Here is a 288,358-nt window from a genome sequence, read left to right on the forward strand (position 1 = left end):
TCTGGGCCTACCAGTGCTTCATGTGAAACAATTGTTTTTCGTAATGGAACAGTGTCCAAAACTTAACTCACATTCTTGGAAAATGCATGTTAGTGTTAAATCGGGGGGGGGGGGGGGTGTGTGTGTGTGTTTAACCTTTATTGGTGGACAAGGAATTGTTTCCAAGTACCTCTGTCCTAGACCGTGCCTAAGGATCTTTAAATTTTAAGCTGCCTGTTAAACAGAAACAGCACTGGACATAGTGAAGAATGACCTAAACCACTACACCTACCTTCTCTAATGAAACCCAAACATTTGCAATACAGATTTGTATCTTACTGCTTGTGTTATAGGTGAATGCAAGACATAGTAAAGCTAGCTGAGGTAGCAGCCCTTCCAGCTACCAGTGGGCCTTCATCCTTGCCTGACTTCATTGCTAATGGATGAATTTCTGTAAACATGTTTTTTGTGGCTCTAAACCTTCATCTTAAAAAAGGATGCAATTAATACAGTATATAGCAGCACAAACATTCAGCAAGTGGGCTGCATATAACAAACTGTGTAAAGGGATGATTTTATTGATTCCCAATACAACATAGAGTTTAAGCTCTCAGTTGTTGTTTTCAAGTCAATTAGTGGACTTGGCTAACGAAGCTTAAAATATTACTTGGTTTTAGGGGATATGAGAAGCCCTGCATCTCCGTAGTAGAAACTTATGTACACAATAATTTCTGTAAAAATAACAGACAACTGCACGTCTCACTCACAGGTAATATAGAATAATTGACTTCACTGCCTTTTCTTTTCTTTCATGATCACTGCCATGGTTTAAGAGTGGTACTTCCAAATTTAGTGCTCCCACTGAGACTCCAAACCACAGGCTGCTCATTTGGCCTCCCTTCCACTCCCCCATATCTCCTGCAGCATGGCTGGAGAGAAGAATTGGAAGCCTGAAAGGTGAAGACCATGGTTGAGATAAGAACAATTTATTTGAAACAGCACTGCACTAAGAAAATGGACAATAACAGCAATAATTTTAATAACAAAAGTGTTCAAAAGAGATAGAACAATTCACATGCAAAACTGCTCACTGAAGAGCTCGACCTGACCACAGCCACACCACCCCAACCACTCCCTCCAGCACAGAACCAGCGCCACAGCACTGCTCCCTGTGGCTTCCTTAGCTGGCCAGAAGGTACTCCTTGGCCCAGGAAAAGGCTCCCATTCCCCTGGCAAGCACATGAGGCGGCACAGGATAAATCCTGGGTCCTGGCCATGGCCCCTCCCAGCTACTGTAAGATGAACCCAGTCCCGGTCGGAACCAGGACAGCCACCTACACCACTTCTGGGAATTTGTGGAGGGGGAAAAGAGGGGTTCAGATTTCCCTCCCCAGTGGTCTGTGGTGAGCTTACAGCCACTGGTGGCTGCATGAATTTCCTTTTCTGTTTGAAACTGCATCAGACACAGAGTTTGACGTTTTAGAATGGATATGATGAGTGTATTTTCTATGTAGTGTTCAAACATCCAGTTAGGAAAACATAGATAATTTCACTTTTGGTTGATAAATATGATAAATATGTTTATGTGAATTTGAAGTGGAGCAAAAAGTTCATTACTAGTGCCACCACTGCTGATTTTGTTCCCTATCCTTTTTTTTTTTACTGTATGGAAGTTGGTAATTTTTAAATAGTAATGGAATTGTATGCCTCTTTTAAACAGTTCAGTAAAAACCCCAAGAAAGCAGAAATAACTGTAGGCTAAAGTTAAACAAGACAAAGCAGGGCTTATGTAAGGTAAACATGAGGGGAAGATACGGGAACAAAAATTCGGTATGTAACAAAATTGGGGTAACCCAAGAAAGCATGAGTTGAATGATGGACAGAAGCAGATAAGAATATACATTTTTTAAAGAGAGAAAGAAAATGCAGGATAAATTTGAAAGACTGAGAGACAGAGAAATAACATGTAATTAAGGTACCCATTTCTGTCCCAGACATGAAACTATGACTGCACTGTAGGTTTGAATCTTATTCCTAATCCAGTCTGTGCATCATCTACCTCATTCACAGAGGCTGAACACAGCCATATAAACTCTTGTTTCAGCTAGATGGAATTGAAATTACTAGCTATTATTGCAATAATACTTGTTGGGATAAGAAAAAAAACAACATTTAAAAATGTGTTGGTTTTCTATTCAGTCGATTTAATCAGACTTACATTTTTTCTACATTTTTAGTAATTAGTATTACCAAAATTCTCTTTCATATGAGAGAAAAAGACTGTTGAAAAAGGAAGGGATAATTTTTAAGCGTGTATAAAGCTACATGCACAGTTTTTCTTTCACCTTCTCACCTTCATGTTCTAGGCCTAGGATCAGGTATCCTGGGCAGATTAAATCAGAAAGATCATAGATGTAAATAGAGGGGAATGATGATAGAAAAAGTTCTGTGAGATTAACAAAGGATGTCCCAAAAATATTTCTAATTTAATAACAATGTAAGAAAAGCCAGTGTCTTCCATTTTCTCCAATTTTGAATTTTTTAAATACGGATAGCATTCTTTTTCTATTTTTAATTTCCTGAGGAATGACTTTTAATAACACTATGAAAAGAATTAAAAGAAATATGTTCTAAATATGGTATATAGAAATATTAAAATTATATTTTACATTAACAAATGTAGTTAATAAATGGTGTTCCTATTGATTAAACATGTGCTTAACATACAATTAAATAAATGTTAAATTCTAATGGCCTAGGACTTGAAATAAGAATGTTTGAAAAATAAGCTTTTTAATGATCTGATCAGATATTAATATGTACTGTGATTACCCATTTTCCACAAGATGAAATTACTTCCCATTTCCTTAATTCAATGTTTTTTTTCTACACAAAACTCCATCCTATTTTAGATTGCTACAAATTAGTCAGCATTTTTATGTGTGTTCACAAATGTTTGTCCTTTAGGAATTTTAAACACAGAAACTAATTTCAAAGGTATGACGGTTTTAGCCATGGTTGTCTGGTATGTCAAAATTATTATCAATTCCTGTATTTGATTTGCACATCAGAATGAATCCAAATCTTCTCCTGTGTAGTTGCTAAATGAGCTGTTTGGTTTTGAAGGCAAGAGATAAAATTAAGTGCATTAATTGTGCCTAGAGCTTGTCAACAATGTAATTCAAGAGACATGGTTTTAAAAGGATGATTCATTATGTAGGCTTTAAGCACTAGGTGTTGGAGATACATGAAATCTAAACACAATGTAGAAGTTAGGTTTTGTAAGATTTGCACATTGTGCGCTAAAAATAGACTCCTATTCAAGAAAAATAATTGGTACTTAAGTGGAAGGAGATAATGCTGAGATTTATAGCAGGACCTAATACAGCCAACAGACAAGTTGCAGAACTAAATGTTGTTGGCATAAGTAGAATTGTTTCAGCATATTTTTGCTGTTTGGCTATCTAAAGTATGAATAAATTCACATTCAATTCATTAACTAAGTATCACTGAAATGCAGCAGAAAATGCAGCAATATACCAAATACATTAGAACAACTTCACATTTTACATGCACAAACACGTATGTGTATGAATTATAACCATTAAGGAAATAGCTCATTGAAGGTAATTTTTTTTTTATACATGGCACACAAAATTACATAAAGGTACATTTTAATACTCTAAATTTTATATGTGTGGTTTCTGCTTTCCTTTTTCAAAACTCCTTTAGAATAAAACATTACTGTTACTATGGAATCTAGTTAGACTTACTGTAACCAGAAAATATATGCACACAATCTTGTAAAGCAAAGAATTTTCAAAGTAGAGTGTCAGTGCATTAGTAAAAGGAAAAATAAAACATTTTGACTGAGAAATAAATATTTTGATCAAAATATCTCAGACACAGGGAAGCTTTAGAAATTGAAAAACTCTTGAGTTGCTGCTCTGGCATTCCAGAAGAAGCTACAGGAGCTTTTGGTGATTAGAGAATTTTTCACAGAGTAAGTGAAAAAGTACATTTGTTTTAATGAATGTCAGTGTTGTCCCTTGCTGTGTGCATGCAGGAGTATAGTGAGAGGAAACAATGGCAAATTGTGGTACTACATACAATCCAGTCATCCTGGAACCTTTTACACAGAAAGCCTCTTTCAGCTTCTGTGGGATCAAACTGCCTCTTGTAATAGTACATGGAAAAGTACAAAATAGTACATGGAAGTACTTCAGGGGATGGTCAGTCAGTATAGGTCAGACTCATGCCTTGTTCAGATACTGACAAAATTATTCAGATATTGACTGTTGACATTTGGAATGACCTTTAACCTATAATGTAATAAAAAAAAAATCACTGATTGACAGTCAACCTTGTAAAATTAAATTATTTTCTTTTGAATTTGCAAGGATCTCTGAACAAATACATAAAACATCTGTATTTTTTTTCCCTTTTTCTCCTTTTTCCTGAGGTGACAATGAAGCAGAAGTGGTTTCAAAGAGCTCTGGGTCAGAGCTGACACATCCCCCAGGACCTGGTGCTTCCCCATTTACCTCATGCCTTCCTGTCCTTCTTACTCCATTTCCCCGCATCTAAGCGTGCTGGAGCAGTACAGTTTCTGGAGAGGCCAGGCCTTTGCACCAGGAGTGGGACCTGCTTTTTTGCAGGGTCAGAACACCCTCTTATCACTGTCCTACAACTTTTGTGCTCATACTTATGGTTTTTTTTTATTTTACAATTAATATTTGCATACCAAGTGACCCAGTTTTCTACATTTTAGAGAACATCCCTTGACTGTATCACAGTGCAAGAGAGTACTTTGGCTGAAGGGGTTGGCTGTGCACAAGAAAGGTGTGCTGTCCTCACTGATCACAGGACCCACCACTGTGATACGAAACAGACCACTATGGTGAAGTTTTGCTGGATACATTTTTACCTCTTGAGATGTCATTTTCAGTGCATTAATCTTGTAGGTGCACAGAAACTCTCCTCACCGTTTCTGTTTTGTGGTGATCTGTGTGTATATATAGGAAAATATCTGGTGTGAAAAGGTGCTTGAGGCTAGAAGCAATTAAACTGAGGATAGGGCTGTGGTTTCTTTGAAGTAACTGTGTCATCCACACTTCTGCATCCTGGTCATTTTGGTAGGATCCTGTATGGCATTATTTTTTTTTTCTGAGAAAATGGTGAATTTCCATCTCCCCAGCCATTTGCACCTTTTTTTGATTCAAGCAGGAATACTGGAATATGATCCTCCATGATCTGCCCAAGACACACATACAAACTTTAGGTAGATTTAGCTGGATCCAACAGCCTACAGAATTACAGTAATTTGCTTGGTATAACTCATTGTTGCTTTCATTCAAGAAAACATATGAAGGTCTGGATTTCCATACACTAGAAAGCCACTGTACTTGAGTGCTTTCAGTTTGGACTGGATGAGATAGTTTAACTTATTATGCTCCTAGGAGCAAAACCATTTTTCTTGACCTTTTCTTCATCCCTCCTGATCTGTGACAATCCAAGACTCTTCAGTTTCAGTTTGTGCTGGAAAGTCTCTTTCCATCTTTTCTTGTCCACCTGTTTGTCTCTTTGAGGGCCTCTTTGAGGCCAAGAGGGAAAACAGCTTTTAGACTCTTGAGACAATTCAAGTAAGCTGGTTTGACTTTTCTTTAGGATAATCAGGATGTGCATTTGAAGACTAGTGTAAGTATTTTAAAAATATTGTCTCATGGTAAAACTATGACATTAAAATTTCATATTTTCTGTCTGTGGTTCTGTTGATTCAGATGTCTCCATAAAAGGACTCATTGGCTTAAAAAGGTGTAATTAGGGTATATGTTACCCTTGATAATACAGGAGAGGAGTAAAAATGAAGAACAAGCTCACCATCACAGACAGAACTTGCACTGGGACAGGGGTGTCAGAGTGGAGGTGAGCTGAGTAAGCATTAGCTGTGACAACGTGGAGAGGGGTGAAGTTTTGTATTGACTTGTACTGTGTTAATATTACATTATTTTTAAAAAGTCACTAAAATGCACAACCAACACACCCAAAACTAACACCAGAAAATTAATAAGGTGTATGGACTTTGGTTTTGAGCAATTGTCATCATCATTCTCAAACTTATTTACACTAAAAGTAAATTGGCTTGCTCTTACATATATGTGCAATTTCCAGGTGTACCATTAAGAAATTTTGCTAGCTATGACAGTCACAACTGCATTACAAATTGTACGGTTGTGTTACCAGACACTGAAATGGCTCTTAATTCATCTGCTGAGGATGATATTTTGAACGTGAAAGTGCAAAAAATTTAACATTCCTGTCTTGTCAGAGTGTGTTTAGCTACACCCTAAATTTTCACAGAACTGACCCATTTCTGTAAAAATAGATCAAAAGTGATCATTATTATGAATGAACATAGATGAGTCCACATGATTATTATTCATGCTTCATAAAAGTTCTATTTAATTTTTTAAATCTGTTGCTATATGTTTATGATGTAATATAATCTCAGGTCAGGAAGGATAGGTAACCATTATAATGCAATAAAAACCAGCTTCACCATGTGAAGGTATTAATTTAAGGGTGTTAATTTAAACAATAGTTAATAAATAAACTAATTTTATGAATGTATTAAGAGCTAGACTAATCAAAGCTTTAAATTATGATAGATTAATAAAACAAAGCTCATTAATTTGGCATAGTAAAAACATATATAATCAAAAGAGCTGGAATAAGCACAAGCTTACATGAAGAGAAAAGCACCAAGCGTTTAATCTTATGCTTGCTGAGATAATTGTAGAAATTCAGAGTAACTTCAGCTGGAAGTCACAGGATATCAGTAGAAGGCAAATCTGCTCTCTCTCAGCATTATCAATGCCTGCTTGGATGTGCTGGGGGGATGTGGAAATGATGTACAGGATGGCATTTCATGTTTCCTACTCTCTGTTCTGGAAAGGAGGGAGAAACAAAGGAGAAGAGGTAACCTACTAACATGCGGTCACAGGAACAGGGTTTTAAAGCAAAGAGTGATGGTCAGTCAGACACATTTATGTATATTCCATAAATTCATAATCTGGTAGGAAAATGAGAAATCATCAGAATACTTAATGAAACATTTAAATTGCCAGTTTAAGGTGTTTAAGTAATTCTAGCTGAGTTATACTATGAAATAAATGGCCTCATTAATCTGAGTCTGTAATAGATTAAGCTGTCCTTGCATTTTCTTTTGCTAGGTTTCCTATAGATGAAAGCCTTGTGCATTTTGGAGCCCCCTGTGATTTCTACAAAATTTGAGAGATGGGTAGTAGTCTTAAATTTATTCAATTCCATTAAGGAAGGATGCCTGGGAAGAAAAGAAAAAAAGCCACAGAAAGATGTTTCAGCATCTCTCTGAAAATCTGTCCCTTGGGATCACCATTACAAAAAAAAAAAGCAAAGATCTGAAGTTTCACAGCATAGGAAATGCTTCAATAAACCATGAGATAAAATCCATAAAAAAACGAGACTTCATTAGTTTCAGAGCTCACAGAACTTGTTATCATTCAGCTTGTTTAGCAACTTCAAATTTTAGACAACGTTTTTTTCTTGCATATGTGACATGAAGCTTAACAGGGTATTGGATCTTCTGTATCTGTGTAAGGCTCCAATGAAAACAAAAAAACCTCCAGCCGCTGTTCCCTTAATGATTTTCTTTCTGTATTGTTATGTGTACCAGGAGAGAAGGAGTGGAGAAGGCAGGCAGGGGAAGCATAAAAGGACCGAAATAATATTTTGAGGATTTGGTGAGGCTGTATCAACGTTCTGCCTTCTGACATCTGCTGGCAAAATCTCTCCATTGCAATGCTTGCTCTGAACTTTTCGGAAATCCCTCCCCCAGAACTCTATGGACTTCTTTGACATTTGTAGGTGCTTGACGGCAGTGAAAACCAGGGCAGTTGTGGATAAGGGGTAACTTTGGTGGCTGTCAGGAGCAACAGATATGCCATGAAGCTTAAAATGGAAGGAAAACAAAGAAGATTTATATAGTGGGTTTATCACACTAGCAGCAGCATCTCTCTGCATCTTGGGCTATGCCTTCTGTATAGAGCAGAGAACTGGACTGCTTGAAAAAGCAAACGTTTCCACACCAAGCTCTAAGAACTGAACTTGCTTCCAGTTGCCAAATGCCAGCACACCTGCCTGACACTGCAGCTACTGTGTCCCCGAACCACAACTAAAAATTCCAATTTTTCCCATTATGAATACGGTATTTCAGGACCACAAAAACGACTGGTTTGAAAATATATTTTTAGAAAAAAACTATACATGACTAATCATTGGTCAGAACGAAAATGTCAAAATTATTCTCATGACCATAGAAGATATATGCCCAAGGTTCTAGAACTTCCTCACTGATTATAATCCTTACATTATATTTGGGCTGTGTTTCGGCAAATGAGAATTACACACATCCAAGATGCTTATGCTATGCTTACCATGCCCTGTGGGTGAGAAAGAAATGGAAATTTGAACTGACTTGCTATGTGAGACAATCTGTGCAGGTGGTGGAGTTCTGCAGCTTGGCCAGAAGTGAGGTACTCAGTCCCCCAGGGTAAGCGCTTTGGCAGGATGATGAATGCCAGGCAGGGCATGCATGTGCAGGAGTCGGGTGGTGTCATTTATGTCCATCCACAAGTGATTGTTTAGCGTGGGTATAATTTTACTTTGGTCAGGTGAGGGTGGACTTAATTCTAACACTGGAAAGAGGCACACATGAAGACTTCTGAGTACCACCACAGCATTATAGTGCTCTGCATTCATGCAGCCCAAGCTCTGAAAAGGCTGTCTACTACTACTTTCAAAGGAATCTGTCAATGAGAGCCATAAAAGCAGAAAAATTCAAAGGCACACATCCTTTAGCTTTTCCTGCCATGTGTGATGATGGAGGAAAGGCTTGAGATAGAAGGTAAAGCTCAGTCAATCTGATTTCCTAGCCCTGCACATCCTAAGATCTAAGGGGCCGTAATTCTCTCTAGGTATATATAATTTTCTGTCATATTTACACAAGAGAAATTACTTATATTCAGACTATTAACTGTGTAATCCATTAGCCCCACATTTGTAATCTCATAGAAAGGTATAGCAACTCTAAATAGATAATGTAATCTTTTATATATATGGACTGGGTTTTTTTGGATTCTGTATTAATCAGAGGCATTTTTTCATGCTGAATTGATAGCTGATTGTCTTCAGCCAAGCTGAAATGCTCTTTAGTTCTCTCAAAAAAATAAGAAGTTTTTCCTTTTGGTCATGTATTTGAAAATATCTTGAAATCTGCAATTCAGAACATTTAAAAATTACATTCTATTCATGTTTTGGTCCATCTTGTTTTCCACTGCCCACTTCCAACCCCTCAGATTAAGGCTGTTTTGGAATAAATATGGTAATATTCTAAATAATACTACTTCTGCTCTTGACTCTTGAAAAGCTCTACTTTGCCCATAATCAATATTCGGAATGATGATATAAAAATACATCTTTTTGCCTTACTATTAAAACACCATAAAATGCAAAGTCTTCAACAACCTTTAGGCCATCTTGTAATGTTTTTTAATGTACATACACAAGACTGAGTGCATTTTTTCCCCCCTTCCTTTATTAAAACATAGATGGTTAAAACTTAGAGGAAGAAAGATTTAAAAACAGAAAGAATTACTGAGGAACAGAACAACTTATTCCTATCTAATTATTTAATGAATTTTACCTTTCACTAAACTTATTTTCTGAAATTTGGATAATACTGTTTAAGAATTGATTTATAAGTTTTAAATAGGGGAAAAATAACCCGGGTGACCTTTTGTTTTTCAGCAAACAATGTATCTGACAATGCCTTAGTTAATCTCCAGCTGGGAAGGAATTGAGTAGTACTGGGCTAGTAAGTTTCAACACGTTTTTTACCAGAAAGTGTGATGCTTGGTTTTATAATAACACTGCACAGATTAGAAAATGCTGCATCATGAGATAATAAATGGCACCATGAATGTCTACAGTGAAGTCTAATCCTTTTTGTAGATGAATTCACAAGTCTGCCAACACAGGTTGCCCTTGGTAAAGAGGTTTCAGACAAAAATAAGTATGTTTTGTTTTGTTAAATCACATTGATCTTACTTACCTGCTTACTACTATTGGTCTGCCTAACCGTCTGTTTTTACAAGGTCTCCTTTAATATAATTTAATTATGTAAACATAACTCATGAAAATAATTCAATACATATTTTTGAAAATAATTACATTTATTTTAAAATGGAATTAAAATTTTCATTAGGTAAGAAGGTCTGCTTTGTTTCCTATTTTGTCCATAATGTAATCTTTAATGTAAAATTGCAACAAAACATACTTATAACCGAGGATAAAACATTGATTAATTTTGGAGTTCTTTGTAGCATAATTGCAAGAGTTGGTGCTTTTGGATACACAGGAAAATAGGAAATATCATATAGTAACAGATTAAGAAAGATGCATGCACTAATGACCTCTGTCATATAGTAACCCAAATTAAGGCCAGATGTATGTGAACAATTTTGGTCCTGATTTTATTCATTTGCTTGTTTGTTTTTCTTTCTCTGGATGCCTGATTTAGTGATTGTTTCTATTTCCTGTTTCAAGTCCCACAGATACAGGTAGAGGGATGTTTTAGAAGAAAACTTTTTTTTTTTTTTTTTTTTTTAATAGAAAAAAGAAGGGAAAATGGCTGATATTGCCCTCTGGAATAGTTTGAGGCTTTTCCCAAACATGTGAATAATACTTACTCTATCTCAAATAAGAAGATGGTACTACCCTTAATATTCTTGTCATTTACAGTTTTGCTATGCAATAAAGCCCCATAGGCACCCCCAAGAATTTGGCCCATGGACTCTTCCTTTTGGTGTAAAAAAGCTCAGACCTGTTACTTATGAAATATGTAATATAGCCAAGTCAATAATTGGTTAAAAAGAAAATTTGAGACTAAATGCAAAAGGTGAAGAGGCCAAATTATGTTCTACTTTTGATCTGAATTCTTCTGGTGTTTGACTTTTTTTTTCTGCTTTTCACAGGGGTTACAGTCTATATTCAAAAAGAAATGTTGAATGGCATAAATACTGCAACACCTATTATTTTTGTACATGCTTCACCCAAAGCAAGATTCAGAAGCTATGCCTGGCAACATAGGATCTCAAATGCATAGAGAAAATAAGGTGCCTTATGATGATACATAAAATATCAAAAAAGCTCAGTAGTGACTTGTCAGGAGGTAGCAAATGAGAAACGAGGCATGCAGGTTTTTAAATCTTTCCCCTTTAGGGAGCTTAGGTGCTTTACAAAGTATAAGGAAGAAGCATCTTTATATTTCAAAATAGCTACAGTTCTCACAGTCTGGGGGATTTTACTCTTTCTGATGAAATAGCATAAGACCTGATCATATGATATTCCATGGGGTAAGTCATGGAAGTCAAACAGTATTCATCTGAGGGTTTCTTTGTGAATTTGGGGGAGGAAACTATCACCCCTGATAGGAGACAGTCAATAGGGACCATCTAAGCAAAGTGGACTTGCTGTGGGACCAGATGTGTCCAAACGCCCTGAGGGAGTGGGCTGATGTCATTATGACCCCACTTGCTAACATCTGCAAACAATCATGGTGACAGAAAGCGGTCCTAAATAATTGGAAAATAGTAAATATGTCCAATTTAAATAAGTCAAGAAGGAGTATGTGGGGAACTACATGTCATTTTGGAGGAAGATTATCGAGAAAATTCTCCTGGAAGTAATTTCCACACCCTGAAGGGCAAGGAGGTGATTTGGAATAGCCAATATGGATTTGGTAGAGGCAAATTCTGCCTGACCAACATAATTGCTTTCTGCAATGAAATGGCTGTCTGTCTGGGGAGGAGCAGTGGGTGTTTGTCTTGTCTAGTTAGGCTTTTGACATGGTGTACCACAACATCCTTATAGCTAGGCAGACCAAGGCTTAATGGGTAGTTTAAAAAATGGGTGTGGATTGATTGAACTGCACGGCTTGAAGAGCAGTGGCTGGTCACTAGTGGCATTTCCCCATGTTCAGTGCTGGAGCTGAACTGCTGACAGCCCTCACCAACAACCTGGATGATAGTGGCAAACTCTCCCATCGGGTGATACCAAAATGCCAGGAACTGTCAATACACTGGAGGGTGAGGCTGCTGCACAGAAGGCTGGAAACAGGCAGGAGAATTGAGCTCACAAAAATCTCATGACATTCAAAGACAAATGCAAGTCCAGCACCTGGGACAGAAATAACCCCATACAACAGTACAAGATTGGCTAGGGAACATTCTTGCGGAAAAATGCCAGGAGATGCTGGTGAACAAGTTGAACAGGAGTACACATACAACAACAGATCCACACATAACTAGTCAGAAACAAGTTTTTACTTTTCTGATTTTTATGCTGTGCTATTCACCTTGAAATGGAAATGCTGAAGTTGTTCCAAATACTACACCTGTTGCAAATTCCAATGCCCATTTTCATGTTTTATGCTTGTCTTTTAGCAGTTGGAAGAGACCAACAAATTGATGAAAAGTAAGAAATAGTGACACTAACTCAAAAATGAAACCAGCTGAAGGAATAAAGAGAGAACATTCATGTAATAATTGTGGTTCATAACTGCATTGTGTTCTAAGGCCACAGTATTAAGCTGGTTATTAAGCAGTATTTTCAGTCAGAAAGATATAAATACAGGCTGTGTTAGACAAAGACTGCCAATCTGGTGTTTCCAGAAAATGGTAAATTTATCATGTTGTACATGTGCACCATGTACAAAGGCACCTTTGGAGATAAGTCAGACGTACCAAGTAAGCATCTGTAAAACCAGCTGCACTCTATAGGTGCAACAGATCGTTTCAGTTCTTCCCAGGGGTGTTGACCATACTGTGAAAGCAAGCAGAGAAGCTTTCTGAAAGCATGTCTTTCAGGACATGTTTCATATGCATGGTGTCACACAAGCTGTGTGTGAATACTGTAGATTTGTTCAGATTTTCAGATGTTGTACAAAGAGATTTGGAACTGCTCATGAGTAGCAGCATCATGACATAAACAAAGACTACGTTTTTCAATATTTTCACAGACAAAATTATTTGGTTTCAAAACAGGTCAGCTTACTTACTGCTTTGTCTGCTACTTTTTCTTTGGTTGTTTGCATAGGACTTTATTGTTCCTACATGGTGATAAGAGTTCTGTGTCTTCAGATGTGTTTACCAGATTTCTGCAACAGCAGATCACCAATGTGAAATTAGCAAGTGTCCTCTGGTCTTAGAACATGTAGTCAACTTGAGTGCAATGGTACATGCAGGTAAAATAGACATGTGCCCCGATAGTAACAAGGTGTTTGCTACATCTAAAGTGCAACAGCTGCTGTAGTTGCATTTTAGTTGCTCTAGTTGTGTTTTTCACTGCTTTCAGTTTGCTTTCACTGCTTTTAATGGAGTAGCATTACCTGTGGTCCTACACTGAGGCAGGGAGCTGGAAAGATTACCCTTTCCACTATGTATTCAGAACCCCTGGTTTTTTGGAATTGGTGGGGCAGGAGCATCTGACCCCCATGGATTGACTTTAGTCTGGATACATCTCTTTCCCTGAAATTGTGGTGCTGACAGCAGCACAATCTTGGCTTTTTCCAGTTCCTGCTAAATTATTTTTTTAGCTGTCTGCAAATCTAGAAACGTGGTTACCAAATAGGGAAATTCTGAAGTTATTGTATCAGCTTCCAATGAATGAGACAAGATCATATTTGTCTTTACAACTAGCAGCCTTTTAATTTGGCTGCAGTCAGCATCAGGCATGTATGCATACTGCAGTGGTTTCTGCAACAGCGCTTGTGACAGTCACATACCTGGCTACTTTTAACTTGCCCTTTCAATACCAGCCTCTTTGTATTTCATCCTACAGCTGCATCACTCCATGCAGAGCAGTCAACATTAAGCCTTTATTTTGCCTCTTTATTTTTTGACTGCATGGATCTTTTGGTCTGCTTTGAAAAAAAAAAAAAAAAAAAAAGAAAAAAAAAAGAGGAGTTTCAAACATTCTACAGATGCTTGCTTGCATGGAAGAACTCTAGCAACAACATGAAAATAATTGTTTCACTTCCCTCTTCTGTTTCTGACAGAGCTAGTTATGAACATCATGTAAGATGTGGTAACAGTTAAGGACTGAGCAAAAGGTTCTTTTCTGAAAACTGGTGATTATACTAGCTTGTAGAATTGAAAATAAAACCCAACATGCATTCATCCCCATCTAATCTAGGAGTGGGCCAGAATTACAGGACAAAACTGAGAACTTAACTCTGATATCATATCACTGCAACAAGGTTTCTTTCTCCTCTTTTTTACCTCTCTCCACTTCTCTTCATCGCCTTTGGAACGGCACAGAACACAGCAAAATAAATTACAAAACTCTGCTTTTAATTCTCCTCACTCAGCAACACATCCCCTTATTAATCAATAGTCGTGGCAGACGACCGCGACCCTTCACCCGTCTTTACGGTGTCTTGAGAGAAACAAGAGGCCGTCAGGACCCGACCCGTACTACCTTTCCTCACTACCTCTCGAGCGCAGCTGCACGGACCAAGCTCGCCACCCCACCGCCCAGCGAAGAGAAGCCCGGCCGAGCCCTCGGCTCTCCCGCCGCCGGAGCTGTGGTGCGTGACTCCCTTCTCCCTCTGGAGGGAGACACAGTCCAGTTTTTGGCTGCCGCCGGCGCCGCCGCGTCCCTCCTGCCCCTGCTCCGGCAGCCGAGGCCCCCCTGCGCTGCCCTGCCCGGCTCGGTGGCTCCCTGCCCGCCCGCCCAGCGTCCCGCCGCAGGGGCACAGGGGTCCCGGGGAGGTGCGGCGGGGCCGCCGGGGGTCCACGGGCATCTTCCCGGCCACATGCGCCCGTGCGTAAACTTCGCACCCCCGCCCCGCCGCTCGGAGCGGAGAGGAGAGACGGGAGAGCTGTGCTGCGGAGGGAGGCGGCCCAAGCCCCGGTGTGCGCGGGCGGCGGCGGTGGGCGCTGCCGGCTGAGCCCCCTCTTCGCTCAGACAGAACGGCGGCCACTGGGACCTGCTCCCTCATAAGGGCTGGGGAGGAGAGCCGCGAGTAGCCGGGTAAATACGGGGGAGGAGAAGGGCGTCTCTCCCTCTCCCCACCTCCCTCCACCTCCTCCCTCCCCCCCGCCACGGAGGGTGCGCTTGGAACTGCCTCTGTCTGTCCGGGCGCCCGGGGCGTCTCCGCGCCCTTCCGCGGTGCAGTGCGCGCAGGCTGGGCGAGGGCGGCTGCTGCTGCTGAAGCTGCTGAAGGTGAAGCTCTCGCTCTCCAATTACTTTTCCCAAGAGAGAGAAGGAGGCAGCAGGAGGGGGAAGTCGTGCTGTGTGTGGAAGGCACACCAATCAGAGATGCTCTAACGGAGGGACTGCTGCAGGACGCGCCGGCTTCTCCTCCTTCCTCTGCCGGCGGGGCTGAATCGGGACCACGCGCAGCTGGCGTAGCGGCCGGAGCCGTACTAGCCTGCAGGACTTTCCCATCTCCGCTTTTCCGATAGCTCAACCATACTTCGTCCTCTGTATTTTTTTATTTTTTAATTTTTTTTAATACTCTGAAATCGTGCACAAGAAACACTTCAAGTCTTCCCTCCATTCCCAGTTACTTCACCCTTCCTCTAGCATCTCTTAGCCGGATTCCTGGTGTATTCCCAGAGAAGCGGGGGGAGAGAGCCGGGCCCCGCGGTCGGCTGCTGCCCCAGCCCGGCCGAGCCGAGGGGAGCCGAGCGGAGCGCGGCACGGCGCCGCTCCATGCCCCCGAGCGCTGGCGGGGCGCGGGGCGTGTGCCGGCGATGCCCGGGCGGTAAGGCTGGAGCTGCCCCCGGACGGGAGGCGGCCGATCGCTAGGCGTTTCTAGCAAGAATCGGGACTGCAGGTAGGTGAGCGGAGCGCTCCAGGGTCGTGTGTCTGTCTGTGTGTCTGTCCGAGCGCTGGCGGGGCCGCCGGGAGGTGCCTTTGGCGGCTGGCGGAGACCCCGCGGGCGGCGGGCGCGGCGGGGCCAGGTGCGCGGTGTGAGGAGCGGCTGCCGCCGGCTGCGCCCTCTCGTTGCCCTAAAGTTGGACGAAGCCGGATGTGAAGAAGAGCTGCTCTGCCGTCCTTCTTCTGGGCACCTGGAGCAGCCGGCTACAGCCTTTCGCCGGGCGACCCTCAAGACTTTTGTTTTACCTTATAATTTTCTTTAATTTTACTTAAAAGAATAGATCAACAGAGCCGAGAGGGATGCGGGGGGGGGGGGGGGGGGGCAGGGGAACCCACCCGGTTTTCAACTTTTTATGAAAAGGTTGACTGCTAACTCACAGGACCTTCGGGCACTTGGGGGTTCCTCTGCCCAGACGCTTTATCGGCCGCCTTCAAGAGAGCGGCTGAAGGAGCGGGCAATCGCTTTATGCGTCCGCTATAAACAAACAAACAAAAAAAGCCATAAAGGGAAGAATCATGGCTCCGTTTCATTTTATGTGTAGTGCTCTCCAAGTTGTGGGTATATAGTATAAAACATACCTTTTCTATCCACGTTCCTTACTTTGCATCTCAGTGAGTTTATTTAGCTACTAAATTTATGTTGCAGGTTCTGTATGCCACAGAGAGAGGGCTTTTCCCTTATTCCATCCCATTTATAGTTTAGCAAGAGAAAGTTTTAAAATAACCTGCTTTATTCCTGTGGAGCTGTAGGATTGGACACCAGGTTATCAATGCAAAGAATAAAGAGCAAGAGCTTGCACTGCCCTGTTAGGAGTTGCCACACATGGCTCTTCTGTATGTTTCATTCCTTTGGGAGCTAAAATTATTGCTTAAAGCATTTTAAATTATATGTGTAGTTACAGTTCTCTCTTTCCAGCTTTTGCCTGGAGCTTATCAGTATTTTTTTTCAAGTATCTCAGTTCTACCTCCCTCCCCCTAGTAGACACTGGCTCGGTATTTAAAGAACTGTGCTTTGACTCCTGCAGAACTGTCAATTTAAATAGTAAACATACTCAACTCCTATCTCTGAAAACCCCATAAAGGATTCGGGGTCATAGGGTCTTTGCACCACAGTGGATACATATAAATTACTATTGACTAAATGATAATTGTTATCTGGTTTCTCTGTCTTACCAACTAATTTCAGACTTTAGCATTCAGCCTACTATATGTTTAACACTTTAAAGCTACTTTATGGGCTAATTTAAGTCCAATTGAGAAATTAAGATTCTTTCCTGTAGTGTTGGGTACACACTTGAAACAGTAGTTCAGTGGTACTAGGAGGATAGCTTAGCTGAAGTTGGGAAAGAGCATACTAAGGTGTTTTTATCAGAGGTGGCAAAGGATACAAGTTTCATTATACTTTTTCACAGTAATTGTGCTGTCAGCTCATATTGATGACTAAATTGTTTTGTGAGTGTATAATTAACACTAGTAACGTAATTCATATAAATTTCACTATCTATATTTTATTTCAGAGAGCTGATGCTGCTGAGACAGTATTGAAAACCATGTGGGTTTTGTTTCACATAGTCCCAATTTCCAGTAGTTATTCTTACAAATGTAAACTACCTAAGTACCATAATTTCAGTGGAAAGCTTTGCTCAGTTGATAAAACAAATCAGATTTACTGCTCATTGGTTCTACATATTTTTTGATACATAAAAGGTCCTTCAAAAATGTGATATTAATTTTAGATACGCTGATGGTAGTATAACTAAAATAGATAAAATCTTGATTCTGTCTTGCTGTTTTAATCAGGGAATGATGACTAAGCTGTCCATATCTTTAATCATACTGGACACATAGGGTAACTTTTTTACCCCTCTTATGATCTGAGGGATCTCAGCTTTTTGTGTGGATGCCTGTAGAGTGCTTGATTATTCTGGTGGGGAATACATGAAAAACTTGTTCTGAATGAAAGTAAATAGATGTGTGTACAGATGGATATTGGAGATTGTTTTACTGGCAGCTTGCAAAGTGATGATTCATTGAGCCCTATCTAGATTTAAATAAAGCAAATAATACTTTACACTGAATTGTTGTGGCAGAGAAAAATGTAGCAGCCAAGAAGTTTCATAATTTCATCACAGATGATGACAGACTTGATAAAGGGCATCTTTACAAATATAGGCAGTATGTTTTTGGTAAGCAAAATATTACCATGAAGTTTTTCAGATCTGAGTATCTTCACACCAAAATTTATTGCTGTCTGTGTTGCTACTTACCAACCAGTGTAAAGCCTAAATAATGTACTAGAAAGATGTTGCATTTATTATGTTGTGTGTTTTGCTTACTATAAATAAGTAATGCAACAGTGCTAACTACTTATCTCACTAAAGGAAATCACTGACTTGGAAGACAGAAAATCACAATACCTAATACTCATCTACACAGAAATGTGATCACCATCTTGAAAAATTATTCTGAACGATGCAACTATCAGTGAGCAAGCGGTTCTATGCCTCTGTTTTATCTTCTGTAGGATTTTATTAGAAATGCTTCATTAAGTCACATTATTCTGCAGCTGTTTGCTCACTGAAAATTAAAATAAAAATCAGGAAATTTATCCAGCAGAGCAGTAATATTTCCTTTGTTAAGTACTGAAAGTTCAAATAAAACAAAATCCTTTAGCATCAATGTGCCAGAAGCACTGAGTACATCCTATTTTTGTGATGTATGGATGGCATTTACAGATGCAATTCATCAATGTATTTATTAGTCAAGTGTCATCAAACAAAGAAGATAAATGGCAGTAAACAAAGACTGCATGGTAATACAGAGGCTAAAGCAACAGAAGACCCTACAATCTAATTAATTAGTCTTCAGTTTCATATTTCCAGTCTGTATTTAAACATCTCATTTAAATGTCTTTCATGATTTTTCTATTGCATGTCCAAGTAATTCAGGTACCAACAGCTTTTTATTAGAAAATACATTTTTCATTTACCTTTTGAAATGCTGAATTTTGAAGGCATTCAGGCGAAAGTTGTATAAGGATGAGTGTAACAGAAAGGTCCTGTGCCAGCAGAACTGAATACTGACCTGTCCCTGTTCATGATCGTTTTTGTGTTGAGGTATATCCCCAACAGATGTAGACTTTCATTGCTCCCTTGGAGTAGTTGTAGCTCTGACATTTTAAACCAGCTGGAATATTTGCTCCATTATCCTTAGATCACTGAATTTAAGAGTGTACTTAGAAGGATTTTGCTTTCTTTTTTTTTTTTTTTTTTTTAAAGCATGAGAAAACAATTACATACTATACTCAGTCAGCTTCATAGAGTCTAATGTAAGCACACATTTTCACATTTGAATTTTTTTTAAAAACACATGTTCACTCTTAGGGCTATTTCAACAGGAAATTTGGCTCAGTGATTTGATTTTATAAACTGTTAATATTAACTTTGAAACACTTTTCCTCATGACTAAGTTCACACATATAACATTCACCAGACATAAGAATGAATGTGGAAACATCAACAGTAATGTTGCTAATTTTTCCTAGTGACAGCTGCAGAGCTATCTCCTTTTGCTCCTGGTAGAACTTGGGGAGATAGTGGGGTTTATGCTTTGTTTCTTTATATACCCAAGCCAGCCACTCTTGTATGCCATATGTAGTGAGTTATTTATCAAAAGAGATAACAAAATAATAATGGCCACCTAATGTACCTCTTCATACTGCTAGTGCAGAACAGTCACATTTTTAAGATAAATAATTCACGGCATCTTCACATAGCTTCTTTCATGTTGTGAGTTTTGAAAAACACTTTGGAGATAGAAAGGAGAAAGCAAAGACCTTATGCTTTACTAGTTATGGTAGTTAGCATAACCACCTGGTCTGACATGGCACTATATAGTTAGATAAAATGGGATGAAGTCACTGAAAAAAGCTTTCTTAGCTTTTTCTTCTGTCTGAATACATCAGTAGAGTGATTTGTAGAATTGCACTACAGCTGTAGCTGTTGCTTGAAGTAGCCCTGGAAAATGCTTTGTACGGATTTGATCCTTAGTCCTTAACTAAACACTTGTAAGAGAAGCTTCTATATGTTTTGTGGCATGGAAGAATCGCTTATATAATTGCATGTGTAAAAAGTTAGAAAATGTTTTTTTTTTTCCCCTCATCTTTGAAGCTTATCAAACCTCCTGATCTACTATGTTCATAGCTTGCATTTTCTAGTTGTCTCACCTCACATCTTGCTGATCTTGTAATAGGAAACTTGAACACAGGTCTCTTGGCACCAGGACAGCGTTGTATACGGCCGCCTCAGCTGTGAGCATCCCTTTAACCATGCCAAGGGGAAAAACATGGTACAGGGTAGCTCTCAGGTGAAAGCACACATAGCTTTTTTTGACTCCTGTGTTTGGTAATCTTCTATGCCTACATGAAAAAATGAAGCTGAAGCTGCAGAAGGTGCTTTACATTGGCAAACTCCACAAGTAAACAATAAACAATCACAGCTCAACAAACCTAGCTGGTTGTATAAATAGCAAATTATTAATAAATGAGTCAGGAAATATCAAAGACTTTTAAAATAGATAAATTTTTAGTCTTGGTTGTATGCTGGCCTTTTTCTCTGTGGAATATTTCTTGCCTCCTCTGTTGCTATATTAAGGTCCAGTATTTGAAGATGAGGTACTGAACTAGACCACTGAACTGGACCACTGTCTTGATCCAATAAAGCAATTTCTTTCTTGAAATGCAAGGAGGCAGTATTGCAGTACTGCATATTTATCTTACTTACAAGAACTAAATTGCAAGAACCAAACTGCAATTACTTAGTGTACTGCTTTTGCTTTATTTTTCACTTTTAAAAGCAGGATATAAAACATTTCTGAAATAAATCTGTCAGTAACATGCAGTCTCACACCAGCTCTTTTAGAGACAGGAGCACAGACCTGACTAATCTCTCACATTTGCAGTAATACTCTCGTACTGGATTTCTTCTACTCCCTCACTGCATTTTCTGCATCACATATTGATAAGGCCGAGCTGTGGCTTCTGATCCATCTTGCCACATAGTAGTCAGTTATGGAGCGAGTGTTCTTCCTCATCTCTGTCTGACAGTCTGTGTCATGGATGGGGTAGAGGGTGTGGCTCAGTCCTTGGGTCACCCAGTGGATTTTCATGCTGAAAATGCTCATCATCTGAGCATCTTTATACAGGACCATTTTCCTGGTTACAGGTTGTTCCTTGCCTTGCCCCTCACCATGTGAAACTGTTATGAGAGAACCTCTACCAAAGCCTTTGACGTGCAGTCATGCAGTCTTAGGACAGGTGCTGCCTTCGACCTCGTGACTGTGCATTTGGGAGAGCTGTGAGCTGCACCTAAACTATCTCCCCTTTTGGTTGAGACTTTCAGTGTTTGTTCCCATTTAAGATATCTGTTTGGCCTTTCAGATTCTAGGCTCAACCATAATTTGTCACTGGCTATTTTGTTATTGCATTTCATGACACTGCAAAGTCACACAGAATGGCTCGATGGCTCTGAAGAAAGGTAATATCTTTCTGTGCTATTTGTATTTTGTAAACTGTTTGAAATGTGGATCTTTTTCAGTGAGGGATGAAAGTGAGTACCATCTGAAGCTTGTCTCGTGGTTTATCTAAGATGAATTTGTAGTCTTAGTTTGGTTTGAACTGTAGAAATGTCCAAGTCCCGAAAGTCATCACTGGGACGAATTAGGATGTGTGCTTGCTGTGTGCAGAGAGGCAAAACTTGAGGTCTGATCATGAGAGACGTTTCAGCTGGTGTGGCTTCAATGGGGTCAGTCAAATTATTTATGTGATTTAAGTCTTTTGTGAAGTGAGCCTGAATAAATATTGCTAACTGCTTAGGGTGATCTCTGCGGAAGGCATGTAGGTGGGGTGCTGTTTTGACAACTATTTTTGTGTCTGTATTCTGGATATAAATTTAACACTTGAGCTTGATTTCAGTGGTTTACCACTCCTACACCTTTTATGAAGCTTAAATCCCATTATATTCAGAAGAGAGACTATAAAACAGCAGGTAAATTTCAGAAAGATTCTACAGGTAGATGGGTACTCTTTAGTACAGAGTTAGAGGCTACCATTACAATAGTGTAAGTTTTCAAATATGACATTGTTGGTGTGGAACCAAAGTAAAATATCACTTTCTGACTAAGTATATCTGGTTCTGGTATTTGTGCAGGAAATTAGGTCATATTTAGAGCCTAATTGCAGAAAAAAGATCTGTTTTAGCATCATTTCAAGAGAAGAATACCCTCTCTAGGGTATATCCTCTCTTCAGACTGCTACCTGTGCAAATTTAGTGTAAAAAAATTCAATCTATGCATTGCAAAAAATAAGCTATTAATAAACAAGATGGAAAGTTTTATCTTAAGATCGGGTAACAGCAGCAAATACAGAGAGATAAGTTCAGTTCTATGGGCTTACTGGAATCAAGACACAAGAAGTATTGTATTTATATGCTAACATAAAATGCCATAAATTTAGATATGGTATTATCAGCCAGTACACTGACATTTCTCATTATTATGATCCTGCTTTTTTCTGTTCAGTCTAGATTCACAAGGGATAAACCTTCTATTGGAATTAAGGCAATATTTAAAATGCATTACTGCCAAGGTGTCCAAACCTTCATAAGGAAGGCATTATGTTGGTATTTGTGCAATGGATGTTCAAATAAAGAAGTGGCCATGGATCCTGGTTGAACTTCTGATTTAGGAAATATTGGAGTTTTTTTTCCCTAATGCAGATTCATTTTTCCTTTATGGCAATGGGATTTTATTATTCTGTTAGTAAACATTGTCGTTATGATTGTTCTGGTTTAACCCAGTAGGCAGCTCAGCCCTCTCAGCCACTTGCTCACTCCCTCACAGTGAGATGGGGAAGAGAATTGGAACAGTAACAGTGAGAAAACTTGTGGGTTAAAACAGTTTAATAGGTAAAGCAAAAGCTGCACACACAAGCAAAGCAAAACAAGGAATTCATTCAGCACTTCACACTGGCAGATGGGTGCAGCCATCTCCAGAAAAGTGGGGCTCCATCATGTGCAGCAGTGACTTGTGAAATCTATGCCAATTCCTGCTTCTTCCCTGTAGCTTTATATGCTGAGCATGACCTCATATGATATGAAGTATCTCTTTGGCTATTTGAGGTCAGCAGTCCTGCACCTCCAATCTTTTCACTGGTGGAGCAATGTGAGGAACAGAAAAAAGGCCCTGATTCTGTTTAAGCACTGTTCAGCAGTGTTAAATCTCTGTTATCTGTTATCAACACTGTTTTAGTCAGAAGTCTAAAACACACCAACTTAAAAGCTACTCTGAAGAATATTAACTCCATTCCAGCCAAACCCTGTACAATCTCTATCACTTATTCTTTAAATTTGCATCACGCTTAGGTCCCATATTGTCCAATATTATCTCAATTAACCACCCCTTCTCACTTCTCACTCTCTAATATATGCACATATTATTCCTTTAATCTATGGCCCACAGTGTATAATGTCCATAAAATGCCAATTGAGTTCATCTGGTTCTTGACTTTGATTCTGTTTGTTATGGTGATCACTCAGGAGACGAGAGGTGGTTGTTGTGTGGAATTACTGGGCACAAAAGCCAGCTGAGGTTGGGTCACTGCTGCACTTGCACTGGTTGTTGTAAGGCTTGTCCTCAACTGGTTTGGGTGGTTCCTGCTGTAACACACAAGTCAAATCATGGGTAGTCAAATTAAATGGCAATTAAATGTATATCTGTTACAATCTCCATGCCTGGCCCCTTTGGACCAGGCCATATGGTTTTACATTGCAGTGAACTTCTGTGCTTGCTGCTGCTCCAGCATGGGTCTGTCCATAGACCACAGCCTCTTCAGGGATATATCTGCTGCAATGTGGACTAATCCATAGATGTGGTCACTCTGAAGTGTGCTTCACTGCTCTGGTATGGCCTTATTCTGGGACCACAGCCCCTTCAGGGGTGTACCTGCTGTGTTGTGGCCTTATCCTTGGCTGCTGTCTCTTCAGGGTTACAGATCTGAAATGCAATTAACTACTATTAAGAGAGGTAACTCTATCCCAGATAAAACAGTACACTGTTAGAAGTATTTTTGGTGACTCCAGATTTTGTTTTGCCACATAGATCAGCTTGTGACCAAAGCCTAACAACATAAAAAAATGTAACTCTGGGTAACTTTATTCCCCCTTCTCTCTTCTTGCATCAGATGTGATTTTGAGCCCACAGCTTGCAGTTCTTTGTACATTGCCTTGGGACTTTAGATGACTCTGTTTGTGCAGGCTGGTGTGGAATGCACCTGTTTGTGTACATGCAAAGACAGAGCTGCCTTCTCCCATTCTGATCATGTCTGCGTCCCCCTGTGTAATTGTTGGGGTAATTGTTGTAGTAATTGTGGAAAATGTACTAGGAGAAAGTTTAAGCCTAAATCAGCTGTTCTGAGCTTCTTTCCCTCTGAGGCTGTGATATAATGTTTTAGGTTTGAGGATTTTTTGACAGCTTAATTATTATTAAGTATTTCAAGTGGTCTTTGGACTTGTTTTGTTTTGTTGCATTATTTAAAAAATATATTTGACATAGAGTAAATACACACTTACTGTGTTTTTTCATTGGAAGAGAAATTTAAAAATGACTAGTTATTCATCAAATGAACTCTTCATAAGACCCCTCTGTGAGAAAAATGTTGACCTAGCTATTGCTATAGCTGCTTGAATATTCCAAGTCTCTTTAATACGACACTTGTTCCCATTTCCACTTTAAAAATTGAACACCCAATAATGACACTCATAATCTCTCCTTCTTCATCATGCCTCGGCTGCTCATAAACTAACTTTTTCTCCTCTAGTTCTTCTTGCCCTTCCTTTTGTCTACACTGTTCACCTCATCTGCATTGGTGTCATATGATCTTTCCGAATGTCAAGTAAAGGCAGACTGCAGTCAGCATTACCAAATTGCTTTCCTGCCAAAAAGTCTCTTTTCATGTTCATGACCCATCATCTCACAGTTAGCTGCAAGTCATTCTGATTCCCAAATTTACAATGTATTTTCTATTTAATGAGCTATTAGACATTATGCACCTTTTAACTTCATTTTTTCTGACTAACTGCATTCCTCCCGATAATTATAGCTTTAGAAAGAAACAATTAATTTGAAACCAATTCTGCAACAGAAGTGGCATTATTTAGATAGCATTCCTTCATCTCCATGCACTAGGGATTATCTCATTAGGATTCATTTATATTTGGAAACTCCTAAGAACCACTAAATCAGTCCAATAGCCACCAAGGTGTCATCAATAACATAGACAAGGCTACTGCTATGCTATTTTAATAGAACAAAAAATGGAGGTAGATACATAGTTGGCTGAGTAGTTAGTTTTTGCACTGTCTAAATGAAAAAAAAATTAGTTTATATACTTTCTTCACTCAGGAGAATGCTTAGAGTAAACCTGAGTACAAACACAAATAATATTCCACATGTATTGAAAAGATATGAACATTTTTGAATTGGTATGTTATTCTCATATATTCTTTTGGTAATGATAATATTCCGTTTGTTATGATAATTTTTCAAATTAAGTGGTTGTCTAATAACAAGCTGGCAGAAATTGCAGCTGACTCAGTTACAACGAAGAAGTGAGTTCAACATTTGTGGCTCATGGGTTCCCTTACATCTGTGTATTTATTAAATTTAATAATATGTGCTAATGCAGGCTATATAATCCTGTTTTTTGTCATTGTGATTAATTATATCTAGTTAATAGATACAAACCAAATGTATATGCAACCTGCCAAAGGATCACCTTGTGGTAAATTCTAATTCCATGAATTCCATTAAATCTAATATTTTTGTTTTTTGCTACCTCGAGTTCCACTTAGGCAAAGTATGGAAATTATTAACAGAAGGAAAACTGCCATGGAAGTTAGTAGAAGTGTCCCAGCTGTTGTAAAACAGTCTGATAGACTCCTTTCATTGGTTGCATATCAGAGCTCATACATCATTCTCACAGTTACTTTGTGGGAACAATATTGAAAATACTCCTGTGAGAAAATTTCCTTTCTCTGAATCTGTAGATGTTAAATGCAGATTCAGAATGAATACAAGATACATATGATTGAAAAATATTCTGAGAAGTTTTGGTATTACATAGAATCCTTGTTGCCTTTGTAACAGAAGGGTATATTGTGTATTCCTTTCTGTCTTGGATACTGTAAGATCACAATTTACCAGTGCCTTATGCACCTTTGCACCTCTGTGAGAAAATAGCTAAGTGTAAGGTGAGTAATTAGTCAAGCAGATGGCTTTACTTCTCCCCTTATTTCTCTGCAACTTTTTGGTTCAGCACTGCTTCAGTTCAGTTGCAATCTTCTCTGGTTTCTTATCATAGTAACATGAAAGGCCTAGTTCTGTCAGCTGAAATAATAAAATATTTCTCACTAGTGAATGATTCAGGTGATTCAAAGACAGATTTTTAAAGCAAAGTATTTTTTAGTCTCCTAAATTTCCATTAAACAAAGAGATAAAATAGTCTGCATATACCAAATCTTTCCAAAGCATTACTGTTTTACTGGAAAAAGTAAGTAGCTGTGATTCCATGCTTTGTCCATGCTCAGCTATTCTATGAGCTGCACATTTCAGTCTCTGTGTCTTTTTTTGTGTCCTTAAATAATTGTTGGTAATTCATGGCCTCCTTCCTGAGGAGAAAATTTATAGCTGTCTGGTTCTTCTAATTTCTGTGTGTATTCTGGTCTTGCCCAGAAGATCTGTATAACTTTCATCTAATACCTGAAAAGAACACTTTTCCGTTTACTGACCAAGCCATTATGACTTTTAATTATTGTCCCTTCATAGATATAATTATTCTTCTTTTTATTTACAGCTGGTATTTGCCTTTGCATGTAAAATATATTTACATTTCTGTAAGTATAACAATCCTTAAAACATTATGTACTGACTGTATATGAATAGTTGTGTGACAGTCTACATTATCAACTGAGACCATAAGATAATCATACGTAGTTTTTCTGTATATATGGAATATTCCTAGATCAGCAGTGGGCTGTGGGGTTCAGACCCACAGTGATGATCATAATAGTGATGAAACTTTGGAATGATTTAAAGGTACATATTTCTGTTTTTCCACTTCTGGGGTTCTTATTTGTTGAGTAATTAACATTTTTTAAATTGGGCTTTGCCAAAGAGTGAATCAGACCTACTGTAATGTTTTTAGGTATTGGACTACAGGTAGTGTTGGAGGTAGAGGGAAATGGATGGTGGATGGTGGATCTCTATAAAATGATAAGTTGGTTCCCACAATATGATTGTTTCTGGCAGAAGTTATTGTTTGAAAATAATTTTTTTTGATGTAGTTTCTCCTTTCCCTTCATATCAGGACAGTTCTTGAACTTAATTCATTGTCATGAAATAAGTGATTGGAGCCCACTGGAAAAGAAAATAGTATAGTGGACAAACAATTTCTCTGTTTTGTTTTTATCAGCTGAGGTTCTCCAGCGAGTCTGATCTTAGTAAAGGCTTTTAGTTTTTATCCATTAGATCTCTTTTCTGAAGAAGTTTCTCTGTTAAGGTACTTCAGTAATGGCCACAGTCAGAGAACAAGTGGGACTACAATCTAACAAAAGAAGGAACTGAGGATGTAAGAAAAGTACTTTGTACTTTGATGAATGCTCTGTCATATTCTTTCTGCTGGTTAGTGGCAGACAGTGTTTCACATAACACTGTTACAGGACAAATGCAAATTTGTCCAGGCACTGAGTAGTTGTTTTCACTTTGGAGGAAAGAAACTGTACCTGGCCTCTGCCTTCTGTTCTATTTTTATTTTATTCTCTTTTCATATTTTTGGAAGACATTTCATTAGTGTTTCCCAGAAATGTCTCACCATGCATTGTAGAAAAGCATGTCTGCCTATGACTTTCTATGGAAGCCTGGTTTGTAAGGCCTTCTCATTTTTAACTATTGTAAATGCTTTCTAGCATTGAAGAAAGCAAAACTATAATTGGGGAACAGGAGAATGTCCATTTCTTTCTTTTTTTTTAAATTTAAACAATCTTTGACTTAAGCTTCTGCTCAAGAAATACTTCCTTTGAAAAATGAAGCAAAATCTATTGTTCTACTACTTTTTTTTTTTTGGTAGGGCTTTTTTTATTTTTTAAAAGAATTGTTATTGAATGAAATAATGTCTTTGTTTAGTAGCAATATACTAACAATTAGGAACTTCTATGTACCGATAAATACATTCTTCTACAGAAATTCGATCTCTAAGTTAAATGCCCCTCACTCCAATGAATGAATGCCAATTACATTAAGTAGTGGTGTAATAAAGGAGCACAACTCCTTGGTATTCTTTTTATCAGCATAATAAGTTCTAGTAGTAATTTTCTGTGAGAGTTTTAATTTTACAGTACAATATGCAGTGAACTAGGTCTAATTTTTTTCCCTTTCTTTGCCATTTGAGGGCACTTCCTCGTACTTCAGAGTGCTTTCAGACCTCTAGTCCTTTGTCTGTCTTTGAGCACAGCTAACATTTTGCATTCCACGGACTTTCAGTACCAGGCTTCCTTGGTGAGTCTAACTGATTTGTGGTCAGGGTTGAATAAAACTGACAGAAACATTTAAAATCCAAAGTTGTTTTTGATATTAAGAATCAAATATAGCAAATATAGAATGGAATTTAAAATACAGTCTGTTCTTTCTATCTTACACTTCAGCTTACATCTTCATTTGGTACCCCAAGTTGGTTTGGCTTCTGCGGTTGCTCAAAGATCTGTGTAACACAGTAGCTTTTTTGGAAAAAGCTAAAGGACTTGAGCAAGAGACACTGCAATCATTAAAACTCGTTTTTAAAATAGCATCTTATCCTTTCATGGTTAGCTTAATGTGTTCAGTTTCTCTGCTAGCCTACAATACTATAAAGCTTTCAGACTGAGTACTGCATACCTCCTTTTTAATTTCAGTCTCATAGGTGATGAAGGAGGTTTAAAACCTGCTCAGATGGCCTAGATCTGTCAGAGAAAAGAGAGTCAAGCCCTTCACATAACCACTGCAGATACTCTGAAATTCACTCTGAGAATCTCATATAATGAAAGCTCTTTGGGTGGCTGATTTTGACTGAAAAGGTGAAGGTGGAGTCAACTTTCAGCATTTTCAGCAGTAATAAAACCTGTGGCTGGAATTTACCTTTTCACTGATATTATCATATCCAGAAGCTGGATAACAGCTACAATTGTGTTTTACCACCCCCATGTGTCACTTGATTGGCCTGAATATCTTTTTCCAGCAATTAAATTTTGTGTCTTGGAATGATACAGCTAGACATAGTAGTCTCACAGGTGTCATAGTATTATGTTTCCTTGCCTGTTCAAACATATGGTAGTAATTTTATTTTTTGAAGTTATTCTTTTTAATCTTGAAGCCTCTGATGAAAAATGTATTAAACCTCCTGGTATCTGGAGAAGAGTAATAATGGTGCATCATCAAATAAAATTCCTGAGCCAGTATACAGGACCTGAAGAGAACACCTTTGTGGACATCTCCTGCTCTTTTTCAAATGCCCCCAAAAACAACAAGCTGTGCAAAAGTAAATACACCTTTAATTGTGATTTATTTTGTTGTCAGATAATAAACCTTTGCAAAGCTACATTTGAAATGATGGTAGCTTATTTTAAAGGTAAAAGAAACTCCTTCTTTAGAGACTTCAGTGTTCTGCAAAAAGTAAAACACTACGTCACCTTGTTGCTGCTTTGTGAAATTTAAAGAAGAGTCCTGTGCTGCTTTGCTTTAAGTGTTGGAAATGTGGTCATAACCTACCAAGAAGGGCATTGAAGGCAGGATTCAGCTTGAGATTGATACCTAAAATAGGTGTCCAATTGCAATTGGATGTAAGTGCTTTAGCTTCATAGTAAAGTGAGATCTAGGGTAGGATTCAGGTGTATAACATAATTTAAAACTCCCTAAAGCATCTTGTCTGGCCTCCAAGTGCTACTTCAGATGGTTTCAGAACCCCATCTGAATCAGATGCAAGGCAGTTTGCATCACATCTGCTGATGCCTTCTTTCACCCGAGGCATTTCAGGTGGCTCTCGATGGTGATGTTTGGGCACTTGAATCCTGTTGCTTATCAATAGACCTAGAAAGTGATTCTGCTTGCTTTAAAGTGCCTATCTACTTTGGATCAACTAAATTGTTCTTCAAATCACAGCAAGTTGGGTAAGTTGAATAACTTGCCTTAAAAGGTAGCATTTTAACTATTTGTAGTGAGCATTTTAAATGTGGCAAAATATTTAAGAGATTTGGATGGACTTTAAAGAGATGTACCAGATCAATAACATGTCAAATATCATGTTTCCCTCTGTACTCATCACTGGTGAAGCTGCACCTTGAGGACTGTGTTAAGTTCTGGGCCTTATTGGTGTGATGGGCAATGAAAGTGGTGAAGGTCTGGAGCAAAAGTAGTAAGGAGTAGCTGAGGGAGCTGGAGGTGTTTAACCTGGAGATGAGGAGGTTCAGGGGAGACCTTATCACTCTACAACTGTCTGACAGGAGGTTGTACCTTGGTGGGGGTCAGCCTCTTACAGGCAGTTTGGGACAGGACAAGAGGACAGAGCCTCAAGCTGTGCCAGGGGAGGTTCAGGTTGGACATGAGGAAAAACTTGTTCATGGAAAGGGTGGTGAAGCATTTGAACAGGCTGCCCAGTGAAGTGGTGAAATCACCATCTCTGGAGGTGCTCAAGAAATGACTGGACATGACACTTACTGCGGTGGTTGAGTGGACAAGGTGGTGATTGGGCAAAGGCTGGACTTGGTCTTGGAGGTCTTTTCAAACCTATGACTTAGTTAACTGAATTGAGTACTTATATTTCAGTGCCTAAATGTGGGTGCCATAATCCTGAATATACTGCTACCTATGTTACTGATAGAAAGAATAGTAGTATCATACACAACAATAACAAAACTAATTAACATTGGAGGAAATTTCTGGTAAAATTTCTATTTTCATTTATTTTTTGTCTGTTGTTTAATGATGTAGTGTAATACAAAATCCTGGTGTGTGAAAAAACCCTCTGCTACCCCTTGAAAGTCTGGATATTAGGCTGAGGTCTGAAATATCTCACAAGTTATGAGCCTGTTAATCAAAGTCTTTAAGCTAGATTTAATGTTTCAGATAATTCTAAGATAAATCAGAGATTTTTAATAATAAAATAATAACATATTATATGTTACACATATATACACAGAATAAAATATAATATAGGTATTATAATATACATATATGTATTAATAAGAAAGAAATAATCAGCTTTTAAGGTAGGTCTGGAAAACCTGATTCGAGCTTTCCTTCTAGTTTATAAGAAGCATTACATGAACCAAATTTTATTTCTCAGTTAAGTTTTTGTTGCTGAGACCATCATCCAGAAGGATAGTTAATTTCAGAGCAAGAATTATTGGGCTGTGATGTAATGGGGAAATGAGAGAAAAAGTTTCCACAAGAATGAATAACCATATACTGAATGTGTGTAGAAATGTACTTACAGAATTTCAGAGCAATAAACCAAATGCAAAGTCCTGAAAGCAACATATTCTGCATTAAGTATTTTTGTGACAGTGACACTTAGCATGACCTTTCAGGACTGAGGCACTGAAGAATGATAAAACTTTTTTCTGTCCTTTACTTTGGTTCACTTGCAATATTGATGCCTGCAAGAAATCTGTCAATCCTTAGTCCTCACTGCATCTGCCTGTCATTAAAGTCATGAGAGCTCTAAGTCACAGCTCTGTCGTAGCTGTGGCAGTGGTCCATGTGTTTTGGCCCATGAGGAGTGGGAAGTATATAATTTCTGTCATCCACTAGTGTTTTATCAGAATACTGAGAATGTTATAAGGATGGGGTTTTGATTTTCTAATGAGCAACTCAACTGTGATTCCTCTCGTTTTGGCTCTTTGTACAATATAGGTCTACTGGAATCAGTCCCCAAACTCCCACTGTGCACATTGGCACTGGATAGCATCCATCTATGGAACCGGGAAAAAATGACCAACAAAGCAAAAAAAAACAAAGCAACTCTCCTTCCTTTGCCTAATGAGAATAAGTAATATAAGAAATACACCTACTTTGCTACTTCTTAGATTCTTAAACTCTTTATTACAGAATTACAGAGAATTTTATACAGAAGAAGTACTTTTGCTTATCATTTTTGTGGTGAAGTGATTCTTAGTTTAGACAACAACATTTGTATTCACTTAGTAAATAGAATGCTTGGGCCCCAGTTCTGATATGATTAGGCAATGTACCCTCTCCCCATATTGCCCTTTTTTTTTGTTTTCCCCAGAATTACTGTTTTCTCAGTTGATGCAAAGTAATTTTTGACTGTATTTTTATTTGCTGAGGGTCTTCAAGGCTCTTATGAAGAACCTGCTTTGATTCCTCCCATAGCTGTATTTGTGAAGTATTTTTTTGCAGGACACTTCTATTAGCAGGACATCAATATCTGACTAATTAGAGATTAAATGTCCAAGCAGTATTTAGTAATACAGTTTTCTAACTTTCTAATTAATTGCAAAACAGGAGAAAATGTTAATTATGGTTGGAAAGATCCTAAATACCATTTTACCATTTTTACCATTTAATTGCAAGAAAATATGCAGATAACCAAATATATAACATTTAAAAAAAAAAGGTTTCTCTTGCTGCTTGTAGTACAGACTTAAAATGTTTTATGGTAGGTAAATTTGTAACCTGCAGGAATTTGAGGATTAGAATTCTCTCAGTGAATAAATATTTTCTTTGTTACATACTCAGCTGTCCTCCTCTATAAATGTATCCTTCAGAAAAAAAAAAAAAAAGTTTTTTTAAAATTTTCCTTTAGAATGCTTATACAAATTAAAAAATTATGGTACATTATCTGTGGTATCGTATGACAACTGCAATTGCAAGCTTCAAAACCAATGACCTATAATCTGTCTTAAAATGTTAGAGTGGATAGATATACATATATTGATGGATGCAGTTTAAAACCCTAGGGCCTGTCTATAATAGAAAGAATTAACATCAGCATTCTGTACAGCTGAACTGATGGTGAATGCTATTTAGGTAAAAATGAAGGAGGGATGAACTTTGTTCAGCTTTGGTTCAAAGCACCAGGTTTATTGGACCAGGTTTTGACTGAGCCATGAGCCTGCATATGGATAGAATTCCCATGAGCTGTGCGACAACAGCTTTAAAACAGGATATCTCATGGTTAGCCTATTTTTAGGCTATTTGCTTGGTGGCTTTTGTAGGACCCATATTAATCAAGATATTTATATATTTTGTTTGTTGTGAATATCTGCCAAGAGTCAGTAAGTTCTTTCTCCATAATAAGCAGATTGCATTATTAGGTTGGGGTCACTATTTACATTAAATTATAATCTTTACCATTATTAGCTTTGGGCAGGTTTTATTTTGATTGCCATGTAGATCTATTTATAATCAGTCTCCATTCCTATGATAAAATAGAAGGGAGATAGCAGAACTTTACAAGTTCTTCTGAATACTTTGACCTTTCATTTCCTCACAAGTCTCCCCAAATGAGTACATCAGCATCATTTCCCAGAAGAAATTTTTCTACTGTTACTTAATTCTACATACAATTTCATTTCCTTTTCACAGCAGCACAGAAGAGAGCATCAGAAGAACTCGCTAAAATCTTGATTTTTGTCCTACTTTTAAACTCTAAATGTAGACCAGGAAGTCGTCTTTCTGGGGAGCTCACTTGTGTTTTGTGGTGTCCATCTGACCTGCTGGGCTACCTCAGCAGCAGCGCTTAGAGTCCATGGGAATAAAACTTCAACATGAGGACACAGTAGATTTCACCTTGGGTGATGCAGATGTCTTTCTCAGAGCCAATAAACCAAATCATCCCCAGTCAAAGCACATTTGGACAGCAGGTGCAGCATTTTCAGCTGATGCTTGTCCATGGTGCTTTATGTTAGGGATATGAAGTTCTTAGAGCTTCCATTGACCTCCGTTATAATTTGCAGTTCTGCAACTCCGTGTGGGAACTTCCTGTGAGGACAAATTAAGATCGCATGTGCAAATTGTGAGACAGCCTGCATAACTTACTGTCATTTGCACATGTTAACAAGATTATGTGCATACAATTCAGCCCATATACTGAAAAATCAACACTGTATTTTAATCAAGTTCCCTAGTTAAATCAAACTTAAACTACTTGCTAATCTATCTGCCCAGAAGAGTCTTAGATCTGTATGAAATTCTTCTCTACACTAAACAGGTCGAAGTTTTTAAAATTTTCTGGATGTGCAGCTTGCTTAAAAAGCTGTCATGAAATCCTGGAAAGAGGCGATGGACATTACTAAGGTTTGTAATCAAGTAATCTACTCAGAGAAGCTAATCGCCTTCTTCAAACAATCCTTTGCCTAAATGATATTTTTGCATGCCTTTACTGTAATGGTACCTGCAGAGACCAAAGACTTGTTCAAAACATTCCCAAGAGAGACAAATTTGCTGTTTGCAAGTAGTGTGTCAAATTTCTTTTTTCCCATTTCATTCAATTGAAATTTTTGTCTTCTAGCCAAATGTGATTTAAAACATTTTTAGTTCTCGTCCACTAAACAAATTGTAAAAGCTGCATGCTCATTGCACAGAGGATGGGTTGGCATTTCTGGTTCAGCTTATTTAGTTCAGTGGCTGTGGCTGTTACACAGTCCAGGTGACAAGAAGGTCCTTTGCCATTGTGCATTAGTTAGAAAGCTTAGCAAGGTAGGGGATGCTGTTGTGTCAGCTACAAGGTTAGGATCACTGTGGACTTCTGATGCTTGAGAGAGCTGTTACAGCCTTGAGATAAAAAGATGTGGCTCTTAAGTGCAGGGACTGAAATTCAATGCATTTTGGGTCCTGACATTCACTGTTTCAATCCCTGGTGAAACAACCTTGAAGCAGTATTCACCTTTGCTAATCCAAACAGAGTGTGAATCATCTTTCCTGGTCATGGGAGACAAGACTATCAGGATAGCTGCATGTTACCCTGAGGACCAAATCTGTGTTTTCTGCAGGTGTTTTTATTGGTCCATAAATGTATCTGAACTTGGGCTGAAAAGAGAAGAAAAATCAGCTGATCAAATGTCTTAGTTTAGGAATGGTACTCCCCAGTTTAGTGCTCACTGGGACACTCCAAACCACATGCTGCTCATTTGCTTCTCTCTCCTGCTCTGGTGGTGGGATGGAGAGAAGAATTGGAGGCACAAAAGGTGAAGATTACAGGTAAGATAAGATAAGAACATTTACTGGAAACAGCAGTGAAGAGAACAAGCAGTGAAGGCAACAGTGTTCATGGAATGAGGAGGGGGGTGTACAAGAAATGAACACAGAAACCCCCTGAAATAAGCAATACCTGGCCACTCCCTTTGCCAGGCTGTGCCAACCTTGCAGGTAGCATTTCCCTGCCCCTTCCTGCCTCTCCCTCCCAAAAATGACATGAGGTGTCATGAAATATGTAGTTTTCGCTGGATCCTAGCCATTCCCCTATCCTGGCTATAGCAAAAATTTGCCCAGTCCTGGAACCAGGTCATCGAACTTTGGGATTTTTCTGTGGTTTAGGACTGATGGATTTTGATCCTTCATATGGGTTGGATTTTTTAAAATTCTACAGAGCAATGCTTTTGTGACCTTGCTTGTAATTATGGAAAATACTGTATTTTGGCATCATAATTTGGAGAGCAATTTTCAAAGTTGGATAGAAAGATGGAAAAGGAGAACTTGCACAGCCTTGCAGTAATCTATGGTGACCTGGACAATTTTTATTGACCTGTATTAATTTTAAAGGAAGAAGTATCTCCTTTTATGGATCTTTTCTGTACTTGAATCTGTACCTTTTACACATTCTGTTTGATCTCATGGCATTGCTGTATTGTTGATGCCTCTGTATGTTGGAAATTTACTGTACTCTTGTGAGGATATATACTGTGTTTCTTAAAGCAGGTGCACTAGGGGATTATTGAGTGCCAGTGATGACTTATGCAAATTGGAACCCCTCATCGTGTAGGCAGATGATTTACAAATTGGGCTTTGTATTTTTTTTAGGTCTGGACTGAAGGTACTGATTTTCAGCCCTTTAGTTTGGAGGACTGAAATTTCTCCAGAAACAGAGAAGTTGGGTATGAAGTTTGTTCTTTGACATGGTGCTAATTAAGGTTGAAGAAAAACATACTCCATGGGAGACAACATCTCCTGTTTGGAATCTGCTTGGGTGTAAACAGCTCTTGGAAAAAGGCTTTGAAGTCTAAGTAAATGCCTAACACTGATGAGTAGTCCAGCGCAGTGTGCAACTCCTGTGCTCTGCCTGAAGGTGAGTGCGTGCTTTCAGAATCTTTATGCAGTCAGTTGGATTACCCACTTCAGTTCTGATGTCTCCTTCAACGGTCTTAGGGAGGGACGGTGTTCATGAGATGGCACTTCTGTGGAGAAAGGTCATCCTCATATTGTCAGAAAGTGTTTTATAGTAAACACAGGGGCCAAGCAATTGAACTTGTGCATCTTCAAAGACTGCCAGATAAAGGAATGTGACAGCATTTAAAATAAAATACAAACAAACAAACATAATGAACCTGCAATGTTTTTCAATACAGAGCTCAAGATTTATTTTTAGAAAAAAACCTGCCCTCTGTGGCTAACTTGAAATACAAAACAAAATGTTAAGGATGCCTTTCTTTTTTTGACCTTTCCCACTTCTCAGCATAATGTTGTTTAGAATGTAAATACGTTTAAGTATTTTAGGGAAAAAGAAGCAAAACCTCAAGTTCTGGAAAGAGCAGAAAAATTATGTGAAAGTTTTGGCTGCCCTTCAAAAACTTTAAATCCACAAAATCTTAGATCAATGAGCTTACCTCATCTAGACTTCTGAGAGGAAGTGGTGTGTGTATGGATCTGTGGCCTAAGCATAGATGTTTTCTGAGCCATGCCTGTGCAAAATGGATCAAATACTAGATTTCATAATCTGCTTTTCTTTGACTGTCTGGAATAGAAGACTGTTCATTAAAAAAAAGTTTTATTTTCAAAATAAATGGGCTGTGATTACTTAGGACATTACTGAAATTTAGATTTTTTTTAGTAATGTCCTTGAAGAAGGAGTAAGATACAGTGGTTTTTTTGTTTGTTTGTTTTTTGGTTTTTTTTGGGGTTTGGCTATTTTGAGAACTTTTAGATGTAACTGTCAAAAGAAAAGTAGCATGCTAATATGAGTGATCAATAAGTAGCTAATATTTATAAGACTTTTCTCCTGCTTGTTACTGTGGCTCACCTGCTTTGATGTTATGGAAGGGGAAAAAAGTCAGCTTCTCATTTGAGTGTTCTTGGGATATTTATTTATAATTCAGTCTCTATCCAAAATTGTAATTTTAGGGTATGGGAAAAGTGATTTCCGAAGTGATGGATGACATTTGTGCATGAAGCCAGACAGATGACAAAGTTTTTATCATTGCCACATTGAGAACTCAGTGAGAGCTGTTGCAAGGGCAGTATGACAGAAGCAGCTCTGGCACAGTAAGGGCTGCTGGTTGTGTCCAAATTCAGCTGCTGCTACCTGGGATGCCCAGGACTAATGGTTTGTGTAGGCAGTGCCAGCAGCTGGAAGGAACACAAAAATTTTCAAAAGAGGGAACCAGAAGGCTACAGGTAGGGTCCAAAATATCAGTAGTTTTTGCTTGGAAATGTGTTTCAAAGACAATAAAATTTACTAATAAATTGGCTGGAAAGGGGTGGCAGATGACCCAGCTTTTGGTTTCAGTACTTTTGATCCCAAACACATAAATATGCAAAACTTTTACTGCTATGTAAAAAGAAAATAGTCTAAAGTCATAACTGGCTGTAGAATTTGGTTGGAATTAGATGTGTGGAGGCAGAGGTGTGTATGGCTGTTCCTTTCTCCCTCCCATAGGCGACTCACGTCAGTGTGATCTGCTTTGCTTGCTCCTCACACAGAGCTGACCTTGTTCTGGCTGGCCTTGTACTTTCTCATTTCTTTGTCTGTGTTAAAGCCAGCTGGTTCTCTCTATGGAAATTCACAGCTAGGACCCTTTCAGCAGATGTCTACATGGCTTCTGCAGCTCTTCTCCTCTGCCCTTCTGTGGCTTCATTAGACTTTTACCCTCACATTACAAAGTGAAAGCTGGGTTACTCAACTTTCTTGAAGTGTGTAGCAATTTGAAGGCTATTTATAGTTGAACTTCAGAGCATATGGAGTGAGCATAGCCAGAATATTTATGACCTCCAGATCACTGCCCTTTCTTCACTCAACCCCCAGATTTACGTAAGACATTGTAGCCTTTTATTTTTGAACCAGGGTCTGTCCTGGTGCGTTATACAAGAAGGTTTTCTCCTGGAAACTGTAGATAAGTTAGGCTGCTTTCCAGCAGCGTAACTTTATAGAAGTTTTCACACAGTTTATAACAAGATTATAACTGTGAGAAGGATAATGTTTGTTCAATATATAAGGGTAACTAAAGTCAGGCTTGGGAGATGGTATCACCCACAAGACATGCTGAGAAGTCAAATAATAGCATTGTCAAAGTGGTGCAGGAAACAATGTTTCTATCTCTACCAGCTTTGGTAAAAAGTGTTTGAGAATATACACTTGCTACACTTGTTATGGCTTGAGAATTCTTGCTGCTTTAGCAGAAGGTGGGCTCAATTTGCACCAAACCAGGTGCTGAGACCTTTTAGGACAGTGGCTTGTGTCAGTGAGTGAGCAGAAATACACATGGCTGTTCAGCCTCTGAAAAAGGCTGGGAAACACCCTGTAATGTCTCAGGGAAAACAGTCATCTCTGCAGAGAGATCTATACTTTTTACAGCTCAGATTTTAAAGCTGCTTTCTGGAAACTTGCGACATTCTAAAAGACCTCAGACCTATGTTTGAGTACTCAGGGTTCAAAGCCTCCATAAAAGTCTTTCTAAATGTGCTGCTTGCAGAAGTGACAAAATTTTGAGATCTTTGTACAAGTACAAGGCTGGGCCAATGTTGTTTATACCTGTTTTTATTTTCAAATAAAAATTTTGCTTAATATTTTTAAAGTTAGCAAGGATCTTGACAAAACCTCGTGTGGATGTCTTTCTCTGAGTTACTTGCATTGTTCTGATAACAAAAATACATTTGTAAATGGACAGTAAACCGAACTGGTTTTTTTTGGATGAGCATATGATTTTGATGGGTATTTTGAGTATCTCATTCAGTGTATGCTAGAAGATATCTGGGTGAAAGAATTACCTGTACTCAGAACTTCTAATGCAATCTTGTTTCTCCGGTGTAGAGACACATTCTTGAGAGTATTTTTCAAACAGAAAAAGACAAATTGTCCATTGTAGGTAGGAGACAGATTCCTCTGTGATATAAATTGACTGAGATTCCCAATGAAAGTTGAAAGTGGAAAAAAGAAATTAACCACTACCAGAGAGTATCAACTTTACTTCATTTTCATGCTTTTGGAAAATGCCATTATTCTGATAGTGAACTGAATAGAAACCTTTTTGTTATGATGCATTTAGAAAAATGGTATGACCTGAGAATGCACCCCCAAAAATGTAGAATGTAAACTTCTTTCCCTTACCTCTTTTTCCCCACTTCTCCTTATTGGCTGTGTGAATGTAATCCACCCTCTTCCCCCTGCCTTCAAAAAGAGGCGCGTTATCAATACTCTTCCTCTTTCCCTTCTGCTCTCCTGCTCTCCTTCTCCGTGGGATCCCAAGAACAAGAGTAAAGCTGAACTTCCATCTCAGCAAGGGAAAGAGCCTCGTTTTTAGTTCCTCTGTTCTATGCTATACTATCTCCCCTGTTTCCCTGGCTGCAGCTGGGCGGACAGTGGTAACAGAGAAACAAGGGATATAGAATTAATAGCACCTTTTCCTTTAAGTTTTTGTCCAAAGTCAGAAATCTGTTTTGAAATTCAACCCGAGGTTTTTGAGAGAACAGGTATGGTGGCAAAGGTGGACTTCTGGTTGAGGAAAGTACTTAGGTTTGGGTTCAGTGTATGCAGTTACACTGGAATGGTAGGCTGCAAGATACTGTCAAAAAGGCATTGCAGGAGAACTTCTACATTCCCTGGCTAGTTCCTTGCCATCTGTCTGCAGTGTTGTGACCATCTCTAGTTAATTATTCCTTCAGGCTCTCAACAGATCCTGTACCTTCCAAGGTGATGCCCTATGGAGGTTATGGTTTTCTTCAGGCACTTGGCAGAGCATGTTCTCTTAGCTGGGGATCTCACTCAGACTCTGATAATTGAAAATAATGTCATGACTCCTAGGTGTTTGTCTCATATGCTTAGCAATGTGGGTTGAAGGGAATATGTTACAGCATCCTTCCAGGATTCTTCCAGATTTTTTTGAGTGTAATTTATGCAGAATTTTATTTAAGCTGGTGCTATTGATCTCTGTTTATCTGAGCTTGCATCTTAACTATTTAGGAAACCAGTAAGACAACATGTACACCAGACTGTAAATATTCAACCCAAATATGTGACCTACTGTTTCCTCAAATAACAAAACTAGAGAACAAGAATATTCATTACAAAGATGGAAGTCTGTCTTGGGAAAAGCCCTGAAATTTTCTTGATCTCAAGATGGGTATGACAGGCAAGTGGCATATGTAATTCATAATGTTTGGAGGGTTCAGGCTTTATAGTAGATTGCCTGTCTTCCATGCAGGACTGATCAGCTAGGGATCAGGATATTTTGAAGTGCCCTAGGTTGGACAGAGTGATGGAAGAGTATGAAAGAAATCCCAAAGTATGTATGGGTGGAGGAGAAAGAGGAGAACAACAAGAGGTCTTGTAGAGAGGCAGAGGGTGTTCTTAGCATGGTTTGTGGTGGAGGCATAGAACTGCTTGCTACAGATTGCTGTGGGTTCTAAAAGTGTACTTGACCCCAGGAATGGTCACTTCCATGAAGAAAATTCCACAAATTTCTTATGAAGGATAAAAAATGCCATCTCTGGCTCAAGTAAGTTGTGACCGTATGGAAATGATCACTGCATATATACCCTCTTACCAGCTCTGTGTAAACTTCTTGCAAAGCTCCAGCTTTTGATGACTGTTAGAAACTATTTATGGAAGGAGATGTACTTTCAGTGTCATCCTGTACAACTGTTCAGGCAGACTGGATTTTTAGAGTGAGACACCTGTGAAGAGTCCTGGCCTGTGGTAGGGGGAAGGACTCTCTTGTGTCTTCTTTCTGTGGATCATGAAGTAAAGTCCTCAGAAAATTGAATTCTGTAGGAGCTCTTATTAAAGGAATTGTGAACTTGCTATTTGGGAAAATACTAGGATAAAAAGCATTATACCACTGTACTGGTTTTTCAGTTGATGATTTTCTTTCCTGCTAGAAGCCAATTTTGAATTATTTTAAAAGAATCATAACAAATGTTTCTATGAAATGCTGACTTTTAATCACAATTTAAGATGCTCATTTAGAGTGACAATACCTTGCTGTTTCCTAACTGTAAATGTTTACAATTTTTGCAAGACTTTGCATTGATCTATTTTTCATGGTTCTGTAACTGAGATGAAAACCAGCTGAAATTAGAAAATATCAATGACAATGGGGGGAAAATCTCACACTCTCGACAGCAGTCCCACTTGACAACACAAGGAAGAAACCAATTTTTAACAGAGTTTAGATAATTAAAGGTTATCAGTCTCAAAATAGGCCTCACAAGGTTACACTTAAGCTTCTGTTCTGTTCAGTCAAACATGGATGGCACAAATTTTTCAAAATTCTTACTCATAGTGAGGAGGATTTTAAACTTTGGATTAAGTTTCGTTCTTTTTTTTTTTTTTCATTGTGTGAAAAGCTCTTACATTCACATTGCGTATAGTTTGTCCAAGTACAGATCTAAGATTTCATTGTACCTAATGAGACACAAAAGCAAGCGGTCTTTAAATAGTTTGAATGGATGCGTGAGATTTTTATTGCTGTCTCTGGGATTTAGCCATACAGCTCCCATGGAAATCTTCCAAGGGACTTTGGAAATCAGTATCTCAAGGGTGACCAGAGCATGAAGGTGTATCTATATGCATTTTTTAGTTTTGCATACTATGACAGTCTTACTGGGGTGGAATAACTTTTTTCCCATCTCAGTTTGCCAACTGTGAGCTCCCGTCAGAGCTGCATTAGGCTGAGGGTTTTGTCCAGCCTTCTAATCTCTTCTCTCATGGTTTTGGTTTGTCAAACATAAGATTACCAGGGAGGTTCCTCTATAGATGTCATCACAAGAGTTCTATTTACATGTGAGTGTTTTGCTGATCTTTTATTAATCGTCACACTTGTTTTGACTTTTTCTCTGTATAATTATTGCGAAAGAGAAAAATATTATTGAGTGTAATGTTTACATCACTTCTTCCACAGCCCTTACACACAGTCCTTTGGAAAGGGAATGATAGAAAAGATCACTGAACAGCGGTATGAAATAATTTATCATCGACATTTGGAGATTGTAATTTACACTGGGTAACCTTTTTATTTTACATATTCTGAGATACATTTTTACTTGATTTACAGGTTCAGTGACGTGGTAAGGAGAGGCTGAAATGTGAAACAGGTTGCAGTCTGGGAAACAGATTTGGTTGGGGATAAAAAGGGATTTTTGAAAACATAAAAATGTTCTTAGGTTTTAAGGGAAACATTAATGTATTTTAGCCTACACAATGTTCTAATGTTATAGAAATTAAATTACTTGAATTTTACTTTGAAAAGACATTTTTCTTTTGAAATGACCCGAATTCTAAAATGATTGAAAAATGTGACACCAAAACCATAAAATATGCCCTTTCGAGTCAGACAAAACTTAAAAGCTTAAATAGAATTTTTGTAATTCTTATTTGCTGAAGAGAAACCCATTTTTGTTTTATTCTATTTTTTCCCCTCTTTATTGCCTCAGCTACAAACTCCAATGTTTGTACAAATCTGCTGAAGGTAAATTATGTGGGGCCTGAACTTCTTATACAAATTTAAATGAAGATAATGGGGTTCTTTTTCCATATATATGAAAATTATGAAAAATTATTTTTTTCTGTACTTGTTGGGAGTGATGCAGATGCTTGGGATCTAGTTTATATGCCCTGGTGTTCCTTTCTATTTGAGTTCTCAAAGAACTGAGGGGTGAAAAAAGAGGTTTGGGGAACTTCTCTCCTTGTTCCTTTTCATTTACTCTGCAGATGGATTTGTAATATGTAGTACCTTACAGTGCACAGTACAGCATTTCCATCAATGTCCCATTCAACAGTTTTTAAAAGTAAATATATGTCATGACACTGTACCATGCTGCACACCTATGATCGATCGGTCAATCAATCATCTTACCTTCTAAATTCTTTTAAGTTTCTCATACAGTAAGAGCAATGTGACTAGTTCAACCCTGATACACAGGGTTCTATTAAAAGTACCCCTAATTCAAGTAAGCCAGATTTACCAAATCAAGTCACTTTGTAGAATCTAGATTTTTCTTGACATCGTTTTGAATTAAGATGTGTTCTGAAAATCTTATGAAAAATAACTTTATGTAGTAATATTGTTATCTGTGATCAGTAGTAGCGGATGATTCCATTAGAAACAGCACTATTGGAGAGGAATTATTTTAAAAATAATTTAAGAGGTGCTAAACTGATTTTGTGCAAAGTATTTTCATTAGTATTTCAGACAGTGCTGTGTCTAAGGCCTCACAGATCATGTTGAGTTGGAAGGGACCCATCAGGATGGTCAAGTCCAACTCCTGGCTATGTGAAGGACACCCCAAGAGTCACACCATTGCCTGAGAGCATTGTGGAAACACTTATGGGACTCAGACAGGCTCAGTGCTGGTAGATGTTGGATGTGTAACTTGCTTATACGGTGCTACCTCATCTGAATTTGAAAATATCCAGCTTCTCAGAATATATGTCTAATCCAGAAGAAATTTAATATTAAGTTATTTAATGAGATTGAAGCTAATAAAATCTACTTGCCAACTGATGACTCAGCCAAATATCTCTAAAATGCTCCCAAGCAGGCACACTTTACCATAGAAGATTATGAGTTCTGTAGATATCATATATTTTATACAGAATAGTGGAGAGGCTACAGATCTTCTACTTTTCTATGTGCATTGCTTCAGTGCAGCTCATTCCAACTTAATATGAAATGGCATCATGTACTGAAAAACTGTTATTATTTTTGGTGAGTGGTATGCTAATTTTAAGCATGGCTGTAGGTGGGAGTATTTCATATGGTGTGCACTGGCCAACCTGTGTTGCATGTTCCTGTCATCTGCCTGTTTTAGCAAGTGTCTCACCTAAGATTGCTTTGAGTCTGGAAAAAATTATGTCAGACTCCTAATATTCTTAGTATATTGACATCCCCTGGCTTTAAGCTGAGCTGCCACTAATTATGGATTGTTCTTGTATTCCATTTACAGAGAGGATGATCAGGGAACACTTATAAATGATACCTTTTTTAAAGTAAGTATTTAAGTCACCTCAGTGCTTAGAGTTTCCTGTACAATTATTTTCAGGCATACTCATGAGTTATTTGTGAATAGATTTAGAAAAGACTTCTGCATTGATACTTATATTTACTGAATGACAGAATGAGATGCCTCTGTAGATGAGAGGAAACCAGATAGATTCCTCTACAAATTTTTCAAGCTGACAGAAGGATCACTGAAGAGACAAAACTTGTCACATCCTGTATGATTTAGACTGATATCTGTTTGACCCATCTGCACCCATATCCATATTAAATGGTTCATAATGCTTATAGGCATTCTGTTTCTAACTAATCTGTCTTCAAAGCTTTCTATTTCCTTGTTATCTAAACTTGAGAAATTCTCTGAATTTTCCTGACATAATCCCAGACATTTTGAAGAGTATAAAGCTGTTGATTACAGAAGCTGTATTCCTCTGCTCCTTTTGTCTATCTTCATATTGAGGCATTGCCGCCAAACCTTGAAGAAATATGTTTATAGTTCAGTACAATAGATGAAAACTATCCTTAGACTAATTTTTTTCAATGATAGTTATGATATTGTTGTATCAGCATTGCTATTCTAGCATGAAAGATAATCTCATCTTTCCTGAAACTTCTCACATATTAATAAAAGCAAATCAAGACAAAGGAAAATTTATTTACCCTTCAAAAGGCTCTATCTTATAAGTTCAGTTAAATTTATGAGACAATTTACAAATAAAATACAATACATATCTGTATAGACCAAAGAGTTTTCAAATAGTGTTATTTTTTAAAATAGGTCTGCATAGTCTGTGTTCCATTGTTAATGTAACTTGATTGTAGTTTTCCATGGGTGGCACAGTGATTGTTAAGAACTCTTAACATCTAAAGTTGCATTTTGTTATTTAGGGTATGTGGTTAAGGTTATTATTTTTCTTTGTCAGGTTGTTTTTTCACCTTTCTCTCTCCTTAATTTTTGTGGTTTAGAATGTGGATTTGCTGCATAATCTCATGTTTCACAAGAGTATGGAAAGCAATTAAGAATACTTTTGGACTGGTTTGGCTTAGAAAAGCCTTCCCCTGAGATAATTTCATGCTGAAAGCAAACTCTGATTCTTGGCAGCAGAAAGAATTGAACCTTTTAAAAAGCAGACTCCCAGTAAGCACAATTAAGTTATTCGACCAAGCGAAGGTTGAATTTAGCCTCTCAAATAAACAACTCTGCCAGCTGTATCAGTGCTGCACTCGTCCCAAATTCCCACTTCTTTGATCTGGCATGGCAAATTCATGAAGAGGAAAAGGCAAGATTCTGCATTTATTTGATAATCTGTCAGATGGAGTACAGGCTGAGGCTAACCTCCACAGTTCTCTGTAGTGTCGGGGGGACTCATGGAGGTCATGGGGAGAAAAAAGAATTTGTCCCTAAATTTATTTGTATGTATTGTCACTTGGACTCTCTGCATCTTGCCAGTCTTCCTGCCTTTTGCTTGCTTTCCTCTGCACTAAGACTCCCATTTTGCACACCTTTGGTGTTGTTTCTACACCCTTTTTCTGGATTAGCTTGTGAAAGTATTACAGGCTGTGCCTATGTGACACTTCAGAGGGAGTGGTGAGATAGTCCCTGTCACTGAGTCATGGTTTCATCTTGTGTGCAGACTCAGGAAGACCAAGCTGACATGATGTACATGCTTCTGCTGGTGTTTGTTTATTTTAGGTTGAGAGGAACAGGAGCCTGGGTGACAGTGTCCCTCTGTGCACCCTGAAGCACCAAAAGCAGGCAAAAAAGATGCACTGCTGCTTTGAACTATCTAATTCTGAATTTTATGGCTTCTAATAATACTGTGATCAGTCTCTGTGTGGTATTCATAGCAAAAGAATAGCTATAAATGAAATAAGCAGTTTGTACATTTAGTATTTCTCCTGATGGTATATTCTCACTAAGTAATCTTCACACATAATATTGTGTCCAAGTGCAAAAGAATTAAGCAATGCTGAGGGCTGCAAGGCTGCAGAGGAAAGACTTGGTTCTTTCTTGGTTCCTTTCCTCCTCCATGAGCAGCATTTATCTTGGACAAGAAACCCCATCTTTATTTCAGCTAAACTAGGAAAAAGAGAGATAGAGGGTAGCTAAGAAGATGAGGAAAACAAATCCTTCTTCTGAAATATAATCTTAATAACGTTTAGTTACTTTAGTGATTTTGTGATTTGGTTCTGCATCTGTTTCCCAGAAAAGCTGCTCATTTTTCTTAGGCACTGTGTAATGATAAAGCTAGGTCTGAGTGAGCTTTCTGCCGAGGAGGGTATGGCAGATCTAAGCTCCTGTGTACTGAAACACCTCTATATATGTTGTGTTTCTAAAATGCTCTGTGAGAGGAACAAAAATTCGGTGGTGTATTAGAGTTACTCAGAACCACAGTGAGAGAGTATGTCAGTGCAGCCAACAACAAGTTGTTACTGACTACTTCAGAAATCCAAAAATCATTATTTTCTTAAAAAAAATTAATGCTATTCCTTTGCCCTGGACAGTTGTCAGCATCCTCCCATGACTTTTCCTATATCAATAAGGACCATCAGACACATCCAGAGGATGTGCAGCTCCGAGCATCCACCACAGGTGCTTTGAGACATCCTGCAGATGATCTATACCTTATCCTTGTTAGTCTTCAAAAACAAATCTTTCCATTAAAGGGTTCTGCTGATAATGTCTTAAGTCTTGAAGATGATTTTTTGTGTCACCTTTGTGCTGCTCTGCCATAAAGATCACTTCTCTCTCTAAGGGTATGCTCTGTGTTTCATTTTTCTTTTGCACATATAAGAGGAAGCCTGAACTGAACAGTCAAACTTCTGCAGAACAACTCTAAACAATATAACTGTGGATTCAGAGCTTTTCTGTAATTCTATTTTAGAATCAACCTAACTTTGTATTAAATAATAAAATAAACTTTGTAATTTTTTTGAGATTTGTGGTTAAGGTTTTAAAAATACATCCAATTGAAACATCTGCCTTTGTATCCTTGTAAGATGTACCAAGTTGAAATCAGAAAAGAGGCTGTGGTGGCAACTTCATATTTCAGATCTTTCTTGTTAGAACTTGGTATTACACCAGGCCTCTGAGGCTTGTTTTGGTTTTAGTTTGCTTTGTTTTCCTTTGGTTTTGTTTTTGTTTGGTTTTTTTTTCACTTACTACCTAGATCAGAAAATGCAAAGATAAATATTTTGGATTTTTTTATTTAATTCTGTAAAAAAGGAAAGGTTTGTCATGTGTAGTTATTTGTAAACTTTAGTTCACATTTTCTGTGGATGTTTTGTGCAGGATGGAGTACAGCAAGCAATCTTCTTCTGATGGGACATGGAAATTCATATTTAGTGGCCTTAACAGAGCCACTGGTATTTCCATATGATTTCTGCAGCCCATAAAAAGAAGCTGACCTCATTCCCTGTTCATTTTCATGGCGGTGTCTTTCTTGCTCTCTGAACTGCTGAAGTGACTGTTACAGGGATGCTTCAAGGGCACAGGGTAGAACAAGGGAGGGGGATTGGATACTTTTTCACTAAGGACAAAGGATTAGGTGAGAGTTTCAGCAAAAAGAGAATTGAAGTAGATGATCTCTCAGATCCTATGATTAGGTTAATGGACTTCACTAGCAACTTAAGATGTACTAAGAGAAATATTATAAATAACTGCTTTCTCATGTGGGACGTGTTCATGGCAGCATCAAACCAGTCCTGTGTACCTGCTTTGAACAGCTCACTTAGACATATCACCTGTACAGGAATGTGAGAGGGTCTCACATTTAAACAGTGTACCATGATGAAAGAAATGGAAAAAAATATGAGGTTTGAACCGTATTCCCAGAATACATATGGTCCACATAAAAGTACTTCAAATTGGATTATGTTTGTACTTATATATTTTGTGTCCAAACATCATTTTATTCTTTGCATTTGTCATGGGGATAAATGATACACTGAAGAAAATATCTTCAGTCTATTGGCTTAGACACAAGGCTGCAAAGCTAACAGAGCAAATGTGCTGTAATGTTGAGTTGAACATTATAACTTTTACTTGGACAAATTTATATCTAGGTTGTGATTATGATGGTGATTGTGGCCTGTGTTAAAAAGAATGCTCCAGAGAGTGAGAATAAGATTTGATGTTTCCAGGATGAGTGAATTTTTTTCCCCAGGAATTAGTGAAGATTGCCATAAAGCTTACTCCAGTTTATGTAGAAGTAGTTTCTTAATTGCTCATATATAAGATGTGTAGTGGGGCATATAATGCTAACATGTGTTCCAAGAATTCTTGAAATTTTTGGTTGCTAATAAATGTCATAATAAGGAAAAGCCCAAGATGATTAATGAAGTAAAAATCTGTGGTGACTAATCTTCATGTAAATTATTACAGAGTATTTTTGGTCTGATCTTGGAGCAGAGCAGATGTGCACCTTGGTAGTGTGAATCTGCATGTGTATTCTTCCTCTTCTCGTAGCTGAGAAAATAACTAAAGTCAGCAGAAAAGGACATCAGTTTCTTTGTGGTCAATGAATCCTCAAACTCTGAAATATCCAGATGGTTTTGAGGGTTATTATTACTGTGGAGCTGAAAAGAGAGTAATCCATTAGCTGCAAGGTTGTTTTCAAAACAGCAGCAAAACTTTGTAAGGAATATTTGGCGATGCATAAAATGCCAAAATGGAAGTATTTTAACATTGACAGTCAAATCTTATTTGTATTTATTAATGCTAATTTTAACATGGGTAGACATCACCCTGCTTTTCAAACTAATGGAAGCTATTTGCTTACCAGTATATGTGCTGCATCCTATAGAAAGATAAGAAAGAGATAGGTTATCACTTAGTCTCAGGGCCATAAGATCACAGGGTAATTCAGGAGAAGGGACATCAAAGTCCGCTTCTGCTCAAAACATGGTCAGATCTGAAGTCAGACTGAATTGTACAAAGCTATATCTAGTTTTTTCTTGAAAACACCCAAGGGGAAGGGCTGCACAGCCTCTCTGAGCATCCTGCTCCCCTGCCTGACTTCTCTTAAAACTTTTATCCTTAAATCCATTCTGAACCTTTTGTTTCTGGTTACATCCATTGTCTCTTGTCTTCATCCCATGAAGATCTTGACTCCATCTTCTTGTTAAGCATCCTGTAGGCATTGGCAGGCTGCTGTGAAATACCCACAAAGTTTTTCTTAGGTTAAGCAAGCCCAGAATCTCTCAAAGTCTCATTGTAGGGCAAGTGCTTTAGCCTCAGGCATCGTGGGGGCTCTCTGCTGAACTCCCTCCAGTTTGCTCATGTCTTTGTAGTATTGGACACAGTTAGATGAAGTCTAGTGATTGCGGAAAGGGAGGATGATTTCTTCTCTTGACCTGCTGGCTTTGCCCCTACTAATACAGCCCAAGAGGCTGTCCCTCTGGCTAGGACGCAGATCTGGCCCATGCTCAGCTGCCCAGCAGGGCAGTTTCTGCAGAACTTCTTCCCAGCCTGTCCCTCCTCATCCTGGCCTGCAGCAGAGGGGCTTCCTTTTGTAGGGCAGCACTAGGCTTTTCTCCTCACTGAATTTCTCACAGTTCTTTTCAGCACATTTCTCTAGCCTGCCTTCACCTCTCTGAAAGACAGCTCTGCCTTCTAGCAACTGGTCTACTGCCAACTGTGCTCTGCCAACTAGCTTCAACTGGCCCCTCTCTGTTAGGTGTTAATCTGCAAACTAGATGTGTGTGCACTCCACTGTCTCCTCCATGCTAGTGATAAAAGCATTAAGCAGGGCAGGTCTCAGGTTAGAACTCTGCAGTACTCTGTTTCTTACTTTCCAGAGACTTGCACCCCACTATTGCGTGGTCAGTACAGCCATGGCTGTCACCCACTGTCCCATCCCAGGTAGCTCTGCCCTGTCAGTGAACAGCAGATGCTGGCAAGCATCACCCTGCCTGGCCCACCCAGTACCTCTAGCATAAAGTTCTCCCTGACACCTTCAGTGATCTTGACTGCTTGTGTCCTGCCATGATGCCCTTTCAGCAACCATCAGGGAATCTTGGAAATCATATAATGAAAATTTTCAATCATATCTCTTGAGCTACTAAAACATTTTAGGAAGTTCAGTTGTTAGTTTTTAAGACAGGAAGATATTAAGGAATTAAATGAAATTTTATTTATAATTCTGTAATAAATCTCTGCAGATATTAATATTTTCCTGTTCAATATTTGCTTTTGTATGCTGTGTTATGATCAACCCCTTGAATTTTTTGTCCTAAGAATCATGATGGTGGGAAAGATAGAAAACTACTTTCCATGACTGAATGCTACTACTAGTGCTTCTACAATATGGAAGAAGTTTTCTAATGATATAACAATTATGACATTCTGATGTTCTGAGTAAAAAAAAAAAATTCATATGGTATTAATTTACATTCAAGTAACAGCAGGGAATAGCAAATAATTTATAAACATAACTTTTCTATGAAAATGAAAAATGAAAAAGAATTTCATTCAGTGGTATACTTTAGATACGAAGCGCTGCTTTTAGATTTTTATTTCATTTATTTAATTGAATGGAATTATGTTAGTCCATAGTCATTGCTGATGGGTTGAAATTCTGCAGAGACCTGGGTATGGATTTTTGGTATGACAAGCAGAGTGCAGGTGGATTGAGCAGAGCAGGTATGCTGCTTCAGGAATCTTGTTCCAGTAAGCTTGAGATCCTAATTCACTCAATTTTTGAAATCTTGGGGAATAGAATACATAAATTCCTGCCTCAAATTAAGCAGTGAAACTAACATTTACCCTATGTAAACAGTCTTGATAAATTACAGATACCAACCAAATATTGATTCTGTAAAGAAAGAATTTCAAATTAATTTTAGTTGTCCATAAGAAGAGCTTTATGAAAGGATTCAAAACTCCAGAATGTATTAGCCCTGATAACTAACATCTAAAATAATTAATTGAAGCTTTTGATATTGTAATTGTATATTTGAGCGTGGCAGTAATATACATTGAAGAAAAATGGTATGATCCCAATGACATTTCTGTTCAGAATCTCTTAAAACATAGTATTAACCATTATTTGTTATTTGTAGGAGGTTGTCACTATATTCCCTTGTTAACATCTTAACTCTTAATAACATTCTGAATAACTGTTGGATTCACTGCTGTTGCTAATTTTAATAGGAAGTTGTTATTGCTGGCTAATAAATGTTTCATGTTTGGAAATCTGCTTTTTCTGCTGATCTTTTCATTAAGTGAAAGGATGCTTAAAGGAGGTTCTGAAGAGCATCAGTTTTTTATGGGGTGATAGTTACGTTATTAGTCTTGCTGAATTAGATAATTAAGGGGACAAGCATTTAAATTAAATAGTTTTCAAGATTCTTGGTTGAATATGTATATTGCAGGAAAACAACAGCTGCAGTTAAAGGCTGTAGAAGATCTCTAGACCATTACATTTTGTGAAAGCAATTGACTTGATTTTATAAGAACATATTTCAAACAATAAAGTGATTTTTGTAATATCTTCTGTTTCAGTATAAGCATTTGTAGCTTGCCCAAAATTAATCTCTGTGTAAGTTGGTAGGGTGCAAGTTTAATGTCTGTGTTTTCTCCTGTGTATGAGGGTGCTTCAGCTTTTGGGCTTTTGTTCTTTTATGAGGGAGAAACATTCAAGAGGCCAAGCTGATAACCAGCCAGACTTGTGCATGACGCTGCTTTATGTGCTAAATTGTTCCTACAGGTTGAATATTGACTAAATTTGCCCTTCACAAATATGCACTCTTTGTTAATATGCTGTTTACAATGTGCTAATGTTCCCACAAAGCCCACTGAAGTAGAGCAAATTGTCCCATTGCGTTATTACAGGATTCTGTCTTTGAATAATTTTATTTCATGTCAAACAGCTTTTTAGTTCTACAGCATCAATATAACTTGTATTTATTGTTTTGTAAAACAAGTTGTTGCTGTTTCCCATTAGTCATCTTTCTGCCTTGCTGACTCACTCCAGTTTTTTTTCTACTGTCTCAAAACATTCACATTCTCCTAAAGATTTTGCAGCTAAATGTAACAATTTGCCTTTATGTTCAGTTGTCACTCTTTTTTAGCTATCATGGATAAGTGGAGTCATACAGGGGAAGCTGGTTCAGGACGCCAGCTGAGTACAATTTCTGTCTTTATGTTGAAAGGTGCAAGCACTTTTTTTCCCTCTATTTTCTCTGCTCAGAACAGGAGAAATTTCCATTTCGTGTATTGTTACATGCCATAGAGGAGCTGTGGACACACATGTGTTGTTCCACACGTGTGGCCAGCGCACTTTGTAACAGGTACTGCTGTGTCTTGTGGTGATCTGGTGCTCCTTAGGTGACGGTTTATGGCGTTGATAAACTAATGTCCTTTGGATGAGTACCAGCTCATCTGCTCTACACAGAGCAATGTGCTTAAAGCTAAGAATATGTTTAGATGAAGTGAATAGTTATCAATTTGTTTTGGTGCTGGGCAGAGTTATTTGTGTACAGAGACATATCCGAGGGGGCTGTAGGAAAATACGAGATTCCCAGTGTAATGAATATATTTTACCACTAGATGGTATTGTTATATGAGATTAAGTATTTGCTTTGTGCCAGGGGATGCTGAAGGCAACAGGACTAATGGCTGTTAGTCATGTGGGAGGGTGCCAATGGTGGCTTCTGAGTGAAGGGCAGATGGCCCCAGGAATACGGCTTAGCAGTTAATTAAACTATAATTTAGAATATTTTTTTTCCACCCTGTAGCTTGTGGGCCTGTTTGAATAATGCAAGTCTTTGTAAGTGGGTAAGCTCAATGCCTATGCTGACAGAACACTGGAAACTGGGGAATGTCTTCAGTTGCTGTCACAGTTTTCCATAATATTTTACATCTAGTGTCCACTAAGGATTTGATTTTCATTAAACATATATCTGCTTGACAATTTTTTTTTCAGGAAATACTGAAAAGGAAGGGGAAGATACCTGTATGATCAGGAACATGAGAAGACATGACTTTTAGCCTGAGTGAGGCAGTGATACTCATGTGCTTACTCATTTACTTCTTAAAAATCCAGGGAGGAAGCAATGTGAGATGTATTCAACCATTTAGCCAAATTATTATGCATCCCATTTCTTAAAGAAAAAGATAACAGGAACTAGCAGCTGTTAATCGTTTGTGTTCTTAGGGTGCTTTGTTCTGTGAAGTACCAAGAAAATCTGCATGAACTGTTTTATCTTGCTGTTGTGTGAAAGGCATTATTCACTTAACCTGGGATAGGGAAGCAGATCTGAACACAACAAAGCAGGCTGCTGCTTTCATTTGAAAAACTCTACATAAAATAAAAATTGAGAAACATTTTGTATTTTATTTTATAATGAGTTTGACACTTCCTTACAGCTTTATTTTCTTAAAATTTTTGAGAGAAGGAATTTTATACTTCAGCTAATTCGGAGTTTAAATTGCTTTTTCATGGCAAGCTTTGAGAATCTGCTGATTTCCTGTTTGAATCACAGGCAGATGTATTGCAAGATCTCAGTTCTGTGACTGACATTTACACTGTTCTCGTGTTGTTGCTGTGGCAGTGCTACACTGCTGCAGTCTTAGACCAACCCCTCTTTTCTTGGGAATTGTATGAATCCAAAACAGTGCAAAACAAAATAAGGTACCTGCCCCAGAGTTCATATTAATTAATGTATTTAATTTCAGCTTTCTATACAGAAAAGTGGAACTGAACTGCATATTTTTCAGTCATGCTGAGCTTTCATAGAGTCCTCCCCAGTCACCAGCAGTTCACACTAATCTTTGGGGAGACACAAGCACAGAATGCAGTGCTGTGTGGATAAGGTGGAGCTCCTGATGCTTGTTTATTACTGATGCTTTCTGTCCTTATTAGACTTGAAGGTGTGGTGTGTTTACAGTGTATGTGAAAATAAAGCCTGGCTTTTCTGAGTGCCTCCCTGGGCGGATGGCAGCAGGCTGGGGAGCAGCCATCCGCAGCATGCAGTTGGTCTTTCTCCCTTTCTGGCATATGGTGCTGCCTTGAAGATGCTCTCTGCAACGAGCATCTGCCGTGGGGTCAGGCAGGCCAGCCCCTGGCGCTGGTCTGTGTCACGCCAGCTCTGCTGATGGGACGCTGCAGGCGTCCTCTCACAGCAGCCAGGTCAGGTCTTGAGAAGGGCCTCCAGGATGCTCAGAGAGACAAAATCACCTCATGTGTTACCAGTAAAGTAAACAATGATTTAAATGACTGAGTTCCCAGCAGGTAAGCACCACTCCAGCTCTTATCCCAATGGAAGGCCTGGCAGAAGAAATTTGATATCAAACTCAGAGTGATTACTAGGCTAAGATGGCCTGCAGATGGCAAAGTCCAAAACAGAAATTTTGCATCATGCAATGTTGCCAACCAACCTTTAACAGAGAAATGTATTTCATATTAAAAGTCATCTATATTTTAAAACAACACAAAAGCTACTGGGCTTTTAAACTGTCATCATACTAATTACCTGTATTAGTTTCTTCTTGCATTTTCTTCCTTGGACATTCTTCCATTGAATGGATGTTGCTGCTTCTTTTTCCCTGGATTTTATTTTCCTTCTTGTTTCAGTTATCTTCATGATGCTGTTTAAAAACATTTGAGAGGAAAAAAATGAAATCTATATTCTTTTCTTTTTCTTCTGTTTTGCCAACTTCTGAAATTAGCTGCTGTGTGTGTTCTGTTACAGTTTTCTTGTATGAGCCTTTGGAAAATGGTGAAGAATTTTCTTTTTCAGTGAGGGAATCCACTGTTTGAGATTTTCTTCTACTAATGGTAACAGAGGTAGATTGTATTTGGGGAGGAATGCTTGATCAAAACCTGTAGCTCTTTATGAATATATATTTGTTTAATTTTTTTAAAATTAATGCCTTTTAGATTGACTTTTTTTTTAACTTTGTATCTCTGACAAGAAACATAGATAAATTTTAATCAAAACAACAGCTAATATAGTAAGTGGTCTCAGTTATGATAAATATGTTACTGTTCAGTTCTATGAAAAGACTTTAAGGAATACAGTTATTTTCTTTGTATTGCCAAAAGACCCCAAACAAAACACAATAAAAAAAAGCCCCACTCAGACAAATCTTTCTTTCTTTACCTTTTCTAAATTAAGTTAGTGTCCTGGTTTTGGCCTAGGACAGGGTTAATTTTTTGAAGTAGCTGTGAGGGAGCCTGAAGCCGTGTGAACATGGCCAAGACCCTATTGATATTATTCAGTACCACCTCACCGGTGTCATTGCTGGGGGCAGGGGGAACTCTCCTCACTTATGAGGAGAAGGGGGGTTCTATTGTTGTTTCCAGTAAATTAGGAACAGTGTAACTCACATATCAGCAGCATTATTTTTAAGACCTATATCCCAGTCATATGCTGTCCTGGTAATAATTAATTAGACCTTCAGTGACCTGTAGGGAGTTTAACAAAGGCAATAAGAGAAAATCCAGCAATTTCAGCAATGCCCTTATTAGATAAGGCTGACAAGCACACTGTAACTGAAGAGAAGGAAAGATCTCTTCCTTATTTTTCAATACTTCTTGGCAAATGATGGATAAAAATATCAAGAAGGACAGGAATTGTTACAGAGGATACCATTTTGTTCAGGAGAAAACTCACTTGTAGTCAGCCTGTCCTACAGAAGCAGTTATACTCTCACAGAGTTCTTGGGTATTCTCAGTATCAGATTTCTGCTTTATCACTCTCTGATGGTGGTGGTAAGGTGTGCATCTCCTAAATCTAAATTTAAACTATTAGTAATGATTGAAATAATCCATCATCTAAAAAAATCAGATGGACTGATGGAAGAACCACAGATACTTCCTCTGACTACTAGCTTGATTCAAACCTTGCATTTGCTGCTAGTAATTCATAGCTCTCTTGTTCAGCCTGTCAAAAAGGAGGTTGTATTTTCCTCTAGGGCATGTACACTGAAAGTGTACTATGTATTTCCTCTGCAAATTTAGCTACTGTGTCATTATAGTGACATCAACAGCCTTGATTTACATTCCTTTAGCAATAGTACCTAACTTCTTGTTTACTTTCTTTACTATAGCTGGATACTTAGCTAAAGGCTTTAGAGGATTTTTCTGTAATAACTTCCAATCTCTTTTTATGCTGCAGAATCTCTTTTAGCTGATAGTCTGCCAGTTTGGTTCTTTGTTTCAGGGCTTGTCAGTCTGCATTCATCTACATTTGCTTTTGGCGAGACCAGGGTCCTCAATGATAGAAATCTTTTCCTCTTCAATTGCAGTTTCCATATGATGTGTTGTGGCTCCTCATCTAATAACACTTACAGACTTTGAAATCTTACCCTTTAACACTGTTGTTTGGGTCTTTTAGCAGGAGAAAAAGACAAAGAAATTAAAGGCAGGAGAGAATGAGGCATTCAAGGACACATCTCTGACTTCTGCAGCATCTTTTTACTATATTCTTAATATCCTGTTTATGTCCAAAATTTGACCAAAAACCTTAAGAGTAATAGAACCTTCTGGATTAAAATGTGCACTTTGTCCAGTAAATTATCCAAGTCATGTCTTGAGAAAAGCACATATCAGGTCTTTGGTCCTAATTCAGCATAAGGTGTAAGCCCCTTCCTAAAGGACTCAAATGCTGAAAAAATGTTTAACATTTCTTCAGTTCTGAGGAGTGAATGAACTTGGCTAAAAAACTGATCATTTTCTGGGGGGTTCTTTTGATGCATCATTGGGAGTGTGTTTAGTTTTCTGGCAGAGAGGTGCTGTGACTGCTCCAGCTGTGAGACACTGGATTCTCTGGTCCTTGCAATATCCTCACAAGGATAGTGCTGATGTCCCTGTGCTGTGCCCTGGATCTCTCCCACTTGTGGGGACACCTGGCAGAGGTCTTTGGCTCCACCAGCCTCGGCACCATTCCTCTTCTGCCAAGCAGTGAGATTTTGGGGGTATTATAGCCAAGTGGGAGGCAGAAACAGATTAGGGAGCTGAACACCTCTGATTTTCTGAGGAGGTATCAGTGCTTGCTAGGGTTCTTTAAAGCTTGCTTTGTGGATGCAGCTCTTACTGTCAGAGCCAGGCTAAACAATGCAAAAAATGCAGGTTAATTTCTCACTGTTTGGAAGTGTTATCTTTCTTAACATAAGGTTAAAATGGAATGGTATGTCCAACATTAAGGGTGAGACAATAATTAACCCTAGTTTCTGGGAAGGTATTTTAAGCACTCAAGAACAAGAATGGACAGAAACTATGAAAGGTCTACTTGCTAAAAGATATTTCCACTTGAATCTTTTACAGCTCTCCTGATTTCTGCCCTTTGGCCTCCTTCCAGTTCAATGCATCTCCTAGCCCAGTACCAAGGAAAGCTTCACACTGTTCCATCAAACTTTTGTCAAATGATTCTCCAGATAAAATGTAACTGACATTTTTTTTCTCAGTCTCTTTTTTCACCCTGTCAGAACAGTTGGAGCAGTGATCAAACCATAGACCCAGTGGTGTGGAAACACACCATGCTGGTATTTTTGGCGTGGCCTAGAACATCCTTTTCTAGGCAGACACGTGGAAGGGTGTAGTGAGTTGACCCTGGCTGGATGCCAGACCAAAGACCAAAGCCTCTCTATCACTGCCCTCTGTAGCTGGACTGGGGAGAGAAAATATAACGAAGGGTTCATGAGTTGAAATAAGGTCACAGAGAGATCATTCACCAAATATGGTCACAGGCAAAACAGGCTCGGATTGGAGACATTAATTGAATTTATTACTAACAATATCAGAGCAGGATAGCGAGAAGTAAAATAAGACCTTAAAAACACCTTCTTCCCACCCTTCCCTCCTTCTCAGCTCCAGCAGCGTAGGGAGACGGGATGGGGTTTATGGTCAGTTCATTACAAGTTGTTTCTCCTATTGCTCAGGGAGAGGAGTCAGTACCCTGCTTCACTGTGGGGTCCCTCCCATGGGAGACAGCTCTCCATGAACTGCTTCTGTGTGAGTCCATCCTGTGGCCTACAGTCCTCCACAGACTGCTCTAGCATGGGTCTCCCATGGGGTCACAAGTCCTACCTGGAAATCTGCTCCAGGGTGGGCTCTTCTCTCCATGGATCTGCAAGTCCCTGCCAGGAGCCTGCTCCAGCACAGGCCTCCCACAGGATCACTGCCTTCTCTCAGGAGTTCACCTGCTCTGGTGTGGGGCTCCTCCCCAAGCTGCAAGTGTATCTCTGCATCCCCATGGACCTCTATGGGCTGTAGTGGCACAGCTGCTTCACCATGGGCTGTACCGTGGGCTGCAGGGGAACCTCAGCTCTAGCACCTGGAGCACCTCCTGCCTCTCCTTCTCGACTGACCTCGGTGTCTGCAGAGTTGTTCTTCTCATGTATTCTCACCCCACTCTTCTCTGGCTGCAAGTGTATGTGCAATAACCTTTTTTCAAAATTCTTAAATCTGTTATCACAGAGGCATTACCACTATTTCTAAATGACCCAGCCTTGGCCAGCAGCACATCCATCTTGGAGCTGCCCAGGATTGCTAGACATGGAATAAACTTCTGGCAACTTCTCACAGAATCCACCCCTGTAGCCCCCCCACTACCAAAACCTGACCATGGAGACCTGATACAAAGGTAGAGAATCCTTCACATCCCTTCCCAGGGGGATGGCAAGGACATTGAAGAGAGCTGCCTGCAAATTAGAGCTCATGTTTCCAGCATGGTTGTTGAGTCAGCATGGAAGGAAGCCCAGTCACAGGCTGGGCCCCTTCACCATGTTAATCTTCTCCCATCATGGACTTCATCATTCACTTTAGACCATCTGCCAGATCACCTCTTGGGGAGAGCTGTTTTCATCAATCCTCAGTGGGAGTGTTGAGCAGAGTGTGGGCAGTACCCAATGCCACATTACTGTAATTCAACATTGCCAGTTTGTGCTGGGCATCAGATAGACATTGTCCATTCTGTTTATTGTTCCACTGCCCAGTTTAATCTCCTGTGTGTCATTCTCTGGTGTCAGAGGACTACATGGACAGGACCCCAGGGACTGTGGAGGTAGACATGCCAACAAATCTATGATGAATTCTGTTTTTTTGGCTCATGTCAACATTAGTTCAGCATTGGCATGTTTTCTACTGGATGACTTACCTTTGTCATAGACAGATGCCTGCTTCAACTCTCTCTTGCACTTGCAGAGCATAAACTTTATTTTTAAACTAGATTTGAAGATATATGATGAAAGGCAAGGGGAGAAGGCAGTTGGTAACATTTTAACAAATAAGAGAATCAGATAGAGAGGTTTTCTAAAGGTCTCTTGAGTCATGTTATATCCTAGTCCAATATAGGATTAACTGAACCTAAAGAATCTTGGACTGTGTTTGTTCACTTGCAGTATTTGGGTTGGGCATCTTTCTTAGAGTTTCACTAGCCTTTATTATAGAAAATGTTCCTCATGCCAACAAAACGGGGAAGGCAAACAGCAGGGTGGCCTTGGGTAGTTTAGACTGGAATCTGAAACTTTCAGGCATGAGATTGGTACTGAGTTACTGGCTTGATTGAAAAATTATCCTGTTATTATGAGTAGAAGCCCAGAGGAACGAGCCCTGGTTGTGGCTGTAGTTAAATCAGCATGAGAGTATCTGGGTTGTGGCAGTTGGAAAAATGGTGGGATTCCCCTGGTGCCTGCATGCCGTGGCCCTGCAAGGCACAGCCGGAATGAAGCACCTCAGAGTGGTCCCTGACATGTAACACGGCACTGCTACCACTCCAGACCATTCAGGTGGTGGTGTGGAGCTTGCTCTTTCCCTGTGGACCTGCCCTTCTTTCCCACCAGCCCCAGGTTTGGAAAATTAAAATGATATAGCTGTGCTATACCACCTTCTTCTTGCCCCTCTACCTGCTCTGCTTTTCCTGGTGTCTCAGGGCTGGGGGGTCCTCTTTAAGAGCAAGTGAGGGATTGCCCACCTTTCCTTGAAGTGCCAGTGGTATCTGTGTTTCCAAAGTTGTTAGCTGGATGGAGAAGTCCCAGGAAGTGTTACACAGATTTATGCAGCACTAACCTGCTGAATTTTTCAGGAAGGCAGGATTTGGAGGATGAGGGTAAACAAGCTCTTGTAGTCTGTGTTGTCAGTAAATTTTTTATGGAGTTGAGATTTATTCTGGTGTCAGCCTTGTGTGGTTCTGTATAGTGGGGGCAAGATGTAATAGCCTGTTTAAATAAAACTTTTGGCAGTGTGTAAAGCCACCCTTCTCTTTTTAATCCTTAATGAATGTTTTGTCACTTCATACTACTCTTTCATTGTTAGCCCCTTTCATGCTGCTCTTCATCAGAGCAATGCTGTGCATGTTAATTTTTTCATAGAGGGAGAGAGTGGGAGACAAATATTTAGTCAGAACTCCCTTTGTTTGGCAATGTACAGAACCAGTGTGTTAGTTAAGAGAGAGAAACATTTTAACTACCAGGTCCTTGCTGGTTTTTTTTGGTTTTTTTTTGGTTCTTTTTGTTTTTTTTTCCCCAGAAGGCAGCTGGAGAAAAGCCCACCCAGCCATTAGGGTGCTTGACATGTTCCTTGGCACACGTGGTAGCACCCTCCTCCTCCACCCGATAGCCTGGACTGGAAGCAGCATCAGGGACTGCTGGGGAGGCAGGCAGAGCGAAATGTTAATATGACATCCCCTGGCCACCAAACAGCAGTGTGTGGCTCCTTCTCACCCACAACATGACGCTGTGCAGGGAGTTTCTGCAAACTGGCAACTGCAGAAGTGATTTCTTATAGTGTTCTGCTGGTGTACAAAGACAGGCTGAGTAAAAACAAGATGCTTAAGAATTATGGCAAGCCACAGTGCAACAGAGAGCTTTCCTTAGTACTTGAAATAATACAGATGAAATGCAAAAATCAGCCAGAACTGTCTGACTGGAAAATCTTCAGACAAGGAGGGATGTTTGTACGTAATGAAGTCAATCTACAATGTCAAATGCAACCAGAGATTTTGAAATGTTTTGTAATGTACTAAGTAAAAATTGGAGGTTTTGAAATATTTTCAGTTTAAAGTAGGAGTGCATAAGAGTAGACATACTTTGTTTCTCAAGAGACTTGAAAATTATGGCATTTCTTTATGTTTATTTCAGATTCTCTGCAAAGAACTGCTGTGACAGAAGGTAATACATAGTCAACTTATAGTGGAATTTAGTAAGAAAAATAAAAAAACATTGAAAGTAGAAGGGCTTGGTATTTTAGTAAGAACATCTAAGTACTACCAGAGGCAGATATGATTTCCCTAGAAAAATTTTTTTTAAATGCAGAAGAGAAAATACCTTTAAGTTAAAATCAGTATTGTGCAAGGCAGAATTACAAACAAAAAAATGAGGGGAAATATCCTGATCTGTTGAAATCTAAAGGGAAAATCATTAGCATAACTGACATTACAGTGATCTTTTGAATTATCCATGGGCTTCCATAAACTGAATTATCAGAAGTGATGTTAGTAATGAAAAATGACAAGCGCTGATTAAACAGTGTTGGTGCTTTCTCTCAGCCCCACCTCCAGAAAATAATTTAGTAGTAGTGTTAGAAAGCATCCTCAGCAAATGTAACCAATTTGTTTCTTTGTTTGTGTGATCAGAGGATAAGGTCTCATATTATGTGTGTGTGCAGTGTTTGTGTGCATATATAAAAAATAACCTTTCCTTTGATATAACATTGATTTTTCTCACAGTTTTATAATGATAACAGTTTTTATCCCTGGCAAAAAACAGTCTGCCTTGCAGAGTCAGACAGAATAACTGTGTCAAATAAGATTTATTTCAAGGAATATAAATGCAACTGCCTTTACTTGCACTAAAGTAAAGGCATAGAAAAAAAGAAAAGAAGCTTTTGCAAACTCCTTGTGCTTGCTTTTTCGCTTGACCAGCTCCAAGCCAGTGATTGAAGCAGCTGCGGAGGCTAAATGAAGTTTTTAGGTGAACACTTTAAATTGAAGCTGGCTAGGAGGTTCATGAAGTAATTTGAACTCTCAGTGTGTGCATGTGTAGAACACAGGTAATACTATTTTCCCCATTATCAACCAGAGTCTGTCTATGAGCCAAGGTCGATACAGGGGTATACCTGTTGTGACACAGACTTATCCACAGCCACAAGCACTTTGAGGTGCATCTTGCTCCCGTGTGCCCTTGTACACGGGCTGCAATCCCTTCAGAAATAAACCTGCTCCAACACGACTGACCCACAGCTGGAGCCCTTCCAGGGGTGTGCCTGCTCTGTCATGGGCTTATCTATAGCCACACACTTTGACGTGCTCCAGCATGTTGTCATGCACAGCCAGGAGTGCTTTGAGGTGTTCTCCATCATGGACTTCCCCTTTGGAGGAGTCCCTTCAGAGGTCCACCTGCTGTGGCACAGGCACAGCCATGGGCACAGGCGCTTCAAGAGGAGCCTCATCTGGTGTGGGCTTGTCTGAGACATCCTGCTCCCACGTGGACTCAGCTGCAGGTCACAGTCCCTTCAGCTCAGGCTCTCACTGGAGTTTCAGCCTGTCCAGTGCAGCAGTACAGAAACAGCAGTGACGCCTTCATGATCTGTCAGTGTGTGGGCACTGCTGGGGTGAAAATGTTCCCAGGCATTGTACAGTGAGGTCATAAGCAGTACAGCACTACAAAAAAAGCAGCCGCTAACTAACAAGCACTAGATTCTAATTTACAGTGAAGTAAGCAAGCCCCATTGCAAGCACAGGAATCTGCCAGCTAATAGATAAACAGCAATAGCAGCCATAAATCCAATCTGGCACATTCCAATCAAATCTGTTGTTATCTTGAACTTTCTGAGCCCCATGTTGGGTGCCAAAAAGGACTGTAGTAGCGTAACCCCAGCTGGCAGCTCAGCACTACCCAGCTGCTTGCTCCATCCCACTATGGGATAGAGGAGAGAATCAGAAGGGTAGAAGTGATAAAACTTGTGGGTTGAAGTAAAGAGTTTAATAGATAGAGAAAAAGCCACAAAGGCAAGCAAAACAAAACAAGGAATTCATCTGCCATTTCCCATGGGCAGGCAGGTATTCAGCCATCACCAGGAGAGCAGGGCTTTATCAAGCATTACAGTTGGCATGACAAATGGCATCACTCCAAATGTCCTCCAATTTGCTCCTCCTTGCCCCAGCTTTTATTGCTGAACTGGACACCATACGGTATGGATATCCCTTGAGTCATTTTGGGTCATCTGTGCCAGCTGTGTCCCCTAACAACACCTTGTGCACCCCAGCCTGACAGAGCAGCAGGAGAGGCCCAAAGCTTTGATGATGTCAGGACTATACCATCCCCATGTTAGCACACTGTTTTCAGCACAAGCCCAAAACACAGACCTATACTGGCTACTGTGGAGAAAAGTAACTCTATCCCAGACAAGTCCAGCACACCTGTGTGTGTCTGGATTTTCTCAGCTGTATTCTCTAGAAATCTTGGCACATTTTGAATACTTTATAAATGTGCCTGGGATTTAGGGATAACTAATAACCATAGTCCAGATGCCCCTGCTCCAGCTGCTGCACATCAGCATTTCATAGTAGTCTCATCTAGGACTCTGGAGATAGGAATGATCTTACTTGAAGCCTCTGAACATGTGTGCTGTGTTGTAGAGCCATGCCTTATAAGTTTGACTCTTCCGAAAGGTCTTCTGCATCTGTACTATCCATGCTGTTTATGCATGTACAAGGGTTCTGATCACTCTGTGAAGCCAAAAGCATGTGTTTTACAGTGCACACACATTTCAGCCTGGTAAAATCTGTACATGGAGGTTGATTTGGTTCCCATGGAGACCTTAGACTTTGTTGTCAAGTTTGAGGGCCATATTGTACTTTTCAGGAATAAAAGTGTGATATTTTTCAGTTTTGTCTTTAATTTAACGGGGCATAGCAATCCTGCTAGCTGGGCACTCTGGTTAACAGTGGAGTTTTCAAATAAGTTGTATTCAACAGTGCTTGTGCATTTATATCTGTAACTGAATCATTCTTTCTGGTTAGCACCTTTCAGACACTTGATCCCCTTTCCTAAATAAAACTGACCTTTATTTTATGGTAACAAAAAGCATTATCTTTTCCCTTCTTAGCCTGCCCTAGGTGACCTGTGATTTTCTTGGAAAGGAAATACTGAAATAAAAATATAATGAGTTAATGTGCTGTAGATTCATTACTATTTTTGCAGAAGCTATTCTCACTTCATTAGCTTGCTCTTGCCTTACACCCATTCTTATAAGAATTACTATGAATTCAGAATTTGATTAGTCTTACCTTTTTCAATTCAAGTTATTAATGATTAGTTAATTCTCTCAAGGAATCTATTTTTACTGTGTCAGTATTCATTTAAAGCCATTGAATCTCATATTTAAACATTTTTAGTACATACTTTTCAATTATGTAGTCACAGTAGAGTAAAAAAAAAAAACACATTAAGTACTTCCTTACAGATGATTCGTGAAGCAAGAATGATTTATGTCTGATTTTCACAGTTCTAAAAATAGTGCATAATGTTACATAGTGTATATGATGCAAGTCATGAGAAAAACTATTCTTATATCCTGGTCTTAGCTTTGAATATCACTTCTGTAGAGGAATAGAAACAAGTGACTTACTTAAAAAGAATCTCATTATTTCTTCACTAGAAAGGGATGTGAAAAGCTATTAAGGTGATTTTCTTGTTGATTATCTAAGCCTTGTCAACATTTTCTCAGCTCTTCATGGTGTTTGAAGAGACCTTTTCCTTCCAAAATTTGCAGATAAGAGTACCAATTGTATGTCTAGAATGACCTGACCTGGTACATAAAAATAAATGTACTATTCTAAAAATGACTGTAAATGTAAATATAAAGCCATGGGTACATGATGTAGGACAAAGAAAATGGGACAATTGCTGGTTGGGTTGTCTTTTTCTTACATCCTTGGGGAGCTACAGTAAGTAAGAATTAACAAGTAGTGTGTGCTTTTTGGAAGTTTTAGACTGCCCTATTTGCACTTTTTGTGCTGTATGTGGATGTTGGGAAGAGAGAAAAATAGAGTTTCCTGCAGAATGTGCATGAGGATATGCATCAGGTCTCCAGAGAGCGTTTGCATGGCTGTATGAACAAACTGCGTGTTCTGCGGAAGGACTGTGACTCATGTCTGAGGGGAATATTTTCTTACCAAGCCTTTTCAGTGCAGTGCAGAAATTCCAGGAGTGTCTCATGAGGATATTGTACAGATGAGAGCAGCTGGAAGTGCCTGTGCTCGCTGCATTTTAGGGTAGCCATCTGCCAGCCCTTTGAGAGAAGGTGCAGTTGCATAGGAAGCATAATGAGGTCTGCGGAAGTCTGCAGAACACTGACTACCTCTTAAGCAGCCCGACTGAGTAAAAGATGTGGAGACAGAGCTCATGATGCCCAAAGAAGCACCATCCTCTGCCCTTTCTGTGGTGACTTTGAAATCTCACCAGAGCTGAAAGCTCCAACTAGGACTCTCTAGAGACGTTGTTTGAGAATGCACAGCTCGCGAGCTCCCTCAGTTGGCTCTGCCTCTTATTATTTTAATCACACACAGAGAAATTAAATAAGTAATTAAGTGCATATTTTTAGTTGCTGACTTGCAGAATCAGGTCATGAAAGGTTGCATGTTGTTTTAGGAGATTGTCTGCTTGCTGTAATTGTTAAAAATACTTTTTTTCCAATAGTTTTTCAGGGCTTCTCACAACCCTTCTAGAAGTTGTATGCTCACAATTCTACCTCATAATTTTTCATGAATTAGTACTCAGTGTTAAGATTATATTGCTGGGAAGAGTGGCTGGTCTGGTGAGGAGTGACTTTGTAAGTGTTCTCCAGACACAGAGAGGATCATTATTCTGTGGACTCAGAGGCTGGTAGTATTTACACTGCTTGTGGACTGTTGATGTCAGATTTTTGTAGATACTAGCTAAATTAACACAATTCCCTTCTTGCCACAGTTGTACTCCAAGTTCTTATCTAATTTTATGCACCTAGTTTTCTGCATGCTTTTTTGCTATTCACATGCAGTGTATCTAGTATGACATTTCTTTCATTTTGTCATATTTAACACTAGTTTGTTAGCCTGCTAGATTCCCAGTACAAGTAGTACTTTTGGTGGAATATTTGTCATAGGGTAGTGGTGAGATATTTTTAAATTTTTGTTTGTTTTTTTTCTTTTTTGAAAGTCCATTAACTATATCTAGGCAAACTTACATTATGCTGTCACTTTTTGACAGCATGGTGCTAAAACTACTGAAACTGGATTGACTGTTTCTGAAGAGTGATTCCACTACTTAACTGGGCTCTGGAGATTAGATATACTGAATGACAAATTCTCTTTCTTTTTCTTTCCTAATTCATTTCTGTTTCATGGTTAAATAGACTATGTGCTATTGAATGAATTCAGTTTTTCTAAGTATTCCCAATATGCTTTTTATCAATAGCTATGCTCTATGAAGTTATCACTGCTTTTTAACTGCTTCATCACTTTCTTCCTGGTTATTAGTTTGGATAAAGTTGTTCCATGTTCAGGATTTTCTTGATTCTGTCTCTTTTGTAATGGTCTTTGGTTTTTTCCCCAATCATATTAAAAAAAAAAAAAATTCTTCTTCCCCTTTCTTAAGGATTAACTAATTTATTTTAATGCTCTCTTTTCATTCCTCTTGTGGCTATTTCACAACTGTGCAAATCATTGTATATAAATCACCAGTTCCCATTTTCAGCAAGGTTTCTTTTTATCCACAAACCCCAATCAATCTCTCTGAAGCTGAACGGGCCTTCTTGTTGAGCTCTTATAGAATAAAAACCTGCCACAATTGAATTCAGTGGGAGTTTTGTCATTCATGTCAATGACTTCAATGCTTCACTCACAGTTAACATACATTAGGTTTTAATTATGCCTTTTAGGCACCTCCAGCCTTCTTCCTGCTTTATGGCTTTTAATTACTTCCCAGCAAGCACACTATTTACTCCTCCTAATTCCAGTCAGCTTGGTTATTTTTTTCCAAAGCATTTTTTTCCTCATTGCTTGTCAGTACACAGAAGGATGACACCTTAGGAAAACAGAAATATAGCCAAAAGAGAATTAAGGTAAATGTTAAGCATTAATCATTTTCTAAAGGCAAAATATCTATTAATTTTGATGGGCTTCATAGGAAACAAGGGCTTCTGCATGTCATCCAGTGAGGGAAGGAAGTCTTGCAGTACACAATTATCACATCTCAAGCACAAAGTGGTAATGTGTTCAAGAGTAAAGGAAGAAAAAAACCTAATTGTCTGTGAAACACCTTGTAGTCCTATGATTAGGAATTTGTAAGATTTTTTGCCCTAGAGATTACATAATAACAAAAAATATTATGACAGTGATTTAATATCAGAGTAAGACATACTGAACTTATGGTCATCTGCTGTTTATCAATTTTTTGAAAACACTATCACGTGTACTGAAGTACTGTGGCTTTCTAGTCTTCATTGGCTTGCTGTTTTTTTTAAAGTTTTGAATACTGGTTAGGCAATTTTGCTAACTGCATTCTTATAAGTGTCCCATGTCCAAAGAATTCATGATCACATAAACTCTATTAATGAAATAAACCAGAATCACTCTGTTGTTTGTGAATTTTCTCATTGCTGGTCTACAGATCTGAAGTTGCAGATTTATTAAGCTACCAAGATAAAGGTGATTTTCCATGTTTATCTGTGCATGTCATGATCATATATGTCTTTTTTCTTACAAGGGGCAATATCTGTTATTTGCTTCAGGTTTGTGTAACACCTTGATGAATAAGGGCTGGTGCTGCTGGTTTCTCTATGCTCTGACCTTCAAAGCTCCTCCCTCTTCACATGAGACAGTACTCTGTTGGGTCATGAAAAGGACAGGCATAATGGTGCTAAATTTCTTTGAGCAAGATGTTCTACAGAGAAACAGAACTACTGGGAAATGCAACTCAGTATCATTACTTAGAGCTTTTTGATATGTCTTGTAAAATGTAACTGGTAAGTAGTATCTGGGAAGAAACTCTATATGCATCTGCAGGCTGGTGAAGGGAAAATCATCTTATATAAGTGCATGAGTTTCTTTCATGGTGGAAGCACATCATCAATCAAATGCTGAATATGTGAGACTTAAAGTACCAGCATGTTTCTTCAGGTGTAGCATTAAATAAAACTCCTAAAAGCAGAGGAGAAAAATATGTTGGCAGTAAATGTCTAAGCAGGAATAAATGGTATTGTCTTGTAGTCAGATAATAAGTATAGTCATCCAGTGTGGTGATGTTCTTGTTAGAGAATTGATCAGTTACAGAAGGTTTTGTCAGGATCAATCCCAAAGAACTGAGGTGCTATCTAAAATCAGCATATATTTTTCAGACTTCTGAATAGAGCAAAGTAATTGTTGAAAAAATAATGTAATAGTGTGTAATAGTGAAAACAACTATCCTCTTTTAGAATTATTTTTTCTCTCAAAAGTATTGCTGATACTAGAATCCCACTGTATGCAGCCATTCCACTGTCATGCTATCCTGTCCCTGTCCTGGTTGCATAGTGGAAGTAAAGAAGAAATTACTCTGGTCATTCAGTCTAAAAATAGTTTGACAGTGAAGACGTGAAGCTAGCTAGCTCAGTAGTGGGCAGGGCAAGAGTGCATTCTCATTTGTTTCTTACCAAGGCTGGCTCTCCCATGGTAATTAATTTTTTTAAACAAAACACATCTCCCCTTTACTTACAGAATTCTGATTTTGACAGTCTTGAGCCATCCATCAATCACTTTGCCTCTTAAGTACTAAAAGATCAATATCGATATTCTGAACTTTCTGCTTTCTCTTTGATGTCTTTTCTGATTGGTAGCACTGAGTCCTCTCAGCTGAAGTCATTTAGCAGTAAAAAATAGAAATAGGCCATTGAAGAAGTTGTAGATAGTGTTACTTTTCTGACAGTTAAATAACATTATTTCTTATTTACCATAGTATTGGTAACAATAACTTAACCTCTTCATCCTTATTTTCAAAACATAGGAAAGACAATCCTAGTTTGCTTGAAACATATTTCCTGGTACTGAGACCCTTGCAAAGAAGTTTGAGCAAAATATAATAGCAAAGAGAATAATGTTAACATTGTGGGAATTGATGCTGCTCTTTGAGAGTAGTCCAGACCTTTTCTGATAACAGAACAGGCTGCTACTAGCACTGGCTCCTTCATAGTAGTTGTAGTGACACTGGAGGTGGACAGACATTCTTAGAGTAGATACTTCTTTTGGTAGTAGTAAGAACATTTTATTGAGCAGTTGCCTTATCCCTGCCTCTGACATTCTGTCTGGATTTTTTGCCATCTGCACAAGAAGAGTAGTCAACAGAAGCTTGGACTGTGCTGCTGTGTTCTTACTGGAACCTACTGCTGCTCTGTGTTCCTTTGTGGAAAGGATGCTCTTTTCCACCATGCTGCCAGAATGGAGAATGGGACTAAACCCCAAATCAGTCTTGCTTGCTTTGAATATGATATTTCTTTCTGAAGTGTTTCTCATACAGCTTCTCTGTAATGGACAAAAAGATCATGTAAAGAAAGACTCTCCCCGCACACCCACCCCCCCCCCCCTCCTTCCCCCCCCCAAAAAAAGCCACAAACTCAGCAAAACTTCATCCTGGCAGAAAATAGTAATGTACTTCCTATGTACTTATGTAGTTAGCTGTAGTTAATGTTGACTGCTTTGGGAAAACAATTCTGAGGCTTTGAAATTCCTGTGTTTGCTTCTATGATCTTTCAGTTATCTGTTGTTGCTGTGTGTGGTAAGTCAAGCTGCAGATCCACTGTCCTGAAAAGATGTGTTTGGGCTTGAGAGAAATAGGAGAAAACTTAGAGCCTCTGGATGTTGTTCTTTGCCTTAAAGAAGTCATCTGGTCCTCCATCCAGGGGAAGCAAGGGGGAGATTCTAGAGCAGTAATTTGTTATTCACAGGTGTTGTATGCACTTTTTAGAGTTTAGGCTCACTGACTTCTTTGTTTCCTTCGCAGACCTGAGGATTTCAGAATATTTTCTAACTAATGAATTGGCTAGAAATAGTTTTTAAGAGTGGAGGAAAAATATTTATCAGTTGCAAAGAAGGGATTTGTTACACAGATGTGAGATAGAGCAGGTATAAACTAACTCTGTCATTAAATCTAATCCCCATAATCACTGTGATTTATTGCAATTATTACAACAGATGTCTTGTTCAGGGGTTCACACAAGAGCTGCCTCATGGAATCTGATGTTCAGAGAACATCTGCTGCACAGATATCATCCATAAAAAAGTGATTCCTACAAATGCTAAGACAAGACAAAAGTAGTGAATGGCCAAAAAGAGACAAATGCAATGTCAAGGTAAAACAAATAAGAGAGATTGAGGGACATACACATGTCCTATATCTCTGTGATGTCAAGGATTTATCTAGCTACAACTCCTGAATAATCTCAAGAGGAAATAAAAAGTCCAGTGATCCCCACTGATTCTTCTGAAGGAGAAGTTGAAATTCATTGTGATGTGAAACTGGAGAGTCATTTGAAGTTCCAGTGAGACAGTAGCATTCAGGGTACTGGATCCTTTCTTTCTTGCTTTACCAATAGGTGTAAATTCCAAGGCTTCAGAGGAAAAAACTAGTGTAAATTAAGCTGTCTGTTAAAATGAGTCCGAAGCCTTAGTCACACAAGAGAAGGACCCAACTCCCTTGATGTGCAGGGTTTTAACTTACCACCATCTCTCTGCTAATATAGCATCCATCTTCATTAGTGTGAGCTATCTGTGGTTGAAAGCTGTCAGAATTACCTAGCAGCACAATTTCATTTGAGAAATTACTAGTATCAACTCTTCATACTGTTGTTCCAAGTCTACATCTTTGTTAATTAAATGAGAAAACTTGTTGGTAAGGTCAGCACTTCAGTTCGCTTATAACTTGTTTGCATTTTTTCCTGAAGTTTGTGAATCTATATGCACTAAATTCTGCTTGTTGAAATGTATTTTCAAAAAATGACCTAGAAGATTATTTTGAAGGAAATAGTCCCATCTACCCTCATTTCTTGGCCTGATGAAATGGGACACTACTGCCTACATATAATTCCATGTGTTGCATGTCATTTAACATAATTCTTGGTTCAGTATCCAGTTTTTCTTTTGCATGGTGTCATAGTTTAGCAATGGTACTCCCCAGTTGTGTGCTCCCACTGAGGCTCTCCAAAACATGTGCCTCCTGCTTTCCCCCCCTCTCCCTTCTCCTCTTGGGCTGGAGAGGAGAGTTGGAGGCACCAAAAGTGAAGATCAGATGTTGGGGTAAGAACAATTTACTGGAAACAGCAGTGAGGTAAAAAACCAAACAGCAACAGAAACAATACAAAGGATGAAGAACAATACAAAAGAAAGAGCAGAACAATTCACACAGAAATTCCCCCAGGAACAGACAATACCTGACTGTGACCTCCCCCTTGCTGTGTGGACACAAAAGACTCCTTCTCCATGGAAGAGACTCCCTTCCCCCTACCACTGGCAATGGCAAAGTGGTCTAGAATAACGTCTGGGTCCTAGCCATACCCCTCCTGGCTACTGCAAAAGTTTACTCATTCCTGGCCAGAACCAGGACACTTGGAGACAAAATAATATATTAAAAATTGTTGGTCGTATTTTATCCATTAAGATCCTGAAAAATTAAATACATTGAGAACAATTTCTTGCAAAGCATATACTGGGGAGCATATTTAAAATTAAAATAGGCAGCTCTGTGGCCAGAAGCAGGCCTCTGTACAATTCTGTTATCTTAATAAAAATTAATAAATCCTAAACATGTATTCAGAATCTAGGATTTATTTCTGTTTTTCAAGTTAGCAAAAGAAAGTTTCCATGTTGACAGCAAATCATAGAACCATAGAATAGAATCATTGAGGTTGGGAAAAACTCTCAGGGTTGGGTCCAGCTTTTGACCAATCAACACCTTGTCAAATAGATCATAGCAGTAAGTGCCATGTCCAGTCATTTCTTGAACACTGCCAGGGATGGTGAGTCCAGCACCTCCCAGGGCAGTCCATTCCAATGCTTAATAACCCTTTCCATGAAGAAATTCTTCCTGATTTCCACTCTGAACCTCCCCTGAGGCCATTTCCTCCTGTCCCATCGATAGTTGCCTGGGAGAAGAGGCCAAGCCCCGCTTCACTACAGCCTCCTTTCAGGCAGTTGTCAAGAGCTGTACGGTCTCCCCTGAACATCACTTTTCCCAAGATAAACAATCCCAGTCACTTCTCATAGGACTCTCTCTCTAGACCCTTCACCAGCCTTGCTGCCCTTCTTTGAACATGCTGCAGTACCTCAGTGTCTTTCTTGAAGAGAGGAGTCCAGAATGGGCTGCAGCACTTGAGGTGTGGCCTCACAAGTGCCATTGAGGTGGGACCATGCTGCAGTGAGGTGGCAACTTCTTCCTGGGCTGTACTTAGAAATGACAGCTGAGATGATTAAAAATTAAAGGCAAGTGTTTTTTCTGGTCCTCAGATGATATTCTGGTATAGGAGTTACACTGGTGTAAAATCTCTTATAAGATCTAGGAATAGCGATAATTACTAAGACTAATTAATTATCTGTTCGGTTCCTTTTTCAGTAATGGGATCTAATCAGGTGTTTTGTGTGTATTTTTTAGTGTTTGTGATCTTGTTTCTTGTCACATTAATGCCACTCTCTAGTAGGAAGCAAACATTAATTAGTGCATAATTTACAGTAGGAGAAGCAGAGGCTTGGGTTGTTAATCAATTTTAGCGGAGGATTTTATCTAGAGCTGTTTGTGGGATTTCTCAGTAGTGAATCTTTCTGTAGTGTATTTTTACTCTCATCTCAGTTGATGCTATGTTAAAAGTGTCCATGAAGAATTTTTCTGATGTATTTAGAAGTCTGACCTAAGGTGCATGGGAGTGCACAGAAGCTTTAAAGACAGTTAATGCCAGATTTACAGAGGCCTTTCTATTGTCCAGTTCCAGTCATACACCTCAGTGATTTTATGGTCCACAAAGAAATGGTGTTGCCTAGCATAATAAAAAATTACGTAGGAAAATGTTTTGTTCCAGATTTTTAGAAATAATCTGGGATTTTCCCTGTCTTTCCCTCTTAAAACATTATTCCACAACTAACCCATCAGTTGTACTGACAAGGCTGTTGCAGGAAAGATGGCCCCAGGTGCCACAGTTACATCTCTCAGCATGAGAGAGAAGTGCTCCTGGTTCCAGTTTGTGTGATGAGTCACACAACTTGGTCCTGGGGTCCTGGTGGACAGGTAGGCATGGGCCAGCCATGTGCTGTGGCAGCAGGGACAGCCAGGAGCCTCCTGGGCTGTGTCAGAACAGGTACAGTCAGCAGATTAAGGGAGGGGGTTATCTGCCTCTTCAGCACTGCATCCAGATACTGCAGCTGGCTTTGGCCACCCAGTGGGAGGAGACACTGATGAACTGCAGTGGGTTCAGTGGAGCTCCAGAAAGCTAATCAGGGCTGGAGCATTTGTCCTGTGAGAAGATGGGGGAGCTAGGGATGTTCAGCCTGGGAAAAAAATTACTTCAAGGAGACTTAACAGAAGTCTCCCTCCACCCCATACCTAGGAGGATGTCAACTGGAGACAGGCATTTTGCAGTGGTGCATGGTGGGAGGAAAAGGAAATACTTGGCATAAGTTACAACATGAAGTGTTCAGAACTGGATTTAAGGAAAGGCTGTTCCTGCAAGGACTGTCAGGCAGTGAAGAAGGTTGCCTGGACAGGCTGTGCAGTCTCCATCCTTCTTTACTGTCAGTGAAGTCACTGAAAGGCAGTCTGTGGTTTGTTTTTTCACCTGTCAAACACTGCCCATGGCTTCACTCCCTGAGAAGTCTGTAGGGCTGTTTCTTTTGCTTGGGGGGGCAGAATGTCACCATTTAACGAGAAGAAGTGCAAGGTGGAAATGGTTTCATTAGAGGGTGTTAAATTTTATAGTTCCTTCATCACATATGTCAGATTAATAGGAAGAAAGTGTTTTAAATGGTTGACTTTAATTAGAAGAATGAAGAAGTCTGCCAGCAACAGTAATCCATTTTTGGTGACCAAGTGTTTAAGTCATTTAGAAGTTATTCCATTTATTCTTAATTATGTTCTCATTTATAGAAGTGTATCTATTTGGAAAAATACCAGTGATAATGCTTCACAGAGCACAAATTATGTTGCAGAATATTTAAAATAATTTTTTTCCTCTGGTATTTCCCTTTTGCTATTACATTCTGTAATGCTTTTAGCATCATTTGATACATCTGGTCATAAAGTGTCACATTGCTTTTAGTTTTACCATTTGTAAGTATTTGCATCTGTTACAAAGGCTCATTTTTACAATCTCTATATCATTGCCAAGCTGAGACCTTGATCAGTATAAAGCTACAGAAATGCCAATTAATGCTTTTGTTATCTCAAGGGCTGATTACTGTAATTCACTCTTTTAGGGACTTTCAGCCCATACTGTTAGGAAATTGCAGCTGACTCATTATGCTGCCATGAGGACTCTCTTCAAAATGAGATTAAATGAATGTATTATTAAATTAAAAAAAATATTGTTTGTGGAAAAATTCATATTAATTATTATATTACATTGGAACAGGCTGCCCAGGGAAGAGTGTGAGTCACCATTCCTGGAGGCATTTAAAAGATGTAGGTGTGGCATTTGGGATGTAGTTTAGTGATGGAGTTGGCAATGGCTTAATGATCTTAAAGGTCTTTTCCAATATAAATGGGTCTATGATTCTATGTATTTGGGAGATCTAAGACTGTTACTATCATAAGCCTGTCATGTGACTAATAATTTTAGAGTTTCTATATATCATCCAAGTTACTGAGCTGTCTTGAGGAAGACTCTTACAAAGATTTGTACATCATCAAGACAGTAAATTATCTATGGATACTCTCCAAGCTGAATATGTGTTGTTTTTCAATCAACATGGAAATGCTTTGCATTTACTTGAACATCTGAATTGCAGGTTTTTCTACCCCTGTTTTTAATTGGCAAGTGTACAATATGGGCTTGGATGAGTCTTCTTGAAAGCTAATTAATCACAGATATTGAAATTAACCAAATGACAGTCCAGAATTCATGATAATTTTTAATATTATCACATAGAAGATGTAAAAAGTATTGTTTTTACAATTTTTCTAAGCTATTTTAAATTTTGACAGAAAAAGGAAAAAAAAATTCTCCTTCTGTTAAGCAGATCTCTTTTCCAGTGTTATATAGGTGAGAAAAAAATGTTTTTTAACTTTCCTAAGCAGAATAATCAGAGTGATTTTATCAATACGGGTAATAGTGCTAATCTGTTTATGCATGCCAGTCAGTTCTGTCTCATTAGCAACCTTATGCTAGTAAAGTCTTTTTCCCTCTAAGAGGAAGCCTGAACCTCTAAAAATAATTTTGAAAGGTTGGTTTCAAAGGAAAAGCCGCTTATGCCTTATATTACAAAGCCTAAGGAAAGCTTTCCATTTTAATAGACTCTTGGGCACCTATTTTTTGGTCTACAGCAACACACAGGCTTTGGAAAGGCTCAAAAAATTCACTCCAGTGAATCCATGGGATCAAACATATTTCGGAGAGTTCAGATTTTAGCCTGGGATATAGTGTTTCATTTCATCCTACAGAAAGCATCGTTCCAATGCATTCTTTTGCCATCTGAAACATGTGATATTCTTGAGCAAAGAGAAGAATGCCCAGGCAGACGGTCTCCAGAACATGGGAGCTGAGACTTGGCTTGTGTTGAATAACTAATATCTAGACTTTTTTTCATCAGCCCCAGACTGCATAAAATGAGGAAGCAACAGAGAATGTTAGCTGTTTATCAAGTCTGTTGTCTGCTGAAGAAAGAAGAAATAATGTAGGTGCTGGGCCTGTCAAAAAATGAGATGCAGACAAAGGGCTCAGGCTCAGATCCACACTCAGGTGAGTGTGCTGTACAGGTTTCTCTCTGGGTTAAAGCTCTGAGACAAGCTAAAGGATTTTATACATGAGGTGCCAAAGTAGCCAAGGAGGACGACTCTAGAATATTTCCTATTTGCAGTCTGATTTCTAGCCTTGTAATGAATTGCCTTGTTAAAATAAACACGTTCTATTATGCAAAGCACTGTAAGAGTCTTTGTTAGTCTGGTGAGATGGGATATATTCCCTCTCCAGGAGTAATTACTGTAAGTAAGAAGAATATATAGGCTTTTTCATCTGGATATATGCTGCAGGGAGCTTGGAGTGAGGAGGCATCCCCTGGCTGAGCACCACGGGGCTGTGGGGCTGAGGTAGCTGAGCCTGGCTGTGGGGCAGAACCAAGTCTGTTGCTGTCTGTCCTGTGAGAAACTGGCAGCAGAGACAAACCCTGAAACATCACAGTGAGAAAGTCAAAATAACTTACTTCAAACCCTCCCAACACAATAGAAGGATTTTCTTCTTCTTCCGTATGATTTATTTAAAACTCACTGCAGAAAGCGAAAAGGCTCACTGGGGGCCCTTTGCCTGGGTGGTTTGTACTTCAGTGATAGTCTGCATTTATATTTCTAGGCTGTAAATTCTTTAGGGTGGATATCATATTATTTACATTTAGTTGAGTGCTGTGTGCTTTTCCTGGAGTTTAATCATATTTGCAAGAAATCATCTCTTCACTAGGGAAACAACTTTTTTTCATCCAAGTTAATGTGGAGTTTGGCCTGTATAAGAGTGAAGGGATTTGAGCTGAGGACATGGAGTTCTGGTGAATGTCAAGATTTATTATTATGGATTTATAATATGCACTATTGCTTTCAGATCCACCTTTGTCATTACCTCTTTTGTTAGTACCTTTCAATGTGCTTGTTTTATATTTTCCAATTCAATAACATTAGAAATTGTGAGAGTTGAAATAAACAAGTTTCTGTATGCCGACATCTTGGAAATCCCCCCATTTTTTCCCATTTAAACAGCTGTTAAAAAGGACAGAATCGAAATGAAAAGAGTTTCTGCACTACAAAATTATTTTGCTTTACATTATAAGCTTGGAAAACAACAGCCTCAAGTCCTCAGTAGACCTAGCAGGTTTCAAAGTATTTATATTGCTGAAATCTGTTAATGTTCTATGAAAATTTTGGAAAAATTGAAATTATTCCAAATATCTGACATAATTTTATTTATTACTAAATATTTCCTAATTGTCTTCCTTTATTCTATAAATGTAATGTAAGAAAGGTAACTTTTTAGCTGAAGTACTGTGATAATTCTTCATGAGACAGTTTGGGGAATTTTCCCCACATGAAAAGTTTAGACACTTTAGCATAATAAATTGCTAAAGTAAATATACAAGATAATAATTGTAGATAGTTGAACCTTGTCTCCTTAAACAGAAAATTTGAAGGTCTGTTTAAATATACTCTTCTTTCAAGTCATACTTCTCTCTACTGGCTGACTTGCTAAGCTTCTTTAAGCTCTACTTCAGCTCATTAGGCAGCAGTATGTGTTTGCAGTGACAAAAGCTGTAGGCTTGGCTCCTGCTGACAGAGGTGGTGTATCAGGACATGCCATTGTCGCTGCTGAACGTGAGGCAGTCGTGCAGGATTGTGGCCATTAACCATTCTTTAGCATATCTAACTTTGTACTGTTTAGTCCTGGAACAGCTCCTGTGCTACAGTTCATAGTGATGAATGAAGGAGATGGGACTTTGCTTTGATATGCTGACTCTCACTGCTCTAAATATTGGAAAAAATACGTTGGGAATTACAGTGACAAAAAAGGTATGCTTGCAGCTGCATAACTTCAATAAAATACCTCCTTAGTTTACACAGCAACAGTGGTGCTGAGAAATCAGTCTTGTACTGATAAAGATGATGCTTCCCAGCAGGAAAAAGAGTTAGTGTAGTAGATAATGTGCAACTGCCCCTTGTTGTGGAGATCCCAGTTGATGAGGGCTGGTTCTCTAAGCTGCAAATGTTGCCTGTTTTTTTTTCCACAGTCCTCTGTGTCACTAACAGATTGCTCTTTTATCCTCTTGATACAAAATAATTTTTGTGTAGTCATTTGGTGCCTTTGTAGATCTGACAGGTGTGTGTTTCACTCAGTGTTGAGATTAATTTAGAACATATTCAGACATCTAGAAAGGTGTAGCATGCAGCACTGGGCTTCTTAAACAGAGGCACTTCCAGCATATGTTATATGAGAGTGACGATATTCAGCTATTGGCTCTCTGTGTGAGACAGCAATTTATTCTAAAATAATGGTTTTCTAATCCTCATGCAAAAGTAGGTCACCTCTTAGGGACTGGCAAAAGCAGGCAAGCTGGATCTCTCCTCATGGAACACCATTCTTCAAGGAAGAGATCTGATGTTTTCCATTTCACTTGAAGCTGTTGAATTTTGGGGTATGCAGGGTAGTATATCTGCTTTTGCAGGTACATTAGGGTAGAATAGGAGCAGTCAATGTTTCTGTGACAGCATGGCTTATTTTATTTATTTTGGCTTGTATTTGGGCTAATAGTGCTGGACTATTCTGTTTATTGCAATATTATATTTTAATTGATATAAAGCACTTTTTTATAGTAAATAAAATTATTGTTTCTCTAATGCTCTCCAAATATTCCTGTATCAAGCATATACAGCTTTGAAATATCTTCAAAGTTAAACCTAACATTTCATTGCTATTGAAGTATGAAATAAAAGCCACTAAAGTGTTTAAAAACTATGCAGTATTTTCTAATATACCAAACTATCACTTGTACATCAGTGTCCTTGAAGCAATGCATTTTGCATCCGTTTGTTATAAACTAGGATCTGCAGTTGAACCATGGCAGCCTGAGGGCTATGGGTGTTGTTGGGAACTATGCATGAGGCAATGGGGGTAGGCAGCTTGGAACTTTAACGGGGTTTAATTTTTTTTTTTTGCAGTACAAAAGCCCCCCCATTGACATGTAAGAATAGGATTGTGATGAAGAGCTAATAATGAAAATTAACATAAAATATTCCTACTGCTAAAGTCCCAGTGCTACAGGGGCATGGCTGTACCATGGCTCCTTTTTAAGGACCAGAGCTGCAGAAATTTCTCACATACCTTTTCTAAGATGATCTCATTACTATCAGATCTGTCTTTATTTATCTGTTTTGAAAGTTTATTTTAGCAGATGTAGACAGGAGTATCTCTGAGAGTGTTCTTGGAGAAAAATTATAAGCTAATAAGCTAATAAAACAATAAGCTAATTATTATCTAATAATTATAAGTTAATTATAAGCTAATATTTTGGGGTGTAGATCTGACATAATGTCAGAACCTCCTGTTAGGTTTTCTTTCTAGTAAAGACTTTGATGAATACTTGTGTCTCAGTTTGTTTATCTACAAGAAAGCATTTTGGAACACAGGTTAATTCTTCTATTGTTTTTCTTGGATTCAGTAGTTCTCTGTTTTTTAAAATAAGCACTTATACAAAGTGAGTTATACATCAACTCTTCTAACTGTTCAGTAATTAATTGATTAGTCATATGGCAGCTATCAAAGCTACAATGTGGAAAACATTGGGAGGTCAAAGAGTTTCTGAGTTATCCAGTTGTCCATTATTAGCAGCTGTACAATAATTAATGATGATGTTTCTATAAATACCTTAGAAATGAATGAAGGGAATTGAAATAAACAGATTTTAAACAGAGCAATATAGCATACTGCTGTTTGAACAGAGGACAAATCCAAGACAAAGAAGACAGATAAGCATTACCACTAGCTTAATAAGACTTTGGATCAAACCCAATGGGAGTTTTGAAGTTGTTTCTGTGGAAACGACTCTATATCATATTGCGAGTGTGAAATCACTCCCAGCTTTTCATTGACTGTCCTGGGACTGGCAGCATCCAGGGAATTTATTTTGTTTGAAATATTTTTGGGGTTGCAGCTATAACTTGTGTATATTCTTAAATCTTATGTCATTAAATATCTGATGCCTCATAAAAGTCTAGAGATCTAATGATTCTAATGATTAGAAAAGTTCTGCTAAAAAAAAAGCTGTTTAAAATATTTGTTGGGAAGAGTCCATGAAAATTATTATCTTCTAAGTACTTACTGCACTTTGGCTCTGTGAAGCAAATAACTGTAATCCAATGGATGAAATAAATTTTCCAAACATATACTAAAATATGCATGGAATGTGCACGGTATGAGAAAATTTCGGTATTGCATTATTTATTTATGATTTTATTTTCTAAGGAACTCATGTACTACTCATTTGGAAATCTGAATCCTATGTTAGAAGTCTTATCTTTGTAACCCCTGAAATCCTTCATTTGCCTTAACTTTCTGTGTGTGAGGCTCATGTGGAAGAGCTTCTGACTTAGCAAAGTTATCATCTCAGCAGAGGGTATAGGAATGGTCACAGTGTATTGGTGGTATTTGTTAAGTGGTTAACTTATATCTGGCTTTCTTGTATAGAATAATAATTGTGTTCCAAATGCAGTTCTGACTAATCTTTAGTAATTTAGAGTTCTTCACACTTGTCTTGGCACACTTAAATCTTCGGCCAAAAATATCTTTGAAATTGGGTCATCTTAAGGGGAATGCCTGATTTCCCTGTTCTTTGACTACTCAGCTGTAAAGCAGGAACATTTTCCTTCCTTATCAGAAGAAGGGATGTGAGAGTACACCATTATTAATTACAGCATAATGCTTAACACAAAAGTGATGAAATCAGACTAATCAGCATATTAATAAGGCCTTTTCATTAAAACTAAGTTCAAACATTTGAAACACATAATCCCATGTGTGACTGTCACAGCTCTGCTCTCTATGCCTTGTACTGAGCTACTGGATTTGGGTGGTCATTTAAAATGAATGCATTATAAAATACATGCTTTATAAAATAAATGTTTTGTATGAGATCAGCTGCACTGGGCCAGTTCAGCCTGGGCTTCCTTGGAGAATGGAAACCTGTGGAACTGCAGAAAACAGGATAGATTTTCAGAGGTCCTGCATACTTGCTAACACCCCTTCAGCTCTCTGCATCTGGGAACCTTTTGAATGAGAGGTTGCATCTCTGTATTGGATAGACACTGATAGTTTTCTTGCATGAGCTCATCAAACTGAACCCATAAAAACTTTAGATACTGATGTATCCTGTGACAGGGATTGATATATTATCTGTCCAAACTTTTCTATTTGTATTTGTTTTTAACTTTTTCTGATTTCATCTGATACTTCTTAAGTAGCATTCATTATTTATTATGAAAAACCAATGGATAATAATTTCCTCTTCACTTTTCCTTGCTACCGTAGGCCCGTCATTCTTATATTCTGATGGTTATTTTTCATAAAATAATGCATTTAACTCCCGCTTTCAGTTTCTCTAGGGAGAATGAAATGTTCAGGAACTATAGAATACTGTCCTGTTAAGCTGCACAACTTTTTGACAGAACAGAGGAAAATGCAATTTTAATATTTCAGTAGCTGAAAAAAGATAGTTCAAAGAGTGTAGGCAAACAATGATGAGAATGTGTTGACAGTGCATGAAATCTTTGATGTGGATTCCTTTATAAAATAAAATGACTTTTTGGGGCTGCAAAGATGGCTGTTAAAAACTCCAGTTATAAGCCCTCATGAGAAAATAAAAGAGTCTTTTTGCTTTTAGCATTGCTCCTCAGCTGAAAGAATGATTGATGATTTTTAAAGAACATCTTGTAGTGCAAAGGACTGTAACAGAGGCTATCTTGATGCTGATAATCAGTACTGTGTTTTTCTGTTCATTCATTACTCTTTGCAGGAAATTAAAAGAGATTCATGGAAGGGTATTTTTAGAAGAATTCAGGAAACAGAACTGTCAAAACTGATATTTACATGACATGGTTGTGTAATATTTGTCAAAGAAGAAGAGAGTATTACAACCTTCTCCTGTGCCCCATTAAAGAATGGTTATCTGTAGAGTGCAAACAATGGACTTCTTATTTGTTGCACATGCCTGAGGCACAAAGAAGGAATGAAAGTGTTCATTTTAATTCCATCTTATAGACACAGTTCTGCTCAGGTTCAATTGTTCTATGTGCTGCAAGAACATGAGAAAATACTCTGCCATGAAAAGGTTGAGGTTAAGTATTCTAAAATTCATGAGAGAGGAACAGAGGCACTGAAATCCACCTGCTGCTCACTGAACGAGGTCTTCCTTGCTGTGGAGATCATGGCCTGTGTAGAACCTTCCTAGTAGGCTTTGAAGGGACAGTTAGGTGGCTTCCTGTCTTCTCAGCTACTCATGCTGAGAAGACATGCTTTACTGTGGTGAGCAACTGGTTTTTTGTAAATAATATTAAAAGTCCCCTTGTCATTTGGCTGGGGGTCATGGTAAAGAGGGAATCAAGTAAATCCCCATCCCAGATTGTTTCTGGCACCTAACAATTGATGGACATTTATGCTTCCCTTTACAGACAGCAAAGTGCTCAAATAATGAGCTCTTCTTTACTAAAATAAATAGGCCAGATACTTGAAAGTTGTTTTATGAAAAGGAAATACTTTTAATTAAAATAACTGGGAGATGATTGCAGTCCTTGATTTGAGATTATATTTGTATTTATTCTCTAAATGGAGAACTATGCTGAATGACGTTCTAATCTTCTGGGGACACCTCTGTAGATACAAAAGTAAGATGTGGGGATGGACAGATCTGTTTAAAGGATCTGATATTCTGTATAGAACTTGTGAGAAGCCTCTTTGAAATACAGTCACACACAGGGCTTCACAGCATAGCAGACAACAAAATCGTGTCCTACTACTTCCAAGTCCAAACAGGAAATCACTGCCTGAGAAATAATCATGAGTGTTAAGAAAGTGCTCTTGGAAAATAGCACTTATTTTTCTTACAGGCAGGTACTTACCAGGTGTGTGTAAGAATAGTACTACAAGCAAAAGTGTGATATTTGAGTGGTGGTCTCTTTTAAATAGTAGAAGGACTTGGTCCCCCAAAATTCACTTAAAATTTCTAGAATTTAACTAAGATGCCCTTTCCATTACATAATCATTATTTTGTTGGCACCTACTTGGTTTTAGCCTCTAAATATTACTTAACATCTCTAGGATATGGCTGATGAAAATGGTGAGAAATTTTTGTACAGTGTCAAGCACAGACAAGCTCTAAGCAAGTTACTGCCCAGTATGCTTGCCTTGTTTGCTTGAGTTCTTTAGACAACACCAGCCCTTCAGCAAACATCTCAGAACAAACACAAGTACTGCAGGGAACCCAGCTTCTGATATTTCTAGTGTTAAAAACAAGCACATATACCATTTTTATGTCATGGAAATCTACTTTGCACCAGACTTAATTTCCCCCTGTAAATGCGTTTGATTTTCTTCTCTTGGTTTCTCGATAAATTTACAGTGCATCACAGCTGTATCATAAGACAAGTGGAAGATTATGTATTGATGGTAGGTACATGATCCACCTTTGTTTACATCGTATTTGAGTGTTTAAAATTTTTACTTTATACTGTAGGGTGATTCCAGTTTTATGGATGCAGTCTCCATATAAGAAGACTGACTGGGTCCCCTAAGGTCCCGTAGGAAACCCTTAGAAGTTTAGAGAACAGAGGCAGACTTCTAAATTTGGAACTGTTGGCCCAACCACTGGACTCCCATTTCTTACTGTCTGCCTTGATGCTCAATACAGAGGAACCATAGCTGCTCCTGACTACTCTGCTGTTCTGAAATTAACTTACAGGGAAGGATTCATAATAGGTCATGCAAAAGATTTCTTGTTCACAAGGATGCAGATATTTTTGCTTTTGATGAAAAATTTCAGAGACACAAATACAGAACTGTTTCTTTTCAAGCATGCAAACAAGCATCAGGTATCCAGTACTTCTGAAAATACTTAAATAGTGAATTATCTGAAGGAAAAGGACATTTCAGAAGCTGAGACTCCCAAGTGGCTGGAACTGCATCTCAGAAATCTCATGCTGAAGAGGTGCCGAGCAATCCTTGGATAGAGGGAATGGAAATTCTTTGAAAGATCTGTATTTCTGTGAAAACTAGTGATTAGAAGGAGGTAGTGCCCTTCATGTAATGCTTTCACTGCAAAGATGGAGAGGCTGGGAAAAGTGTGTGTGTAGTAATGTGTGACAGAGACAGATTGTTAGGTGCAGCAGTTTATTTAAATAAAACATCACAGATGTACTTTCAGATATGACTAAATTATATAATACCTATTTTGAAAAAATTTTATGGCTCTTAGGGTCATAGAGTCACAGATAATTCAGGCTGTAAGAGTCCTTGGGTGGTCAGCCTCCCCAGCCTGGGTGGCTGCACAGGTTCTTTCCCAGGAAGAGTGCTTTGCATTTCTCCTCATTGGATGTGAAGATCCTTGGAACTCCTGTCAGCCAATTCCTCCAGCCTATCTGGGTCTCACTGAATGGCAGGCCTACCCCTCAGCATGTCAGCTGGCCCTGCACCTTGGTGTCATCTACAGACTTGAAGAGAGTGCATCTCCTCTAAGTCCCTAATAAAGGTGTTCAGCAGGACAGGTCCAAGGAGCCTCCTGCAGCATCACTTACTGGCCTGCAGACCAAGTATGACCCATTAACCATTACTCTCAGAGGCCTATCATCTCAGTAATCTTTTACACCCCTGGCTGTCCACCCCTCCAGAGCATAATGTCCTAGTATTTATAAAGGAACACTAGTAAACAGTGTTGAAAGCCTCCCTAATGTTGAGATAAATGACAGCCACTGTTCTCCCAGTGGATATTTTTACTTTGGTCACATTTTCTTCATTCTCAATGGAATTTCAATTGGAAAACAAAACTACGATGAAGTTAGTGTGTAGAGCTGGACAGAAAGAGGCCAGAAGCAGAGATAATATGGTGAAGGGCAGCTCCTTTTGCCAACAGCCCAGTGAGTTCTGTTGCCTGGCTGCTTCAGTTCAGCTGGACAAACCATGTGTAGGTTTCCATGTGGGGGCACACAGCACTTCCATATGTACTTACCTGTTGTGCAGATGTTAAAAATATAAGCTTAAGGGTTGTGCAAATATTAACTCATTCTACTCAGTCTTGTTAGCCTGTTGAAGCCAGTATTAATATTAGGAATGGCCAAAGAATATATTTAGTGCATGTATGTGCAGAAGACCCAGTAGTAGAGTTGCAACTTTTTAAAGCAGTGAATCAGATTGTAACACTACTGAAATTGTAGTAGAATAGAGAGAACACCCACTTTGGAGACTGATTTGCTACAAGACTACAGGGATCATCATAAAATAGACATAACCTGCAGCTGAGGAATTGATTAGCTTGTCTATAGCTGGTGTGATCTGTTACTAGCATATGATATCAAATCAATTCTCATGGCATATGCTTGAGGATGCATTCTCTTGCATGCAAGAGAAACCCCAGCTTTTAAAAGAGTTATTATATTAAAACCAAGCAAAATTATATTTTTTCCTGGATTATTGCACTACTATAAAAAACATGAAAAAATTTTAACTAGAACGTGGATTTATTTTAAATAAAAAAGTAGTCATTGTGCAGTGTTCTCTCTGCCACAGTATATTGGGGTTTCAAAGATGGCTTTTGTTCTGTACCAAGAATTTTCTTACCAGAAAAAGTGAATCCTTGAACACTTTGCAAAATATTAAATCCTTCCAAAACAGGATCTATTCAAAATACATTAATCTGACTCCAAACTATATGATATTTAGCCTATGCAGACTCTTCAAAATATCATGAAAGGGAATCATCTGAAGGAAGGGATTGTGGCTGATGATTCATATGATGACCTAGGTTGTGACTGAAAGAAGTAAGGAATGATTTTTCTTTTTACCCTCCTGTTTGAGGAATGAGAATGGATGATGCTAACAAGAATTGGAACAGGATAAGAAGGGAGTAGTGACTTGTTGAAACGGGTCTGGTTTATAGCATCGTAACTTGGAGATCTCTGCTTAGTGAACAGTGCTGCCTCAGTGTCAGTCTACCTCACTTCATGCTGCTTAAGGAAAATATTTGAGGTTTCCACAAAGTTGTTTGCAGTTATTAACCACAATTTTTATTTTCCTCTGTGCTGTTTTTGTCATTCAAAATGTCAGTTTTGTTATGTATAAATGTTCTCCCAAAGTGGTGAGGTGGTTGTTAAAGAGAAGTGGCTCTGCTTGGAGAGCATGGTCTTTACCACACTTTACTAAATGCTTGATTCTTGCGTTCCTCTTCACAGATGAATGTGCGTTGTTATATCGTGTATTTTTACATTGTACCATTGTGTGATGATATCTTAATTTTATCACAGGTAATGTGGATTGGAAGTGAAAATGAAACAAAAAGTTATGCTCCTGCTTAGTTAGCCTGCTGTAAAACTCTTAAATTCGTAAAATAGCTTGCTGGGCCAGAGACATGTTAAGAGTGGGATTAAAATCTAAATCCTCTGGGTAACGTGTGATGTTGGCATTTGGAAACTCGTATGCTAGAAGGGTTAATGCTTTTGAGCTGGAAATATTCTGTATGTCCTGCTGAAAGTGAAAATGCTGAAGTAGTGAGTAGGTTTCTTTTCATTGTGACTGAAATAAAGAACATTAAGAAAAAATTAATGTGGTTTAATGTACGTGTAGAGACTGTCATTAATTGTCTTGGTGGTGTGCAGGCAGCACTTTGCAGTAATTGTGGTACAACCAGTAGAATATTAATGCGTGCTGCTTTGACCTGCTATCAGTGATTGTGATTTGAATGTAATTTGCATAATACTTTGCATATCTGTAACATACTACTCATTAGATTTTATACTGCTAGAATGGTGGATTAACAAAATGATTGTAGTAGCATTACTCCAATGAAAGGGATTGACGTCTATGTTTCTCTTATTTCTTACTATTTTCCAAAATAATTTGTAACAATATTTTTAGAATATTAATATTATTTTTATAAGGATTAGTAATAAATCCTGGATGGATCATGTTAATACTAGCTGCCAGTTTCCTGTTAACCTCTCATTTGTGTTTATTCTACTTTTTTTAAGCTTCCCATGACAATTTTATTTATGAGAATGCTGTGTACTTTCACTATGGCTTTTAAAATGTTTAGCATATTTAACAGTGACAACAGAGAGCTCAAATATAGTAGTTGAAACCTAAATCTTATTATAAAAACTAGTGATTTGATATAAATAGTTAAAAGTATTTGAAAAATATTACAGATGTATTAAAGAATGTTATGAAAACTCGTGGCTTGGTTGTTAGCCATCATTGCTAGCAGAGAGGGCATCCAGGGTAAAAAGTTTGTCCAATGTATGTCTACAGTGATTCAAAGTGTGTAGGACTTGGATCAGAGGTAAAAGCAGACAGAGAACTTGTCAAATAAGGTGGCTTATTTTTGGCCAGGAAGAAAACTTGCTGTTTGTATTCATTTCCCAGAGAACTCGTTGCAGTTCCAGTGCACTGCTGGAACATGAGTTGATTATTCAGTGTGTAGTACTTTGATTTGACCTCATGCGTTTAGATCTTTTATAGAGGTATGTTGGAGGTAGACACTGCATAAAAATCCAGAATGGCTACTAATCTCTTTCACCTTTAGTGAGGGAAAATTATCACTATCAGAGTTTCTTTCTTCCTAACTGCAAATGAATTTAATCTACAATAAATGTGAATTCCACTGGCCCATAGTAAAATTCCTGGTTGTGCCAGGAAACTGTATCAAGTTCACAGAACATATATGCTCCATGTTCTGAAATACTAGTTTCTTTTTAGTTGAAAGGTTACTTACATTTGCTTTGATATGTCATGGTTTCAGTTAATGTAAGTGCTGCTAAAATGTCAGTAGTCCTTTTTTTCTCTATTTATTTATAGATTTCAAAGGAACTTTTACAATTCTCAGTAGAAATGTCTCCTAGAGTTCTAGTGACATGCAAATTGTTTTGATATTAATCAACCTCCCTCACAGCCAAGCTGTGACATCATAAGAATTCCAAAAGAGCCTTTTTGTTTTCAGTGGAAGATGCGCAATCATTTTTTAAACATTGACTTTTTTAACCAAAGTTTTCAATGCTGTTTAAAGAAACAATTTTTCACATATCCCAAAAGACTTCTCCTTAGACAATATCTCTGTGTGCTTCTTTGGGCTCTTGGAAGAAATTTGCAATGTAGAACTTGCTTTGCACTACTTAATAACAGGCATTTTACAGTGTAGCCAGCTGTTTTTTGTGCCTGATAATAAAGGTACTGTTAGTAGGCCACATGTGTACTACTGCTGCCTTTATCTTAACTGCTCCCAGTAATTTGGGAACTTCTCAATCCCTCACCTGTTTCACACTTTCCATGATTATTATTGACATAAAAAAAATTCTGTGGGGAAAACAAGTAGATCTAATCCCAATGTATATGGATGAACTGAATTAGAATTGTATGTGGAATTATATGAATTCAAATAGCCACTGGCTAAACACAACTTGAATGAATATTGAATAGTAAAATGTTTCTTAGATGGGTTTATTTTGTAAGTTTATCCCCAATAAAATGTGTTATGCATTTGTATAAAATGGCCTGCTCTTTGAATGATGGTTCAGCTCAGAAGTGTTAGAATAATTAAGGACTTATATATGTAAATCATAGAAATTAAAGGTTGAATTTCAGTCTTAATTCTAAAATTCTGAGAATTTTAAAGGAAGACCTACATTGGACCCTGCTTAATACAACTCCCTATGTGTGAAAATTAGTTCAAAATAAGTATCTTTATTTCAAACATCTGGAAGGGATGTACTCTGTATACTACAATTTTCAGGTATATATGCAAGGGGTGGATGAAAAATACTTCTCGCCAAATGTTTGGCCCTTCAAGGTACCAGCTTACATTTCCAGCTGTTGCAGCTGTTATTGTTAGGGAGTTAGGGGCTTCTGTGATGGGACACAAGATCTGGTGCACACAGTGGATGTGACACTTGTGTATTCAGAGAACGCTAAAATAGTATTTTTTTAGTAATACATAAAAATATCGAAGTCTTACAGCATAACTGAACAAAAGTCTCCAGTCTGCTCCCAAAGGTTTCATTCCTAAACCTTAGTAATTTCTGGTCCTATTTTTTTAAATATTAGAAATTTTTGCTTTACAAATTCAGAAGGGTAAATGTAAGAAAAGAAAAATTACATGGTATGAGATTTTAGACATAAACATGCTTTTTTAAATCAAAAATTTAAAAGGAATCAGTCTATATCTGTGTAAAGGTGTATTTTTAATTCAAACACTGAAAATAGTTTAAAAATAGAATTCTGAATACTGTAGTTGTAGAGATAAGGGGAATATAAAATTACAATTTTTTATGTAAAATATCACAGAATTCATACTATGGATTTTCATAGCTCTGCTTTATTGACATAATTAGCTGTAATTCAGAGTCAGTATTAACTGAACCAAACGTTATTAACAACACTTTAGAATATAAATGCTAATTCAATAAAGAATGACGAATTCATTTAGCTCAGCACAGTCCTCCTCTTTGCTGAATTTTATCATTTGCTTTCAGTGTGTAGAGTCTCCTGGTGCAAATCAGGAATAGGTCATGCATGGTTGCTTAGTGGTTTCTTAATTAGTATTATAACCCATTTGCTTTGTTAATAGCTTTGCATTTGCAAATAACATATCCCATTTTTGCTGAGGAATCATCACTGGAACTAGTCTAGAGTAGGCCTGTCAAGGAAGTGGAAATCAAATCCTGTATAATCCTGCAAAACATGTTTGTCATGTTCTGTGATCCAAGTGACTGTTCTTTGTTGTAGCTTTCTTTTATACACTTCTGTGAAAACCTGGGCTGACACATGATCTGACTGCAGGATTGTATCTTTAAGGGTGGTGCTATCATTCACTGTGATTTTAGCTAAACGTGTTAAATGCAAAAGTTCTTGATACATATAGGCCAAATATGTAATCTCTACTGGTTTTTTTTTCCATTTCTACTAAAAAGGGAAACTGTGTTATCAGGAAAAAAACATCTGCAGAGTGGAGATATCGCTGCATTGCTTTCTCTTCAGAAGCTTTCTTAAAACCTTGCATTGCACTGCTGAGAAGTGCAGCTGTTGAGGTTGTTTGTGAATGACAGGCCAGGAGCTGTGATGCACCAAGTCACACAGCTCGTGGGCAAATGTTTGCTGTGGCTTCATCATGTGCAACGGGGCTGGGAAAGCGAGGTGACAGCTACTGCAGAGCTGAGCTTGGAGCCAAGGAAGGAAAGTTCTGAGAGTCCCTTTGGCTGCTACTCTGGGTGCTCATGGTAGCCCCAGACTGGCTGCTATGAGGAGAATCAACTCTACTGCAGGCAAACCCAGCACAATGGCAGCCAGCAATGCAGAGGACACAGTAACCAGGGGGTCTAGTGTGTTTACAATGAAATCTTATTTTTACATTAAGAAATACCAGTATTTTTAAATAGGAAAAAAAAAAATAATTTCCTCTTTTGTTGCAACAAAGAAATAGTCATGTTGTATGATTTGAACTAATGCTGGCCTTGTTTAATGATTATTCACAAGCTCATGGAAGAGGCTACAGTGTACAACAAAATGAGAATCAGCTCACTCAGCACATGGTTGGGGGTTTATTTGCAGTTCATGCTGCACAGATGGGTAATAGTTTGAAAGCGCAGATGGAATTTAAGGAACAGAGAATTCAGTGGTGAAACTGCTGTATTGAAAAGAGGGAGAGAACTGAATGAACCAACAGCTTGAGAGAAAAATATTGAGATCCAGCTGGTTATTACACAAATTATTTCAGCCTCTCCTAATGTATAAACTGTGAGGACAAACAGCAGATATTTTACAGGAATTGGCTGCTTCCTCCTTATTCTCTTATACAAGAAATACCTATCAAACATAGTTAAAATAGAAGGGTTTATTTTTCATTGAATGATGTATTGGGAGTTAGTGAAGGACAGAGGCCATGATCTATCTAAACAGCAAGACAAAGCCAGAGAAAATGAGTAGAGCAAAGTGGCTGGAAATTTTAACCCCTGGGTTTGTAAATCCAAAGAGAGGGATTAAAAAGCCAGTTTGGTAAGAAGGGGAACCTGCTAAGCTCACCAGTCTGCAGGTCCTGCTAGTGTTGAGTGCCCGCCTCTTGGCAAGACTTGTTTCTAAGTCCTTCAACAGCATTTTCCTTGTGCATTATCTTCAGAAAGGCAGGGCACAGAGAAAGCCTGGCTACTCTTTTCTGAAAAGAGTAAAGGAATAATACTCCCAACAAGGTTTCATCCACCTGGTTCTTTCCCTGAGCTGTGTCCATTTGTCACACCTTTTGCATTTACCCGCTTCCACCAATGCCACAATTAGTTTGTCTCTGCAGCCATTTAATCTAATGCGAGTTTGTTGTGGATTTCAGCTCTTGAATAATTTTATCAGCTGGGGATCTGTTTACTCTAAACTTTCCAGTTTTAGCTCAATTGAGTCTTTCATCATAATAAAGTAACTGGGCTATTATATACTTTCAGATTTTCACATCAGAGTTTTTGGAAAAGTTTCATTCAATAAATAAGATCTGATAAGAAAAAAAGAAAAATATGATGAAAACTCATTTTTGCAGAACATTTACATATTTTATATTATTCTCTCAGTTCCCCAATTTCCTAATATTTCAGTAATAAGTATGAGTCAGATATTTTTAGCTAAGTTATAAAACAAAGAAAATTATTTTTGAAGTACTAAATTACGTATATATGTAATTCCAAGAACAATGCAGAATCCATCATTCAGAACAGGAGGAGAAGCCTCAGCAATAAATTCATTCCTTTAAGCACTGATTTGAAAAGAGAAAGAGGAGGATAAAATTATATAATCAGACGAATTAAGACTATAATTTACTGCTGTGCTCTGATTTATTTCCTGCTGTGAGAGATTGTCTCATAAGTGAAGCCAGTATGGCTGAGCATTTAAATTCAAATTTTTTTAGACCTGACTGTTTTTTTTTTTTCCCTCAAAGTTGTATGTTTCTGTATATTTAAATTCTAGCTTATTAAAAATAGCAATCTAACCCTGAGAACTTGCAAGGTTATTTGCTGTGTATAACTAATTTTCTAAAAAGAGATATATAAGAATTGGAGAAGACCCAAATAAATAATCCTGCATCATGGTATGGTAATGCTCTATTTAAAATAAACCATCCTCATGACAGTGTTTCTGTGGAGTCCTTCTGTTGAAGTTGAGAGTCTTTCATCATAAGTAAGAGGAATAACTAGGAAGTTATTAATGTTTTTTGTTTTGTTTATTGGATTAAATACTCAGGAAAAAAAATGCTCTCTGGGCTGCCTCTTCCAGAAGCACATTGAGATTTACTCTTTAAGTTTGTCATTCTTCTGTCTCTTGAATTTTATAAACAGTGTTGGTTGCTTTTTTTCAATATTGAAGTCATACAATTTTTGTTGGTAACATCAGTGTCCTAATTGATCTTTGATGAAAAAAAAAATATATATAAATTTTTAACACTTTTGAAAAGGAGACTTTCTTTCTTTTTCTGTTCAGTGGAAAATTTTTATCATGGAGCTTCTACTTCCTGTCAGACAATGAAGAAAGTGAAGGTTTGTCTTGTTTTTGAAGGAAGCATTGATGCTGACCGGAATAGAGAGGTTTCTTTTTGAAGCAGTCACAGCATGGGATTGTATCTTCCAGCTAAGAGTTTATGATTGAAAACAACTGGAGAGGACCTTGCAAGGTCATCTTGAAGGATTTAATAGGGGAAGATCCAAGCATTTATATCAAGGATCTGTTGATTCATTTCTGGGCATAAGATAAATAGCGGTGTTTTCAACCCTCATGTTTGAAGACCCTTCTGAAACTATAGCAGGAGTCTGAAAACGAGAAAAAAGTGCTAGTGCTGTAGAGAGAAAGAATATTAATTCTCCAAGCTAGCAAGTTGTAAAGACGTATCTATGAAGCAGTGATCACCATGTGATCCCTGCCCAAGGGGTGCCAGCAGACATCCAGTGAGTGCATTTCACTGCCCATCCAGCCAGCTTTACTGAGAAATTTGGGATAACTACTCTTGGAGCACCACTCCAGGGGAGTTATGTCCCTTCTAGTAATTAGGATAGTTTTGTCCAGACTAATCTGAGCATCCCTGTGTGGGACTGCTCACATCTGTGCAAGCATATATTTGGTTAGTAAAGACAGCTTCCTTGGATACAGTGAGACATTAGAGCTGTCTGGAGCTAAACCTGTACAGCATTAAACCCCTCTGCCTCCTACTCCCTCTAAATGTGTCTGTGGAAAATTTCATTCCAGTAATGGTCCAGGCTGGACTCACTGTATTTTCAGTGTTCTTGTTTGCATGTCAAAAGGAAACAGATGCTGGATTGTTGTACGGGGGTTCTGATGACTCAAAGGAGAAGTGATTTTGTGTAAAACATCATTCCTTGCAGAGTATGGATGGAGGTACCACAGCATGAAGCTACATCAGCCTGGTGTTTTGAGAACAGAGACTCACAAATAGCATTCCTTAGCAGAAGTTGACTGACATATTCTCATTAGTGTCAATAGATACTATCACCACTTATCAATTACCATTTATCAATTTTGGTCATTGGATCATAAGGAAATACAAAGAAATTTCTAGCTATGAGACGGTGACTGGCTGTTCACACTTTGATAATGACTGGAGCAGCAGCTTTGTAAGTAGAGTGACTAGTCTCCATAGCCCTCTGCTGTATCCTGCAGATAAAGCCTTTGTACCTGACTGTATGAAGGAGATTGGGTTGAATGAGGTTAAAAACTAATGCATTTGTGTTGCTGTTCTTTTGACATGTCCGGCTCCATGTACAGCAGGTGAGCAGAGTTGGGCAGTTTATGAGGTGAGTGGAAAGCTCTGATGCTGGCAGCCATCAGGCTTCATCCCTCGGTGCCAAGGACCACAGAGAGCCAAGAATTGCTTTTGGTCACGAAACTCTGTTAAGGAGTACAGGAAACTGATATTGGATGGCATGGATGGAACAGCTGTTCTGTCCTGCCTGCTGTGAACACAGTAATGCCTTGTTCTGTAGGAGTATTGGTCAGCCAGCGACGGTCAGTGGTTCTTTCTGCAAACCACACAGCTTCCCTGACTTGTGCGGTTATTTATGAATATTATTTCTTTGTTATGAAGAGGAGGATAATACTGAGCAGTTTCTATCCTATTTCTGGCTTTTCACTTCAGATTTTAAATATCCTCTTATATTTTTCACAGTCTTTAGTAGTAATGGAAGACTGACAAAAGAAAAATGGATATGCGTGAAATACAGAGATACATTCTTTGACCATGTCCCCTCAGTGCTACTGTATATCCTAGTTAAATTTCTAAAGTCCTGCTTTTTCCTTGCTCTCTCAATTCACAAACAGAAAATATCTTGTGCTTTCAACACAGGTTTGATGAGCCCTCAAGTTCTATTAGTGTAAAGAAACTCAATTTAAAAAAGGCATAATTTGTATTAATTTCTTTAAGCATCCAAAGAAAAGCCCTGACTACCCAGCTAGAATGAACTAACAGTAAACAGGGCATGTGAAAAGACTAGATGTTGACTTGTCCTTGACCCTTCAGCCTAAGGAGCAGTTTCTAACTCCATCCTCTTCAGATGTGGGGCTGTGAAGGGGAGAGGCCTTCGATGGAGGGCACAGCAGGGCTCCTGGTTTTGAGGCCCCTTGCAAACAGTGTTGAAATGCTGTGACTGCAGTTTTGACTTTGTTCTTGTCCCCCCTGAGCAATGAGTCTTTTGGGAGAGGACTTCTCTGTAGGTTGTTAGATTTTTGCCCTTTCCCTGTGTGTTTTTCAAAGTGATATCAAGGAAATACTGTGTACCTTCTTCAGTCAAAACTGTTTTTGTTATTTAGACTGAATAGCTCAAAACTTTCACTGTTTTAATCATTGTTTGATTTCTCTTTCTGACAAAGAGCTAAGTGTATCCCAAGTAAATGGATTCCACTTGACCTAGGCAGTGTCAAACTTCTGTCAAGCCACAGAGGAAAAGAATAAAAATAAAAGGGCCAACTTTTGGTCCTCATCTCTCTGATGCAAGTGCCAACATTTTTCTCAGTAAGATTTTTATAATTAAGTGATTTAAAAAGAATAATATGCTTTGAAGTTTTTGGATAAATCAAGGAGGATGGGGATTCAATGGGTTTAAAGCATAGGCTTTGAGTAAGTCTTTAGGGATTTTATATGGGTAGTGTTAGCAGAGTGCAAACAGTGGATGGTGAATTTGAAAGTGGTTATATGAGGATATCTATATGCTGGATCCCTCTGGAAATAAGATTTTAAAAAAATATATTGGAGATAAAATGATAAAATGTGGAAATCAAGGCAAGGAATAAAGTATTTTAATAAGATCACCATAGATCTTATTAAAAAAAGGTAAAATGTGTTAAAAGACAGGTTACTTGTTCTTTTAAGTCTAAACTCAAATCAACACTTACTTTTAGCAATGCAAATTCATTCATCTGCCTAAATTTATGGTGTCCCTAGGGTACTGCTGTTTTCTTTGTGAAACACTTGGACTTTCTAAAATACTCTGCTCAATTTCTCTTTATGCTCAAGATTGCATAAAGAATTTTAGAAATAATTTTATTTCTGTCTGATTTCCAAAGGAGCAATAGGTAAATTGATTACTGTAGTGCATTCTGCTTTCTTTTTTTAAAAAATAAAATTAAGACATAGATATTTTTGCCACCAAAGCTACAAAAGTTCAAAGTTATTATTTCTTATTTTGTTGACCTGTGTGATATTTCTGAACCTCAAATAATTATAGTGCTTACTGACATAATATAATTTAAGTTCTCTTGTCTGCAGGGGCTTGGATGAAACAGAGTAGTTTTTCTTAGTAGTAAATCCTTAATAAATTCCTTCTTTCTATAATACTAGAGATAATTTGGAAACTAATGGGGGAGAGCTCAGCTTTTACTGCTTATGGCAGAAAGTTTTGGTCCCTTCAAAACAAACCTCACTAGTGATATGGTAGACATGTCATAGTTAGAAGTATTGCACCATCCAGCTTCCCTGCAGAAAAATATGGGCTAAGTAGTGTTTGATCAATTTATGACATTATTCTGTTATGGTTTGCTGTTCTTTGATAATCTCAGAAGTTATAAGAAATTATGAAAAATGAAATGTACAACATAATTGATAAATTTAACACTGTTATTACATTTATTTATAAGTTGGCTCTGCCAGGTTCTGATATGCCGTAGCAAAGACCAGATTAAAGGGATTGTTAAAGCTTTGCACTGCCTTCCTCTCTACAATGCAAGGCACTGTATGTCTCTGTGCTAAAACCTGGGAAAACTCTGTTAGGTGCCAAGTACTTCCCCACATACCAAATTAACCAGGCTTGTACAGCTAGTGTTTTATTTCCTAGAGGGAAAAAGAAATTAAGTCATATTGCCTTATGAACCCCCAAAAGTGAATCCTCCACTGAGGAACATGCAAAAGTTCTGCCCCCTCTGAAGTGGGGTGGCTGCTGCCTTGCTGAGCAAGCCTCTTGCTGCTGCTCTGCAGCCCTGGGCTTGGGAGAGTTCAGCTTTTGATTTTTAAAGCTAGTCTAAGCTATCACTCCCAGCCTACCTTTAGTCAGTGATGAAAAACAGGCATCTCCAGAGAATGATTAGTCATCTGGCCATTTTTTTAAAGTATTTTTTCTCCTGACTTGGCTATTTTTCTCCATTAGCTGGATTAGTCGGTTGTATCTTGATTACATTTGCTTTCCTTTTTTTTTTTACTGACCTTTTTCTCTCTCTCCAGTTTTTTGGGTTTTTTGCATGATCTAAGTCTTCTTTTCCAGGGACAAGGATTCAGCAAGTAGCCCAGCAATGAAGCCCACCTGAGTAGAGGCAAGGTACTGTCAGATCCAGTCCACTAATAAAGTTTACACATGCAACTATTGCTGAATTATATGCACTGGAAGCTGAGACTGGAACATGGAATTTGTACTTGCTGATTATTTGCTCACTAAAGGATGGGCAGGAGTTTGGATGCAGAGATTTTGTAAGTGACCCATTTTTCTAAGTTGATTAAATGGTGCCTAAGTCCTTTTGTTGACATGGCTACCAGCCTTGCTGGGAGACTGAAACAGGCATTATCCTGCAAGCTGTCTGCATTTTTAGGTGATTAATCTTCTTAAAATCTTATGTGCCTACGTTACAATTCATAAGGAATTTAGTATGTGATACAGCTTTTTCTGATCCAGTTGTGGATGTATATTCAAAAGACATTTTATAAAACAAGATTAAGCTACATATACCTATTTTTCTACAAATACCTTCTGACTGGTGCAATAAAAGTTGCAACTCCACCCTCTAATCATTGACTTGGTCTTACAACAGGAGGGCTGTGTGTCCAGACATGACATCTCAAGGTCAGCCGACCTGCATTTCTGGAAATAAATTATATGGTGCTTACAAAAATGTTCCAGTTGTCTTTCAAAGTACCCAGGGCACCTTTATACTTGTTGAGGTCAATATAGTAAAGCAAAATGTATTTATCTCACTCACAATTGAATTCTGATACTCCATCTTTTAATTGTTCATTTTTATTGAACAAATTTGAATTACTAAAATAAGATCCTTATGAACTTTTCTGGGGTCATTGTTTATAAAGTAGTATAAATAAGATTAATATTTTAAAATCACAACTGAGTAAAATGTTTTGAAAACATTTCTGGGAACATTAGTATTTTGTAAAATGAAGAAAATAAAAGTTTTGTGTAGACTCATTTATTTATAGGCAGAAACAGTTTTGCCAAATCTAAGAGCACCTTTACTTCTGACTTTTTTTTCAGTGTGTTTATGACATGCAAAATATGTTAAAGGAGATAATGAACTATCTGGTCTCCTAATCTTACGGTACAAGAAAGTGAGTCAGAAATGGAAAGGATGTAACTTAACAGTTGGATACATGAGAAATCCAGTTGTTTGTATTCAGATTCCTTTCTGCAACCAAAAGAAAATGGCCACATTTCTCATACTTTGAAATGCTACATAATCCAAATGTTTTGTAAACTCTGTGAGCTTACAGCATCTTAGCTTTTACTAATGAATATAAACCATCTCTCACATTTCTGAGTTACTTATTCATTCTATATAAAAAAAAATGATAGCAGAAGCTGTTCTTAAAAATATTTTTACTCTTGTTGTAAGACTATGTAGGACTTTTTTCAGCATCTTGAGATTACTTTGGACAGGACATTAGGCATGACTTAAGAGGAAGAGATCTAAAGCATGATTATTTGTGCTATGCAAATGTGAAAATTTATGACCAGAATCCTTTGAAGGCCCTTAGTAATGGTAGTTTTTTATGAGTAAAATAGTAATTCTTGCATGTTAATAATGCCTTCCTACACATTTTGAAGCTTTCTCAGGGGCTGTTTAGGTTGGATATTAGGAAATGATTCTTCACCCAGAGGGTGGCTGGGCACTGTAACAGGCTCCCCAGGGAAGTGGTCACAGCACCAACCCAGTCTGAGTTCAAGAAGCATTTGGAGAAGTCCTGTTCAGGGCCAGGATGTGGACTTGATGATCCTTGTGGGTACTTTCCAGCTCAGCATATTCTGTGATTCTGTGATTTTGAGCAGTTCTCAGATCACTGCATTGTTTCTCTCCTTTTGGAGGTGTAGTATTGATAGTTGACAACTTGGTATGTTGTCATCCCACTGAAGCAAACTTTAAAAAAAATGTGCTTGGTGGTAGACTGGGACTAATGCTTTGGTCTGCTGAAAAATAATTGCTCAGAAGTAGTGATTATGCAGAGTGCATAATTATGCAATGTATAATAATATATTAAGCACTGCATGTCTTGAGTTGTTTATTTCTGTTGACTTTATTTTTATTACACAGAAGGATTTTCAAGTTAGAATTCCTTCAAAATATCAAATATGTAAGAAAATAGTTTTTAATCATTGCTGAAGTATGATTAAGATACAGATATCATACATAATCCATTTGGTGAATATATAGTGTAATTCAACATTCAGTATTTCTTCTATTTAGCTCTGCACTGTGACCTCTGTGTAAATAAATGTCTGTCTTTTATCTGTGGAGGTTACTAGACATTTTTATACAGCAGCACTGTATATGCTTTTGCTCCCCAATTGTGTGAAATACCTTTTCCAGAACAAAACTGGAAAAAGAGGCATCTGATAAATCTTTCCCCTAGAAAGGTTAGAAACCTATATTTGTTCAATTTTCTTAGCATGCCTTGTCCTGACTGGATTGTGCAAATGGTTCTTACCAACTCCAGGGTGCCAGAGTGATGAAACAATATACCTAGACTTAATCTTTTTTCTTATTATGGAACAGTTATAGCTATTGTACAGTTAAGGTTGAAGCTTTACTTCCATTACAAGCCTGATCTACAATTCCCGTCAACCACTTATCCCCAAAACAACCCATTACCTGTGCAATTTCACATCATATCTCATGCAGAGTTGTATATTTCTGTGAAGGCTAAAGAAAGAATATGGAAAAGGACTTCTAAAATTACAAAGCTTGATTCCCTGCTGCCATGAGCTAGTTTTAGTCATCATAAACAATGAATGTCATACAATGTGTATGTATATATTATATTAATGGGATTACTATCCCTGCCTATTGTCAGAATCCCTAATAAGTCCTGTTAAAAGGCCCCATTTTCAGTTTATTATAGCTCTGATAGATGTTTACTGTCTTGAGATTTTATTTCAGCTTGATGTTTGTGTTTATGCATGAAGATATGTGTAAAATAACAGCCAGCTCAATGCAGTAATTGGGAAGCAAGACAATTGCAAAACAGATAATTCCTTACTTTCTGTAAACTCTATGTTGTAGCTTATGAAATAAAATGTAAAAGAGCTAAAAAAATTCAAAAATGAGGTATGAACTACTGGTTAAGCAGAGGACAAAGCAATTTCTGGATAACACCCTGCTAGTTGGCACTGGCAGATAATAAACATTGTATTCCATTTGGTGAAGCTGATGGCAGATTTCAAAAGTCCCAAATACATACCTGAGGCTAAACTAGCTTCAATAAATATCCAAGTTATTCAAAACTTTTTATTAGTTTTCTATTTAATCTCACAGTTTTGTGGTATGATAATAAGTTGCAGAAAAGTATATGTGCTACTCACTCCCTCATTTCCTATAGTATGCACCAGCATTGTTAAACTACTTTTTTCTATTATTTGATCAAATTATTCTTCCAATTTGTTAGGGGCTAGTTGTGCTAATTTAAAAATGTAGTCCAATGTAAAAAAAAATGGTACTTGAAATTTTTGCTTTTTCTTATCAAATAATTTGCTTTTGAAGAATAATCAAGAGTTAGATCTTGAATTAAAAAAATTCAATATCCATGTTAATAAGCTTTGCTTTTTTTTAATGACAGGATCTAAATATAGAAGGGGCAGAAACATTTTAATTCTTGTCAGATTTAAAAAAGAATATGTGAAAAATGTTAGGCCTGTTCACTTGATCCTAGGTGCCTTACAACATTTTTTATTTCCTTTTGTAACTCATTAGACAGACCCTACTGGCATTTGAGAGGCATTTTTTTTGTATAGGGGTTTCATCACATAACTGACAGTTTTTCCCTGGAATAACCTTCTTTTATTTCACTAAGATATATCTGTAGAACAGGCTATCAGTTGTGACAAATTGATGTTTTCTTCTGAAGCTCACCGACTTCCTTTGGATTAAGTGTATGAGAACAGTAAAGCTCATTTTCAGTCCTGCCTTAAACTCAGTGCCAAAGAGCTTTTGCACTTAACCCTCTGTGTTGCCTGCCTTCTCATGAACAACTTTTAGTTAGATAGTGACCGTCTGAATAAAACTCTCAATTTTGTCCTTTAAAGTCTGTTCCATGTTGAATTAGCAGAGATACCAACACTCATCTATTTAAGAAAGATGAAATATCTATAATCATCATACTTTTAGTAACACATGTAGCTATTTTGCACTAAAGACTAAAATAAATTGCATGTTTTCTTGTAGTACTAATGAAAACAAATAGCAGAAGCTGTGTCTTCTGTTATGCTTGGAATGTCATGAAAATTATCTAAAACAAGTCACAATACACACCAAGCAAGGTTTTTTATACAACTCAATATATGGTTATGCTGCAGAAATCTAATTACTGTGATTGATAATAGTCACCATTTATTGCATGTCTTAGGGCAGCTGTACCATGGCTAGTGCTTAAATTTTGGTTGGCCATATTATTTATTAAGTAGACTCTTCACTGATTCCTTTGCACTGTTCTATTTTAAAATTGATGGTGTGAAAGGAGATGGTCTTATCTGAACTAAGATAAAATTGAGGGTCATAACTTTTTTTAAAACCATAAGGTGTAACAGACTGTGATCTTCTTGGGATGAGACCTCTCTCAAATAAATGTCAAACTGTAGTTCCTTGCCTGGAAAATTAAGAGACTTGACTTTTTCTTCATGAACTTTACTATTCATGTACATTAGAGTGGTGTGGTATGTCTTTAATTTTTTTAAATTTTTTTATTTAAAGCCTTTACATTTATTTAACTAAGTTATATCTTAAGAAATGTTTTACCATGAAAATTTCTTATTCCACTAGTAAGCTGAACTGTGAGGATATAATAAAAGATGCGTGGGAGTATGGATCTTGATTTCTTTCAGTACATTCAGAGATCAATGTGTCTTTCTCAAGTTTTAAACATTTAAATTAATTCAGTATTTTCTTAAAAATTGTCATTTTGGATAATTTACTGTCCTGCATTTTCATTGCATTTGTAGCAGATAGTCCAAGTGAAGCTGACTGGTGTCTGACGTTGACATGCAAACATTCAACAATAGCCTTAATTTATTTGACAGCACCTTCAGATAATCTATAAGTTTCCTTTCACAATATGCATAACTTTAATGGCAGGGTCTCGAAAGCCTCTTGGGCAAAGGATTAATTTGCAACACTGTAACAAAAAAAGATGCCTCTGTGTGTGTGTCTGTGTGTGTGTGTGTCAAGACTATGCAGCTCTTTTGTTAACTGGGAAATTTTTACTGCAGTGTCTCTCTGCAGCAGTATACTTGCAAATCTGTTCTGCAGTGAAGGTGCAGTCCTCTCCTTAGAGTACAGATTTAAAGGATTTGAAGGATTTTTTTCAGACTCTTCAGGATGTGATGAGGAGGAAATTTTAAAATATCTTTCTGAAACAGAACTCAGGGTGTTTGTTTATTTTTCACTGTTTGGGGTGTCTCTCATGGTCTTTGGTAAAACATTTTATCAAAGGGAAGCTGAAGAAGAAGGGGCTGACGTAGAGCCATTGAAGAATGACATAAATTCACCTGGTTCCCTCTTTGGGCAGGGGGAACATCTAGTGGCTTTCTATTCTGGTCTTTTCTGTGAAAAATTGAACATTTCCCAGTGGCATCTGGGTCAAGATTTGTGTTTGTAATGCTTGTGGTTTTGACTTCTTTGGTGTTTAGACAAGAATATTTCAGTAGTGTTTTGGAAAGGAAAAATACAAACAAGTCTGTCATTGATTTTGGTCTAGAGAAAGCTGTAGTCACTGGTTTGAGAGTTATCCAAATGAATCATCTTGGCGGGTCTACACAGGAAAGCAGTTTAAAAGGTAAAGCATAAATTAAAGGATATTCCTTTACATTCAGGTTTTTTTTCCCCATATCTGTAAAGCTGGAAACAACATATGAACTGACCTGATTTTAACTGATTCTCAAGTTACCAAAGGCATAAAATAGAGAGAATATATATGTATAGATATATACAGGCATATATACATACATATATATATAGATGTTTGAAAATCTGTGAATATGGATTAAGGTTAATATCTCAGTTCTTATTTATGTGTATAAGAGCTTTTTCTTTGATTCTAATTTGCTGCAGCATTAAAATTTTTCATACATATCTAACAAAAAGTACTTTTAAATTAATTCATTCAGCAGAGTTCAGCTACTCAGTGCCAGAGGAGATTGGTCCCAAAATGTGATCCCAAAATAATGAGGGCTAGATTTAGTTGCCCTTTTGCTGCTTTTTTCTCTTTTCTCCCATGTACAGGAAGAAGTCAAGTTAATGCTGACTTAGCTTTTCCACACTTGAAAAACAAAAGACAACTTCTATTAGCCGTTTTCATAATGCCACGCACAAGAACGCACTAGGGATTGCTGCTTGATCCATCTCTGGAGCTGTCACGCTCATGGAACACGCAAATGCTCTGATGGAGAGTAACATAGTGCCACAAATGGGTTGAAAAGATACCCTCCAAAGATCTCTCCGTCTTTTGGTCCTCGAATATTTTTGTTTTATTTTTGTTTAAAGCTCCCCAGCTGGGAGGAGGCAACTGACATCAGTATACAGCGCCACAGTGACAAATCATGAGGACTATGAAAAACACAATTAGAATTATCATGATATACTTAGTTAATGCACTTGAAATAGCATTATGCTGGAAACGGTTTATAAAATGAGCATGTATGACTTAGAAAAGATAACATCAAGGATGAGATTATTTCAGAAGCATAGTTACCTAATAATACTTTCATGTAATTTTCCCAAGTCCACGTCTTCTGTGCTGCTTAATATGGATTTTAAATGGCTGGCTCTCAAAAAACTATTTGGAAAACAAAATCCAGGGTAGTACAACTTTTTTTTTTTTTTTTTTTTGCTGTTGTTTGAAAACATTTGGGTGGTATTAATCTGGGGAAAAAATAGTGTGGAAATTGCCTAGCTTGTGACAAAATTCTAAGTGAAGTAAGAGATTCTGAGCTTCATGTCTAAAACCAGGCATTTTTTAGTTCTCTTTTGTTACGTCTACATTCTGTTGTTAAAAGTATTTGTATCACTTAAAATTGATCAAGAAAAAGCCATTTGTTGTTAAAAATATATTTCTGTATTCACAATATAAGGGTAATGTGATAACAGTAGTATCATATTCACAAGCATACCAAGATACCACTGAAATTCACTTGTTTTCTCCAGGGCTTCTTCATCCTCCCTTTTAAAATGGTATCAATTTATGCTAATATGTATCCTATCCTGTCCTATCTATCTTAATGTCTTCCAGGACATTATCCTAATAAATATCTCCTAAATATTCAAGGGAGTTATTTATGTATAAAAGCCATTTATTTATATGTAAATTTTGATTAACTGGTTTGAGAATGCTGATACCTCTCCAAGCAGTATTAAAAGTTGTGGAGCAAAATTGAAAAGTGCAGCTCCTGCAAACCCAGTGGCACCACCACATGTGTTGAACTGGAGCTTGCTGGGGGTCCTGGGTGAGAGGGAGGTGCCCTGGCTGCTGTTTCCATCACCCTGCAGAGCAATTTGCTTTTGCCATGACCTAAGGAACCAGAGAGGAACAAACAGGAAACTGGAAAGGCCATTAGTTAATTCTGAGCTCTTGCATGACCACCCCTGCCAGCAGCACACAAGTGTCTATTGCCACGGCTGAGGTTTGAAAATGCAAATTATCTGAAGTGCAATCTGTAATTATTATTTATATTGATAAGTAAAAGTGCCTTACTGCATAGCAGAGACACATTCAATTTGATATGACGTTCTAGTTATGGAATTATTTTGCAATATTTTAATATTTATTTTAAAAAAATTAACTGGTAATAGTATTTTAAAAGGTTATACACAGATTATAAAGAGAAAGAGTAACTTGAATTTTTTTTACAAGGCATACAAATTATTCAGTGCTCCCTGCCTTTGATTGGATGGCTGTGGTTCCTTGAGCTTATCAAAGCAGAAGGTTTTTAACAAATAAATAAAGAGGTGGTGCCTATGTTTGTACTATGCAGAAAATAGGGAATGTTTGCATGAGCTGTGTTCTTGATTGTCCAGGACTGAAAATATGAAATATGTTGGTAGATGTGGGTTTTAACTAAAAATTAGAAACTATTGTGTTTTGAATCAAAAAGAAATACTTTGATTTTGAGTGTTTTAAACTTAAGAAGGATTTTGATTCAAAATAGTATTTAAAAATTACAAATTGAAGCAGATATTTGTGTCAAATATTTTGATTTATTCAAGGTGAATTAATGAATTGGTTGGGTTTTTGCTTCTGGAGTTCTCAGCAAAAGAACCCCAAACAACTTTCCTGTGAAGTTTCACAGAGCTGCAGTTCTGCTACAGCACATTTTTTATCCTGTGTACAGCATGTATAGCTGTCACATTCCAGAGCTCATGGTAAGGACAGACTCAGTCTAAATAAAGCAATGAGGTTTTTATAGCTGCCATTAACTTTTGTGAACTCTTTTTGCAGTTGAATGGCCAAATATTTATTTCTGTATTGACACGTGCAGACAATCTTAATAAGCTGACCAGCACAGGATACTAAAAGATGTGTGAAAATGTGTTCTTCAGTCTAGGCTGTGTTATTGCCTTGGTTTATACAACTCCCCAGGGTCCTTAAGGTGGGAGAATAGATTGTTTAGTAACACACTAACAGGATTTGAAGTGTTTCACCTCTAGGACATTGATTTATGTCCCAAGCTAGGTTAGCACTGTCTGAGTGTAGTTATCACCTGAGAGCTTTCGTTTGGCCTGTGTGAAATGAAAAGCTTAAATTCATAATGGACAGATCGAGATCACAAAATTACCCTCTTGTTTTGTACTAATTATGGCCTTTCACGTTTCAATAAAGAGACAAGGATTAAGCATACATGAAAACTTTCCTCATATCCCTGGTGAGTAATCTTTGTTAATGCACTTTGTTTGTCTTATCCTTGACAGTCGGATGCCGCTGTCATCATGGCAAATACCCATTTAATCAGTAATGAAAAAAACTTCAAGAACAGAAAAACTCCAACACTGCCTTAAAAAAGCCATAGAAAATGTTCAGTATGAGAATTTCTACTGTTTAGAAAACTGCTATTCCTCAAAGACTTGGGGTCTAGCAATCTCAAACTCACAGTCATCTGAAATGGTTGATTATCATGTGAGTGATTTCAGTGAAGAAACACTGAAAAGCTGCATGCATGAATCACACTTCCATTTTTATATCTGCTGCACTACAGACTGATGCAGAATAGAATGTTCACTGAATAGAAGCAATTCATGCTGATGTATGGGGAAAGTTCTGCTCCTAATTAGCCAAACATGATATTAAGTACAAGAATAGTACCTGCTCTCTGAACAAGTGTGTGAATCCTGTACCATCTAGTTCATAACTTGGTGGAAGGAATATTAAAACTTTATTCTGGATTTGCTGTGGATGAACAAGACTGGCAGAAATTTGAGGTTAGATAGGAGATTTTATTTTGTTGTATTTTTTCCCCCAGAAGTATGGTTAAACAGTGCAACAGGTGATTTCAAATGCCAGGACATTCCTGAACAAAAGGATAATGATCCTTAAAGCCCAGCTGCTACAAGTAGGAAGCACTCAGGTCCTCAGGATGTGCAGCTTGAGGATATCCAAAAGGGAATGTCTCCATGGGAGAACATAGTTCAGATCTTGTATCTGAGGGCTTAGGAATGACTAACACATCTTCCAGGGACAATAATTAATCTAGAATTAGAATTAGGAAGATCCATTGAAACACATTAAATTGGAGAGGAGACTCCTTGACTTTAGATTCCTAAAGCATCATCTAACAAACCCAGAATAGATAATTAAAGGCTAATAAATTTTTAAAAATGATTTTATTTTATTTTATTTTATTTTATTTATTTTATTTCATTTCATTTCATTTCATTTCATTTCATTTCATTTCATTTCATTTCATTTTAATCATGGCTGCTCTAGTCCTTCCTTAATACTTGCTGGTAAAATACATGCCAGACTGCAGCCATATAACTGCACAGCCTCCTTTACTGTTAGTGGAAAATTGGTAAGACTCAGTGTGAGATCCCTTGGAAGAAGAAGATGGGTTTATTCCAAACAACGATTTAATTCATAGAATCACAGAATATTTTGCATTAGAAGGGATCTTCAATATGTTATTTCCGTTCAGGGCACATCAATTTCGTCAGGCAAGAAGGCAAAATAGAGGAAAAAAATTGGAAAATGCCGAGTTTTGATAGGTCTAACTTGAAATTTTATATGAGCCTCTTGTATTCTTGTCTGTGGAGAGGAATTCTTACACAATGAAGAAGAATAGTGAGCATTTTCTGAGTGCATGTAAGGTGCAAGGTGAATTAGTTATGTATTTAGGACTTGACAGACTTTCAGTACACATTGTTGACATTTTGTCAGTAGAATGGAAGCAGAAGAGCAACAGTATTTTGCATTAAACCAGTAAGGACACCTTCTCCCTAAACTTCCAAAATCCTGGATTTTTTACAGTCATTTCTCTATTTGATTCATTCTACCAATTAAATAAAATCTTCTAGACACAGCTACACTATATCTGTGTCACCATCTCTTTTTATTATGTAAGCTACTAAATTGATGATTGGTTCTTTGAAGTATTTATTACCTCATTTGTGTACTTTTTCTTCATCTTTTTGATTTGCCAAGTCAACAAATTGCCTCATTTTTATGAAAGCCAGCTTTTAGCATGGGCTGGTTTGTTGGTATCATTAAATAAAAGGCTTTAAATGATTACTGCAGTTGTAGGGAGTTATGCAGTATAGTTTAAACCTTTAGTGAGTAAAACTCATGCAAAATTTTTCTACTGAAATCTGTTACTAGCTTTGTCAGCTGGTACAACAACATAGAGAAAGAAAAGAAACTAATTCTTTTGGAATAGTGCAGTGATAAAGTACATCACATTATCTTTTGGGGGGAAAAAAAAGCTCAAGGGTAAATGTGCGATGTTTTGTGTTGCCCTTGGTTTTCTTTTCCTTTCTGGTTTCTTCCAGGTTCAATGTGCAATGCTCAAGCAGTAGAGCATTCATTGAAAAATGTCTTTAGGATCTTTCTGGCTGTACAATTTGTACAGATCTAAATGAATTACCCCTCCCCAGATTTCCTTTCCTATAGGAGGTTTTCTCTTCCCATTCTCCCCTGCCAAGAAATCCCTTTTTAGAGGCAATGGAGGAGGTGGCAAGGCCAAGTGGGGCCAGAGAAAATGGTTGCTGCAGCAACAAAATAAATTTGGCCAGGCATGTGGAGCTGCTGTAAGCTGTGTTTCAGAGGCAGCTGGGCTGGGTGAGTTCCCCAGGGCCCTGCTGTGCAGAGGTGGGAGGCAGCTCCTTGGGCTCAGTCCTGCTGCCACCCTTGTGCAGTTGGCTCCTTACTGCCACTCACAGTCTGGGCTGCCCTGGAACGTGCTGGGAGGGAGCAGTGGAGTAAGGGGAGGTTCAGAGCTGCAGTCCTATGGCTAAATAAAGTCAGGAGGGTTCTGGTGCCTATCATCTGCTTGCTGAGCAGACATGAGCTGTTCTGTGTATGTGAAGGGTGTAACACGATCTGAATCAAAATGTTCATTTCTTCATAGGGCAAGTTAGGAGATTTATCACTAGAGCAACTCCAACCACAGCTTCTGGCTGCGTGAGCACGGCCAGCTCTTGCCTGTTTGCAAAACAGGTGTTTTCTTTACTGAGCTTATTGAAGGGAGACTTACCTATTTTTCAGGCAAAGACCTTAATCTCCTTCTGGAGTTGTTGTCAGAGCATTTTCTGATTACACAGGGGTACCTTGGAATAACTGTTAATCATGTTCAGCTCTCAGGATGGGCTCTGTGCTGCTTTTGTCAGATTAAGGGCTAACAAGATGATTGCTTTTTCCCTGAGCAGCTCATTGGACTTTGCTCATTGAGACTGTGACTGCCACTTCATTTGATATCCTTAAGCAAGCCTTTGAGTTGCTGTCTGTAGTCATCTTTGGTTTCCTGGGCCGGCAGGCATAGGGATGGCGATTGGACCTGATTCTGTGGCAGCTGCTGCTGCTGCTATGACGGCAGCAGGGCCAGTGGTACTCTGACAGGCACAGTGGCTGCTCCTGCTGCCCAGGCTGAAAATGAGTGAATTTGTTGGGCAGACACTGTAAGAGCTTCTTCTCTTGCTGGTAGTCTCAGTTATCAGTTATCTATTTATATTTATTTATCCAGTTATATCAGTTATCCATTTCAGTAAAGTGTTTGGACACTTTATTCAAGGAGAAGAAATGCCATCACTGGCCCTAGGAGGGAAGTCCTCTGCAGAAGCCTTAGCTGTGGGATTTTTCCAGCTCTCTGAGGCTCTGGTAGGCAGCTGAGCATGGGCAGCCATGTGCCCTGGCTCCAAGGACGTCCAGTGAGCTTCTGGGCTGCACAAATAGAGGCACAGTGGTAGATTGAAAGAAGGAATCATCCTCCCTTACTCAGCACTCATTAGACCTTGTCTCACTGCGCTCAGTTTTGGTCCCCCAAAAGAAAGACACAGACTGGAGTGTGTACAGCAGAGGGCTCAAGATTTGAGCATTTGCCTTGCGAAGGGAGTCTGAAGGACCTACTGCCTCCTGGGGTCCTAACTACAGTTTATTTATGCTTATGTTGAGGTTAATGAGGAGATGGAGACATGCGCTTTGGGATACTGAGAAATAACGGGTGTAAGCTGAAAGAGGAGGGGTACAGACTGAACAGAAGGAAAACCTTTTTATTTTTTTTTACCATAAGACTGTACAGGACAGTTGTGTTCTCTGTTCTTGGGGGTTTATAAGACTCAATAAGATAAAGTTCTGAGCAGCCTGGTCTGAGCTCAAGGGTGACCCTGCTAGAGCAGATGGCTGCCCTAGAGACCTCCAGACTCCTGATGTAGCTTCCAGCCTTTCCTGACTAAAATAACCTTTCCTTTGCTGGTGGAAAAAAAGTGAACAAAGGAAGATGAAGAGGGAAACTGTCCTTGTATATCCCATATTTTTGTGCAGACCACCAAGTATGGCTTTGACCTAGTATTGCTACTGCTTCTGGCTTGTCCTATTCTGCTAGTCTGCCAGACCAATGCATTCCTGAGGGATTAACACTGTGGCCAGTCTTGTGAAAGTCTATTTCTCAGAGGATTACTGACAATCCAGAGGAAACCAGACACTAATGGACTAATATAAAACATGATGTGATTTTTTTCTTGTATCCTTTATCAGTGTTGCAACACTCAGGTCAAACAGCATGTCTGGCAGAGGCTGGTTGTTCTCGTGCCTGCGGCTGAGTCTCTGTGGCTTTTAAACCACCAAAGAACGCGGCAGTTTTTCTGTGCAAGAATTTGCCTCCAACTCAGACTGTGCTTTTGTTCTGTTGTTACCTGAATGTGCTGTATTTTATTAATTATAAGAAACATTTTTGTTCTCCAATATGTTCTTTTGTTTGCCTCATTTTACCTGATCAGATACTTCTTAGCAGTTCCTTTAATGCTTATGGGTCACGGAACATTAGGTACCAAATAAGGGCTGTATCTAATAGTGCAGAGTGAATGGTCCTCCTGCTGCAAGGCCTCACTTATCACTGTCATAAAAGAAGGAAAACAATATAGCACGGTGGGCACTGGTTTTTGCTGCTTAAAGAAATCAGTAGGGCACTTGAGGAGATCCTTGCAGCTGTGTCACAGGTGTTATGGACAATGTGAACAACTGCAGCTCTTTCTGCAGGGAAATGTAAGTACAAGGCTTTGGCACCTGTATCCTTGTGAAACCTCCACTGCTATCTCTAAAGGCCAGGATAAAAACCAAGAGGCTAGGAAAGGAGGTGGCTTTATTTCTTATTACATAGAATTTGTCTGCTCAGGAGCTTTTTGGTTTGAATAAAAGTGAAGCTCATCACTTGTCGATTGCAGTTCTGAAATGCAGAAAACAAAAGTAATAGATTCAATTTATTTGGAGGGCTTTTAATTTAGTAATGTTTTTCAACAATTCTAGGAAACAGGTTATGCTGTCATGTGGATTTGCACTAGAGGATACAGGGTTTATTTGTTCGTGTTCCAGATGTCTAGCCTGTAGATAGCATTCTTTAATTTTAACACTCAACATACAGTGCAAAGGAGAAACCCAGTTAAAATGGTAAGTTTGCATCTCAGTGTTCACTGAACCTAGTGTAGAGAGTGGTGCAATTTTTTTGTGGTCAGTTGACCAGATTAACTCATAAGCAACCAGCAATATCTAGCAATGTACTGTAGCTGTATTTCCTTCAGATTGCTTTCATACTGTTTGAAATTAAGTTAATTTGAAAAAGATTTTATCAATACACATCAAGTTATGTGCAAGTAGCTCTGCATATTTATAATTTTTTACTGAACTTAAGTAAATTTAATTTATATGAAAGGTTGCATAATTTTGTAAATATCTTTGTTGGTGAATTTTTTAATCACTCCCTTCAATTAAAGATAAACTAGTTCTTAATGCGAGAAAACCTGGATTCATTATATAAATCAACAACCATATTCCCTTATCTCAGCAAAAATGCTATTTTTAATTAAATGAAATTTCAGCAATGAAAGGGTTTGTTGGCATTGCTGCTTGCTTAGTAAGAAATATTTTTGCTGTTATTTATTGTGCTTTTGTAGGCACATGTTCACATTTAGGCATATACACAATTTATATATTCTTTCCAGATTCTCTTTGAAAGATTTTACAATCTGAAGATGTGATATTGAATGGTTCTGTTTTTCTGAATTGTCTGTATTTGAAGTTGATCCCTTTGTAAGGATTTGATTTTCAGAAGAACAGAAGTTATAAAGCTACATTTTAATTTATGTCTCAGTTCTCCAAAGTACCAGTGTTAACCTGTCAAGCTTTCGCCAAACTTGGGATGTGAAATATTCATAAAAAATGAATATTTTACTGTTTCTCAGATTTTTTTTTTTTTAAAGTATAGAGTTCACAGTTTTAAGTAAGAGGTAAGGTTTGAAAATGTTTGAAATATCTGAACATCACCTAATCTTGGTGGAATTATGCAATAAGAAACCTAATATAAGATCCATATTGTGTAGTAATGCATTTTTAATGTAAAGTTTTAATAGAAAGGTTTTAGAAGCAAGCTGAAAAAATTACTTAGGAAAAACTACTTATCAATACAGTATCAATAATGTACAAGATAGAGTAGATCCAAGTAATTTTTGATTACACCGTTTTTAGTTGGAAAACATTGACAGAACTGAATTTAAACTGCTTGTGGGACATCCTTTTAGATTAGTTTCCTGGCTTAAAATAGTTTTTAAAAAGTTTTAAAGTTGTGGAAACAGCCCGCTTTGCCGTTTTCCAAGTGAAGATTTTAGTTTTTCTTAATTGAAACAATTGTTCTGAATTTGTTTTATAGTAAATTTTTTACTATTAAATTTGTTTTATAGTAAATTGTTCGGATTTGTTTTATAATAATATCAGCAATGGAATGGGAATTTTAAACTAAACATCTTCTGTTGACATTTTCAAGTTGCAGAAGTTTGGCGAATTTGGCCTTTGTTTTCCTGTCAATGGGAAAGCAAAGCAGTTGAGCTCATGATTATTTTTGTGTGCCAGGAAGTTACTCTCCTGTTGAGATCTACCTTAAGGAATCCACTGAGGACACAAGAGTAGGGCTAGAGGAATATCAGTCAGGAGAGATGGCCTTACCACACTGCTGGAGCCTTCCTGTGTTAATATTCCTAAATTATCTCTTGAGCAAGCATAAGGTGAATAAGCAACTGATGATGGGTGACCACCAAGGGAAAGAAAAAAGAAGGGTCAAGGGCTCAAAAATGGATTGAGGGAGTTCAGGAAAAAGGCATGGAACAGAGCATGTCTGAGAGAGCCCATTGCTTTCAGAAACATCTGGTGGTGATTTGCTCAGAGAGGTGAGCCAGTGAAGGATCCTTGCCATTATTTTCTTCCTTCTGCTGGTGTTGATCCCCAGCAAGCCAGAGCCAGGAGGACAAGGGGGTGCAATGAGATTTTAGGGCCTCAGAGAGGATACAAGTGGAAAAGGTGAGGAAGACTATGCATCCAGAGTATCAGCAAGAGAATTTGGAAGACCTGAAAAGGGAATGGTATGCCTTCCTTTCACTAGTGAGGGCACATGAATCAGGACTTGATGAACTGCTTCACAAATAACATCTCTCTGCCCACTGCCTTCAGAAGATTTGCCAGATGATGACCTGGCATGCTGTGGGAAGTGGTTTGCCCTTCTAGGGAATAACAAGTACTCTGATAGTAGAGAGGAAAACAAAACATGAACTTGTGATGAATAAATGTAGTTAGGGAGATAAGAAGGGACAGGAATGCAGAAAGTTAGGAATCACTAAGTGGAGTAAGCTAGAGGGTATGTCAGGAGACAAATGTATTGCTTATAAAAGTAAGTAACATAAAGAAGGGAAGGACACTGTAGCAGTGAACAGAGACAAGAAATGAGAAGTACAGGTATTGCAGGTAGGGTAGAAGTCTCTACTTACCTAAGTATAGAATAACTGAAAATAAGAACCAAAAGAGGCCTTGTAATCCAAACTCCAGCTCCAGTGAAAGGTCACTACTTAACCATGCATACTTAAATCATTTACGCTACCTTATTTCTGGTAGGTTTTCATGAGAATCATTCAGCATCATTTTAACAAGTATGCTATTGCCCCAGGGATCTTTCTCTTTGGAGAAGCATGAAATAACTACCTTCAGACACTGGCTTTTCCTTGTCTTGCAGCAGCCTCCTAAATTATCTCTCCAAGTGAAAGCGAAATTAAATCGAACAGATATCAAATTTCTTCACTGAAAATCTCGAGGAAAAAATACTTGTTCAATATAGTACCTAGAGAATTTAAGCTGTGTAAGTGATATGAGTGAATAACTGAGAGAGCAAAGAGGATTATAGCAGCACAACCTAAGTGTAAGCACCTAAACTGTTTAGAATGGTTTCTGCTTGGGCAGAATATTACTGTTTGTTGCAAGAGAAGAACTTTTTCTTCTTTCTGCTTTTTACCTTCTTTTGAGTATTTCCACTTTCTAGATTTGATCTTTGTCAAATGAATTATTATAGACTTTATAAAGAAATAGGAAGTATCAAGTTGCATTGTTATATATGCCAGAGAGATGGATCAGTGGTTATTACAATTTCCAGATTTATTTGCATTCTTCCGCTGACTTGGTCTTTGGAGGAACAGCAGATGAGCCCTTGATTACTAGGGGGGGAACAATTCACAGTGAATAATTTATTTGGCAAATGACTTATGACTTAGAATAATTTATTTCCCTAAATGAATTCATTGGATGTTGTACAGGCCTTTTAGGTGAACAGTTTTCATTCTATAGATTATTCATAATTGGTTATGCAATTTCCATAATTACATAAATTTGGGTACTGAAAACAAAATAACAGATCTCAGTCTCTTTACCCTGCCACAGATGCCCTATTATGGTAGAGGCTTAACAAAACTGGAAATCTGCAAGGATTTCTAGGAATTCTGCAATTTGGGGCTAAATGACACATTTTTCGTTGACTTCTTGCTATTCCAGGTATGTATTTTTGCTAGGAAACATTGCTTGTATCTATTCAGCATGGAAAAATGGCTGTTGCTGCTCTGAAACTATCTGTGTGATGCATTTGCTGTTCATCTGCAGGTGCTTCAAGTTCAATGTCTACTGCCAGTATTGAACAGATTTTCTAGTAGTTTTGGCAGCTGCTTGTAGAGGGTGAAGCAACAGGAGAGTGCTGGAGAGCATGGGAAGCATGAGGAAGAGGAGCACACAGAACAATATCTGAAATACTGTTTGTTATATGACATTTATTCAAGACAAAAATGTATGGAGGCAAGCCCAGACTGATGATTGACAATAACAGTCTAGATCTGGAATGATTAGCAGTATACAAAGTCTGAGATTTATGGATTTCATCATGATGTGAGATACCACTACGAGTATCCTTAAACTACTTAGCAGTATGTGCTACCACTGTCCAGAATTGCTACCATCTCTAGGTAGCAGCTAAAGTACAGGTAGATAGACTTGAAGCTCCTGGAGTGGATATATGTATACTGATAGAGAACCTAGTAATCAGCCACTGGCTCAGGAATTTGGAGATCCGAGAATGTGGGAGTGTAGAATTACAGTGGGTGCTGATAATATTTATACTTTGGCGGACTTCAAGTGAATGACATTGAATCCTTCAAACTCTCACCATTAAATCAAACCCTGGCTTTGATACCACTAATGAAGAAATAAGTTTTGACTTCACATAGAATCACACAGAATCACTAGGTTGGAAGAGACCTTCAAGGTCATCAAGTCCAGCCCAGCCCTAATACCTCAACTAAACCATGGCACTGAGTGCCACATCCAGTCTTTTTTTAAACACATCCAGAGATGGTGACTCCACCACCACTTCCCCAAGCAGATCATTCCAGTATTTTATCGCTCTTTCTGTAAAAAAGTTTTTCCTAATATCCAGCCTATATTTCCCTTGGTGCAGCTTGAGACTGTGTCCTCTGTTCTGTCAGATGCTGCCTGGAGAAAGAGACCAATCCCCACCTGACTACAGCCACCTTTCAGAGAGTTGTAGAGAGTGATAAGGTCACCCCTGAGTCTCCTTTTCTCCAGGCTAAACAGCCCCAGCTCCCTCAGCCGTTCCTCACAGGGTTTGTGTTCCAAGCCCCTCACCAGCCCCGTTGCCTCCTCTGGACACGCTCAAGTGTCTCAACGTCCTTCCTGAACTGAGGGGCCCAGAACTGGACACAACACTCCAGGTGTGGCCTCACCAGTGCCGAGTACAGGGAAAGAATGACCTCCCTGCTCCTGTTGGCCACACCAGCCCTGATCATGGGCCAGGATGCTTCTGCCCTAGACATCTGAGTTCATTAACACAAAGAAATAATTTTCCATTGAACTACAAAGTCCAGCTGACCACAGGAGAAGACTGAATGGTCTGAATTTTTTTTTTTCTTATTTCCTTTTTTTTTTTAGTAAGGAATTTTTTTAATAAGGAATTCAGTTCTATGCTTTGTGGATATTGAAGCTGTGTGATTATTGCTGCTGTCCTGTGAAACTCAGTTGATCTTTCACTCTTAATGAATGGCTTTATTGTTACACACCTGATTGAGGAAGAGTCATTTAGCTATTACCTGTGTTCGAGGCAACTATACACTTTAGAGACCGTAAGGGAAATGATGCTGTTCCTTAAAACAGAATGGATTTACTGAACAATATTTCTTGGAATTATGGCTGTCTGATGCTTGCTGAAAGCAACAGTTTGCAGAGAAAGCCTTACAGCACTTTGAAAAATTGTATTTGGAGTCTTTCCAAGATTTACAAGTGATCAGTGAGATACTGATCCAAAATTACAGTCTCCAGTGATAGCTATCAGACATGTTCTGTATTCCTCATTTAAAAAAAAATAAAATTATTAAAAAAATAAGTAAATTTTATTTAATTTATATTTCAGATTATTGAAAATTAATGAATGAGTTTATTAGTTTTATGAGTGCTTCCTGGGCTATATCATAAACTTATAATAAACATAAATAGATGCACTTGTCTTATGTAATCACTAGATGCCATTCCTTGATGTCACCCAAATATGATTGCAATGTACTACAAAGTGGAATCTTTATTTTATTTCCTTGTGTTGACTATCACTTTTATTCCAAATTTTAATACAGTGAAGACTAGGTCATAAAATAGAGTCTGCAAGACAGGGTTACAACAGTATTAACAGTGAAAATCATTACTATTTTTAAAATTACATCTTGAAATTATCTGAAGAAAATATTTTGTAATTTCATAGCTGCATTTGTGTGTGCTTTAGGGCAAAATAAACCCACAAAATTCTTAAGGAATGCTCAAAATAATTTTTTTTTCTTCATAATGGGGAAGTCAAAGTTTCTTCTGCTGTTATGCACAATGTGATGATTTAAAGCCTAAAGGAGTTTCTCCCTGAATCACCTATTCAAATTTGTATGATGGAAACATATTTAAATATAAAATTTTTAATCTTGCTTTTCATTTGAACTTCTAAATATTTTTTTCAGAAAAGCTAGTGTCTCATTAGTCCTTTTCACCATTCCACTATACTGATCTGCAAGTAGAGGAGAATCATCACATTACCTTTCTTTCTAAAAAGAAATTATTATACCTACTTAGTTTTTAAACCAAATATACATCTAGTCTCATTGAACCTTACCACTTTTAAAATGTTATACAATAATTCACTCCTCATCGTGGGTATTGGGATTTGTCCATTCTGTGGCTGGACTCTGTGATCTTAACTGTCTTTTCCAACATAAAGGACTTTTTGAAAATGTTCAATTTTCAGTGCAATATTTAAGCTACAGCACAATGACAGAATTGAAGATTGTCACCCTGAAAACTAAGCCTTCTGATCTAGTTTTCATAGTTTTAGTTACTATCCCATGAAAGTAACTATAAACATAAGGTGTTTGCACATTCCTTCTAAGAAACGTCCTTTGATGGACGTTTCGCATGACCTGTGTGATTGGGAAGGTGGTGACTTAATTATCCAATCACTGGTCATAGTCGAGAATCTATAGATACTGGAGTCAGAAAACAAAGTTACTTCTTTTCCTGTCATACCACTGAGACGTGTTTGTGTGAATCATTCCATGTCCTTTAGCGACAGGAGATGGCATAGTTGACACTTGGCCGTATTCATAAAATTCTCTTTACAGGAGTTGAGAAAGAACCAAAGATGATCATGCCATGTTGCACAGTTTGGGATATGAGATCATCTTCCTACTTGAAACTCAGCTTATTTTCAGAATGTTCTGTATAATTTTCTTACTTTACTCGTGAATATGAAATGAAAACAACCAAGGGAGATTTCACATACCTTTAAATAATTTTAAATGAAAATTATTTTATGTGGGATTTTGTTTTCCTTCCTGGGGATTTTTTGAACAGATTTTATGAAAGTTTTACTAGATTTTTATTCTTTAAATTAAAATTTAAACCAAAAGTAAAAATGAAAATGCTTTATTGCCTTAAAAACCTATATATAGGAAGAAAAAAAAAATGTGATGAGAGAGTTACAGCTTAAACAACCAAGTATCTACTAAAAAGTTTGAAATTACCAGTCAGACACACAGAGGCAGAATTGAACGTACAGGGCTGAAGACTTTCAGCTAACAGCAAGGTGCTGTCACATGCTCCATGCTTGACTGCCCCTGGAAAAACTGAATGTCCAAAATGCATTTGAGTTGTTGCTTACGTTGGGTCATGTTGCTTGGAGGGGTCTGCACAGGTTACTGACTACATTTTGGAAAGTTCCCTGCGTGTAGCAGTGCAGGACCTGAAAGCAGTACTGGCACAAAGCAGAACACTGAAATATGGCCAAACAGTTTCCTTCAATCCATGACAAAACTTTCTGAATTTTCCTTGCTGCATTACCTCCCTTGGCTTCCTCATCCCTGAGACCACATCCTTCCATGCTTGCCTCTCTGTGCTTCAGTGTAGTCTAGCCTTGTTTATCTGGATATTTGAGGTTCTCCTATTTTCATTCTTTATTTTTCTCTTTCTTTCCTAAAACTGGCCAGATACTGGGACTTCTGGTTTACTTTGCTGCAGTTCTTGTGGAAAACAAGAGAAACATAAAGGAAAGAAATTCTCCTCCCTGTTGTGTTCCATGTCACCAAAAAGATTTCCCCCTTAATTTTTTTTTGAGTGTACACCCTCAGTCTCCGCTGTCTACATAACTTTGGATATTGCTCATGTGAGTTACTACCATTTCTTTCTGAACAAAAGTACCCTGAGGCACATGTTTCATTTTATATTGAGAAAATGGAACAGTTAAGGTAATTGCTGGTTTGAAGGGTTTGGTTTATATTTTGGACAATGTGTAGCTCCTGTGGTCTGAAAGCAGCAAAGAAGGCACAACCCTAGGAAAGCAAAAGGAAGTTTGGACATTGATGTTGTTAAACAGAACAGGTCTTCCAGATTCCCTTTTTAGTTGGAAAGAGTATCTGTTCTGGATTGAGTGACAAGGTTAGTTTGCCTTTTAGTTGTTTGAGCACTCCAGAATGATTTCTATTGCTAAAACTCCTGAATTTACTGTGAAGGAACTGTCTTGTAGGAATTGCAGAAGTTAGATATTTGCCTCATCATGAAGAATGCAAGAGAGCAAGCTGACTGAGCTCAATTTGTTTATTGATTAGGATTATAAAGACTGTGACCAAGCAGTGATATAAAGTTGTACTTTTTTCTGATGCCTCAGTGACTGAAACAGAGAAGTCTCTGCATCTCATTTTACAAATCATATTGCTATCTTGTTAATGAAATATAGCACTACAGTTTCCAGCCTTCTTCAGCTGCTTATCTGAAAACTAAAAGCACAAAGAAGTATAACACTCACAGATCATCCATGTTTGGTATCTGCTTGGCAATTTTGATGTGGTAAATATAAAAGCACACGATGTAGAAATCATCTGGCTAGTACAAAATGGAAAAACTAAATTTTGGAAAACTCTAGAAGAATAATGGTCATAGAAAGTTCAGTTAAATATCTTGATACAATTCCTTTAGAGTTGTGGCATCTATGTTCATATTGTGCCAGCATACTCATATAAAATTTGCACTGAATTAAAATCAAATCAGCATACAATAGCCTGAAGATAAGTCATAGAAACTAATATTAACCTGTGCTTCTGATTGTTTTAGCTGATTACTAGAAAGATTTCTTTAAGCAGATTTCACTAAGCAGATTTCTTGCATTACAGCAACTATTTATCTATTGTTAAGGTTTACTTCAGCTCATTTCAAACAAAAGGAAAAACAAATTGAGTATCATTGCTTTGAGAAGCTGAAATGTTAAGATAGGTAGTAAATAGTCTTTTGGGTGGGTATTGAAGAAGATGATAATCTTATTATGGAGAGCTAATTTGGTAGCTGATTGGTAGCACCTTGATAACATTCTAAGTATCTAACACGAGAAGTACGTATGACATTTTGGGACAGGGAAGAGAGACCTATAAATGATATGTTTTTCCACAGCAAAGTGACCCATAAGCCAAAAAACAGTTAATGAAAGATTTCCTGTTTAGCAAAATTGCCATTTTAACAGATAATAGGTATATTTAAACTTTAGCAGGCTTGACTTAACAGCAGCATCCACCATGCGTGAAGAGCCAGGGTTATCATGGTGGGAGTCCAGAGGGGAATAACTGCTCTCTGTGTTTCTTTTCCTGAGCTGTCCTATGCATATGCCATCCTTTTACATGTCCAACATTTTCTTGGATTCTCATACAGTGAAGGTCTCTCTTTCTTAGTGATACCTCTTGATTTTTTTTTGATTCCTGTTGGTATTGGAATCTTGTGATCTTCTGCTGGCTTGGCACTTTCTCCAGTAAACTGTAGCTTACAGCAGTATCCTGGGGAAAAAAATCCTGATATGCATTCTGTTATAGAGGCCAGCACCATGAACATTGCTGATTTTAGAATTTAGCTAACTTAATTAAAGCTTGTAAGCTGTTCTGCATTCTTTCATCTTAAATTGGTAATTCTTCATGTCCTGGGATTGGACCACAACATATATTTTTCTTCAGGTGAAGTTTAAAAGGCCTTCTGAACTATGATGTAACATCTCACCAGTAAATAACTTATAAAAAAATGATATTGTATTATATCTGTGGTTATTTCAGTGTGTAGAAACTGAAAGCAGTTAGAACTTCCACCCACTGCCATATAAGCAAACCTCATGTTTTTGTTTTAATTACCTCACTACTTGTCCTGATTTATAAAGAAGTCATTCTTGTGAAGTACTTTTTAAAGCTCTTAATTGAATTGAACCTCTTATATAAAATTAAGGTCCTTGTCAAATGGAGACCATTGTGCCACAATGGACAGAATTGTAACATTCTGAGGTGGCAAACAAAAAAATAAGCAGAAATGAAAATTATTAAAAATATATTTAATAAATAACACATGCATTTTTATGGAAAATTAATTTGGTCAAAATTAATAAAATTATAAATAAATGAATCTGTTTTCATCAAAATAGCAGAAAATATTTGCTGATACTAATCTATTCAAGGAAGCAAAAATGGAGAGTAACTGATGAGATTTGCAAAAGATTTCAAAATACTGGGGGATGGTGCAAGAAACTGCCAGATGAAATTCAGTGCTGATAGTGATGCACATTATAACAAATTCCTGTAAAAAGGACTCATTTTGCCAATTACTCAATTACTAAAAGATTGCTAGATAGAAATCAATGGTTTGTTCTTTTAATGGAGTGTAGTTATAAATAAAATCCTGCAGAAGTCTGTGCTGAGCCTGGCCTGTTCAACATGTTCATAAATTTGAATATCACAGACTCATAAATTATTCAGAAAATGAGATGAGTATTATAGCAACAAAGTTTGCAGACAAAAAAAAGTAATGCCTAATATTTAAAACAGTCTGTGATGAGATTCTGATGGTACAATATTGGGTTACTGGGTAATAAAATGGCAAATTAAACTCAATGTCAATAAATACCAAGTAATGCATGCAGAGGAAATGGTCTTAACTACGCATTCAGAATAATGACCTCAAAATTTCCATTGTTATTATAATTTTACAATATTAGAATCACAGCAGATATTTCAAACAGAATGTCACCTCAATAGTAAAGACTGAAAAATGGAAGTCAGTGTTGAAAATATAAAGGTAAAGCTTTGAGAGCAAATCCTGGAGCTTCATTAAACTAATACAATTATGTGCTGCAGATTTTTTGAATACTACATGCAAGATTAGCTCATTCTATCACAGAAAGGTGTAGAGGAACTAGGAAGGGTACAGGGAATTTAACTGGTCGTGAACCAGAGGCATGGAGCACCTGAGCTATCAGAAAAGACAATGTGAACTAGGACTCTTTCCTTTGAAAAACAGACAACTGCAATGAAATTTGAAAGTATGTACAAAATCGTAAGATCATTCTTTCTTGTTACACTATAACTAAGGAGCAGCATCTTAAGCAGTTTAAGACAAATAAATGGAAGTGCTTTTTCGTACAACTGAAAGATAAATTTTAAAATGTATCAATATAGGATATTTTGAAAGGCAAACACAGAGAGAGTTTCTAAAAGTGATGAAACCAAATTGTGGAAAATAAGGCATTCATAGTTATTATTTCAGTGGTCTTTGTTCAGCATAAAAACCATGAGCCCATGCAGTGCTGACTGCTGTAAGAAGAGTCATACTATTTGAACTCTGTCCTGGCTTGGTGATTTTTAGGACAGAGGTCAGACCGAGCAGTTCTGAAGTTGACTTTTCTCAAAGTTCACAAATGAACACGGAGGATCTCATTCGAAACAGCCTTTTGCATCCTTCCCCATGTAGTCATCAGCACTTAGGCAAAGAACATCTAATATAGTGCCCCTATTCCTTGGAAATGTTTCTTTCTTTGTGCTGAAAACAGGGATATTTTTGGTACTGCTGAGCAGCACTGTCACAGCATCAGGCTTCGGGCCTCTCCTGCTACTTGGTCAGTGAGTTGGCTGGGAATGCACAGGAAGCTGGGAGGGGACACAGACAGCTGACCTCAACTGACCAAAGGGATAATGCAGACCAGTGTTGTGATCAACAATAAAAGTTGTTGGGGAAAGAAAGAACCAGGAGGGACATTCAGAGTGAAGGCATTTGTCTTCCCAAGTCACCGATATGTGATGGAGCTCCTCTTGCCTTGAGGATGGCTGAACACTTGCCTGACCAAGGGAAATACTGAATTAGTTCCTTGTTTTGATTTGCTTGAGTGCATGGCTTTTCCTTTACCTGTTAAAATTATTTTATCTCAGCCCATGAGTTTTCTCCCTTTTAGCCATCTGATTCTCTTATCCATCCTTCTGGAGGGAGAGAGTGACTTGGGTGGTGCTGATCTGCTGGCTGGGGTTAGGCCATCATGGGCAGTTTTACAGTATGGAAACACATGTAATGATGTTTCCTAACAGCATTCTTGTGTCCAGTGTCTTCTTTTATGGGACAATTCATGTATTTAGACACACTGTTTGCTGTATAGGAATCCCTGCAATAATGAATATTTCTAGCATTGTTCAAATTATTTTTAATGGTTCATTGTACTGAAGAGCAAACAAACTCATTTTAATAAAAAATATCTGACAGTATAGTATGGCTTCTGATTCAGCATGCAATTTGCAATTTTACTCCAGTGAACAGCATGTGTACAAGGCAATGCTTTCTTGCCCATTGCAGAGATGTCATGTATGTATTGTTTACTTATAGGGTAAAATTAATACTTAATTATGTGTGAAGCAGTGACAAAGCTGGGTAATTATGCTGAAAGGACAATGTTATTATCCAGGCTCAACCCTCTTCTCCCTTTGAGGAAAGGAATGGAGTAGAAAAATTAGAAAATGTATAGGCTGTACTTTATCTGCATGAATTTCCTCTGTGCTTGGATATTCTTTTAAGTTACCAAGGGACTTGGCCTTCAGTCTTCTTTGTGGAATGCTGTGGTACTTAATCTCTTGCTAAAGGAACGAACTGGAGTAACAGAAATCCAGCTGCAGTGGCATGGGACTGGCTGCTTCATTACCTACAATGTAGAGGTCTATCACAAGTACTGGGAATTTTAGTTTTGGATATATGAGTAAGGCAATAGGAAAGGTAATGATCTTTTCCTGGGTGCTCCTTCAGCAGTGTGAAAGGCATAGTGAAAGCAAGGCTTTCACTATGTTACTTTTTAATTAGTAGAATCTAGACCAAAATGCATTTTTGGAAATAAATGGCATTTAAAAGGGAAAGATTAGGTTTTAAACCAATTGTATTTAAATAAAAGGATTTACTTTTTTTTATCCTTACATGTGTACAAAACATTGACATTCTAGAGCTCTCCTGGAAGGATATCTAAACTTTCAGGGAAATGCTTCAGGTCATCACTACTATGTCGTGTTCTGTCCATTTGTAGTCAAATATGCTGTCTGTGTCTATGTGCAGTTAGTTAGAATAATTGGAGTAGAAATTTTGTAAGGAAGATAATGTGAAAAAGACTTCCCTGAGTATTACTTAAAATTACCCTTTTTGTCCTGTCACTGTGTGCACTTTTTTATAAGGGCATTTAGGAATGGCTTTGTACTGACAGAGAATAGGTTTAGATTAGATATTAGGAAGAAATTTACTCTGAAGGTGATGAGACTATGGAATAGGTTTTCCAGAGAGGTGCTTATAGTGCCCTCTAAATGTTCCAGGTCAGGTTGGATGGGGCTTGGAGAAAACTGATGTATGGAAGGTGTCCCTGCTTAGGGCAGGGGATTGGAACTAGATGATCCTGAAGGTCCTTTCCAACCCAAACCATTCTATGGTTCTGTGAATTGTTTTTTTTCCTAATAATAATTTCAGAATCAATTTTTCAACTCGTACACACTGCTGGAAAAAGATACGTAACTTCACACCTGAAATCTAACAGAAATGGAATCTCCATCTGCAGCTGTCAGTGCTATAAACTGACATAATGAAATAACTAGAAACCAGGACTGCTTTCCATGTGGGTGCTATTTTACTTTGCTTCTGTCATGGAGTGAGAAAGAAGGTGAATTAATTGAATACTCTTCTTGAAAAAACACAGAATTGTTCATAGTAACAAATAAACCTCTTCTAGATAATGCAACATGATGTATTTTTAAATTATAGTGTTATCTGGACTGAAAACTGGGAAGAGTATTGCAGTGCATTTTTCCTCTTGGATTAGGTTTCCTGGGTGGAGTGTCTTAGTCTGTAGAACTTGGTGGTGGTGGCATTTTACTCCTCATGGATTTTTGTCACAGTAGAATCAGAGGTATTTAGTATTTTAGAGGTTAAGACCAACTATGTTCTTATAGAGTAAAATACATTTTATTTCAGTATCCTGAACATATTTGCAAAAGTTAGAAAGTCATCTTTTAAGAAAAGCAATGTGTAAGTCAGCAAAGTCAGCAAAGTCTTCCTCTAGAAGTGTCTGGTTTGTGTCCCTAATTACATTTTCAGCTCCTGTACACAGATCTCCTTGAGCTGCAAGCATTTGTATTGGGATCATTATTGTGGGAAATATAGTATTATGTGCTAGCTTGCCTCCATTGATAGCTATGAGAAAAAGACAAGAGTCCTGGCTGGTCTGCATATTCTTTGAGTGTCCTTCAGATGGCAGGAGAGGAGGCTGACTAGATATAAATGCATTTCTGGATATACTGGACTGTGTTCCCAAATTTCTTTGTATGTAGTGGATTTGGCTTTCCAGGAGAGAATGGTCAAGACTAACTGAAATGTTTGGATCTACTGGCCAGACATAGGAGAGGACCACAGCCATTAAAGTTCCATTGCAGGGTTACTGAGGTACCTAAAGAACTAAACTGAGAATGCAATTTGTCTGGTAAGAGCAAAATATTGTCATATGAGTTCTCAGAATTGTGAACTGAAATCTGATGTAATGGACAAATTTCCATGTTGTGCCTCATTATGGACAGCTTTGACCTTTGACTTCTGTGTAACTGAAGTCTAGGCAGAAGTAATATTTTTGTTTACTTTTCAGGCTTCAGAGGTAAATATTTCATATTTTGAACTGGAGATGGTGTGTTTTGTAAAGTATCAACCTGTATGCATTTCTTTGCACTTAATTATTTAGGTAGTGTCTTTGATTATTTTTCTCTAATTTCAGTGTTGGCATTTCATTCAGATTTCACTTTTTGATACTTTCCTTCTTGATACTAGTTCTTACTTTTGACTGTTTCATTCCAAAGGCAGAAGCAGTGAATTAAATTATGTATTAAAACCAAGGATGTTTTCTTTTTTTGAAGTAACTGTCAAAAGTGTTTTTCTGTGAAACCTTTAATTTTTTATTTTTTTTTGTCCCTTACAATTTTTGAGCCACAAGTCCAAAGTACCATTCTAGGCATGAAGAAAGGAGCCAAGACATTCCTTTTACTAATTTGTTCTGCTTTTTTTTCATAATTGCCAAAGTTTAGACATCTGCTTATCTTTCTGCCTAATGAATACCTTCAGTGAAGCTTCTAGGAACAGGTTATTTAAATCTCTCTTATAAGTTGAAAGTTTGTTTTATGACAGTTCCCTCAAATATAGAAGAAAACAACTTCTGGTATTGCTCCACTGAAATGCTGATAGATCTGACATGTCACAAATGTTGCCAACCTCTGCTGCCCAAATGGAGCAGGTACCACTTGTGTGGCAGTTTAATAAATACCAGATGTCGATGAAGCTTGATTTTGTAAATAATGAGCTCTTACTGTTCTGTGGCTAATAGATGGATGAAAGTACATATGACTTCACTGGAAATCCATACCTGTCAGTCTTGAAAACTGCAAGTCTTTTTCAGGCAAATTATTTTGATATCCTATTCCCTCTGGATGTCCACATGTAAAGGCATGCTGTCTCTACATGCCTTGGATTGTTCTCTGGACATAGAGGTTGTGGCCATATTCTGGTATTCATCAGGTCTTTGACAGGCTTTTGCATGGCTGTTTGCACTTATAGGACCTAATGCATTCTGGACCTGTAATTGGCTGTGAGGATATTCTACATTATTTTGTATACAGCTTTCATTTGAAAGAATATTGCTATTGTAACTGCAAGGGAATCTAGGCCGTAATAGCAGATGTTGTTACCAGGCAGTTAATTTGCAAAAGGCCAAGAATTAACACTTTTGCTATTTATGTGGCAGACTAATTTTTCTGCAAAAGGAAATCCGCATTGATGAATAATTTAAATCCCAGTCTCCCTGTGAGTCTATAATCACGTGCCCTACAGAGACTGGAGTACATTCTATAGTGAGCATTGTGCAAAAGATTAGTAGCTCCATGGTGGCAGTGCTGCTATAACAGTGTGAATTGCACTTTTAATTTGTCTTCCCATCTGACAGAGCATCTCATTATACTTACAAAATCTATGTTAAATTATACTTTTTAAATTCTCAGTTGAAGGATATTTACATAAAAAAGGTGAAGATTAAATAAATTGTTTTAAGTTATATCAGCAAATCATTTTAATGAGAACATCCTTTCTTCTTGCATTTGGAAAAGAATGTGCATTTTATTCCCACCATGTTTAGTTCCAGTCAGTCAACCCCAGCAATGACTGGATACAATTTTTTACATTACAGTCTAGAATTGAAATGTGTGATAAGCCTTACTTTGTGTCATAAAATTATGCAGTTTCTCTAATAGCTAACTTGTTAGCTATCTTGAGCTGAGAAGTATTTTATACAAAATCTTATATATGATGAAACTTGGTTTTTTTTTTCCCATAAGTAGTACTGAGCTGAAAATTATTACATTTAGTTAATCAGATTAAATTGTGAGGGAGTACACACATAAGGTCCTTAGGCACACATTTTTAATAACAACATTACATTTCTTTCACTCCTTCTTTTTGCCCTATTTGCTCTTCCTTAACTACATTATTGAAATCTAGGAAGCATAATAGCTGATCTATTTAATGGCACATCATTATCTTCCCACAGCATAATGCATACTATTCATTCTCTCATATTATTCATTAATCCATTATATTTATTCTGTCCTGGTCTTTGTGTAACAATGTAAGGAATGAGACTTTCACTGTACAAATGAATAAGATTCGCAGTATTCAGAAATCCCAATTAATATCAGTGACCTGCTGATTTGATGGTTCAGTTGTTGGTAGGATTTCATGTTAGTTGGACACTGTTGTAGCTCTTGTTTATTTTTCTGGATATTTGCTGCTGGAGTTAGCACTGTGCTGAACACAGTCCAAAAGCTGTGGGCATTTATAGTGGCTTCAGTGTGACTAGGATTGTTCTTATGTGAAACAATTGTATTTAACACTTTCTCTTATAAAATATATGGGCCAAGTCCTTTGAGGTGAGGGGAGGTTTAGGAGGCTGTTGGCCAGTGCACTTTGCTTCTGGCAGCTGTTTTCCAGCAGAGCACACTTGAAGGGCTGTGGCTGCTGCTGTGGCCGTGGCCAAGGGCTGCCAGGACAGGGTGGGGGGGCAGGAGCTCCCCTTGCTGTGGGACACCTCAGGGAAGACAGGCTGTTTCAACTCATGTTCCTGGCTGTATTCCTGTCCCATGTGTGGGTTGTCAAGAGGTGGTTTTACTGCTTTTTAGTTTATTTGTTTTTTCTTATTTGCGCACAAGTTATTCTCAAATATTACAGTTATTAATGGTTTGGGTTCAGATCCAGATTTGAACTTCAAAGGTTGCTGGGAGATATTAGGACCTACATTTCTGACTTATGTTACTTACTGCTGTTTTTCATATTTTTTATTTGCCAAGAAAAGTTCATTCATCATTTCTTCAAAATCTTCATTTTTATACTGTTGTTCTAGATCACTTTTGATTTTTCAGCACCCGTATATTTAGCTTGGAAGTTAAAGTGGGATTAATTTAAAAACTAGTTTTCATTATATGCCTATCTGACTTGTACAGCTGTAAAGTGCCCACATTTAAAACTAATGAAAGAGTAGATATATAATGAAAGGGTAAATAATGTCCAAAATGGACACCAGTGTTTATTAAGATCTTGTGTCTCTCAGGAAATGAAGGCGTAGCCCCAGTTCCACAGAAACTGGAACTTGTGCTGAGTTGTAACTATAAAAAGTTTTCCCAGTGCAGAGTTCCAGGCTAGAGCGCTCAACACCTTGCATACTTGGCCTCTAACTGCGTACACGCTCGTGAGCTGATATTCCATGTGCATACCAAACAGCAATTAGACTTCATAAAGCTATGCAAGCATTTTGGAAAACAAGTCTCACTACAGTTTTAAAATCAACTTCCACCATCTGCCTGGGAAAAGCAGTGGGTTGGTTTCTTGTGAACTTGGCAATTAAATATGCTAAAATATAGTAGTGGCAGGATACAATATTTGCCATACCTATTAAGAACAAAAGCTAAAATCCAGCTAAGTAACACCAAACCTCAGACCAAGAGTTGCCATCTGGCTACCAGGTTAATCAAAACTCTTGATACTTGTCAAGCACTCTCAATTGGAACACACTTTAAGTGATGAATTTTAAAGCAACAGGAGTTAAATTCCGATTAAAAAAGCAAAGTTCTTATTTCAAGTGTTTAAAAAGCTGCAAAGCATATAAGTCTTTATATTATGGGTTCTTATATTCAGATTATTTTTATTGTTTTTGTTTCTATATTTTTTAAAGTTATTTTTAGAGGATAGCAAAAAAGGCAGAAATTTTAGCAGTTCTCTAATGTTAGAGAGATTAAGGCCAGCACAAGAACGGAGGAGGCTACTGTTCCAGTTTTTGAAATAATGAAACCACAGCTTTTTCTGGCTGAAATGTAATTTCTGCTCTTTCCAGTAATAAAGAAATCTAATAAACACAGAATACCTTTTAAGGGTATGTCAGGACTTCAGATATTCTGCAAATTTGTATTGAAGAATAGACTTGTTTTTAAATATTGTTTGGGTGTTCAATTTCCAGAACCAGTGTCCTGGAATTTTCTATGAACAATAATTTGAGTGGAGAACTCTGCATTGCAGAAGATTAGAGTGAACAAAATGCTCTCAAACAGACACAGTTGAGTATCTGGCATAAGTGTGCAATTGGTGATGCTCCTATCAGAAGGAAATAGTTGTCATAACTGTGAAAAGAGCAAATTACAGCTGTTTAATATATTCTTGCTGGATAAGTAAAGGTCTCCATTGAATGGGCTTCATCTCATCCATCTCTGCTTTTCAGATTGTTAATTCATATATGCCTACTGGCATCACTCAAAATAATAATACAATAATACAATAATGCAATAATAAAACATAGAATTTTAATTTTTAATTAGTATTTGATAAATATCATACTTTGAGGAACAGGCTACAATAGAAAAAAAATTATGGTGAGGCTCAGAGTCTAACTTTTTTTTTCTTATGCTGCTTGTAGATGAGTATTTCTGAATTACAGCCATCATGAGAAATGTCACATTTATTTTTTACCTCATGTAAAAGATTTTCATTATAACTGATCAAAGAATTGGTATTTGATAAGCTTAATTTGGTTGATTAAGCTCTGGAAATATATAGCGGTTTAGATTTATGGGAACACTACATATTGGGTGAATTTCTTTCCCACTTCATTCCATTGTTTGTTCATATAAATACTTGGCACATCTTGCAGTTATTGAGATGAAAAATAGTTTGAGATGACCGCTAAACTTTGTGGTCATGGCATATAGGTTAGGGTCATCAGCCCTATGCTATCTTAGGTGAAATACAATGGGACCATAGGATTGCAAAAGGACACAGTGTGCAGAGAAGTGTCCTCTAGATACTTTCTTTCAACTGGATTTTTTAGTCCTTTTTCTGTTGAAGAAACAGGAATTGCCACCATCAAATAAAATGTATTAGACTGGACATACAGGAGCAAGGCAGCCACTGGAAATACCTGAAGAAAATATCTTTACAGATTCATGGCTCTTCTTGTTTCCAGATTTATTTCTGAGATACAAATTCATCCTCATTCCTGCCATTCGTGGAGATCTAGCAGCATTTTGGGTTAGACAGTGAAAACCAAACACTGCTGTGATACCAGTAAAAGAGGAAGGGGCACATACTATTACATGGTAAAAGAAACACAAAAAATCCAAAACAGAAGGATCAGTCTTAATGAACAGACTTTCACTTCCATTTTTCTTAGTAGCTTTTTGTTAAATATATACATTTCTCTGGTAAGTAATTTTCATCATTTAGGCAGCATTTTTTAAAATACTAACACACCTTGACCTTGAAATTTCAGTTTTATTTTCCCCTGAAATTTCAAAGCTTACATAAGGAGATGATGGGAAAATTCCCCTTTCTAGAGTTTGTGACTTACTTTATGCAAATTTTTTGTATTCCTGGTTCAGCATTTATATTAATTAAACATGAGCAATAGCAATATAGGTGAATTTATTATACTTACTATAGAGATATCCAGAATAAATTTTCATACAGCATCTGTAGATAATTTGGAAAAAGAAGCATAAAATAAATATGTGACTCCACTGATTATTTCCAAACCAAAAATTTGGCAATATTTGCCAAATCTGATTGCCTGGAAATTTAAGTTCATCTTTTTCAAGTTCTTAAGGGTTTAATACATGAAAATGGAACTTTATATTTCATTGCCTTTAGAAATCCCATTTTCTGTGAAACTGCAAAGGATAATTACAATTTCTTGTAAGTTCTTGTCTAATAATTGGACTTTGGGAGCTTGCAGAGGAACACTAAATATCAAAGACTCCAGAGAAACGCTAGGGAAACTGTGCTTCCTTCACTGTGCAACTGAAATGGAGGCCCATTGTTAGCAGCTGCAACTGCAAATTATGCAAGCAGCAATATATAGCCAGAGAATGACCTTTCTTGTATCAGTGTTGTCAAAAGAGCTTTCACCTTTAACTGACAAGGATTTTGGGAAGCGCAAGGCAGATAGCTGTTAAAATGAAATAAAATTAACGGACACAGAAGGAAATACACTTTGGCATAGATTACATTTTGCTTCTCTTTAAATTTTGAAAGCTGTGGTGATTTTCCAAAATTAAAAGAATATATGCTAAACTGCTGATCTCAGTATCATACATATAGTCTCCTGCAAATCTGGCAAACTCATAATCATTTCCTTTAATGGTGATGGCACTGCAATAGCTATATTTGTGACTGAAATGATATGGAAATATTATTATACCATTTTTTTCTTAGTAAGTAATATATGAACGGTATTGTACCTGTGCTCTTGCAAAATATAACATTCCCATATTAAAATTCAGTCATCATTTCATTGAAACAGCATTCTAAACCTTTCTATCTCACCATTTATCTTTAGAAGTTTTGGTAATTTTCTGATGTCTTTCATTTATGGCCATTCCTGTGTCATATTATCTAATTCTATTTCTTACCTAAAGACCCTTTTCAGGTCTTTCACATTTAGAGAGTAATGCTCTCTTCTTAATGGACTCATATAAAATGCCTTTCTAAGACAGCACTAAAAGAATCCTAGTTGATTGTACTGCTCTTGTGTGTTACCAAATTTAGATTATTAGTGGCAGCAAATTAGACATTACTTGGTTGAGTTCCTATACAGTTCCAATTAATTATTATAAAATGAAGAATGAGAAGGAAAAAACAAACCCTCTCTTTAATCACCAATTCTACAAACACTGACTGTAACCTCTTGTTTAGAAACAAGATGCATGAAATTCTGAATGTCCTTGTCTCCAGTACTAGGGCTGCTAACAAAATTGTTATGAAAGTATAATATCAGAGCTCTCTTTAATAATAAAATGCAAATAAAAGTAAATAATTTTTTATTGTTCCACTAAGCATGCATAAGAATGCAAATGCAGAATTTGTTAGAAATGTTTAAACCTGTTGTAAATATGGTAACATCTGAGTATTCTCTGGGCCAAGTCTGTATTAGGAAGAAAAATCATCTTTATTCAAATTCAGTTCACTCTTTTAAACTCCTAATTCAAGGACATTTCACACTGCTAGGCTGGAATAAAAGGACAAATCTTTTTGGTTTTATTTATCTAATTATGAATAATGTTTTATTGATATAGTCAACTGAAGTGTGCTTAGGCTCAGTCCTTTAGTCAAGTCCTGTCTGCCAGGGCAGCATGCAGCCAATGCCTTCCCTCTGGGCTGGAGGATGTAGGTGGTGAGCAGGGCAGGTCCTTGCTGGCCAGTGTCTGTCCCACTGCCAGCCAATAATTTCTTAGGCTTTCCATTTTAGCCCGTCGCTTTCTGTATGTTAGTCGCCTAAAAGGGTAATTTTAAAATTTTAAAATCTTAGCAGTGTCTCTATTGGTAGCTTGGCTACCAGACTCAGGGAAAAACTGTCAATAATTTGATGGCTGAAACTGGCAGGTGTGGAGCCAGTAAAGCATCCACTTGGGCACTTTTACAATGAGTTGTGCTTTTCTTAACAGTAGAGTTGCTTGTAGGTTAGGTAATACTCCCTGTGAAAAAAAAGACAGAAAGGCTCAGTCTCTGCTCTAGTCGTTAATTGCATTAAAAGATAAGGGCTTTGCTGTTTCACAAAAGGGAACAATTCGCTGGGTAATTTGAAGTAATTTATTCTGTATTCTATGCTCTGAAGGAGGGGGATGTACTGCAGGTAACTGTTCCCTGACTTTGGTACACAAGCTGTCTTTTCCCTTTGCTATGGTGTCACAGTAGGAATAATGGCCCTAAAATGCATATCAGAACTTGTTTGAGGGCCTCCTGAGTGACAGGTCCCTTTCAACGTGCCATTGAGGTTTTCTGAGGATCTGAAAAGGCTTTTCAGATTAATCACAACCAAAAGGGCATCTCATCCAAGTATAAAATAATTATAATAATTATCTCCTTCCTCATGAGATTATAGGGCTGGATCTACATTAGCAAACAGTTTATTCCTACAGAAGTGATTTTGTAAACCCAAACTGTTGTTGCTGGGGACATGATGTCCACATTATATTAATTTAATGGAAGAGATTGTTTTTGACTAGCCCTTGTGTCCTGAATGGATAACCCCTTAACTGTAGGAATGCATTAGGTACACTCTCAGGCTAATCCTTTGCTTAATTTTTATCTAAAAGGGATTAATTTGCTGTGAATCATTCCAGAATCATTCTATGATGTGATCCAGACGACAGTAAATGGAGAAAATTTGAAAATTTGTTTGAAAATTGAAGTCCAGCTCCAAATTGAAATGCTGACATGAATGCACCTTGCATGAGACCAAGGAGCTAGAGGAACAAAACACTATTTATTGATTTGTTTTGCCACTCATTCTCCTGCTGTTCTCTACCTACAAATCTCAAACTACACATCATGCAGCAGGAGGCTGGGTATAGAACTTTTAAGAAGTACTGGTTATGACTGATTATTTCATGAGCTCCTGGCCATATTAAAATGCCATTGCAAGGCAGGCATAGTACATGCCAAAGAGAGTTTATTATTTCTTGAGGTAGACTCATTTGGATGAAAATCAGTGTTGAAGCTCCATATGACTCTTGCATAGCTGCAGTTACCCGTCAAAAGGGGGTATTTGAAAAGAGAGTGGGAAGTTGCATTGTTTTTTCAAGTAAAACTGGGTGCGATTTTGATACTTCAGCTATCAGTAACCAACAACATGGCTTGAATTCATTCCTAGCAAGCCATCAAAAAAATACCCTGAATTTTCTGTTTTCAGTATGAGCTGGTATTAATAATATCTTATTGTTTTAGAATACTGACAAGGAAGTGGAGACTGAGAGTCAAAATTGTCTAGCATATTGGGTCTAAAGATAGCATTAGTTATTATAGTCTATGCAACAGATTAGATAAAGTGCCAGGGCCAAAACCTCACAAATATTTGATAAAGCCCAATGAAGAGAGAAAAAAAGCCATTTTTCTTTTCTATGAGTAGAAAAGTCATATTTTCTTCTGTGTGGGCATACCTCTGCTGAGTACAAGGCACTGTATCTGTATTACCAGCTGGACTTTATGTTCTACTTCCCAGCTGGTAGCTGAAGGTTGTTTGTGCAGCCTGGATTGCTTTCTTTAGCATCCCTCAGAGTGAAAAAAGTCTTTTTCTATGCATATGCTCAGGAATAGAGATTTGCATTATGTATCAGATCCATATTTTGGAAGAGTCTGGTCTAACTTCAATCTCACTTTTTTTTTCTGAAAGTGTTGCCTGTGGTGGCTGTGACAAATGGGCATGTGTTAGGACTTGACATTAAAAGAGTGGAGGAACGTGTTCCAACTGTGTTTCGACTAGGTTTACTCCCAGTTGACAACTCTCCTGTCTTCTTAGTGTGTTATGTCAGCTGTTAGAGCTATTTTGGTCATTGCACAAGCAAGCTTCATAGTTTTCTGTGATTTGAGCAACCTGTCATTTTTATTTACACTTGAACCCTTACTTTCAAGTGTGACCCAAAATGTGTGGGAGTCAGGTATGAAACACATATTAGGCTCAAACCTACTATTATTTGTCAGAAGTGCTACTATGCCTATTGACAGATATAATTATCATGAAAATAACAGGGGAGAACTTAGTCTGACTCCTGCTTCCCTATTCATCTGCAAAGGTCTGTCAGTGTTATTTGCCAGAAGAATTTTTTGGAAAAACAAAATTTAACTTTCAGTTGGGTATTCATGCAATAGAATCTGATCATACAGATTTCAGGTCTATCAAGATTGTGTAATATAATGATGGCTGCCATCCATACTCATATCCATATAAGAATCCCAGAATTAGTCCTCCACTATTGATTGAAAGACATTATGTTTAAGATAGTAGTCACCTTAAATAGATCTAATAACAACAACAGAGATTTTTAAATTCCTGTATCCACACTTCCAAAATACTTCTACTGGTATAGTTTCTTCTGTTACCTGAAAATACTTGCACTTGAAAGTACATAATTTTTAGTTTCTACGTCTACATTTTCTACATATTTTCTACTTTTTCTTTGTTTCTGCTCCTGTGGGAAACAAGACTTCATCTCTCGACAGTTGTTATGCTTGCCAGCTTCACTTTTCCATGTTATCATCATTAAAAACAGGATGACAATATGAAGATTTTAAATTTAAAATATAAGTGATAGAAAAGAGAGTGAGTTCTAAATAAAGTGAGGGAAATAATCACCCATGCTCAACAGTTTGACTTTAACTGACTGAAGTTAGTCAAAAAGCAGTTTTGTTTCTGAATAATCCACCAGTATAGTACTGTGACTTTTTGGGTCACCTTGAATTTTGTGACACAGAGATGCCAATTATGCCTTGAAGACATTAAAACAACAAGAAGGAATAGTCATCTTAATCAAATATTCATCAGTATAGATAGTTTTTGGATGGAACACAATGTGGGTTCAGGTAATTAGTGAGAACACTCACAGTTGTTTTTACTGTGAAATACTGTTACTTTAGGAGTTTTTCTGAGGAGAATGAAATGATGTGGGAGAAATCACTTCAGTAATGAATTTGCAAAGAACTTGCTTATAGTTTTCCACATGAAAAAAACTAGTTCTTGTGTTCCTGTACTAGAGTACAAGAAAGGAATCATGGTATTGATATAGAGACAAGACTCTGGAATCACAGAGCTAAATGTCCTGATCCTGCCTGCTGGCAAGATATCATTTCTTATTGATATACTTTTTTGCCCAAACTGTGTTTATTTCCTTTTGATTTCTCTGTTTCCCTTCAGGCTTTGCTTTGCTTCACAAGCCAAGCTCTTTAAAACTCCTCCTGTGGTAGAGACTTTATTCCTCTGGCTGGAAGGCTGTCCTCATATTTTTTGTGGATTCAGTTTCACTTTCATATAGATGACTGGCCAGGATTGTATAGATTATACTGAATCATAGTTTAAGAAACTTCATACTTGTCCTTCTGTGTCTTTATTAGAAATATATCATTCAGTAATTTATAGGATTTGCCTTTTTCACAGCCTTCCTGTGTCATATTGATACTGATGTGCTCCTGGTGATCAGCTTAAATAAACAAATTGTTTTTACATATGTTGTTTCAGATGATAAGCTCCCAACTTGTAGCAGAAATGCTATTAATTCCTGATACTCCCTTATGACATGCTGTTACTGCATCTGGATTCACCTTTCAATTCTTGTAATCCACAGTGTCTTCAACTTAATGTAGAAGTTCTGTAGTGACACTGTAGAAAATGTTTTATTTAAACCAGACAAATTATATCTACTTCATTTCTTTGTCTAGAAAACGAGCTATCAAAAAGACCTGTCAAATTAGTCTGGCAAGAGCTACCTTTGGTAACACTGCTTCATTTTATCCTATGTTCTATTTACTTCCCTGTCTTTAATTTATCTTTTTCTTCAAAGCCTTCAAAGCCCTTGCAAACTGAAGAGGTCAGACTAATACACTTGCCCAGATAATTTTTGGCCTTGCTTTTAAATATGGGCACTTCAGTTCCCATTCTCCACTAATATTTGATGCTTTCTCTGCCTTCATAGATTTGGAAGCTTATCTCTGCCACTGCAATGGCCTTTATGAAATCACAGTACACCTAGTGATTCTGATCTTAGTGAGAGATTTTGTTCAAAGCTCATTGCACAGTTATCTTTTTTTTTTTTCACAGTTAAGCTTTTGATTGGTTAGTGAGATATGAATAAAGAAAATTTAAATAACCATCTGCAGGAGGATCACATGTAAGATATAAGCAAATACTGCTGCCTTGATGATTAAGTGAATAGCTAGTACCCCCTGCAACTTAAAGCTCCCTTAAGCATAGAAACTGGGAGAGATGTAGTTTAAAGTGGCATGATAATATCAGAGCAAATGATGAGAATTGGAGCCTAAGTACACTCTAATACTGAACACTTCATGGTCAGAGATTATTTTGCAAAGGTGTTGGACATCACTGGGCAGCTTAAAGATATTTTAATACCTTGGATGTTTAAATATTCCATAATGTTTTGTTCTAGCACTTAAAAAATGAATTGAACATGTAGGTTTAATGCTAGATTATTACTTTTAGTTTTATGTTTCCATAAATACATAGAAATATAGAACCAAACCTCCCAAAAATTCACAGCATTTTGTTTCTTCATACTGAGTAACATGTCAGCATTAATGTTCATCAGTAGAATATTCTTTTGCTGGTCCTCATGAAATGACCAAGAAAGGATTTAGCCAGCTAAATACATCTGTATTGTTTTAGTTGAAACTCGCTAGGAGGGCTGTGCATTTCTTGTTGACAATTTCTTTGCTTTCTTTATTGCTTTCAATTAGGTGTTGTATCGGAAAATTAACGAAGATGAAAATTACTATCAACTGTGTGTACAGAGATCTGGGGTTAATCTGGAAACAGGGGACATTAACATTGATAGCATTTTAGGGGGAAGACTGTTCATCACAACCATACATACGCTTTTGGAAGAAATAAATTCTTTTCATCATCTCTCAGTATTTCTTGCTGGGAGATGGAATGCAGCTAGGTGGCTAAAGCATTTTATACCTCTGGCAGTTTGAGGATTCATACTTATCAGATTTTGGAAACAATAATATATATGTAAATTTCACATCTAAGTGCTGTGAGAGTGTTGGCAAATGTAATTACCTGTATGTGCATCTGTCTACAATTTCCCTCTGCTGGGAAACTAATTGAAGTATACAAAGAAGAATTTTTTTGTTTGTTTGTTTATTGCATGTTTTCATACATTCCATAACTCTTTATTTTTCAGATATTTGAGACATTTTCTTTTCTTGAAACTGTCCCTTCTTATAAAAGCTCACTTGCTAATCTCTTTCCAAGAACTCATGTTGTGTACATACATTTCTATATGCGCTTAAATTTAAGTATGTGCTTAAGGTACACTCATTTAAATAGAAGACATATGGGCATACGTATCAATCCTATGTTAAAGGACTTTTGGCAAGATTTAATTTACCTCAGAGTCCTAAGTTTTAGCACAGTAGCCTTTCAAAACCCCTCTTTATGGCATCAAAGTCTCAAAATCTTCAGTTTTCTTCCACTGCTACACTTAACAAAGTAATAGTGACAACATTAATGTATGGGTCTTTCTGGAGTGCTTTAACTATTACTGAGTATTTCTTAGTAGTGGGGCTAAGCTCTCTATGACTACTTATTCTGGCTATTAAAATACCCACACTGCTAAAAACTTTTTTTAAAAAAACCCTAACAAACCCACCCATTTTGTTTTGTATGCAGGGATTTCCCACATCTCCAGTGTGAGACTAGCATGCTTTGCCAGGCTAAATGCCTACTCTCTTTCTTTCATTGCTCACCTAGATCAAAGAAAGTGGCTTGTGAGAACATGTCCATGTTCGTCCCCCAGCTTCCTTTTGGAATCAGAGTGCATTTTGTGTCTGATCCTGGCTGTGATGTATGAAGCAGGAAGAAGATTGATTTTCACAAGCTACCTTGTACCTGAAGTAATGAGAGTGGCAAATTACTTGTTCCCTGAGCAAACATGACAGGAATGTCATAGAGGGAATTTATATATATGCAAATGCACAGGGGTCACATCGGTGTTATTTTGACAAAGCGACCTTATTCACCAGGGGGCCATTTTTATATCTGCATTAGTCTACACTGAAAAGGCTGAATAAAACTGCAAATACCTGCATTGTGTGGGACGTAGCAACTAACACAACTAATAAATAATGTACAATTCAACACAGTAGAGAAGATAATTTAAATGACTGCATTATTTCTGTACGAGAGACTTAGGGTCTCAAGTGATTGCTACTACTCATTTCGGCTTTTTCTGAAGTAGCAAATAAAATATTTGTCATAAAAAGAAAACTAAGAGGATGTGGGATTAATTTTCTATCAGATTTTTGTCTCAAGCATTTTGTCATGACTCAGTAGAGAAATAGGCTTATGTATCTCATTGCATTCACGGGGTCTGTGTATTCGCAAAAGGCAAATGGACCTTTCTGACAGGTGAAACTTCCCACATATGTAAAGCAGGAATGAATGAATTTTGAACAGTTTCAGAGAATCTGTTGTTTGTAAAGAAGAGAAAAACAAAGAACAACAGATATAAATGCTGCTACTCCTAGGAAACAGATGAGATTTTTTGTGTAGAAGCTTTTAAAGGAGGAATAAAAGCTATTGTTTCCTTACATTTTTTACTCCTCAGCAGCGAAGATGACGTGATTTTGTACTTCACCTAAAATCAGAAAGCAAGGCACTTTAGCACTGGTCATACAATATAAGGTAATTTCCATGTGATTCTCCTTTAATTCTGAACTGTTGGCAAGGTGACTGATCTCAAGTCCAGAAACAAAGAAGGAAGAAAGTAGAAACGCTAAGGCTTATGGATACTACATTGAAAATACACATCTGTACATGGCATTTTCAGTACAGCTGAATGGTTGGACCCCATCTGCTGTTGAAAGTAGGCTGACAGTGAGGTGGGGCAGTGACAAGGAGAGCCTGTGCAAAACTGGGGTGTATTCACAGGTTGCTGTTGAGCCTCAGTGGGCAGGGAGAGGGATTTCTGCTGACGTGGCAGTTTGTGAAACTCTGCAGCATCAGATATGGTTTCTCCCTAAGAAAAAAAGTCCTGCAGTTTTTTGTCACTAATCACCAAAACAGCCTATTCTTGAGTTCATGATACCAGACTGATTTGGTCTCATGGAGTGTGCTTCAGTCAAAAGAAATTTTAGGGAGCAAAAGAAACAAATCCTATGGATGTATTCCTTGCGTTATGGTGTCAGTGAAGAGCTGGGCACAACAGAGCCATCTCACACTCTGCTACTGCCTGTTTGAATTATGTGGGTGACATCTTTTTGTTATATTTTGAATGTGTTCCCGAGCCACAAAAGGAGCTATCTTTCTTTTTTCTTGCCTCAAAGCACATTGAAAAATGAACTCAAACACGGCAGACTTTCACATCCTCTTTTGTGTGAAAGTGCAGAGAATTCCTTGGGTTTATTTCCAATATGTTGGGTTAGAAACTGAAGGAAATTTTTTGTTACACATAAAGCTCATGTGTAAAATTGATTTTCAGATGTAGGTGTTTCCTATAGCGTGGCTATTCTCTGTTTTGATCAGCTTTGGCTTATGTGGCATTATTGAAGGCTGGATGGATCACAGTGAGGGAGAGGTTCTGCAGAAAAGCAAGTAAATAAAAGAATAAATGTCTCAGAAAGAAAACTATTCAGGTTAATATCTATAGTTTGTCTGTGGAGCTCTTCATCACCCCTAGTAAAAGCAGACATCATTTCAGAGTTTATTTGTCCTACTTAACACATCCAGCTATGTTAGTGTAATAACAGTACTGAAATGGACCCAATTTTATTTCCTGGATGCATTTACTTGGCATAGATCAGGGTTGCAATAGGCTAGTAGTTGTTTCATAGCTGAGGGCACACGCTATCTAGTCCTAAGTCTTCTCAGTGCTCTATCATGGGCTGTTTTGCAAATCCATAACAAAATAACCAGCATCAGGATTTCAGAGCACAGGTGATAATACATGCAATGAGATACTGATCATATCTCATGGCCCCTCTGCCCTCTCCTTTTCTAGCTCTTGACTTTGTTGATGTGAATGCATCCCAACCTCTCAGCTTCTTGGAGTACAAACCCTTCATGTTTTGTTTCTAGGGCTGTATTGCTACAGTGTGGTCCTTGTGTGTAGCAGGGCTGCTCAGAGCAGACAGCTTCCCATCTTGCTTGTGTTTATGCAGCCTCTTGTCTCTCCTTGGACTGACCACTGTGAACGACAATGCACACAATCACAGGTCTGGGTCTAGGGTTATATGGCATAATTACTTTGAAGCTTAACATAATCTTCCAGCTTTTTTTCTATTTGAGCAGCTGTATGTTATGAATGCTTTGATCAGTTTTTTTTCCGTAGTTCTTCTGGTGGCCTCTGAACTACTAGTCCCAAACTAGAACTGCTACTTGTACTGATTTTTCTGTTAATTATGTCTATTATGGGACTACTATTAGACACAGTTCAGATTTTTTTGTCCTTCTAAAGGCAAATACCACAAATAACTAGTGCAGAATAATGTGATAGGCTTGTGGTGCAGAAAATGGTGCATAGTTTTTCTCATGTTTGGGAAATGTGGCAATGGCAATGAGGCCAGGTTTTCTGTGTCAAAGCTGAAACCCTTCCCTGACTTTGCAGGAAACAGTCTCACTCAGTGCTAGCTTACTCCTTTTTGGTGTGCTCAGCTGTAGGTAGGGGTTGGTATCTTTGCTCTGCCATGCATCCTGAGGGCTGCTGTTCTCAGGCAGAGAGGTTGGTTTTCTCTCTTTCCCCTGCCACTGCTGTTTTTCCTGATGCATTTACATTTTCTGATGTGCATTTGCTGCCAGTCTCGCAGCACAGGGAGGGAATCTGGCATCAGCAGAATACAGGAAGAAACTGTATTAGATTCAACCTTGCTTTAATGGTGCAAGTCCCACTGGGTTTTGAGCAGCGTTATGTAGGTGAGGAAGAAAGATTTGATTTTAATGAGAGATGACTTGGCACCAGCAGCATAACAGGTGTATATGAGAATCTAGAGTGAAAGAGTTAATTCACATTCTTTTCACAGAGATAGCTGTGGAAGAGCATATGCTGAATGTGCATTCCTGTCTCATTTTTTTGTTCTTATTTACAGTGACAAATAATGTATTTCCCTTTAGCTTTGAGTGGTTCATAAACCAGAGCTGATGATGAATATGCAGTTTACACTCCAAAGGCACTGGAATCAGTACAAGAAGGCAGACCTTAGAGTGGTTCACAGCACACTGTGATCTCTGCTGTGATTATTAATCAGACAGGCTTTCAGGGGCACATGCACCATCCTGGTTACAGCACTTGCTTACTCCTCTCTCCTTTTGCTTGATAAACATGATGTCTAAACCTCTGGGAAACACACAATAAATGTGTGACTTCTGTAAAAGAATGCTGAGCTTTGTTTGCTCTGAATTAATGTTTAAAATGGTTTGGTGCACTCTTCAGTGGGTTGTTAGTTTCAGTCATGTTTTCTTACACACAGCTTGCTCATCAGTCTCCTGGAGAGCTAGACTGGCAGTTCTGGGGGAAGTGGTCTGGTTTCAAGTCTGGAAGTCATAAGTGGAGTTGTGGGGTGTGTGTTGCCTTATCAGCATGTGGTGTTATATTTGAAAGAAATTTGCTGAAAGGAGAGGAATTGTTTTGAAGAAGTGGAAAATGATTTGGGACTTTGAACATATTACTGGTTAAATCTGTATTAGAGCAGTCTGAATCGCAGAGTTGTGGTTGCTCAAGATAGCAGTGTACACAAGCGGAGAAAAAGAGATGCACTTGGATTCCTTTGGGTTTCTTATGAACATAATAGGAGACAAATGTGCAACCATAACGAAGCAATGCATTTTTTTCTGCACAGAAAGACAACCTAGTTCCAGGCATTACAATACAGCAACAATTTTGTTCAAATAATCAAGTTTTCACCTTTTCTAGTAAAAATTGTTTGAAATAGTTATCGTTCCATTGACCTATCAGCCGAAACATGACCATTGTGTAGAGCTGTTTCATAGCCAGGTCCTTAGGGTTCCTCCACAGGGAAGAAGTGAGAGAAGGACTCCTTATTGTACCTCTTGCCGCTCTCTGCACAGCTGTAATCCTTAAGCACTAGAGCCTACATGTCTGAACTTGTCTTTTTGGCAGGTGGAGGGGTGTTTTGTCTTTGGTGGAGGTTACTGAGAAATAAGTCATGTGTTATCTTGTGCTTGAACCACTCTGGTGGCTTGCTGTCACGGTGAAAACATCACTGAGTGAGATGAGGGGAGCTCTGTGCAATTTCCCTTGGTGCAGTAAATCAAATCTTTTCATAACCCAAAGGTAGACAGGAGAGAGGGTAGTGAATCTGCCCTGCTCTACTTCATGTTTCCAAACCACTCAGGTCTTCCTAACAGGATTTCCCTGCAGGAGGATTGGAACACGAGCTGAAGGTCTATTCAAATCTGTTATTGCCTTAGGAATCATGGGCACAATCCAAAAAGAGTTGCAATCCCAAAAGTTAAAAACACCACTGTATGATCAGAAACAACTGTACTACCATGACTGGCTGCAGACACAGTAGTGGAACTGCTCAGTTTATCAAAACCTGCTCAGAGATGCATAGATTCCTTCTTGCCAGCTTTGTTATGAACAGTGTTCGTGCCCTGAGAGAAATGATGATAATGTTGAATTCTCCGGGTACTGACTAGGGTGGAGGAATGCTGTCAGACCAGGGAGGGAGGTTATGTTGCTGCTCTATGTACCTCATTTAGAGCTAAGCAGAATTTAAGAATTTAGAATTGTGAGCTGGACACTTATAAAAACTTAATCAATTCTCCTTAAATGAAGAAGATGTATTTTTAGGAAATCATATGATAAATATTTAATATTGTGTATTTTTGTTTTCAGGATGAATAAGAGATACTTACAGAAAGCAACAAAGGGAAAACTGCTAATAATAATATTTGTTGTAACGCTGTGGGGGAAATTAGCATCTGGGGCAAATCACCATAAAGGTAAGAAATTCTATTCTGTTCTGTCATGCTGTTTTATCTGTGGCCTCCATCAACAAATTCAGAAGGGTCTGGTCTACGCAACCTTTTCTCCTCATGCGGTTCACTAATCAACATCAAAGAGTTTTCAATGGATAGACTTTTACTAATCTATTGAAAGTTTAAGTGATTTTGTAATAATGGTATAGTTGAAAAAAATGTTAAAAATGTGATAAAAAAAATAGTGGATACTTTTTGTCTCATAAAAATAGTTATATCAGCAGATACATATGATGCAAATTAATTCCTGGAATGAACCCTAGAAAGAAACAGTTTTTAGTAACTTATATGATGCTTCTGTGTGCAGTTATCTACCAGTACTAACTTCATGGATAATGTGTATTGAATTAAATTGTATCATCATCAAAAAAAGACTGCTTCTTTGCAGTATTGTCTGATTTCTATGCTTCACTCCTAACCCCTGACCAGGAACTTTTTGTGACAATGTGAGATTTGTTTCCTCTTGGTCATGCCAGCCTTTAATACTTATGTATATATACCAACACAAGCTGTAATGGATTATTTAATATTGTTAAAAGGTCTTCAGCATGTGTGTTCCTGTTAAACCTAACACAAGGAACAAACTCTCCAGATTCACAAACTGGTGCCTTCTTATAGGCTAATATAACTTGAAATGTGATCTGCAGTATAACAGGATTTTGAGCTCCACTTCTCATCATTGTCTGTTGGCTGTTTATCTGCTTATACAAGATCAGAATATACTCTAACAACATGGATAAAGCAAGGGTGGGACATGAACATTACCACAAGCTAAGGAGTTAAACCCAGAGGAAGGATTCCAAAAAAACCCAGTTAGTTAATTTCTCTGGTTCCATGTACATTTTATAATGTTCATTCTGATGATAGGATTTTATGACCAAGTATTTTTGTATATCAAGCTGCTAGATATTTTTATGTTGTGTGAAGATACCTTTCTTCCAAATGCTCCACTGATTAAGGACTTCAGGATGCAGAGACACTTTCTGCAAAGTCTTATACAAGTTGCAATTTTCCTCAGACAAAACAGATTCTGATGTGGACCTGCAGGCCACCAGGTGGGCATCATGCCAGACAAAAACCGTACTGATACCCTTTGCTCAGCTTTGTTTCCCCTCCAGAGCAGAATATGGATTTCTGCTGTGGCTTCCCAGTTTAACTATCCATTGGAAAAGAGCCAAGGTATCCTAGCCTGCATTCAGAATTCTTTTGCTTTGATTATTTCTCTTTAAACATCCAAAAAGCTGATATCCAGGCCATTTTGATTCCATACACAAGGGCTGGTCAAGCTGTGCTTGCTTCTGTGGAATTCAAACTTTGCCAAAATATGCCTGCTGTACTTTATGGAAAACCGATGAGTAAAACCTTTCACCATGTATTTCATAGAAACAAATTATAACCATAAGGACAATTTTGGGATATAGTGCTTCATAATTGAGAACAAAAACATCCACCACCAGTTGTAGCTTTTCTGTGCAAGGGAAACCTCAGCAGACCTATACCATTGCTTATCTGGACGGTGCTTGTTGTTTGAGCCTCAGCGTTAGAGCAGAGATAATGTAAGGAATATTTAAATTAATTTTTTTAGATAAAAAAAAGTGCATCAGCCCCCCTTAAAAATATTATTAGCTATAGGGACGTCTTTAAATACCTGCAAGCTAACAAAAAGCTCCTTTTTCTTTAATTTGTATCTTTTTATACCTTTAACAAAATATATGAAGAAGTCTTGCAGGAAAAAATAATAATGAGAAGCATGACTTGAGTGTTTAATTTGGAAAAACAACTACTTTACCTGTTCAATTTCTTTTGGAAAGAAAAAATATTCAGAAAGGTTTTGGCTTGTGGATTTAATAAATCAACTACTCTCATTGTATATTGGGGATTTTTTAAAAAAAACAAAAATCAGAGTTATGCAACTCAATTACCATTGATTTCCAAATATACGGGGAGTTCAAATTCCCATTGTGTCATAGAAGATATTCCCTCTGCTCTCATGGCAAAAATGGAACTAAGGTACATTGGAGGAGAACTTGACACTGTTCACCTTTGCATGGAGTTTCCAAATACTGAGAAACATGTGAGTTTTTTCAGCACTAATTATCCCTAGCATCATTAATCTTCATTTATAGAAGTCTTTACTAACATATTGACATGACAAACCCTAATGACTTTGAAGGAGCCCCTACAATTCCAAAAATCAATAATCTGCATTTTAAAAAAATCTTTACTTTCCTATTGACTAATTCATATTATTCACTAGGTGCACTAACTTTCAAAGCCATCTCTTTTTCAGAAAGCTATTGTTAAAGAAAAGTACAAGAAGAAACAGACCATCAGCATGTGGAAAATTGTTTAATGAGCATTCTGCTCTCCAGGCAGACTTCAGGAGAATATGAACAGATGACTCTGACAGGCTATCACTAGGCTTGTTGCGCTTATTTCAGGGATATGGCACAAATGAAAACTCCCAAGTCAGCAGCAAGAAAAACAGAGGCCAAGGCAGGGCATGGGAAACCAGGCTCTGAGGACCAATTGAGCAGGGTTACAAGCTGGGATTTCAGATTACATTTTTTCAGTGTGATGTGTGTGGGTGCCAAATCCACTCTTTCTCCTGACAAGTCAGGTTTGAAGACACTTCTGCTCCCATTATCTTGATTGATGGTTGAAATTTCATCATTCTGGACAATAAGTCCAAGAGCTAAAAATGTTAAAGAATGTTTAAACCAACACAAATCTTGCTCTCTTTTTTTCCCCCTGCACTTAGGATTACGATTTCTTCAGCATGATTCCTGGCTGTGCACATACTTATATTCCATTTATCCTGTCTTCTGTAAAAAAACCCCTATACCATGGTGAAGGGTGCCTTATCCGAGCACATGCACCTGAGAATCAGCTCGCAGTACCAGGAACATTTGTGCTGCAGTAGCTACACATGAGGAGAGAGGTATATCAATCTCCAAAAGCATGTTGTCAAGTGTATGTGTTGAAAAACTGATAAAGACTAATCCTGATCCTCCTACACATTGCTAGCCCTTGGAAAACAAACAAACCTGTACAAACATATAGTGTTTGCTGGCAGATATGGCAGGCAGGCATCAGTTCAGCATCACTGCCTTTTTGCTATTTCTGTCATAGGGAGCATGAATTGATTTGATGACCATTGTATCACGGCCCATGCTTAAGGAGTCAAGTGTTGAACAGACAGCTATTGAGAATACTGACTTTTAAGAAAAAAATGTACTGATATAATGTGCTTATACTTACTGATATATGTTTATACTTATAAGCACTCCTTCCTATAGAAGAGGCTACTGTGAAACGAAATTTCTACCCTAAAATACATAAATCTGTGAACTGTTTGTTCACCAAGTGTTTTTTCACTGATAATACAATAAATTATTCTAATTAAATGAAGAGCACTTTAGAATCAAAGCATAGTTTAATATTTCTCAAAATAAAAACCAGTAAGTTCAACATTAATTTTATATCCTGGAAAAAATAAAAAGGAATTTAAAAGTATGACTAATGATGAATGTGTGCATGCCAGAAGGAATTTGTTATGGAACCAGAAAATACTCTAGTTAGATAAGTAGATGAGTATTTTTTGACTTATCATGAAAAGTCATGATAATTTATTTCCATTAAAAAAAAGTCAGAAGTTGAATTTATTAATCTGATTCCGATCATAGAGATAAACTAAACTATCATATGTGGTGCAGAATTGCTGCTCCTACTTGTCTGTGAATTTCCACTAAATTAGAAGTCTGAGGGAACATCTTTGTATTCACAAGGAGATAATGAACTTTGGTTTTTCCTTGCAGAGGAGGAGGAGGAGCTATTCAGAATTCCAGCTAAATGAAGGAGCCACTGAGCCTCTAAAGCTGGTGGTTAGGTCACCCTTCTTGGATGAGTCTGCCTTCCTATGCTGCCTTGCTGAGGCAGGAACACTGCTGGCATCAGTGTTGTGCTGTAGCCTGTGCCACCCGTGCCCAGAGTTTGGGAATGGGTATGACTATGAGAAGAAACTGTATTCCTAATGTTTTGAGACTCAGTCTAGATAAGAATAGAGAATAGACCTAATGGTTACATAGGAGATATCTGAAGTATTCTTTCTGTAGAAATACCTTCATCATGAGGCTATAGTGGTTTAGTATGGATTTATACTTGTCCTTTCTGTTGAGGATTTTACACTGTGTAGAAGACAGCATTCATAATGCAGAGATAGAAAGTGTTTGTATTCAATTTTAAAAACAGAAAGTAACCTCAGTGCAGATGACAGAAATCAGATACAAGACATCTCTTCTTCCACATAAGTAACAACTAGATAGCTACGTGCTCTTTGTTTTCCTTTGAGTGAGCCCAATTGGAGGTAATGCTGTTCTCTGGGGACATAAGGTATGTGGTTTGAACTGTGAGCTAAAGAGGGCACAAAATTCAGGTCTCCCAGTTCCACTATGGGGGCTCTAATATAGGGTAAGCAGATGCATACTCTTTTTTCCTCAGTTTGCACTTTTTTGTAGCTCCTGTACTGTAACATTTGTTGAGGGATCTGACCCTGTGCGTAAATTCACCTTCTGTTTGAGCGGACCTGTCAAAGGACAGAAGAGTTCTGCATGTTTCCAGGTTCTTTACTGGAATTAATAAAAAAAAGTCTAATATTTAAATGAGGGAAGTTGCAGGCACACAGAGGAACGTGTGTGGATGTCCTAGGAGCTGCCAGGTGAAGCTGGAAAGTGTGAGTAGGGTCTGTCAAAATATTAGATGGACACATACATTCATGTATTATTTTTCTGTCAGTCCTGCTTCATTCAAAAACTCTTTTGTCATATTCACTGTCTCAAACACAGTCCATCTTATCTCTTGTGGAAGTTTGGCCCAGAGATAAATTCTTTTAAATGAGAGTGCTTTGTGTGCAGCTTTTACTAACTTAATTCTAAGTGTAATTAATGTTTAAATATAGAAACAAAGGAAGATGATAGCTATTTTACCAGGCATAGGGAAAAAAGATATTAGGTGTTCTTATCTAGCTTGAGACTGATTTGAAAGTTTCAGTCATCAGGATCAGAACCTAATTCAAAAATGGCCATTTGCTTGAAGATAAAATAGAACAGCCAGTCAAATCCTTTTGTATCAGTATCTGTCACTGTAATCTAAAATGTTAATACCATATCTGTTGGAATTCAGGAGATAACATTCCTTGGTCTTCTGCCAGGGTCTAAAGGAAAAAAAGAATCTCATTGCCAAGGTGCCAGTAGTTCTGATGGTTCATTAGGACATGGGTGCAGGAATCATTGCAATAGCAGATTTGGGCCTATTTCTTCCCTGTGCTACCAGTTCCATCACAGCAAATGGTTGTCTTCATTTTTACCCCATTCCCACCATCACCTTGGCTGTGAGTTTTGTCTGTCCTTGAAGCAGCCATGGAGGGACAAATTCCAGTGTTGCAAAGTTGTATCATGCATTTTCCCTTATACTGATTACTTAAAAAATATTTCTATTTATGTTTGGCAAGTAGTATGGCTTGAGGTTTTTATGAGAAAAGGAAAAGGACAGGGGTTTTTTTTTTGGCCTGATCTTGTAATCCTATGCCAAATTTTTATTAACTTTCCACAAATAAGTACTCAGGGTAATGTTCTTAAATACATTCAGATTTTTATATTGTGGAGGAAAGAAGATGATTGCAAAAAACGTTATATTCCTGTAAAAGTTATATAGTTGATTTAGCAGTTTCAAATTTCAAACTTTTTAATATTTTCATTTATAATAATGCTATCTTCCTTTAGATAACTGTCCTACCAATTAACTGTTTCTTTAGCCAATTTCAGTTTCAGAGGATTAAGCTTTTCTGTACTTCCTTGTTAGGAAAATATTGTAGGATCTTAGGACTGAAGAAAACACTGATAGTATGCTTATTCTTCTGTTACTTGTTCCTACAATGAGTAAATGCATTTTCATCTGTATTAATTTTCTGCTGATAATGTAAGAAGTCTGTGCCTTTCTCTCTTGACACTCTTCACTGAATTTACTCTACAACAGCGTTAGTAATTGCTTGTACAATGTTGTATTTTAGAACAGCTGTTCTTTAGTCATACAGGTGCCAAGGAAACATTCAGAAGCAGTCAGCTGTTCTGGGAAGTATCCATAGAAAAAATATTTTCTTTGTTTTGGTTTGTGGTTTATAAGGCTTCTTTCTGAACAAAAAATTGAGCTCTGTTCACTGGGGGCTGAGGGATTTTGCTGTTTTAAGGCTCACTGGGGTAGTCTTCCTCTGCAACAAAGAGTTAGAATTACAGAATGATAGAATTATTTTGTGGGAAATGGCCCTTGAGGTTGTGAGTCCAGCCATAAAACACTCAATGTAAATTTGAAAAATAAAAATAATTTTAAAAGGCAACATATATATACATGCATATGTGTATAAGAGGTACAAGAGACTTGGATGAAAGAGGAAAATGCAAGGTCATCACTGCTGAAATAGCTTATGTGGACTGTTTTAGTGGTTTTTAAGTGCCTATAATTTATTTATGGGAGTTTCACAAAATAATGGTGATTTTCAAATCTAACTGAAAACTCACGGAATTTTCCACAACATCTAGTTTTAGGCATCTCTTCTAGATGCTCTGAAACACCCTTCAGAGCTCATTCATTTCAAAAAAGTGAGAACTCCAGCTTTAAGTGTAAGTGTGAATACTTCCCTGAATTCCTATATCAAATAATTTACAACCTATTGGACCGCTTCTGTAACTTTTGGAAAGTCTCTTAGCAGGAGGACTCAGTTTTAATATTGGTCTTTTATCTGCCTAAAAGCTCTTCTCCTGTATCAGGGTCATAATGTCTGAATAAAATTCTGAAGGTCTTATTTCTAATTTTCAAATAGAGTCTCATTTTGCAGTTCAGAAGCCAGTGAAATCTGGTTTGTGACAGATTTATATCTGTGTATCATTCTGAAAATGTCATTCTGTTGTGTTAAAAAAGGTTTAGCTGTTAAACCTGGATTTTATATTTGTTCCATTTCTCCTTGTTTAGCTAAAATACATAGAATCAGAGAATTGTTGGTGTGGGAAGGGACCTCTGGTTCACCTGGAGCAGGTTACAGGATCATGTCCAGGCAAGGTCTTGAGTATTTCCAGAGAAGGAAGGTCCACAACGTCCTCGCACATTCTCTTCCAATGGTCTTACCCTGTTATAATCTGATTTAATTAAAATTTTTAGAGAAATGATTCTGCCTGAATTGAGGTGCAAATGAGACCATACGTTGAAGACGATAGTATGGATTTTATTTAACAATAAACATGAGGTAGAGACAGACAGAAATAAATAGGAAAAGGTGGGGGGAGGTGGAGTGAGAGAGAAAAATAGTGACAGAGGGGTAGGTTAAGTAGAAAATGTCACCACTCCATGGTACCTGATGGTGTCCCATTGTTCCTCTTCTGGTCTTGGTGGCGAGGTGGCGATGAAACAGAGTTCAATGGATCAGAGTTAACATGAGTTAAAATGTGTTCAGGCAAGGTGGGAGCCCCAGGTGCCTCCCCTGGGGGAGGCGAGCTTGGCACTGTCTCTTGCACCAGATTCTGGATCTGTTGTGCCACTTGGGTCATGTGTGAGGCCTCAGGAATGAGCCTGGGGGGAGCTTTGGGAATCTCTGATGGATGATGACACCCCCTCAGCTGTCTCTCACATGAATGTCCCATGGATGTGGCCTTTCCAGGGTCGGAGGTTTTACAGCTGAGCCAGTTTGTATGAGGGAAGATGGATGTTCACTGCTTCTGACCAGAGGTTACTCCACACACCGAAAGCTCTCCTCCTCCCCCTGACTGACCGGGAGTGTGTAAACCTGGCCTAAGCAGAGGCCTGTGGGCTGTGGCCTTCCTGAACTCGGGCAGAGATGATTTTCAGGACAGCTGCTGGATTTGGTTTTCTTGTGGATACATTCTTCTCCCTCACTCTTGTTTACTTCTCCCTAGACCTGAGATAATTGAATATGGTGTCACCTTTATCTTATCTCAAGTTCCCTTAGACAGCTTAACTCACAGTCCAAAGCTCCAGTCAGGAGGCATATTTAGGGAGGGGTCGGCTTCAGTGCTCAAAGGTTCTTTGTAGTTTTCCATATTGGGCAAAATATCCTTCATAACAATGTTTAAGCCACTAACTGTAGCATTTCGGTCTCTCACTCTCTCTCACAGGAAAGCAGTTTTTCATAATATTCAGACTGAATTTCCTGATTTAGTTTCTGTTTGTTGCCTCTTCTCCTGCCACTGGGCACCACTGAGCAGTCTGGCCCCATCCTTTTGGCACCAGCCCTTAAGATATTTGTGTGCATGCAGAGAAAGTCTGGAAGAACCCTTAAATTTGAGAGAAATATTAGTGAAATTCTGACCTTCCCTTTGGGAGTGTGAAAGTACCATTTAACTTTGTCCAAGAAAACCTCACTTCTCTACTTAGATGGGAGCAAAGCCGTGGCATACTTCCTGAAGGATGGAGGCTGGCTTGGGGGTTCAGATGACAGAAAGCAGGAAAATCATAAAAGAGCAGTTTGCCTTGTGCAGGTCTTTTTTACCAGGCTGAGCAAGAATTCTGTCTGTAATGATGAGGAGGCTGAGGCAGGAGCTGCCAAGTCTGTCTTGTTCTTTTTTCCCCATAGATTTGTATTACTCTTGTACTCAAATTGTTCTCAAGTAAATGCAGTAGACTTAGAATTCTTTTTGCAAAATACTTCTGGCTTCAATATCAAGTGCCCTTGAATGACTGAAGTATAAACCTGAATGTGTGGGTTATTTTGGGTGAATGAAGAGCTGCAGAAAGGATATACACAATAAAACTATTCTGTTAAGACCGACACAAATCTTGGGTGCATTGTGCCATTGTACTTTTAGGCACAAGTTATTAGAATTGCTTCAGCTGAGTCTGTGCTCCAGAGCTGTGTATGAGAGGAGAGCTGTCTGAATTACTGAGAAGGTCAGAATTGTTCTGGATCTAGGTTTTGAACCCAAGGCTATGATTTTCTGATGAGTGGGGAACAAGGACAAACCACTTCAGCCTGCAGTTCAATCTCAGTGAATAGAACTGATCATAGAAAAGACCAAAACCATAATTAGATTCCTTTGGTGAGCTGAAAGACTGAGGAAAACAAAAGTTTAGTTTTAAAAATCAGACAGATAGCAGTGGTGAGCTGAAAGACTGAGGAAAACAAAAGTTTAGTTTTAAAAATCAGACAGATAGCAGAAAGTATTGTACCTGTGAAAAACAAAATGAAGATATTTCTTAAGTAAAGTACTTTTGTAAAACTTTGGCCAATTTTGTTCAATTATGTAAATATGCTACTGATAGAAAAAAAGTATTATTGGTGCTAAACTTTCATCTAAGATGCATTGGCATGTGTCAGATTAACTGTGGAAATTTTGTGAAATGAAACCCAGAAGGTGTGCTAACTGCTACACACCACAGAGTGGAAAGTAAATATATATCCAGTGTGTGAACATTGAGAAAAGAAGCATCTGGAAGAAATGGGAATTTTGGATTCTTAATTGCCTCATTCACCCCAGAACATCTGCCAGAGATATTAAGAGCAAAAATGACTGTATCTGAGAGGAAATAAAAGTTTAAATAAGGAAGGAGGAAGAGTAATTTTGTGCTATCTTGTTACACTGCTGCACACTGTGCATATGAAAGCTGTGTAAATCTCTTTTTTTCCTACTAGTTTTGGTTAAAAATTGTCTTAGGAGATTTAAAGTACTGCATCCTACATCTATGTTTATGTTGTAAAAACCTGTGAAAATCCAGAAAATCTCAATTATGAAAAGTAAATGGTCCATATTTTCTCCTTCATTTTAACAAAACATTGTATGCCAGAAAGGTGTCTTGCAGAAGACAAAGGTCATCCTGCAGAGGTTGTGCCCTGGAAACATCTAAGAAAAGAATTAACCTTTCGTCCTCCTTAGGCCACTCCTGCTCATAGTATAGTTTAGATGATCACCAGTCCTGGAAATGACTCCTGGGGGACTGCAAGAATGAAGTGTACTCAGGTCCTGTGCCTAATGTTAGGGAAGAAGATGGGATCGGATACAAACACTAAAAAGTGAGGAATTAGGAGGAACCCCATTACGCAGGGCTCAGTGGTCTTATTTCATGACTTCAATGACTTTTCAGCTTTTGCCCTGCAAATTGCAAGATGTGTTTTCTGCAGAGATTTAAAGACAGAACACATTTTCCACCCTTCTTCTGTCACAACATCATTATAATTAGGTTTTCCTGGGTTTACTCTAAAAAACACCTTGTAAAGAGGAACATGACTGAAGAAAAGCGCATAGCCAGCAGAGAGAGAGTAGATTCTACTTCACAAGTGTGCAATAAATTAAGCTGTTAGGTACTTTTCTCCAAGTGTTAGAGAAAGAGAAAGAATTTTTAAACTGATGTAATTTAAAATTATCTTTCAAAAAAATCTCAAAAAAACAAAAAGGAGCACTGCATATTTGCTTATAAAAATGCCATGCTCTAGAACAGCTGTTTCTTAGTTGCAGAAGTATCAAAAAATGTTCAGAATCAGTCAGCAGAAAATATTTTCAGATACAGCAAGGTGCAAATATATTTCAATTAGTTTGGACTAAGACTCCACTGATAGGATATAAACAATTTTGGTTTGTGTTAAAGGCCTTTAGAACTTAAGCTTTTGGTATTTTTTTTCTGAAAGTGAGAGTAAAGCTAAATTAAAATACTCTGAATGGCATACGGAAATCATACTCTTATTTTTACGGTACATGTGGTTTATTTCATCACAGGCAACATTTTAGCCTGTCGTGGTTTTAAACCAATAACTAAGAAAATTACTTATTTCTTGCTGTGAGATATGGATTAGAACAAGAGCAAAACAGGCATAAAACTTAAAAGGAAAAAAAAAAAGAAAGTTTATTGACAAACTACAATAAGAACACCAGAATAAACTTCCAGAAAAACCTTTTCATCCCCTGTCTACCCACTATTCCCTTGTTCACATGACAAAAGAGACAAAACTTTGATGGTTAAAACAGTCCCAATTCTTGCTACAGTCTTTTCACCAGTCTTTATAGAGAAACAGAAGTTTCTTCCTGTTAATTTATGGAGTTTCTCACAAGAAAAACTATTTTTGTTATAGTTTTCCATTGCTCCAATGTTAGCTGCCCAGAGCTGCTGTTATTAGAGCCCACTCCTCCCATTTTCACATCACTCTTAAGTGTGTATGGGCCATGAGTCTAGGGATGGGATTTTTAAGGATAAGTTATTCAAAGGCAAAAAGTCTTCTTCATCTGTTTCCGTGAGCTTCACCAGAAAACAGTTTTCTCATTGCCTCTCAAGGCTTCAAATCTTCCAGCACTTCACTGTACCATAATTACTCTACTTTTTTACTCAAAATTTACACTTTGAACACTCTATTCCTCCCTATTTACTGTCATGAATTAAAGGAGTGTTTTCAAGACCTTACTGTCCATTTCCATAGTTTTAACAGAAAGATATTTCAGCTTAATTAAAGCATCTTCTTAATTCTCTACCTTTTCTGAAGCTTCTTTTCTTTCCTGTCACTGGTAGTTTATAAAGTCTCTTTTCATGTTGATCACTCTCTTTTCTCTGTCTGGATAAAAAGATTAATCCGCAAGTCTCATCTGGGTAATGAAAGAGTTAAAATCTTGCCCAGACTGTTGTAGGTAGTTCTGTGGCCTCGGCCGGTGCAGGAGCTGGAGCCGTCTGCGATGGAAAGTTCCTCATGGCTGCTCTGGAGAGTGCAGTCGCCGCGCCCAGCCCGCTGCAGGTCCAGAGCCTCTCCTTCTTCACTCAGCAGTTTCTTTTCTGAATTTAGTTACAGCAAAAAACCGGCAGCCGAGCCAGAGATCGGCTCGGCCCGGCCCGGCCCGGCCGGAGCCCGGAGAAAACCCCCTCCACAGGGCCCGCATCCCCCGGCCGGGAGACGCTGGGCCCAGCCCAGTCCCCGCCCGGCCGCATGGCCTGGGCAGGGAACGGGAGGCCTGGGGCTCTGCCGCCCTTCCCAGCCAGAAAACAAAAAGGACCCCGAGAGCTCTGGTTTTGCACTTTAAGGTAGGGTTCACAAGTTGATCCCACTTTTCAATGGCCTAAACTGCTGTCAATTCTCAGCAATGACCGATAATTGGTCAGGAGAAAAGACGCCAGGCAGATCCCAGCAACTTAAACTTTCTTAAAGGTAAAGTAACTCCATGACATAGCCTCATTATTTTTTCATCTTTCTGAAATAAACAATGCTGGTCTGTTTAGACAATAGGACACTATATTGACAGTAATTACTGAAAGTATTTTTAAAAATAATGATTTTGCAGAAGGAAATATATTTCTAAACTCTAGTTCTTGTTTCTGTTTTCAAATACAAATTAGCCTAATGAACATTTTTAACCTAGATATGCAATAAATCCTGTGAAGAGTTCCCATTTAAAACTGTCATACTAAATAATGGTGTATGGGAAAAAAAAAAATGTAAAAGGTCCCACTAATAAGACTATTTTTGGCTGCCAGAAAAGCTCTCCTAAAAATCTATCTTTAGAACAGATCTGTAGGAGTGATTATAAACCAATTTGCTTTTCTGCTGGGTGCTAGGAATGCAGCAGTCTACACTTAAGCAGCATTATGACCCACATTAAAAGTGTAGGAAAATGCCAAATTATGGCTTATCCTAGTAGAGTCATTGTAAGAGAGGGGTGTTAAACTATAAAATATCACTCAATTTTTCATAACAATAATCATTAGGGGGTAAGAATTTCAATAGTTTTAAATGAAGTTTTTTATGGTATTTTGGCATTTATTTTTTACATTATTTTATGGAAAACTCTCCCAAGTTTATGCATAGCAATTAAGAATAATTAAAGAGAAGATTGATGGGAAAAAGAGATTTCTTTCTTTCAGACAACCTGGAGAAAAATGCAGAAATCCTACTTTACAGCTGTAGAGTTGGATTTAAAAGCTCCAGACTATTTTTGTGTCCCTTTATTAATACAATGAAGAAATAAATTGGTGATGTGTTTTAAATCCAGGATGTCTGAGTCCTCTAAGTTTCTCTCTCTCTCCCTTTTTTTTTTCCTTAAAGGAGAAAGTTTACTGTTTGAAGAGAACTTTGAAAATCAGTCTTGATATGCTACTACCATAACTAGTAAAGTTTTAAAAGCTCCTGAAATAAAAACAAGAGGAGTATGTTTCTTCTTCTTGCTGAAGTGTTCTATTGGACGTGCACGTGATTCTTCTGCATCCTGGCAAACATCATAGATCTTAAAATCCAACTTTACAGAGGACAATAAATCAGTGGATCTAATTTAGCTTGGTTTAGTTATACATATTTATTATGATTCTTAGAGCAGACATCGTTGTTACAGAGCACTGGTCTCTGTTAGGCCTGTTTCAGTATTGTGTCATTCTGCTCATCTTCAGTTGCACCTTCAGTTTCTGATTTCCTCATCTTATTATTTTGTTTTACAATGATCTGCTACCCGAAGGATACGTGCTAAGATTATTCTGAAGATATCCCTGACTTGTGAGCCCTGTAAAGATAAAACTCCTGCTAGATTTTTGTATGTGATCAGACAAACTGTTTCATGAATGGCATTTTGTCAAATCCTCTGGTGTATCCCCTTGCTGTTGAGCTTTGAAGGTGGTGAATTGAAGGGGAAGACAATTTTTTTGGGGGTTTTGTGACAGTCTTCCACAGGCTAAAGAAGATTACACTTGGCTCCCTTCACAGCATATCAGTGCTGTGGACCTGGACAGGTTAAATAACTGTGTTTTTTCTGGTGTGCATTTTAGAACTAAAGCAGTAAAAATATTTTTTTGTGAGGCAGTGTAGATATTTGTAAGGAATTGTGGGTAGTCAGTTGTTTCCCCATTACAATTTCATCTAACCTTGGAAAGAGGCACAGCCCTATGTATATTTATAAATAGTCTGCTGTCATTTTTGACACATTTTTAGACACTGGCAGACAAATACACTGCACTACGATGTATTGTATGTGGCATTCAGCTTTGCACTTGGGACTTTGAAAGAGTCAAAACAGCCCACAGATAACAACTGCTACCCAATCTCTCAGTTATTTAAGTAAAAACCACACTTCAGTGCAATGTGAGGTCCGAGGTGTTGAGGTTCTAATGTTGACCTCTGTGAGGAAAAGCCTGCATTAAAGTAGCAAAAAGATCAAAGAGTATGCAGTCATAAAAATGTATGCAGCCAGTAGCAAATGCTATAATTTTATGTGCAGTAGGTCATTTGCCTATTTGTCTTCCTTGCAAGTTCCTAGTGGCAAGAGTTGCATTAAAATGAAAGCACTAAATTTTTCTTTTTTTTTCTTTTAGTTTTCATATCTCCCAGAGAGCCAACCACTCTCTTTTTCCCCCTTTGCACTTTCACAATGGTGAGAAAGATGTGAATACTGTGAATGCCTCTTTGGACTCTCCTTTTGGCATGACCAGTCTCTGGCACTGACATAACATCTTGGACAGTGCCTCATTTCTGAGGCACCTGCAGAATAAATGCACCTGCAAAAGCATTTCTATGGCTTTTGTGGGAGAATGCTGGGTCTGGGTGCTGGGTAACATGGCAGAGGAGGAGCTGTGGGAGCTGGACCTGTTTGGAAGCTTGCCTTGAGCAGTGGCCCCTTTACCAGCCCTTTCAGCAGGAACAGCACAGGACCATAGGCTTCCCTCTGCTCCATGACAGGAGGCAGACTTGCTTGGCTGGTCTGTGAGTCTCATATACAATGCAGGAGGCTTGACCTCTCTGAGGTAATAGAAAATTAGTTTACTAATAATTTTCTTTTATTTTGCTCCAGGTGTACAGTCCCAGAAAACTCCTGTCCAAGAGCTGCCCAGTAAGCTGTGCTCTGTAATTGTGTCCCAGCAGTGGTCTAGCTCCACAAGGTGCCTGGCTTATTTTGTGGATAGGCAGGAAAGAGGATCCTGAGCTGGCCTGGTGTGGCCTCTTACATACCTGTATGCAGTGGATGAGCTTCCATATAGATACAGGATTAAGATGCCTAACATGAGGCCAAATCTTCATTGTCTGAAAATGTCCCTGAGTAATTATGATTTTTTTGTCCAAATTGTTGTTTTGAATAGTTTTTTTTTGAAGGTGTGAATTGCTTCAGCTGCTTTTGTTACGTGATAGTTCAGAAGTTACATGATACAAAAGCACACTTCTGGAGTTCTGGGTTCTGTGCTATTTTTGCAGCTTCTGACTTTGGGTAGCTATGAGTATATGTTTCCTATCAACAACCTCTATTAATCATAGTTCCTTCAGAAACAAATGCCAGGGAGTCTGCTAGGAGCATCTTAAAAGGTACCTTTTCAGCCAGAAGACCTATCTGAAAGTATTATCTACTGGGAATCCTTGGGCAAAAATATTCATCATTGCACTACTCCGAATGGCTCTCCTGGCAGTTTCTCCTCTTTTACTTGGATTGTTGGAATGTACTTTTCTTCTGTCGTGAAGAATAGCCAGCCTCTTCCCAGGCCATCCAGTTTCAATTCATAGACTCTGTCTAGATCCTTATTGATTCATCATACCTCTGGCTCAGAGACTTTCTATTTATATGGAATCAACAATGTAGAGGAAAGGTTGTGGCAGGGGAGATCACTCCAAAAGAAGGCATTTCACAGTAGAAGGCATGTGCCTTGTTAGCAGTTTTTTTCTAAAGGCCTGAGTTAAGTTTCCCTCCTGACTCTGCACTTCAAAGAGCTTGCCTGGGGCTCTAAAGAAGCAAGCTGAAACTTAAAATTAAAATCTTTCTTTCAAATGGTGAACTGTGCACTGGGACATCCTATGGTGTGTCTCTAAACACATATGGAGAGTCTGAAGGATGGTGGGGAAGTCCTAGGAGGCAGGGGTGTAAAAAAGGAAAGATGAAACAAAAAAGCAGTTATACAGTTGTCAGGAAGGTGAATGTGTGTACATGTGCCTGTGGTTTGTGGAAGGAATATTTCAAAGTGTGATTTTCTTTAACTGACTGATTAAATAAAAATGCATTACAGAGCTGAAAAATGGAATGTGATATATTATAAAAATACATTATAAATATAAAAATACATTAGAGAATTAAAGAAACTTTAAATTAGTACATTCTATCCAGTAATGAAAATAAATAAGATGAGGAAAACCAAAACCAAACCAAACCCCACAACAAAAACATTTAACACACCATCTAAAACTATGTGTAAAATAAAATGAACCAATGATCAGGCAAGCAAGCAAGCAAAAATCTTGCAGAGCTTTTAAAATGTGAAATTTCAAATACTAAAAGCTTTTTCTAGAAATTATGTTAAATGTCATCACATATTTATGTGATGAATGTATATGTACATATGAGTATTAAAAGATATTTTCAGTACCTTAGTTTGTTTTCATTTAAAAATAGTGAGTACACTTCTGTACATAAATACCTTACTGCATAGAAGAGGGATAGTGAGTGACTCAATATTCTGACTATTATTTTTGGGAAGATTTTCACAATGGGAATTTTCACATTGGCAGAATTTTCAGAAACTTTACCTTGACTTCACTGACTGGTTTCTATTGGGTCATCACTAAAATCCCAGCGTGCTTCTGTTATAGCAAGGTTCTTCAGATTAATATTTCTTCAATATAGATATTAAACAAGTGATGTTCATCTTCACCTTCAGGAAAAAGAAGCAACTGGGCTACTTAGTTTGGAAGTAATGGTTTTCTCTTTACTCTTCTTTATTTGGTGGCATTTATTAGATTTTCAACATAAATTTGGGGGACTGTTGCTTTTCAAAGCTTGAAAAATCTTAGCATAGGCTGAATAAAGGGTAATAAGCATAATTTTTTAAAAAGAAAAGTGAAATAAAACATGAGTACTTTGATAATGAAATTCTTGTTGACATGCTTTAATATGAATTGGCCATCTTATTACTGAGGTCTTTTATCTACAAGAAAAGTGGAGGGGGTCTTTTTACAAGAGGATGTAGGGTCAAGGGGGGATAGCTTCAAACTGAAAGAGAATAGATTTAGATATTAGGAAAATTCTTTACTTTGAGGACAATGAGGCACTGGAATAGGTTTCCCAGAGAAGCTGTGGATGCCCCATCTCTGGAAGTGTTTATGGCCAGTTTACATGGAGCTCTGAGCAGCCTGCTCTAATGGAAAGTGTCTCTGTCCACAGCAGAGAAGTAGGAGCTAAATGATCTTTAAGGTCCCTTCCAACCCAGGCCATTCTAAGATTCTGTGAAAGTAGTTTAGGACCTTAATAAATGAATATCTTAATTGCAGAAGAAAGATCACACATAAGCAGTTAGTGTGTTGCAATGGAGCTATAACTCAGGGACACAGCTGCACCTTTCTTTGGGGAAATCATGGTTCCCCTTCCCTGGGGCTTGGCTGCTGTCTCCATAGAGGCACCTGAAGTGCTTGAGATAATTTTTAATAAGGATGAGAAGGCTGCAAGCAGGCTGTTTAAAAACACTGCTGAACATACCTCTCCACCTTGTTGCACTAATCCTGTTCCATGGAGACTTCCACACAGAATATTTTTCTTAAGGCACTACTTAGGGTGAAGCTATTGTGCCAGAGGCTCATGCAAATACAGGGAGGTAGAAGCACCCTTCTTTTTTAAATATATCCCTGAGAACATGTTAATTTGTCATCTTTACAATGTGACCATTTGGATCAGCTAGAAAGAAAAGAAAATCAATAATGAGACTCATCTAGGGGAACAGGAAATATATCGCCCATAATTGTGTAAACTACAGGCTTCTGACACTCTGAGACTGAGGAGAAAATGTGGGGATTTTTGTATTCTGCCAAAGGCTGAAGTCTGTGCTGAGACATGTGCTACTGCTTCTTGCTGAGTCGAGATATTTGGCAGAATGCCCAAAGAGAGAGTATGAGAGAATAAAAAGTCTTTGTGCCAAATGTTCTTTTGAGTGCCTGAAAGCTGGATTAGTCTTTTTTCTCTGTGAAATCATATAATTAGTAATCTGAAGCATCAGCCTGGTAATTTGCAAAATGTCTGCACACTTTAATATATCGTTTGCTTAACATGTTTGATAACAACCTCAGAGATACTGGGGCTTTTGACTTGTAGTATTTATAAACTGCACCTCACCCTGAGTGTTTTTCTACTGGTTCTACACAAACTTTCTCACGGATTGTGTCAGCTCGCAGCTGCTAGAGAAATGTGGGAAGCATCTCATCTGCAAAAAGCAAAGTGGCTCCATTTCTGTCCCATAAGGAAACACAGAGCTTTTCCTGCTGTCATCATCCTCTCATCCACTCCAGTGCCTGGCAAATGGGGTGGCTGTGGTGGAGCAGCTTCTCTCTGGGCACCTGCGGTGGGAGTTGGGGTAAGACCCGGCAGGCGGGCTGCAGTCAGGGAGCCCAGCTTGAGGTGAGGACTGGCATAATGTGCAGAAGCTTCTTCTACTCCTCTTCCAGTGAATGGACATATAAAGAGCTGGAAACACCCAACATGATTGCTACTTGTGATCTTGTCTCTGAATGCTTTGTGGTTTTGTGAATCTAGAGCTTACCTGATTTCAAAATTAAAAAGTTGGGCATAGGGAGGACAACACTCTAGGCTGAGTGGGATCATAGGGAGAAGAGGAAATTATCCTTCAAGCTACCTGAAAATCAGTTGTGTTTTGAGTTTCTGTTCCTTTGGCTAAAAGTATGGTATGAAGTAATAATTTGTAGCCATTGCCATAAAAAGACACTGACTTTTCTGAGAGAGAGGAGGTAAGCTTATTTGAGTAAGACTGGCTCACTCCTGCCAGAGGACAGACAGATTGAATACAATTAGCCTCAGTAAGGCTGGGAGATGTCTGTGGGCTCTCCAGGTCCAAGAGATACTACATGAAGTGCTTTTGTCTGTGAGAACAGCTGGGACTATGCCAGCTTGCTACTTTATTCCAGTAAGTCTTTTCCTCTCATAGTGGAGATAACTCAGAAGTCCATTTCAGTGCATAGATTTTGCTATGGGAATATCTGAGTCTAGATCTCGCAGATTCATTAGTGAGCTCTTCTCCAGGGAGTGCCTGTATTGTAGTTATCCTAGTTTCTTTTCCAAAAGGGAAAATGTCTTCCCATACAGATGGCTGTAAATGATGGCTGGCAGACAAACTGATGGATGAGATTTTTCCTTGGCACCGTACTGAAGATTATGCTTGGCAATGTGACTGTAGCAAACCATTCATTAGTTCAGGTTTTAAAGGCTACCAGAGATGCTGTGTGCACGTTGTCATATGAACTCCGCTGATCATCCTTTACCCACGTGGACTAACTGGGTTAATTGAGGGGTAGAGGAGCTGGGTCAACATCTGCAAAATAAACACTTATCAAGAATGACTCTTTATTTTAAAATGATCCTCTCAGGAGAGAAAACATCACGTTGAATCCAAGAAGCTTGGGAGGATCTGCAGTTAGCAGTATTTTCTGTGTGTGTGTTGCCTACAAGTGGCACTGCAAAATATTCCAAACAATCACCCATGGTTTCTTTAGCAATTCACCAGAGGATCTATCCCAAGATGCAAGAGGCATCAGAGTAAAAGGGAAATGAAAAACAAGGCTGTACTTTTAAACTAAATTGATTCTTCACTGGTGTAAGTAGATTGCACTCTATCTGGAATGTGCCCAAAGTGCCCAAAGTGAACAAGTAATTTTAATAACTGTAGCTGAGACACAAAGCATGGGAACATGAATACAGTAAATAAGACCTGTCAATAAGATGTGTTTGTAGGGGATTTCAGAAATAAGTGTATGGGAATGTATAATATATGCACTGATGAGTGTTGCCTCTCAGTTGCCTCTTCTCAAGGCTGAACAGGCAGCTCCTTCAGCTTTTCCTTGTAAGAGAGATGCTCCAGCCCCTTAATCATCTTTGTATGATCCACTCCAGGAGCTCTTGCACTGAGGAGCCCAGAACTGGACCCAGCACTCCAGATGTGCCTCACTGGGGTGGAGTAGAGGGGCAGGATCACCTCCCTCGACCTGGCAACTAACCACAGGGTACCACTGGCCTTTTTGGCCACAAAGAAACACAGCTGGCTCCTGACAGCTTGTATATATACAATGCATATAAGTATCTGAAGAGAGGTTGTCAAAAGGACAGAGCCCCACTGTGGTCCCTTCCAGCCTTACCCATTCTATGATTCTGTGATAATGTAGAATAGGTTAGCACAAAATTAGCATTTTTGTCCTGCTGTTACTGTAGTACAACCCCATGTGTCATCTGAAAATAAAGCAACATGAGTGCCTTTCCTGAGATGCACCACAACTGTGTCATACCTCATTGTCACCACTGAGGACACAGGAATTACTGCTGTGTCTGTAATTGATTTTTCAGTTCACTGGCCAAACAAGGAAAAAAAACCAACAAACAGAAAGAAGAACTCCAAGTAAGTTTTTAAAAGAGAAACAAAGCTTTGTTTTTGATAATTTTCCCAATTTAAAAAAATATCATAAGTTTTTCAAATCAATTAAAAATGTACAAAATTAAAAATACACCCTTGTGGATACAATTCTCTTTGTTTTTATTTGATTTCATAATCTTAATTCACCATAGTTTTCATGTATCTAGACTATATATCATCATTTGCTCAATCACTGTAAAAGGTGCTGCATATTGAATCATCTGAATAAATATCTCAGTTGCAAATCCAGCTATCACCTTTATTGAAAAAAAATAAATTACTCTGTCATTGACATTCTGATCGAAAAAGCAGCTATCAAACCAAAAACATTGAGTTCAAAAGGCTTTGAATTTGATCTTTAAAGGTTGTTCACTAAGGTTGCTGTTGATGTGTATCTACCAGCGCTGCTTTGGGAGTTAGACACCTTTTCCCGATGTCTGTGCTGCCAGTTCTCCCTTCGGCCCATGGAGCTGAAATAGAGTTGTGCTTTGTTTTGTCTTCACAAATGAAAACTGGAGCTTGTGTTCCCAAAATCTTGGCTGCTTTTTTTCCCAACTGCACTAATGACTGGTCAAATCAAAGATTTCATCCTTAACAAAAAGCTTCACATTTCTTGTGTCCTTACATCACAGAAATGCAGTAATATCAGAACCATTGCTGGTAGAGTAGAAGTAAACTGCATTCAAGTTTTTCCCTAACAGCTGTTATATGGATATTATAGAAAATATCAAAGTATGTTAAAACTAATTGAATGAAGATATTGGATAGTGTATTTGTTTTCATATATCTTAGTCTGACATTTAAAAAGGAAGTTTAGATGGAAATCCTGACTTGGCTGTGGTTATATAAGATTTTGATTGCTTAGAAATGGCAGCTACTAACACTTATTAAAATATTGAAAAAAAATGCAATAATATTGTGTGGGAGTATGTGTTTCGTGTGTGTGAGGGAGATTTTGCAAGTTCATTTGTATCCTTCCTCTCTACAGTGACACACTGAGACTGATATGACATACTGAAATTGCTGAAGTATAGCAGAAAAACAACCTACATTTCTTTTCCTTGTCAATCAGTATGAACAAAGCAAATAAATTATGTGAACAAGAAAGCCCTCTTTTTTTTTCCCCTGGTCATTTAAGGGTAGGACGGTGATGTAGAACTTGTTCTGGGAAAATGGGATAATATAACCACTAATTTTATTTATTTTCCCAATAGCAGCCAATCACACATTTGTTTTAATATTGTGGTATAGAATAGTGACTAATCACTCAGGGAAACAAATGAAGTAATTCGGCAATGTCTGAAATACTGTCTGTTTTTCCTTACAGATGTTTATTTAAAAGAGTAATTCCATTATAATCGTTAATGTGGATATGATTTACATGAATAAAAATGCATATGTACCTACTTTTAAAGACTGGATTACTGTAGTATTTCATATGGGACATCTTCCTGATCCTAGCCTAGGTGACAAAAAGTCTAAAGTGTATAATATATTAGATGCAATGTGGATTGAGACTCGTGGCTAAATGTAATTTCCATTCTTCTATTTATGGCTGATGCTTCTTTTTTCAACTATACCACAGACTCAAACAAACAAAGCTTTGCAGATTTTAAATAGTCTTTGTGACCTCAAAAACATTACCTGAAATAAAATAAAATAAGATACATTTATTTCATGTAAGAGTACAGAGCTGCAGTTCTTGCAAGATGATATAGGAACTGGTTTCTGCAGTAGTTAATCAGGTGGCTGCCAGCTCCCTCCTCTTCCCTTTGGCTGAAAATGCTTTTCACTGGTCTCTGCACCCAGTTGTAGGAGCTAAATTGATAGAGAACTAACCCTAAAAAAAGGGAAATTTTTCTTCCAGTCCAAATCCCTGGCTTACACTATCAAATGACAGTGTTCATGCAAGCAAGGGATGTCTTGCTGGACAAGGGATGTTCTTTTGCTTCCAGTAGCTCTTAGTCATTAGATGGATTGAACTGTATCACCCAGCTGTGCCAGTGTCTTTGCAGAGAGCCTATAATAGAACCTTTTTGATATTTCTTCCTTGCTATTTATATGTGGCCTCTGCAATGATGGCTGAACTTTTTGTGACTGTGACTTTATTTTGTTTAGCTCTTGGCAACATGCTTTCTTCCTCTTTGTCAATGGCCAGTGTATGTGTTGATGCATGACCTGTGCAACTTTCAGGAAAGAAAAGATACAAATGACTGAGCAGATGGGTGGCAGAATTGAACATCAATGTTTAAGTGTTGAGGCTAGGAAAAGGTGATCGTGATGAATGATGGTATTGAGATTTTCTTGATTCAATGCAAGGTTTGCATACCTACACTAAATACCTTATATTCATATTTGTGAGTTGAATTGCAAAAATAATAATCTTGAATAGTAAATGCCATTCTTCCCTGGAGCAATCTTCCCACAAAAGTAGAAGAGTAAGGGTCATAATTTAGTGCCAGATGCACTGTGCAAATGTGACTGAAATTTTATTCACATGAAGGAAAGAAATATAAAGGAACAATAAAAGAACAAGAAGAGTTTTATCTCAAATGAAGACTAGTAATTGTCTAGTTTTAGTTTTTTCCAGGAACATGATACTGATTACTGAAGTTTCTGGTTATGATTTATGAGATAGGTATTGATGATTTTGCTACATGAAAAAAAGCTGTAAAAGAGGCAGGTTAATTACAGGATATGTTATTAATGGGTGAGATATAGTTATGCCTGTTTTCCAGCATCTTATGATACAGTGTTAGATCTTCTGGAACATAATTTATATGTATATTATGTTTTGTATAATCATCAGGAGAACTTTTCAATCTGTACACAGAGAGATCTCTGATTCTCTTTATTCAGTACCTCTCCACAGTGATTGCAGGAAGGGCTACTTGCATTAGCAGCAAATGAAATACTGTTTGCAGTGGCTTTGAATAAAGAATTTCTAGGGATTACAGAAATGACATTCGGTTCCTCAAACAATTTCTGCAAAGCAAGCAGCCTACTTTGAAGTCTTTGCTAAGAGTAAAAGAAACAAAGACGAAATGTGAATCTCCCAAAGTACTATCCTCCTTTTGTGGAATGATCCAGTGGCTTAATGAGGTAATTTGTTTTAGGTTGTAGGGAATCCTTTATCTACTGCATAGAAGCTTTAATTTCACACAAATGTGACAGATACTGTACTTACTGCACTGGAACTTAATTATTTGATAGCTTAAGGACCTGAAATCCCTACATTTCCTCTCAAGGAATTTTCTTGGCATTTTCTAGATGTCAAATAGAAACTAGATGATGGTTAGCCTAGATTTCTCAGTATTTGAAATATCTTTGTATATTTTTCTAAGATGTTTTTGTTTTATACCCAGAAAATTTCAAAGCATTTTTATTAAAGATTCCCCAAATACTATCTATAGTATGTGGTTATATTTTGTTCTCTTCCATTTTTCATATGTCTTTTCACCCTTTGAAATGCTTTTCTGTATTCTACGTGACTGTTTAATTTCACTGCACTCTTTTTCCATAAAATTTTTACAATGCCTGATTTTCTCCTCCTAAATACTATAGAGGAGGCTTTAAAAATTACTTTTTTAAAATTTTTTTAAATTTTTTTTTTTCCCAATAGCTTTTTTAACTGGCTTTCATTCTTGATGGCTACTGGTGTACGTTGTACTTTGTTTTCCCTTAGTGGTATTATGGCATTTCTGTAGTAAAGCAGTGTAAAGTTATATGATAAGAGAGTGAGAACAATGAATTTCAGGATCAGTGATATATAGAATACAAATTAAAACTAATATAGTGAAAAAGTAAGTGGTTTGAAGTTCTTACCTTCTTACCCTATCTTCTTAATCCTACCACTAAATTTACTTTCTTTTGTAGCTTCAGGGTCTAGGTTTTTTTTATGTACCTTTCATAAAAAACAATTTATTGAATTTGTGTTAGGATGAGTGGGTATGATGCATGTAATTGCCTATAAAAATTAAAGTTAATGTGAACCTGCAAAAGCAGGATGTGTTTGTTCTGCTATATACTATACATAACCAATATATCCTAGAATGGTTTTTTTCCTATTCGCAAATAAAGAATTTTACAACTGTTTTATTAAGAAAAAAAAAAAAGAATGTATTTATTTTAATTTTTTTATTGGCATGTATACCAGTGGAATTGTTTGGAAAAGAATTAAAAATAATTTTTGGGGCTGTCCATGCTCGTAGTTGTAAAAATGTTTGCTCAATGTCATCAAAGGTATAAAATAACAGAAATTGCAAAGTTCAGGCAGATAGTATGAACTGCTTTCCTCATCCTCTATTGAATTAAAAATTACAGTTAGAAAGTGAAGAAAATAAGTGTTTGTATATAAAGAGGGTTTTTTTCCTCCTAGATATTTGATATAAATGTAACATTTTCGCATATCAAAATATGATGGATCATAGGTTAATTGCTTGCATTGTGTTATATCATTTCAGCTGTAGCACAGCATGATGTGGTGGAGTATAATCAAACCTGGCATAGTACAATACACTGAGTGATGACAAAGACCACAGACCATTCACTGGAATCTGTTATGCTGAAAAATGCATAATTCCCCAATGATATGTCCAGCAGTTTATATTTTGTTGATGAAGACTCGAGTCTAATTGCTATCTTTGGCCTTTGCCTCTAGGAAATTCATGGGGTCCATTGCCCACATCCAGTTTTGTCCCTTCCTCTGGCCTTTTAGGGGCTGACACTGTGAACTAACAACAGAGTGAATCCAGACATCAGTGTTGGGCTCCTGTTCTTAGGGCTTTCTCCTTGTAGAAGCTCTCGTTTGACATCAGGAATATTAAAGGTAGCTGAAGCATTCAGTACATTAGCTTTGCATAAAGTACACAAAAGGTTTAGTAGCAGCAGAACTAAAGGAGCAGACACATATTGCTTCACTTAATTAGTATTCCTGCCCATACAAGGTTGTAGGTCAATATCAGCTAAAGTTCAGACTTTTTTCTCTTTCTTATGATGGTAATTAACTATCAGGAATATCAGGACCCAGGAATATCTGGTCTTCTATAAGCAACTGCTGAAAGTTCGGTTAAAACCTTTCCCAAACTCCAGATGCTTTGGTAACTGGCTGCTGAACCAGAAAGGATGTTTTGGTAACTCTCCTCTTACCAAATTGATCTTCTCATTGGGCTCCAGCAGTATGATTCTGGTAATCAGAGCAGCATGAATAGGAGTGATGGGTACAGATATGGAATAATGAAGGTTGTACTGTTGCCTTCCTTGTTTGAAAAATTTGGTTCCCCATGTTCCTGAACTTACTTTGCAGCGCCAGGCAGAAAAATTTAAAGTGTGATTCCTTAGTAGATTTTATTTCTGGATTTCATTTGAGGGTTTCCCTGTGTCCTGCTGGTTGCTCTCTGTCCTCCTGTAGGAAGGTTTTGGGATGCCATGTCAAAGTGTCTTCTGGGTATAAAGACTGGAGACACGGATTCTGAAAACATATGCATGTATGGGTATTTTAGCATTGATATATATTAATTTCAAACTTTCTCTCATAGGCAAAAAGAAAAAAAACATATTGGTAGCAAAACACAGCTGTTTATGGGAGTCCAGAAATTAATGTAGTTTCTAGGTTAGTTTATGTTTCTGCTTCCTGCTTCACTGGAATAAGCCCGTACGCAGCCTTGTCCAACTGTTCTTCTTCAGCCGATGTTTTCTTCCTGAGATAGTTATACTTCATTTGGAGAAGAGACCAACTCTTCATTCTAGTGTTAATATCATTGCAATTTTCATTTCATGTGTGGCATATTGCCTTACAGAGCCAAGTTTAATGCATTTCTAATTAAAAAACCCAAATGAAGCAATATGATGTACTTCTCAAAGTTACCAAATCATTCATCTTCTTATTTTCACAGCTCACCATGTTAAAACTGGGACATGTGAAGTGGTGGCTCTTCACAGATGCTGCAATAAGAATAAGATAGAAGAAAGATCACAGACAGTGAAGTGTTCCTGCTTCCCTGGGCAGGTAGCAGGTACCACCCGGGCAGCTCCTTCTTGTGTTGATGGTGCGACTCCTTCTATTGCTTCCTTTCTTTGTGTTCCTAGGAGTTCTTGCTGGCTTAAGGTCATAAGGGCCACTTAAGGCCACTTCATTACAGTTAACTATTTAAAATAAGGGTAGGAAAGCTGCATTTTGGAGGGGGTGTCCAAGGTGAATGGGAAGAAGATGGAAAAAATAATTATTTGCTATTGGTCTCTGGAAATGCAAAGCAAAGTTATTAGATGCCAGTGAAAGAGGCCTCTTGAGAGGCTAAATTTGATCTAACTAAAAGAGGACTCTTGGAGTTGTATGAAATTCACTTAATTAAAAGTATTTATGCAAAACCTACATAAGCATATAATTTTCATGTGCTACAGTCTTAAATCTAATTTATATATTTATCTCACTGGAAAGAAGCAAGCAAACAAACAGAACACAGTCTGTTTTTTAATCTTTTTAGACCTACACTATTATTTTTATTCACAGTGCAATTTTAGTGTCTTAACAATTCTGGTGTGGGCTCATATGTTTTTGGGAATATACTAGCTGGTTTTTCACAGCTCTTTCTCTGAAAGAGTGGCAGGAATCACCCTTTACATGATCTCTTTAATGCTGATACGTTGTTGGCTGACAGAGAAGCTGTAAATATCTCATCGTTGGGGAATAAATTAAGTTATGCTAGGCTATAATATAGACCAAGCAAAAGAGGAGATGCTACTTAAAACTTTGAAATCTGGCTGAGCAAGATAAAAATGAAGTTGGAAAAAAATGCTGTGAAGAGGTTGACTGAAGCACATAGCACCTTTTGCAAATTGGAAACCTAATTTCCTGTGGAGGTTCTGAGGTGGCTGAAAAGCACAGGCTAGCTATCGAGTTAACATATTTCTCATATTTTCCTGGGAAATAAAAGAAATGTTGTAATGTGACGGCATCCTAAAGTGTCCATTTCAACAAAATACAAATAGATTTGTTTTCTTCTCTTATAGCTTCAATAGTGGAGCAGAAATGGTGGTGCCACATGCAACCATGTCTTGAAGGGGAGGAATGTAAAGTTCTTCCAGATCGTAAGGGATGGAGCTGTTCCTCTGGGAATAAAGTGAAAACAACTAGGGTAGGTATGATACCAACCTGACATGTTACCAACAAGTTAAAAAAAAAAAAAAGTGCACAGGAAATTGGGTGCACAAAGAAGACCTAAGCTGAGAAGACTAAAGAAGCATGGGAAGAGAGTTGTACTGGGATTGGACTTCCTGGTCCCTCACACTTTTCTCAGCATACTTTACAATTGTTTGAACATAGTAAGCTGTGTGCCAGACCTTCTCAGGTAAGCACTGGGGATAGTAGAGTTGATACCTTCAACTTACAGTAATGATCAAATGCATGGTAATCTAATATGTATTTCTCTCTGAAATCAGTTGCACTAAGTCTGTACATTTTGCTAAGCTCTTCATTCAAAGGACAGCAAACAAGCATTTTTGTCAATTACATGGAATGACCATGTTTCTACATAGAAACTGCAGAGTATGGTAAACATTTCATGTATGTCATTACAGTATGATCTGGTTCTTTCTATACTGGATAACTGTGATTTACTAAAAAATTTTTGACAGAGCTTCAGGGAATTCCTTTCTTTCATTTGATGCTTTTCATATTATTGCTTCAAATTTATATTAACAGAAATATATTTAAAGGTCATCATATACAATGCCTGACAACAGAGGCACGTCAACAACAAATGTTGTCATCTTTGCATTTTGGTGGCTAAGAGAAACAGAAGAAAAACAAATTCTTCAGATAAGCATTAAACACACCAACTTCCTAAAACTATGACATTGTATCTTGTCAGGGTCAACAAAATTCATCAACTTACAAAAGATGGAAATGTACTCTGCAGACACATATGCATGTGTTTAAGTATGAACACCCTCCCCCCTGCACCCCAGCACACGTACTCATGACTGATTTTTCTTTTATGTATTTAATTGTTTGTAGTGTCAGGCTGTAATATGCTAGACTGGTGTTTATACAGGTGTTTGAGCATCTATGTAATTTTAGTGAAATATTCCTTACATAGGCACTAAATTTCTGGTACATATTGGTCGTGGTCAAATGTAGCATGCACTGATTAAATTATATTCCTTCTCTCCACAGAGAGCTCTATATGTCTCAGTTTCTGTACTTATAAGTCTCCAAAACATTTTGACATTCTTTGAAGGAAGGATGCTTCCTAAATGTTTGTTTTAAAGTTCCCTCCCTGAATCCACTTTCAGATGTGTTTCTTCTGAAGACAGCCCTGCTGGAATGCTGCTCACACTTAACTTTGTAAATGCCAATGCAGATCCAATTATATGCATGTAAAATGTATGTGCATATATAAATAATATAATCAAAAGGAACCAGATAGATATTTAATAATAATAGAACCAGAACCAGAACCAGAACTAGAACTAGAAAAAGAATTGTGTGTGTTTTGAAATTTTTCCTGGTTACTACTGCATGACACAATTAGTGTTGCAGAATACTTGCCACTTTATGTGTATTAAGAGGGTTTAACAAATGGTAAGTAAAAATGTGGGCCTGGATTATATTTCTGTAGGAAAAGAAGAGGTCACAAAAAGGGAAAAATCAATTATGATTGCTTTGATGAGATTTCTTCTTAAAAGTTTGTCCGAATATGGGTTTATCTGCTTTGGTTGGAGTTAGGAAGTTTTTTTGCTGTTAGGAATCTAAAGAAGCCCAAGGCTCTTGTCCTCAGAATTTATGCCTTTGTTGTTAGACTTTTAGGTCTGTCTCTTTGCAGCAGCTGGAATTTTCTTTTTCTCCATGGTGGGGGCAATCCTCAGGATTCATTTCATACCTCTTCAGGAATGATGCTTTGGAAAAGCCAGTCCTTTTCTGGACTTTTTTTGCTTGCTGCCATAAACACTGATTCAGTACAATAGCTACCATAACCTGCTTACAGACCTAGCACCACTGAAAGGAAAATACTAGTCACCTTCAATCCCCTCTATTGTTTTGCCTTCTAGTTTGTCCAGATATTGTATGTTTTCCTCCTTTTTCCTTCATTTCCCAAAGCTGAAAAGCTATTATGAGGCAATAGCAAACTTCAATTCAAATTTCTGACTGCAGGTTGACCTAAGTCACTGCAAACAGTTCAGTGACAGGTGAATGAAGGTCTCTGTCTTTCACATACAGCAACCTGTGATTTTAAGAGACATCATTCTGATGGCCATTAAAATATATATTGCTACTGAAAATATGGGTGGTAATTCCTGTTAACAGAGTAGCTTATTATCAAGGAGCAAATACTTTTCCCTAATATGTAGTCACTACCATATTTTTGCAGCTCCTCTTTCTGCTCCCCAAGGTCTAAATAAAAGGAAAAATTCTAAACTGCTCTTTTAAAAAAAAAAAAAAATCCCCCCTCTTTTTTTTGAGTAATAAAAATAACTATACAGAAAGCCAGTATTAAGAAGTTATGAATAGTAAGTTTCCAATTGTCAAATGAAATAACCTATATGTGATTATCATGTATAATGGAAAACCATAAGGAAACAAAGGGAACTGAATAACTTGGGTGATTAAGTAGCTACAGAAAAACCTTCACAAGGCTTTCCTGAAACAGAAAAAACCAGTTTATCTTCACCTCCAAACATTTTCTGTAAGTTTGCCTTCTTCATGTGCCAAAATCCTAACCCAATTACCTGCTGAGGTACTGTCATCTACAGGAAACCAAGTTCAAAAGTAGCAGCTACGTTTCCACATCTTGAGCTGTTAACAGTTAATCTTTATGTTAGAAAAAAGAAAACAGTGGAGGAAGGAGATATTTTTATTTGTCCACATTTGTTTGCATATTTAATCTCACTATTATAAAAAATTGTCATACTGACTTCCTAATAGTTATGGAATTAGTCACTAAGCAAAAAAAAAGCCAGATGAAAAATGGCAGAAAATTAATTGATTTTTAAAAATGTGGCATGCTTGAGGTTTTGTATTTTGTTCAGTTATATAGATCTAATAAGGTCATACATGAATAATGAATTAGAAGTACTCAGAATCTGAATGTTAAGAAATATAATTTTGAAATTATTTACCTTTAGAATACAAAACCAGGTATTATTTTCCTAATTTGTTTGCATATTAGTGGGAATAGGGTGATATTAAGAATTAAGCATAGAAACGAATATAGCGAATAAATATAGGGGAAAAATGAGAATATAGGGAATATAGGGAAAAAAAATGTGTCTGAATAAGATGAATGCTGATCGTGCTGATTTAGAATTGACTATTTTGGTTCTGTGTAGCCTGCAGGAGAGGAAGGGGGAAAAAGGCAATGACAACTTAGGTAAATCAGTAAATTTTTTCACTTCATATAAAAAATATGGGCTTGTGTTCCTGGGCATACCACAACAAAAGAGGATGTTCATGAATACATTAGGAGAATTATGAGATGATTATGAGCATAGCTGAGGTTTTACCAGGCACACTTGGGCATTTTCTTTCAGGCTGAGAAACTGTTGTGAAAGGAAAGAATTGCATTTTGTTTTCCCACAAGGCTGGCCTCAATTTTTGATACATAAACACAAAAATCTTGTCATGTTGCCCTCCTTAAATGATGAGAAAAGTGTTTCAAAAAACTGGAAAATCCAATTCTTTTTTAAAATTTGAAATACTCTTTCTTCTACAGTCTCTTTCTAATATAATTATTCTAGTTCAAGAAGTTCTATTTCTTGTTTTCTTTCTTTTTTATGTTTCCTTTTTCTTCTTGCAATACAGGAAAGAGCCTATATTAAAAAAAAAAAAAAAAAAGTAATTTTTCCATCAGTTGAAAAAATATATCATTATTATATATAAAACTGAGAATGACATCTTAAAAATTCTCTGAGTTTATATCAAAGAGGAGCCCTTTACGAAGACTGAAAACTAATGTTTTGCAGATAACAGTTGAAGAGAAAGAATTATGTTTTTGTTATGAATTTGTTATGGGGTATATTGCACATCAGAGGTCTCTCTCTGGATAAGGCTTTTCCCTGGGCAGCTCTAGATGCCAGGCTTTACTTGTATTTATAAGATCAGTACAATATACATACAGTAGTAATGTGTATGGAAGTGCATGTTGCAGTTCCTCCTGGGGTCCCAGTTTTCCAGGCACCCACCCTGGGACTATCTTGGAACATGTCATGGCTCCTGGGCAGCTCATAAACCTGTGTCTTTCCTGCAGAAATTAGAGAAAAAGAACAAGGTAAAGTGGCGTAGCCTGGGTCTCATCTCGAGATTCTGGAGGTGGAACATGACTGAAGAAGTGTGTATATGCTCCAGGCAATGGGAGAGTGTTCCCAGGCTGATATTTTATGAACATGTAGAGAAATCTGCATTGGTATTTTTCATGAGAAAAAGTATAGAATGAAATAGGCTATTTCAGTTGAACGGGACCTACAATGATCATCTCATCTGGCAACCTGACCAATTCAGGGCAGACCTAATTAAAACATGTAAATAAAGACAGTGTCTAAATGTCTCCTAAAATCTGATAAGCTTAGACGCCTCTCCAGGAAGTTTGTTCCAATGTTTGACTGTTGTCTTGGTAAAGAAAAGCTTCTTAGTGTTCAGTCTAAACCTTCCCTGGTGCAGCTTTGAACCATTGCCCAGTAATTAAATGGTACCTTGTCCTCAGGCTTTTAGTTTGATTTGGTAGAACTGCCTGTGGAATGAGGCACAGTTTAACATTAAATTGTGGTTAAATTATGTGGGTCCAGTATTTACTGGACTTTGCTTGGGTTAGGACTCTTTAGAGTGCGATAACTAGCCCAGGCTGGAGACTGTCTTTTTAGTTTCAGATAGAATTTTTCAATTCCAGAGGGCAATTGATTTTGTTCTAAGATAAGTCAGATGAATTGTCTTCTGGAGGTTCTTATGTTTCTCAAAGAATCTAGAGGAAAACTACCATGACTAATTTAGCCCCTAATGTTTAGATACATAATGTTAAATAGGAAGCAGCTTAGATAATTTAGTCCCTTTGAAGTGGTCTTCAGCAGGAAGATGACCATAAAAGCCCATTCATTCCTTGTCAGTTTGGGAAGCTTTGGACTTTGACCACTATCAAATGCAATATAATAAGAGTTTAAGAAATGCTCACATTCTGAAGATGCACAGCTATGAGCTAAATCAATGACTCATACTATGATGAGCAACATGTCCAGTATCTACTACCCACTAAAAATCTGCAAGAGTGCATGTTCTTTTAGAATTGTTGGTGTAATACTAATACTGCTAATAAAAATTAACAACAAGAAAATCAGATACACAGCAGATATTGATTGTTAACCCCTGAAAATCTCTAGAAAATGAAAATGAGTAATGTTTTCCTGAAAACAAGGGAAAGAAGTATTTTCAGCCAGGTTATAAAGGGCCATAATTTGGAAATGAGCATTCAGCTTCTGGAATAGCTGAGCACCTACACTTTTAAATGGGCTGAAGGAACTGCAGTTGTTTCTCTGAAAACTGGCTAAGATTTTTTAACATGTGGAGGAAAGCTCACTGCAGAACAGAAAGAAATCAATACCTAGTATATTACTATGTAACTATATGCCAAACCAATATCACAAATAGAGTAGTGCAATAAAATAAAATAAATATTACAAGAGCAGGGAGAAATAAAACAGAAATATTACAGGGCCAAAAATAAATCCATAGTGAGTATATTTATCTACATTTCAAATCCAAATCTGAATTCCAAATCAATACCAGAGATAGATGAATAATGTGAAAAGAACTGAAATACTGCCAGGATGGTGATAAATCCATACTGAGAGTGTCTATACCTTCAAAAACAATATAGGAGAGAGCCTGAACTCAGTTATTCGTAATATCCCAGTTTATCTAATTTTACGTTATGGCTTCCAGAATTCAAAGGAAACTCAAAATTGAATAAGATATTTTTCCTCTTGGAAAAAGAGGAAGTGTACTGTCCAAACACACTAACTGGTTTCATGTGAAGACAAACTGTGTTCAGTATGTGCATCCCACTGCCCTCAATCAATGCAGTTTTGTTGCTATCTATAAATACTGCCTACACTTTTACCCTATCTCTTCTTTTTCACTTGCAGATGCTTGGTTGTTTCTGAATTAATTACAGCTGGTGAAAGGAGAGACAGTAATTTTATTTATGTTTTAATTTATAAAATATGCTGTTCATAACCCTTTCAGCATAAGGAATGAAAGGACCTCTGTTTGGTACCTTTACATTTCGGTGGGCTACTCAGATTCCCAGTGTCAAGAGGCAGCATAAAGTGGTGACTCAAATACTACCAGTGCTGTCATAACCATGGCTTGAGTCAGACAACATAATGTAAGAGAGCTAAAATGTGTCCCTGGATATGAAAGGAGAATGGCATTTTTCTTGTAACTGAGCCTTACCTAGTGTTAGCAATGCAGCAATGTTAGTTGCTGGTCTGTATTTCACACAAGCAACAGATCCATAGGCTCTTTAAGTGTTACTGTTTTTTCTGCCAAAGTTAAATATGTGATTGGTAGCATCTTCCCTCTTGTCTTCGTTCCTCTTCCTCTTCTAGGCTTTTCAGAAACAGCAGTAATAATGAAATGGAATTAGAGAAAGCAGAAATTAATCATCTAAATATTATGTACAAGTTATTTCAGGATGTTTCTGATAGGCACGATGTATGGTAGTTGTGGTCAGTGAGTGCTAAGAAAGCAGTGTATTTCTCACACGACATTGTACATATACATGACATTTTGCAGTGTAAAACTGCTACTAACTTACATGACATAAAAAAATTTGCCTTTTGTTTTGACCACTGAGAAATTTGAAATAATGGTAGGATGGATCAGTGATCTGCCATGTGTCAGGCACAGGAAGTCCTTTTCCTAATATTACGTAAGGGGCTATATAATTGAAGAAACCACCTTGCTATAAAACTACTTTGTTCATCTGCCTCACTTCAGAGCCTCTGTATAGACTCCTCAGCTCCTACTTTAATTTCAAATGAAGATTTATGGGAATAATGTACATGTATACAGTGACCAGCAATACCTGGTGGTTCATAAAAATGATGTGATTACAATATAAGTGAGCACACAGACTGTAGCAAAATATTACCCATGGAAAAGAGTGATTGCACTTGTGACAGCCTCTTTGTTGCTATGGTATCTCTTTCCATGCCTTTGGCTAATCTGTCACTAGGAGAAATTTGCAGCTGTCTCAGCATGTTTCTCATTGCTAACTCAGAGACCACTGTATCTAACCTGTCATTAAAATAGCAGTAAATGGTATACACACATTTTCTAAGAATAAATACAATTTTTAAGGGACAAATAAGCTGGTAATGGAAATATGATGATATTTTCTAGGATCAAGCTGGACTTTTGTATCAATCAGTAATTATTGTTTTGATCTAGCACCACAGTTCTGTCATTTTGAAGCTTTGTATTTTTTTGTAGGGCACCTAAACACTAATCTTTTGGGACACTTGGACATTTTGATGGAAATAGTTAGCATGCCAGCCAACACATGTTAAAAAGAATCATCAGTATTCAGGGATATACAATTTACTGATTTTCCTAAAAGTAGCCTTTATATAACAAATTTGCTTGGTTAATGTGAAGTTGTGCGCCTAGTTCTATCCTATGTAATAGGATGGGACTGTGAGTCTCCATTTGGCAGGAGTCTAGGCCCACAGCTTGGTGATGGTTCCTTTGTGTTCTCAGAAATCTAGACGTGTCATGGTCCTTTCCCCAAGAGCAAATGTACTCTAAAATATCTACAAAAGACTAGTTATGGAATAATGGATTAAAGGAAGAAGTACTGTGGTGTGAAATTCTGTAGCAAAGTCATAGACTGAAAGGTCAATAAAACTTTTTGGGCAGATGAGGATAATCCAAGCATTCAAATCCCAAGACATTTTCAAAATGTCAAATTTCAAAATTTTCAAAAGTTTCAAATTTTGTTTAGTTCTGTTCTGACTTTGAGACCTATGGATACTGAAATGAAGAATCAAAGTGAGTAATATCAAAAAGAGAGAATGAGATAAAGGCAATATTCACAGGTACAGGTCTTTTGAAAAGAGGGAACCTGATTATACATTACCTTGCTGTATCTCCCTGTGAAGACACCGAGTCTGGTCTCAAGCTATTCAGGAGGTGCAATATAATTTTATTTTTTTTTTTGTGAATAGACACACTGTAAAAATAATGAGAAATGAAATCTTTTGCAGTCTCTTCATCACACTCACAGCATAGCTGCACTACATCTGCACTACATATGCTGTAGTTTATGCATTTTTATCAGTTTTTCTGAAGGTAAGACTGCAGCTAGGATACATTGTAAAGCACCATTTTAGCTTCTCCAGAACCTGAACCTCGACAGAATTATGCTGCAATCAAAGGAAACTATTTCTGCAATATTTAAAGAGAAATGCAAATATATATTAGTTGTATGTCATTAATTACTAATCAGTGATTTTTGCAACCCTTACTTTCTTTCATGTGCAAATCCTCCAATTCACCTGTCCAGCCAAGATGTTTTCTGCCTTTGTCCCAAAAGATTCAACTTGTGATTTACTTTATTTATTCTTCTGCCTTGTCCTTTGCTGGCATGTTTGAGATATTGACCTCATGTCTGAAGAATAATTTTCTGCCTCTGTGATGGAAAAGAAGAACAATTTCTTAAGGCTGTTTGTTAATGACTGGCTTTCTTCACTTCCCCATGAATTTCCACTTTTCCAACATCCTGACACCAAAATCAAAGGTGTCTCCACTTCCATTTGCAGCTTCATTCTGCCAGTCTCTTTGCCATTCACAGTTGTGCAAGAAGGGCTCTTTGAATATCTAGTAGTCTTTTTAAATTTTCTTGGAAAATTTTTGTCAGCTTCTAATATCTCAGAAATTAATGCACAAGATGATATTCAAATGCCAGTATCATGTGAGTCATGCTGGCATGCTCTAAAAGTAGTGCTTCTTCCTTGTCTCACCCACCTTTTTTAGTCTGTAGAGACTTCTTTGGATCATTTCTGCTAGTCAGAAATGATACATTTCTGGTCAGAGAGACCTGACCAGGCTATTCTGAAACCTCACATTATCTGCTGCCTAAATAGCCGCAGGCAGAATTTTTTCCTCTTTCCCTGGGTATTTGGCACAGGCTTCACAAACTCTGTATCACTGCTTAGCTGCAGCAATGTATGAGGGAGGGAAAAACTGGCCCTCAATTGTTCAAAAGGTAGTGCTTTCAATTCTTCAAAATAACATAGCTTTTTTTCCTCTTATTTCCTTACTCATTAGGACTGATTATAGAAAACATCAGAAATACCCCCTTGGCACAGCTCTGCTTTTCTGCCTTCTTATAGGGAAGGAAATGAATAATAATCACTATGAAGTGGAGAGTCAGACGTACAGAACATTCTGAGCCTACACAGTCACTGTTGGAGAAGGGAGCAACTCTCAAACCAGTTGAAATCAGATTACTCAGATATTATTCCCTTGCGTAGAAAAGTGAATATTGTAATTCTTAACTATCTCTATGAAGATAGTCCCATTCTTTGTGAAAACTCTTCTAAATGAAGAAAAAATTCAGGCAGGAGTAAGTGGAAGATTGCTGCCTATAAATTAATAAAGACAACCAACATAGAATTAATTTCCATGTGAATTTCAAAATTCCTTATTTTTTTCATGACTTGTAGTTTACTCCTACCACACTGGTGAGCACCAAGTCAATTTCAGGAAAAACACTACTGCTGTGTTTAGACTCCAAAAGACTGTCCATGTTCTATAAAATGGACTCTGAGCTTTCTTCTACTGCATTATTAGAATACACAGATGATCCCTTCTCAGATCTTATAGTCCTGATTATCATCCATCACCTTCCATATCTGCAGTGATGAATGCCATGCAACTCTTAAGTGCAGGTTCTGGGTGAAGCTACAAAATATCCAGTCCACCAGAGCTTATTTGTATGATGAAACCTGGAAAATTATGTTGGGAAGACTGAACAAAAATTTATCTCCAGTTTGTGAAGATCAATGGGTTCTCAAGGAAACAATGGATTGTGTCTGATCAACATGTATCTACAGACTCAGTTGTTATAGATATCAGAATTTTAATAGAGCTGCACTTTAGTCTCTTCAGGTTGAAGAATGTCAGAAGATAAATTACTGATGCCAGCCAGAAGAACTTGTTTCTTTATTCCTGAATTCAATCCTATTATTCCTGAATATCCAGGATTTGTGGCTTAGGAACATGTTCCTACCAAAGGAAGAACAAAGGACCTCATCACTGCTCATTCTGTTTCTAATTCAGGCAAATGCACTCCAAAATCAGATTAGTTGCTCTTTAAATTGGAGATCTCTCTATCCTGATGCCTTTGTCAGCTTTTCAGAGAGACTTTGGAAAATGAAAATTTCACATCTTTAAGGCATCATTCCAGTTCCACTTGCTAATAATTATTGTTCATCATCTGCAAAGTACAGAAAAGGGAGAGGAGACATTCTTCTAGAATGCAACTTGACAGATTTGAAGCCTATAACTTGGAAAGCCAATTACTTTTTAGAAGGTCATTCAGGAAATTGCTAGAGTCCTTTTTCTTTCTTGTGACCTTAAAGCACATCATTGTGGAATTACATTCCTGAAATTTGAAGGCAATGACCTCTTCTGAGCCTTTTGGTCTTTCCTTCATTACGTGAGGTTTTAGAATTCCAGAGTCTAATTGCAATTTTTTGCTTTAATTTATTCATACTGGCTTTGTCTTAGGCCACATTCTATTTAGAAGATAATGAGAAGATACATATATGGGGACAACTGGACAGGTTCTATAAGGAAGACAAATTAAATTGAATACCACAGTAGGTTCTTAGTTAAAACTCCTAGCATTCACTTTTAGCTTTGACAGAATACTTCTTTTTGCTGTAGTGTGAAGTTCTTTAATAGTATCCAGATGATCCTGAGTACACAGGTGTTATAAAGTGTAACTTTCACCTGGATGTCTCCATAATGCTCAAGCAAGAAAACATTTACTTATTAAACTGACAGTACTTGTTCTTTTCATCTTTGACCAAGATGACTACAACTATTGTGAATCAGAAACCATAATCTTGACTATGTCTTAGTGAAAGAGACTTTCTGTGCTGTTTTCCTGGGCAATGAGTTCATGCCCATCTATGTTCATCTGTGAGAGTCTCTGGGTGAAAAGCCCTCAAGTCTTCCTTTTCCACTTCTATTAGGACTTGAGAAAAGACATCAGACATTCTGAAATCCTCCAAATCTGCCACCTTTCTTCTCTTTCTTATCTGTATTGGAGTGATGGCATGATGGGTACTCATATAGGAGAAGGTTAAAATTAAACTTCCTGAAAATAATTTTATATTCTCTGAATGGGTACCCACTACTCTGTCAGTACCCATTTTTTTAAGCCAAAATTCCAACCACAGAAAAGTCTTTTCTTTGTGTGGAAATTCTAAATGGATGAAAAGAGAAAGGAAAATGATCAAAGAAATTCAAGCTGATGACTGATTCATTGTTTTAAAATATTTTTTTCCATCCTGGATATTGGTTCTGCTGTTTTCTAACTTGTTTTTTAGTTGTCTTATATTCCCTCAGCTATGGCAGTATTCCTGGAGCCAAATGTGAGTGCACTTCCTCAAAATGCCAGCAGTGGAAGCTGGTAAACAAGTGGGGAAAAATCACCAGAGGAATCTCTGAAGCTTGGGACAAAGGCAGAAAACACATCAGTACCGCAATAACAGAACAGCAGGTACTCTTATAGTGAAGATAAAATTACAGGTAAGGAAATCATTTACGTTTCTATTTTGAACTTGTCCAAAATGGCTTGTTACTCTCCACTCAAAATACCAGGAAAAGCCCTACAGCATAAAATTTGAAGAAGAAAAAGATACTTGATTAGAAAAATTAGACTACCTGTTTTTTTTTTTTAGTGGGGGTAATTGGAAGCTCAGTCTGACCCCCTTTCTGGAAAAATATATTAAAAGATGAAAATCCTTTATGCCAGTTAGACAATTTAAAACTTCAGTCTAGTTTTAAAACAAGGCTGGGTTTGGGTTTTTAAAATTTGTTTTGCTTTTTCTTATTTAGAATGTAAACACAGGAGACTGCTTCTTATAGGTTTTCCTTTCCAATCAAAACCAAACCTTTTCTATAGGTAAGTGAAGTCAGATAAAGCTAAAACAGGACCCTGTTCCCATCTCTCCATTTCCATTTGCTTCCTGACATTTGAAAGGGTAACATGGCTCTTTATTATGCTCCAGTTTCCTCATATATTGAAAGGAAAGAGGTTGTTTTTATCGCCCACTTGGTATGATTAGGTGAGATAAGTGTTGTAGAAGAGAAAAAAAATTACATTTATGTAATTAATTGTCTTGCAGTCTTTTATGCCGCCATGCTGCAGTCCCACTATGGAGCTGTGATCACCATAAAAAGCTCAAGAGGATATATCCTTGTCTGAATTGCTGCAGTTATTATCTGTTACAGAAAGTTAAATAAGGTTTATGTTTAAGTCTTCTTTTAATATAAAACTGTTGTCTTTAAATGAAACATTGTGTTAAGTTAAAATAATTCTACCATAAGCTCAGTTCTCTACCAGGTTACAGAAACGTTGAGAAAACTAGACTAGGCTCAATTCACTGGCAAAACCTTTTGGAAGACGGTAATAATGTGTACATAGGAAAGGCTAATGAATTGGATTTAGCCTTGATGTAACTTGTATGTCTTCATCAGCTATTCTCTATCATAATTGTCCCAGTGAATTGCACCAACTAATTTTATTTTGTAAACTATCCAGTTCAAGGAAATATGAACACAGGACCATAATTGTTTCATAGTACTCAAATACGTAGAGATTTTATTTAAGCAAGAAATTATTGAAGTTTTGAGTTTAATCTTGTATATTTCCAATGAACTGCAGCATAATATTTAAGTTAAATATGTTAAGAAAACAAAAGAAGAAAACTTAAATAAATTTTGGTGATTTTTTTGAGACGCTGTGTATCACTTTTCAGAAGCAATCATTATTGGCAGGTCCAAAATCTGTGTCAAATATCTAGATAAAGAACTATCTGTCTGAACTGAATAATGTTTTTTGAAATGTGTAATGTGTCATCTGTTATTTTATGTTGTTTCCTGTAACCTTCTAATTTTTTTTTTTTTTTTTTTACTTTAAACAAATATGAGAAGAACACACTCAAATGTTTCATTTTGAAGGAATTGTCTTCTGACTTCATGACTCCTTTCCATACCACAGGTCTATGCATGGACTTATTCTCAAAGAACTTTTCACTTACTGTTTTGTCATACTTAAATGTTGCTGATATACTATCAAAAAATGAGTGTAATCTATTTGTTTCTATTGCTTTTCGGTTTGAAATTGAGTATTTTGAAGACCGTGCACTTTTCCTAAGAGAATTTTCTCAGATTCTGAAATGTGCTTTTCTTGTCATTTTGTATTTTTCCTTGTAAGTTTAAAAAATATTCCAACTATCCCAGTTTTGTTTTCTGTAACTAATTTCATAACAGTGTAGTACTTGACATGTGTTTGTTTCTTAGGCAAACGTGTAAAATTCCTCAAGTCCGAATGGAGAAGTAGAGAAAGGAGGTTTCTGCTGTGCCTGATGACAATTTTTGTTTTTCCACACACAAAAAATATTCTGGCTCCACGTTGGAGCACTAGTTGTGATGAATCCTAGTCTTGGTCGGATTCTAAGGAAGGGCCAGAACGTTCGTTGGGGAATAAAGAATAAACCACTCCAGAAAATGAGTTCCAGCCCCGGTTTATTACTCACAGAGCAGCAGGTGTGTACAAATACAGGTTTACATAGTATAAACAGGAGTTGTTGTACCTTACTTCTCATTGTAGTTGCTAAGTTTGCTGCAGACATTAAAGAATTGCAGCTTATTTGGGCAGCGTTCCTGGAGGGTGGTTGGAGAGACTCTGGTTGTGCTCCTAAGCAGCCTCAAGAGCCCTAGATGATTCTGGGAGTTTTAAAATATGTTTCTTCACACACTCTAATTTCAAAGATAGACCCAGTTGGTAAACTTAAATTACTCACTCTCATGGGAAAACAAGAGACGCTCTGGATAACAGCACTTGGAAGAGAAGTCCATCTTAATACATTCAGTCTGGTGTGGTATCTGTAGTTGAAAGCTCAGTATCCCATACTGAATTACTTAAATTTTAGAAAAAACTAAGAAATGAATATTTCCATTATATTCCTAAGATAGGCTAGAAGTTGTCTATCTTAAAGCTGTGTTAAAGATGAAGACCCTTTTCTTTTACAGGAACATATGCCATGCTCTGAGGTAATTTTCCATTACCTACTTTCCTAGTCCTACCTTTCAGACTATTTTAAGTAATTGTGAAGCTCACTTTACATGTGAAAGATTTCTAAAGCCTTTTAGTTTCAATTAAATTTAACACTGATTGTCTAGATCTTCACTTCACCACCAAAAATTTCCTGCTGAAATCCTTAAGAGCAGTGGGAAATAAAGGAGCACAGAGTTATATTTCAAATGGCATTGCATGAAATGAGTTTTCAAAATGTTTGTGTCTCTATAATGGAAGTCCTAAGCACAGGAACTATCACAAGTGCAATTCTAATTAGTCGCTATGCAATAAAAATATGAAAGAATTATAAGGTTTTAGAGCCTCATGGTTATCAAAGACCTGAGAACCTTTTGAGTCATGGTCTGGGAAATACTCTTTTTAATTAATAAAATGAGCTAGTCATAGGTCCTGAAGGACAAATGTGAGGATCTAGAATTCTAAATCACTTAACAGGCTTGGGAATATGTTTAGATTAATACTTTTCATACTGCAGTGCCTAAAATAAAACTAAGGGAACAATTTCAAGCTCTTGAGTTCTTAAATAAAAAGTTAGGTAGGGTCAAAATTTTATAAACAGGAATGAAACATTTGATGACTTTAAAAAGTGTCTTCCAATACATAAACTTCTCTGTAGGTAATTGAATCTGTGTAGTTATCATTAAATATCTCTTTTCCAGACTGCTCACAAGGGACTCAAATTTTGCCTTTTGTCATTAGCCCAAGTCAACTAAGGGCCTGTGTCCTAATTAATGGTTCTCTCTTGCAGCTCCCCTGAAATGTGCTTGAGTCACCTTCATTTCTCAGGCTTCTGAAATGGTTCCTCCTGCCTCCAGAAACTTAGTTATTTAGCAATAAAGACCCAAATCCTCACCTACCTACCGTAAAGAGCCTATGTGTATGGGAGCCCTATTCCAGAAAGGTCCTTAACATCTTTTTGTCCGCTTTCCCCAGTTCATTGGAATATTAATTTCAGGATTATCCATCTGTGAGGAAATTGTGAACCTGTCTTTTGTTAACATTTGGAAAGTACTTTGGATTACCACTGGTACAAGATAGTAATACTAGAACAGAAGCATTTTCCAAGCCTACAAGCTGAACTATTTCAGTGAATGAGCATGCACAAGTGGCAATGCAAACTGGCATTTGCATTCACAAGCCATGTATAAATGATAGTTCATGGCAAACCCTGTATGGATTATAAAGTTTCAGGAAATAGTGTGCTTCCATCTGTTCAAAAGATTCATTTCTAACCTCAACCTCGTTCTCAGAGGGCATGAGTGGAAAAAATGTTCTGGCAGATGTTTGTTTCTGGTTATAGGGGCTGTTTCTACACTGTAATATTTATATTAAGCTCTTACTACCACAACAAAATTATTTGTGTTATAGAAAAGAAAAAAAAAGATACAGTCCTCCCAAGTTCATTCCTTTTTAGGAAAGGTTTACTAAAGAACCACTTTGTTCATAATTTTATTAGTTCTTTTGTGGTGTTTTGCATAGAGTCTAAGAAAGAATACCACAATAAGGACACAAAATGGACAGAAATATACTGCATACAAACAAAGGCTGTTTTGGTATGGTATCTCTGTTTTTTCCCTGTAACTTGGAGGACAATCCATTGCTAGGTATTTCTTCAAGCCATTCCTTATGGCTTTTGTCATTCCCTGTATTTAGCTTATCTCATGTTGGTCATTAAATAAATTTATTAAATTAAATTAAATAAATTTATGAGAACTCTTTTATTTTTGCTTGAAATTCCCATATAATTTTTGTTTCCCATAGGATTTTAGTATTTTAGAGAAAAATGGAAGTGGTGCCAAGATGACTTTGTCTCATGAAATTCCCCTTAGCTCAGGGTGTGCTATTAATTGCTTTCACAAAAAATAATTTCCTTTCTGCATCTTATGTATCCCAGGAAAAAAGGAAAAGAAAAGAAAAAGCCTGACTATGCTTAGATGACATGATCTATGACCACACACAATCCTATATGGTTGGTGGGACAGTTCTAATTAAAAAGAAAAAATTCCTCTATTAAATACTTTATGTTTCTTTGGAGAAAACCTAGATCAGAGGGTCCATCCATGTTGAATCATCTGTTGAGGCAAGAAACATTAGCCTAAAAATTTTATCTTTTCTGCATTTGGATTGATACATAGTCCTGTCTTCCCTCCAACTCTCCTCATGCACTAAAGTCTCTTCTTTACTGTGCATGATGGAAAAGAGAGAGAATTAAATGGCAAGGAGACATATAAAAAGGCAAGTTGCTAACTTTCACGTGCCTAACTGCAAACACAGGAGTCAGTTTTCAATATGGATTTTATGTATGGTTTATGATAAACACAGAAAAAAATTCAAAAAGCTGCCAGTCAAAAAATAGTAATGTACAAGTTATGTTATGAAACTTTCCAGCATACACTTAATTTCAATATACCATATATTGTTATGTATTTTATTCTAACATTATTATATAATAACTATTTATATCTGTAATTTTGAATGTAGAAGCTATTCTGTAGTTAGATAATGATTTGTGATATATTTGTTTGTCTGAGGAAATAGAAGACTTCTACTATACCTAATTATGGTTCTGTAACTTCGATGCTCAGGTGCCTGAATTTAGGGAGAAGTGCTTTACTATTCAAGGAATATTCCCTCAGCCATTCTTTACATCCTATAGTCTTGATTTTTCTTCCTTCCTCTTCTAAGGCAGAAGAAAGTCCTGAGTAAAAATATCAGACTTAGTTTTTATTGAGAATCTATTCTAATGAGATAAACAATATTATCTGCTGTATTCATCCACTGTGTGGATTTCACAAGTGAGGATATTTTTCACCCATTGTGAGCAGCACCAGAATGCAGATTGTCCAGAAAAATCTCTTGAGGCTGGTAGCTTTTCTAATGTGGTGTCATGAGATCTTTTCATCTCTGATCCATTCTGTATTACCCTGGAAAAAATGTTTTACCTAAAGACTGAGTTTGTTCAGAACATTTAGTGAGCGGAATAATGTGGAAATCTTCAGGTGCATTTAATTATATATTGTTGTGTTAAAATGAAAAAAGTGAGTCCACATACAATTACAGCCAATTTACAGCAGCCACTCACTAATTTAAATTAAAAAGTCTGCAACTGCAGAGTAATTATGCTTTAATTGCATATTTAGGACAAGAAAATGAAGAGAATCTAATGTGGTATATTTATGATATAACAATGATGTGAAAAAATTTATTAGCATAAAGAGAGTAATTGCATTCCAAGAGTGAACAGATTAATTCAAATAACACCTAGGATGCTAAAGGTTTTTGTGTACTTCTAAAATTTGTATTGTTAATCTTCCATGCATATTAATTATTAACTGAAAACTTGATTTGCACCTGTTCAGGGTGTTACTGTTCTCTAAGGATTTTAGAGATCAGACACATATTGTTATTGGCCCCTCTTTTCCTGTGAAGGCCTTTGGCACAATACCTTACTTCCCAGACACTTAAATCAAATAACATTTACTGTATCCAAAATTCAGCATTTCTGGGAATACCATCACTATGTATTAGCTAAAATTTCATTGCTTCTTGATGAAACTGCCTTTAGTAACCAAGAGGTTTATTCACTCCCTGATGTGTATGGTGTATGGATATATAACTTCCATTAATGTTGATGTGCAATCTATGTTTGAGCATAAGAAGTATTAACATCATAGAGGCAAATGTGGATCACTATATGTATATATATAAAAAAAAAGCTATCTGCTTTTATCTCCTATTTTTATCACCTATTTAATTTGACAGTGTACGTTGCTTTCATAGGGATATTTTCACCACAGGGTTGTAGCACTAGGTGAGGGGGGCAGATAGGCCGTCAGATTATGATTTTACTGAGTTTTCTTGTGACTGAAAATGCATTTGCACTTCAAAGCAGCCACGTAACTGAGCAGTCATGTATTTGCAAAAATACCATTTTTGTTATCTGAAGTTTATCACCTTAGCCCATGTGTGGTAGATCTTGGTGTAATAGAAATAACACATCACAGGATTGCTGAGGTTGGAGGGCAGGTCTGGAAGTGCCACCCCCTGGGCCAAGCAGAGCCATCCAAAGCCAGTTAGGACCAGACAGCTTTTGAATATCTTCAAGAATGGAGCCCACAATCTCCCTGGGCAATATGTACTAGTTCTCAGTCACCCTCATAGAAAAAAAAAACTTCTTCCTGACAGGGAACTACCTGTGTTTGCTTGTTCTCAGTTTCTTGTTCAGTCTGCTGCTGGGCACCACTTGAAAAGTGTCTGGCTCCATTTTCTTGGCACTCTTTCTTCACATTGTTGTACACATTGATGAGATCCCTCTGAGCCTTCTCTTCAGGTTGAACAATTCCAGTGCTCTTAGCCTTTCCTCATATGACATGCTCCTGGTGCCTTATTTGCCTTAGTGGCCCTTTACTGGATAGACAGGAAGGTAGACATAGATACAGAGATATGTATTGCAAATGAAGCTAATAAAATTCCACCTGCAGATAGTATCAGAAGGTGTGTATTTTACATTGTGTAGCTCAGTGGCACCTGGTTCCATGAGTAGAATTCCACCTTGCTACAATAAAGCAAAAAAATAAATAACAATAAGATGGTGCCTCAGCCTTTTGAGCTTTAGTGCAGGGCACAGAAATATGTTGCCTGACTTTTAAATTAATTCTTTATTATTTTTTCAGGCAATCTACCACTTTAGAAGGGGCCACATGAGGCTGTTTCCAACAGCAAGACCAAGGCAAAATAAAAGCAGTGTAATAAATAAGCCTGTGTATCATAAAAATCATGAAGCACAATTTTATTATTGCCTTAAGTGCAGTTCCTAGAAACAACTCTGTGGAGAAGGCAAACTGAAGTAATGAACTCCTTGAACAGTCTGTTTAATATTCTGTTTGTTCTGCATTTATGCTCTGCAGAGCTGACAAGAGCTGTATGCAAACAGTTTTGCTGAGGGCAAAAGAATGTTTCATCATTAAGGAGCATGACCTTTCTCTCTGTGATCAAAATGAAAAGCATATGCCCCTTGATGTCATAAAGTGTTGTGACCATTCCAATGAGTTGTTCCTCAAGCCTTGGGATGTTTCCCCCTGACACAGTTTGATATTAAAAGGTTATGTGATGATTAATTGTATCTACTGACACAGCAGAAATATTCCTCAAAGTTATGTTTCTTTGATATGACAGATTTTTTCTTTTAAAGTTTAAAATCCAAATCAGTTAAAGCCCAGTTATTGTGAAATTCTTTGTCCCCCACTCTTTCTCTGTGGTTCTTCTGTTTCCCTCTTGTTTCATGTTAGGCTGGGTGAAACCACTCTAAATTAAATTCTTGGTAATTTTTTACTTTTTGAATAACAGGATCTCTGTCTCTTGTTAACTTGTGCATGAGCTCTGTCCTGTTTCTCCACTAAGTGATTATTGCTTGCTAAGGTAAAATAAGCCCTTAAAAGGACATTGCCTTTTCCAACCTAAATGATTCTATGATGTTATGGTTGTTTTGTAAAGACACATGCAAAGAATGGAAGAATACAGCTCCAGTATCAGTTACTGTATATTCAGTGGCTAACATTTAAAAAGCATAGTTGCTACCATACAGAATTTTTAACCACAACAAAAAAAGAATGACAGAAAACAGAAATTTGTGGTTTGGAAATTCATGATTTTCTTATATTTTTAGGCATGGTCGTATTTAATTTCTCCTTGTCAAATCCTATTCCCACAAATCACTTAAACACACAATTTAAGTTGGAGAGCAGTGCCATCTAATACCATTGGGGTTTATTCCCTTATTTAAAAACAATCAAAAGAGCTTTGCTAGAGAGAGATCTTATACTTCAGTTTCTGGTACTTTGGAAGTAGATTCACTATGTCCAGTTTTGATTTTCTGATTTTCTTTTTCTTTGCAGGTAACCCGATAGCTAAAGACATATCAAACCAGTCTCAAGGCTGATAACGTTAAATACAGCACATAGGAATTTCATTCCTCCAGGCAATCCTTGAAGAGAAATTTTATACTGCTGGGGTGTATCCTTCAGAATCAATTGTTTCAATGAGAACCTGGCTTGTAATCAGCAACAGCCTTGAGATCCAAACTACTGGAAAGTTATTTTGAACTTCTGTGTTACAAATATTTCAACTGATTGAACTGTGTACACTTGTAAAATTGCACTTGCTGAGGAATTTGCAGCTGTAATCATGAGCCAATATTCTAAAGGTGCAGAAAAGCAGCAAACTTTTGAGTTCTCCATTGCAGATCAGTGGCTTTTCATCTTGAAGAAGTCAACCTCTGAAATGTATTGGATCCTTCACTTTAAAATGATCCCTGGTCCACTGTTCAGATTGCTGGTGGGACTGCACACTGCTTTAATTAAATTTCTGTTGCAGAAATTGTCCTCTGGCATGGCGCAGTTTTAGACATTTTTATTTGTGTTCTAATCTTGCAGCTCTCAAAGGTACATATTTAAATATCTTGAAGTTGCTTTGTTATAGGAATGGAATTATATATCCATTGTTAATAATTATTGTTGACAAGTAATAGTTATCTGAATACATCAGTCATATTAGAATGTATAGTCAGGTTGACATGTTTCCCTAAGGCTAACCAACTACTGCAGCTTAACAGTTAAAGAGAGTAGTGGTCAAAAACTCAATTACCACTTCTGTTTAAGGCATTTTATGTGTTTAATATATACATTTCCATTTAGTTCAAAGGAAATGGTTGTTCCCAATATGTACTTTACTTTCCTAACCTTTAATTTAAATTGATGGTAAGCAGTCAATTACACTATTTCATCCCTTTTTTATAAAGGTAGGCAGGGATGTAAATGAGTTTTGCAATTATGATATTGGATGGTAATCATTCAGAATTTTTGTCTTTTTATTAAAAAATAAAATCTATTGCTTGAACCTAAGTACTGATGGATGCTTATGTAGATGTCTGCTCAGTTTGTTTGCCATAAAGGAAAAAAGTCTTAGTGCTCTCCCAGTTTTACACTTCATGGGTATTTTGCTTGCTTACAGTAATCCAGTTCAGATTGTTTTGTTTTGTTAGAAATTCTTGAACTTTGCAATGTGTTGTTACATGAAAAAAAAAATCCTCAATATTTAAAGGCCTTAAGCATCTTTGAGCTTTTTTCTAAGTTATTACAGAATGTATGATTTTATACTTCATTTAATGTATATTGTACCATCTGTAATGTTGACACAAAAGAAATTTGGTAATTCCTTTTGGATAAACATACTGATTAGAGGGAGTTCTGACTGTCTGCTTTGGTGAATTGAAATGAAAGCCACACAGACTTAATGGTAGTCAAAAATACACACAGGTAAGCTTGTTTAAGTCCTGTGTGGTTACCAAACAAAGCAAACAAACAAACAAACAAACATACAAAAAACACCTCCAAAAATGAATAGAAGGAAATGGTTTAAACATCACAAGCCATTGACATGGCTAGTTTAGTTATATATTAAGTTCCATGATGGATGAACACTCTGGCGTGCTCTGCCTGTCACTGTAGCCCCTGCTGCTCCAAAACCATTTCATTACCTCTGCTGTATTATTGCACAGGAGAGCTTAAATAAAATAAATGACTGTTTGGAATAAAATTGAGAAGTATATTCTATCATTCTGCTGGGACATAATAAAAAATATGTTGACAGAAAAAGATCTTATTTTCTGATTAAAATTTAATTAGAATAAACTGTTTGTAGCAGAAACTAGGTCTCTTGGTATTTTAGGATGGATTAGTATTTTATAGATTTGTGCTAAGAGGTTCAGAATGGAAGGTAGCATCTTAAAGAGGTTGTCTAGGACAGTGCAAAGTGTAAATGTGCTGTTTTGTAAAATCTGAATATGACCTCTATTTGGTCAAAAATCTATATCATGCTTCTCAATACTTGTTTTCTTTGTTTCCTTGTTCCTAAACAGCGCTGAAAATACTGTATTATATACAAGTGTAGCACATGCATACCAATAAATGAAAATAAATGGATTTTCAAATATACTGAATAGATTCTCTGCAGTAGATTAATGTTGTGACTATTCATAGCAAGTGAATAAAATTGTAATATAAAATAGAGCTCCCTGTATGGATGTGCACATTGGATATCTGTTTACTCATGGAACAAAATCATTTTTTAGTGAATAAGAATCTCAAAGATTATATTAACTCTACATTTCTTCAGTAGAGCAGAGAATATTTCCTACACTTTGAAATGTCCTTTTTGAAAGAAGTGGATACCTATGGGAAATTCTGGTGGGTGTACTGCTGTTTCCAGGTCAGATTGAATAAAATTATTTTTTTCTTCACAAAATGTGAATCCTAAAAAATTATCATTTAGATGTTTTAAGTAGCAACAGGACATGGCAGACAATCCTGAAAAAGTAATGTTTCAGGTTAATTTGAGGAGCTATTTAAAAGAAAAGAAAAGAAAAGAAAAGAAAAGAAAAGAAAAGAAAAGAAAAGAAAAGAAAAGAAAAGAAAAGAAAAGAAAAGAAAAGAAAAGAAAAGAAAAGAAAAGAAAAGAAAAGAAAAGAAAAGAAAAGAAAAGAAAAGAAAAGAAAAGAAAAGAGAAAGCCAGTTATTCAGATCTGCTTGTGCACCTTGAAGCAAGCTGGGAACCACAGTTCAGGTATCCACAGTGTTTAACTCTCCTTTGGAAATGGAGTACAGGTGACTGGATCAGCTATGTGCATTCATGTAGGCATGTGAATTGCTTCATTTAATCATTTATTCCTTATATACTACTTTCTAGATTGTTTAATCTGATTGCAAGAATGATCAGGCATTATGATTAGAGGGAAATCCATGCTACTCTTTGAATTAAGTAATCATCAAGAACTCTGAACTGCAGAATATGAAGTTCTGCAGTTCCAAGTGGCAGTGCACTGAGAGGGAGAGAAAAATCATTGCTTTGTTCATGCCTCTCACAGTTAAATGATCAGTTGAACAAAGCACAAAAGGAATTCTGATATGAATCTTAAGGAAAAAAAAATAATATCAGATCAAATAAATCTAAAGTAAAGCTTAAAATATATTCAAGTCTAGATCTTTGTTGTTTGTGGTTTATTAGTCATAATGAATGTTATCCTTTAAATATCACTGCTGCAGATAACACTGTTACTACTGATAACTACACCTATTGTGCTATATATTTTCAATTTTTGTATTTATCCTGTATCTTTTAAATCTTGACTCCTTCAGTTCTTCCTAAAGATGTTACTGGTGTAACATTTCAGTACTTCACCAAACCAATGAGCTCTGTTTTTTTTAGAATCTACTTTATGCTTTAAGAGTTTATCAGATACATTTCTTTTGAATGTAAAGAATCTGATATAAAGTATTTTAACTTGTTAGTTTTCATAAAAAATATATGCAGGGATTTTTTTGCTTATTATAATTACAGCTGGCTTTTATAATTTCTAGGTAATGCATGAAAGTCTGTAACAACAAAACAGAAATATGTAATTGGCATCCTTTTCTGTTGATTGACTGCCTCCTCCTTCATGCCTCAAATTTTACACATCTGTTGTTAACCAATCTATTGGCTAGGAAAAGGAGCACAGTTTTGATTTGCAAGAGAACTGTTGCCTTAATTTCTAGTTCCTTTTTGCCATAAATCAGATAGCCCTGCACCAAGCCTGTCACATCAAAACAATCTGATGCCATTAAAATGATTTCTCATGGATTCAGTGGTCTTAGATTGAAAAATAAGAATTTCTGAATCACTTTGTCTTTATAATACAGTTTGTATCCTGATAAACCCTTCTGTTTATTGTTTCACAGAATGAGTGAATATTTTCAGATTACTTCTTTGGTCTTGTTTCTGTAGGAGCTTGTGTAACTTTTGGACAGTACTTTACAGTCATTGAAAATATTTTAGCAAAAATATGGCTGGGTTTTTGTATGTTCTATATTCATCTGTACTACAGAAAAGGTTGAATTTCCCACAACTTTGTTTTAACAGGTGAGATTACAAGTGTTGTCAATGTCTCTTTATCCAAAACTAATTTAAGACCATCTGGCAGGAGGGCCACTGATGGTGACACTGGAAACTCTTGTGTAAGGGAGTGACAATTCTTTACCAGACTGCTGTGAATAGGATCCCAGGAAAGTCAAACAACCGTAGTATGGTTTCATCATCAGAGATGTAACTCTGTGTCTGGGGAAGCAGGGGTACAGTCAGCATCCTGAGCCTGTGGCTGTGGGGGTGACAGCAGGACCTTAGACCTGTTCTCTGGGTTGTAGGAAAGGTCTGTCTCATGTCTCTGGTACTTGCTCCAAAGCCAGATGACAGAAATGGCAAGGCACCTTGATGATTTCAGTATAGTTTGGGTAAGGCCATCAGATTCAGATGAATGTTTAGCATTTTGTTTAGAAAATTCTGAATGAGCAAATTCATTAAAGTTGACAAGTCCCTATTCAGGATGGTTAAAGAAACTACTCTCTATTTTCACTCTTTCCTTGCAAGTATACAGGTCAACTAGCTATGTAGCAATTGGAAGTGAAATCCAGTTATTCGTTGATAATAGATTCTTTTGATTAAATATCACTAATCCCATCAATATCAGCCATGACTGAAGGACTTGAAATAAATCTGGCTTTCAGATTTGAAAACCAGTTTATTGACCAACTAAATTAAATAAATTGTGCAACAGAAATATTATTGCTTATATGTAACCCTAACAGTTAAAGTTCTATATTAACTTTTCAAATTATATTTATGTTCATAACTGTATAATTTAAAATTTGGTTTAGATCCTTTATAACAGCAGGGACATTCTTTTTTCTGCTAAAATACTGAGGTAAACTAAGGTCACTATAGTTTGGGATTTATGGCTTTCACTGCTTCAACTGCACAGCTGGGAAAACATAAAAATACTTATGTTACTCACATTGCTAAGACATTTTTCTTGAGTATGAGGAATATGTAGAATTGCAAGTTTGCTTTATATGAGCATATTGGTTGATTCTCTTGAGCTCTTTTCTCCTTACTGTCCTAACAAACATGACAGAAGGTGTACTTGAATCTCCAGTCTTATGTCTTAGTATTTAAATCAGAACTTACAAAATGAACACTGCTTTAATCACTATGTCTCCATGTAAAGTAGTTTATTTTTAGTCTGTTTCCTCCATATGATTAATTACTGATGCCATGTCATATTTAGGCACAGAGAATGTAATCCTTAATATTACTGATTTAGAGTTTGTGCATTTTTTTGTTCTTTTTATTTTTTGTTGGTCATTTTCTTGTGTCCTGCAATCCAATCAGTTCTTTCAAAACTCCAGTAATGATGAGAGAAGTTTTTTAATAAATAGTAGCCTAGAACTGTACACAGGAGGCAAGAGAGAGAAAGATGATACGTTTCTATAATTTTATCTTAGTTTCCAGTTTAAACTATTCTTTCTAAAGAGAAGCATTTTTTCTAACTGTAAATGGACTGGGTTTCAATATGTTCTCTGATCATAAAGCTGATTAAATGGTCCTTTCTGTATGTCAGATTACCTCAGCAGAATTTACAAATGGAAGATGATGATTTTGCTAATGTCCATGGGCAGGTAGACATAATTTGGTCCCAGATGCTCTGCCTAATGTTCATGGCAAAAGTGACTCAAAAACAATGCCTCCATATGCTGTAATTGCTGGAATTATTTCTCAGGCATATTCCCTTGTCATCCCTCACATGTAGAACTCATTAGATTCCTAGTGGGAGAACATATGGAGAAGGGAGATGATGGAAAACACTATAAAACAGATTGTGTATTTAAATTTATATTATAAAAGACCTCTGTGCACAGGCAAACTTACCAGAGAAAGTTCAAACACTTTTCATTCCACTTCATAAGGAAATTTTACATTTATGGAGCAGTTATCTCAGTGCATTCAAATCCGCTTCTAGGTGGTGGGTTAAAACCTGGATTTAGTGATAATAGTGGCAATTTTGCTGCTAATTTGAGGTCAACTCTGTATTTCCTACATTTTCCAAGTATTTACTTAAACTATAATTAAGATCTTTTCACTAATAGGAATGATCAGAAGTTGCACCCATACAAGTTTGTTGGCAGGATCAGGCCTTTGGCTATGGGTTTGTGATTTCAGTGTCAACATAATGTCTTTGATAAATACCATGTTTCTGTTTCACAAAAATTATTAATATTTCTTCCATCCAGTTAAGCTGACTAATGGATGGTGATCATATCCAGTGCAGAGGTGTTTTAGTGACTACTGGGTATTCTTAATTAATTCCTTATCCTCTATAACACTTAAATACAGCAAAAATATAAGCTAATCATACATTAATTCCAAGTATCATACATGGATGTTTGTGATGCTTTTTTGGTTACACTTTGGACCCTTTCCTGTTTTAAGGTAATTTTTTTTCTGTTATTTTTTAGTCAAGACTGACCATGAAACTGGTTTCAGTAGGGAGCATTTGGAGTACTATAAAGTGTCCCTGTAGTAGAGGTGGGCACTAGCAGGAGCTACCCATGGAAGGTGGATAGACTGATGTCCATGACCTTACTGCAGTGGCTGGAAAATACGGCCTATCACCTAGAGAAAGCGTAGAAAGTATTTTTAGAGAAACCCATCTGCCCAGCTCCTAAAGGAACAATTCTGACAGGGTGTCTCTGATTACATGGAGCTTAACCAAATGTTATATCTAAATCAATAGGGAAGGACATAGAGAAGCTGTAGGGCGTCTATTACAGTGCAGCTCTGTAGGCCTTAAAAATGTCTGATATGTCCACAGGATGTCCATCTAGGTCAGTGCCTTTTTAAAAGAAGACAGAACACAGCTGTTTAAACAGCTTCTGCAGTAGAGTTGTGTGTGTATTTGCTGGCCAATATGCCTTCCTAAAGCCAAGGTTTGGTGTCGTATTGTGAGAGAGGGTCTCCAGAAGTTCAGATCCAACCCTCCTTCTTGGCTGCTGGAAATGGACTGTGTTATTATACTGTTCTAAGCCAAAGTTACACAGTATATTGCTGGCAAGCTGCACCACTTGCCCTGCACCTCTCAGAGCAGAGTAGTTACTCTGACAAGCCTCAGCAGGAAGCAAAACGTGCATTACCACACATGCTTTGTCTTAATACTGACAACCTTGACTGTTCTCTATGATGTTTGTATTTTTTTTTCCTGACAGCTACAAGAAAAATGTTTATTACTAGGTGAAAATGTAAATTTTTTTATTTTACACCAGTCTGAACATCACACTGAAAAGATGGATATATTTTGCAGTTTCTTACATGTTTATCCTATTACAATTTATTCATTTGTGCTATATATATATTAGTCTCTGTCAGCTGCCAGTGGCACCTTTTAAAGTAGTGTCATCCATGAGTGATTTTTTAGTCACTGCAGGAAAATGGTCATTGGGTGGTAAGTCTTTCATCAGCATGTTGTGGTTTTTCCATTCTCACAGTACGTGCACGAGAAACGAGATGATGAAGTAGTAAAAGAGCCTTGAAGATGTACTGATTTAATTAATCTCAGGCAAATAGACCTTGATTAGTGAAGGAAGTTATAGGTCCTCTGTGTAAGATTGTGTTTCATCATTCAGAATATCCAGCCCTCTGCTTTGATTCAAATTTGATTATAAGAAATTTGGGCAGTAGTAATATTGACATAAAAGATTAATAGCAACTTGAAAGATGGATCCTTAAGTATTGATGTATGCGATCAAGTATCCAGCAGATTTAAAATCCTGGGCTTTACCTAGTGCTCCTAATGGATAGGGAAAGTAGCAAGTATTTTCCACATTTTTATGTCCTTGGAAGGAAATGCAGATGTACCAGAAGACTGGCAGCTGAAGTGCTCACTGTACTTCAGTTAATGATGTGTTTATTGCTCAAGACCATATAGCTTGGATCTTACCTCACCTTTTGTTAAAGCATGTAACATAACGACCTTAAACTGATCAATTTCTTGAATTAGCAGTTCTGAAAGGAAACACAAAAGCCAGTTCAAGGCTGTTTATGCCTGGGTTAACGCCACTGTCTTTAGTGAAGCTATTCTCCAGGTAAATCTAGTCTTAACATTCTAGATAAATAGTTCAGAAAATTAAGCTGCAGTTAATTTGAAGACCTACATTAAAGGGCATGTGAAACTTCAAGGGCTTGGGTAAGAATAAAATAAAGATGACAGAAAATTTAGGATTCTTTTACTGTTTCACCAGATATATTATTAAATAATTGTGGGAATTACGGTTCTGGTCCCACCTCCAACAGAGAAATACATGAAATTCAATCCTGGTCTTATTCCTGCCATAAAGTACATACCAAAGGCAGTTTATAAAAGTCATTTGGCACAAAACTTCTCAAAACTCCAGTGTGAGGTCTCTGTTCCATGCCTGTGCACCTTAAATCCTGAAAACATAGCTTTCTGGGGACTTCGCTGATGACTAAATCTTCTTAGGGGCTTCTGCTGTGGTTTACATTTAATACTGACTAACCATGCCAGCTGTTCCAAAAACTGTGTCGTTGGTTCAAACTCTGGCATCTCCTCGCTTTTTTGTTGATCAATATAGTAAAAAATATGCTTTATAAATAGTCTTCAAATTTGATGTATCTGATAATTTGCAGCAATTCCAAAATGATATTTCTTACTTTATCTCAAACTTGTAAATGATTCAAATATCGCGAACAGTAATAAACTCAGTCAATAAAGAAATGTGATGCCTTAAGCTACTTTTTACCAGTCAGAATATTGTCAAGGTGACCTTTCATGCTGTTTCAATTGCACAGCCTTGCCATTATTTAACTATTAGAATGATGGAAAACTTGCACTTTGCTATTTGAGTGGCAACATTTCTAGACATGGGGACCTGAAGGAATGGAACTACTGAGAGGCTATAATTAGCCTCTCAATGTGTGCCACATTAAGGAGTTAAGGATTAGCAGCCAAAGAAAGACTAAACCTGGTGGAGCAAAGCAGCTGCAGTCTAGTCTTGAGAAATAAAAATTCATTTGCAATGCTTTCTAGAATCCTAATATCTGCTGCTGGTATCAAGTCATTAATGATAAATCATTTTTCCTGCACTGTGTCTTGCCCATCCACTGTTGAAATGTACATGAAAAATGCAGCTTCTGGACTGCTGTTAAAACTCCTCTCAAATTTAATTATTAACGAGATTAAGGCTATTTTATATTACTACCTTCTATTTTAAAAGGAGAAAATTAATTTCTGTTTGCTTTAAAATTTTTACATACGTACTTATACAAATAGAAGAAACTAGAAAAAGATACTAATAGTAAAAAATCTGTTCATTACAATGTTAAAATGTAATTGTTTCATGACTTTATGATTAGATGTATTCTGTCTACATGAAGTTTGACTTGTGTTGACAGAAAGCAAAATAATCAGAAAGATGTGGCTGTTGAAAAACCTTTTGTCTTCACACTGCTGTTGGAGGAGGATGAATATCACAGACTGGGAGCTGTGTAAAAAGCAGAGCAGAAGAAGGTTTCTTTTTCCATCAGCGGACAGGTGATTTATGTACATGACTCTCATTAACATTAATGGAAGTTATCTGCCTCATTTTTTATGAGCCTGATGTGAAGTTAATGGCAGTCTTCCCATTGTCTCTAGTGGGCTGTGGATCAACCAGTAAGTGCACAAATGGGTTTGGTTGAAATATTGGTGCTTGTAGAATGGTGCTTGCTTAGAATTTCAACATGCTTCATTCACAGTTACAACAAAAAATGCTGTGTGAATGCCTAAGTGTCTGAGGTGGGGAGATTAATGGTGCAGAGCGTGCTGATCTGTGGCATTGTGGGGCATCCACAAGGCAGACTGAAGAGATGCCTGAGCCAGCTCGCAATGAGCTGGTGTGAGCAAGAGCAATAATCTGCCCAGCAGCATGAACTGACTCACTTTTCAGAGATTTGAACTGGAGTAGATCTAATGGGGTTTGTGGTCCAGACTACAGGATGAGGGAACTGGCAGTGCCATGCGATGCTGTACTTCTATCAATAGTACAGTAATGTGCAGTTGCACTTTTTTTGAAATCCAGCCTGAGATCTTCCTCTGTACTGAGTTCTGCTCTGCTTTTGATTGTTTTTCTTGTGTTTTGTTTTGGGTTTTTTATTTTTTTTTTTTAATTTATTTATTTATTTATTTATTTATTTAACAGAGGAATCATATTTTCATTGCAGAAAACCTTTCACTGACTTATGAATACTTTGCAGTTTTAATAAATCTAGACTGCTACTTTTTCTTCTGTGAGGAAGGGAAGGAGACCTGATGTTACCAGCAGAATTTGAAGGACATCTGTTCACATCTGTCCTGGGATAGAATTAATTTTCTTCTTAGTAGCTGGTACAATGCTGTATTTTGTATTTAGGATGAGAACAATGTTGAAAATGCACTGGTATTTTGCTTGTGTATAAGTGGTTTGTAAGTCAAGGACTTTTCAGTGTCCCATGCTCTGCCAATGAGGAGCTGGGAGGGACCATGGCCAGGACAGCTGACCCTAACTGGCCAAAGGGTTTATTCCGTACCACAGAACATCAAGCCCAGTATATAGACTGGGGAGAGTTGTTTGAGAGGGATCATTGGGATGAACACTGGCAAGTGGGTGGTGAGCAATTTTATTTTGGGCCACTGATTTCTCTTGGGCTTTATTTTCCTCTCTTTTTTTAAAATTTTTTTTTTTTAAAAATACTATTATTGTAATTATTATCATTATCATCATTACCATAATCTAATTTTGTTTCAACTATTAAACTATTCTTGTCTTAACCCACCTTTTTTTGACTCTCATCCCAATTCATGGGGGAGGTAAGTGAGCAGCTGCATGGTATTTAGCTGCTGGCTGGGGTTGAATAGCAGCAGCATGCATATTCCTTATTATGAGCCAGTCACTACAGACAGGTGACCAGCCTTGCTGTCAGTGAAGGACATTTCTCAGCACAAAGAGAGGAGCCAGTACATAATAGCTTTTCCATGGACTGGGAACTTCTCTTATAGTCAGTCAAGTTGATGCTATTCTGAGCTGTCCCAGTTTCTCCTCACCACAGTGTCACATTCGTGTACACATAAAAAACTGGCCTTCACACTGGTGTATACATAAAAAATTGCCTCTGGAAGAACTTGTATGTTGAAGCCAAGTCTAGTAAGTCTAGCAAGTCTAGTAAGACTAGGGGAACCTATATCCTGAGAGCTTTAACACACAAAAGGTTTCTGCTCCTGCTCTGCCAGACATGGCCACTGATAGTCTCAATCTCAGGTCCAGGCTGTAGCAAGGCTGGGCATGTAGTTTGAAGATATAAACGTATACACAGTGCAAACCAGACCAACACAGGAGAGAGACTGGCACTGTTATCTGAACCCACTTAAGCACACAAAACTTGCATGGGGCCACGAGCATCACAGACTGCCCGATCACATCTTGTCCTCTGGCCACTCAGGATTAAAGCCTGTGCACCAACACAGTATGCTGCAGCTGAAATGTGCAACAAAATGCAGTCAATTTTTGCTTCACACTGAGATTCTGCTGTGGTCTTTTTCTCTGCATGACATCATGAAATGCAGATGCACTGGATTTTCTTCAGCTCTGGGTTCCTCAGTTTCAAAATATGAGCTGAGAGAAGCAGGGAATCCATCAGGTAGGGGAGCAAGCAAGTACCCAAACATGGGATTTACTAGCTACATTCACAGATTTTTGGGGATGCACAGCTGGAGTAATTGTAGGAGGAACAGAACAAAATCTCCCTACTTGTTCTGCTGTGCTACGTCTCTACACCATGCATAACAGAAAAGGTACATGTAGGGAAGAAAATAAAGATTAGTGCCATTCAATTTGCCTGTTGAATGTTTTACAATGTTATTTACAAGCTGTGGTTTGGTATTTTAGTTTTAATTAACTTCTTTTCTCTTCTAATTTCTCTTCTCTTCTCTTCTCTTCTCTTCTCTTCTCTTCTCTTCTCTTCTCTTCTCTTCTCTTCTCTTCTCTTCTCTTCTCTTCTCTTCTCTTCTCTTCTCTTCATTATTTTTAGATTAAGAATTGTTTGATAATTTAAAAAAAGGACTTTCATACCCTGTTAGCAATCACAACTTGGATTGCACTGCTCTGGAATTTTTTTTTATTGCATGTAAATCTAAGTCTAATAAAGGTCTGCATTTTTATTAAGGACTTGTTTTCTGCTTAATTGTAACGAAATGAGAAACCACAGCAATGTCAAAGGGTTTTATTAAAATATCAAAAATCAGCAAGCAATATAGACAAGCCAATTAAATAGCACTCCATGTCCCTAAAGTAGAAGGCATAGAGGCTTGCACTTAAATTGATACTTCCTTTGACAAGGAAATCGACCCTTAGAGAGTCAAACCCATAACATTTATCAGATACAATATACCAAGAGCAGATTAGCAGTCCTTTTACCACAGCAATAAAAAGAATTAAACCCACAATTCTGTAAAAACCTGATATCAATACTGCAGGTTTTAAGTTATTTCCATTAAAACATATGCATTTGCAATCAATGGTTGCGCCATGTGTGCCACAGATATCAGGGTTTGGAGGAGTGCCAAAGTTTTCTTGCCTGCATTCATGCTGGGTCTTGTACTGCTTCTAGGATTCATTTTAGGGGCTGTGAAAGTGCTGTGGAGAACACTGAATTACATGAAACCCACTCCACAAGAAAAATTGCTATCCTTGGTGATGCAGCTGCTTCTTTGGTGCCTAAGAACAGGTGCAGGTCCTCTGGAAGGTGTTTGGATGTGATTAACACTGGAGCTTACAGAAAGCTCTTCCTGCTTTGCATCCTGCTTTTGATAGCAGAAACACAGAACTGATGAGTGCAATTAGCCAACAAAAATCCCTATCACACTAACAGGAGTCCTTCCCCACTGTGCATCATGTAACTATTCCTTGTACAGTTCCATAAGTTGTTGGGAAATCCAAGATGGTTCTGAAGGCATTCCTGCACAAGATTCTTGTAAGAATCAGCAGGGATATTTGGATGCAGATACTCAGCGCTATATTTTTTAGACAAATTTATGAGGAGATAGAAGTATTTTGCTCACTGTCTCTGTGCTGGATGTAGTTCCAGTAAGCCTTTCCTGGGCCAGAGAAAATCCTACTATAGAGTTAATAACCAGTACAAATTAGATTAATTCCTTGCAGTTTGGCACTGAGTCAGGAAGTGGTTTCCATTTCATGGGGATTTTTTTCCCCCAGTGGATCTTACAAATCCATTCAGTCTTTCACTCATTTCTATTGGATGAATGTTTGTATTTCAGTCATCATCATTAAACGTGTTGTGTAGGCAGCTTTATCAAAGAGGATAAGGGTAGAATGATCACAAGGTATTTGATCCTCACTTTCAAGATGACTCTTTATTGTAGGACAGAAGTATGCAGCATAATCTGTGGATACTATTTTTCAAGCGCTAAATTTCACTTAGCTCCTTAGTGAATTAGGAGACCTTTTTAGATTCCAGAACTGTTAATAATCAGCTGTATAACTAAAAGCACAAAGGCAGAATTGCTTAAAATGTTCAGCAAACAAATGGATATTTTTTATGATTACATCACCACATAGTGATGGCTAATCTATCCTTCGTGGAACCATAAGAAATGAAGCTCAAAGTGGTTCATTTGCCCCTGCAATGTTTAATCTCCTCAGTCTACAAGATGAAATTAACCAATGTAATCTAATACATGTTAGAAATGGAAAATACTAGTGAAAGGTATTAACAATTAGCACATCTGAGCAAAAACTAAATATGTACCATTATTTGATCCACTTTTATAAAATACAAATTTTTAATTTGCTGAAGATTAGCTTCCAGAAAGATGAGAAGTTGTTTAATTTCACAGTATTTGAGACACATGCAGGACATTGTGATTGGACGTTACAAGTCCAGAAAACAGTGCAGAAAATAGAATAATGATCAACATCCACCTGTATTTAATGTTCAGTGTGTGCGTGTTCTAATATTTTTAAAGATCTCTATTCTGTATTTGCTTTTGAAAATCAAATTGTAGTAATATACAATGTGTAGAAATATATAATATGCTCAGAGGAAGGGAAATAAGAATCACTGGTATAAAAAAATGAGTGTTTATACCATAATAACATTCCATACCATAATGAGAAAAAATTTACCACTATAATCATCTTACTGAGATGGCAACTAAGATTACAAGGAGAGTCTATACAAATTTTCATATGAATTTTCAAGTAAGGTAGTATATTTAGCTTTTCTTGGTTCATGCATGTTCGCCATACAGTAAAAAATATTTCACAGTTCTTAATTGCCATGGGCATAACTTAAATGGAAAGAACAACCTTGTTCTCAGGACAAATCTCTCACGCCCATAAAACCCTGCTTAACACTATTTCACTTTGAACATGTTTACTCTTCAATAGTTTCCTGCCCTTGCAGAGCAAGCATGACATTTGAACATCCGACCAGTTACTGCATGTTCAGCATAGTGAGAATTTCCCCCACTGTTATGAATGACCGCTGCTAAAGGGCACCAGTTACTCGCCTGAATGGAAATCAAAATCTTGTTCACGCTTAGGCTTTCTTGCTATTCATGTCAACACTTTTAACACTCAATTTATGGAAGGGACATATTTTTTTTCAGTAATTGTTCTGATTTCTCCCAATTCTTGCATTGTTTTGTATCTTTTGCATTCTTTTTCATATTTACAGAAAATTTTAAGGTAGGGGTGAAGGAACTTGGAATGAAAATATGAACCAGTCACAGGCAGTTAACCAAATTAAACAGGGACAGTGGAAAAAGAGTTTAAACTACATTTGAGCTTTATTCAGTTGCAACGAGATGTTTACAACTTTTAATTTTTGTGTTCTATTGCTGGATTGGTTATGTGCTTCCAAGCATATCTCCAGTTGGTATCTATCAGCTGACTTTATGCACTGTTTCAGAACCATTATTTTGAACTTTCTATCCATTACATGAAACAGGGTGCCATGAGGGGTGACAGTTCCACCTTCACATCTTTTGCCAACATAAAGCTCCTTGGCAGAGGCATAATTCTCATCAGTTATCAATTATACCATTCATGCAGCTAGAACAGGGGAAAGCAGGATTTTCTGACAGAAAAATCCATCTCAGAAAGTCACAATGAATTTAAAAAATATAATGCGAACAACATCTTGCAGCAGCTCTATCATGGCAACCAAGAAAAACCAAGCACATCAAGAGTCTGCTTAGAGACAATTGTCAAGAAAGGAGCTATTGGTACAAGTCCAAGATCTGTTATCTCATCCCTGCAGGCTAAAGAGGCTGACAGCTCCTATGAGTGGATGACTCCTCCCTGAAACTCACCCTCTTCTTGTGTCATAGTTTGACGATATTTATACTGACAGATGTCACAAAATGACATTCTAAGATGATTTGGGTTCAGGCTCAATGGAATGTTTGGTTTGAACTCAAAAGTTTTTAAGGTAAAACCACCCCAAACTTCTATGCCATGTATTTATCTGCAGTTGAAACTGACAGCCTGCAGGAAGAGACATCTGCAGATATGACATGTTTACAAACTCATCAGAATATGCCTTGACTGCTTTCAGATATGCAAATGAACTTTTGATGTACAAAGTTTCTTAGGATCACAGAATCACAGAACAATTCAGGCCAAAAGAAACTTCAGGAGGTCTCTAGTGCAACCTCTGACACAAAGCAAGGCTTTCTCTCAGATCAGACCAGGTTATTCAGCGCTTCAACCAGATTGTTTTCAAAAATCTCCAAGGATAGAGACTGTACAATTGTTTAAATAAAGCTTTCAGTGGTGTTTTCATAAGGAATCTAATTAGAAAAAAAGGGGTATCTTAGTGCAGGGAAGATTAGTATTGGAAAAGTGTCTGACAAAATGGACTTGACATCTTTTCCCTGTTCTGTTGCTCAGAATGTCCATTTCTATTACTCCTTCCTTTTCTTTGTCTTCCTCTTGTGCAGACTTCTCTTCCATTACATACGAAATTCTGTGAAGGGCCATGGCATGAGGCACGCATAAATTGGCAAACATCTGGCAGGTTTTCTTTGTTATGAATGGTAGGACATCTCCCCTGTTGTACAGATGTCAGCCTTTTGGTTTCTTTGCAAGTAATGGTTGAAAAATTTTATTTTACCTAAAGTTGTTTTGCCAATGCCAATCAAATATGTGATGAGTAAGTTACCCTCTCAAACACTAGTTTTAGCGTCTGCCCACTGTGTTTTGGCGACATTTTATTAGATACTTTTTTTAGATCTGAGGAAGAAAATCTTTACTATGAGGGTGGTGAGACATGAGAACAGATTTCCCAGAGTTTGTGGATGTTCCATCCCTGGAAATGTTCAAGGCCTTGTTGGATTTGGCTTAGAAAAACCTAACATATCTCTGGAACATATCTCTGCCCATGGCAGTGGAGTTAGAATTAGGTGACCTTTTAGGTCCTTTTCAACACAAAACATTCTTTTCTATCATTCTATAACTGTTCTCAGTGAGACACATTTTTCAGAACCAAACCAAGTCCCTAAATATTAATCTTTTTTCTTACAGTGTTATTGAAGCATTCTCTCCCACAATTTCAGGATTTGCCTCAATTTTCTGTAGATTTTCCTCCTTACAATTCTGAGTGGGCTTCTCTCCTGCCTAATTAACTACCTCTGGATGTAATTTCCAGTCACTGACTGCCTTGTCCTTGGTCAGCTGCGTGGTTAACGATGGTCTACACAGCCAAAAGGAACACAGAGGGTCAAAGCACAGCAGGGTTGGCTGCAGGGAACCATAAGAGGCATGAATATGAATCTCTCTCTCTCTCTTTCTTCTTGTCTGAGATAGAGAGATATATGTACATTTTCACTCCTGGTATTCCATTCTGCTCAGTCAGAGGTGGGAGCAGGACAAGGCTGCTGTGCTGTGTGTGTTTGTGTGAGTGGTGTGTATGTTATCTGAATGGCTGGCTGCATACATTTCATAATACATACAATGCATACCTGTGCTCTGTATATGCCTGCTAAGAACCCATGCTCAGCCTCAAAACTGGCTGAACCCCGGTTTTGCTCAAGCAGCATCCTCACAGCCCTTGATCTGCTGAATCTGGCCTGATTTCTTCTGGCATTCTGCTTTTTACTCTGGGCTTAGCTTGGGAGCTGATAACCGCATTTCTCTGAGAACTTTCTTATTCCTTCATTGTGGTGATGTGTTTAGAATCCTTTAAAGTGTGTGTCTTTCTCCATTGGTAGCTATAAATAGAACAAGCCCTGATATAAGAAAAGAAACAGTCTGATTTAGGAGTGTTTATAATCTCTGCCTTCTCTGCCACCACTCCCATCCCCTCCATTAGAATCAATTACCTTACTGCTTTTCTCTCTCGATTTATCTATCCATCTATCTGTGAATCCTTAGCAAGTAATTAAGACCTTTTGCTGTCATGTCAGATTGCAGCCCAAAGTAGAAAAAAATAGTAGAAAAGATAAATTCACTGCTAAAACTCTTAAGAAACATTATAGTTCTTATTCATGAGTTTTAGTGGGTCATCACTCTGTCCTATTCAGATGTTAGAAGAGAATAGTAAAAAAAAAATAATTAAAAGAGTAGAAATACTACTTGTATGTAATGGAAATATGCTGTGAATTGTGGAAATGCTGTCTCCAGCAATGGAAAATCAAAATGGAAGAGGAAACACACCTTTTTTATCCTAAAGTGTCTGAAAACAAACACTTTTATCTGAGTGAGCAGTCAGCTTTGCAGGTTGTCTATCTGGTGTGGTTTGGTCTGAAAATTTTCCAACATTTATTTGATTCTTACCTGAAAAAGAAATTGACATTCTTTTGACATTCTCTGCACTCAAATAAAGGTTCAGTGCTTCATATAGTGAATGGCATGCAGGGTGATGTGATGGATACCATTCCTCCAGCTTCATCTCCCAGTGTAAACAAGGGTGTATGATCTTCCAGCTGAAATTCTCTACTTTAGATTATTGCCATCTACCTGAAGCCTTGTAAGAAACTTCACTCTACTCAAGTGCCACAAATGAGCTAAGTTTCTTTAGTGAGGATGCATCCCTTGTTTATGGCACTCTGGAAGTGAGGTAGCATTAAAAAAGCAGAAATCAGCTTGAAAAGTATGTTTTCAACTGATATGGTTTTGGAGCTGATTTAGAATAGCTTCCTGATAACAGACTATTTTTATGTGTATCTTGCATATTTTAAGGATGATGCATATTATCAAGTATCTGGTCCTAAAAGTGGCAGATCAATTTATGCTCATAAATGTATCAGGGAATAAATCATGCACTGAACTAAATCTAGTCAGTAATGACTAGTTGTGCTTTTTCAAAGGCAGATTAATTTACATACTACATTCACAGAACTATTAAGAAAAGCTGTAAGAAATCAGGATTTAGGTGGAGGAGTAGGCTGTTTCAGTTTTAATTTCCCCAGCTATTAGTTTGCTGGTAATATGAAAGAATTTAGTCTAGACTTTTTTTTTTAACCAACTGTAAAACAAGGAAAAGACCTACTCAGGACAAGTCAGCTGATGCATGAAGATTGTGACAGACTGTGGAGTAGCAATGACAGTTTGAATCTTGACTTCCCTTTTGATTTTTTCAACCTAAAAGTACTCTGTTCTATTATTTACTTATATCTTTCTGAAAGTTTACTGCTGAAAACTGGACTCCAGTACCTTCCACTGTAGTGCCTTGGACAGCAGGATGGTTGCCTTCTATTTCTTATATGCTAAACTTTTAATAATATAACCTTTCTTTGCAAGGACAGCATACTGTTGACTTGTACCCAGTTTTACAGCCTCTATATACCTCAGATCCTTTTTTGCAGGGTAGCTATCTAGTCACTTGTTTACCTTGTTATATGTATGTACTTGAGTTTCCTACAGTACTTCGTAGGTATTGTTATTGAATTCAGTTGTACTGATCTGAGCCTATTTCACCAATTTATAAAACTTGTTTTAAATTCTAAACCTACACTCTAAAGTGCTTGCAGCCCACCTCAGCTCAATTATCTACGAATATGATAATGAGCTTTTCTACTATTAATATTGTTCACGAAAACACTGATTATAATTATGTGTAGTGCAGCCTTACCTTGTTTCCACCAAATATGATCTTACATATTTGTAAGATATCTACATCTTACAGTGTGATTCAAGCTACTGATAATTATGTTAAAACTGGCTCTTTAGCAAGGCAGCTGTGTTCAGCCAGCACCAAAATGCCAGACATAGCTTTTTCTCCTGAGAGTGACTGTGCTAAAAACATTTCCCAGTTTCATCACAGTTCACTTTCTACACTGTTTACTGAGGGAGAGATGGCCAGTAAAGACAAACACATTGGTCATCAGAAAGGTTATGTTTCAAGAAATGGATAGTGGATGCTTAAAGCTGCTTCATTGCTTTTAGGAGCTTATAAATTGATTATTTGATCATTTACTTCAGTATCATACTGCAAAGATAAAGTTATGTTTACTGATCTCTAATTCCCCAGGTGTTTATTTTTCCTTTTCTTAAAGTTAAGATCAATATTTATCCTTCTCCATCCCTTTCAGATTTCATCTATTCTCCGTGAAGTCTAGAAGATAATCACTAACAATTCAAAGATTGATTTGCTCTACAATAAATTTTCTCAAGCCACGTGACTTGAATATATACAACTTTCCTGAATACCTAAATATTCTCTGATTTATTTTTATTCTAGTCTGGCCTATATTCACATCCCTTCGTTGTTAACAACAATCTCATGGCTCATCTGATCACTATTAACCTTTTTGTGAAGAAGGAAGTGGAAAACCCTGGGACATTTCTGCCTCTGGTATGTTATCTGTTAATGTCTCATTTTCTCCATGAGGCTCAAGACATTTTACTTCATTTGCCATGCATTCTAAAGCTTTTATAGGTTGTGTTTATTTTTAATTAATTAATAAATTGATTTACTTATTTAGGCCATCATTTGCAAGCTTATTACCCATTGCTGAATTTTGCACATTTACACTTATCACACCTTGTTTTGTCTGTCTGTACTTCTGTACTGCTTTCTCAATCATCCTAAGCAATTTTCCCCTGTTTATACTCTTGGACAATCCTTATTTGATTATGAAATACTTAGAAAGCTCCATGCCAGCCCAAATTAGTCTTACCACATTTCCTATGCAGAGTGGTTTAACTTCGATATTGTTTGTTTTTGCACTGGTTACAGTACCAAAATAATTTCCCCCATTATTCCCTTGCCCAGGATTTTACCAAATACTGATTTTATTTGTCTGATTCTGTTTTAGTCTCATCAACAATAATTTCCTACTCGTATTCTTGTCCACTGAGAAATCACGAATTCTAAAGAAATGAAAGCTAAAGTTCCTGTTGTAGGAATTGTGGTTTTGAAAAAGCTGGGCTGTCTTTTTTCCCTATGTTCCTGCTGCGGCATCATGCTGCTGAACAGGACTAATCTGGCATGGTATTTTGTGATACCAAATATAAGATGGAAGGAGGATATTTCCCAATGTGATAGTCTGCTGAAAAGTATTAATTTTTCATGATAACGAATGTACTGGAAAGGAGCTAATAATAAAAATGGCATTTTATTTACATGCTAGAGTTCTTTTTGGTATGTGTATTAGGAAGAATGTTATTTCAACTGCTATTGAAATGCAACCATTCCAGTGCAGGCAGAATACAACAATACCATGTATTATAAGACTGAAAGCAGTAGAGCCATTATCAGGAAGGATGAAATCCTTTTTGTGAAAAAGCATTATTTGAAATTCACAGATTACTATCTTTGAAACTGACCAGGAGTTCAGTTGCTCCTTCTGAAAATGGATATTATTTATTTATAATTCATATTAGAAAATTAGTTTTGCATTCATATGTTCCATAATTATTATATGTTGAAAGTAGTGTCACTTCCTCTATAGAGGAGGAATTCATTGCTGATTCTATAAATAGGGTATTATTGCTGGATGGGAATATATGAGCTTCTGGAGAACTTAAAGTGCTTCACTCTGGGAATGAAAGGCCCATGTGCCTTTTGGCAGACTGTGTGCCTTAGGATCTGACTGGGCTTTGTCTCACTATGCTCAAAATTGAGTTATGAACAAATATCATATATATGGAGATAAGAATTTATTGCTAACCCAGTTAATGTTTCAACAGGCTAATAATGCAAACTAGCACAGAGCATCTTCATCAATAGTATTAACATTTTGTACTAAACCTTCCGAGTATTTCTCCCTTTTCAGTGGTGTTTTCCTCACCTTTCAGTATCCCTCAGAGTTCAAGGCTGACCCTTCAATACTTGTCAAGAAGAATGGAAAAGGGAACTGTAAAAAGTCATCAGACTCCTGAGGTCTTTGTCAGATGGAGCACGATGTTCATTACATGGATTTCTTCAGTCTTGCATCTGCTTGTATATATGTTTTCTTCACAGATACTTCTTATATGCTGTTTATTTTAATAGTTTTCAGATTATTCAGCTTTTCTGTTTGCTTTTTTCTTTACAAGGAAGTAAAGTGCCACATTACTCATGAGGCTGCACTTGTATAGTGACCACTTGTTGGATTCTTGTTTATTGGCATTGGCTTTTGCAGTCTGGTACCTCAGAAAAGCCTTTCAATTTTTGCTCTAGACTCCTAGATTATTTAACCCACTAGTTGTTATAAACTAAAACTAAGATGAAGAAGCTTATGACAATAGTTGCCTCACTTCTAGGCAACTGATATCAGAGCTAAGCCATGCCAAGACTATGCCTGATAAGTTCTCAGACCCTTGCACTGTAAGGCCAATATGAAGCCTTTCATTAATAACAGCAAAAATGTATTGGCTGGGCTACTCTCTGTCTCAATGAAGGTATCTCAATGGTTTGACTATACTCCTAGCTTGACCCAGTTAAATGCAGCTAAAGTAATCTGTGTCACCATTTCTGTTTTCTATGGCTTCAATGTGATTCACCATTTATATTTTTTGTAATAGCATTTCTATTCCTCAATTTCCTCCTTTTAAAATGCAAATAATATTATTTCTTGGACTGTTATTTGTAAAGTAATTTAATAGCCCTTGAGGATGTGCATCTCAATAATTACTAATTTTACTAAGTTCTTAGTATAGGGAAGGTCCTAAAATAAGTTTGCTAATTCTGTTTTTGACAACTTAATTATTTGGTACAGTATTTAGAGACATTAATATAACCTTTCCCTTCCCAGCAGCTACTCATGTTTAAGGTACCAAACAACTAATGGAGCTCTGGGAGGCACAGCATACATCGCAGCTGACTGATTTTATTTGGGAGCTCTGAAACAGGTAATAATAACAGAACAAGTCTGTTGAATCACTTTGTCATACTGTATTAATTTATCTTGGGTAATGGAACTGAAAACTGTGGATTGTGCTCTAATTTTTTGGCAGCTATAAAATGCATTTTATCTAAATATTCAGCAAAGGAAAGATGAGAAACCTTAAATCCTCATCTACTGTAAATTTAGTTACTACTTCTCATCTTGCCTTTGGCCATGAAAATCAGCCAAGAGTCCAATGGCACTGTTATATTGCTGCAGCATATATTTCTGATGAAATGTTTTTTATACCTTTCAGTGGTGCCGTGTGAACAGTTATGCATGTGTGCTACTGCCAAACAAAGGGTTGATGAACTGTGATGAGATCAAGGACTTCTACCTCAACATACCAGTATGAAAATCAGACTCAAAGGAAGGAAAAGGAAAACAGAAATCATGAGCAAGTGTAAAATGGGAGGGCATAGGCTCATGGAGAGTCTGCTGTGCCCAGGGGGGACTGTGTACAACTGTCTCTGTGGTGACTCTTGTGAGCTTCTGCAGATAGAGGAGGGGCCCCGAGATCTGATCCATGTCTTGGGTGGAAAGTTTCACTAGAGAATATCACAGAATTATAGAATAATTTGGGTTTGAAGGGCTCTTAAATATCATGTGGTTCTAACCCCTCTGCCATGGGCAGGGACAACTTCCACTAGACCAGTTTGCTCAAAGCCCCGTCCAACCTGGCCTTGAACACTTCCAGGGATGGTGCATCCACAACTTCTCTGGTCAAACTATTTCAATGCCTCACCACCCTCAGCTTCTTCCTAATATGTAATCTAACCTGCCTCCTTTTGTTTTATGCTATTCCTCCTTGCCCTATCACTGCATGTCCTTGTAATATCTAAGGGATAAAACTTTCTAAGGGAAGAGGACTTTGTGTTTATTTCTGCATCTGTTTTTACTTCTGATCACTGACAAACCCAGAAAGGAAAGACTTCCATGGCAATAGCTAGAAGGCTGTTTCCAAGGGTAAGGTTAGAGGACCTTCCAGAGGCTACAGGTTCAATTATGGGTAAATAAAAATAAAAATAAAGCCTTTATATACTTTTAAATCTTCAGGAGAGGAAAGCCATGAGAGTCATGACACAATTTACAGTTAGTATTCAATTGGACTGGGAGCAAAAAATTGGTCATTTTATTTATTAAAACAATCACATGAAATAACTTTCATATTCTCTGTAGAAACACATGGGTCTTTGTTGGGGAACTCTAAAGATTCCAAATTAGAGTCTGGCTTAATGTTACATTATTTATTGTTGTACATACTTATATATTATATTATTTAGTATACATATGTTCATGAACTATACTAGTTTTTCATTGTGTTTGTAGTACTATACAGCTTCGAAATGATTGCATGGAGTAATCCTCTTCAATGTGGCACATGCACAAGTACAGTAACCTTTCTGAGAGTGAACATCAACATTTTTAATAAAAGAAGCAACCTGAAAATGGCACATGAAGACATTTAAAAACATGCTTGAAATCAGACATGAAAAAAATACCACCTCTGTAGCAATAAATGCTGGCTGAAACACAGCGTAGTCTCCTTGCATCACTTCCTAGCCCCCCAGATTATGATGGCAGTGCTACTTATTCATTAAAAGAGAAGGGCTTGGCTTCTAGCTTCACAATGGTAGTTTGTTAAAAAGAAGGGCTCAGCTAGTGTTCTTATACTGATGTTTAATGAACTGATATGTCTATAATCAGAGGAGAGAAAGGTACCAAAGGTACCTGTAATGTCACATGAGTGAGTTATTTGCTATTTTTAACTACAGTGTTGGTGCATCAGAGTAGAATCAAGGAGATAACATCCACTTCACAGGAGGGCATTTATACGAAAAGCAATCCTGAAATATAAATGGTAATAAAAACATTAATGTCCATTAATGTCTTGTAATATGTTAACAGGGTCTTAACACTGAGTTGCTGAATGATGTAAATAGAAGGTAATAATAAACAAGTCAGAGGTTAGAAATTAGCAGCTATATGCATGGATATGGAAACCCCCCCAAAAGTCTGACTGCTTGCCACAGACCTACATGTGCTGACTCAGGGTGAGAGGTAAGTATTGTGTCATGTCATGAGCAATTTTTAAGGATATTTTCTATTTTTTTTTCCACTCTCTGCAGCAATAGAGCTGGGAATTTTAGCTCATGCTGCAGTTTTTGGTGGCAGCAAAATACATTTCTGAAATATTCACTAAGAATATGATGAGAAACCCTGAATTCTAATTTACTGAGGAGTTTCTCATGACTTCTCATTTTGCCTTTGGCCATGAAAATCATCCAAGAATAAGATGGCTACTTTGCCATTTCCTATTCTATATATTTCTACTATAATTCATTTACAAATAAATTGTATCCCATGCCGGGTCATGCAAAGCTCCTATCAATCAGCACAGTTAATAAGAAGCACTAACTCAGTGTACAGGAAGTTAACTCTCACGTGGCTGTGATACTTAGTGAGCTCTGTGGTATCTCTAAGTGCCAGGATGATGCTTAGCAAAAGTCAGTGTTACCACCATCTTTATCCATAATAGCCTGAAGACTAAAGCAGATGGCCACAGGTGGTACATTCACCCTTCAACAGCTACCAGTTACACCCTAGACTACACTGCAGCCAGGATGACTGACAACCCTTGATTAAAACCAGAGTGCAGAGGAAGGGTTACTGCTGCGTTTTGAACTCACCATACAGGTTTTAATTGAGAAAAGAACACACTTCTCTGTTTTCTGGGTTTCTGTTGACCTTTCCAACTCCTTTCTGGACAACATTTAGGACAGAACCAAATGAAGCTTCACAGACAGCAGGCTGGATTTGCCCTTTTGCCACCAGGGGAATCCTTCTGGTTTAACAGGTCAAAAATTAATGCCCTAGACTGGAAACAATTGTCACAATTGCAGTCAAGAACAAAAAACTGGTTCTTTGCCAATATTGCTATCTAGTGAAGATGGTTAATGAAAACAAGCAAAGCAACTTTACTGGTTTCCTCAAGCTACAGTTTAGAGTTTTTCTGGGACACTCTTGGTTCTTGTCAGGCTGGGACAGACGGCTTAATTGTGGGGAACATATTGCAAAAATAATCCACTTGACTTTCACTAAGCCACTAAAGCAGTCAGCTGTAAATGAATGCTTTTTGAAATGTTGTCATATTTATAGCAACAAGCAATATATTAAAGTAGCAGAAGAGTCATAAAGGAAGCTCAGTATTAAGAATTTTGAAGCAGAAACTAAATTAGACTTAATTAAATTATTTCCTCTCATGATTTTCACACGACTCCCCATGACTGTCACTTTTGTCCAAGGAATGCATCTCAATCTCAGGATTATATGAATTCACCTACAGAATCAACACTTTCCAAAGACAGTCCAGGAATGATACCAAACAAGCAATTACATTGAATGTCTTTCCTAGTCCTGTGAATACAGAAAAACTCTGAATATGTATGACCAAAAAGGCCTTTTCCACCCATGTAATGTGGTCCATGAAGATTTGAAAGTTTAAGAGTTCCTTTCGAGTGCCAGGTGAATTTTCCTTTAGGAAAAAGAAAAGGAGGAATTGTATCTGGATGTAGGCAAATTAATTCAGGAGTTATCGCTATTGTGATCTATTATGTAATAGATTTAATTAACTCTACAATTTTCTGCCATAGCCCTGTATTTTTTTTTCTTTTTTTTTTGTCCCCCCCTAAATTTTATCAGTCACTTGGTACTAATTTGTTGTCCCTCTGTTCTGCTAATGCATATCATTATAAACTCTGCTGGGCTAAACAAGTCTCCTTTCCCCTCATCATCATAGTATCAAGCTCTGCACCAGTTCTTGTTCGAGTGTGTTTTTCTTAAGCACGAATGATTACAATTATATGGAGAATCCAGATTTCTGTTTTAATTTAGTTTCCCTAATTAAAGTTTAACCTGCTCAATATATCTAATCTTCTACAAAGTAATAATTTGGAGTCCTCCAAAATTTAGATAATGCAGCTTGAGGAACAGATCTTGGAGGTATTTTCTTCAGGAAGCTCCAAGAATTTGCTCTGTGATATCTCAAAATGGTGTCAACTTAAGTACCCAATGGCCCTCAGTTCCTGGTACTCTAAGTTTCTGTGTCTCTTAAAATATTTATGTAACTGATATATCTACCTCATTAATGAAGTTTTTTATTTTTAAATATATTGTCTTCTGGATAAAAAAGGGAAATATTTCTTTTTTAATAACCTCATATAGCTTGAAACTTGGAAATGGCAGATAAAAAAAAGATGATGGCTTAATTCAAAACCGTGCTTTCTATCACATCACGTCACACTCACAGTGTGAAATAAAAACCTTTGACTTTTTCTGACCTAAACTATGATAGTGTCTCTTGGTAATATTTGCTGTAATTTTATTGCACCATGGTGACATAGCTGAGTGGTAAGCTATTGTGGCGCGTGTTTGTTTTATTAGTTTGTGGATTGCTGTTCATATTTTATTGTTAATGGTTTGTTCCTATGTTACCCCCACTCCTCCCAAGATGGTTTATCCCTGAATGCTGTCCCCTCCCCTAGCATGCCCATCATTGTAAACCCAACCCCTTATTCCTGAACCTTCCCTGTCTGTCACCACAACCCTGCCCCTACCCCTCGTCCATCACTGTAAACCCTGTCCTTTGTTCTGGATCCTTCCCTGTCAATCCCCTAACCCTGGAGGTCCCATTGGCCTGTGTGACAGGTCCTCTCCTCCCCCTCATCCCTGTTGGTCCCTGCACCATAACCCCTCCCTTTGCTCCTCCCCCTGGACTCCCCATTGGCTGTTTGTTTGTACCCGCCCATTGTGCTGCTGCTATTTAAAATCCCTGGCAGAGGCGAGCTTGACGCTCTTTAGCCTTTGACGTGTTTTGGCTGTAGGATGTGCTTTCCTAGAACCTCACATTGCGAGTGAGGCTCCTTCTCTTTTACCTGCTCCTTGACTCAGCCGACAGTCCTGCATGTTGAGCACGAGGCTCAAAGGTTCTGCCTTCGGTGCTGATGAAACCAAGGTAGTTCCCCACACCTGGTGTGGTGTTTATGTGTGTTTCTCTGAGCTAGCCTGGGCTCTGGCAGGGCTGTGTCAGTAAGCTGAAGATTGAACCCTCTGCATGAAGAAATTTATATTCAAAACCTTGGCTGAGATGTACAATGACTTTTAAAATAAGGAAAAAGAGAGCTGGACAGCTATGTTATAGACATGATAGAATTTGGCCCAGGAAAGTGCTTGCTCTTACGAATATTGAAGCTCTACTTGAGAGCACTTAACAGTAGAGTTAGATTTCTCTTCCTTTCCATAATACAGATATAGATGATATAGATAGATATATATATGTAATAAACCAAAGAGTTTGTTAATACTTAATTTTTACAATGTTGTATATTATGCTAAGTTACTTTTCTGTGCTATTTCTATTATTTGAGTTACGTATGTTTCACTCAGTTTTTCCCCTCAATTTTTTAAAACTGAAAAAAAAAAATGGAGAAGGGAAATTTAAATTATGCAGGTGTTGCCCACTGTTGCTCCCTACAAGAGAAAGAAAGAAACTAACTGAAGTGTGTCCTGGAGTATGACTCAAAATATGACCCTGAGCTGGTCAAAACTGAAACCAAGCTTACCCAGGGAGATAATGAATGGATGTGGAACTTAACTATTCTATTCTCTGGTGGAAACTAAGCCACGCAGCTAGTCGAAAAGCTAAAAATGTAACAAATCAGCAGAGGGCTTTTCAAATTGCCACACAGCGGTGTTTTGAGAAAAGCCATCAAACTCAAAGAGGCTGTGGGGAAAACCTTTGTGCTCAACAAATGGATATAATATGGATACATTTGATGAAAAATCATGTTTAACAGGGGGAAGGTAAGTTTGCTCTTACCTTGCTATTCATATTGTGCTTTTAAAAATGACTTGGTGTGTTTTGTAGTAAACCAGGATCAAGGATAGAAACATAGAGATAGACTGTGAACCCTTTTCCCCCCTCCGCCCCCAAAGTCCCATTGTGAAAGATGTTGCTGTTTGTCAAGATTTGTGGTCCAAACTGGAAGATATTGAACTGGGGCAGTGAAAGAGTTACCACCATGGGAAGGGGACTAATACAAAGAGGATGAGGTGGGCCTGGACAGGAGGATTTCTGGTATGGATACTGATTAGTCACATGCTTATCACATGCTCTCTCAGAACAGCAAAATATGCAGCATTGCAACTTCAGCATTACTATCATGTAGGAAATCTTCCTGCACAAGGGACAAAGAATCTGTAAGACTGTAAGGGTAAATGCTGAAAATCTGGTGTAACATTTTTAAGAACTGCAACTGATTTAGATGCTGCCTTTTTATGTTCCCCCTCCCTTGTGAAAATCCAAGTATGTGTTTCTTTTGAGAAGCAGCTTAAACCTGAACTCCCCCTGCTGCCTGTCTACAGCAATCTGTTCTTTTCAATGACTGACATATTAATAAACTATTTAAAGTTGTTCTCCAAAGGATGGTAATGAAACGATTGCTTGGTGTATACCTAGCATTTGTTTGAGTATATTCCTCTGTGAATGTCAACATTTTATATCACTTAAATAGTTACAAACTCAGGTTTTTGCTACTTCAATCCGCATCATAGTTTTATGCTTTTTGCTATCTTTATGTGGAAAAAACATTCTTGTTTGAATGAAGCTTAAACTTTGTCAGTTTGTGTAAGTGAACAGACCGTATTACATGTTGCTATTCTCAAAAATGTCATGGGAAGATACCATGCTGTCATTCTCCTGCACTGTTCTAAAAGTGTAAATAAAATAACTTGATGGAATTGCAAGAAAGAAAAAAATTCTATAACTATTTGTTCTGACAGAATAGAATACATCTCTATTTGAAATGGAAAACACTAATTATTAGCAGCAAGCAATTTTGTCCTTTAATATATTACTAGACAGTTTTTTCATTCTTGCTTTTCTCTTGGAGTTTACTAAAATGAAAACAAATATTGCAGCTTTATAGTTGCACCTGTGGAAGTATCAGTATCAGAAAAGTGTACTGTAAATAAGGTATTTTTCTAGAAGGAAACAAAACTTAACTTTTACAGCCAGTCTTAATACCAGTTTTTCCGGACTGCTGCCTTTTCAGTTACATTCATTAGTGACTTGTTAGTTTTATGTTACCTAGCACTGAATTAAGTTATGGGATGAATCTTCCTAAAGGCTACCACAGGCCAGGTTAAGAGCACAACTGGAAAAAGCATGGGAAAATCATGCTTGACAAATGTGATCATCTTCTAGGACAAATAAACTGCTCAACTGATGTTGGTGGGGGTGGACATTGTCTACTTGGATTTCCCCAAGGCTTTCAATACAGGAACCATAATCCAGGAGTGAAGCACAGACTGGGATCTACCTGAATGGGGAGCAGCTCTGTGGGAAGGGACCTCGGGGCCCTTGTGGGCAGCAAGCTCTGTATGAGTGAACAGCATGCTCTGCAGCAGAGAAATACAGTAGGATGCTGGGTTGCATTAATTAGGATATCACCAAGAGATAAAGATGTTATCCCACTCAGCAATCATTAGGCCACACAGTGTTTAGTTTTGGTCTCTGCTATGCTAAAAAGGTGTGGACAGGCTGGAGAGGGTCCAGGCAAGGGCCACAAACATAATCAATGGACTAGAAAGCCTGCTGTATGAAGAAAGGCTGAGAAAACAGCATTTGTTCAGCTTGAGAAAAGGAGGCTTAAGGGAGGCCTTGTCACCATATCACCATATTCTAGTATTTAAAGGATGTCTATAAAGAAGATGAAGACACATGTGGAGTCACATGGAAAAGAGGAAGAGTAGTGGGAACAATTGAATATTATCTAGAACATGATTTTACAAAAAAAAATTGGACTAGAAAATGTTTGAGGTCCCTTCTAACCTGAGATTCTATAATTCTATGAATGAAAATCTTTACATAATATTTAATGGAAATATGACAACTAATTAGAAAGTACTTTGTTATTATGCATGTAAGTTTGTTATGCCTTTTAGTCATTTTGTGTTTAGAATAATTTACTATTTTCACTTTAATTTTTATGCTATAGCAACTCTATAAAAACATTCTGTTCAGACTGGCTAAATGATTTATGCTTGCAAATTCTGATTTTTAAAAACAGATAGTATATCATGGCTTCCAAAAAATGTGCATATGTTTATATTGATGATGGATGATGAGACTGGTGAAGTGCTTTTCCATACTGTATTAAACTAGAATTTCCTTGGACAGCCTTCTCTACTGGTTGTAATTTTGTCCTGCTTCTGCTTAAGAAAGAGCAGGGGTATTTCCCTTTCTTTCCATCTGCAAAACATCCCCTTTTCTCTCTTTTTTAGCATCTAGATCTCTGATCCCCTCTGTAGGAAATACTGCTTGTCAGACTGCACTGGCACCAGTCTATGGTCATTGTGTCTCAGGAAAAAAAAACTGCTGATGGGTAATGTGTCTTTCAGCAGAGCTTTTCTTTGTTTGGTAGCCCTGCTAGGAAAGCTTCCCAAATGCAATACAGCACCAAATCTTCACTGTTCTACAAGATACAGATGCTGAGTGAAACATTGGTGTGCCTTAGTACCAAACATGGAGTATCAGCGTCTGATAGGAGAATATAAGTGTGAACAACTGCACTTTCACAGAAGTGTGAGACTTGATGCTCCTTTAACATGCTCCAGAATCCAGTGCAGAAAATATTTGTGGTGTTTGCAAATCAGCACATTGGCCTCTGTGCTTTTATGGTTTCCTACACCTTTCCCTCTCTGAACTATTACGTTTTGCATGAACTAGAAGATCTTTAAGGCAGGACTTCATTTTGTTTGTAAAAATCTTTGACCTAATATCATCATTCTCTAATAATAATAATTAATAACATGAATATTAATGTAGAAGTAACATTAATGTTTCTGACTGTCCTGACTTTATCTCATAATGCCTTTGTTTCTTAATTCTGTCATGCATGACCAAAACCACCATTAGTTACTGACTGCCCTGACTTTATCTCATAATGCCTTTGTTTCCTAATTCTGTCATGCATGCCCAAAGCCACTATTAGTTGCTGACCTCTTTCTTAGTTTCATTGTTTGCCATCATGCTGCTTAAATAGTTACCTTGAAATTCTACCATTGAAAATGTGGAAAAGTAACTAAATTTTAGCACTGCAGCCAGACACCCAAAATTTTAGCTATGCAAAAAGCCCATGTGACTTAAATTCCTCAGTGTCTCATCCACCAACATATGGCTCTTCTTGAGTCACAAAAAGGATAGCAAAGACCCCTACCCACAAGCATCAAATTAGAACAAACACAAATTGGTAGAAATGGTGTCACTGGAAATGCAATCATGTTGTCTAATTTAGGCAGTCATATATGGGTCTCCCAAACAATGCTATTTAAAACTTAATACAAAATGGTTTAATTTTCTTTTATGAGAGAGTGGATACTCCCTTCAGGGTATCTGGTCAAGGACTTCTTCAGTACAGAAGGGGATAATAAGAAAAAGAAGAAGCCATAAAAAAGACACAAACCTAAAAGATGAAAATAAGGGAGGCAAAGAGCAGAACACACCTCCTCAGACACAGTAATTGATCGACTGTTACGTTACGTTAATCCTTTCTTAACTATCTCTCTGTGTCATCTCACTCTCTACCCCCTGTGTCCTGCAAAGGCTAGGTGCCAATTACTGGGGCCGTCACTGTGAGCAGGTTTGGTGCCTGCTGGAGCCAGACTGGGGGTGTGGATGCCCCACAGTCTGCGGTATCAACTGCTGGAACAAGTGGGATCTCAGTGTCAGGTGCCTCAGTGGGTGGGCATCTCTGCCTCCCTCCAGTATGCGTGTGTTCCAAAAAAACGCAGCCATGTGGCTCACCAATGTAAATGAGGTCACTGAGGGGCTCGGTGCTGGCAGCTGGAGTGAGGCAGCCCATGTGCCTCATGCCAGCTTTAGGGGAGCCAGTGTCTGCATCATCCACAGTCTGGGATGGTGTGGTGTCATTTGGCAGCAAACCTCAGTCTGGAGCAGCCGGCAATCATAGGGGCCTGGGTTTAGGCAGGGGTTCAGGCTGCTGGGGAGTCTCTGCACGAGTTCCGGAGAGCTGAAAATCTGTGTGTGTGTGTGTAACTCCAGAGAGTACCTGTGTGTGCATTGGTGCATGTGTGGGTCAATGGGTGGGTGTGCCTGCTCACCTTCACTTGCAGAAAACCTGGGTGGACACCCTGGGTCCCCAGGCATACCAGGCTGGGGTCCAGTGGTCAAGCAGGAAGAGTCCTGGTCCTCAGTTGCTGGAGGAAGTAGTTGCTCCTTAAATTCCTTAATAAGAACCACACAAAAGGCTTCTAAATAAGGGGAAAATCTAGGGCCATTCCAGCTTGGAAAAGTTATATTGTGGAGGTTTATAAACCCATGTATGGTTTAGAGAAGGTGAATGGGAACTGATAACTTAGTCATATAAGAAGCAAGGAGCTTAGTGAAGACAGTTGTCTGTCTTCACTGCTTTTATATAATTCATAATTCAAATTACTGCATTTGTTGTCACAAGGATCTTTGGAGGCCAGGAGTAAAAATGGATACAAAGGCAGTTTAGACAACCTCATGGAGGGCATTTCCCGTGGTGGCTATTAAATGTGATGGACAGTTGCAATGTCCAGCTCATGAAATCCCTAAACACACATTGCTGGAAGCTGTGAGGCTATGCTTGGATACTATTCCTACTCTTCCTGATATAATCTTTCCCAAAGCATCTATTAGCAAACTACTATTGGAAGCAGGACTGACCTAGCTTGGCAATTTTCATGCTCTTATGTTACTAAGGCCTGACCATTAATCTTTACTTGCCCTGCGTACTACTATAAAATCTTCAAATACAGTCTTCCAACACTGAAAACAGATGTGTTGTTCAGGTCTTTTTTGAGGGGATAATGTTTATCTGGGTTGTGACATCCTGTGTTCAAACATCTCCCCTCGCCGTGTATGTAATGTTGAATACATTGCTTTAAAGGTAACGATTTAGGAGAAGAGAGGAAGGCTGCCTTTTTGCTTTTTCAGGTGGAGTCCTTTCAATGCAGAAGATGAGAGCCTTTATCTGGGCAGATGGGTATGCAGGAGAGCAGAGGGAGCTGGAAGAGTGAAGGGCATACTCTGTACGATGCTCCAGTGATAGCCAGACTGGAAGGTTACTGAAAAGCCAGGTAGACTGAAACATAGCCAAAGCTGTGATGGAAAGTAGCTTTTTCTCCCATGGATCACAGGAAGATCCTAGAATCATAGAATGTTTTGGGTTGGAAGGGACTTCTAAGGGTCACATTGTCCAAACCTCTGCAGTGAGCAGGGACATCTTCAGCTAAAACAGGTTGCTCAGAGCCCTCTCCAGCCTGGCCTTGAAGGTTACCAGGGATGGGGCAATGTATTGTAGAAAGCTTTTACAAGCTGCCGGACTGAGAACAAAGTTGATCTAGGAAAATTCAAAAGACTAAAATGATTTAGGTGTGTTGTTTTGGTTTTTTTTCCTCACTTAACAGATCAGTTTTTCCACTCTAAATGTTAGATTTTTCTAATTTGAATTCAAGTAAAATGCATCTTTTGAGACTGAGAATTGTGAGGCCTAAGTATGTTTACTATATGTTTACTATAACATGTAGGAAATTGATCTCAAAGCTTTGGCTCCATTGGAGTCCTGTCACCTGGTCCAATGTCATTTGGATATTATAAAAAAGATTTGCTGAAAGAAGCAAACCTAGACTATAGTGAATATGAGATTTATTAAAACTGCTGTTGTCTGATCTAATTTTCCTATCCACTGGCTTGAGCTTCATTCACAGCATTATCTTTTTATAGTAAATGACTGTTCAAGATGCATTACTGTTAAACTATGAATGACAGGCTCTTGGTGGTGGCATAATATCATTTAGCTCAGCTTGGTAGGTAAATTCTAACATAATATTTATTCAGAGACAAAACTCAACTTGTTTTTGCCTTTGTAGTCCTAATTTCTTGCAAGAGTGGGACTAGAAATATATCTCTTTTTTATGCAGTAGTGAATTAAAGTAGGAAAAATACCTCTAGAAGGTAGATTTTGGAAAAGGAAGATAAAGCTAGTATGTTCATGCATAGGTTGAATACTATGCATGAATTGAATTGCTGCAATTACAGCAAATCATTCTCATACTAGGGAGTCAGTTTAAATTAGGAGACCTTTTCTTTGATTAGTCTGCATGTATATGAAATGTAGGAACAGTCAGTCAAAGGAGACTCAGAGCAGAGGGGAGAGAGGTGTGAGAAAACAGCAGCTACAATCAGAACAAACCTGCATCAATGGAGGAATGATACTTTGGAAAGGACAGATTTCTGGACAGAAAGTCCCACATACATTTTTAAAACAATGGAAGCAAAAATTCCATCAATTTTCAGAACTGACCATAGAAGATAAAGGAGGGGAAAAGCAAGTTACTGTGGCAGAGACAATGCTGCTGCTGTTGGAAAGGCTGGTAACAGTATGTGTGTATTGGAATGAGACTGGAGAGAAAGGGAGGTTACTTTGATTTTCATTTATTTTAATCTGAAACCTGGAAGTAGAATAATGAATGAATGCATTAGAGAACTAAGCATTCTGGCATATCTAACTGCTCTGAAACCTCCTACTCTGTAATTCCCTAATTAGAAAGAGGCTCAATTGTGGAAAACTACATAAAGGTGTAGAGCTAAACCTGGGGAACTGACTCCAAGTAGTTTTTTGAACCGCTCAGTGAAAGGATTATGAAATGATAGCCAGGAGTGGAGATCCCTGGGTCTCTTGAAAGAAACCTTGGATTCAGAGCAGGGAAAGACTGTGATAATGTCATTACTGCAGTTTTTCATGAAAAGAACAAAGAGGAATACTATTGCCAGGATTATAGGATATAAACTCTTTAATTTTATTCTCCCAATATTGCAGCAACTTCATAAAGAATAGAGGAAATTGATATAATAACTGAGACAATGGCTTTTTTTCACTGGAATTTTGTAGCTGCAGGGTGACTTGACAGATCCAAAGACTCATTAAATATGTGTAAGGCAAGAGAATGCTTCTGGCCTTTATGCTGTATTCATATGGCATTTGATCTACGTTTTAAAAGCCCTACTGAGAAGCTGAACCATGTGGATTTGCTGACCATCCTTTAACTTGGGAATATTTGCACTGAGCTCTGCTGTGTGGTGCACACACATTCAGTAGCGTCCTGGGTGGTTAAAAAAAATAATCTTTATAGATGAATTAATTTAAATCTGTCAGAAAATAAGCTACAAATTGAAGGATAGAGGCAGGAAAATTAACAGAAACACAAGTGGGCTTATTTTTATTTAGTGGTAAGGATAACTTTTTTCTGGAATATGATGGCTTGTTTATCACAGAAAATTTTTGGATCAAAATTCAACATCTTTCTAAAGGTAAAGGCACCAGCTGTAAAGGTACAGGTATCAGCTTGCCTGGGGTTGCTGATTTGATGCAGGAAAGAATGGGTGGAATTCAGTGACATATATTATGCAGGTTATGTTAGTCCATTAATGCCTGTTGGCTTTAATACCCTTGAATCTATAGAACTTTGTGCACTAGAGTAGCTAACAATGCTGACATTTTAAATTGTCATCTTCAGATTTCAGAGCTGGAAAAAATGGGGCAGTTCATCCATGTGTTTGCTGTTTTCTTAGCAAGCATGGAGGTCAGAAACTTTTCTTCTCAAATATAAAATCTTTCATTGTATAGAAAAAGGTCCTTGTTCTAGGAGGAGGGAGGAATTCTTACCCTGGTATTGTTAAGTCTGATGTGATGTAAAAAATTTATCCTTTTTTGGGTGGGAAAAGACTTTTTTGAGAGTATTGCTTGTCATTTGTACAAAAGTCAATTAAGCCTGTAGTGACTCTGGTCTGTTAGGGTTTTGTAGCAAGCTAACTCCATCTTGGAATGCTATAAGCTGTTGAATATGGCTCCGAATTGGTAAAGGACCTGTGTAACTATGGGGCTCCTACCCAAATAGCGTGTGGCCCTGGGAAGTGGTAATTCCCTTACCTTTGATGCATCACTGGAAGGAAATAAAGACACCAATTGGAGATCAAATCGTTCCAGCCAACCTCATTGTGAACATATCTAATGAGGGCTTGGTAGTTAGAAACAGACAGGAGCACTCCATCATGTCAGTCCTTTGTGTATTGAGGGCAACAGAAGCCAGAGTGCCTTAGGCTGGCAGGGTGGGCTGGGTAAGGCTGTTCTTCTCAAATGGGGCACTTAAGCAATACAAAGCTGAGGAACCATAGAATTACATTTAAAAAAGGAACATGAACTTCATTTAATTCTCCATTGGAAATACACCCTCATACACTTCCGTTTAAATCAGCTAAACTAAATATCCTTTCAAAATTATGGAGACTACATTTCCCTAAAAATATTATGTGCCTTCTCAAAGAGTGTTCTCTTGTATCTCCTCATACAGATATGAATATCATTGTGCTTATTTTGGAGCCCTCTCTCCATTTGAACAACCATTATTGAAAGTGATTGAATTAGTGTGGCTTAATGAGTCAGCTGAGCCTATGCAGCGGATGGTGAGCCTGTTGTTACAGACACCTGCTGGGCTCATAAAATAAAACCTGCTAAGTTTAGACATCCTTTTGGTGGACATGACTAGGAGCAGAAGAGCAAGGAAGGACTGAAGTGCGCTTAACTTTTTAAAAACGTGTTAGACTCTGGAATTTTACTGCATGTATTTTTTCCTTGAATATTTCCATATTTAGAGTATGAATGTTTAGTTGTTATAGCAGTATAATGAACTCCTGCTAACTTGGTTTGCATCCTAAACTGCAATGAAAATTTTAAGGGACTCAACCATACAATGCATTTGGTGTAAATGTCTCGACTTTACCTTGAAGGTTTTCAGAAAACATAATTTTGATAGTTTCTAAACATAAAACATCTTAATTTGCATTAAGCTACAAATGCAATGATTGCACAATATTAATAATTCAGCATACACAATAAAATGCATATTTTATAATTGTAATGAACCTAAACAGTGTCTTCTTATCTGAACCTTTGTTTATTGCAGTAGACATGCAATAGTTATATTATTCAAAGTATCATTTCTGACATAGTATGAAAAATGGAAACAATGTAATAAAAGCATAGTCTCTAAATTTTAAAATTGCAAGATATTATGAAAAGAAAGAGTAAGGAATTTCTGGAATTGCCCATAGACTAGCTTTTTGTTAATTTTAAAAAAAAAGAAAAAAAGGTGTTTTTTTTCCCTGCTGAAAGATCAATCTTGGATCAATGTGATGAGTTTGTGATCTTTTTGTCAAGTCAGTCTGTAGTATGGGCATCTGCACTTTGATGTAAAATAGTGTTGCAAAAAAGTGACGAAAGAAGTGAAGTTTCATATTTAAAGAAAACCAAACCAATGCAGCTTTTTAGAGTAATATTTTTCAAGATACGTACAAGGAGCCAATGAGTCAGGCTACTTAACTTACTTTTTAGAGCAAGTAAACTGAGGACCTTTGAACTCACTGGGCATTACTAGATAAATTGCAAATCTAGTACTTTTGCTAGACATTCAGTTACTTCCACTTCTTTTCCTCAAGGTTTTCTGCTTGGCTGCCTTGATTTTTTTTTTTTTTTGAAGGTTATGGAGAAATTGCTCAGTGAGGGTGGATTTAGATATGAGGTAAGAAACAGTTAACATCGTAGCAAAGGTAAGGTGATCTCCAGCAATGTATTTTCTAAACTTAAGAAATGTTTTCCAACAAAACACTACTTGAAAGATCTCATTTCTTCCAAAGATTCTTTTAAACACTTGCAGCTCAGCCTACTTATTTTGCTTAGTTTGACCTCAATAAGTTCTCCACTCATTTAACTTATTTAGGCATTTTCTCTTAATCAATCTATAGATATTTCATGCTCTAAGTCTTTTCTGTTAAATTGTTCTTTCCACACACTCTTACTGTCTTCATGCTTTTGGTTCCCTCAGCTTTTCCATGTCTATTGAGCTGTGTTTAGAATTGAGTACATTAGTCTAAATTCTACTAACTTTGTAGAATGAAACATTTTTTCTTTCCTATAATTTAAGCTAGTTCCGTACGTGCTGCTCAAAGTCACATTGTCCTTTCTGGGCAAGATGCTTTTGTGTAATTCACACTTTACTGAAGTAATATTGGTGGTCCAGTTTCTTTTCTCGTGTTTTGAAAAACAACTTAATCTAGTTTCTTCATCTACATGTTCAGTAGAACCTAAGGAAATTCTATACTGCGTTTCCGTGCCTTTGCTGTAGAAAGGTCATTTACAACACTTTCTAATTTATTATCATCTGCTAATTTAATTATTGTGCTGTTTAACCTCTTCCTGATTGCTAATGAAGATGAATGTATGACAATTTTTTCCATTTTCAATGCCAATGAAAAATGATATGCTAAAAGAGTACAGATCCAACACTTACAGATCTTGCAAAAAATCCTCTTGTTCATTTTACTGCTATTTATTGTTATATCATTACTTTTTTGCTTGTGTTTTCTTTATTTGGTTTTCTGATGATGACCTGTATATTTCCAGGACAGATTGATGAACATCGACAGATAAGCCAAAAATACTAGCAAAAACTTTGTAAAATTGAAAATTGCCTCTATGTGTTCGTATTCCCATAACATACTAATTTCATCAACATAATAGACTTCTAATAAGTAAGTCACTTAGTTTGGTTAATATCTGGAACACAGGCATTTTTTAGGTTACCTACTTCCTTTTCTCAACCTGCAGTGAAGTTTGCTAGGCAATAACTGTTGGGTTCCTGTGTATATTTTTGCACACTAGTTTTCTATTAGCTGTATCTCAGATTACTCAGTACCTGCACTTTTCTACATGTCCTGGAATACCTGCCAGTAATATAGGGTATTAATTTGCTAACTGGGTAACTCATGGATTTGCTAATTGACTGCCTTACCATTATCTTGTATTCCTATTCCTTAGTTGTCAATATACTTATTTTACCGTTGTCAGTTTTATCTTAATAAGAAAGTCAAGGAGGATACTTAGAAGGTAGTTCAGCTTTTCTTTTGCAAAGCTTAGTTTTTGATACTTCACCATAACAGTGCCTTTAGAGTGTTTTGGTGATGTCAGTCCATGGCACTGTGAGTTCTCTTGCGAACCACTGCTCTGGGATGTTTCCTTTACATCTTAATCCTCTCTCCTGTGAAGCTTCCCCCTTGCAGATTTCTTGCACGAGAAAACTAGTGTACTAATTAAATATGTCAAAAAAGATGATAAACAGCTAGTCTAAATTCTCTGTTGGACATAGAGTATGTGAAATTAGAAGACCGTGTTCCTAAACAGCCTGCTGCACACAGTGAACCTAGACAGGAAGAATAAATGTAAAGAGTTTTCTGTCTTTCTGAGAATCAGAGATAACAGAAGCTGATAAAGAATGCTTTGAAGCCAATGCTTTTCTAAATTCATCTGGCCCATGCTGAGATTTGAGATGATGTCCATTTCATGCAGATACTTACCAGCCAAGGTTCCTGAGCCGAATGCCTGTTGTTTTTGTTATTGTGAAAGGATGCAGGTCATTACGTATATTGTCTAGGTTTCTGTGTCTACCCTAGGGATTTTTAGTCTTAGGACAGAAAGTCAAGCAGGTTTTTCATGGTGCTACTCAAAATTGGACCCTATCTAAGATGTTATCTTTATAAACCCCATTTTGATTTATAATAAATCAAAAAGCATAAAGCCTAGCTCTATAGTAAGTGGTGTGGGCATTGCGCTATACCTCTAGCAAACACTGGATTTTGCAATATACCTAGACTCACAGTAAATTAATGAGATTTAAAAAATACAACATAAGATTAGCCCTCAGATTCAGTGTCATAAGCAGATTCATCTTATGTAAAAGTATGAGCATTAACTAGCTGTGGGAAGGCTTTCAGTTAAAGTAATCCAGAGAACAGAAAATGATAGTTGAATCTACAAATGGATTCACATCAGAAACAAAGTGATTAAGTTCTTAACACTGAAAAATCCAGTAACTTCAAAGATAAAGCCCAGAAGGGCTGGTTTAATCAAATGTCACATTGACACTGTCAATAAAGATTGTTACCGAAATGCCTTACAGAGCTTCATTTATGAGGATAGAAGTTATAGAAGATCAGTAAAATCAAATGTTAAAAGGGACATTGTGTCTGCTGCAGGTTGTTCATGGGCATCTCCACTCTTATTAGTACATTTGCTGTGGTGAAATTTTATGTGGACTATGGGAAGTTAAACAGTGTCACTCAGTGAGAACAGTATCTGTTGTCTGGTTGATGACTCATTAGGTTTTGCACGTGAAGCTTGGTCCATTAACACCTAAGGCTTAGGTAAGGATAACAGTCCTGCAGATGTTTTTGAACCTAAGTCAAAAACCACCATTCTATAGTAGGAGGGTGCTGTAGCATTTTCAAATCTTGTCCTTTAAGTCTCCTGCAGTGTTGCAGAGATTAGGGAGTAAAGTTATGGCAGCTTTAATTTTCAAAATGTATGTTTCTATTTAGATGACTTAACAGAAGCCTCGTCTGTTTTCCAAAAGCATCCTCAACATCAGCTTTTGCAAGTACAGAAGCATTTACTAGAATATGAAAAGCAGGGATTACTTGTATATTAGAGAAATGTCAATTACACTTCTGTTTGGAATAGTGGGTAAGGATTAAGAGCAGATTTTTGCAAATGTTAAAGTTGGATTGAAAACACAATCTGATAGTCAATTAAAAGAAATTAGGTCATTTTGAGGAACCATCAAGTGCCACTGAAACTACATGCCTGACTGTTCTGCTAAAGCTTCCCCTTCAAACAGCTCACAAGATATGCCTTTTGAACAGACTTGGATATGCTAATAAGCATTTCAGCTTAAGTGTTTGTCAGCAGTTTTAAAATATTCCCAACTCAAATAATTGAAATGACTTTCCTAAGATTTAGTGGCATGCTTGGGAGCATCTGTCGCAGAGCTTTTCCACAAAGGATCACATAGTGATCCTCTACTTAGCTTATTCTCTATTTCAAGTGATAAAGAAATACAATAAATAGCATGAGGTGTAGTGATTTCATATTCATTTCTGCTGCTGAACACTTCTTCCTACAGAAACACTCCAGTATTCAGCAACAGAAAGGAATGGTCCAGCTCCCCAGCTGCTGTAAATTTACAGAGGTTCACTGACTGCAAATTCATTCAAGGTCCAGTGCAGTTCAAAGGATCCTAAAGGTGATCAGTAAGAGGGTCCAGACAGTGAAACATTCAGAACTTATTTTTAAGGTTTCCCCATATTATTTTCCATCACGATATCTAACCTTACATCCACTACTTTCAATAGGTAACCAAAGTAATACCTGAGTTTTCAAAATGACTTGGAATTATATGAAGATGAAAACTATAATTTACCTGTCTCTGCACACAGGTTCAGATTAAAACCTGGAATGCAATTACCTTTTCAGAGTTTGTTCAGTCATTTTAAATTGTAAGGAAAGAATATAAGTACTGTAAGAATAGTAAAAATATTCATAAAAAGATAAAGAAGCAAAGTATTTTTCTTCCTGTCCCTTGCACTTCTAGAGGATTGCTTAGAGTGACTTTTTGCCACTTCACATTTATTTGCAAATGGAAAGGGACCCACCCTGAAAGAACTGCAGCCTGTGGGGGTGACTTAGATCAGAGGAGTGTGTGGAGGACTCTTCTGTGGGAGAGGCCCCATGCTGGAACAGGGAAAGGATTCCTCTCTTTGAAGAGGAAACAGGGATGGAAACAATGTGTGATGAACCAACTGCAATGTCCATTCCATATCTCCCTGCACCAGTGGGGTGGAGAAGGTAGAGAACTGGGAATAAAATTAATTCTGGGAAGGGGTGTGGAGAAGCTGTTTTTAGGATTTGTTTTGCTTCTCACTATCCTGCTCTGGTTTTAATTGGTAATAAATTCAACTAGTTTCCCTAAGTGGAGACTGTTTTGCCCCTGATGGTAATTGCTGAGTGTTCTCTCCCTGCCCTTACCTCATGAAGTTTTTGTGATATTTCCCCTCCCATCTCAGTTGAGGAGGGGAATGGTAGAGTAGCTGAGGTGGGTACCTGATATCCAGCCAAGGTCAAACTACCACAAGAGGTACCTGGTGTTAAAGGGAGTGTACAGGAGGAAAAGGTAAACCAGATATAGAGTGTTCATGTGGGAAACTTTTAAAAAAACAAATTGTAAAGTACATGCCCAAGTGTGATGTTACCCTGTCCAAAGATTGGACTGAAGAATTATTTATAGACATGTACATGAGGGTTTTGCTTGTTTACTTTGCATTCTTTTAGGGATTTGCATTCAGGCTTCCAAAGATGGATTTTTCATTGCAAGTGGTGCATACTAGAAAGTAAATTTTATTTTTTAAATTTAGCACTTGTTTTCATTAGCAGTCACTTATATGTCCCATTAAAAATGTGGATTTATTATACTTAGATGCTTCTTATGAGAGGATTTATTTCAGTGTTTTTGGGAACTCAGAATACCTGAGCAGGTGCATTAGAATCTGATACGGAAGCAGGTAAAGTGCTGTGATTTCTGTTTATCTCTTTCCCTCTGTCTCTTTCTGCTCTTCCCCACTTCTGTAGCTCAGATTCTAATTCTTTTGCTCGCCTTGAATAGTGCTTGGCACTCTACTTGATGTTTGTTGGCCTGTTCAAGGTGCTGGTCTTTACTGTGAGTTGAGTTCTCATACTAGTCCCCTCTGTTGCAAGAGATATTTTACTTATTAGGTTTTAGTGTGCTTTTTTTTTTTCAGACTAACAGGTATAATCTATATATAAAAAGTGCTAAAAATATTATTTTTCTTCTTTCTCAGAATGAGGTTTGTGTAACAAAGTAAGTGGAACATTTGAAAGTGCTGACCTTTAATATGAAACATACTCCAGCTGTAACAGGGGACTAGTGTGCCCTTCAACATGAATCTTTGTCACCACCATGTAGACACATCTTTCTGTGAACACCAAATTGTTGTGTACAAGCTCACCTTGAAATGTGCAGACTGCCTTTGCTCCTGAGTTAACTCTGCAAACTGCCCTGTGGTTTCTGAGATGTCATCTGAACCTTAATCTCCTTATTTCTGCTTTTTGCAAACTGTTTCTAACTGACCCCGATTATTTTAATTTCCCGTAACTTTTTACATCCTAATAAACTGAGGATGTCCAATCCACATGTTCATAACTGGACTGGGAAATAAATCGGGTTCTGGTCAATCTCTGGTGTGGATCCTGTGGGTCTGTAGCTTTTAAAGCAGTAGGAGAGACCTGCATATATATGAAAAGGTGCTTTCAGCTGGAAGAATTAGAATTGCTTCTCCGAAGGGACAAGGGGTTAATCACTGGTTTGAGATTAAAATTAAAGATTAAGACACTTAAAATTATGGGTATACGGGTCAGTAAAGTCCAGACTTTTGCTATGGCAAATACCCAGTCAAGCCAACCAGTGGAGTCTAGAGAGATAATTAGGTCACCATATACTAAATAAGAATTTTATCATGAGCTGAAGTGTTCCACTTGTAGCTATTAAAGGGGTAGTTTAGATGTTAAATTTGTAGAGATTAACATGTGTATCTTTTAATTTGGAATTATTTCAGCATATAGTTATGTTGCCTACATATAGAATCTTAGTGTCATTAGAGATGGCCTGAAGTAAACAAGGCATCTGCACAGCTGTAATGTCATTGTCCCATGTACACTGCCTGCTACAGTACACTGTATGTCCCTTTCCCTACACAGTTGGCCAGTCAGTAATTAGTTTTCAATGGGATTTTCTTTTGTTCTGTTTGTTTTGTATTAATTCTGAATTGGAGCAAATAAGAAAAGTTTTCAAACTCCTCCAAATCTTTGAAGTTCTTTTCTGGGAAACTGAAGGGATTATTCAGTATCAAGGCCAATGTAATGTTGTTTTCCCAGAAAGTTTGGTGGTCTGAGGAGCCCCTGGTGCACTCTGCATAATTTGAAATGTTTTGATTTTTTTGACAAAGTAATATAGGAGGTATTAGAGCCTTCCAGTCTGGAACATATTTGACAGAGTGTGTATTCACTAAGCTAAAGTTTTGAGGCTCTTTCTATATTATTACTTTCTTTATGACAGAGTCAGAAAGCCACCACTTTCACATTACTTGCCTTTGTAGCACAGGAATGGTAAATAGAGACAATTTTGCCTTGAAACCTTGCCTTCAGTGCAATGAAAATTACTTCTCACTGAGACATTTACGAAAAGAAATTTTGGGCTTGATGGACACAGTATTTGTATAAAATTATTCTCCTTTGAAGTTCCCAGACAACTCTATTTCCACAGTAAGACAAATTTTCTCTCTTCTAATACTCAGTTGACTGTAATTTTAAGAAAGAATCTAACTTTTGATTATTAAAGTCGAAAACAGTCATACAATAGAAGGAATTTTTAACAGACATGTAACATCACATTTGCTTTAAACTGTTTTCATGTGCCTATGCAGGCTTTGCAGGTGAGTGCTGCTTCTTCCTACCTGCTAGAAAAAATAGCTCTAAATGAATTTTAGCCCTTTCTTGCCCCTCTTGTGTAAGCTTGGTATAGTCCAAGACAAAGATAGGAGACAAGAATGGAAGAGAGTGTGTGAGGATTTATGCGTCTCAAAGATTATCTTGCTAGGCCAGAATAAATGAATTTCTGTGTGCTGTTAACTTTTAAAAGCTTATTAGACTGAATATTTGAAACATTAATGCACAGTAAAGTCTTACTGTTGTCATAAGTAAAGCCCATCAGATATTTGAGTCTCAGAAGCTTTCTTCATTCCAGCAAAGTGCTGTGGTGGCAGTTCACCACGTCATTTGACTCAGCTCCTGGAATCATCAGTGCCATTGGTATCAAATATGCTAAACACTACAGCAGATCCCCTTGTGAATAGAAACTGCAAACAGAAATGGTATTAAGATAAAACCCTTGTGCCACTTTCAGATTAGAACTAATTTCTTTTGTTATTCTTTCTGCTGCTTCCATAATCTTTGACTGCTCCCAGAAGAGTAAATTAAAGGCAGTGGCCTGAATTTCAGGAGTGATTAGGAACTTGATGATTTACTTTCAGGAGGACCAACTGCTGCTACCCAGAACAGGATGTATTTCTGTAAGAGTACCTCCGTTCAGTGTGTGACACTGGCTTTCACTAACAGGGAATTCTTTTTAAACTGAACTCTTCTGGGAGCAGGAGTTTTAGTTGCCCTTTTTTTGAGTATATTTTCTACCTCAGGATCACTAGACAGTGAAACCAGACAGCTGAGCACACAAAATCACTGATGGACTCAACACAATGTTCAAGAAATTGTTTGATGTTTATAATCCTTGGTTGTCCCTTTGCCATTGAACCATCCCATTTACCCACTTAGAAACACAAACTGTGCCACTGATTGTTTCTTTTTCATGTTAGCCCATTACTGTAAATGTAGGAATGATTTCTATGTCATTTTTGTCCTCATTCATCCCCAGAAGCCAAAAAGCCCCAAAATGTGTAGTGCCAATCAGTAATGCACACTCTGGGCAGATGCCTGACTAGGAGTATGACATTAATTGACAGGATTTATCCCACTTATTCCCTAGGCCCAATAACTGTAACTAGTACCGTGCAGATTTAGGTCCTCACTCAGCTCAACAACACAGTTCTGTGTAGCCCCTGCTGCAGTTCTTACTGCTCTGACAAAACTTGTGGTCTGTGGGAGTACATGGCTGCAGGAAGGAGGGATGAACAAGCAGTAGTGAGTAGGGTCACTTCAGAATTTCGGTGAGGACATCCCAGCAGAGTGAGGAAAGGGGAAAAGGATACGGTGGTGAAAGAGGCATATTAGAGAAATGCAGTCAGGTAGCAGAGGGCTGAAGCAATTGAAGCTATTGATTTAATATTTGGAGATTTCCTTTACCAGCTTAGAACGAATGCATGGTTTCCATCAAGAGCAAAAAACTGTAAATGCTTCTTTTGCAACTAAACACAATGCTGGTAACAACGCTTGTAGGGCTAGCACCACCAGATGCTCTGGGGCACAGGCTTCTAGAAAGGTCTGCCATAGGCATCAGCACACACCTGAGAGCACCCAGCCCACTCGTCCAAAACAGACTCACTGTGATACAAGGTAGTCACTGTGTCAGAGAAATTATAGAGAACTACAGACACAGGTTGTAAAAGAAAAAAAACAATAAAAAAAACCCCTTCTATTTACCAAGTGCCAAGAATAGAGTAAACAGTACAGTCCACAGTGAATATTTCTGCTGCCTCTAACAGGTTAGACAAGAGGATGTTTTGCTGTAGCTTTCAAGTCTCTAAAGCCATTTCAGAAGGGAGCCAGAGGACAGGCAGTGTATGCTTAGCTGGCTGTAAATTATATTTTCATTTCTTTAGCAAATATGGTTGTATATGTCTCAATAAGATAAATTTGCAGGAAGTAACTAAATTCTTCTAAGATCAAAAATAGCAAGCCTTTTATGCATAATATAACTGATCTGTTTTCAACTGTGTTGTTTCTGACTTAACCCCTTTTTGGGCATAAAATTATTCTTATCTGAACATATGTGATGGATGTCCAAAATTAAAATCTGACAGCTTCCTTTTACTCTCCTCTCTGCCTATTAATACTTTTGTCCCCTTTTGGGGGAGTATCTAGTATTTTGTTTTCAAATACTCAATTTAATTTTCAAAGTACTTAAAGAAAAGGAGTACTACAAGGTTTCAAAACTATGGTGACAAAAAGAGAGAAGATGATTGTGTTTCCAGCTGATATCTGGCACTTCATTTGGTTTAGAAATGTTTTCTGCTGTGTGCCACTTGACTGACACCACCAAGGAAGCAGTATTTTCTAATTGCCAACTGCCTGTCCTAATTTGTGCTGATGTAAACTACTGCCACTAATTATCTTATTACAAGATTTTTTTTCTCTCTCTCTCTCCAAATCCCTCCCTAATTAAGACCCTGGTCTTGTTAAAATCCACCCTCCATCATTTATTTCCCTTGTTAGAAGCTTGCTGTCCTTTCTTTTCTTCTGCAGTGCTCTTGAATCCTTTTTGTTGATGTTGACAGTATCTTCTAGATTATAAGTTGTTTGGGGGAAGAGAGTGTAGTTTCTGGACTTTTTTTTGCTAGTATGCTGTAAAGGTGTTTTCAGGGTTGCAAGGACTTACAAGTATGGAAGGTTTTCTGAAATACAATTCTGTGAATGACAACTATAATAAAATAATCGAAATGCTATTAAGGCTGTCTCACTGTATAGAGAAGGGAAATTAAAAGAACTTTTTGCCAGTCACTGAAGCGTATATAATCTTGAATGTAGAAAGACAATGGGTTATGATTACTTGTGTTATTCAGTTTAGGTGTTAAACAGAAGTCCATGTGTGAAGTGCTTGTATTTTCAAGCACTGTTTCAAGCACAGAATCACAGAACAGTTTGGGTTGGAAGGGATCTTAAGGATTAGCTGGTTTCAATCCTGCTGCCATGGACAGGGATACCTTCCACTAGATCATGTTGTTAAGATTCCCATCTAGCTTGGCCTTGAACACTTCCAGGGATGGAGCATCCCCAAGTTCTCTGGGTAAGCTGTTTCAGTGTCTCACTATGCTCACAGTAAAGAATTTCTTCTGAATAGCTAATATAAACTTACCCTCTTTCAGTTTAAAGACATTCCCGCTTGTCCTATCACTACAGGCCCTTGTAAAAAGACATGTTTATCCCCCTTGGAATTATAGGGAACAGGTCACCATTTGCTTTAAAACAATTTCAGATTTAATCACTATTAAACTGAGTGAACTGTGTGGTGAACTTTGGGTAGTAGGGTGGCTTTATGGGTTTATGTCTTCTGTTGGAAGATGCTGGGAGCTGCCCCCTAGCAGGGCCGAGTCAGGTATGGTTCATTCCAACCTGGACTCGCTGTTGGCACAGAGTCCACCAGTGGTGCTGGTGACATGTCTGTGATAGTATTTAGGAAAGGAAAGGGTAAAAATTACTGTGCAGCAGCTATTATAGGGGAAATGTGAGAGAAACAGCCCTGCAGACACTAAGGTCAGAGAAAAAGAAGGGAATGCTGCAAGTATTGGAGCAGAGCTTCCCCTGAAGCCCATGGAGGACCCCATGCTACTGCAGCTATAGTACCAGCTCTTCCCAGAGCACATTAACTCTAACCAGAACTTTCAAAACACAGGTGAATTTGCTTGATGGATCATGGTGTTTTGAAACACAGCCTTTTTGTTTATTTAATTTTAAGAGTAAGTAATATTATTTAGAAGCTGTAACTTTAACTTTCACTGGAGCTCAAGCACCAAGAGCATTATGGTGGTAGCAATTTGAGAAAGTGTTTGCAACACCTCTCCGGAAAGATGAAACTTGTGTTGCAGATCTAATGTATATTTCTAGGAAAAAGAAAATATTATTTGAGTAGAAGCCTACTAGAAGCATAATCTAGATTTATTTATTCTTTTCCAGTTAAGTACCTTTTACATAGAAATGGTTTGCCAGCCATAAAAGCGATGTCCTTAGACTTGCATGAGTTAAAGCCACCAGTAGGGATGAACAGAGGTACAAGAATTGGCAAGGAAGTGTATCACAGAATCATAGGACATACTTTGTTGGACGGAAGCCACAAGGATCATGGAGATCAACTCCTGGCCCTTTGCAGAACACACCAAGGGTCTCATCTTGGTCTGAGAGTGTTGCCAAAATGCTTCCTGAACTATGCCAGGCTGGTGCTGTGACTGCTTCCCTGGGGAGCCTGTTCCAGTGCCCAACCACCCTCTGGGTGAAAATGTTTGTTTGTTTCTTTTAAATAACACTTTGAACTTTTCTTCTTTGGGCAAGTTTTCCCAACAAAGAAACTTGAAATGAATTGTTAAACTAGTCTCATCTTAGTAGGATATTTCTTAGTAGCAAAAGTACTGAGCTGTCAGCAGTATCATTCATTTTTGCTGGGGATATGAAGTAGGTAACTTCATTGAATAGAGGGGATATGTATCAATTCCTTGGCAAAAAGATTTATTTGAACCTAGTAAGAAAGAATGCATTCTGAATGGTGCGTTCATCCAATTTTTAACATATATTGTAGGGAGTCTTCCAGAAAATGATTAATATATCTTTTTCAACAGAAAAGTTAAAAACATTTTCCTCTAATTTTTGAGCTAGGGTTACTTGATGGTAGGATGAAGAGACTAGTGATGCATATTTTGCTTGTGAAACTGGAGAAGTTAATACCAGAAAATATGGCCTTTAGTCTCTTTGGTCAGTTTTGAAGATAGTGATATTTGATGCTATGTTTTTTTTTTCACATTAACATTTAAATATTTTATGGCCATTAACTCTCCAGCCATCTGTAACTAATTTTCTTTTGTAAAATAACCCCTGCTAACATCTGTTTATATGCAGTTGCAAATAGGGCATGTAGAATATTACCTCAAACTTAATATTTGGCTAAAAGCTTGAGGATCTGGAATGATATTAACTTCCAATTTATTATGCTTAGACATGGGTTTAGAAAAACGTGCTAAGTTAAACATGTCTGATAATATACTCTTGAAGACACATTAGTTTCTTTAACTAACTTTAGACTTCTTAGATATTTCTAAATATTAAAACATAGTAATATTCAAAATTAATTTTCGTTATTTTAATTAAAAATTCTAAAAAATCTAAGAAATTTTCAAAATAAAACCTAAGTGGATTGTGATTAATCTCTCTAAGAACTCAGGTATATTTTTGTAGTGTTTTAGTCATCTAGGATAAAAACTCACAAGGGAAAATTTATGGTGAATGAAAAACAGAACATAATAATTTTCTTTAGTTCTACAAAAATGATTTATTTTGTATGACTGGATTCCTGTTTCAAGGGATAAAACTTTCAAACCAGGTCTGTTCTAGTGTACAGAGATTACAAAGTTGAAGTCACCCATGAGTTCTTATTCTCAAAAGTAACTAAACTATAGAAACAATTCCTTCTCCCTTCTCCACACACCCCTCTTTCCCCCACCCCCATAATTTAAGTTTGTAACCACAATAAAAATTCTTTAGCAGTGATTTTTCATTAGCATATTCCTCTGAATAAATACTCCAGGTAACTAAGTATATTCTTTCCTACTGTAAATTAGCATATGAAGTGTGGAAAAAGTAATTGAAGGAAAAAACATTTTTGAGTAAAGGAAAAAGGTAAAAATAGATGGTTCTGGGGTTTTTCTTGTATATAAAATGTGCCATATATTGTGACTAAGGTGTGGATGTTCTTTCTAGTAACATTAGCACTTCTGTTTGTATTGGTGACAGATTGAGCCTGCTGTGAATACGTGGTATGGGTGCAGGTATAAGACAATGAAGATGGCAATATTAGCTCATGAGGTAGAAATTAAGTTAATTAAACCACTTTAACTTTGCCATCGTTTTGGATATTTTAATGACCCTGCTGATTCAGCTGTTACAAATGGGTTTTGTCTCAGCTTGGCAAGACAGTGATGAAACAATGCTTAATTTTTGCCCTAAATTAAAAAAGGGGTTTGAATTCTGACTGTAACTAGGTGATTGGCTACTTGTGAATTTACAGTGTGATCAAGCCAATGCAGTCATCAAAGCATACTTACTCTTGGATTAATAAATATGTGTCATGGGGTGACTTTACCTTTAAGATAGTTTTGAGAGCTAAGGAAGTTGAAGTTGCTGGTGACTGATGGGAGTCTTTTCTCCTGACCAATTATCGGTCATTACTGGGAATTGACAGCAGTTTTGACCATTGAAAAGTGGGATCAACTTGTGAACCCTACCTTAAGATGTAAAGCCAGAGCTCTCTGGTTCTTTTTGTTTCCTGGCTGTGAAAGGTAACAGAGCTCCAGCTGGCCTCCCGTTCCCTGCCCAGGCCATGCAGCCCGGGCGGGGGCTGGGCTGGGCCCAGCGGCTCCCAGCCGGGAGATGGGGCCTGCGGGGCTTGCCCCGGGCTCTGGCCGGGCCAGGCCGGTCCCTGGCTCGGCTGCAGTTTTTGCTGTGACTGAATTCACCAGAGACTGCCGAGTAAAGAAAGGAAAAAGCTCTTGACCTGCGGCGGGCTGAGACAGTGACCACACTCTGCAGAGCAGCCATGAGGAATCTTCTGTCGAAGACAACTCCAGCTGCTGCTCTGGCAGAGATCACAGAACCATCTACAAAAACCTGGGCAAGATTTTAACCCTTTCATTACCCAGATGAGACTTGCAAATTAATCTTTTTTTATCCAGAGAAAGAAAAAGAGAGTAATCAACATGTAAAGAGACTTTATAAAACTATCAGAGACAGTAAAGAAAAGAATTAAGTTTTAGAAAAGGTAGAGAATAAGGAGATGCTTTATGAGCTGAAATACCTTTCTGTTGAGGCTATGGAAATGGACAATAAGGTCTTGAAAAAACTCCTTTAATTCATGACAGAATATATAGGGAGGAATAAAGTGTTCAAAGTGTAAATTTTGAGTAAAAAGTAGAGTAATTGTGATACAGTGAAGTGCTGGAATAGAATGAAGCGAAGATTTGAAGCCTTGGGGGGAAATGAGAAAACTGTTTTCTAGTGAAGCTCACAGAAACAGATGAAGAAAATTTTTGCCTTTGAATAACTCATCCTTAAAATGACATCCCTAAACCTCATGGCCCATACACACCTCAGAGTGATGTGAAATGGGAGGAGTGAGCTCTGATAACAGCAGTTCTGGGCAGCTGACATCAGGGCAATAGAAAACTATAGCAGAAACAGTTTTCTTGTGAGAAACTCCATAGATTAGCAGGAAGAGACTTCTGTTTCACTACAAAGACTGATGAAAAGACTGTAGCAAGAATTGGGACTGTTTTAAACACCAAAGTTCCAAAGTTTTTGTCTCTGTTGTCATGTGAACAAGGGAATGGTGGGCAGTAGGGGATAAAAAGAGTTTTCTGGAAGTTTGTTCTGGTGTTCTTATTGTAGTTTGTTAATAAACTTTCTTTATTCCTTTTAAGTTTTAAGCCTGTTTTGCTCTTGTTCTAATCCATATCTCACAGCAAAAAAAAGTAATCTTTTTTAGTTACTTGTTTAAAACCACGACAATATGATATACTGAAAAACCTTTTCTGCTCATCTACATAGTATATTCACCCATTTAAACATCTACTATTTATTAATTAAAAATAAGTTCTTAGTTCATAATTTCACAGAGATCAAGAATACTGACACTAGATGTTTGTTCTTCAACCCTGTGATTTCTGTGGTGGCTCTTTCCTAAAATATTAGTGATCAAACAGTATATGACATTCTGAATATTGCTTTTATCAGGAAAGAATACAAGAAACTATCCTGAATCTCTCTATGAACTTTCAGAAACTAAGGCCTACATTTTTGCTTTACTGATTTCCCACGTCCTCTTCAAAAATATTTCTTCAAATGTCATCCTAGCGTGTGTGTTGCAAAGAATTTCACCCTGAGAGGTACAGAAGTATTGAGTCTGCTGTACAGTAGCTGGGATTTGGGAATATCATGCCTATACTTCTATCACAGAAGAGGAATTCTGATATATTTGGGATCTGAAAGAAGAAGATAGGATGATAACAGAGCAGATGACAGATGCCTTGCAAAGAGAGAGAACATCCTCCCTGCTCTGTTCCTTAACGCAGGAAGAGAGACTTGAAAGGAATATAATAACTTTCTCTCTAAACATCAAAGGAGTTCAGCAGTTCATCCTCCCAGTACTGATCTTATGTACCAGATTTGCCCAAGGCTTAACGAAGTTTAATGTTTAGTCTTAAAATAAAAGGGCTTCTAATCAAAAGTTAAATGAGTTTCTGGAAGAGGCCAGAGAACTCAACACAAACAAGACCTTAACTTACGTTGAAATGGAGTTTTGATGGAAGAGACAATATGACACAATTGCCCTCACTTGGGGATTATACCCAAAGCTAATGGAAGAGATCTAAATGAACTGCACTATTATGTTCTACCAAGAGCTATGCTCTCCTGTGAAAGGCTCATGGGAAATGAACTGTTGCTCATAAATAATAAATTACTGTTCATAATCAGTTTCCATGACAGCTCTTCAGTGACTGGCTATAGAAAGTAACAGAACAGCTGCAGAAGTGGGTTCTTTTGGTGTCCTGCCTGCATACTTTTTGCTCAATATTAAAAGTATGAATACTGGGGGATAAAGATTGGTCATAAAGACAGAAGATATGTAAGTGTATTCAATGAATTTCATTTTACTGTGAGTGAGTCTCACAGTTTACTCTTTTGTGAGTCACTGGAATTTGGAACCAGATGTGCACACAAGCAGTTCTGTGTTCTGCCTTGATTAACCTCAGTCTGGTCATGTTAAATAAATCTTGAATTGGAGGAGGATGGAGAGAGGGAAATTCAAGCCAGTTTCCCTAGTGAATGACACTTAATCCTTAAAGTGCTGATAATGCTTTCTTTTATTGAGCTCTCCTTAGTATGCTTAAAAATAAAGCAGCTGCATGAAGAATCTTGCCAGGTTATTCTTTCTCTCTTAGAATCTTTGGTGTTTTAAAAACTAAATATTTGAATTTACAAGTGCTGATCAGGGATTTTTGTAGTCTTATTTTTTAGTCCAAGAAACTTTTTACTGACATTTCCAAATCCTTTGGAACTCCATCTGCAGTTGTTGTTTAGACTTTTAAAGTCTGTGTGGCAATAGAATCTGAAAAAGTTTGAGTTTTCTGTTTAAGTATCAAATAAAATGACTGGAGATTTCCACTGATTAATTTTTCATTTTTTCAGATAAGGATCTCATTCTCTGTATGATGTGATTCAAATCATCTCCTTCCATGTCTTTTCTCTTTTTTCCTTTCACTCTTTTTCTATTCCTGTAATCTGTGGTAATTAATTTTTAATGGTTAATATTGAGAGTGGTAGAAATATTTCTTGAAGAATTCTACTCAATGATTTTAGTAATGATCTGATATTTTCATACTGAAGTTTAAATTTAACCTCTAGTATTGCACTGAACTCTTATGACTTGTCTATATTCTTGCTGATGAGTCATGTTACCACCTTTCATTGATTTGCATAGCATTCTATAAGCAGTTTCAAATATGGACTAATTCTAAATCCACTCCTATAAAATCTGGATTACTGAGACCCCAAAGGAGAATATGGATAACATTTGCTGTAATGTGATCATAGTAAGGGAGTGGGGAGAGGAAAGACATCTTGCATAGGCAGGATTTCTTCCTTGGGTACTACCAAGGTTCTTGTGCCATGGTTTCTTACTCACCATTAAGAAGCAAAAGAAGTAGCCTAGTGACCTTGGTAGGGCTGAGTGCATATGTCTTAAAACACAGTAAATACCGTAATCTGCCATGAAAGAAGACTGAGCTGAATTCTGTTGCATTTGCCAAAAACTAGGAGTGTGCATGTAAGCAGTGTAATACATGATAATGTATTCAGCTACAAGACCTGAGCCCTGATACTGTGCATTCATATGAAAGGAACAAATTTTCAAGCACTCTGCACTTCCTGTGTATGTCCCTCCCTGATATTTGCTCTATTGCTCTCATAATGAATAGTATCTAAATATACTTGGCTTCTCAAAACCTAATATTAATGCAAATTGTCTACTTTCAATATATACCTGATATATATACCTGATTATAGATACAAGGAGATGTGGATGCTTGCTATACCTGTAACTGTCCTTAGAATAAGAGAATATAAAAGGAGATTGTAGTTGATCAGCTCAAATCTTGTAGAATGTCAAATGCACTAAAGCCTGTTTTCTACACTGAAATCAGTGGGAACGTATACCCTTTAAAAACTAAGTCCAGCTATATAATGAAAGCATGTAATGGAGGTCTATACTTAAGCTAATATTTCCAGTCACCAAAATTGCTCAGTCATGATATCAGCTTCTTCATGCACATCAACAAAACACAGATTTATGGAGAGCTTCAGTGTTATGCTGATGTGCAAGATTAAGGAAAAAGGCCTTGCTGCAGTGGTACGTATTCTTGAGTACATCGTTTGAGTTAAAAATCCAGGATCTGAATGTGTGCTGAGTCAGAGACTTAGAAGTCAATAAAAGTATCAATCAGCTTCTATAAACTGACACAGTCTAGTTCTCTGCACAGTCCTTCAGACTTAATTGGGCATGAATTGAATTGCAATGGTGTCAGTATCCCTGTTACCTCTGCACAGTTCTCACTGCACTCTCTCCATGTCATAGGATACCCTGCTAGGAGCACACCCAGCATGGGGTGTGTGGGGGAGAAGTGTCCACATATAGAGAGATGTAAGGAAGTTGAGGAAAAGATGGACTTTAGCTCGATGAGTTTAGGGATGAGTCAGGTTCCTATCATACCAAGACCTGTTTGCTAATTTTTTGAATCAGGTAGGTTGAACGAGGGCTGGGGTTTACGTGGTCCACTGCCCATGGTGGAGGCAGGGGCTGGAACAAGATGATGATTAAGGTCCCTTCCAACCCAAACCATTCTCTGATAGTAGGTAAGAAAAGATTTCAGGTCTGAGAGCGTTTGTATACCCTCATTTATTTCAATATACTCTTTACATAGTAATGACTAATTTTTAATGTTTCTGAGTGCATATTAGGTAATATAAACAGGTATATAAAGTCACACAAAAAAAATCAATCTTTCCATTTCTTGATGTAATTGAATGTTTCCTCTCCTTGCTGCAAGTATGCTTCCTCTGATGTTTCTTTTTGTCTCTGTGTTATTCATTGTAGGAAAGAGAGTGTCCATTAAGTCTTCCTAGGTCAATTCAAAAGCTGTTATTTAGAATCCTGATTCCATTAGTGCTTACATCAGTTAAAGTTCCCACAAGATCATGATGAACAGTTCTCCCCAAATCTGCGGTCATTTCTCTGAAAAACTATTCAATTCTGTAAATTCTGTTTTTCTTCTGCAGTGATAATTTTAGGTAAAGGATAAAATGGATGAAAGAGCTGAATCAGTGAGGATGAGATAGCATTGGCTGAATTGTATAATGTTGTGTGAACAGGCCTGTTCAGCTGCAGAAGGGCCTATACTCTTACTTGATAAAGTGCTCTGTGAGTGTACTATTTCTCAGAAAGGTACGGTGTGCAGGCAGAATAAATGGAACTCAAATGTGATGAAAAGAATTTTGCATGTATATGAAAATGCAATTACTTTTCATGAATGTGGCAGGAGAAAGTAGAATATTGTGTGCTACACTAAGTCAATAGAATTAGTTTCTGGTGGGCTTAAACTTCCATTCTTCAATTTTTTTTTTCTGTTCATGCTGGAAAAATCTGATGTCTATATATCTCACAAAATACCTTCCTGATTTAAAATAAATAAATAAAAGGAAACTTTGAGCATCTAATGACATTCACTAGGTCTGCTATTCTACCTTCTTACACTACCCATTTAAAAAAGTCAAAAGTCCTGGTGAGTTCATCATGTCTTCTGATTAGAAAGCTCTAATTAAAAAAAGCCATATAATGATATTTTGGTGATCAGTCATAGGAGTTCGAATACTAAATTGCCCCGCTGGTTTTTACTGAGCACCAAGCAATATGTTCAGTTGTTATCTGCTAAGTTCTGTAAACCTGTGTATTTATTGGTTTCTGCAGTTTCCACTCTTGAGATTCTTCACATTGACCACTAACCCTGAAAATGCTCTTGCCGATAAGGCCTCAGGACACTTTTAAAAGTATGGCATTTTAAGATGCTGTACTGAGATCATCCCCTAATATCCTTACCAATAATATCTCGTTGTTTCCTGTGATATCCCTGCTGGTTTATGGTAGTATTTGTCTCTTACATTTAGTTGGAGAAAGGAGACTGACTGTCTTTTATTTACGTTTTTGCAGTGTATAACAGAGTATGATCCTGGCTCAAGAAGAAGAGTACTCTGAATAAATTGTAATTAATAAGAATTAAGAATTTTCAGGGATGATGTTGTCCCTTTTTTTCCTTTGGGAAACCTGTAAAAAGTAGGGGATTAAATTAAAAAATTTAATGGAAAAAATTGTGTTAGTTTCAGTCAGCACCTGAACTTAATGCCTGGAGGTCACAAATGACTTCTGATAGTCATACTCCAGAGGGTTATTAAATTGTGAAATGTCCTCAGAATATTTTGTTCCTGCACACATCACTGGGTTGTCCCTTTAGGTTAGTAAAATCCTGTGAGTGAAGACCTGGTGAGAACTCAGCTTGCTGCTCTGTGGGCAAGGGACAACAAATCTTTTTCTCTGAATCATTCTCTGAATCTTCCTTGGAATTGCACTTTACTATGCTGCAAGATTTGCACTGGGAAAAAATATAATATGCTAAATAATTCCTAGGACCCATCCTATTGAGATGTAACTTCTTATTGTAAGATTTCTTTACCTATTGGCATGAGGGAAAGCAGTATGTGACATGGAAGTTGATTGATAACTGGTAATCGCCTGTTGCAGTTACACCTGAAGAATTGCAGGAACAGAAAAGGTCTCTCTATTGTGTGGAGGTGGGGGTGGGATTGTGAGTGTGTTTTTGGGTGGGTTTGTTTGTTTGGTTTTGGTTTTGTTTGTGGTTTGTTTGAAGACAAAATAGCACTAAAAATCATCTGTAGTAAGCATTTTTGGACTCTTACTGATCTGATATTTCCAGGGGCAGTACTAAATTTCAGTATTCTGGTTTCTTTCTCACAGGAATGAATATAATTTTAAACTCACTGGTACTGTTGCTGTATAGATAGTGCCTTGCCTACACAGTTTGCATACTTTTGCATTTGAATATTCTTTACTCAGCCTTTTTGAAAAGTAAAATATTTAGCAGAATCAATTCATTTTAGTTCAGATATGCCAGTCAGAGAGATGCAGATGTAATCAGCACTCCTTGTCTCATTCTTCTTCCCTTCCTTTCCAAAGAGGAGCAATGTGCTGCAGTCAGCCCTATCACAGCTCACTGGGGTCTGACCATTTAGGAGAATAAGAGTCTATCTTGCCTGCTAAAACCTCTCTGAGTGGTGCAATGGAACCATATCGCTCTTATCTTCTCTGCTGAACATCCCAGCATGTTAACCCCATGCTATATGTTGCTATCCTGCTGGAGTTTCAGTTGAGAAAATTAAATGGATATGTTGATTTGAAGGTGTCTGAGAAATGCTGAAAAGAGTCTATTCAGGTATGTCTTACTTCACAGTGAAATACTGTCAGGTTTCAGAAAAGGATTCTTCTTCTATTAGAATGCAAATAAACAGTTTTCCCCTAGAGATCACCTGTCTAACTATGGAATAATAACTCTAGACAAAAGCTGTATATTGTCATCTTTGACATTTTACCTTTACTACATGCTTAGTTTTTCCATAAGTTATAACATTCTTCAAATATGATTAGATGTACGCAGTGAATCAAGAATTGTTAATCAAAATTACTTTAAACAGTCACTTATGAGAACAGGTATCAGTGAATATATGGGAAAGGGCATATTGAAGAGCGTATCTGTAGTCTAAAAGGTACCCTTTAGCAGGATGCAATTTTAAACAAGATCTTGGAGAGGTAATGTGAGTGTGTGTATTAAGCACTGTGGCAGAAATTGAGTTCATAATGATGTAAGCCTCAACGAGCTCATGTAAAGGTTGAAGAAGATGCAATAAACTAAACTGAAACCAGAACTTTTTTTTTCCTGCTCGTTTCAACTGCAGTATGAGAAAGAAGTGACAGGGAAGAAAGAGGAGAAGGAAGAAGAGGGGTGGAGTAGAGAGAGAAAGAACTAGCAAACCAAACAAAACCATACTGAGTGTTTGAGACACTTGAGTGTGAAATTCTAGGTACTCAATTGTAGACACAGTGTTCATCTGTTGAGGGAGCAAAAATTAAAAGTATGATTCCAAAAGAATACTCCACCTCTGATGAGGATCTTGGTCTGGCTCTCGTAGGCTGCATAATTGCTGAGTTTCCAGCTTCCATCTCTGCTGAGCTTTCATCTTCCTAATGCAGATCATTGATACTGGGAGGGTGACCCTAACAGGTGTCCTCAGGTAGCCAGTTCATAAGTTTTAGTTACTCTGCATCAGTGACTATGATTGCATACAATATGGTCCAGAATGCTAAGAAGTATGTTTATAGTTACATATTTTTAAATCAGGCATTTTGATGCCAAGTTCTTCTTCATTATCTCTATGTGTTCAGTGTGATAAACATTACACACTGATCCTAATTCAGTTTTGTGAGGATTTTAATTTCTTTCTATTTGTCTGTGATATATTCAAATAGCATTCATAGCAGTCCTTTTTATTTCTTTGGAAAGGGGACTCTAGTTTGGTCTGTACAGATTTTCTGGCAAATAATTTGTTTAAAGCCTATCTCTCTGTCTCTATTATATGTAATATTGTGTTTATTTTTGTAGTGGCATGTCTTACATCTTGTATATGTGGAGCAATCAAGAGGTTGCATTGTTGACACACTGGTTAACCTGTGATTCTGGGTTCTGTCTTTCTTCTTTGCACACACAGTAAAATCCTATTTATGAGCTAAAGCAGACAGATTAGCATCTTTGAACTTCTGTTTCTCCCTTGGTAAGAGTTTAGTACATAGTTTCCAAACATTCCCCTGACAATAAATCTCAAACTCCAACTGCAAGGACTTATTCTCTAGTATGTATCTACGCAGTTCAAATCCTTAAATCTTTAGCTCAGATTTCCAAAAAGTTAAGACCTAAAAATATTTTGCAGATTTGAAATGAAGAGGCTATAATCATAATTTTATATAGGCTAACAAATCCATGTGTTTTTTTCATTGTGATGTACATATATATAAATTTAGTGTAATATCTTAAATCAATATATCTAAAAAAAAAAAATAAAAGATAACTGTATCATGTGTATGTGTGTTTGATTTTACTTGTATAAGATTTAGTACGTATTTTCAGAATGAATAGCATGTTCTTCCCAATCTGCTACAAATTGGAACCTGGTGGTTGTCAACAGCCTTTAATGAAATTCAGTCCTGGGCTTAGGATCACTCCAGAGCCTATGCAAGCCCTCCAGCAGCTTTTAAGTGGGGGATTGGACCTGTGTTCTTAACTCCCTCAGCAGAAGTGAGCTGAGTGCCAAATCACCCTGCAGATTTGGGAGAGCTTCACAGTGAAAGTAGGAATAGCTGATTAGTGAGCTTGACTGTTGCCAGAAAAACTTAATCCACTTCACTGTCAATAGTAACAATGCTGGAATGAATCTGCTAAGGCTCTATTTAGACCACGGGGCATGAAAATCAGGTTTTCAAGCAGAGAACTTGATCAATGTGTCATTTTCATTTTGCGGAGGTTGGGTGTGCTCAGATACTAAAAGGGAGCATAACTATTTCCACTTCTCTTAACTGATTAGACAATAAACACCCTAATACAAAGTTTGTCTTCGTCTTAATGTTTATCCTGTAGCAGATCACACTGTAAAAATTGTGCAGAATCTGGTTGTTTTCATGTAGAACAAGATTTTTAATCACAGGGTGAGATGTTTCTCTGCAGTCATATGTGCTTTTTTCAGTCCATGTAAATACCTCAGACAGGGTCAGGCTGAGGTATTTTAAGGCTTTTCATGGCAGCCCTTCTATCTTCCTGGAAGACCAATAGACTTTTGCTGTCTGAGGGGTGAATGAAGTATTGATTCTGAGGGAATCAAACCTCTGCGGTGCTTTGTAAATCAGGAAAACATCCATGAATCAACAAGGATTTTATGGCTGGAAGAACTAAAAACGAAGTTACTCACTTTCTGTGAGGGTGTTCTAAGGAAGTAAGTGCAGTTCCAATCTTAATAAAATCTAAGGACTGTGGGTGAAACTGTCGTTCACTGCCACTAGCACAGCCAAGAACTGTGTGACAGCCTTGATGATGACACTCACCTGTTAAGGTTTGATTCAATCTGCTCTTTGGGCTTACCATGGTCATTCATAATTGCCACTGACCTCCTTGGTAGTGTCGAATATAATTATGGTTTATTTCATTGTGGTTGTCATTACAGGTGATTAATTTGTGTTTCATACAAAATGTTGCCGGAGTTCTTTCAAACTGGGATGCAAGTCCCTTAGGAAGCTTGCACATAACACTTGAATGTCAAAGTTCAGATGTATAAGGCTGAGAATAACAACTTCTGTTAAGCATATTTTTAAGGTTTGTACAGCTTGGTTATTTGGCATAGCTCTCTTACATCGTTCTTGTAACTGTACCTTAAAATTCCAGCTACAAACTAAATATTAATTGGGATGCTGACATTTTAGATACTGCCAGGCAAAAGGATGTTTAGGAGGATGTAGATGCCTTGAGTCTCCACAACCTTAATTAACTGGTGATTTCTATTCCACCAAAGTGCTGTAACACTAACCTTGATGATTAAAAAAGTACTTACAAAGAAAGCTAGAAATGAATGCTGTTTTTTCTTACACCATGAGAGAAGCTTTGTTAGAAGACAGGCACCTGCTAGGGGAGCAGAAGAATTACCGCTCTGCAAGTGCAGTGATGAGTTGCCTGTCATTAAGAAAGCATGTAAGATTGTGGAACGGATCTGCTTTTGCTTTCGTGTAAGTTAAATACACAGTTAAGCCTGGAATGCAGATTTCTTCTCAGCTGGAAGTTTATTACACTTGTTGGATAATCCTTTCAACACATCATTTACTTCAGTCACTAAATAGCTGGAAATTACAGATTTCTATTTTCTCTCTGGTTGCATTTCTAGTCCTAGTCCTCATGGAGGATTCATATGCAGTCTGACCAGTGGTAGGCACTTAAATTTCTTACCAGCCATCCTGCCTGAATAAGTGCATTTGAGCGACTGATTTGCTTTGAAACAAACTAGTGGTTTGTGGCTACTAGGGCGAAGAGGCTGACTGTGCAGCTGATTGTAGAAAATCCATGAGGACTTTAAGACAGTTTCAAGGCAGTATAAACAAGCAGACTGTGCCAACAGGAAGGAAATATTAGGGATCTGGGACTGCGAGCATGAATGTTATTATTATCAATGTATGTGTCTCTCTCTTTCTCAGTGTAGATATATTACCTTCTGTTCTCATTCATTCTCAACATTGACTTTGATTTCAACTCTTCTTTGAATTTATTCACATTCACTATAACTTGTCTGCTGAAAAGCAGAAATAATCTAGACAGGAAAGAAGAATGTACCAAATGACTGATATATCCAATTAAGCCTTCTCTGTGGAGATACGAGATATTCAAAATGTGATGTTGGTAATCAATCCACAGGGCAGAACGTAGTTGTATGAAATATTATTTTAATAAATGAATTCATCTAGGGAACCCTTGATCTGCTGACAAACTTTTTTTTTTGTCAACAGGAAATAAGTTTGAAAAACATCGTTCCTACTTAATACATTCTCATACATGCTTTGTTGATCTTAAAATAATAGCTTTTATATTATTTCTTCTATGAACTTAGTTTCCCTGTGAGTTGTTGCTTCCTTTTACTCATGCTCTGTAGCTTTTAATTTCGATAGAAGAAGAAGGGAATCGTCCCAGTTTCTCCATGTTCCTTTCAAGCTGGGCAGGCTCTGTCCTTGCACTGTCTGTGGAAAATGTCTTAAAGATCACAGATCATTTCTTGAGTATTAGTCTTTGGTAGGTGTGTGTGTGAGGTATAGATAAGTGCATGTGGAAATGCTACTGTGAAGAATGACACAGACACCGGTGCCTTTGGCTTGCAATTACCAGTTAGATGCTGTGGAGAGGGTGAAATTTAATTTCTGCATTGCAGGAAAATTGGACTTTGAATTTTTTTTTTTTTTTCTGATTCTTAAGGAAAATTAGTCTTGTCAGCCATGGAAAAAATTGAGACATTAAAAGCAGATTTGAAAAAGAGAATCACCTGGGTTTACTTTTTAACAAAAAAAAAAAAAATAGAAAAAAGAAAAGAAAATAAAAAGGAAAAAAGAAAAAAAGACAGAAAAATAAAATAAAAAAACCACCACCAACAAAAAATTGATCTTCTTCTGTAATATCTAATCAGCCACCAAGTCCCCAAAGACTTACTAGGCTGCCTCAAATTCATAGCAAATTCCCCAAAGCAAGGGGACAGCTATGGGTATGCATGAATCTGGGAATTTATATTCCTTGAAGAGCACAGTTTTAAGACCCCAGTTCAGGACTGCTAAATTCTAGCTGTGTGTGGGATCCTGTGTCTTTAGAAGGATGCACTCAAAGTCCAAGCCTCAGCACACAAAGCTAAGGGCTGCCATGTGTGGTGCCCCTCCTGTTGCATGAGCACTGCTGAGTGTGCTGCCAGCCCTAAGCTCAAGATTTCAAAGTTGCAGAGCTCCTCTTTGTGAAAGAAAACCTTAATGTCACAGAATTCTGGAGTTCTGAGGCAATCCTCTTACTGAGATTGCAAACTGTAAGTGATTAGAATTTTGAATGCCTTTCTGGTTAATCTGGGTGAAGCTCATTTTTCAGCACCCAAGCCACTAAAGGCAGATCAATGCACAAAGACTACACTAAAGAAAGTCTCAAATAAAACATCCTGAAATACCTCAGAGTGGACCTCAGTCCTTTAGTATCCGTAGTGCTGATTTAGCCAAAAATGCAATTCAGACATGACCCATCTGGGTTGCAAATTATAATTACATTCCTTTGGTATAAGGAATTCCTTGGTAAACTGCCAAATACCACCACTCCAGAGTACCTTTTGCAGAGTGTTGGATGTAAAAAGTATGTTGTGATAGCAATTTTAGGGATTATTGCAGAAATAAATGCTGCAGATACATGTCCTGAGTACACAGACTACAGGGAACTGTTTACAGTGGTAGGAGGATTTGAGATTGTGCTTTTTCCATTACAATTTTAGCACTATAAACATCAGTCAGGTAATCTGGCTGTGTAACCTGAACCAGCAATCCCACTTCAGACACCTAGAGAAAATTTTGAGGTTTATTTTATCTCATCCTTGTTTAGGTTAATTTTCACCTCTCAGTTCAAAACAATGTAGATTTACATAAAAAATTTAGGTTATTGAAATTGATGCAGATATTTATGTAAAAAAAAAAAGCAAACAAAACCACAATGAACCAAAAACCAAAACTGAACACCAACAAAAGAATAAATAAATAAACATGGGAAATACAAGTGATAACACAAACTATTATCATTTTCACCATGAATATCTTGTTAGATAGATGCTGTTTAGTTCCAACAACAGATTTGTTATCTCACAGAAAAAGTTAAAAAATGGACAGATGTTTATTTGACAGAAGGTGGTCTCTGAAGTAGTCTCTTGACATCTGGCTATTAGTAGCCTTCTCTTTAAATTTTTCCTTAAATTTCCCTCTTACTCTTCAGCACGCACAACATTTACTTATGATACTTACATAATACATATGTAATATAATTTATTTTTGAATATATTTTTGAATATATTTATGAAATTCCATATATATTGGATATTAGGTATTTTATTGTCATTTTATATGTCTTCAAGAAGATTATTTCCCTGAATTGCTATTACTCTCCTTACCTTCTCTGGCTATACTGTCCATGGCAATGTACTTCTCTATTTTCTCCCTATCCATGCACTTAGTTACTTTCAATTTAATGTGGAAAAAGAGAAATAAAAAGTGCATGAAGTTGACTGTGGCTGCCTTTGTCAATAATTCAAAATAGGATATAATGGTTAGATAATAATTCACAGCTTCACTCATTTATCACAGCACTCTGACATAGAGGCTGTTGATGAAAAATCCTTCACTCTCTCCATCACCTACCACTTTTTGTACATTTACTGTTCAGAATATAATGGACCTAAGCTGAAAATCCTGTTACCAGATTTGTATCTGATTACACAGCATTTGGTATTCTGACTTAGAAACTTGAACTGCTATTGCTTGCCTGGGCAGCTCACGAGTATCTGTGTAAAAACATTTAGATCTTTAAAAAAAAAGAAAATAAAAATCTTTAAAAAGGCTTCATAGAGTACTTAATCTGATTTTGAGGTTGCATTTAAATATAATCTATTTAACACAAAATACAACATGTCTATAAGGTAGGTGTTGAAATTTTATTACTCTAAATTCTTTATTTGTGAAATATATACTTGTTGCATTTCCAGGGAAACAGGAACTGGGGCCTCTATTTATTTAAGGACATTTTTGCAGCTGTTTCTAAGCTATGTTTTCTGACCAGTATTTTCATTATGTTGGTTGTCATGTGAGAGCTGTGCTTCCCCAATTTTGCTATCAGAATGCCTTTGTCTCAGAAACATTAATGCAGCACAAGGAGTTACTGGTGTCCCATCTTAGCTGAGAAACTTTATAATGTGTAATATGAAATTCACCTTCTCTTCATTGCCTTTCCTATCTCAAGGTACATAAAATTCCTGAATTCTGTACTAATAGCTAACTATCAGAAGAAATTCCTTGATATATGCCACTGATGAGGGGCTTTATTGAAGACAAACAAATTAATAGCAAGTAAAGCTTTCTTGTTATAAACACAAAATTTAAGTAGATAAATAAGGCTGTTTTCAGAGTTACAACCTTTGGATGACTTGTTCTTCTTTTCAATCTTTTCCCCAGTGTTCCTGTTTTCATTGTTAGTTTTTTTAGCCAAACTTCTATTTATTTTCTCTCACAAAGTTACACTTTTCTCTCTGTTCTGTCTTCTGTATTGGCAGATATGTAGTTTTCTCTATTATATTGATTTGGGAATAAAAACAATAATGCTCTCTGATTAAAAAAATCACTATTAGTGAAAAATGATAAGGCAAAATGACAGCAGGTTACTTTTATGATCAGGGGAACACTTTATGAGTTATTTTATGAGCAGAAGCATCTTTTTTGAGGAAGTCCTTGACAAGTCTTCTCATATACTGTTAGTAGGACATTTTTTTGTAAAATAAATAAAATGAAGATGACATATAGAACAGCAGTCATTTGTTTTACTTTTTAATTTTAGTGCAAGATAAAAATCAGTAGTTATGGGCATATGAATAAAGAAGTAAAAAACCCAACCCAGATCTAGATTGTTTGTTCTACAGCAATATTGTGTTTGCACACAACTCTTACTGCAAGATTTTAGTATGACTTTTTTGTCCAAGCTTTTCTATATTCTTCCTTTGTAACCTTATTCCTTCAATAGTCAGATTTGTTTTTAGTTTAATATACTCTGTTAATCACTTTCATGTTTCTTTGTTTGTAGTTTAAATTCTGTCTTCCTATATTTTACCATCTCTTTCCTATAGACTTGTTTTTGCTTCTTACATTTACTAATGTCTCTATTTTGTCCATGGTATTCATCATACCTATTTATAAAACATCCTTTTGTCTTTTGTTCCATTTTTGCACAAGATGAGAAGCTGTTCCTTTATTTGCACCAATTTCTGATATAATTTGAACATATCAATGCAGTCATTTGAAAAAAAAAGAAATAAAGGGTATTTTGACTTTAATCAGAACTTTGCTGAGCTCCTAATTTACCATAAATGAACTTTTGTAAAATTATTTTCTCTATTTTTTTAGAACAGCTGTTGCCTTTCCAGTATCTATGGATAATGTCTGTTTATAATTGTACATTAATACTTATGGGCTGGAGATCTTAGAATACAGAATAGATTTCTGACTGCATACCTGAGGTGAATGTGATCTGAAAGTTTGTGTCAGTCTTCACTGTAGTTGAGTGTGGTAAGATGTTGTGACTAAGTGGGAGATAAAACAGCTTGAACTCTACCCAATTTGCAAAAGTTATCAGTGGTGCATATAAAAGGGGGGTAACGCTTCTTTTGGTGTTAAAGAATGCTAAGACCAGCCTGATTCATCAATCCCAAAGTTAAAAATTCTGAGGATATGAAGAACAGAAACTTGCATGGGTGAGGATGTGTCACATGAATTTCCTCATGAAAGACCCAACAAATGACAGAACTGACAGCTTGGCTAGAGCTGCTGAATTGGGATGGCTAGCCTAGAAACATGTGAGTTATGGTCAATCACTCTGTACCATAGAAGCACAGTGTCACTTCTTATCAGCAGGAACTTCTGTAACACCCACTGCATGGATATTTCTCTCTTGAGTGGGACACCCCTTAAGGTTATTCCTCAAACTGAGCAAAAGAATGCTGCCCATGGTCATTCGTGTGAGTGAGCAACATCAATCTCTGCTTAATAGTTATTTTTCTAGCTCTAGTATTGTTTCCTCAGTATTGCTTAAAAAGTAGTGCACTGTACTAGCAGTTATAGCTACCAATATTGAGTAGAAATGTTTCTGATTAAGGTACTTTAGTTTAATCATTATTATAACAAATTAAAATAAATAATTCTTCTATATTGGTCTGTAGTCCTTAGTCCTGCAGGACAAAGTTGCACAAAGATTCAATTACATCTATACAATTCTTTAGATATAAACATTTTACCAAGTCTGGGACTATGATTTCATGCAATTGCACCTACACTCCTCTCTGAGAAGGAGTTTAGAAAGCAATGAGGTCCTTTCTGAATCTTGTGGCTCAACAGGAGGAATCCTCTAATACATCTTTCCTGAAGCTTCCATTCAACCTGTGACACTGACAAAATGTACACTAGCAGTACATGATAATAATGTTTAGTGCCTATTGAGTCTGGGCCTTCCAGATGTTTCTCCTTACAATAAAAAAATTATTTTGATGATATGCTGTTAAACTGGTCGGCATGGTCTTCAAGAAGTAATTTTTGATAAGCACAACTGTTCCCATGAAGTGGTGTGTGTTTTCAGCTAGTGCATCCAAACAGGTGCAAGGCTGGTGGCCATTGAACCTCCTGCTCCTGTATTTTTTTATGTTCAATCATGGTTTCTCTAATGAAGAGGTAAGCATGAAACAAGGAGCACTGAAAAATTTTGCATGACATGTGTGCTTCTGAGAGTGTTTCCACTGCTTTTGGTTGCCTGAGGCCTCATAGGCAGAATGGACTTGGACAATGTCAGAAATGCCTTCATGATTCCTATATTTCAGCATCCACTGGCAGTTTTGGAACTCTTTGCACCATTTCAGAGGAGTATATTGACAAATTTCACCCTTCATGGTGTTTTTTCTTCTAGCTTCAGGACACATTTTCTATATCTGCACCTTGACTTACATCCATAATTCCCTTTAAAGCCTAGATACCCTGCACATCTCTACACCGCTAAGTTATTGCCCAAGTTATTGTAATGAATTCTTAATATACAACATTGTATGCTACTGCTTTTGTCTTACAATCTTCTTATATCCTGGTACAGTAATTTTAAAGCCAGTAGAGGTCCTGGTGAAAGAGAAGAAATTTTCTGCCTCTCACTTTGTTGCTGTAGATCTACATTAGAGTCAGTTAAATACATTACTCTTGTTTTGTTTGACTAATTAATAGCAAAAGAAAATAATATAACTCTATCAAAATAAACATGAGGAATTTCTTATGGGCTGTGTTAATTGCTTACATTATTAGTTACATTTAGGTAGGAAAGAAATCTTACCTATTCTGTGACATGTTTTGGAATTCCTATTCAAGTGTTCTGAGTTCTAAATTTCTGCAGTTTTTTTTTTCAGGCATAATATTTTTAAATGGTATATTGCATTGTTTATAATGACAGCTTGGATAGGTCTTTATCAGCAACATCTTAAAATATTATCAACAAATTCTTCTGATGATGGTGAAATATAGAGCTTTTATCTTTCATTCTTTAGAAACATGAGGACTAAAATATCCTAGTATATTCAAACTAAACATCTGATCCTACATTTCTCATGTTATGTCTTAACTAAACTTTGTGCTGAGTCTTAGGTAATGTATTTGATCCAAACTTCTCAACAATCATCTCAAGCATGTACATATTTTTCATCATTAAAAATACAGGTTGACATTGGTTGCTCTCATTCATCTCTTTTCAGGATGAGAACCCGGATTTGTATCTATGTCCACAGCTAAATTATCATGTTATTTTAGAATAACCATTTTGATGGTTTGACAGAAATCTTTACTCTAATGTACTGTGAAGCCCAGCTTGCTTCCCTATTTTAGTTTACTAAATATAGTGCAGGGATTACCTCTTCTCTTGTTTTACTGAACATATCTCTTCCTGTTTTTTGAATTTCTTTGTTGGCTCCCAATTTCCTTTTACATCAAGTTCAATCTCATGGTTTACCTTCATCTTTAATATTTCACTTTTTTTTTTTTTTTTTCACAGCTTATTTACCTGTCTTTCACCTGTAGCTCTTTGTACTGAAAAGTCTAAATGCTTCTTAAGTAAGCAAGATCTATGTAATGTGCAACCTGGGAATGATTAAAGCTTCTCAGATGATTTCACTTCATGTTTGTAGTATAATGCTGGTAGTAATGATTCTCAGTTTAAAAAGTACATTGAAATCTAAATATGAAAAAGACTGTAACATTCACCCATTATATAATTTTAATTTTAATTTTAATTGCAGATTCTTCATCAGAGCAGTAGTTAAAAGATCTAATAACTTCCTGTTCTATTCAGGGTTATATACAAAGACACCTAGATGAAAGCTGAATTAATTTCATTATATCTTGGTTTTTCAAGTTGATTTGTTCTTTCTTGTAATGGGCAGCTGTGATAGCAAATGATCAGTGAACACTTGGACACTGAGAGTACTGAAGTTTTCCAAAACGAGAAGGCTCAAAAGAGAACTTTACATAATCCTCTATCTTTGAGTGAGGAAGTCACTCTCCATTATCTAAGTCTGACAGGAGCCTGGCTGTATAGAGGATCATGCCTCCATGAAGAAATAATCGGGAACTTAATCCAGGTTTTTGTAGATCATAGTGGTCTTGTATTATTACATCTGTTTTCCTCAAAAGACTTGGCATTTGAATATTTGCAGTGACATTCTCACAGTAAGTGTATTCTCAACATCTATATTATGGTAACTGGAATTGGCAATACTGCTGGACAGTGGAGTCTTGGATCACTGCAAGAAATTGGGAAATTCAGTTTATACAGTCCAACAACTTGATTTCAAAGTTGGGCATGCTTAGCTATGCAAGGAGACAGAGCCTTTCGTGTGGTCCCTTGAAATCAGTACTTTACAAAGACAAGGTACTCTTTTCCTCCTTTGGGTAATACAAGGTTTTATTAAATATGCTAAATTTAGTTTATGATCTCAGAGGAATGTGCATGTTTCTATAAAATATGGTTATGGGATCACTAAGTGGAAAAAACAAAAAGTACATTCCCTTCCTCTTAAAAAACAGTGCTATTTTGTGAAGATCTTTAAATGTAAAAACACTTTTGTTCTCATGTGAGATATCTGCTGTGCTCTGCTTAACAGTTTCTTTAGACATAAAAGCTTGTGGCACTAAAGGACCTATTTAGGTACAGCTCTGATCCTAAGGTCATTACATACAAGGACTACATTAAAAGGAAAAAAAAGAGAGGAAGGATCAGGAGGAGGAAGAGCATTTGCACTGAACTAATTGCATGATATAAAAGAAAAAAGAACTGGTTTTTCCTATTTTTCTAAAGTGAGAAAAATATTTCATGGCAATAAAATTTGCAATTTTCAACCCTAAAAATTTTAAATATTTCATGTTATTTTTCTAGTATGCAATCAATGCTAATTGCTTAGTTTTTTATGTATAGTTAAAATTTATTATTTCCAGTTTCCTCTACATATTATATGTTTTACTAGCATGCTTTTCTTTAAAAGGTATTACTCTTCAGTGACTTTTTGTTGTTTTCTATACTGAAATGGCTTAACAATTTCAATGCCATATGGGCTTTAAGTCTCCAGGGAGGTGACATATCTCAAGTCCATATTATGTAGGCTAAACATTTACACAATTGACTAAAATGATTTCTTTAGTCCCATTATGGCATCTTAGAAACCTTTTACTGCATATCTACACAGCTGGTCAAAGCACCTCTGAAGCCAGTGTTAACTGAGTCAATAATTACTATTTCAAAAAGTCATTAAGTAAAAGCTATCTGAGATTTCAAGGCAATTAGATTTTATCCCTTGTATGTGAGTTCTACAGGAGACTTTGAGCAGCACAGTGCTTCATAATAGTTAACAGTACTGAATTTAATTTGCTACCATAGAAAAATGTTTGGTGCACTGAGTAAGAACTAAGCCAAGCCTTGAACAAGCCCAATGATGTTTTTACCAGTGGGTGGTGATTCATACAATTACTGAACAGCTATAAAGAGCTTCTTTACTGTCTTTGCTTAATGTGAGCTGACCAATGTACAGTGAGTGTATGACATTTAACATAGATGGACATCTGGAGTCCTCTCCTTGTAAAAGATTAGAAAAATTGTGAAAGATCCAAAACAGAGATGGATGCAATTTAGCCTATCTTACTGTATTAGAGAATTATTTTCTTGAGCTAGAATTGCTGTTTTAGAATAGATTATATAATTACACTGTGAGGTCATCACTGATGACATCACTAATAGATGTTAGTATTGATACAGGGTTCAGAGACAGAAATTCTGAAAAGTTTGAACATGCTGAACTAGCTTACAGAAATTATGGAATTTATAAAATATTTGTGAAATACATCATGGAACTTATAATCATCCATGCCCCAAGGTATACTTTTCTTACAGTTTTTCAAGTATTCAGAACTTTGAAACATTAGAGCGGGACTTGAGCAGCTTAAAATCTTGTGCATATGCAGACTTTTTGGTTTTGTTCTTTTTCTTAACTGAAATGTCTTTATTAAAAAAGTTTTATATATATTGTATAAATATCTAAAGAAAATTCCTCTTTAAACTGCATACCTTTGACATCTTTCTTCCTTTACGTCCAAGGCTTTGGGTATTGTCATTTAATTTGGAGACAGTATTAAGCATACTTAAGCTAGAAATATGATTTGCTTTAGAAAAAAATCTAGACATGAAAAATACTTATTTTTTCTTTCTGTAGCTATTTGTCATACATAGCATGAACATGAACAGGTTTTTCTTCATTAGCATAAACAGGGTGTGAGAAGTAGCGTGCACTGTTTCTGGTGAACTATTACTTTCAGTATTTTTTCACACTAAGGGAAAAATGTTATTTTCTTTCATCAGAAACAATGAATAAATATGTATGGAGATGACAAAAAATATGTGGAAACTGTGGAAATCACAAAGCCTTGGTTTTGGAGTTCTATAACACAGTACGAGACATTTTTTATTTGACAGTTCTCAAATTGTATATGTAGTTCACTAAAGAAATTCCTGATAGCACATACAGATGCAATGTATTTACTTGTAAACAGGGGAATATAATGCTGAATTTGTAACTCAGTCCCCTGAAGGTGAGGTGGTCCGTGCTATCCCTCAGAACTCTAATGGTTTTGTGAGGTGTTGAATGTTGCATGCTTTCTGTTAGATTTTATAATGGGATAATTAGTGTTAATATAGCTAGGCACAAACACAACTATCTACAATACTGAAAGCTCAATTTAATTTATGATGGTTAAGCAGAGGAATGATCTTCAGGTCTGGATAAGGAATTTTTATAAATTTTTTTTGCAGAAAACCAAAAAGATATGAACAGAGAAATCAGTTCAGAGTCAACCAAACAAATAAAATTAAACCCCAGTGATATAAAAAGTGTATTGTATAGTAGTTACAGTTCTTTTCCTTCCTCATTGCTCTTCATCTGAAAGTTTCATCTAACCATTTTGTTTATCCTGTTAGGGTTGGTTTAACATATAATCAGCTTTCTTTCCTTTCACCTTAAGCAATTTGTAGCTTCTCAGTTTGAAGTAGCATTTTTTATTTAAGACTTCAATTTTTAAAATTACCAGGCAAAGAAATTCAAAGATTCCTAAAATAGTTATTTTGCCTGAGAAATATCATCAAACAACAGCTTTTAAACTTCTCCATTCCTTCTGTCCTGTCACATCATTTAAAACTAAACCACTAGGAGGACCATCCCAGAGCACAGGATTGTGTCCAGATAGTTCTTGAATATCTCCTGTACAACTTCTCAGGGCAATCTATTCCAGTCACCAGCACAGTAAAGAAGTTCTTCCTCACATTCAGCTGGAACTGCCTGTGCATCAGTCTCTGCCCTTGCCTCTTGTCACATTGCTGGGCAGCAGTGAGAGGAGCCCAGCTCCATCCCACTGACACCCTCCCTTCAGATACTGATAGACAGTGATGAGGTCCATCCTCAGTCACCTCTTCCTGAGGCTGAGCAGGTCCAGCTCTTCATCCTGTCTTTGTAAGAGAGATGCTTCTCATATAAAAAAATCAAATAATGTACTGAAGCATTTTAAAACCAGGAAAACTCCTGTCAGAATCACACCTATTAAAAAAAACTTGTTCTGAGAGTCTGCATTGAGTTTCTGGCAATTAACCACTCCTCTTTTTCTTTCTTGCACACTGATTTTTAGCATCAGAGGTTATACTGAGGTTTCATGTACTTATGCATATATTAAAAGAACTGCAAAGATCTTTCAAGTAACCAATTCCAACAAATCAATTAAAATAAGATCCTGTAATCATGAAGAATATCTTCTAAAAGCTTATTGGTATACATGCTAATTCACTTTTTTATGGTGGCTTCAAAATCCTGTTTGGAGCACAATTACCTCTACAGCTCTTATTTCTTTTAATGCTCAAAGTTGCAGTTAATTTATGTGCCATGCATAGCATGCCAACAGAGCTGAAATTGAAGTTTTCAAGATTTTTTATCAATTAAATCACTTTATAGTTCAAGACAAAAATGAGAGCTGTGCTATATTTAATGCAAATTTAGTGTAATTCAGCTGACCTACTTGTTGTTATTCTACTTGAAGTCAGAACATTAAAAATGGCTGTTTGAGGAGGGGATAGTAGGAAATTGAACAGGCAGACATTCAGTACTTCCAGTGTGAATATTAGGTTCTTAGAAAAAAATCCGTGGGTGGATTAAATATGAAAAGAACCACTCTAGCTATTTTTCCCCTTCTGTCTGGAGGATAGATCCTAGTTGCTTCCATTTGACAACACCTGCAAAGTCCCCAGCCCACCAAACCCAGGGTGAATAAAGCTTTTGCTGTAGATGAGGGAGCTACAGGGCAGACAGCAGCTTTCCAAAGAGATGCACTGATCAGTAGAAGCATGCAGCAAGTGTAGCACTGAGACAGTTGGAGTTGAGTTGGCCTCAAATTTCTAGGTTTGAAAGAGGTATAATGAGCAGTGGACAAGCCCCAGAATGTGGGTTTGGGGTTTCACCCTTTGTGCATGTTTTTCCTGTTGCATAAACAGTGTCCTCTGACATCAGATCCTTTGTGTGCAGAATCCCAAACCACAGAGGCTCAGGAGTTCTGTAGCTGTCATCCTCTGCCCAGATATGCTGTGATCTGGGTGGTGCTGTGATGCCTTTCAGGCAGTAGGACCCTCAACAGCAAGACTTAGACCACAGTTGTGTGTGCACATATGTAGCACAGCAGATGTCTAAGAGAGAAATAAGCATGAGCAAGAAGGACCTTTGCAATATATGGTGGTACTCATGGTACTTTTCTTTTGTAATCAAGGTAATACCATCGAGAGGCACATACTTAAGTGCAAAATGCTGCAGAAGGAAAATGTAATTCTTCTCTCAGATACCTTGAAATCTTCTCCTTGATGCTTTTATACTGCTGAACAGAAAAATATGATGGTAAGTCCAAAAATTAGATTCTTTTTTTTTCTTTGCTGATACGTTGTTTGTGTCTGTTTGAAGTAGTAGTATGTAGGAATCCAGAAATGAAATAAATAAAATAAAATTATTTCTTAAAGACTGCACTGAAATGTGCTTATGCATAATAACGACTTTGAGCTATAATTTGTACTTAATGGAACTTTTATCTTAGTCCTACTATGGATGGACCTGGGCCATTGGTTGTGATTGGTCTATAGCTATCTTTAGTCTGTAGGCTTGTGGCTCAATGCAGGGTCAAATGACACCATGCTGAAACTGCAAAATGGAGAACAAAAGCACACGGTCACCAGAATATTGCCCTTGACTGACATTATGCAGAGCAAGATACTTTTGCCCAGCTCCAGAGGTCATGACCTGTGAAAGACTGAATTTGTAATGCTTTAGTTAATGAGCTAGTACCAAAATAATAGCTCTCCTAAAGAGGAAAAATAATCATACCAGATTAATCTTGAACACCTATGTAAAAAAACTTTCTGGCTCGTGGAAGATTTATTGTATCAGGTATTGAAACCTAAAGAAGTAGACTTAACGAATAGAAGACCTTGCATTTGTTGAGATATTAGCCCTGTCTTCTAAACCTGTTGGGGGCATACTAACCCAATTGTAATACAGACTTTTGATAGGTCTGGACTTCTTGAAAAACCTCCAAGTTTTGAGGCTTAAGAAACATTTCTAAAAATAAATCAAATCCTTGAAATTTAAGGTCTATCAGTTTAAGGGAAATGCTTACCCACTGATTCAGACACATGAAGAAATTACATTCTTCCATGTAGAATTTAAAAGCAAAATATCAAATCAAATTGTAGGTCAGAATTTTTAACAAATCTATGAGCTTATTAATAACTTTTGCTAACAATGAATCTCTAATAACACTGCATGTGCTGGAAAAGGAAGCTGGAGTGACTCAGCAGTTCATTTTCAAAAGAAGGGTATGTGCTTTTTAAGAACTCTTTTTCAGGAAAGTAGACTGATGACAGAGATGTGAAAAGGAAGCGTAGTACAACTAAGCATAGCTCATCAAAGACAACTCATGTCTGAATAACAGATTATCCTTCTTTGATTAAAATAAATAATTCCTTACATAAAGGGAGGTAGTAAATCTGTTTGCCACAAAATATTTGATCTGTGTCTTCACTGGAAAATGTTAGTCAAATTAGAATAGGAACTCAGTAAATTACATAGAGAAGAAAATGCAGCACATGCTGTGACAAAAGGAGAGATCTCAGGCTTAAGAGAAGCTTCCAGGGACTACTTTAAGTATTGTTCTCAGGATCAATTTTGATCAATATTTTGACAATTGTACTAAAATTTAAAGTGTTATTAAATTTTCTTATTTAGAAACATTTTATTCATTGTCAGTAGAAATCAATTCTTAACTAGAAATAAAAAGAGTTATGCTAGCAAAGGGAAAAAAATAAGTTACCAAGGGCCTGATATGAGTTTAAGCTAGTATTAGGGAAGTGAAGTGAAAGGAAATGTCCAAACATATAACTCTAACCTCATGATGGGTGCAATTCTAGCTGCAGAGGTGCTTTAACTACCTCATTATTTCATAGCAGGATCTTACCATTCCCTAGAGTGCCCTCTTTTTGCTTGTGCTGAGCATCTTTGTGCCCACTTTGTTAAAGAAGCACCATTAAGTCAACAGACAGTAATTCCTTTACTGAAACACCTCTACCTTATATGTGTTATGGCTCACTGATAAAAGCAATTTACATAAATAGTAAATTGTCTTATTTAATTATTTAAATACAAAACATAGAAACCATACAGGGAGCAGGGTCTCTATTAATTTCCTGGGGAATGCCACTTTGTATCATGTCATATTCTTACTTTCCTTATGTACCTGCTTTTCCTTTCTGACTGGGAGAGCTGTGAACACCTTGCTGCACTGATCCAGAACTGCTGGATCCTGGGTTAAGCCTCATTATAGTCTTGCTAGCAAGGGCATTCTCCTGGGAGAGGAGTGGTGGATATCAGTTGATACCAGTGTGCTCAGCAGGAGCAGGACAATGCTCCCAGACCCCTCCTTCCTTGGCTCTCAGAGTAGTGAGCATCATCATACACTTCTCACAAAGCTGTGCTTCAGCTGGCTGAATGCCACTTAGCTCTCTAGAAAAACATTATAAGCATCATTCCTAGGAAGATATTACAGGTCAATGGTTTACAGCTGGATAACAACACCTCCCAGGACCCCTGCATGAGGACTGTCAGATTTTAATAAAACACCCCTTTGTTCAGAAGTTCTTACTTTTATCTTGGACTTTAGATCCCATTTTAATAATATCAACACCCTGGTGTTAACTAAGGAATCTGACCATTTAACCAGGAGTCGTGGCTCACAGCAGACTGCTTTCAGATACCTCAGTCTTCTCCTGAATAGAAGATTAACTGTAGTATAGACAGGTTTGGGAAATGGCAGGCAAGAAGATCTGGATATTATTGATTGGTAAATGTGGTATTGAACCACCAACATGATATAAAGATAGAAATGCAGTTTTAACTATTATTACATGGTATTTCTGGTGGAAAAAGTAGCATAGGAACAATAAGGCATTTATGCTTTGCACTGATAATATTGCATTTACCAAGGCTGGTACAATTGTCATGTTTCTAAAGCTTTTAACATAGAGCTTCATTATTAAGTGAAAAATCTCTCTGTGCATGCTTATCTCTCATCCCAGGGACAGAACAGAGAAGCTATTTTCTACAATTCCCTAAAACATGTTTCAGATGTATGGTCAGAATCATTTATCTGTCTCGCTTGGATGATGCAAGTGCAATGATGCCCTCGTTCTTATTAAAATAATTTTGACGTTCATTTTAGGCTTGACGATTATTTGGAAGTAGAGACCTTCTGGGAAATGGGTTTAAACACGTTCTGCTAGAACCAAATCTTCCCTGGTCCACAGGAAATGTTCTAAGAACTAGGTGTTTATGTAGTCATGTGTGGGAGCAGTGGCACTTTGTCAAGTGAGAGAAAGACACTGTATTACAGGTGGACTTGATGATCTTAAAGGCCATTTCCAGCTTAAGGGATTCCGAGATTCTGATTCCTTGGTTCTAACACTAAAATGACCTGCAAAAACACAGAGTTCAATAATAATAAAGTAATAATAATAATAAAGTTCAATATTACTATCATAAAATTCAAACTAAGCCAAAGTTTTTATATTTCTTGTCTTTTTAGTTTTGAGAGTAAAAGAATATTTTTCTAATAACATAAGGTTTTGAGTACTTGGAACATTATAGACGCATTAGTGCAACTAATAGAATGAATCTAACTGAGAATTACTAAATTAGAGAAAAGTAGATGGAATTTGCTTAATTAATCTACAGAGTTTTAATTAACCTCTCCAGTGGCCCAATTATGGTTCAGGAGATATCAGAAGATATCCTTAAAATAAAACAATGAATTACTATAAGTTGAACATCAGTCTATTCCACCAAGTAATTAGTTTTATTCCTGATATAACAATCCAAATTAGAAACATCAAATATGTGGGGGAGGAAAGAATAATCAAAAAAATCTGATAGAAGCTTTGAAAAAAAGAAAATATCACAAGTTTCTCCAGCTGGATAGAGGCACAATAAAGACTGGTAGAAAGAGATTATTTTAGGAAGATACTTACAAGAGAATAACAGTAAAGTCCACTAAATTTGGAAAAGAATCAGCATGTTACCTATTCCCATGCTGAGTAGATGATGTCAATGTTTTGTAGCTACCAGAGATTTTTAAACTTTGATCTCTCGAAACATAAGACAGTTCTAACAATGTTTCTGAACTCTGGCCTTGTGGTCAAACTCTCTTCAGTATGCTTCTGCTGACTAAAATAACTCCAGTGGATTTATTTTGGATGTACTCTTGGGAAGGTGAGCATTTCGAACCCTGAGTGTCAGGTAGCCTGATATGATTACTTCTTAAAAAATTTTGATCTCTCCCACTTTTTTTCTTTTGGATGTAAGAATTTTAGGTTTTGGTAATTAAATTTGTTATGAATCGAATTTATGTGATTGGAAAATTGTCCTTTGGTATGCAGTCAGTTAAACTCTGTGAATGGAGGTACAGCAAAACCTTTTGCATTAAATGTTTATTTCAAAATAGGCTACATCTCTGGAAAATTGGACTTATGGTCCCAGCAGCCTACTTATGCAAAATCTACTACAGAATTGATATGGATATATCCTTGTAGTGAAATAGTAATAGATACTAGTAATAGAAATAAGGTAAAAGAAAAAAAAAATGTTTTGGAATTGGATGCAAGGTTTTTTAAGTCTACTGAGTACTCAAAACTACTGAAAATTGTATTGCTATATATTCCTATATTTGGATCCATGAGGTTGATCTAAAGTATCTAAAGTTGTTTTTTTTTTTGACAATTAACTTATAGACTGGATTTCTTTATCTGTTCAGAGAAGATCACAGTGAAAACATTATCTGTCCAGGCAGCAGATGCACAGTCTTACACCTCCTACCAGAAACCTAATTACTTATGTAATTTTTCTATCAGAGAATTAGTATCAAATTAAAAAACATTTGTGTTAGCTAGTGTGGGAAGGAAGAATAAAGGTAGCATAAAAATTATTTATGGCAGTTACTAGGATACTCTGACCTTTTTGTAAATTGATACAACAGACCTATTACAATGTTACTTTTTAGAATTATAGAATATCCTGAGTTGGAAGGGACCCATCAGGATCATCAAGTTCCTGTGCAGGACACCCCAAGAATCACACTAAGAGGATAATTTGGAATAAATTATCATATATTAAGACATTTTGAAATAGCTATGATAAAAGAGCATCACATGAAAATGATAGCATGCATAGTAAGAGAATGAAAGTGCAAAATTATTTCAGCTGAGGTCTTTTAAGATCTGCAAAGGTGGTCCTGCACTTAGATTTCCATCCAAGCAACCCTCATTGCAGGGTTAATTTATGTTACACAGGACTGTGGGTCATATCAGCTAGTAGAAACTTGTGTGTTTTTCCTAGAGCTTTAAATCCAAAAAGCATAAATTTATTTTATAGGTTTATTGTATACCACATGATAACAATCTCATAGATTTTAATTGAATTTGTTACATGCTAATATTATTAGATTAATGGAATGGCCTTGGGTATCCTTTTGAGAGGGTGACATTGTTAGTCAATGCCTTGTCCATCAAGATGCAGCCAGTGAATGTTAAGGACACAAAATTTTTGCCAATGGAGTTGTCTGAAGCTGTGCTGAAACTCAGCTATTCCATATTAAATGTGTTTCTCCATGCTTCATGATGTGTATGTTTCAAAAGTGGACTCTGTCAAGAGATGCAGAAAATTTCCTGTCAAAAGACCTACCAGATGGCTTCCTCAGAACTTGCCTGGGAATAGACCGCACTAATGAAATGTCAGCATCACTAAAGTAATATTATTATCCAAGGATTATACACTTCTCTTTTTACAATGAAAAAACAATTTTAATTTCAATACAAGTTATGCAGTACGGCTTTACAAAGCCGTAAACAAAGAATTAATTTGTGTTCCTTCTGCACTTATCAGTCATTGACTAATTAGTTTCTCTCTCAGGTTCTGAGTGACTCTTGGAAAGAAGAATCTCTTGGGATACAAAGGTTAATTTTGAAGTGATTACAAATATTCAGCTAACATTATAATTAATAGCAATACTTAAAGCACAGCAGTCATCGCCCATCCCTGTATGGAGCATTTGCTAATTAGAGAGACTACTGGAATTTTTCAGGATATTTAACTTTTCACTCTTCAATCAAGTGAGCTCATGAAGCTTGGAGAAATGTTAAACCACTTCAAATTTTTAAGCATCTAAACAAATAAATCCCAAGTACTTAATTTTATCCCAATATCTCAAACGCTTTATCAAATACTGGGCAGATCATGCCATTACATACATATAAATCTTCCATGGATTCACAAACATTTTTATGCTATTAACAAATAAAACCAAAATTACTTCTAGGCCTACAGATTCCTTGGTTTTCTTTCCCTGCGTGTGCAGCTTTTGCTTTACCTGTTAAATTGTCCTTATCCCAACCCATGAGTTTTCTCTTTTACTCTTCTGATTCTCTCCCCTATTCAACTGGAAGGGTTGAGTGGTGCTTACATTCTCAGCAGATTTAAACCATAAAATTTTCTTACTAGCTACAGGAATGAGTACGAAGTGAAACAAATTGTGATATTAAGCCCAGTATAACATAAAATACACTCAATATTTCAAAATGGAAAATTTTATATCCAGGTAAAATGAGTTGCAGAGATAAAGAAATTAGCTTATTTATTGTAGTTCTTAGAATTGCTATGGGAACGACCGACTATGGTCAGGTTAGGATATAACATCTCCTGTTCAAATCTGGTATGGTTGTATAAACCACACATAAAATGGAAAATATCTTTCTTTTTGACAGAAAAAGTCTTTTGAATGAATGCAGGTAACCCCAAATGTGAACTCTGCCCTGATAGCAGTTAGTAATTCAGCTTTAGGTGATCAAGTCTTTGGCAAACAAAAGTGTTTCAAATTTTCATTCCAAATTAGGACTGTTGAAAAAGAAAAACCTTTAACACTGACATATTTCTGGCAATTGTTAGTCCACATTCATTATTGAGGAGGGGCTTGTGATGCACGCGTTTGCATTGACAGACATATAACAGTAAGGCAGACTGCAGATGTAGCCATAATTTCTCTGAAGTTTATTAACGAGCAGTATTTTGGACAGAACTTGGTTTCTCTCCATCCACCACCCCTCCCTGCAGACTGTCTTTAGTAAAAATACACAGTTATTTATATTTAGTTGCTGTAATTTCAATAACTAGTTCAAACTGGTTTATTATTTTTTGTTGTCTGGAAAAATTCATGAAAGGAGTGAGTGTCAAAGGTTGTTTGGTATGGTCTTTTTTGTACATTTTATGTCCTTGGCAGAGTAAGAAATGGGCATGAAATAAGTGCATGCTTGACTAATACGAGTCTTATCAGAACCTTTGTGTGGAAAGGTCTTTTTCTGATTAATAGCAAATCAATTTGAAAAGGTAATAATCTTTTTTAATGTCAAATAGAAAGACAAAGCTTGAAATACATATTTTTTTGTAACATTTTAAAGTTCAACCAGAAACTCCAGTCGAAAAAGGGCTGCTCAAAACATAATTTCTGACATTAATTTTTGATTTTTTTTTTCTGGACTCATAAAATATATCTGGTCTTGTTTTTAACAAGTGGTTTTTTAAACAGTCATAAATTCTGAGAACTGAGTAAAAATTTACATAATATCAAAGCTGAATTTAAATTTGCTACTTAGAGAAATGATGGTGTTTGTATACTAATTATTTTGAATGTTGCATGCATATGGAAGACATCTGCTGGAATCTGACCTTTTTTGTAAACCCGGTATTATATTATGCCTCTAAAACTTTCTGCATTGTTTAATACTAAAAAAAAAAAATAATGAAAAGAATTGTTATTTCCATGGGGAATTAATACTTTGTCTCAGGGATGAAGTATATAATTAAATTATAACTACTGAAATATTTATTTTATTAGTTTGGAATTGCAGTGTCTGGTGTCTTTTTTCCTGAACTGTAGGACCTATTCCAAAGCATGGGAAATCAATATCCTTTAATTAGTCTTTGAAGTAACATAAGAAAGAAACTACTCTTCTAAAGATGACCAAATATCAGACTCTTCATTGCATTGCTTCTATGGGAAAGAAATTGTGTTTTGTATGTTTGTATTAGGCCTTACTAGATCATCCTATTTTGAATCCATCACTGATATAAATATTTTTATTCATATAGACTGAAATAGTTAGTCTAGAACACTATTGCCCCAGTTACAAGCATGAAGAGATTTGTGCTAATGTTTCAGGAAAAGGTAGAAACTTAGCTGAGCAGGTCTGTATGGCTAGGTGGGAAAGAAATGGATCTAAGACACTTCAAACAGTAAGTCTAGAACTGTGATGAAAAAATTCTGATTTAGTTGCCTCTTACACTTCTACAGCACAGAATGGTTTAGGTGACCAAATGTCCAGTCAAAAGCTAATGCCTGCAGGTACCCAGAAAATCAACAAAGCAGGAGCTACCTGTATAGAGATCCTGCCCAAGAGATACCTGTGACTGTGGATAGTATAATTAAGATTGTCTTGTCACATGAAGAAGCAAAATTTTTCTAATTACATAATTTTAGAATTTTTTTCTTTACTTGTTAATTAATTTAAATCTGGGCATATTGTTTTATCCACTGTGCTATTGCTCCATAAATCCAGTTCTTCTAGTTTTGCTTTTAATGGTTTGCAGCAACCGATTTATTAAAGATCACAGAAACAAAGTAGTCAAGGTTTTCGTGAGGAGACATGGTTCAGAACTCTAAGGCCAAGATGAGATGATTTTTAGAGTGGCTGGGAAGAGGAACAGGAATTGTTAGCTTTGAAGCAAAGTGGGAAAAATATTCTGCTGCAGAAGCCGACATTATGTTTATTTGGCCAGATCGCTGTATATATTTATGGAGCCCACAAGCAATATGAAACATGTTCCTGTGAAGAATTTGGAGCACCTAGGGTAATTATATCCTGTAGAATATGAAAAATAAGCAAGTCGAGTTTTTCAAAATCCAATACAATCTCAGCAGGTTCAAATGCCGCACCAAAGGAATAAGAGTAAGGCATTGGGCCGTAGGGGGCTGACAGCAGCAGTAACCATGAGATGATAAAGGAAATTTAGAGTGTGGTTAAGGCAGAAAACTAATTGTACCGGGAGACTTTGGTTATTCCTATGCTGACTCTGTAACAGAAAATGCATGATGTAAACTCCACATTTTAGATCCCTTGAATGGCTACTTATTGAAAAAAACTGGTCAGTTAGTGAGCAGGAGGGGACATGAGCCTTGATTTACTTTTTTGTTGTGCACAGGACCTGTGTCTAGAATTGCTTCATGCAGCTTTTGGGGAATCAGAGTTGTAACACCTGACTAGGAATGTAAAAGTACATAAACCCAAATCAGCAAATTTAATATGGAAATGGAAAATTACAGGAAAATGTTTATATGAATTACTTAAAAACATAAGAGAGCAAGTTAAATAGAGAGCTGAGAAGGTAAAACCTTCACAGGCAGCATAAAGTTTGCTCACAAATTCTACTTTATAGACACAGCAAAAATGTAAAGTGGTCAATAGACTCTCTGAGGAACAAAAGTGTTTACGGGGTTAACAGCAGAGACAAAATATTTTGCTTTTATTGAAAAGTCAAAATCTTGTCCAATTTAAAAGAGTACACATTTTGACAGGTTTAAAAAAGTGGGTTTTTTTAAATCAAGACATATTTTTAGCTGCATCTAACAATTTTTTAAGAGTGTAAAGATAATTTAAGATTATTTTAAATTATAGGGAAATTATATCTATAAATTAAGATACTGCTGCACTAGAACCATTCTTTACAGAAAATGGATATCAAGAATAATATTAAATTAATCTTACACAGGAAATTTTAGGAAAAAAATCAATACAATGATTGGTAGGAAGGCCTTAAGAGTGTGTAACAAGCAAGCTAAAAAGAACCAATTATGAAAATGCTGAACTACTAATTTTATGCATATCCTGCTGTCTAAATCAGCATTAACAGAGTTATTGCAGATTCTTCTTTGAAAACATGAGGTCAAAATACAGCTGTGCCTCAAAAATCTAATACAGTGTCAGGAGTCATTAGGAAAATAATTAAGCGGAAAGAACAGTTCTGAAAATTGGTTTATAAGACAACGGTGCACTCAAATGTAAAATATTGAGTGATGCATTGGTCAATCCATCTCAAAATTGATTTAGTAGACTCAGAAATGTTAGAAAGAATGGTTCTTATCCAAAGTGAGATCACAGACTAGAACTGTGAAAATAATGAATAGGAAAATAGTTGAGGTCAAAATATTTCACTTTGAAATTCTCTGAATAGAAGTTTATATTTTTTTTCTTCAGCTTCATGATTAAAATTTTTGAAGCCATGCAGCAAAAAAGTTGAATATTTTAGTTTTTGTTTAACTTATTTTATTTGAGCATATAATTATGTGAGTTGTTCTAAATAGAATTAACTTATCATTTAAATTTTTTTTGGTTAAATGGAAAAAAAAATTAATTTTTTTTAATCCAATGTATGCCCAGTTGCTTAGGAAAACAAGACATTTTTCTGGTTGTGAACCACTGTTACTGAACTTCTTCTGGTGGCATTTTAACAAAACTGTGACTGCCTGAAGGAGGAAAAATCAGATGTTTTGTGGAAATCTGTATTCTACAGATGTGCTATCATCCTGAATTTTTCTCTCAAAACCCTTAGTTTTGAAAAGTTTCCCATCTGCCTGGTGTCCATTTGTATTGTGAGATGTACATCTATAAATTTTTATGTTCAGACAGATGAAAAGTTTTGTGTTTGCACAAGTTCGGTTTACTATATTTACTGTCACCCTTTGACTTTCACCAATTTAAACTGAAAATTACTTATGTTAAGAGAAAGCAGGTGAAAATACTCATTATATCTCCATACAAAAGCAGAGAAACATGGGGTATTTGGTCATTCATGAAAGACTGGGAGGCATATACAAAGAAAAGTCATTGGCAAAGCTGCTTGTATTCACTGCCATGCCCTGGTTGTCTTCTGCCCTTCTTTTCTCCTCAGTTTAATATCTTTTAGACTGACGGTGGAATTTAATTGACCTAATAAAAGAAATTTCTCCTGTGAAAACAGGAGACAATTATTTGCTACAAGGTGTGAATTCCTAATATTACAGCAACTTCCAGACATCTGGTAGGGATGGAAGAATAATAGACTGCCAGTGTTTTATGTGTGTGATTGTTAAGATCAGATTGTCATGTTATGGACTGAGATTACAACAGGCTTCAGACAGCAGTGAAACAACACCTTTTTTTCTCCTGGAAATGGAGGATACACTTATATAATATCAGGTATTAAATTGCAAAGATAATTTGTTATTGGAGACATATGGGAAGAGTATATGTGAGTTTCTTTACAGGAATATTATGGTGTAAAAATAGCCTGTTGGCACAGGGAAGCTTTGATATCAGTGGGAAAAATAACCCTCTAAAAACGGGAAAAATCTCATCTTGAGCTAAACGGAAAATAAAATAAGACAGTTCTCAAAGGAATTTTAGAAAGTAATAAGTGTGGTAGGCAACCAGCCTGCCAGAGCAACCAGTGTTTATTTTCCCCTGGTTTTTTCTCCTAGTTGACCAGAGGGATTGCTTTAAATGCAGGCTGCCTGTCTGAGGAATCATCTCTGAAATGGCTTCTGTGAAGGTGGGCCGATATAGGTTAGACTCAGCCAATTAGGGCTGTGAGAAATGCTTTGTGACTTGGGCCATTTGACATCTACTAATGTGCCAGTCTCAGAGGTAAAATATACTAAGAACATCAGCCTGAAAAATTATTTTTCAGTGCATGTGGAAGGAAAGAGCGAGGGAGAGACAGAGAGAGGAAAAGCGAGGGAGAGCACTTGTCTGTATGAACGCTGAGGTGTAAAAAGCTAAAGGCAATTTCTGTGGGAAAAAAAAATCAGAGGGAAAGTCTCATGCTACTTGGATAAAATTCATAAAATTCAGACTTGAACCAGTAATACATCTATGCTATACATTTACCTCATTTGTTACTTGCTCTGGAGAGAATATCTATAGCATGTGCTAATGCTACATGCAACATTTGCCTTTTGGTGTTTATTGAAGTACCCAGGATTGACCAAAAAGTTACATGTACTGAAAAAAATATTAGTAAAAAATACTTTAACTTTGTCTTCCCCCAAAATATTAATGCCTAGTTGTTTGTATGAATACTCACCTCCACTCTAATATTCCTGTTATTATCTGCTCTTCCACCTATCCTGCAATTTCATGTCTTCAGTCCTCCTGATTTTCTTTTTTTATACTCTTAGTTTCACCTTTACAATACTTTCATCTGTTAAAAAAAATTAATGCTGTTGAGAGGAAGACAGATAATAAACTTTGGCTTTATAGTATTGGATGATTTTTGATAGCATTTTTTTGTACACATTTCCTTCAATGCCTTTGGGAATTTAAAAAAAATAAAATTCAGTTATTCCTTAAAGTCTTTTTGAAATACTTAGGTAATTGCTATGAACTAATCAATGTATTCATTTGTAATCTATTCAGTTCTCAAAGAAGTAATCTTAGCAGGAAGAGTGGGATGATACTTTATATCATATGAATTATTTTTAATGAACAATATTTTAAACAATTAATTTTAAATTTTACTGCAAAAGCTGTGTTTTTTCTTTAGTTTGATCTAAAATTAAATACTCTGTCTTGAAAGAAGAGAGAGTTTAGGAAAAAATAAAGAATTATTAATATATAGAGGAGTTAATTTTTCTCCATTCTATTTTTTTTTTCCTTTGTGACTCCTAGTAAAAAGTAGATTGCCTCTGCTTTATTCTTGTTTTCTATTCAAAAACACTTTTAAAATTCAGAAGAAAATAGATGCTTTTGATGATGTCTGAATGGTCTCCTATGAATGCATGCAACTAAAATTTCCTGTCACCTTCAGAATGGATGTCATCATGATAAATCATTTTGTATTTGTAAAATGTTTAACTATTTGTAAATTTGTAAAATACTTGAATATTTCATGTTACATAATATTACAACCTGCTTTTTTTTTTTTTTAGTTACCCAAGTCTGGGTAATAGCAGTTCCCACTTTAAGATTTTACACTGTCTGGAAGCTTAAGCAGCTTCTTTTGAGTTCTTTTGGCACAATGAGTGTATTGCTTTATACATTATATTCCTTTTTCTGTTGCTTCAGGCATCGTGGCAAAGGTGTCACAGACAAGGAAACAAAGGCAGAACTTAAACCACTGATGATGGACCCTTGGTCCCCAGAAGCACAGCCAGTGGAGATGGATGGGGTAGCTGCCTGACATGAGAGATGGCAGCAATGACCAAGAGTTATGGAATGGGTTGCTGAAAGAGATGCACTTTTGCTGCATCTGGTTTTATGTAATATAGAAGAAGGAAGTGAAATTGAATTAAATTTTGTGCTTTTTACAGTCTTGACAAAAGTTCCATTGCCTCTATGTTCAGAAATGCATTTTGAATAGAGAAGCAGTTTACAGATTGTCAAACATCATACATCTTTCAGCCAGTTTACCTAAGTTATAATTAAGGTTGAAAGTTCTATTTTGTGATTGTGCTTTAAATTACCATGACATTTGGATCAGATCTCATGGATGTGAACATCTGTGGAACACCTAGGGGAAAATTTAGATTAATACTGTAATGAAGACATGTTTGTAGAGAATGGTGGATTAGCTGAAAATGTTCTATTACAATGAAAGTCATTGCACAAAACCTTCTTGTCACTCAGTCATACCAGTATAACACAAAGAGAAGCAGACCATGTGGTAAATCAGTCCAGCCATTCGGATGGGTAAGCAATCCCTGCATTTGTTGTTTTGGAATATAGTTTCATCTGTTCCTGGGGCTGTGATTTCAAAGGTAGCTGAGGAAATTATACATGCTTCAATTAACAAGCAGTTTTAAGATGTTCTGAGTATTTTGTAATAGCTTAAATCTGAGATGAACAATTTGCAGAGGAATATGCTACTATTCAATTTTAAACAGAAATGTCACAATGTGATAGAGTGATATAACAAATGTTCTATCACTTTTCTCAGCAAGGGCTTAAAACCAGCTGTAAATTATATATACTCTGAAGCTATGACAAATGAACTTCCTCTGCCAGATATCTTGGCAATATTTTTATGTTCTACAGGAATTCTCTGTTTGTTTTGGCTCAGACCATGCTTGAATTGAGCTCCACATTTTTCCCATATCCTAAACATGACTAGGAACTAGTGGAAATAACGAATTTCATCAGCTAAATAATGCAAACCAGAAATCCACAATATGCTGTCAGTCCTGTTTCACAAAGGCTTACAGCAGCTTCATGTAAATAATGAGGAGAAGACATGTTTGAATGCAACACTGGAGAGGTTTTCATCAAGGCAAGCAATTTATTTTAGATATAGTTTAAAGTCTTTTTTAAAGCAGTGAAAAAATGCCACTTGAAGTAATCAACATAGTAGAAAATCCTTAGTTTGACCTATGTGGATGTAAATTAAGAATTTAAACTTCCTGCTAATTATAGTAAACACTTGATTATATTTCTAACATGACCTGGAACCTTTTAATACAGGTGAATTACATATAATTTCTAAGGGGTAATGATATAAGCAAAGCAATGACAGCAGAATGAAATAATAGAAATGATTTAAAGTCAACAAGAGTTTATTTAAAGCAATTCTTTAAAGAGAGAGAAGCCAGACCATTCCTTTGCCTTTGTAATTGTACCGATAAGCATTGTATCTAAATGGTTTACAATTAGAATGTTCAACAACCTGAAGTAGTGTTGCACTCTCTGTTTTAAGAAGAATAGTTGCACATTCTGTTATTTACTACTTAAAGGTGTTGGTAAGTGAGCCATATCTGGTGTTTACTGTTCTAGATCAAACACAAATAGGAGCAAATTAATTTTGTAATATTTTTTTTTGGTACACTAACCTTTCCTATCTTAGTGGGAAGTTATGTCTATTTGGGTTCAATATATATTTTAGGCAACTACACTACTAAAGATAAAGGAGCTATATTATAAAAACAAGCCCTCACTGTTCTTGGATAAAACTGTTCTAAATTGATCTTTCTCTTCAAATTATGTTTCATCATTTCATTATGTTCCCTTTCCATTGTGATGCACCGTTGTGGATCTTTCTGAGATTTGAATTCTGTGTCTCCTACATATAAAAGACTCCATCTTTTATGCATAGGAACATATGAGAGCTGCTTTGTGACTGTCACAGCTGGCAGAACCTCTAGAATCCAGGACAATGTTGGTAATAATAATTAGTGATAACAATATTAGCAGTAGATGTATACTACATTCAACTTATGAATTGGAAAAAATAATGCTTTTTCAGAAATTGTTTTTATATTTCATGCATAATCTAGAATCTTGACTATAGTCTGTATGAAATTAGATTGAAAACAGAAAGTTTCATTAAAATCTGGTAAGAAATATAAGTTACTTGGAAAAACTTTCGGCCCTTGTTTACAGTCCTTTCCTTGCCTTGTCTGCAGGACATAGTTTGGTAACCAGAGAACATCTTGTTAAGGACTGTCAGCATTTGGAACACAAGCTTAGCACCTGTTCACATCTTTTGTAAACATATTTGACATAATTATAATACCATATGTTACAAATGGTTGACAAAATTTGATTAATACACATTAGCAGCTCACAGTACTTCTCGTGCCACTTAAGTGTTATACAGTAGTTAGCATTTCCCTAAACATTGACAAGATGCATTTTTTTGGTTTCTGAGACGTGTAAAAATTGAAATTAAAAATATAGGATGAAACAGGAATTGAAACAGATGTTTCAATTTGACCTTTTACAGAACCCTTTTCATTTCTACATATTTGAGAGACGTTTTCTCACTACCAAATGTCACATACACGTACAGCAAATTTGCATGCTTCTGAATGGTTCTGGAGTAGCAACAGAATCAAGATGCAAGTGACTGCAAGCTAACATGCTATGTATTTACTTTTCTTGTCTGTCATCCAACTGTTTTTATGTTTGTTTAACTGTGGAGTTTTTATAGTCTTATACTGCAGTAGTAGCTTATCCCTATTTAACTATAATCATGGGGTCTTGATCCTGCTGGCAATTATGGTACCCCACATTATAAAAGAGTTCCTAAGCAGTGTTTGAAATTAAAATTGAGAAGTCTTGTTAGGAGACCCCTTTCTGCAACCTATTAACTGTTGTTTCCTTGGGAGAAAAAGAGACTGTGTACATCTGTTGCACTCAGAGAATTACCAGCAAAGTATAGGTCCATTTTTTGTCATGCCATAAGGGATGGTATAAATCTTAGCCTGTCTGTGAGTAAATAAAACAAAAAGGTACGAATATATGAAAACAATTGTGGAAGAGGGAGACACATCAAACTTCCATGAAATGCTCTGTTGCATATTCAATGTGTTTGTCTAAACATGGTCTATTTAAAACTGATGTTTCTTGTGGACAAAATGTGTTTGTGAAATCATTTATAGATTAAAGCAAAGAAGGAGATAGTATACAGAGTGAACATTTTAGAGCTTTTAACAGATGAAACCTTGGATGTATTTATGTGTTAGATATAGAACTTTCTGTAAATATTAATTCAAGGAAAAGGAAGTTATTTCAGTAGACTATTCCTCTGGTGTTCTGTAACATGAAGAATATCTTCAAGGATGCACATAAGTTAGAGATATGTTGAGGTCTGAAAAGCAGCAACTATTTCAGTTCAACATTTCTAATCATATGTCTAGATTAGCATGCATTCCCTGAATAAGGACACAGAACTGTAAATAAAACTCACCAGCTTTTATCTTGACATAAAATGAAAGTTTTCCTTAGAAGCCTTTAATCTGACTGTCATCTTTTTTCATTTACAGCAGGATGCCTGTAAAGACCTCTGCCTCTGCAGTGAAATACTACCGTATAGAAAGAGGGTTATCAAAAAACTACTCTTGTTTGTTTATTGAAATCCCTATCAACAGAATGTCAGTGCTTTTGAGAATGAAACATTTTTAGTCTGAATCCTGTGTCTGAGCAAACTGTTTCTGTTAGATTTGGAAATGATAGCATCTACTGTAATAAGTCTTTGTGCACATTTTTCCCCCATAGGGTAGAGAACTCTAGAAAAACAAATTAAAAAAAGAAACCTAACTACTGCTACTAAATCTGCTTTAAGAAAATATATCTTGTAATATTCACCAAACACCCCATCAAAACCACCTGAGACAAATTTTGTCTATTAAATTATGCATTATTTATGCTAAGAGTCATCCTTTAGAACACATTTTGCATGTTAAGAATCATAAAGACCAACTTCTGAGAATAGTCATTGAGAATATCTCATTACAGGTAACCACAAAGAGACAAAATGCCTTGCTCTTTTTCAGCTTTCTCCATCAATTCCATTTGAACACTGACCCATTGGTGGGGGAGTAGAGGTTAAATACAGTTGAAATTGACGAAACCTGCTTATAGTCCAAAGTACTGAAGTGAGATTTACATGCCTGACAAAACCAAACCCTGTAAACAAAAAGCTTGTTTTTATAAGAAGAGAATTTCATGAAACACTTTGATTTTCACATACACCTTAGGCAAGAGGAATAATATTGTCCAGTTAGGGGAACCACATGGAAGTAAACATCTTCCTGAAACACAGCATTTTCTTTATTCCTCTAAATTGGTATCAGTTGGTCTCATAGGTTGCTCAGGTGAATGTTTTCATTGATTTCAAGTGGGGTTGCTCAAGTTTCTTTTTTCAGGGCAAGATTCTGTGTTAATTCTTCAATGTTTCAGGAATAATTTCCTAGTAATTTCTAAAACAGTGTATTAGTTTATATTCTAAATGCAACCCCACAGAGCTTTGAAATTTGTAACCTCCCTAACCTCAGAAAAATCAGATGAGAAAGATGTTTTTTGGGATCTCATATCCCTGATGTAGGCTTTATTGTGTCTGCAGTTTAATCATCCAGCTCTCACAGAGAGGCAAAGATGATTTTGTACTTCTAAGATCATCTCTATGTTTACATTACTCAGTCCACAGGGATAGATGCCTATGAAAATCCCAAACTGTCCCTCTGAAAATCCATTTAGTGGGTAGAAAACGTAGGTACTGGTTAAAGAGCACTATTCTACATAAGTTATTCTATTGCAATAAAAAATATGAACTAATAGAAGTTTGCATATGCTGTGAATTTAGTCTTGAAGAAAAGAATAAGGTCAGTCTCCTAAAACAGGAATGTGGTTACAATGCCTATCACTCACTTCCTTTTCAGACCAGTGCCATGGATCGGGCATCCACTAGAAAGGATGCTGAATCTTGTTGGGACACTTTGAATTGGATCTGTAGCTTTGAGGTTGGACACAGAGACTTCCAAATGGAAAGTAAGGAATCAGGCCTGGATGATTGCAAAATACTCTAAAAATTGTATGACCTAAGACCTAATCAAGATTTCTTAGGTTTTCTTACAGTGGGAAATACTAGAAAGATAAAATGCAAAACTTTCTATTTGATATATGGCCTAGATGATGAAAATGGAAGGTTTATTTAATTTTTACAAATTGCAACGTTTTCTTAACAAGATGTTTCTCTGTTATTCTACTCCCATTTCAAGGATAAAATCTATTTAAGGAGAAAGGCTTAGATAGATTGCCTAATTTTCTTGTTTGTTTGTTTGTAGGTAACTTGCTGTGTTTCTTCATGTGGACAGAATTCCCCAAAATAGAGATAGAAGTCAGAACTGTATTGCAATAGAATTGAATGCATAGAATTGCAATGATTGTGCTATAGAGCTAATTATTTTACTGGAATTTTTGCATCTCTTTTTCTTTACATATTGTATAACTGATCCTGTTACAGAGGTGTCAAAAATAGAAAACATGCCAAATTTGTTCTTTGCTTCTTAATACAATCCAGTGCAAAGAATTAAACAAAATATGTACTTGAATATTTATTTCTGCTATGGTGAATGTATTAAGTTCTTGTTAAATGAATGAAAAAATTGTGCAGTTTTTTTAAGGAAGGGGTAGGAATCATAGATACAATAATCTTTTTGATTTAAAAAGTTGTTTTAAATGGAATTTTAGAGAAGAGTAAATATTGTGTCAAAAGTTGCCCTCTTCTAGTAATACTCATTGCTAGTGTAACTAAGTAGGCTAGATTGATAATATTATATTTTCATCAGGGTAACACTATCACACTATTTCCTTCCAGTTTGACTTGTCTCTTTTCCAGCAATCTGTAGGTTCACTTTTATATATATAAATGATTTTGAAAAATATAGGATTTAATTTCTTAGTCCTTTACAAAATGTTTAAATGGAGATCTAGACAATTAATTTTTTATACTGCAAACTCTGTTCTTTGGAGTGACCAAATGTCCCAACCTTCTGCATTTTTAAATTTCTTTTCCCATGTGAGTATTAGAAGAATTCAGATCAACTTCAAATTCATGTCAGGTGATTTGGTCTGGAATTTAATGTAGAGCATGTTTAGCAAGGCTTGATCACCTAACGTGCGAACTTTTAGGGTCACCAGATTTCAAGTTCACGTTTACTCTTTACAACTTCTTCAGAATTCTGTATCTTTCACATCTTTCAGAATCTCACCCAAGTGAGTCCTTGAAGGAAGTTGAGGACAAGGGATTGGATAAAACAAAATTAATCTCAGAAAACACAGAGCAGCACATTTTTTTTCAAATTGGCACGAAAAATAGTTTTGTTTCTCTTCCCTGTATGTGCATGTATTTATATTTTCATGTTTTGTTGGCAGCTTTCATTGCATACCAGCTTGTTTTTGTCTTTGAAGTGGTTGAGTTCCTTTATATCTTGAATAATGATCACAGTGTCAGCAGCCAAATCAAGCACACTCATATTTTTATTGGTGAAACCAATAAAAACAAACCAGCTGTTTGTCCACTTGCTGACATACAGTTGGAATTTTGCTACTCTGTCACTGCCGCTAATCAGCAGCAGATTGCACTGTCTCTCTCATGTTATTTCTCTAGTTTATCAAGATAAGGATTTTTTTAATTTCTAATGAAACTGTTCTGAGTTTTATCTTTATCAAAGCTGATACATTGTTTCTTCTAATAAGGATCATAGTGGTTTATAATTGTACATCCTCTGTAGCTCTTGGAGCATTGATTACTTTGTAAAGCAAACAAAAGATAAAAGTTGGCATAAGACTATTATTATCAACAAGAAATAAATTGGAAATTTGTAGCCTCTCTACAATTTTCAATGGGTATCAAAAATTGTATTTTCTTCTGTTTTGTCCAGTTATGAATAGAAGTCAGAAAGCATTGAGAGAGAAAGGCAGAATATAATGTTCTCATACTAGCTACCTGTACCCAAATTCTCTCACTAACACATTCAGCTGTTCATTGTAATTCTAGTATTCTTTCTAAAGCCCTGGTATGGTCCTCTCTGTTTCAGCTGTGTCTGCTAATCCCTTCCAACAGATTTTGAAAACAGTTTCTCTCCCCACCAGCCAGCACTTCTGCTGCTTCCCTGACCAACATGCAAGTTAGGACCTCTGCTGTCATTACCTTCCACAACGTGAACTCCAGTCTGAAAGGCTGCTCAGGGCAGGCTCCCTTGTGCTGCTGCAGAATGCCTTCTGCCTTTCTTCTTCATGGGAAGTGGCAGTCCCTACTGCCCTCCCTTCTGCTGCCTCACCGGGCCCTTTATGACAAACATGTGGTCCTAATCTGTCTCTAATCTGCTCCTGTCCTTCCTGCCACTCTCTCAGGATCCAGTCCTGACCTTTTAGTTCTTTCCCTGCTTGCTCGATAGGTGTATTCAAACTCAGCCTGTTTAAAAGGGTATCTATAAATTCATTTGCTTACTCTGTTTTATGTGATAAATTAATTTTAATGTTTTAGAACTCTGAATGTGCTCTTGAAAGCAGTTCTGATCTATATTGTTTGCCTCTCTGCCTCTTCACATTTTTCCTTTCTTTTTCCCCAGCAGTGGAGTTTTCACTGTCTTTATCTTAATGTCAGCTTTGCTCATCTTCTCCTGCTGCAGTCAGCAAAAGTTACAGCCTGTGCTCAGCTCAGTGGCATTAGATTGTATTACCAGCATCCTGACATTTTATGTAAATAATGTAAGCAATGTGGTGTCCTAGAGCACAGGATTAATTTCAAAAGTCTTTTCACACCCTTGCTGTGAAACTGTAATTTCAGCCATCTCTCCCGTCACATACCCTCTGGTTTCTACTAGAAACCACTTTCAAACAATGCCTTACAGAGGGGGGGAGCACCTTATCTAGCAGGTAAAAAGCTACCTCAGTAAACTAATGCTGTTATACCTAATGAAGACACACATTTCATAACAAATTTATGAGGAAGATGGGTATAGTTACTTGATAGTGTGTTGCAACTCTTGGGTCAATATCCAGAATTTAATTTCTGAAATGCTCATGTTTAGATGATTTAATCCAAAACTCATATTCTCACTCTTTTGACCCCAGATTCTAAAATCTGTTTGCTAAGTTTGTGATTACAGGGAAAAGCCAAGCCAAGCCAACTCCTTTCTCCAGGCCCCTTTCCTCTTTTAATTCATGTTTTTATAGGGCTAATTTACTTCAAGTTCATCTGCCTGTGCTATTGATGATGTGCCATGCATGTAAGGACCAGGAGTGTGGCAGGCAGGAATTCTCATGAAGACCAAAGTTCCTACAGCACACTGCAATACTGTGCCTCTAGAGTTGGCAGCCTCAGGTCCACAAATGAATGAGGTTTACGTTGCTGAGTTCAAGAGGTCTTATTTATAAGTTCTCAGAGGTTATGATTTTTACTGTCTACCATGTTACAAGTCACTAGTCACTACAGTAGTGCAGCAAAACATCAGCCCTCCCAATACATGCATATGTATAGGTTTAAATAAAATGTGTTGAATTGCAAAAATTTGGTGCTAATGGACTTAATGGATCTGCAAGAAAAAAATGGTGCTAATCACTAAGAAAGACTCAACAAAATGTGTGTCTGTGTCTGTT

The 288,358-nt window shown here is 37.2% G+C and overlaps 1 protein-coding gene across 3 annotated transcripts; it reads left to right on the forward strand.

The window, feature by feature from the left end:
* Positions 1-15,102: 15,102 nt before the first annotated feature.
* Positions 15,103-193,833, forward strand: TAFA2 (TAFA chemokine like family member 2). Of its 3 annotated transcripts, XR_015772502.1 has the most exons (6): positions 15,103-15,919; positions 143,957-144,063; positions 170,394-170,546; positions 171,508-171,632; positions 185,084-185,329; positions 191,774-193,833. XR_015772502.1 is itself a non-coding variant. In XM_088055284.1 (5 exons), exons 2-5 carry the CDS (start codon positions 143,958-143,960, stop codon positions 191,783-191,785), a joined length of 396 nt encoding a protein of 131 aa, XP_087911410.1. In that variant the 5' UTR covers positions 15,103-15,919; position 143,957; the 3' UTR covers positions 191,786-193,833. The 3 variants fall into 3 exon arrangements, 2 of the variants coding, with proteins under 2 accessions (XP_087911410.1, XP_087911409.1); XM_088055284.1 differs by lacking the exon at positions 185,084-185,329; XM_088055283.1 differs by lacking the exons at positions 185,084-185,329; positions 191,774-193,833 and adding an exon at positions 183,125-183,262.
* The last annotated feature ends 94,525 nt before the right edge of the window (positions 193,834-288,358 follow it).

Source organism: Pseudopodoces humilis, chromosome 5 (assembly GCF_049639895.1).
Source record: "Pseudopodoces humilis isolate 2021_Gansu_Grassland_sample_001 chromosome 5, ASM4963989v1, whole genome shotgun sequence".
NCBI classification, from domain to species: domain Eukaryota; kingdom Metazoa; phylum Chordata; class Aves; order Passeriformes; family Paridae; genus Pseudopodoces; species Pseudopodoces humilis.

Coding starts and splice junctions, on each gene's coding strand:
- TAFA2 (XM_088055283.1), top strand. CDS start 143,958: ATGAATAAGAGATACTTACAGAAAGCAACAAAGGGAAAACTGCTAATA. Junction 144,064..170,393: donor TGGGGCAAATCACCATAAAG/GTAAGAAATTCT, acceptor TTATTTTCACAG/CTCACCATGTTAAAACTGGG. Junction 170,547..171,507: donor AGCTCCTTCTTGTGTTGATG/GTGCGACTCCTT, acceptor CTTCTCTTATAG/CTTCAATAGTGGAGCAGAAA.